At 44.3% G+C, this 242,901-nt stretch overlaps 3 protein-coding genes across 3 annotated transcripts; 1 reads left to right on the forward strand and 2 right to left on the reverse strand.

The window, feature by feature from the left end:
• Window positions 1-6,491: 6,491 nt before the first annotated feature.
• LOC309558578 (E3 ubiquitin/ISG15 ligase TRIM25-like) lies at window positions 6,492-8,072 on the reverse strand (the record flags this gene model as incomplete). Its single annotated transcript, XM_082261655.1, has 1 exon — window positions 6,492-8,072. One exon carries the CDS (start codon window positions 8,070-8,072, stop codon window positions 6,492-6,494), a length of 1,581 nt encoding a protein of 526 aa, XP_082117781.1.
• A 61,384-nt stretch (window positions 8,073-69,456) lies between these two features.
• On the forward strand, window positions 69,457-87,452 carry MSS51 (MSS51 mitochondrial translational activator; the record flags this gene model as incomplete). Its single annotated transcript, XM_082261926.1, has 6 exons — window positions 69,457-69,638; window positions 69,778-69,933; window positions 72,226-72,350; window positions 76,947-77,510; window positions 84,449-84,542; window positions 86,631-87,452. The coding sequence occupies 6 exons, from the start codon at window positions 69,457-69,459 to the stop codon at window positions 86,842-86,844; spliced, it is 1,335 nt and encodes a 444-aa protein (XP_082118052.1). The 3' UTR covers window positions 86,845-87,452.
• Window positions 87,453-110,448: 22,996 nt separating this feature from the next.
• Window positions 110,449-242,698, reverse strand: LOC309559252 (cytoplasmic phosphatidylinositol transfer protein 1-like). Its single transcript, XM_082262473.1, has 10 exons — window positions 242,272-242,698; window positions 205,693-205,778; window positions 165,930-166,078; window positions 142,313-142,401; window positions 140,956-140,963; window positions 137,951-138,022; window positions 135,730-135,825; window positions 124,245-124,400; window positions 116,855-116,918; window positions 110,449-111,388 (listed from the first exon to the last, which is right to left on the reverse strand). Exons 2-10 carry the CDS (start codon window positions 205,738-205,740, stop codon window positions 111,105-111,107), a joined length of 966 nt encoding a protein of 321 aa, XP_082118599.1. The 5' UTR covers window positions 205,741-205,778; window positions 242,272-242,698; the 3' UTR covers window positions 110,449-111,104.
• Window positions 242,699-242,901: the final 203 nt, after the last annotated feature.

The raw sequence follows: 242,901 nt of genomic DNA on the forward strand, positions 1-242,901 counted from the left end.
AGGGATCATTTCATCCCACTCACACCAATCATAGGGATTATTTCATCCTACTCACACCAATCATAGGGATTATTTCATCTGACTCACACCAATCATAGGGATTATTTCATCCCACTCACACCAATCATAGGGATCATTTCATCCCACTCACACCAATCATAGGGATTATTTCATCCCACTCACACCAATCATAGGGATTATTTCATCCCACTCACACCAATCATAGGGATCATTTCATCTGACACCAATGATCGGTATTATTTTATCTAACTGATACCAGTGATAGGGATTATTTCATCCCACTCACACCACTGATAGGGATTATATTATCTAACTGATACCAATTATAGGGATTATGTTATTTTACTGACACCAATGATAGGGATCATTTCATCCAATTGATACCACTGATAGGGATTATTTTATCCAAGTGACACCACTGATAGGGATTATGTTATCTAACTGACACCAATGATAGGGATAATTTTATGTAACTGACACCAGTGATAGGGATTATTTCATCCAACTGATACCACTGATTGGGATTATGTTATCTAACTGACACCACTGATTGGGATTATGTTATCTAACTGACACGACTGATAGGGATTATGTTATCTAACTGACACCACTGATAGGGATTATATTATCTAACTGACACCACTGATAGGGATTATATTATCTAACCGACACCACTGATAGGGATTATATTATCTAATTGACACCACTGATAGGGATTATATTATCTAACTGACACCACTGATAGGGATCATTTCATCCAATTGATACCAGTGATAGGGATTATTTTATCCAAGTGACACCACTGATAGGGATTATGTTATCTAACTGACACCAATGATAAGGATCATTTCATCTAACTGACACCACTGATAAGGATTATTTCATCTAACTGACACCACTGATAGGGATTATTTCATCCAATTGATACTAATGATAGGGATTATTTCATCTGACACCAATGATAGGGATTACTTCATCCAATTGATATCACTGATAGGGATTATTTCATCCAACTGACACCACTGATGAGGATTATATTATCTAACTGACACCAACAATAGTGATTGTTTTATAAACCATAGGGATTATTTTATCCCACTGATACCAAAAATAGGAAAAATGTTATCACACTGATACCACATATAGGGATTATTTGATGTAACTGACACCAATGATAGGGATTATGTCATCCCACTCATACCTTGATGCAGCAAATTACACTCCCACGTTCTCCCCAATGTGTGAATGTGGCCATAGTGCTTGTTTTATCCAACTGACACCAATTACAGGGATTTTTTTTTTTTAATCCGACACCATTTATAGGGATTTTTTTAAATCTGACACCAATTATAGGGATTAGTTATTTTATTTTTTTTAATCTGACACAATTTATAGGGATTTTTTTTAATCTGACACCATTTATAGGGATTTTTTTTTGTTTTTTTAATCTGACACCAATTCTAGAGATTATTTTATCCCACCAACACCAATGATAGAGATTATTTTATCCTGATGATGCCAAAAATAGGGATTATTTCATCCCATTGACACCTTGATGTACTGCTGTCTCACCTTCATTTCAATGTGTGAATGTGGCCGTAGGGATTATTCAGTTTACACCAAGGATAGGGTCCTTATTTTATTTAAAGGACACCAATTATGGGGATTGTTTTATGCACTGACACCAATGGGATGTATTTGGATGTAGACCACCCATCGTGTGATGCTGAGCCTTCATAATTGAAATCCAATGAATGAAAAGGAAGAGCCAGGGACAGCCATTCTGGGGGGGAAGAGCTAGATGATGCTGGGCGTCCTCCTGTCAGGAAATGAGATGGGCTCTATTTAACTTGCTGCATCTTTCTAGTGTGAGGAGCTCACAGTGTGCAGTGAGATCAGAGTGAGTATTTCAGTCCAGGAGAGAAGCGGATAGAACTACGCCAGACTAGGAGGGGAGGGCTGGAGGTCGGATTTATTCTCCCCAATTAGCACAAATAAAATCCTCATGAACAGACATTTTACCATCTTCAAAATAAACGTCATCTGTCTTCTGCATCAAAACAAGCGATTTATCTCACAAAGTGCGATACTCCCCATAGTGTCATCAGAGTGATCGTCCGCTCCTAGAAGGTCCGGGACGCCGCCAATAAAGGGGGGAGGGGCCTTCATCTCAAACTGGAAATTATTATTTTTTTAAACTTTTTGATGTTTCTCTCTACAAACAATTCCACAGAAACAGCAATGCTAAACTATGAGGCAGCTCATTATTCTCCATGTCTTATCACTGTATCTGACCATAGGGGGCGCTACAAGAAAAATACCATTCATATGGCAGAATATCCACACTGCCAAGACAAGCGATTGTTACATTTTCCTGATGACTTGTACATCTCTCCCAGTATAGATGGGTATGGAAGAGTTTACATCCCTGGTGCCCAACCAGCAGCCCAGGAGCCACATGCATGTTTGGCACTTTTTGTGTGGCCTTTGGGGCCCCTGCAGACACTCATCTGTGTTCCTCTATTGCCCTGGTCTGGCAGTGATTTCTAGCAGTCTCATGTAATATGTCCCCAGTCTCCAACAACTCCTAGATCACATCTGCAGTCTCTGATCATCTGTTGTATCATTTCTGCAGTCTCTGACCGTCTCCTGTCCGCAGTCTCTGATCACCTATGGTATAATTTCTGCAGTCTCTGACCATCTCCTGTATCACGTCTGCAGTTTCTGACCATCTCCTGTATCATGTCTGCAGTCTCTGACCATCTCCTGTATCATGTCTGCAGTCTCTGACCATCTCCTGTATCATGTCTGCAGTCTCTGACCATCTCTTGTATCATGTCTGCAGTCTCTGACCATCTCCTGTATCATGTCTGCAGTCTCTGACCATCTCCTGTATCATGTCTGCAGTCTCTGACCATCTCCTGTATCATGTCTGCAGTCTCTGACCATCTCCTGTATCCCCGTCACCTCCCTCCTGGGACTCCGCTTCCCGCCAAAGACAATCTGTCATGTGCTCCCCACAGACTAATACCCCCTCCCAGAATGCTCTGCGGCAGAATCTGCCCTTCCAGGATTGGATACAAGCCCTGGTGTGCTGTTGGTCAGGTTTCCTCCACTGCCCAATGAGAGCCCTCATTGGGATACAGTGTGGAGACTCCCCAGCACAACAGGCACACCTGGGAACACATGCCAGCCTAACTGAAAATCATGGCCCTGCTGATAAGCAGACTAAGCCCACTATATTTTACCTAGCACCTGGAGGGTGCTACATCTAGGTTGCTTTATCCCGGAAGGTTTACCCCCCCCCCCCCCTCTTCCCGACCAGGCCATTTTTTGCGAAACAGCGCTGCATTTTTTTAACTGTCAATTGCGCGGTCGTGCGAGACTGTACCCAAATAAAATGTATGTCTTTTTTCGCCCACAAATAGAGCTTTCTATTGGTGGCATTTGATCACCTCTGTGTTTTTTTACTTTTATTGCGCTATAAGCAAAGAACGACTAAAAATTTTGAAAAAAAGAAAAAAAAAAAGAAAGGCTTTAATTTCTGCTAGAAAACATATCCAAAAAAAAAAAAAAATGTCTTCATCAATTTAGGCCAATATGCATTCTGCTACATAAGTTTGTTAAAAAAAAATCCCAATAAGAATATATTGATTGGTTTGCTCAAAAGTTATAGCGCCTACAAATCATGGAATATTTAAAACATTTCTTTTTTTACTAGTAATGGCAGCGATCAGCGACTGCTATATTGGGGCTGACAAATTGGACACCTGACACTTTTTTTTGGGGGGGGGGGGGACCAGTGACATTATTACAGTGATCAGTTATTAAAAACATGCACTGTCACTGTACTAATGACACTGGCAGGGAAGGGTATAACATCTAGGGCAAGCAAAGGGTTAACTGTGTGCCTAGCTAATGTTTGTTTAGTGGGGGAGGTGCTTTCACTAGTGGAAGACATTGATTGGTGTTTCTGCTTTACAGAAACACAGGATCCATGTATTCTGTACTGATAGAATAGCAATCTGCCTTGTTTACATAGGCAGACTGGCATTGTGTTAGTGTATGGAACGGTCGGCGGGTCTATGGGACCCGCTGTGTAAAATCACAGCAGGAGCATGCCGCCTCGCACTCATGCCCGGATTGGCCTGTACCATGCCTGCAGCCCTGCATTCTCCTATAACATGTCCGCCACCCTGCATTCTCCTGTACCATGCCCACAGCCCTTCATTCTCCTGAACCATGTCTGCCAGCCTGCATTCTCCTGTACCATGCCCGCAGCCCTGCATTCTCCTGTACCATGTCTGCCAGCCTGCATTCTCCTGTACCATGCCCGCAGCCCTGCATTCTCCTGTACCATGCCCTCAGCCCTGCATTCTCCTGTACCATGTCCTCAGCCCTGCATTCTCCTGTACCATGTCCGCAGCCCTGCATTCTCCTGTACCATGTCCTCAGCCCTGCATTCTCCTGTACCATGTCTGTCACCCTGCATTCTCCTGTACCATGCCAGCCACCCTGCATTCTCCTGTACCATGCCCGCAGCCATTGCAAACTTATATTCTGAGGTTTTAATTACATTATTTTAATATAGTCAGTCGTGAACTAAAGTGGGGCAGTCTAAGGGATGAAACTCCAGGGCTGAAAATGAGCCCCACTCCGGCCCCGCTCGCATCCAAAACCTGGGTTGTGCAGAGTATATATATATATATATATATATATATTATATATATATATATATATATATATATATATATATATATATAATCACACACATACATACAATACACACACACACACGTGATTCTGTGCAGCGCGGCTGCCTTGTAGCAGTAAATCTGCTATGGGGCAATCGGTAAGTAGTTACATCTGTCTGTCCACATTGGGTATATTTCTCTTCACTTCTTGTCCCAGAGATCAAAAAAGAAAGGAATCAGATGTATACATTCAAATTTTATTCATTAAAATAAAATTCCAGCATTTCAGATTTCACAGTAAACAAATAATTAAAGACATTCTGGATTTGCTTTGGGAATATAATGATGCAATTATGCAGAAAGAATGTCCAAGTTAATACACTTTCATGGTGGACCTTTATGTTGGCAAGTAGAACACTGCCATACTTGTCATTTCATTTCCTACAGTCCATCTCTGCTTAAAGGTTAACCCCACCTAAGACCGACCACTCCATTTAAGGCCGGCTCAAAAGGGCTCAATCATTTGCTAGCATTTTAGAAACTCAACACCCTGTCTGGGAGGTTCCTTCACCGGTTGCTGGAACATATGGAAAATCCAGTGTGGAGGCATGGGTCAGAAACTCTAGTGGTAGACTATTCATTTATTCCACTCAGGAAGTGAAATCCACCCAAACCCCCAACCCAGTATACTGTATGCCTGGGATCCTCAAACTACGGCCCTCCAGCTGTTGTGGAACTACACATCCCATGAGGCATTGTAAAACTCTGACCTTCACAGACATGACTAGGCATGATGGGAATTGTAGTTCCTGAACAACTGGAGGGCCGTAGTTTGAAGACCCCTGCATGCTCACCTTCCCTTCACTGTGGCTCCATTCAGTTGCTGACAGTAAAGAGAATTCCCAGTACTTCCAGGTATGGGGGAGCATGCAAGCCAATCTCCTTCCTACCATTTGATTGCACTGGTGCTTGGTGAAAGGCCATTGCTGTCACACGGGGATATCGTCAAGAAGCTCATAGGCTTCTTTCTTTGCCATCAGTGGCTGAAAAGAGTGGAGGGGGAGATAGGAAGAGGTGATATGTACTGCTGGGCAGGGCCGCTGATAGGGGGGGACCACCAGCCCTCTTGTAGGGGGCCCGAGCACACAGGGGGGCCCACACAGAGAGGGGGATTAGTGATGGACAACAAATACAGAAATCTTCTTCCAGCACCTGAATCTGATCTGTCCCTCTCCCTGCTATCAGCTTTTATCTGCTGAGAAAGACAGTCGTCTCTCACTAATCCCCCTCCCTGTGTGGGCCCCCCTCCCAGCACTTATCTCTGCTCAGGAGTTTATTTGTAAATTGTAACTTTGTTTCTCTCCCTCTGTCTCTCTGATCACTGAGCTCCAACTGCCCAGCCTGTATATTTTTCTCATCTCATCTTTTTTATTTAACATAGTTTTTTTTTTAGATTTAGCAGGAATTATGCGAGTTATGTTACATTTGTGTCTGCTAATAGTGATTTTGTTGTAATTTTAGCTAAATATATCTTTAATATTTTCTTGGGGGGGCCCTGCCAGGTAGTCTGTACGGGGCCCCGCGATTTCTAACAGCAGCCCTGCTGCTGGGTAAGGGGCATTAAAAGAGAACCTGTGTGGACAAACCACAGGTCTGCTTTAAGGTTGTACCCCATTTGTTACTATATTTTTAGGTTGAGTAAAACTCAATAAAATTCACCTGTTAATAAAAGAAAGGTTGTACCCCTAAAATGAGAATGTGAAAGTCAATTGAGGTTTACTTTTGCTTGAACGTGACCCAGCCCCCATCGTCTACATACACTGCAACGTGCAACGGTTCAGTGAATGTGGCAGTAAAGGTGTGTATATGTCTGTATAAGCCTTTGGACAGGTGGAAGAGTTCATAAAAGGACAGCCTACCAGCCTCGTAATCCAGATAGATTCCGATCACTTGAGAGCATTGGTCATGAAGCAGCGACTGGGCTTTGGAGTTGTGGGCTGCCATGTATTTTTTGGTGTATTTGCGCAGGCACCACGACTTGTCGTTATCGCCAATACCGGACCGTTTCCCATCTCGATCAATGCTTGGATAGGCTAAGCCAATGTCCCATATACCGGTAACACTAGCCTCTACTTCCCAGTAGTGCTGTCCTTCTGTAAAGCTATTTACACTCAGCACCTGGTTGTAAACCATAAATCTCAGGGGTGACCCCAGCCGGCCATGGTTTGTATCAGAGTCAGCCACAGATTTTAAGTCCACAGTTAATTCCATCTTGTTGTGAGCCGTTCTGGCGTCCATTAACAATGGCGACACATCACATATGTGGAAATTTTTCTTGACGGCAGTTGTAATATCCAACAGACCGGTGTGCAAGATATTGGAGACCAAACCTTCGTTCAGGTCACCGATGAGTTGGTTTGTTTTGTCCTCTTCTTCAGGAACATTTTCAAAAACATCCTTTGCCGATTTGTGTCTTTGTAAAATGGAAAAGGGATCCTCATCATTGCAGATGCCCTGAATACGGTTAATACTCTGAGTCAGCCTATCTGATTTTACTTCCATCTGTTTGATCAGATTGGATACTTGTGATCGAATCTCTTCGGTCTGCCTGTTGAGCTCTCCTAAAATTCTCCTCTCCAGACTTTTCAGTTGTTCTCGGATATCCTTGAGCAATCCATTGACCTTCTTGGTGATGTAGTCCGCATTCCTCTGCACTTTCTCCAGGTGGTTTCGGGCTGTTTGATGACACTTTTCTGATTCTCTTTTTCCCAACATCAGAGTTTCCAAAATTGTCCTCATCTCCTTTGTCTTCTTCTCGGAGACTTCATAGATTGGCTGCACCAAGTGTCCCCGATGCTCTCCCATGGCAAAGCATGATGTGCAGACGTAAGTTTCATCTTCTAAACAAAAATACTTCATCATCTTCTTGTGAGTGGAGCACTGCATGTTTTCAAGAGAAGTTGTAGGGTTGATTAAGCAATGGTCAACTGACCTGTTATGGTGGCTCAAGTGCTTTCCGCAAAAAGAGGTCTCACACTGAAGACACATCTTAGTAGCCGGTTCTGGAAAATCACAGTAGGTGCACAAGATATTGGTCTTCTCTTGCTCTGGATGGGCCAGTAAGTAACATTCCATTATGTTGCAGAGCTTTCTATTCTTCTCCGGCTGAGGGCGCTCTAAATACTCCGCCCTGCACACCGGACATGTATAGACGCCAGACTTCTCCTGGGTATCCAGCACCGATTTGATACAACTCTGGCAGAAGTTGTGACCACACTGTAGAGATACCGGGTCCGTGTAGCTTTCCAGACAGATGGAACAGCTCAGCTCCTCCCACAGATCATCAGAAGAAGTCATCCTAGAAGGATCAGAATTAAAAAGGACAGGTTATATATATAGAAAAAAAATAAAAAAATAATATTATATGTCTGGTTTAACCACTTCCTGACTGTAGGACGTCCTTGGGTTGGGGTGGTTATACCGGGATGATGCATGCAGCTACAGGCATCGTCCCGGTATCAAAATTTGCAGCCAACTGCCTCCTAAGCAGAAGCGATTTGAGTGGCTGAACTGCCACTCGATCACTTAGAAACATCGAAAAGTGAAGGGAGAAAAAGACTGAGTAGTCCATCAAGTCTACCCTTTTTTTTTTTTCCCATTAACTTTATTGTCGGAGTATAGATCTAGGTTTGTCTGCAGCATATTTGAAACCATTTACCATTGACGGTCTTACTATCTCTGCTGGAAGTTTATTCCAAGCATCAACTACCCTTTCACTAAAATAATATATTCTAAGATTAGTTTTGAACTTTCCTCCAGTTTGAGGTCACGTCTCTGTTCTTGATTTTGGCTTCATATTGAAAAAAACTGCCCTTCTGAAACATATTCACCCCCTTAACCACTTAAGCCCCGGAAGATTTTACCCCCTTCCTGACCAATTTTGCGATTCGGCACTGTGTGACTTTAATGGACAATTGCGCGGTCATGCGACGCTGTACCCAAATGAAATTGACGTCCTTTTTTCCCACAAACAGAGCTTTCTTTTGGTGGTATTTGATCACCTGTGTGATTTTTTGATCATGCGCTATAAACAAAAAAAGAGCGACAATTTTGCAAAACTATCAATATTTTTCACATTTTTTTATATGAAATTCCCCCCCCCCCCAAAAAAAAAATTTAAAAATCAATTTTTTTTAACATTTTAAGCCAATTTGTTTTCTGCTACATAAGTTTGGTTAAAAAAAAAAAAAAAGTTATTGCGTTTACTAAGGGAAAGCTTTTTGTCATTTATTGTTTTTTCTTTAACGAGTAATGGCGGGGATCTGCGATTTTTTTTTGCGGGACTGCGACATTGCGGCAGACAGATCAGACCCTTGACTGACATTTGACACTTTTGGGGGTACCAGTGACATTACTACAGTAATCAATGCCATGCATATGCACTGTTACTGTAAAAATGACACTGGGAGGGAAGGGGTTAACTTTATTGGAGAGGGAGGGTTAAGTGTGTTCCTAAGGGCGTGCTTCTAACTGTGATTGGATGTGGCTGTGTGTGTAACAGCAGAGATCAACGGTCCTACATAGCAGGATCAGTGCTTTTACACAGGGGAGAATGACAGGCAGCTTGTTTACATTAGCTGCCTGCCTTTCTCCCTCTCTACCCGACGATCGCGAGTGACCGGCGGACATCGGGTCCGCCAGTCACACGCACGAGCTGCTTAGGGAACGAGCGGGGGCGGAAGCGCGCCTCCGGCGGCGCGCGCTCGCCCCCTATTGGCTCCCAGGCTAGTGACGTACCGGTACGTCACTTTGCCTGGGAGGGGCTGACCGCCGCCGTATATAGTCGGGCGGCGGTCGGCAAGTGGTTAAAGGTTTTAATCACGTCTCCCCTCTACCTTCTTTCCTGTAAGCTGTACAGATTAGGTTCCTGAAGTCGCTCTCGATATGTTTTATCCCCCCAAACTTTTCACCGTTTTTGTTACCTGTTTCTAGACTCGTTTTATCAATATCTTTTAGTAGGTGACGTCTCCAGAACTGGACACAGTATTCTAAATGAGATCTCACTAAAGATCTATATAGGGCAGTGATGGCGAACCTTAGGGCTCTTTCACACAGGCGGAGCGTTCAGATCCGCCTGTCTGTTTTTTTGGCGGATGTGAACGGTCCCCCCATGCATCTCTATGGGGCATCAGATGTCAGCGGAGACATGTCCGCTGACATCCGATCCGTCAAATCTGGACGGATGGAAACCCTATTTTCCATCCGTCCAGCCGATGGGATCGGATGAGAATGGACCGACGGTCTGTTCCCATCCGATGTCCCCCATAGAGATGCATGGGGAACTGACAGCTGTGTCTCCGCACACAGCGCGAAGACACAGCTGTCATCCTCCTGCCGATCCCCCGCTGAGAAAAACGGACGGAGTGTGTGAAAGGGGCCTTAGACCCCAGATGTTTTTTAACTACATTTCCCATGATGTTCATCTACACTGCAGAGTGCATGAGCATCATGGGAAATGTAGTTCCAAAACATCTGGGGTGCCAAGGTTTGCCATCACTGATATAGGGGAATCAAGACCTCCTTCCTCCTGCTGGTGACCCCTCTAGTGATGCACCCTAGAATTCTACCGGGCCCAACTACATTTTATGGGACCCCCATAACAAAATTGTGATGGAGGAAAATTCAACAAGGTTTGTAGTAGCAAGAATATGGACAATCACAATTTTTTATACTTGGACATATGCTCCTGCACACATATAGGCTAGGTTCACACCTACGCAGGTTGCGGTTAATACGTTTTCTGGTGCATTTTGCATTTTTTTACATGCATTATGCGTTTTTGGTAGGTGTCTGTTGTCATGCTGGAGAAACCAGCAAAGAACACAGAGGAAACATCACAAATGCAAGCACTGCTTTTTCAGGGGACGTCTATGGAACCAAAAACGCAACCTGTTGCGGGCAGAAACATTTCTGACCCTTTTCAAAAAATGCACCGGTTGAAAAAGCACCGATGTGAACGTGACCCATAGGAAATCATGTTACGTTATGCATGGGGGGTTGCTGGTGCCTCAGACCAGAGGGGATGGGACTTTGTGGGCAAGTGGATGGTTGTATACAACCAATAATTCGAATGTGGTATAAATGAATAAAAAATAATGATAATTTATTACAAAAAGAAGAAGATTGCAAGTATTATAATCAGTATTCAGTGAACAATGTGCTTGGGGAAAGAAACCCAAGTGTGAGGAAGGTAAGAGTGATTCAAGAGAATCAGTGACAATGGTGCATCTGGTGACATTTTTACAAGGATTTTTGCCGTTTCTCCAGTAGATGTTTAAATGGAAAATATTCCCAGAAAAATCCCAGATTGCTGACGCTGGGATTTTTCTGGGAAGATTTTCCATTTAAACATCTACTGGAGAAACAGCAAAAATCCTTGTAAAAATACTGAATACTTGCAATCTTCTTCTTTTTGTAATAAATTATCATTATTTTTTATTCATTTATACCACATTCGAATTATTGGTTGTATACAACCATCCACTTGCCCACAAAGTCCCATCCCCTCTGGTCTGAGGCACCAGCAACCCCCCATACATTTATATAAGGGACGGCGGCAGAACCTACTCATATATATGTGTACAAAAGAAAAACCCCCCCATGTTACGTTATGCATTTTTTAGTTTTGTAGAAACGCTCAGGTGTAAACCTAGCCTTATTCTATAGCCCTAAAGCTGTCCATTTGTGGATCGAAATTTGTCTGGTCCCTCTAGAAGCAGGCTGATTGTACCCAGGTCGATCCATCGATTGACTTGTGTGCAAGCAGCCTGTTGGATTTTTCTACATGTGATTACTGCCTGTGGTTATAGCTGCTAGCAGTAATCATTGTATTCTGCTGGCTGGGAAAGCTCGCTGTGCCCCCCTGCTGGCAGAACACGATAGCGCTGCAGGAGACATTTCCTCATCAACACTGACTGTGTTGATGGTAAAATTGAGCGATTTTCTTTATTTCTTTCCCCCCATGGTGGAAGGAAAGAAAGAAAATATAGTCATCTATGGCTTGCCTAAGCCCTCATTCACAGGTGGCAGCCCTTGCTGCCCCTCTGAAAAGCAAGCCATGGTGGGTCACCTCCTCACTAGCCTCTTCCAGAAAGTTGACAATGGGAAGAAGGTTTACCTTCCAACATGACAATGACCCAAAGCACACAGCAACAATGAGCGCACAGTGGTTGGAGGAGAAGAAGGATGAATGTCCTTGTATGGCCTAGTCAGAACCGAAGCTTAGACCCCATTAAAAATCTGTGAAGTGACTGGAAGCCCTGGTTCACACTGAATTTGGCTTTGAAATTGTGCGACTTCACTTGAAATCACACAACTTCAAAGCCACATGTCTGTGCGCCTTCAGGTGTGACTTGGCTGACATCTGTGCGACTTAATGCACCAGTGTCAATGCAAGTCACACCTGAAATTGCCAAAAGGAGTGCAGGAACTACTTCTTCAAATCTGTGCGGCGCTGCAAAGCCGACGTCGCACCAATTTGAAACAGTTCCATTTGCAGACAATAGGGTGCAACTTGTCAGAATCGCATTACAAGTCGAACAGGTGTGAACGAGAACGAAGACTGCAGTCCGCAAACGGTCACCATCAAATTTAACTGAATTGGAGCAAGTCTGCAAAGAAGAGCGGGCAAATATTGCAAAGTGTAGATGTGCAAAGTTAGGAGAGACAAATCCCAACAGACTAAGCCCCGGTTCACACTTCTGCGAGTGCCGGGTTCGCATGTAATGTCGGAGCGCACTGCTCCTTCATTACATGCGATCGGCTGTGCGGTGCGAGTTTAGCCATACAGTTTGTATGGCTAAATTCGCACCGCACCCGCAGCAAAGGCGCACAGGACCCTTTTTTGCAGCCGCATCAGGATCGGATCGCACAGCGGTTCACACTTGCGAATGCGGGAACAGGCTGCGAATTCGCAGCCTTCCCGCATCGCATAAGTGTGAACTGGCACTAAAGGCTGGAATTAAAGCAAAAGGTAGTCCAACAAAATACTGACACAACGGGGGATCCTTTTTCCAACTCACCGATTCCGTTTTTGATTTTTTTTTCCTGACATGTTGGTGTTATACATTTCATTTGGATGTTATAAGTTGCACTAGTAAATACAGCTGGATAAAACAAAAACGGTGTCTGTCTTAATTGCAGGCTGCAAAGCAACAAAATATAATTATTTAAAAAAAGGGGGGGGGGTGCTTGTTCCAGGTGAGTACATGGATAAGGACATATATCGCCAGTATACCACAGATCCATAACCAATGGTCCAAACTGGCTTTTCTTAACCTTTTTTCAAGATGAACCCTTGAAATAACTTTCTAGTCTCAGGGAAACCCCTAAAAATTACTATATCTATAGTCACTGGGAGGAAGCACCTTGCATTGGTGGTCAGTGTGGGAACTATGCCCCTTTATAGATGGCTAAAAAGATCATTGGGTGTCAGTGTTTACTCATCTGCAATAGGGTTGCCACCTCATCCCTTTAAACCAGGACACATAAATGACACAGGTTCTGAGGCTGGTATAATGCACATAAGGCACTAAGGCTACGTTTCCACTGTTGCGACTTGCTGTGCGACTTGACACATGTCAGGTCGCACAGCAAGTCAAAAGTCATTCATTTCTATTTGGCCCGTTCTCACTGCCGCGACTTGAGTTGCGGCGACTTGAAAAGTAGTTCGTGCACTACTTTTGGGCCGACTTCAGTGCGACTTCCTTCTATAATGGAGGGACAAGTCTCACTGAAAGCCGCGAACAAGTAACACTACAGAGTCGCGCTAGAAGTAGAACGGCTCTGTAGCTGCAGCAGTGGAAACCGGGCCTAAAGCAGGCCATAGACGTTTCGATTTTCGTACGATTTATCGTGCGATAAACGCAAGCGGCACTCATGCACATCATCGAGTGTACCATCAATGTGATCCGAAAATCGTACAACCAAACACTATTTTTTGTGCCTTTTAACCACATCTCTACTGGACACACTCCTTACTGTTCTGTGTTTTGTTAGGCGAAACCATACAACTCCCCCATTAATGATACGAAATTTGGCCGATTTTCGCAAAAAAACCCCAACATGTTGGATATGTGAATTTTTGCTGAAAATCGCATGTTTTACATACCACACTAACGATACGAAAATCGTTCGATAACACTGGCATTTACGATTTTCGTACGAAAATCGAAACGTCTGTGGCCTGCTTTAGTGAGTTTAATTGACACCTTAATCAGCCACAGAACCGGTGTAAATAATAGGAGTCCTGGTTTAAAGGGATAAGGTGGCAACCCTATCTGAGAGGTATAAATTGCTCCAGGAACCCTAGAAACGTTGGATGAGAAAGGCTGGTCCAAAAGTTTGTTGAGATCAAACACAATGTGGGTCTTGCTTGGCTTTGAAACCTCATTGCATGCCTGGACAAAGAGGTCCTGCATGGCTTTGAAATGTTGCATGTAGTGATGGGCTCTGGTGTGTTCGGATCAAGCCCTTGTATGCCAATCGTAGGCAGTGAGGCATTTCCCAACCAGCAGCTGCACACACACATGCGGTCTATGATTGGAGGTGTGCAATGCTGGCTTCCTGGCGGGCTCAATCTGAACACACCCGAGCCCATCGCTAGTTGCATGGATATGATTTGTGATGCGAGACCTTCAATAAATGTATGGACCAGTGATTGAGGGTCCATGGTGGGCTGGTGAAACAAGTTCCATATCAATGTGCTGATCCCAGCCAACCCATTGGTGGTTGCTACAGCACCCATAAATGGCACCATGGCTTTGGCACTTACGCGTGGGCAGAAAGCACAGGTGCACAGTCCAGCTTGAGAGCCGGAAAGCTGCTGCGGCTGGATAATGCACCAAGCGGTACTAACATTGAAGGCAGTATGAGCACAGGGACAAATGGCAGAAAAAGTTGGAGTTCTGGACGTTGGTCTCTGGCACTGTCCGGCTGCAGCAGCTTTCAGCCTCCCACAGAGTATCTACATGGTAGGGCGGGGCAGCTGCTGTGCGCTGGATCTCCTATCTGATATGTAGGGATGAGTTCTGACATGTTTGGGATCCCAGTCCCATCCCACTTTCCCAATCCCACCAGGAAGCTGACACTGCTCACCGCTAATCACATACAAGGAGACATTTACCAGTCTGCAGCTGTGATTGGCGGTGAGCAGTGTCGGCTTCCTGGTGGGATTGAGCAGGGGGGTTGGAACTCGGATCCCAAACACGCCTGAGCCCATCTCTAGTGATACGGAATCAGCACCAATTTGTCACAGCACAGGCCGATTCCGCCAGTCTTGGCCAATGATTGATCACTGGGACCCCCTTATCTAGTCTGTCATTCACAGAAGTGAGCTGTACACTGACAGGTAATCTTGATGGGTTTTTTTTTTTATTCCCTTCAAAGCAAAACAACAACAAGATTGCTTTGTAAAAGCCCCATATATTACACATTGTTAGGCACATAGTTAACCCTTTGATCGCTCTACAGGTTAGCCCCTTCCCATCCAGTGTCCTTAGTACAGTGACAGTATTAGCACTAATCACTGTATTAGTGTCACTATTGATGCCAATGTCTGTTAGTGTACCCCCCCCCCCCCCAGCCAGCGTCACTTAACCACTTCCTGCCCACCCTATAGGCAATTGACGATGGGAAGGTGGTTGCATTATCCTGACCCGCCGTCATATGACGACGTGCAGGATAATGCAGTCTGCACGCCCCTCACAGCTGGTCACATAGTAAATAGGAAGAGCCATTGATCAGCTTTCCTCAGTTCATGCCTGACAGGCACGAGTAGAAGAGAGCCGATCTGCAGCTCTCCTGACGGGGACGGGGACGGGGACGGGGACGGGGGGTCTGTGCTGGTAATGAAAGCATTGATTACCAGCGCAGACCCTTGGGGGGTGCCACTAGAGCCATCAGGGATGCCCAACCATGGCCACCAGTGCCCTCCCCATCAGTGCTGCCCACCAATGCTGCATATCAGTGCTACCCTCATCAGTGCGGCCTCATAAGTGCAGAAAAAAACGTATCTATTTACAAAATGTTATAACATAAACAAAAAAACTTTTCGGTCTTTTTTAATTTGTGTAGCAAAAAAGAAAAAACCTTGCGGTGATCAAATACCACCAAAAGAAAGCTCTATTTCTGGGGAAAAAAATTACATAAATTTGGTTTAGGTACAGTGTTGCATGACCGCGCAATTGTCATTCAAAATGCAACAGCGCTAAAAGCTGAAAATTGGCCTGGGCAGGAAGGGGGTGTAACTGCCCTGTATTGAAGTGGTTAAGTCGCTGAGCCATTACTAGTATAAAAAAAAAAAAAAAAAAAATTATATATATATATCATAGTTTGTAGACACTAGAACTTTCACGCAAGCCAAATTTTCCTTTTTTTTTTATTGGATAGGTTTTATAGCAGAAAGTAAAAAAAAAAAAAAGTCAATATTTTTAGTCTTTTTTCGTATATATATATATATATATATATATATATATATATATATATATATATATATATATATATAATAAAAATTAAAAAAAAAAAAAAAAAAAAAAAAAAAAAAAAAAAAGAAGACCAATTTTATGTGTGTACAGCACCCTTTCTCATCCTTTTCAAACACAGGGGAACGCTTGAAAAAAAAAAAAAGTTTCCAATCTCAAGAAACCCCGAGCAACCTCTGGAGGAACCCTAGGGTTCCATGAAACCCTGGTATACATACAGAATTGCATGACTGCACAATTGTCAAAGTAGCGCAGTGCTGAATGGAAAAAAATAGCCTAGTCATGAGGGGGGGGGGGGGGGGTTGTAAATCTTCCAGAGGTCAAGTGGGCATTCTGACAGTGGGGAGATTTCCCCCTGCCACCAGAATACAATGATCATCACTGCTGGCTAAAGCCTGCGGTGTTGATTGAACAGGAGGAAAGCCCAACAGGTCAGAAGTCAGTTGGATGATTGACTTCTGTACAATCACAGTGGCTGTACATGGATGGACATTTAGCAAGTCCATGCTAAAGTAGTAGAATTTCAATCCATGTATGACCAGGTTAAGTATTGAAAAAAGCCAGACAACTAGCACTTCCAAAAGGAAGACACCAATGGCAGCCTTCAATTTTCCCTGTACAGGTTTCCTTTAAAAGGTTCCGTATATAGAGTGCAGTTTTCATTTTCGGCTCCTATTCCATGGAATGTAATATAACTATACAATGGAAGTTAAACATACCTCATAATATAGGAAAGGTCTGCAAACTAGTAAAAGCACCAAACTCAAAGATTGGGAAAACCAATCAAAGACCATCCATGAGAATCACCTTCCCTTATCACAATCCCCTGTGCTCAGCTGTGCAGAGACCTGGTTTAACCCCTTTGTGACCCAATGGACCTGCCCTACTAAAACCTCTATTAAACCAAAAATGTAATATATTGCAGATTACCAATCATTAGATGTGATGGCTTCATTTGTTTTCATTTTTAGGCCCCTTACACACATGCAGTCCATTTGTTTGAAAAATGGACATCAATGCATTACTATGGAAAAACGGATATAAATGGATAATCCTCCATTTACATAAGTTTACATCCCCCATCATCCGTTTTTTTTAACTGATCAAAGCTCTGTTTTTCTTCGGACGAAAAACGGATGTAAACTGACTAAGGCCCCTTTCACACGGGCTTTCCAATCAGGTCCGCCTGTCAGTTTTTCAGGTGGACCTGATCGGATGCTCTATGCACCCCTATGGAGCAGCGGGTGTCAGCGGTGACACATGCTTTGACACCCGCTGCTATCCGATCCGATCCTGTCTGTGAAATCCAGACGGATGAAAACCCTATTTTCTATCCATCTGAAGGATCAGATCGAATTGAAACGGACAGGCGGTCCATTTTCATTTGATCTCCCATAGAGGAGAGCGGGGATCGGACAGCTCTGTCTCTGCACAGTGAGCAGAGACGGACCTGTCATCCGTCTGCTCAGCGGGGAATTGGCGGATGAATCCCCGCTGAGCAAAACAGAGTCCGCTGGGCAGAAAGCCCGTGTGAAAGGACCCAAATGGTCAGTTTTTCATCCGTTTTGCATTGATAGTGGATGTAAAAAAAACTGATGACCACTGATGATCACTAATGAAAAACTGTTGAAGGCCCCTTTTAGGCGGGCTTTCTGATCAGGTCCACCTGTCAGTTCTTCAGGTGGACCTGATCAGGTGCTCCATGTACCTCTATGGAGCACTGCAGGGCTGCTGTTAGAAATCACGTACAGCCTACCTAGCAGGACCCCCTCCCCTGAATATGTGCCCCCCCCCCCCCAAATATGTCAAGAGAATATTTTCACTAAAAATACACTAAAATCATAATTAGTGGGTACAAACATAACAGAGAACCTGTGTGAATTAGCCATCTTTATTTGTTTTTTACATAAAAAAATTAAATGATTACAATTATTTTATTTTACAATTTTTTTAAATTATATAATACAATGTTTAATAAATATTTTTTTTCAATGTTATTTTTCTTAGAGGACAAGGAAGTCTGCAGCCCTGTGGGGGGGGAGGGGGGGGGGTGGCACAGTGAAAGAAGGGGAAAGGTGACGGAGAAGCAAATACAGGAAAGATGCCCTGTGTCTGTGCCTCTCCCAGCAGCAGCTGAAAGCTGGCAGGCGGGGTAGAAACTGGCTTTCAGCTGCTGCCAAGAGCCGCACAGGGCTTCCTTCCATAATTTCCCCTCTGCCCAACCGCACATATTCTCCGTGCTGTTGGGGCCCCCCTGTGTGCCCGGACCCCCTACAGGAGGACTGGTGGTCCCCTCCTATCAGCGGTCCTGGAGCAGCAGATGTCAGCGTTGAGATGTCCGCTGACACTTGCTGCTATCTGATCTGATCCTGTTCATGAAATCCGGACCCTATTTTCCATCCGTCTGGAGGATTGGATCGAATGAAAACAGACAAGCGGTCCACCGGGCGGAAAGCCTGTGTGAAAGGACCCGAATACATCATCCATTTGGACATGACTGAACTGATGAAATGAACGGTCCGCATGTGTGAAAGGGGCCTAAGGGTCCTTTCACATGGACGATCTGATCCGATCCGCCTGTCAGTTTTTCAGGCGGATCTGATCGGATGCTCCATGCATCCCTATGTGGAAGCAGATGTCAGTGGAGACATGTCCGCTGACACTCGCTGCTATCCGATCCGATCGGATGTGAAATCCGGATGGATGGAAACCCTATTCTCCATCCGTCTTGAGGATCTGATGGGATTGGATGAGAATGGACAGGCGGTCCGTTTTCATCCGATCTCCCATAGAGGAGAGCGGGGATCTGACAGCTCCATCTCCGCACACAGAGCGGAGACAGAGCTGTCATCCGCCTGCTCAGCGGGGATCGGCGGATTGATCCCCCGCTTAGCAGAACCGACCTTGTCGGATGGTGCGCTGTGTGAAAGGTCCCTAAGGGCTCTTTCACACGGGCATTCAGTTTTTTATGCCCGATCAGTTCCTTTTTTTTTTTTAAACGGACACGGATGACACTTGTGTCATCCGGTCCGTATGTCCGTTTTTCATCCCATCCGTTTGCGGATGAAAAAGGACATAATGTATCTCTATGTAAATACGGATGTCAGCGGATGACACCACTGACATCCGTTTTTGCGTCCGTTCCGTTTTTTGAACGGAAGAAAAAATAGGGTTCTCTTCAGTTCAAAAAAACTGAACTGAACTGAACTGACGAAAAACGGATGTCAGCGGATGGTCATCAGCTGACATCCGTATTTACATAGAGATACATTATGTCCGTTTTTCATCTGCAACGTGTGAAAGAGCCCTTTGGCTTTTTTCCCTGTTTTCACCTGGTGATCTGACCAGTAACACACCTCCTGTATTAGTCCCTGTTCACACGAGTGTTTTGTAGCTTGTAGTTCAAAAACGCTCAACAAGCAAAACCCCTTTCATTTTTTAGTGGCCCCCTGCTCACATCTAAAGGTTCTGGTGCTTGTAGCAAAATGCCTGTCGCTCCAAAACGTACATGAGCTATTTTTCAGGCAGAATTGAGCGTTTTGTCCCCATAGACTTCAATGGAAATGGCTGAACAGCTCAACATAAGCGATTTTTGAGCGTTTTCAGGTCAAACAGCAGCTCTCCTCCCCTTTTTCTGCAGCTCTCCTCCCCTTTTTCTGCAGCACTCCTCCCCTTTTTCTGCAGCACTCCTCCCCTTTTTCTGCAGCTCTCCTCCCCTTTTTCTGCAGCTCTCCTCCCCTTTTTCTGCAGCTCTCCTCCCCTTTTTCTGCAGCTCTCCTCCCCTTTTTCTGCAGCACTCTTCCCCTTTTTCTGCAGCTCTCCTCCCCTTTTTCTGCAGCACTCCGCACCTTTGTTTGCAGCTCTCCTCCCCTTTTTCTGCAGCACTCCGCACCTTTGTCTGCAGCTCTTCTCCCCTTTTTCTGCAGCACTCCGCATCTTTTTGTTGAAAAACGCCTAAAAGTAAAAAATACCCGACAAAAGCTGCAAGAACGCCAAGTTTCTTCTCCAAAAAAAAAAAAACACCTGACAAATGTGACGTTCAGGTGTACATGTAGACATAGGCTGTATTCACACTTCTGCATTTTGAATAGCAGGCAGATTTGCCACGATTTTGCCCGCAATTTCAAAGCACCGAAGTGGGAATGACAAATCGGAGAACGCACATTTGAGATGCCATTCATTTGAATGGCCCCTAAAATCACGGTGCGGTTCTGGCGTGATAAATCGCGACAACCCGCATCGCGTCAAGCTTGTCACCCCAAAAAAGTTCAGGAGCTATTTTTGGGCGACGTGCTTTAAGCGATGTTGGTTGCCATGATTGCAGATCAATTTATCATGTGATGGCATAAGTCCATAAAGACAGGGATGAGCGAGTTTGGGATGGTGAAACTTGACTGGCCTGCACCTCAACCCGATAGAATACCTTTGGGATGAATTAGAATGGAGACTGTGAGCCAGGCCTTCTCATCCAACATCAGTGCCTGACCTCACAAATGCTCTTCTGGAAGAATGGTCAAACATTCCCATAGACACTCCTAAACCTTGTGGATAGCCTTCCCAGAAGAGTTGAAGCTGTAAAGGGTGGGCCAACTAAATATTGAACCCTATGGACTAAGACTGGGATGCCATTACCACCTGCCGACCAGCCTCTGTCGATATACGGCGTACAGGGGAAGCTGAAGCATGCGGCCGGCACCCGCGATCGCTCCCCGTGGAGAGAGAATGGTGGTCTGCTGATGTAAACACAGCAGACCATTGTTCTCTCAGTAATCAACACAGGGCTCCTGTGTTCCTCCTATTTAGAAACACAGGTCCCTGTGTTGATTCCACAAGCCCATCCCCCTCACAGTTAGAAAACACCCCCTAGGGACACATTTAACCCTTTGATCACCCCTATGTTAACCCTCTTCCCTGCCAGTGTCATTATTACAGTAACAGTGCATATTTTTAGCTGTAGTAATGTCTCTGGTCCCCCCAAAAGTGTAAAAAATGTCAATTAGGGGTCCAATATTATATAGAAGAAAGTGAAAAATATTGTTTTATTTTCAGAATTGTTGTTCTTTTTTTGTTTATAGCGCAAAAAAAAAAAAAAAATATCACAGAGGTAATCAAATACCACCAAAAGAAAGTTCTACTTGTGGGAAAAAAAGAACATCAATTTTAATTGGGTACAGCGTCGAATGACGGCGCAATTGTTCGTTAAAGTAACGCAGTGCCGAATCACAAAATATGGTCATTAAGCGGGAAAATCTTCCGGTACAGAAGTGGTTAAAAAAAACAATATGTTACAGTACAGTCCCTCGGCAGTGCTGTCCACTTCTCATTGTTCCCGGTGCCATCTTAGCAAACGGGTGCTATGGAGGCACCCTTGCACGTGTGTTCCCAAACTGGGTTGTGTGCATCCATAGACACACACACCACCAGTAAGCCACACCCCCACCTATGGCTCCCAATGCTTTTGACAATGCTATTCCCAGTTCTACTTCTGACACCCGATGTGCCTGTCCTGAACATACAGGAGGGACATCAGAGCCTTGGATACATAATGGGGGTAGTTGGGGGCAGAGAAATCTTAACGCATTGGCAGGTGCATGGGGGCCATCATTTTGCATTGCATATGCATACTTTGCTGGGACAGGCGCAGGCTTTTTACTAAGCTGTCCAGAGATTGCCTTGTCCTGGGCGGCTTCCCAGATTCTGGGCCGCGGGGAACAGCAGCAGCCAGCAGTGGGCTAACACTACTCTGGAATGAAATCCTCCCCCTAGCAATTACTGACTCTCTGTTTTGTTTCAGGAAGATTCCCCTGAGGCGTAGCATTCTACTGCCAATGCCTGTGTGTACCGCCCTGATCCTTGCTGGCCCTCTTCTCCTATCCATCTCATGTGATGTAAGTGCCTGAGTTCTGTGCCCTCCTAACCCACCCACATTATGCCTTTCCCACCCAACCACATTGTGCCCTACAGACCCCCGCATTGTTCCGTCCTCACCCATGCACACTATGACCTTCTAATCCCTGTACTGTGCCCTACTTACCCACCCACACTGTGCCCTACTGACCTCTGTATGTGCCCTACTGACCCATTCACACTGCGCCTTTCTGACCCCTGTACTGTGCACTACTGACCCACCCACACTGCACCCTACTGACCTCTGTACTGTGTCCTACTGACCCACCTACACTGTACCCTACTGACCCCTGTACTGTGCCCTACTGACCCACCCACACTGCACCCTACTGACCCCTGTACTGTGCCCTACTGATCCACCCACACTGCACCCTACTGACCCCTGTACTGTGCCCTACTGACCCACCCACATTATGCCTTTCTCACCCAACCACACTGTGCCCTACAGACCCCCGCATTGTTCTGTCCTCACCCATGCACACTATGACCTTCTAATCCCTGTACTGTGCCCTACTTACCCACCCACACTGTGCCCTACTGACCCCTGTATGTGCCCTACTGACCCATTCACACTGCGCCTTTCTGACCCCTGTACTGTGCACGACTGACCCACCCACACTGCGCCCTACTGACCTCTGTACTGTGTCCTAGTGACCCACCTACACTGTGCCCTACTGACCCCTGTACTGTGCCCTACTGACCCACCCACACTGCACCCTACTGACCCCTGTACTATGCCCTACTGACCCACCACATTATGCTTTTCTTACCCAACCACACTGTGCCCTACTGACCCCCATATTGTGACATCCTCACCCATGCACGCTGTGACCTACTAATCCCTATACTGTGCTCTCCTGACCCACCCACACTGTGCCCTACTGACCTCTGTACTTTGCACTACTGACCCACCCACACTTCGCCCTACTGAGCTCTGCACTGGGCCCTACTGACCCACCCACACTTCGCCCTACTGACCTCTGTACTGGGCCCTACTGACCCACCCACACTGCGCTGACTGACCTCTGTACTGTGCCCTACTGACCCACCCACACTGCGCCCTAAGGACCCTTGTACTATGCCCTACTGACCCACCCACACTGGGCCCTACTGACCCACCCACACTGCACCCTGCTGACCTCTGTACTTTGCCCTACTGACTCACCCACACTTCGCCCTACTGACCTCTGTACTGTGCATTACTGACCCACCCACACTGCACCCTACTGACCTCTGTACTGTGCCCTACTAACCCACCCACACTGCACCCTACTGACCTCTGTACTGTGCCCTACTAACCCACCCAAACTGCGCCCCACTGACCTCTGTACTGTGCACTACTGACCCACCCACACTGCGCCCTACTGACCTCTGTACTGTGCTCTACTGAACCACCCACACTGTGCCCTACGGACCCTTATACTGTGCCCTAGTGATCCACCCACATTGTGCCCTACTGACCTCTGTACTTTGCACTACTGACCCACCCACACTTCGCCCTACTGAGCTCTGTACTGTGCCCTACTGACCCACCCACACTTCGCTCTACTGACCTCTGTACTGGGCCCTACTGACCCACCCACACTGCGCTGACTGACCTCTGTACTGTGCCCTACTGACCCACCCACACTGCGCCTTAAGGACCCTTGTACTATGCCCTACTGACCCACCCACACTGGGCCCTACTGACCCACCCACACTGCGCCCTACTGACCCCTGTGCTGTGCCCTACTGACCCACCCACACTGCACCCTGCTGACCTCTGTACTTTGCCCTACTGACTCACCCACACTTCGCCCTACTGACCTCTGTACTGTGCATTACTGACCCACCCACACTGCACCCTACTGACCTCTGTACTGTGCCCTACTAACCCACCCACACTGCACCCTACTGACCTCTGTACTGTGCCCTACTAACCCACCCAAACTGCGCCCCACTGACCCCTGTACTGTGCACTACTGACCCACCCACACTGCGCCCTACTGACCTCTGTACTGTGCTCTACTGAACCACCCACACTGTGCCCTACGGACCTTTATACTGTGCCCTAGTGATCCACCCACATTGTGCCCTACTGACCCCTGTACTGTGCCCTACTGACCCACCCACACTGCGTCCTACTGACCCCTTGTACTGTGCCCTACTGACCCACCCACACTGCACCCTACTGACCTCTGTACTGTTTCCTACTGACCCACCCACACTGCGCCCTACTGACCCCTGTATTGTGCCCTACTGACCCACCCACACTGCGCCCTACTGACCCCAGTACTGTGCCCTACTGCCCCACCCACACTGCATCCCACTGACCCCTGTACTGTGCCCCAAAGACCCACCCACACTGCGCCCTACTGACCACTGTACTGTGCCCTACTGACCCACCCACACTGCACCCTACTGACCCCTGTACTGTGCCCTACTGTCCCACCCACACTGCACCCTACTGACCCCTGTACTGTGCCCTACTGACCAACCCACACTGCACCCTACTAACCCCCGTACTTTGCCTTCCTGACCCACCATACTTTGCCCTGCTTGAAAGTACTAATAAATATATGTTTAATTCTATCAACTTTTTGTACTTTCATTCTTGAGAGTAGGTGCATAAATTTGGGCATGCTGGTAGGGTCCCCAGTGCATTTCTTGTCTCTTCTCTTGATGCTATTAAAAAGTATGTGGAAGTGATCGGGTAGCTTTAAAGCCGCCCTAATTATTTCCACAAGAAAGCTGACAGTCGGCTTGACAGTTTTTAAACACAGAGTGCCTTTAATAGCCCTTACTATCAGCCTCCGTTTATAAACGGTGCCAGAAGATAAGAGGCTAAGCGTTACAAATGTAATATTCTTTCATTTAATGTTACATTTTTTTGCAGCGAACGAAAGGCTCTAATTGGTCCGATGTCAGCTAGAAGATGAAGAAAGCCTGAAATTTGAGAATTCATTTTTATTCACTTTTGTCTTCTCTGAAGTTCTCGTTAGCCTCGCCGACTAACCTCGCCTAAACCAGATTAGAACGTCGTTGTTTCTGCAATCCTGCTAATTACCCGCTTTCACAAAGACTCCGCAAGTTCCCTTCAGGATAAATCTGACCCGTAGCTTTGCAGCTTGCCTGACCCTGCGCACTTCATATCCTCAAAAACGCACCACTGATTTTCCCGTAAGAAAAACTCAAGTCCGTCTAGGCGGCTTTTGACAGCAAAAATGTTAAGCATAAAGTGCTAATAGACGCGGCTAAAAATAGCTTTAATTAGATTGAAGCCACCACGTTCGCTGGTCAAGATTTTATGTCCGTTGCTAAAATAAAGAAAAAAAAATTGTGCTGGAAGCAAGATGGTATCATCTGACGCGCTGGTACTCTGTGACACAATTACATTTTGCGCAAATCTGTAATATTTTAGGCAACGTTTTGTTTTTCCTGGAAAAGGTGCTGATTGCCTTCCAGAAAGACTTGAAATAAAGTTCTATTAATGGCATTACCGTAATAAAATGTCATTTTTTTTAAACGGCGTACACAGATTTAAAAAAAAAATGACGCCTCCGAGAACTGTTTGAGTCCAATCCTGCTACTAATAATTCAAAGCTAAACTCCGGGCACAAATACTTTTATTTAAATCTATTCCTCAATAACCACAAACGAATAAGTCCACTTTGTGTGCATCAAATGCCTTTGCGATCTTAGTTATTACTCTGTAAAAGTAGCAGTGACATCATCACTGAGTGCAGCTTTAGATTGCTGTACCCATATGATGCAATAAACCGATAGTCCCCATTGTGCTGAGATCAATGGAATTGCATGGATGTCTTGTAACCTTGTTACTGCTGGTTGTGAAGAAGTGGAGCTATCTACGAAATGCGTTGCCCGCAGTCTGTGAAATGGGACACTCAGTATAATGCAAATGTATATGTGATCTTTATAGTGGGCCAAAAATGAATATTGTATTGAGCATAATATGTGACTCTTTTAAGCTCTGTTCACATCCTGTACACGCGTTTCTGATTGGCCTGTGTAGGGCAGACCATTCTTTTTAAAGAGCTGTCCTACATGTGATAAATGTTCCTGAACCTTTTGCAAAATCTTGTGGCACCATGTTTTTTGGTGCACACATTAGTGTAGCACCCTCCTAGTCAGGTGCTAGAGAGATAGAATCGTTTTGGGCTCTGTCTTCTTAACAGCAGAGCAGCAGGTCAAATTTATGTGCTCCTTGCTTCACAGGGAGCAGGATCTATTAGTTCTGCCTGTTGCATGTGTCCATGTGTGATTCATCTGGGCTGAGGAAGTGTCCCCACTGTATCCAATAGGGGAGCCTGTTGGACAGTGGAGGAAACCCAGCCAGTGACACACAGGCTTTGTATCTATCCCAGTGGGTTGGCACAAACAGTGGTGCATCCTGGGATGTGTTATAAAAGCCAAGGGCACATGTGACAGGGTGTCTTTGGGCAGGAAGAGAGGTCCCAGGAAGAGGGTGATGGCTGTCTCTCCTCCTGTGGTCACAGGCGGTCGGCCTAGTGAGCCAGAAGTGTGGTGCTGAGCCAGGAGGCCCAATGGATGCTAACGGATGGAGTTGAAGACAGAGCAACCTTGGGAAAAACAGTGTCCGTGAGTACTGGGAAGCTTGCCAGGGGTCTGCCCAGATAGGGGACCACTCCAGTGGAGAGTGAGTAGACAGGAGCCAACACACACAGCAAGTGAGAAAGGGGTTGCCAAGATAGCACCCTGAAGATAAACTATCAGTGATGGCAAACCTTTTTGAGCCCAAGTACACAAACTGCAACACAAAACCAACCAACCAACCAACCAACACTGCAATTAATAACAGCCACAGATAATGGCCACAAGGGCCTCTCACCAATCCAAGGGACATAGCAACACTTCCTCCGAACAGATGTCCACTCACTCTCAGTTGCTCGTGACAAGGCCCGCAACTGGCACTGCAGGGAGGTTATCCTCCCAGCCTCTCTGTCCCCTGGCTCACAGTGTGCTGCTCCAGTCTTTCTCACAATCCCTCTCACAATCCTGATCTCTCTCTCTCCCCATAATCTTCCGGGACTAAATGTCCCATGCCCTTGTCAACCTCCTCATTGGTGCTTGGCTGAAGCCAATGGGGAGGCAGGAGGAATCAGAGCGGGCGGCAATCTCTGCAACGCTTCTCTGTCCCTGTCCAGCGCTGCTTGACAGAAGGGGGACGAGCGGGAAAATACACTGACAGTCCATGCTTGCTTCCCCCCTTGTCATAGCGCCGCTTCCGTGCAGGGAGATGGAGGATTAGAGAGCCGAGGCATCAGCGGCGGCAGCTTCCCAGTATAGCTGGTGTGCCCACAGAGAGGGCCCTGGGTTTGCCATCACTGCTATAGAGGTTTGTGTTTTGTTCATATTTTATGCCTGAAGTTTACAACCAGGGTGGATACAAATTGATGATTTAAAAAAAAAAAAAAAATTAAAAATAATCAGATTTTTTTTATTTCAATTGGATTTTTTTTTTATCAAACTTATTTTAATAAAATGCTTTTGGAGTAAAAATCTATCTAAAGATAGTTTTGTATTTAAGATACAATAATAATTTAGTTTATTCAGCATGAAATGGAGCTTAGTTATGTAGCATGAGGCTGTATGTTCGGCAATATTTACATTTTTGGTAAACTCTGGTAAAAAAACTGGTAAGCTCTGCAAGCTGAGATTACATGCGCTGCATTGATGCATTCACACAATTTCACACTACCAGCAAGAATGAGCCCTTACATTTAAACGCTGCCGATGACCCACGGACTGGTCAGATTTTGGCACCACCAGTTGCCTGATTATACTCCTCATAGACATTGGATATTGGACATATATACAGAGATACACGCTATTTTCTCTCAAGTTTGGGCTAGTGTTACCATGCCATTTATAGTCAGGTCCATAAATATTGGGACATCGACACAATTCTAATCTTTTCGGCTCTATACACCACCACAATGGATTTGAAAGTAAACAAACACAATGTGCTTTAACTGCAGACTTTTAGCTTTAATTTGAGGGTATTTACATCCAAATCAGGTGAAAGGTGTAGGAATTGCAACAGTTTGTATATGTGCCTCCCACTTTTTAAGGGACCAAAAGTAATGGGACAATTGGCTGTTCAGCTGTTCCATGGCCAGGTGTGTGTTATTCCCTCATTATTCCATTTACAAGGAGCAGATAAAAGGTCCAGAGTTCATTTCAAGTGTCCAATTTGCATTTGGAATCTGTTGCTGTCAACTCTCAATATGAGATCCAAAGAGCTGTCACTATCAGTGAAGCAAGCCATCATTAGGCTGAAAAACAAAACAAACCCATCAGAGAGATAGCAAAAACATTCGGTGTGGCCAAATCAACTGTTTGGAACATCCTTAAAAAGAAAGAACGCACCGGTGAGCTCAGCAACACCAAAAGACCCAGAAGACCACGAAAAACAACTGTGGTGGATGACCAAAAAATTATTTCCCTGGTGAAGAAAACACCCTTCACAACAGTTGGCCAGATCTAGATCACTCTCCAGGAGGTAGGTGTATGTGTGTCAAAGTCAACAATCAAGAGAAGACTTCACCAGAGTGAATACAGAGGGTTCACCACAAGATGTAAACCATTGGTGAGCCTCAAAAACAGGAAGGCCAGATTAGAGTTTGCCAAACAACATCTAAAAAAGCCTTCACAGTTCTGGAACAACATCCTATGGACAGATGAGACCAAGATCAACTTTTACCAGAGTGATGGGAAGAGAAGAGTATGGAGAAGGAAAGGAACTGCTTATGATCCAAAGCATACCACCTCATCAGTGAAGCATGGTGGTGGTAGTGTCATGGCGTGGGCATGTATGGCTGCCAATGGAACTGGTTCTCTTGTATTTATTGATGATGTGACTGCTGATAAAATCAGCAGTATGAATTCTGAAGTGTTTCGGGCAATATTATCTGTTCATATTCAGCCAAATGCTTCAGAACTCATTGGACGGAGCTTCACAGTGCAGATGGACAATGACCCGAAGAATACTGCGAAAGCAACCAAAGAGTTTTTAAGGGAAAGAAGTGGAATGTTATGCAATGGCCAAGTCAATCACCTGACCTGAATCCGATTGAGCATGCATTTCACTTGCTGAAGACAAAAGTGAAGGGAAAATGCCCCAAGAACAAGCAGGAACTGAGGACAGTTGCAGTAGAGGCCTGGCAGAGCATCACCAGGGATGAAACCCAGCGTCTGATGATGTCTATGCGTTCCAGACTTCAGGCTGTAATTGACTGCAAAGGATTTGCAACCAAGTATTAAAAAGTGAAAGTTTGATTTATGATTGTTAATCTGTCCCATTACTTTTGGTCCCTTAAAAAGTGGGAGGCACATATACAAACTGTTGTAATTCCTACACCGTTCACCTGATTTGGATGTAAATACCCTCAAATTAAAGCAGTTAAAGCACATTGTTTTGTTTAATTTCAAATCCATTGTGGTGGTGTATAGAGCCAAAAAGATTAGAATTGTGTCGATGTCCCAATGTTTATGGACCTGACTGTAATATAATAAAGTTAAATAAATAAATAAAGTTAAATTAAACAAAATAAAAAAAAAAATAAAAAGGTAACAGATCCTAAGATCATGATAGCCCTTCAATTCCTGAAAGAATACGGCATCTATTTGGTACTATGCAGTTTGTCAGTGTTATTTTTAGGAAATGAAATGACATCTGCTTCCATAAGTTTCAAATATGTTTGTCATTTCTCTGTGCCAGGAGATGATGAAATGCTTTGCTCCTGTTTGGTCTACAATCTGGACGCTCTCTGTGTCCAACCCTTCCTTAAAGTGACACTTCAGATTTATTTAGAAGATACATTCCCTTAAAGTATACTAAAAAGCAAAACTTTTTTTTTTTTTTTTGTTTTGGATAGAGTGGGGATGGGTTAGAAGACCTGGGAGATTTACCCTCTCTATTTGTCCTTTTTACCATTATTATCAAAAATTAAAGTAAAAAAAAAATCCTACATTTTGGGTTGTCCCTAGAACAGTTATTGTGTGGAATCTGGTGACAACCAGGGATTTACTCACTTTGGAGAGATTTACACTCACTTCCTGCTTGGCTGTGGGACAGGAAATGAAAGGAAATCTCCCTAATGGGACCAAAATGGCAAAAAAAGCCTGACAATGGCTATAACCCAAAAAATAAAAAATCGCATATGGTCACATTGATTTTTTTAAAAATAGATTTCATTATTCATGTTTGCACATAATTATATGTTTTTTTATATGTTTTTTTTCAGTTTTTTTATGGCTATAACCCAAAAAATAAAAATCACATATGGTCACATTCATTTTTTTTTTAAATAGATTTCATTATTCATGTTTGCACATAATTATATGTTTTTTTATATGTTTTTTCTGTTTTTTTATGGCTATAACCCTAAAAATAAAAAATCGCATATGGTCACATAGATTTTTTATATATAGATTTCATTACTCATGTTTGCACATAATTATATGTTTTTTTTATATGTTTTTTTTATGGCTATAAACCTAAAAATAAAAATCGCATATGGTCACATTGATTTTTTTAAAAACAGATTTCATTATTCATGTTTGCACATTATTATATGTTTTTTATATGTTTTTTTCTGTTTTTATATGGCTATAACCCTAAAAATAAAAAGTCGCATATGGTCAGATTGATTTTTTTACAAATAGATTTCATTATTCATGTTTGCACATAATTATATGTTTTTTATGTTTTTTTCAGTTTTTTTATGGCTATAACCCTAAAAATAAAAATCACATATGGTCACATTCATTTTTTTTTAAAATAGATTTCATTATTCATGTTTGCACATAATTATATGTTTTTTTATATGTTTTTTCTGTTTTTTTATGGCTATAACCCTAAAAATAAAAAATCGCATATGGTCACCTAGATTTTTTATATATAGATTTCATTACTCATAAAAAAACATATAATTATGTGCAAACATGAGTAATGAAATCTATATATTAAAAATCTATGTGACCATATGCGATTTTTTATTTTTAGGGTTATAGCCATAAAAAAACATATAAAAAAACATATAATTATGTGCAAACATATGTTTTTTTTTTATGGCTATAACCCTAAAAATAAAAATCGCATATGGTCACATTGATTTTTTTAAAGACAGATTTCATTATTCATGTTTGCACATAATTATATGTTTTTTTATATGTTACTTTCTGTTTTTTTCTGGCTATAACCCTAAAAATAAAAAATCGCATATGGTCACATTTATTTTTTTATAAATAGATTTCATTATTAATGTTTGCACATAATTCTATGTTTTTTTATATGTTTTTTTTTTTCTGTTTTTTTATGGCTATAACCCTAAAAATAAAAAATCGCATATGGTCACATTGATTTTTTAAAAAATAGATTTAATTATTCATGTTTGCACATAATTATATGTTTTTTTATATGTTTCTTTCTGTTTTTTTCTGGCTATAACCCTAAAAATAAAAAATCGCATATGGTCACATTGTTTTTTTTATGAATCGATTTCATTATTGATGTTTGCACATAATTATATGTTTTTTTCTGATTGTGTTATGTTTTTTCTGCACTAGCACACACACACTTTGTAATGGCTATAACCCTACCTTGCTCTATCCGAAATGAAAAAAAAAGTTTTGCCTTTAGTTCTACACCTATTAACCATATCATGATGATGTAAAAGTAAAATAATCAGCGCAATCCCTTAGTGCTAGAATAAAAAACACAAAGCTGCACGCAATCAGTGCCAAACACAAAACACCCACAGTAATAGATAAATGACGAAGTCGATGACGCAACGCGTACGGGGGAGGAGCCTGCACGTCATTACGCTGGTCCGGAGGTACCAGGAAGTATCTTGAAGGCTGCTGAGAGCTGGCACGGCTTAAAGTGCTTTTGAATGTAAGTGCAATTCTTACTGCTATCAATAAATAGCCCCTTAGCAAATACAGAGAGCATTAGATCTCCTTTTTTTATCTTCCATCACCTGTAACTACACTCCTGAACCTGAGAAATCGGTTGAAAGTGACAGCAGAGGGGATCACCGGGCGACCGTGATTATTATACCTATATGCCTGATTAGACTCATTTGAGTCTCAGTTTGAGGTGAGCTGCTAATCTCACTATTTGTCACTGGAGCACCTGGGAGTGAAGCATGCAGCACTTTATACACAGATGAAGATTGAATGATTTACTGTGTCACTGAGATTGCACTGTATATTGGGACTGTTTTTCACATTTATTATCAAGTCACTTTTATATTGCCTTTTGGGATATTCAACATCACGTTTGATTTGATTTATATTGAGTTTATGAGCAATATATTTATTTCTTGTTACATCACTATATATTTAAAGCGGAATTCCGGGCAGAGAAACGATTTTTTGCTGAACATACCCCCGGGACAGTCAGGGCTAGCACATTCCACAATGGCTAGCCTCTGATCTGTCCCGGTTCGCACTTACCTTTTAGAAGAAATACTTACTTAGAAAATTTCTTCCACAGCGTTTCCATCTCTGTTGTGGGCAGCTGAAGCCGGCGCGGTCCTCTTCTCTGTCTTCTTCCGCGTCTTCGTGTCCCAGAATGCACTGCACTGGCCCCTCTCGTCACTTCCGGTGCGGCGCCGCATTCCTAAACAGCTTCTGGGCATGCCCAGAAGCTGTTTAGCAGGGGAATGCGGCGTCGCCCGGAAATGACGAGCGGGGCCGGTGCCGTCGCATTGATTCCTGGGAGCGATGACGTTCAGCTCCCAGGAATCATCGCGAGGCAGGAAGTGACGGGGTGAGCCTCGGCGCTGGAGGAGGAAGCAGTCATAGGTGAGTATTTACGATCTTCAATAAAAAGGTGAGTAAACAAAAAAAAAAAAATAACTATCCAATTCCTTTTCAGGTGAGCTCTACCTAGCGGAGGGGCACAAAAAAAAAAAATCGTTTTTGTGCCCGGAACTCCGCTTTAAGCGATAATTTGAAACGATATTTATTCACTTAGCGCAGCAATATCATTTATCTATATCATGATGATGACCCACCAAATATTGAGTAGGTCCCTTTTGCTGCCAAAACAGCCCTGACCAAATCGTGGCATGGATCCTTTAACTCCTGTAAGTTGCGAAGTAGGACCTCCATGGATCGAAATTGTTTTTCCCAGCACAAAAAACTTAGGACGCATCTTATAAGTCCAGCTCCTTTTTCTCTGCCACCACGTCTCCCACCGATATTGCCAGCAATTACCGGCTGTCAAAGTGACAGCCAGTAATTACTTTGTTTTACACAGTAGAGCTGTGAAAACACAACTGCTGCTGTGTAAAATGACACTTGCAGATAGTCTGCAAGTGCCATTGAGTAAATACAATGAATTAACGTATTGTTACATTGTAATTACTGTTTCAAATTTACTGTTTGTACACTGTTCAGCCATAACATGACCACCCACCTAATATTGAGTAGGTTAATTTTGCTGCAAAACAGCCCTGACCTATCGCAGCATGGACACTAGTAGACCCCTGGATGTATGCTGTGGTATCTGGCACCAAGCCAACAGATCCTTTAACTCCTGTAAATTGCACAGAGCCCTGACCTCAACCTACCGAACATCTTTGGGATGATCTGGAAAAATAATTGTGAGTCAGTTCTTCTCATCCAACATCAATACCTGACCTCACAAATATTCTTTTGGCTGAATGGCCACAAATCCCCACATACACATTCCAAAATCTTGTGGAAAACCTTCCCAGAAGAGTGGAGGTTGTTAAAGCCACTGAGGGAGGGAGGGGGAGAACCCAGCTTCATAATAATGGTCCTTTTTTTGGAATGGAATGTCCAACAAGCTCATATAGATGGGATGATCAGGCCTCTGCAAACGTTTGGACATAAAGTGTACATTTAGAGGATTGCAACAAGTTTCTCTACTGATTCTTACCTGCATCTCTTCTGTAGATCCTGAGATAGACCATTCAAATGCATTTGCTGAAGGTGAGGGGTGAGTGGGAGACTCCGCTTTCTGTAATCACATGATCAGCGACAGCATTGTCTTGGGAAATGTTGCTCTTCTTAGCATCTCTTTAGATGTATCTCACCAAAAAGATACCCACTATAGAGGAAATGCTCTCTGCACTTCAATCTAAGGAGAGGAGCATCAGTTATCTGCTGTGACAATGCTCTGTTGTTCACATTCAGCTAGCGTTAGTAGTTGACTAGTAAGTTGACTTGCAAAAGGTGTCTGTTGGGTTCCTTTTTTTACTAGCATCAGCGAAAAGCCCACCTAGAGCCCCTCCATGGACATTTACTATATTTTTAGATTGCTGATGGATGTGTGATATAATTTTTTCATTGATGTAAGTAAGTAAAAACTACATAGTTAGGAAGTATAGTATTTATTGGGTACATGGTAGGATGCATTGATGTAGATATGTCATGGAACACCTGCCAATCTAACAATTAGTGATTCCACATCGGTTTACTTACTCTATGACCAGTAGAGTGTGAGAGTAGGGGTGTACCAACTTTACCAGAAGTCAGACAGTAAGGGGGTGCCCACCTGACCAGATATCAGAGAGTTTTAGGGTGCCCACTTAACCAGAGGTCAAACAGTAAAGTGGTGCCCTCTTGACCAGAGGTTAAGCAGTAAAGTGGTGCCCACTTGACTAGAGATGAGAGTGTAGGAAGATGTCCATTTGACCAGAGATCAGAAAGTAAGGGGTGCCCACTTGACCAGAGGTCAGAGAGTAAAAGGGTTTGGCCACTTGACCAGAAATAAGACAGTAAGGGGGTGCCCCATTGATCAGAGATCAGACAGTAAGGGGGTGCCCGCTTGGCCAGAGGTCAGAGAGTAGGGGGGTGCCCACCTGCCCAGAGGTCAGAAAGTAAGGGTATGCCCACTTGGCCAGAGGTCAGACAGTAGGGGGGGTGCCCACTTGACCAGAGGTCAAAGAGTAAAAGGGGCTGGCCACTTTATTAGAACTCAGAGTGAAAGAGGGTGCCCACTTGAGCAGAGGTCAGAGAGAAAGAAGGGTGCCCATCTGAGCAAAGGTCATAGAGTACGGGAGTGATCCCTTCACCAGAGATAAGAGAATAAAAAGGTTTACACTTGACTAGAGATCAAAGAGTAAGTGGGTGCCCCCTTGACCAGAGGTCATAGAGAAAAAAGTGTTAGTCACTTGACCAGAAGTCAGACAGAAAGGGTGTGCTCACTTTGCCAGAGGTCAGACAGTAAAGCAGCACCCACTTGACCAGAGATCAGGAAGTAAAGGGGTGCCCAACTGCCCATTGGGCCAGAGGTCAGACAGTAAGAGGGTGTCCACCTGACCAGGTATAGGATAGTAAGGGGGTGATCAGAGGTCAAAGAGTGAAATGGGTTGGCCACTTGACTAGAGGTCTAAGTGGAAGAAGCTGCCCACTTGACCAGAGGTGAAAGAGTAAAAGGGTTTGGCCACTTCACTAGAGCTCAGAGTGAAAGAGGGTGCCTACTTGACCAAAGGTCAGAAAGAAGGGTGCCTACTTGACCAAAGGTCATAGAGTATGGAAGTGACCACTTCAACAGAGATAAGAGAAAAAAATGGATGCCCACTTGACTGAAGAGTAAACCTGGCCATACATGGATTGAAATTTGGCCGGTTCAGTAGAGACCACCCAAATTTCGATCTGTGTTTGGCCACTGTGCTTGAACAGAAGTCGATTTACTCATCGGCTTCTGTTCAACTGCCCTGTTAGTATATTTCCCTTTGATCAGACCTGCAGGCTATAGATTTCAGTGCTTATCTGTGTGTTCTGATGGTGGGGGAGCCTCCCCACTGTCAGAATACAATGACACAGCGGGGAGGATTTCTGCATCCACATTGAATGTGTGGATGGGGAAATCAGGTCCGTTTTTTTCGTTGAACCTGCTGGCTGTGTGAAAGAAATGACCCATGTACAGTATATCTGGCTTAAGGGGGTCGCTACTTGACCAGGGACCAAAGAGTAGAGGGGTTCAAACTTGGAGACACCTGAAGCCTATTAAAGGACAATGTAAAATAGTTAGACATCCATCCTACTTCACTTAAAGAAGAACTTCAGGGATTTTATTGTTTCTCCCATGCAGTGGAGCTGTGCCCACACTGCATAGGTTAACTGCTCGTTTTTGTCTGAAGGTGAGGAGAGATGAGATATATTTACCTAATCCAGGTGCAAGGCTGGTCCCTGCCACTTCTGCCCCCAGGCATGCTAGTGGTCTCGTGCTTTGTGCACTGTTCCTGATCCTGATGTCATCTTGCTCTGGACATAGGACGGCAGGAATGGTACACCGCTGGACATGGGGGAGCGCTGTTTTCCGGAGCATCGAAGGATCTAAATATAGCCTTACTGTGCATCTTGGACAAAACTATCCGTTTTTTTTTTTCCCTGGAGTTCTTCATTAAAAGGATAAGTGCACTTTCACATAAAGTGCTCTTTCTGGTGCCAGTGAATCTGTCAGAAAAAGAAATCCTTAACCCATTCCCTCACCCTATTCTTCTTTCATTGCCTCTCTTCTATAACTCCGATCTCTTCCACTGTTTTGCAAAACTCATCATGTGACACACCCCTTGCCTCCCAAAAATGCTTTGCATTGGCCTGGGCAGCAAATTGGGAGCTTTGCTACATAGTGACAGGGGATGACCATTTCCACATTTCCAGTGAAAGTTGATGGCGGGCATCTGACTGGCAGAGAAGCAGAACAGGAAACGGCGGGTGCCCAGCAGGGCATATGGCATGGCATGTATGGTAGTTTTAATTTCCTGACAGGTCCACTTTAAACATTGTGAATCAAACTAAAGTTAAACAAAAAGAAAGTTTACTGTTTCTTCACTTTTTTTTTAAATATAACTCCATTATTGTCAGATAAGCTTGGATTCTCAGTAATCTGCAGGATAATTGGCATTGTCACAGCCATCTTCCATGACATCTGTGAGTGCGCTGATTTTCAATGTCACCGACATCTCATAAAGGATAAAGATTTCATAACGCTTTATTGCATGCTGCGGTATAATATACAGCCTCCAGAAAATCAAATGCTGAACTTTCATAAATTAAAGAGAAACATAAAACCTATTATCCTATTATGAACTTTTCAGACTCTTTAAGGTCACCATTACTTTTATGATTTTTTATACGTTAAGTGGTGCTCTTATGCTTTCCATACAGACCTATTTAAATGCAGCTTTGTGAGAAGAAAAGGCTTTGGAAAGGCTGATGCGCTCAAGTGCTCAGAAATAGATTGCAATTTTGTGGTATTGCATAATAATGCTCAATGCATATAATCGTATCTCCTCCAATGACTGCTGGAAGGAAAACTACTAACCATAATTGGCTGAATTTATGGAATAATCTGAATAAATAAATGGAGAATAGCAGTATATTACATCAAAGGGCCGTCAACTTCTGATTAGAGATGGGCGAACAGTTCGAGCCAAGCATAAGTTCGAATGGGAGAATGGTCAACCGCAAAGTGCCCCACAATGCCCTGCGTGCTTCCAAATGCATTCTAGGGCCCTAATTGGATGAAGGTCAGGTGCAAGGCTTCGCCAGTTAGTTAGCACTGTCAGAGCCCTGATTGGACAAAGTGATGATTGCTTTCTCCAATCACTGCTCAGTACCCATGGTCCCACCCCACACTATAAAAGCTAACGTCTTATAGCCAGCTCTGTTAGTGTGTTGGAGTAGGGATAGATAGAGCAGGGCTCGTTTGGCTACTATCAGTAAGTGTGTTCACCTATTGTGACTCTTGAGTGTAGAGTGTTAGTTTAGTGTTGTTAGTATAGTGTGTGTGAATAGTGTGTCAGTGTAGTGTGTTAGTGTAGTGCAGTATTTAATACAGCATTATACAACATTTAGTGCTGCATACCTTTCTCTCTTTCTTTTTGTCCCATGCCTGCCCCCCCCCCCCTTTTTTATTTTTTCTGACTGAGACGTTATGTCCCCCCCCCCTTTTTTTTTATTTTTTTACTTACAGTTTTTACATTTCTGACAACATCAGTCCTCAAATTAAAGTGCGCCAAACACCACCTTTCATTGAATAAAGTGCATCCAATTACATATTTCCCAAGTTTCTATAAAATTTGGGATTTAAGTCCCCCCATCATGTCTGGAGGCCAACAAAGAGAGGCAGACGTTCCCATGCCACTATGAGGGGGCCATCAGCATCTGTGTTCACAGGCAAAGGTGGACGTAGTCCGTCCTCAGGCAGGGCATCATTTTGTTTAGTGATGTTGCCCATGCTATCCACCCACAGCATGTAGGGGAGGTGTTGGTAGACTGGTTTACTAAACCATCCTCATCCTCCTCATCCTCCATCACCCAAGGTGGCACTAATGTGCAGTCCACCTCAGCTGCCAGAGGGGCTTATTCTGCCTCCTTGTCCACAACTACTCCTGTCATAGCCTTAGCATTATGCATGGAGGAGTCAGCTAAAATATTTGAGCACAGCGTCAGCCACTTTTTTCTTGACGATGCACAGGCATTATTTGATTCTGATGTTGGTTCTGAGGAAGGGACTAACATAAGCCAATAGAGAGAGGAGAACACTGATAAACAACAAATTGGCAGTCATGTTCCCCCAGCCACAGCGCATTGCCAAGTTGGCTACAGTGATGATGAGGATGGAGGAGATTATGATGATGAGGTCACTGATGTGACTTGGGTGCCTAATAGAGCAGAGGAGGAAAGTGAGAGGCAGAAACAACCCCAACGAGGTAGGATGTCCTCCAGAGGCCCTCCTCGAGGTCTCTGGCCAATCCCCAGGAGTAGGGCCTGGCAGGGAGCCTGGAAGCCTTTAAATATTGAGGAGTCATGCCAGCAGGGGCAGTCGGGTGGAAGATGGAAATGCAGTGTTGAAGAGGCTGTTGGTGGCCCCTGAGGTGAACTCTCTATTCTGGGGGGGGGGGGGGGGGTGTACTGCCTCGGGCCGGGGCTCGGGTGCCGGAATGATCCTGCCAAAAATGAAAAGGGACTTTTATGGAGGCACAGGAGCAAGAGAGTACAGAGGGAGTAGTACAACACAGTGGGAACTTACAAAGGGGGGGGGGGGGAAATGCCACATGTAGCCAGTATCCCTTAAAGACAGCAGTGTGCTTACGTTTTGAGCCTTTCCCTAGAGATCTCCTGAGCAGGGTGGGCTGGTGAAGAGTCAGTTGGGTGGACTGGTGTGGAGAGACAGCCAGGAGGGCTTGTGGAAAGGGGCAGCTGCAGCCAGGTAGATTGGCAGTGCCTGAAGAGGTAGTGCTGGGATCAGTGGCCACAAAGGAGAAGGTAAAAGCTGTTTCACTACATCTGTGCTACACCAAAGGGGCTATGAGGGCCTGTAATGGGCTATTGCCAATCTATCTGGGAGCCTGTCAGATCAATCAGAGTGATTCAGCTAGAGCAAACAAGTGAATGTGCAGGAGGAAAGTAAAGGAGACTGTGTATACTGTATAGGAAGATGTCCCTGAAGTTTTGCTGAAGTCAAGTAGACATCCCATAACCTCCCATCCTTATCCAAGTTATTAACCCTCAAATAAAAAAACAAAACAAAGTCACGGATTGTTCTCTGACTTGGGGTGCTTGTGAAAATTCATTGTGCCTGGCTGTGCAGGAGTGGGGGATCCAAGTTCATCTGCAGTCAATACCGGGGTGTGCTACAATAGTATATAATGCAGATTTCAGGGATCAGTAGTATGCACTGCAGAGTTTTGGGTCAGTTATGCAGAGTTCAGTATTATGTACTGTACTATGGGCAAGTAAAGCAGAATTGAGTGTTCTCCCTTCCTTTGTAAAATTCAGTCTTTAAATGCAGCAGTGCCTGGCACCTGGTAGAGTGGGGGAGGTACTCCCAGGTCTCATATATTAGATGACATATCAGGTTGGAGCCTAATGGGCCATACACACTATAAGATTTTCTGAAGACTTTTTCCTTTAGACTTACCAAAACCATATAATATGAGGTCAAACCTAAACACTTTCAATTTGTATGCAATCTGGCAGGCCCTTGCACTACGTAGAAAAGGTAAATCTGAAGGAAATCTACCAACAAAAGTTGGATAGTGTGTATCCAGCTTAAGACTTCCATTTCATTTTCCTTCACATTGCAAAATGCAAGGTCTGAGAGGCATTTGGCAGGGTCAGGAGCTGGGTCAATTTTATAAATTTTACCTACACATTGAGTACACAGTAAATACTTGTGCAACCCTTGCGGCCCCTGCATGCAGTAATCTGTGGTTTCCTAATGCCCTGTAAAAGCATTTATCTCAAGAAGTCTCAGGTAAAATTGGTCTCCAGTCTTTGCCTCCTGAAGCATGTTCCCAGTCTCAAAGAATTATTATAGTATATTTGCAGTCTCTATCAACTCCTATAATATGTTAGCAGTCTTCAAACACCCCTTATAGCAAGCTTGTAGTCTCTGACCTTCTCTTGCAGCAAGTCTATAGTCAATTACCATCACTGGTAGCAAGCCAGGTAGTTTCTGGCCTTCTCTTGTAGAAAGCCTGTAGTCTTTGGCTTTCTCTTGTAGAAAGACTGTAGTCTCTTAACATCTCTTGTAGCAAGCCTGTAGTCTCTTACCATCTCTTGTAGAAAGCCAGTAATTTCTTACCATTCCTTGTAGCAAGCCTGTAGTCTCTTACCATCTTTTGTAGTAAACTTGTAGTCTCTTACCCTCTCTTGATACAAGTCTGTTGTCTCTGACACTCTCTTATAGATACAGTAGCCCATAGTCACTTTCCATCACTAGTAGCAAGCTTGTAGTCTTTTCTTGTAGCAAGCCTATAGTCAATTACCATCACTGGTAGCAAGCCGGTAGTCTCTGGCCTTCTCTTGTATAAACCCTGTAGTCTTTGGTCATCTCTTGTAGAAACACTGTAGTCTCTTGCCCGTAGTCTCTTGCCATCTGTTGTAGCAAGCCCGTAGTCTCGGAAAAACTGAAAATTTAAAGGATTAAAAGAGGTGCGTGGAAGCCAGCCAGCCCCCTTTAATCCTTTCAATTTTCAGTTTTTCTGATACAGGGATGGAGACGCTGTAATGTTCCGGTACCTTTGGTACCCTAAATTACACTTTCCACAAGTGTATGCGCCCCACCATTTACTTTTGGAAAGGTGCGCATACACCTTTAAGACTGGAGCTGTCATCACCCAGCGCCGGACTAGATGGCTATTTAAAGCGCCGGTTCTCACTCACATGTGTTCGTTCAAACACCCTTACCTGGATGCTAACCTTGCTTGAAGCTTCCATGCTTGCAAGCTTACCTCGCTGACGGAACCTCGCCGCGCTGATCCCTGTATCCCGCTACTGGATCATCCGCCTCTCCTGAACCACCCTTCGGCTGTATCGCTAATAGTGCTAAGTACCCCGCAGGGGAATTCTCTATAAACTTATACTAATCTTACACTACCTAGCTCTGCATAGTAAAGACTGTTTATCACATCTGCATAACTAGATTGCTAGCTCTTGAGACTACTGCTACTTTTCTGCACTGGGTTGATCTCTTTTGTATGTCCACCTGCTATTCTGTCATCTGCTATCATACAACATTGCTAAACCTTCCTGCATCCATCTGCTACTGTCTCACCTTCAAGTGTCTATCACCTACCACCTCCACTCAACCTATCCCTCAACCTTCATCACTGTGTTACCACATACATAAAGTCATTCTAGGAACCAGCTTGCTAATTGTGTGTATTTACTGGCTGAAATAAGACCTTCCACACATGATGAGTCATTGACGTTGGGAATGGTATCTCAGCATATCTCTTACATGACTACTGACCTGGAACTATTTCTGCAGCTGAAAATCCACACCATATAAGAAACGCAGGAGCGTTACAGATTGAACGAACCAAAAAATGGATTCAGCAGAAATAACCACTCAGGTGACAAAATTAAAACAGCAAGTATCTGCGTTAATACACGCACTTGCTGAATTAAAAGAAGACAATCAGGCTCTGTCGCAGCAGGTAATTAGACTGACACAACTTACCTCTGCTCAGTCCCCTGAACCCAAGATAAATCCCCCTTTGGTATTTACAGGCGATCGCAAAAAATTTTGCGAATTTAAAAACGCATGTGAGTTACTTTTTTTGCTAAAACCTCGTACCTACCTTACTGATCACATTAAGGTTTGTACTATTATTTCTTACCTATCAAACGATCCTCGAGCCTGGGCAGATTCTCTTTTTGAGAAAAACGACCCGCTTCTCAACTCCTATGCCTTGTTCCTGGCAGAGCTCACTAGCCTATATGATGACCCCAATAGGCAGAGTACTGCTGATCTTCAGTTAAGATCCTTGAAACAAGGAAGGAGGCCTGTAGAAGACTTTGTCGCAGAGTTTAAGAGATGGACCCTTGATTCAGAATGGAATGATGCATCTCTGAAAACCCAATTTAGGCTTGGCCTATCAGAAACCGTTAAGGACGAGCTCGCCCGAGCGGATCTGCCAAAAACCCTGGATGCACTAATACAACTCAGTATTACCATAGATGGAAGACTACGAGAAAGAAAGGCTGAAAAGATGGGAATGCCATTATCCGTTTCCTCTCGGAGTCTGGCCGTTGACCCCGTTCCTATGGAGATAGGAACCATACGCCCACCGCTATCAACTATGGAAAAAGCCAAAAGACGAAATGAAAATCTCTGCTTGTACTGTGCATCCCCGGATCACAAGATAAACGTCTGTCCCCTAGTCAACAAAAAGAAGGGTGAGTGTTCACATGTCTCCCTAGGAGGATTGACAACTTCATTCACTAACCCCTACATTTCTGTTTTTTTGACATTACAGTGGGACCAGAACAGGATTACTACTAAGGCCATGATTGACACAGGATCTTGTGGAAATTATATGGATATATGTTTTGCTGCTTTAAATAAAATTCCTATTATTTCTAAACTCAAACCTGTCTCAGTAAGTCTTATTACCGGTGTTCCGTTATCCTCTGGTCCGATCACCAATCAGACACAAGCACTTCTAGTCACTATTAACGGGTCTCATAGGGAGACTTCTACCTTCGATTTAATACCATCACCCCACTTTCCCATTGTGTTGGGACTTCCCTGGTTGCACACACACCAACCAACCATAGATTGGAAGAAACGGTCCTTGACCTTCCCTTCTTGTTATTGCGAGGAAACGTGTAACCTCCCGTTTTCCGGGAAGATTCTGTCTGTAGTGACAGATGAGATTACACCACTATGTTATCAGGATCTTTCTGAGGTTTTTCTTGAGAAAAATGCTCAAGCATTACCTCCTCATCGAGACTATGATTGTAGCATTGATCTACTCCCAAATAGCAAATTGCCATTCGGTCATGTTTATCCTCTTTCACAGGATGAACTTGCCCATCTCAAAACCTATTTGGATGAGAACTTGGAAAAAGGTTTTATTAGACCTTCCACTTCTTCCACAGCAGCAGGACTCTTTTTTGTTCGCAATAAAGATTCAAGTCTCAGACCTATCATCGACTACAGGAAATTGAATGCTATCACAATAAAAGATCGCTATCCTCTACCGCTTATCCCTGAGCTCATTGAGCAGGTGCGTGGAGCTACCTATTTTTCAAAATTAGACCTGAAAGAAGCATACAATCTCATTCGAATCCGTGATGGACACGAGTGGAAGACTGCATTCAGAACTAGATACGGATTGTTTGAATATCTTGTGATGCCATTCGGCCTATGCAATGCCCCTGCAGTTTTCCAATGATTTATAAACGATATTTTTAAAGACTTACTAGATGTCTGTGTTGTGGTATATCTGGACGAAATACTTATATATTCACGGACCCTGTCTGAACACATAAGACATGTAAGACTTGTATTATCGAGATTGCTTGCACATAATCTTTATGTGAAGCTGAAGAAATGCTTGTTCCATAAAGATGAGGTACTCTTTCTAGGCTACATCATATCCAAAACAGGAATCGAGATGGACATGAGTAAAATATCCTGCATTCAGGATTGGCCTACACCAACTACACGCAAGGCGCTACAGCGATTCCTGGGATTTTCAAATTTCTACAGGAAGTTCATAAAAAACTTTTCTGCTATTGTGAGACCCCTCACACAGCTCACTAGCATAAAAATACCATTTAAATGGTCAGAAGAAGCAAATAAGGCTTTCCACTTGTTAAAGACAAGGTTTACTTTCGCTCCCATATTACGCCATCCAGACCCATCCCTCCAATACATTCTGGAGGTAGATGCGTCAAACATGGCAGTAGGAGCAATACTCTCCCAACGACCTACCCACACTTCACCACTTCATCCAGTCGCTTTTTTTTCTAAATCCCTGAGCAGTCCCGAGATAAATTACCCCGTGGGTGAAAAGGAACTGCTTGCTATAAAATTGGCTCTGGAGAATTGGCGACATTTACTCGAAGGCACCCAACTACCAATAATTATATACACGGACCATAAAAACCTCCAATATCTTCAGACTAGCAAAACTCTCTCGCATCGACAGGTACGATGGTCACTATTCTTTCTAAGGTTTAACTTCCTAGTGACCTACACACCTGCAGATAAGAACAAAAAGGCGGATACACTATCACGACTAACTGAAGAAAACTACTTTGAAATCCCTTCCGTTCCTATAATACCTCACAAACGCATTATTGGAGTTGTCCGTTCCTTAAAGGAAGAGGTTCTGCATGGTATAAGGTTGGATTCACCCCCACCACAACTAAATACTGATGCAGAAGGCTTCCTCTACTACAACGACAAACTTTACATACCACCTACCCTACGCACCAAGATCTTGGAATTATCGCATGATGTGCCTATGGCAGGACATATGGGTATGACAAAAACTTTCAATTTGATTTCTCGACAATTCTGGTGGCCTGACATGAAAACATCTATACAAAAATTCGTCTCTTCATGCAATGTCTGTGCCAGGTCCAAAATTGACACTACGAGACCATCCGGTCTACTATGCAGTCTACCAATACCCCAAACTCCATGGGAGGTTTTGTCATTGGACTTCATCGTAGAATTGCCTCCTTCCAAAGGATTTAATATCATCTTGGTGTCAGTGGACCATCTGACAAAGATGGCACATTTCATTGCTATTTGCAGACTACCTTCGTCCAAACAAACGGCAGAACTCCTGATGAAACATGTCTTCAGATTACATGGTATCCCAAAAACTCTTCTGTCTGACCGTGGATCCCAATTTATTTCTAAATTCTGGCAAGAACTATGTCACATACTACGGATTGAGCGGAAGCTCACTTCTCCTTACCATCCGCAGACCAACGGACAGACTGAAAGAGTCAACCAATGCATCGAGCAGTATTTACGTTGTTACACTTCTTACCAACAGGATGATTGGTTGGATCTTCTCCCCCTGGCAGAATTTGCCTACAACAACGCAACTCACAGTACAACCAAGCAGAGTCCGTTCTACTTGAACTATGGGTTCCATCCCTCTATTCTCCCTCCACGCATCCTTCCTTCAAATAACCCAGTAGCCTCAGACTATCTTACCCAAATAAAGGATTCTCTGGGTTTACTAAATACTACCATTGCACACGCTCACAGTCAACAAAAGAAGTTCCTTCTCCACAGTATACTATCGGGGACCTCGTTTGGCTCTCAACAAAAAACTTGAGACTGAAGATCCCTAGCAAAAAGCTTGGACCTCTGTTCTTGGGACCTTTCCCAATCAAGAAAATTATTGGAAAAGCTGCAGTGCAGCTTACATTGCCAATGGACCTAAAAATCCATCCCATTTTCCATGTGTCGCTACTAAAACCCCATGTTCCGGACCAAGGAATAAGGCCTAATATTCCACCTCCCCCTCCTGTACAAGTTGAAGGTGGAGAAGAATACGAGATAAAAGAGATTCTGGATTCTCGTATCTACAGAAGAAGACTTCAGTACTTGGTTAGATGGAAGAACTATGGGCCCCAAGACAACACCTGGCTAAACACCTCTGACATACATGCCCCTAGATTAATCCGCAATTTTCATGCGAGATACCCAGACAAACCAGCTCCAGAGGCCTTCAGGAGCAGGCCTTAAGGGGGGGGTATTGTAATGTTCCGGTACCTTTGGTACCCTAAATTACACTTTCCACAAGTGTATGCGCCCCACCATTTACTTTTGGAAAGGTGCGCATACACCTTTAAGACTGGAGCTGTCATCACCCAGCGCCGGACTAGATGGCTATTTAAAGCGCCGGTTCTCACTCACATGTGTTCGTTCAAACACCCTTACCTGGATGCTAACCTTGCTTGAAGCTTCCATGCTTGCAAGCTTACCTCGCTGACGGAACCTCGCCGCGCTGATCCCTGTATCCCGCTACTGGATCATCCGCCTCTCCTGAACCTCCCTTCGGCTGTATCGCTAATAGTGCTAAGTACCCCGCAGGGGAATTCTCTATAAACTTATGCTAAGCTTACACTACCTAGCTCTGCATAGTAAAGACTGTTTATCACATCTGCATAACTAGATTGCTAGCTCTTGAGACTACTGCTACTTTTCTGTACTGGGTTGATCTCTTTTGTATGTCCACCTGCTATTCTGTCATCTGCTACCATACAACATTGCTAAACCTTCCTGCATCCATCTGCTACTGTCTCACCTTCAAGTGTCTATCACCAACCACCTCCACTCAACCTATCCCTCAACCTTCATCATTGTGTTACCACATACATAAAGTCATTCTAGGAACCAGCTTGCTAATTGTGTGTATTTACTGGCTGAAATAAGACCTTCCACACATGATGAGTCATTGAGGTTGGGAATGGTATCTCAGCATATCTCTTACATGACTACTGACGTGGAACTATTTCTGCAGCTGAAAATCCACACCATATAAGAAACGCAGGAGCGTTACAGACGCTGGCCATTACCTGCTGGTGTCTCACTTAAAGTCCCAAATAGCCTATATTGTTCAAGCTCGTAGTCTCTTACTATCTCTTGTAGCAAGCCTGTAATCTCTGATCATCTCTTGTAGAAAGCCTGTAGTCTCTGATCATCTCTTGTAGAAAGCCTGTAGTCTTTGGCTATCTCTTGTAGAAAGACTGTACTTGTAGTAAGCCTGTAGTTTCTTAGCATCTCTTGTAGCAAGCCCGTAATCTTTTACCATCCCTTGTAGCAAGCCCGTAGTCTCTTACCATCTCTTGATACAAGCCTGTTGTCTCTGACCATCTCTTGATACAAGCCTGTTGTCTCTGACCATCTCTTATAGCAAGTCCATAGTCACTCTACATCACTAGTAGTAAGCTTGTAGTCTCTGGTCTTCTCTTGTAGAAAGTCTGTAGTCTTTGGTTATCTCTCGTAGAAAGACTGTAGTCTCTTACCATCCCTTTTAGGAAGCCTTTAGTTTCTTACCATCTCTTGCAGGAAGCCCTTAATCTCTGACCATCTCTTGTAGCAAGCCTGTAGTCTTTGGCCATCACTTTTAGAAAGCCTATAGTCTCTTACCATTTCTTATAGCAAGCCTGTATTCTTTTATCATCTCCCGTAGCAAGCCCATAGCCACTTATCTTCTCTTAGCATCTCTTGTAGCAAGCCCGTAGTCTCTGACCAGCTCTTGTAGTATACCCATAGTCTTGGACCATCTCCTGTTGCATGTCTTAAATCTTTCACAGCTTTCTGTAGCATTACAGTCACTGAATATTATGTGTGACCCTTTAGGGAAAGAAGGGGTCACATCTGAGGCCCCCTATATCAAGAAGGTTGACCACCATTGCCTTATTTGGTAGGCTCTGAATTTTTTATAGTTCGTTTTATGTGATGTCAACATTCTGTGATTTTTATTGAACATTTCGGTCAGAAAGCTCCTAGTTTTATTCCACAAACATTTACTTTTCCCCAACCTGTCCAGACAGACATGGGGGATATTAATAGGAGACAGGTTGCTAAAACATTCTGGCAGCTGACACCCCCCCCCCCCCCAGGGGATGTATTCCTTTCCCTACGTGTGCTGGGGGGGTCATTTGGAGCCTGCAGGTTCTCACATTCACTCCCAAGACCCAGGACTTTGCAGAAGAGGCACCAAAAACCGAAACAGCAAATCCACACAGAGGTAAACCTGAGAAAAAAAAAATGATGAACCATTTTTATTTTAGGATACGAGCTCCGAAGTGTTATTATGAAATGACGCACGACTCAATTTAGGCGCTTTTATTTTTTGCCTTTCTGTGCCGGATAAAAACAGAGAATACAACTCAACTTATTTATATTTATAGATTCCCAGGAGGGGTTTTATCTCTGAAGAATTTTACTTTGCATGACGGAATGAGATTTTAACACTGAATGGTGATGAAGTTAAATGCATATATATTTTGTAGCAAATTTGCACTTTGGGATCTAGCTGCAGCTTTTCACTATCTACAAATGCTTATTTAATTTGGTTACTTCTACAAAAAAAAAGGTTACATATTACTTATTTTCGGTTACATGTAATTAAAGGGGAAGTACAATATCTTTTCTAAAATTATTCTTGCATTCTTTAACATTAATTATTTTTAAATAGCTTTTACAGTTTTACAAACTCTTCCATGTTTTTTCATTGCATTATTTATAGAGATTCGTAGATTAAGCACTAGATGGAGCCCTCACTGGCTCAGTGATGTTACTCTGTCTTTCTACTGATATCATTTCAGATAAGATATGAGACACACAGAGAGTACATTGTTTTTTATGAGTCTGCTGACTTATAAGGCTTAATTTACAAAAGAATAACACAAGTTGTAATTTCATTCCCGTGCATTATTTTCTTTTTGGCTAAAAGGTAATAAACAAATGAATTAATTTTTAATATTTTTTTATATAACCCCTGCATGCTATTTTATCAATGGTTGAGATATTTCTACAGGTAAAGTTAATTCACAAAGTTTACTGCACAGAATATGATTGTATAGACACAGACATAGATACAATCGGGCCACAGTGGTTTCCAAAATGCGGCCCAGGGGCCAAATGTGGCCCTTTGCATGCCTTTATCAGGCCTTTGGGTCACTATTTCTCCCACTAATACAAGGCATGATTCCTTCCACATCAACAATGTAACTCGTACCAACAATGGAGCACTATTCTTCCTACTAACACCAATGATAGGACATCATTCCTCCTACGTGCACCAACTGCAAGGGCCTATTATTCCCACTGACACCAATGATGGGGCACTATTCCTACCACTAACCCCAACAATGGGGCACTATTCTTCCCACTGACACCAGTGATAGGACACAATTCCTCATATGGGAACCAACTGCAGGGCCCTATTGTTCCCACTGACACCAATCATGGGGCACTATTGCTTCCCCTGATGCCAACAATGGGGCACTATTCCTCCCAATGATGGGGCACTATTTCTTCCCCTAATAACAACAATGGGGCCATATTCCTCCCACTAATACCAATGATGGGAATGTTTTACTTCTATTGACAGCAAGGCATTTTCTACTCCCGTTGGCCACAGTCAGGCCCCCTTAAAGTCTGAAGGATAGTAAACTTGCCCTTTTTTCATAAAGTTTAGAGACCCCTGGTATAGACAACCCTTTTTTATTTGTTTTGGCTAATGTAGGAAAGAGTGAAAACCCTTGCTGGGTGCTTCTTTTGTTGTCTGTATCTCATTAGGGAAATTTCACTTATTTTCCTGGAAATGCAACAGGAAATGGGAAGAATTCTCTTCAAAGTGAGGGGAATGCTTCTCTTAGGCCCATTGCACATGGAGCCATCAAGAAGCAGAGCTGTAGAGTATGAAAGGCTGCCCAAAGTGGGGTTGGGCACTGCACCTGTCCCTCCTGATAGCAATAAGACCTGGGGAGGGACGCCCTGCTTCTAGACTGCCTCGTGTGCAAGGGCCTTAATTCGGCCATACACGGTTTTCCTCTTTTTACAGCCAGCGGATTCCTCTATCCACACAAGTGAGGTGGATGGAAGGATCCCCCCTGCTGGAACAATGTATTCTTATAACCGCTGTCAGAATACACTTATCAGTGACTTCAGCAGATTGGCTGCAGTTGCTGATCAAGAAATGTTTTCCAGCATTTGAAATAGGAACAGCTACACACTGATTAGAATTCGGCCAGTCCTGCTGAACCGGCTGAATTATAATCAGTGTATGCCAGCTGTGGACAGTTATCATCATTGACCGGTATCCCCTTTGGAACATTTGCCCTCAAACTGAGTTCTGGTGACAAGTGCAACATTTTGGATTTCCCATCACCTAAAGAAGTCGATCAAACGGTTGAATTGGGAAAACCACACACTGATCAGAATTTAGCCAATCCCTGATGAATTGTCTAGAATTTCAATCAATGTATGCCAGCTTTAGACAGCTGTCACCATTGACGGGTAATGTCCTTGGAAGATTTGCCTTCAAATTGAGTTGTGGTGGCAGGTGTAACATTTAGGGTATCCCATCACTTTCTCTTCTGGTAACAGTGGTCACCAGGATAATTGCAGAGGGAAGTAAACCTAGCGGGGAAACACAGATAGCAATTTTTGCTTTGCCTTTTTACACAATTCATATTTGGCATAAACTTATGGAGTTTTGGACATCTCGGTGTGGTGCTTCAATTCCAGATTCTTTTATAGCAATTAGAGCTTGACAGGGATCCAAACCTTCTGCACTCTATCCAGAACAAAACAAATTTTTTTGTATTTTTAGGATAGAAATGGATAGTAAATATCCCCAATCAGCACACTTGTATAAAGTACTCGAAACCCATACTTGAGTAAAAGTACAAGTACTCGATCAAAAAGTGACGAGTAGAAGTGGAAGTGCTCTATCAAAAAGTGACTTGAGTAGAAGTACTAAAGTATTCAACATTTTTTGTACTTAAGTATTGCAAGTAGTTTTTTTTTTAATTTTGCTACTCAAGTACTGAAAGTAAAAGTACAAGTACTGTGTTATGTAGTTATTAAAGAAAGAAGTCAAAAGTTTGAACATCATATTGTTTTTAATTATTTCAAATGATTAACCTAAAGAACAATCACAATTCCTTCGGCTGTAACTTTTTGTAAACAAAAACATATAAAGTATGTCCCTCCCTTCCCCCTTTAAAGCATCCCTCCTTCTCTTCCCTGCATGTTTTTTTTCTCCAACAACTTATTGGTGCGCAAAATCATATATAAACCAATGTGATATACAACAATATATTCCAATAATGAAATAAAGGAAGAATGTATGAAATCAAAGTCAATAAAATGTCCATATATATATATATATATAATGCCATAATGCCATATATATGTGACAAAACAAGATGAATAATATTTTCAATGGTGCAGGAATCAAACAGGTGCTATTCCAAATAATAGGTGCAGACTCCCACCACCTTGTGGATTTCCCCCTTACCCGGCAGATGAAGGTAAGTGCAAAATAATATCCAAATAGACTCTTCCAGTGAAACAAAACTGCAAAACCTGTGCTCTCAACTTCCAGTGAAAAAGGCAAAATCAGCCTCTTACCAGAAAAAAGGTCTATGTACGCTTGTGACTCTCCTTGGTTGGGGGGAGGTTCTCTTTCCCCTTAACAGCAGATATGTAGACCATTTTATTTATACATACAGTAGCATTTATTTTCGCATGCGCTGATTTACACATGACATTATACACATTTTTTTGAGCTTCATGAAACCTGCCATCTACTGTTCTGGCAGTGGTAATTTTTAGAATTGTAACGAGTAACTATGCAGCACAAAATAAAAGTATCGGAGTAGAAGTATTGAAATCATCGAAAAAATGTAGTGAAGTAAAAGTGGAAGTAGGAGAAAAAAATTCTACTCCAGGAAAGTACAGATACCGCCTTTCCGTACTTAAGTACAGTAGTGAAGTAGTTCTACTTAGTTACTATACACCTCTGCCAATCAGTGGCTTATCAATAGCCATAACAGCCCAAGTGGCTGCTTTGGGGCCTGGGGTAGGAAGAGGGCCCCATTAGGGAGGCTAATAAGAAGAAACTAAACTGTGAAGTTTCCAGTATAGAAGGGATGAAGTCAGACCTCAGGATTGTTGCTGGGCACAGATTCCTCTCTGTGCAGTAAGAAGTATTTGCTTAGCTCTCTTAGCAGTGTAGATCTATTTACCTCTGAACTTCTGCTGCAGACTGAAATTAACCCAGTATGCCTAATGCAGTCATAAATCCCAGAGGTTCTCCTCTGCTAAAACCTTATGTATTGCATTGGGCCTGATGTGGGTCTGCCATGGTTACCGGTGACACCTTCAGCTAATGCAACTATACTTTTTATCCACAGCACTGCTCCCCTAGTTGTGTACTGACTATGCCAGTCTTTCCCAACACAGTTTCATGGAATCCTAGGGTTCCTCCAAAGGTGGCTAGAATTCTTGAGCAATGGCTAACTGACCTCCCATGTAATAGTGCCTGCATAGTTCCTTATCCAACACCACTTGGCACAGCCAGAGCCATGACTGTAAGGGTGACATACTTACCATTAGTGTAAGCAGCATTCTTTTCATTGACCACCACCAACGGAAGGGGAATTTTCCCAATGACCACCAATAGAGTACTCTTGGCAGGGGTTCCCTGGGGCCTGAAAATGATTGCAAGGGTTACTTTGGGGAAAAACATTGAGAAAATCTGGACTATGCTGGCAGATCTTCAGCTGCCTGCCCTTGAATTAGGCATATTTTTATTTTAAGATTAATGACATGATAGTGATTCTTAAAGTTGCGGATGACACTCCATTGATCCCACCTGGTGGGTCACACTAAGGATTCTGGCTGGGGAGAGCCCGTGCACTAAATCCAACATGTAGCCTCAGTCCAGCTCCAGGCAGACCATGAACCCTATGTGTTTTGTACCACCCACCAGGCATAGTCATGGAGGTCACATATTGCCACAGTTGACACTAATAGCTGCTATAGAGTGCTTTAACCCATCAACATTTTGCTATAGTGCCCCATTATTTTGCTCCAATAGGAACACAGACAAAGACACATTTTTAGTAGAGTGGGGAATAGTCAGAGCTTCTAACAATGTTCTTAAGGCTAATCTTACTTTCCTCTTCTGATGGCATGTATTATTGCATGTCAGCGGGACATGAAGTGAGGGACACCTATTAGAAAAAGTAGGCATAGGACACCTCCCCTGCCAAGCCCTCTTAAAGGAGAAATATACAAAAAATGATTAGTTAAACCCACAAGTGTTTTTTTTTTCACCCACTACTATTCCTTTATACTGGTTTTTGTAATGTACAAATGCAGCAATTTAGAAATTGGATGAAAGGTTCAGGACTGGGGAAACACTTTTTGAAAGCTAAAAAGTGCATTTTCTATACAGCTATATAGATCTGAGCAAAATTAGAGACAAATGAGGAGTAAAGAGAGATAGAGGGACTTTCAGGGACAGCCCCTTCGAAATTAGGGACAGTTGGGACCTATACTAATTAGGGATGGCCCAAACACCCCCTTGTTCGGATCACAGCAGAACTCCTGAACATGGGAAATGTTCTAACCCGAATGGCGAACCCCCATTGAAGTCTATGGGAGCTGAATAGCCCATTTTGAAGGCTTATATGCAAGTAATTGGCCATAAAAGGGATATGGGGGTCTGGGTACTGCCCTGGGGGACATGTATCAATCAAATAAAAATCATTTTTTCAGGAGCAGTGATTTTAATTATGCTTAAAGTGCAACAATGAAAAATGTATTTAAATATAGTGCCTGGGGGGTCCCCATAATGTGCCTGTAAGGTGGGGCATCTGTAGCATTCATAAAACATGCTGCAGAAAAAAAATTAAATTTCTAAAGAAAAAAAAAATGGTTTTACAATTTACAATTGCTGGCACCCGGCTATTAAAAAAATAAAGAAAGAATTGGGGCCCTTCAGGTCTGGTATGGATTTTAAGGGGAAACATACGCCAACATTTAAAAAAGAAAATAGTGTGCCCCCCCCCCCCAAAATCTATACCAGACCCTTATCCAGGCATGCAGTCTGGCAGGTCAGGAAAGGGGGGGGGGGGGCGAGCACTCCCCTTCCTGAACCATACCAGGCCACATACCCTCAACAAGGGGTGTGGGTGCTTTGGGGCAGGGAGGGCTCTGCGTTGATTGTCGGGGTCTGCTGGCGGGGGGCTTATTGGAATCTGGAAGCCCCCTTGAACAAGGGGGCCCCAAGATCCTACCCCCCTATGGGAATGGGTATCGGGTACATAGTACCCCTACCCATTCACCAAAAAAGTATACAAAAGTAATAGGCACACATTTTGACAAATCCTTTATTAAAAAAATAAAAAAATAGTGCCCTCATTGTGGATTCCATCGTCAATTAAACATTCTACGAGGAGGTGAGCTGTGAGCTAGATAGGGGCAGACCAGTGGATGTGGTGTACCTGGATTTTGCTAAGGCATTTGATACAGTTCCCCACAAGCGCTTAATTTATAAAATAAGGGCTGCAGGCATCGACCGCAAGGTCTGCTCTTGGATACGGAACTGGCTAAAAGGGCATGTCCAAAGGGTGGTAATAAATAGCGCATACTCAGACTGATCTGAGGTGGTAAGTGGGGTCCCCCAAGGCTCAGTCCTGGGACCAACCCTGTTCAATTCATTCATAAATAGCATTGAAGACGGGATCGGTAGCTCTATATCAGTTTTTGCAGACGACACAAAATTGGGCAGAGCAATAACGGTACAGCATGAAGCAGATATCCTACAGAATGACCTGGACAAAATAACGGAGTGGGCAACGACATGGCAAATAAGGTTTAATGCGGAGAAGTGTAAGGTTTTGCACTTGGGGACTAAAAGCATAAAAGCACAATACACTTTAGGGGGGGAACCTTTGGGGGGAATCAAAAATGGAGAAAGATCTGGGAGTCCTGGTAGAGGATAGACTAAGCAATAGCATGCAATGTCAAGCGGCAGCTACCAAAGCAGGCAGAATATTAGCATGCATAAAAAAGGGATGTATTCCAGAGATAAAACTATAATCCTACCACTTTATAAAACTCTGGTCCGACCACATCTGGAGTATTCTGTCCAGTTCTGGTCGCCGGTCCTCAGGAGGGATGTGTTGGAGCTGGAGAAGGTCCAGAGAAGGGCAACTAAACTAATTAGGGGATTGGAGGACCTTAATTATGAAGAGCGTCTGCAATCGCTTGATTTATTCTCCCTGGAGAAGAGACGCCTGAGAGGGGACATGATAGCAATTTATAAATATCTCAATGGTGATCTCAGCATAGAAAAAAAGCTATTCAGTCGTATAGATTGCACGAGGACTAGAGGGCATACAATGTGTCTGGAGGAGAAGCGTTTTAACCTCAGGCAACGAGGGGGGTTCTTTACTGTTAGGGTTACAAGATTGTGGAATTCTCTACCACAAGAGGTGGTTTCTGCGGGAAGTATGGTGGCTTTCAAAAGACTCTTAGACGTACATCTCAAGAATCAGAACATTCAGGAGTATGCAAGATGATTACGGTCACACACACCTACACTGGTTGAACTGGATGGACTATTGTCTTTATTCAACCTCACCTACTATGTAACTATGTAATTACTCCGGAGGTCATCCGGTGGCACAGTCCCTTCAGATGTCACGTGAAGTCTGCAAATTCGGGTGTTCGGCGAATGGCAGAACAAGCAAATGTTCGGCCCGAACTCATGCTCGGGCCGAACCGTTCGCCCATCCCTAATGCTATTATAGGGTCACAAACAGAAATAGACACCTAACAAAAAATGTACACTTTTATCAACAAAAACATTGAAAAACTATGCTTTCCCTTTAAAGTTTTTTTTCCCCCTGAAGTTAAAGTAAATAGCTTGGGTAAAACCCTGCAGAGAAATTAGCATTAGCAGTCAATACATAGCTGTGAGGCACATGGGTGCACAATATGTTTATGTTGGTAGTCTGACTTTGTAACCTTTGCATTTCTGCTAATAGGACCAACTGTGTAAGCTGTCAGCGCTTAAAGGACATTTCCTCATTGAAGTCGCATTCACTCTGAGAAAGGGCACTCCCTGAGCAAAGTCATGGGGCTCTAGCTTTTGAAGCGTTAAGTCCAATTGAACCTTCCTATGTAGATACTGTAATGCAGTCAAGATGCATAAAAGGTACAAAAAAATTCTAACATTTTTTTATTTTTTATTACTACTGTTTGTTGCAGAAAGGATAATTATACCCTGTACCAGCAAGGTGACCCTGGGTGCTGTGCTTTGTGCTGAGCAGAGGTCCGGCTCTCATGTGGTCTGATACGCCCCCTGCACAAGGCTCCAATAGGTGGAGCTGACCAGGTAGTGTGCACCCTGTTGATAGGAGCACTGGGCAGGGGGAGTGTCAGACTGCTGGAGATCTTGAATGTGTTGAGCAGAGGTCTGGCTCTCTAGTGTACTGCTAGTACAGGTTGTTAAAGCGGTTGTAAACCCGAAAATGAAAAAAAAAAAAAAAAAACCTGCAAGACAAAGGCATAATGAGCTAGTATGCATCGCATACTAGCTCATTATGCATTACTTACCTTAGAACGAAGCCCCGACACGGACCCCCGGACATCGCTGCGGGCGCCGCCATGATCCCTCGGCGTGTCTTCCGGGTTCGGCGGCTCCGGCGCTGCGATTGGCCGGAGCCGCGACGACGTCACTCCGCGGGAGTGATTTTCCGGCAAGCTGCCGGCTAGGAAAACTGAAGGTCCCCCCGAACCTTCAGAGCGCATGCGCCGCTCTCGTGAGCGGCTGCATGCACTGCAAATATCTCCTAAACCGTGCCGGTTTAGGAGATATTAATTGTACCTACAGGTAAGCCTTATTATAGGCTTACCTGTAGGTAAAAGTGTCAAAAAGCGGGATACTACCGCTTTAATAAGAAAGAAGATTTTACTGATTATGCATCCTGACTACATTACAGTAATATTACAATAAGGTTCAACTGGGCTTTAAAAATGTATTACAGGTACACCGATCAGATATAACATTATAACCACCCATCTAATATTGAGTGTGGCCCCCTTTTGCTAAAACAGCCCTGATACATTGAGGCATGGATACCAAAGTAACATCCACATGAATGGCAGGAGCCAAGATTTCCCAGCAGAACATTGCCCAAAGCATCACACTGCCTCTGCCGACTTGCCTTCCTATACCTATACCAAATCATGGTGCCATCTCTTCCTCAGGTAAGTGACGCACACTCATCCGGCCATCCACATGATGTAAAAGAAAACGTGATTCATCAGACCAGGCCATCTTCTTCCATTGCTCCATAGTCCAGTTCTGATGTTCATGTGACCATTGGAGAAGCTTTTGGCTGTGGACACAGGTCACCATGGGCTTCACAGCCCCATGCACAACAAACTGTGATGCTCATTTTTTTCTGCTTTCCCCACATCAACTTCATGGACAACGTGTTCACTTGCTGCATTATACATCCCAACAATTTTCAGATTCCATTGTAACGAGGCACAATCCCCTGTAAATTGAGTAATTCTAAAAATACACCAAGTCTGACAAGGGGAAAACCTTGCAGAGGAAGAAAAATTGGGATTTTAATATGCCAAAAAATAAAAACTCTCAAAAGAGCAAGTTATAAAAAAGATATTTAAAAATTTTGGCCGGCTTGTCTATAGCAAGAACGTTTGTTGATACTTTGATACTACGTTTCTTTTCATGTGGAAATGTTCCTCTTAGGAACTGCTGAACAATAAAAACTGAACCAATTCTCCTCCTATCCATAGTGGGGGGACTCCTCCACGGTTAGAATACACGGATCGGCGTTTCAGCATTTCACTTTTTTTCAACAAGTCCATTCAACAGAAGTTGATTGATAGATTGACTACTGTTGAGTAGCAGTTTCCAAACATGGATCAAAATTTGCCAGGTCCCTACTGAACTGGCCGAATTTTGATCCAACTATGGCCAGCTTAGCATATGGGGGAAGGGTCAGAGTTTAAAATCTGCCTGTGCCTTCCTTTCCCAATTACATAAACCCTGTGCTAGCTGCATACTAGAGAGGAACACTCAATACAGAGTGCAGTGGTCTGACACGCCTCCTGCCCAGTGCTCCAATCATTTGTTTTTTATGCTCTCTGGACAGCGTTATTGATTGGGAGCACTGGGCAGGGGGCGTGTCAAAAAGCTGAAGGCTCGGACCGCGTGCTCTGTGTTGAACAGAAGTTTGACTCTCTAGTGTGCTGCCACCACCGAAATAGAAATAACATACATTTTGCAGGTTTAGGGCTCCATTTACAAAGCGGTATGTACCGATTTAAGATCTGCAATGAAATACCTCTTAGCGTTTTTTTCGTGAATTTTGTTTTGCAATTCATTAAAAAAAAAAAAAATCTTGTCTGTTTTATGAAGTAATGTGGTATTTTAGTAGTGAAAGCTAGCATTATTATAGATGCCGAGTCTCTCCTGCAACATCGCTGGCTCTAGATTGACCTCAGGTAAGTATTAGGGAGACTGAGGAGGGCTGCTGCACACAGAAGGCTTTTTACCTTGATACATAGGATGTATTAAGATAAAAAAACCTTCTGCCTTCTTAACCACTTTAACAACTAGTAAATAGCTGGTTGTTAAGAAATGGGTGACCACCACATCTTTAGCAACCAGCGGTCGCCGGTGTCTTTAACAACCAGTGAATAGCTAGTTGTTAAGGAGTGGGTGGCCGTCCCCTCCTTACCAAATAGTAAATAGCTGGTTGTTAAGGAGTGGGTGGCTGCCGCCTCCTTACCAAATAGTAAATAGCTGGTTGTTAAGAAACGGGTGACCACCACGTCTTTAGCAACCTGCGGTCGCCGGTGTCTTTAACAACCAGTGAATAGCTGGTTGTTAAGGAGTGGGTGGCCGCCACCTCCTTACCAAATAGTAAATAGCTGGTTGTTAAGGAGTAGGTGGCCGCTGCCTCCTTACCAAATAGTAAATAGCTGGTTGTTAAGGAGTGGGTGGTCGCCGCCTCCTTACCAAATAGTAAATAGCTGGTTGTTAAGGAGTGGGTGGCCGCTGCCTCCTTACCAAATAGTAAATAGCTGGTTGTTAAGGAGTGGGTGGCCGCTGCCTCCTTACCAAATAGTAAATAGCTGGTTGTTAAGGAGTGGGTGGTCGCCGCCTCCTTAACAAATAGTAAATAGCTGGTTGTTAAGGAGTGGGTAGCCGCTGCCTCCTTACCAAATAGTAAATAGCTGGTTGTTAAGGAGTTGGTGGCCGCCGCATCCTTAGAAAGCATAACTTATCTGATGTCAGAGGGTTCCCCGCTGACAGCAGAATGTAAAAAAAAGAAGTGCCCTCATTAAAAAATGTTTTTAAAAACATTGTGGGGGTCTCTGTTAGCCCGCCTTATTTCCTGGGTGGAAGACATCTAGTATCATCTAGCCCTTTGCTCCCCATCTGACTGCCGCTGGTCCGCACCTTTCTTTCCTTGGATTTCGCTTCTGTCAATCATGGAGGCTCAGCATCTCATGAGGCCATTACCTATGGCAGTCTGCATGCAAATGTAGTCTGACTAAGCACACACGCTGCTCCAGACTGGCATCTACCCAACAATTCTTCCAGGAACCAGCCCACTGCTTGCATTAGAGCTGGGGGCTCCTGAGAGGAATACTAAGGCAAGGTGCTGTGATGTTATCAGGAATCTATGTACAGAAAATAAGATATGTAATGAAAACTGAAAGATTTTTATATAAAAATGTAATTTGAATGTGGATGAGGTGAAAGGGGCTTTGAATGCTATGAGACAGATTGGGTCAGTGCAGTGGTTTTAGCATTGCCAGTAAGCCGGTACATAGCTGTCAGGCACATTTGTTCACAGTGTTTTCTTGTTGGGGGTCTGACTTTGCAACCTTTGCATTTCTGCTAATAGGACCAACAATGTAAGCTGTCAGTGCTTAAAGGATGTTTCCTGATGAAAGCCGCGCTCATTCCGAGAAACTGAGATTTGTTAATGCCTGCCAGAGACTTTCCTGAATACCGACACAAAGCTGGAAATGGGCTTACTTGAAATACTTTAATGTCCAATTAACTTTTTGTAAAAGATCGTAACCGTTGAAATCGGGCCCTGACCTGTGCTCACTGGTGCACTTTTGCCGCACGCCAAAAACGCATAAAAAAATAGACCATTTATTCCTTTTTTAACTGTGCACTGCGTTTTCTTACAGTTGCAAATTTGAAAAGTCCTGCTTGCAGCACATTTTTCCAGTGCAACAAAATCGCATGAAAACGATTCCTCTTTCAATTCTATGTAACCGTTCCACATCACTGCGCTGCCTTATGAAAAGTCCTGCATGCAGCATCTTTGGTGCAGTTTTTCAAAAGCGTAATAAAAATGCACCTTCCATTGTAATTTTAGATTCACTCCAGATAAGGAGGGACTGTGCTGGGACGCTATTCCGGCACAGTCCCAACACATGGAAAAGGAAAAATGCCTCATCTCCCATGTGCCTGGTTCACATCAGTGCATTGCATGCAATACTTTTTGTTACTGCAGCGTAGTGGGAGGAAATCCACTGCCTCGCACCGCACAGCTGTCACTTGAACATTATGAGATATCTGTGTGACATCTCAAAAAGGGTAATTTAATTGCTTTCCGCCTGAGCCATTGTGGGAGTCCTGTTGTTCTAGGTAGACATCATATGATGTGACCGGACACAGTGGATGACAGATTAGTCACAAGTCCATCTAGTTCAACCAATCATATTTCTTCATGAATTTAGGCCAAAATGTATTCTGTTACATTTCTTTTGATGTATATTATTCAGTCTGTTGGAAGGTTATAGAGACCAAAAACTATGGGATGTATATCTGAAAATTGATCAGTTCTGATGTATTGATAACCTATCTCTTTTCTTGAGCCCGCTTCTCGGCCTTTTGGCTAAGATCAAGTGTAGTATCTGTTCTTATCAGTTGGTATGGGCCTTAGCTAGTACCAGTATGACCGAAACCCGGAGCGCTCTTAGTTGGTGAGGCATGGGGAGTAGGTCATCTGGGAAAGCATGGGGCCCGCCGCCTTCTGGTTCGAATGGGTCCGCCCCTACCAGTTTGAAGGGAGCTAGAAAACTGGATTGGTTCCGTGGCCAGTTAGTACTGCTCTATCACCTTTTTTCACTGCACGACTTGTAGGGTGTGGGTCCTCGGGCCCTGCCTTGAGTCTTGGGAGGGAGTGGATATGGCCCCTCTCTCATGGGGTCTCCCTTCGGGGGAGCCCCACTTAGTACTCGGTGGGGGCTGTTTCGGCAGTCCCCCTGAAGAACGGGGTCGGTCTGGTTTCGGCCAGACAGACCATGAGTACCTTAAATCCCTGTCAGGAGTCTTGCGCCCCGGGGGATCGAGCTTCGGGTCCTACCTCTTCGGAGGGAAGACCATTTGTGTTTGCACACCCTGTGCACTTTTTGTGTTCCTCACGTTTGTGTGTGTGCACTTTTTTATGCACCGGGTGAAGTCTTTTGAGTGTGTTTCACACGCTACGGGCTTAGAAAAAAAAAAAAAAGATGGACTTGTGTCTCTTTTCAGCCAGACTAACTATGTAGCTATGTCATTTATTTGTAAAATTTTATAACAGAAATAAAGAAAAACATGGTTTTTCAAAAATGTTGGTACTGTATTTTTAATTTATTTAGCAAAAAATAAAAAACCCAGTGGTGAGTAAATACCACTAAAAGAAAGCTCTATTTGTGTGAAAAAAAAATGCTAAAAATGTCATATGGGTACAGTGTAGCATGACCACGCAATTGTTATTCAAAGCGTGACAGCGCTGAAAGGTGAAACTTGGCCTGGGCAGGAAGGGGGTGAAAGTGTCTGGTATTGAAGTGGTTAAAAAAAAAGGACGTGGTGGGATGTACCATACTCAGCAAATCATCAGTACGCCGATTGCAGCCCCACCGCACCGCAAACCAGCCGCCGTGTAAAAATCAGATTCTGGTGCGGACCCCAAAAAGGGTCCTGTGCATGTTCTGTCCGAATCCGATGCAAATTCAGCCATACAATCTGTGTGGCTGAAGTTGCATCGAACATACATCGCATGTGATTTGCAGATGCAAATCACATGCGATGTCTGTCATTGCACATATGTGAACCGGTGTTCCGTGAGAATTACCTACCCTGTGAGAATTACCTACCCCTCGTCACTTCCGGCCAGAAGCATCTGAGCAGCGCAGCAGTGCGCATGCTCAGAGCGCCGGAGACCTAATGGCAGAACAGAGGAGCTTACTAGTGCGCATGCGCACTAGTATAAAACGATCACGGTGTACCGTGAAAAAAACCTACCGACGCGGCACTTACCCAAAACAGCTGTGCTGACATACGAGTCATCCCCGCACCTGTCCCGGTCACTTCCCTGCTCTCGGCAAGTAAATATAAAAGCGGCTTTCGGCTCAGTGATTTATGTTTTCATACAGCCGCCGCCGCTTTTATATTTACTATCCGAGAGCAGGGAAGTGACCGGGACAGGAGCGGAGATCACTCGTATTTCAGCACAGCTGTTTTAATGTACCCGCTGCATTACATACAGTGCGGAGTACCAGAAGTGACGAGGGGTAGGTTTTTCTCACGGGTAGGTAATTCTCACGGAACACCGGCGCTAAGCCAATAGAAATGCATAAAATGCACATAAAAAAAGCACCAAAAATGCACCTTACATTGAAGTCTATGGGAATGCAGCAAAAATGCACTACACATTATTTGTAGTGTGCTTTTTGAGTCACATGTGAATTTTTTTCCCAGGTAAAAAGAGATCAAAAATGCATGTAAAATGTATTATGCGTTGCATTAAATTTTAACGCAATGCATTAAAAAAGCGATATGCGTATAATATGGAGTATGTCAGTAGTAGACAAGAGGAATACCCAATGTACATGATTAACTACCTCAATACTGGGCACTTAAACCCCCTTCCTTCCCAGACCAATTTTCAGCTTTTAGCGCTGTTGCATTTTGAATGACAATTGCGCGGTCATGCGACGCTGTACCTAAACCAAATTTGTGTCATTTTTCCCCCACAAATAGAGCTTTCTTTTGGTGGTATTTGAACACCGCCAGGTTTTTTCTTTTTTGGTGCACAAATAGAAAAAGACCGAAAAGTTTGAAAAAAAAAAAAAGTTTTTTTGTTTAGGTTATAAAATTTTGTAAATAAATACGTTTTTTCCTGCACTGATGAGCACTGATGACGCCGCACTGACAGGCACTGATGAGGAGACACTGATTGGGTGGCACTGATGGGGTGGCACTAATGGGGTGGCACTGATATGCAGCACTGATGGGCACTGATAGGTAGCACTGATATGCAGCACTGATGGGCACTGATATGTGGCACTGATAGATAGCACTGATACGCAGCATTGGTGGGCACTGATAGGCAGTGCTGATGGGCACTGATAGGCAGCACTGATGGGGACTGATCGGCGGCACTGATGGGCACTGATGGGCACTGATAGGCGGCACTGATGGGCACTGATAGGTGGCACTGATGGGCGGGACTGATCGGCACTGATGAGGGGCACTGATGGGCACTGATAGGCAGCACTGGTGGGCAATAATGGGCACTGGTGGGCGGCACTGATAGATGGCAATAACGGGCACTGGTGGGCAGCACTGATAGATGGCATTGGTGGGCAGCACTGATAGGGGGGCACCACTGGCAGGCTCTCTGAGCCCTGTTTGCCATCCCTGGTGGCCATGGTGGGCATCCCTGGTGGTCATGGGTGGGCATCCCTGGTGGCTCTAGTGGCACCCCCTCCCCCCAGGGCTGCACTGGTAATCAATCATCTGATTACCAGCACAGACCCCCCCTGTGATCAGTGAGTAATCAGAAATACTCACTGATCACCCCGGCTGCAGAATCGATCCTCTGATCTTCTCCTCACTGACAGGATCTGTCAGGAGGAGAAGAGATCGAAGCCGTTACAATGGCTGTATTGACATTACATGACGACTGTGATCAGGAGGGCCAATCACAGGGCCCTCCTGCCGAGTCTTGTTGCTCTGTGTCCTAGGGACACAGGCACATCGAGATCGCGCCGCTGCGCGCGCCCGCGGCGGCGCGATCTCTCTCCTTCTGAAGGACGTTCCGGAACGTCCATTCAGAAGGACGAGACTCCCACCCGGCCGTATATCTACAATGGCCCGGGTGGGAGGTGGTTAAAAAATGGGAAAAATGGGTGGAATTTAAAAAAAACTAGTAAATATGTGGAAATTAATATTTAGCTCCTACTGATGTAATAGAAATGTAGGAATATTAGTTACATGCATAGTTACATAGTAGTTGAGGTCGAATAAAGACAATAGTCCGTCCAGTTCAACCTGTGTAGGTGTGATCATTTCACATACCCCTGATTGTTTTTATCCTTGAGATGTACGTCCAAAAGTCTTTTAAAACTAGCCATACTTCCCGCAGTTACTACCATTTGTGGTAGAGAATTCCACAGTCTTGTAGCCCTTACTGTAAAGAACCCCCTGCGTAGCCTGAGGTTAAAATGCTTCTCCTCTAATCGCATTGTATGGCCTCATGTCCTCATGCATTCCTTGTGACTGAATAGTTTATTTTCTATGATCACCGTTGAGGTATTTGTAAATTGCTATCATGTCCCCTCTCAGGTGTCTCCTTTCCAGGAAGACTAAATCAAGCACTTCTAAACGTTCTTCGTATTTAAGATCCTCTTATCCCCTAATAAGTTTTGGTGCCCTTCTCTGGACTCTCTCCAGCTCCAACACATCACTTCTGAGGACTGGCGACCAGAACTGGACAGAATACTCCAGATGTGGTCGGACCAGTAATTTATAAAGTGGAAGGATTATAGTTTTTTCTCTGGAATACATCCCTTTCCTTATGCATGCTAATATTCTGCCGGCTTTGGCAGCTGCAGCTTGACATTGCATGCTATTGCTGAGTCTATCTGCCACTAAGACTCCATTTTTGATACCCCCAGAGGTTCCCCCCCCCCCTAGCGTTTATTTTGCTATTGCGTTATTAGTCCCCAAGTGCAATACCTTACACTTCTTCACATTAAACCTCATTTGCCATGAAGTTGCCCACTCTGTTATTTTGTTCAGGTCATTCTGCAAGATTTCTGCCTCCCGATGTGAAGCTATTGCCCTACTCAATTTTGTGTCATCTGCAAACACTGAAATCGAGCTAATGATCCCGCCTCAATGCTATTTATGAATAAATTGAACAAAATTGGACCCAGAACTGAGTCTATTAGAAGAGTTGAAGGTAATATTCCTAATAGGAAGAGGATTACAGAGAAAGGAGATCAGGTTAAAATACCCAACCAATACTAAAAACTTAATAAACTTAATAAACCTAGAGAGAAGTAGAGGTAGCCTAAAGGAGATGATAAGGAGGTATAAGGGGAGGGAGGGGGGAAGATGGGATGGGTTTGCTTGTTAGGTATATAGAGATTTTGTACTATTAAAAATAAAATTATAAAAAAAAAAAGCGATATGCTTTTTTAAAAAACACATATCCCATTTTATATTGCACAGATGTTAACTGGCTCTTAGCCAAAAAAACGAGAGCTTCATTCACCAGTCCATATTTGTATATTTGGGATAACTGCCCCCCCCCCCCCCCCCTAGCAGGAATCACTAATGACCATGTCCTGTGAGGCTGGTGGGGGGACCTCTGTGTATTTTAGGATTAGTGGTATGCACTCAGAATGAAAGTGTCAAAATGACTAATGTATGGAAGGTGACCCCGGGCCTGACCCTTTATATTGATGCCTGTGGTGTCACTGACACTTGTGCTATGGTTGTCCTATATATCGTTAGGAGGTGACAGCTCTTTCACAGGAGATTCCTGGCCTGTGTGGGAATCCTCTAATTATAGGACAGACGTCTCGCCCCCCTCCTGTCCGCTGCCATAACATGGACTGACAGTGATGAGTGTCAGATGATGGGCCTTTCATGTGAGCCTGTGTCTGACACTTAGCCAATTTAATCAGGTGATGAGCTAATATTAATATACCGGATTAAAACAATAATGCAAAGAGACAAGCCTGTTAATTTCTTGCAGCGAGGGAAGGGAAAGGCGTACTCTCCCCCTCACGGGAGATCAGTGTTATAGATCCAGTATGGGTAAATGATAGATAAATATAGGCTCTGTTTAATAATCTATAACAAGTTTTGTTGGTATTGTACAGTCTGACTGTAACATGTATAATAAACTTCAGATTTATTAGCAGTTGTAAAAGTGAGGACCTACCTTATACCTGACATAAATTTAAAGGGTTGGTAAAGTTGATTTTAAGGCAATTATTAATGCAGATTATATATTTTCTGAAAGAAGACACCCTAAAGCAGTAATCTCCAATCTGCGGCCCTACCTGCCTTTGTTCAGCCCTTGGGGCATCCTCCCTCCCATCAGCAACAGTGGGGCATCATTTTTTGATGCTGGGACACTATTCCTCCCACTAGCACCAATGATGGGGCACTATTTATCCCACTGACACCAATGATGGCACACTATTCTTCCCACTGACACCAATGATGGCGCACTATTACTCCCACTGACACCAATGATGGTGTACTATTCCTCCCACTGACACCAATGATGGTGTACTATTCCTCCCACTAGCACCAATGATGGGGCACTATTCCCCCCATTTACATCAATGATGGGGCACTATTCCTCCCATTTACACCAATGATGGGGCACTATTTCTCCCACTGACACCAGTGATGGGGCACTATTCCTCCCACTGACACCAATGATGGCGCACTATTCCTCCCACTAACACCAATGATGGGGCACTATTCCTCCCACTGACACCAATGATGGGGCACTATTTCTCCCACTAGCACCAATGATGGGGCACTATTCCTCCCATTGACACCAATGATGGGGCACTATTTCTCCCACTAGCACCAATGATGGGGCATTATTCCTCCCATTGACACCAATGGGGGGGCACTATTCCTCCCACTGACACCAATGATGGGGCACTATTTCTCCCACTAGCACCAATGATGGGGCATTATTCCTCCCATAGACACCAATGATGGGGCAATATTCCTCCCATTAACATCAATGATGGCACACTATTCCTCCCATTTACACCAATTATGGCACACTGTTCTTCCCATTGACACCAATCATAGCGCACTATTCCTTACATTCACCAATGATGGAGCACTATTCCTCCCATTGACATCAATGATGGGGTACTATTCCTCCCATTAACACCAATGATGGCACACTATTCCTCCCACTGGCACCAATGATGGGGTACTATTCCTCCCATTAACATCAATGATGATGCACTAATCCTCCCATTTACATCAATGATGGCACACTATTCCTCCCATTGACACCAATGATGGGGCACTATTCCTCCTATTTACACCAATGATGGGGCACTATTCCTCCCACTGACACCAATGATGGGGCACTATTCCTCCCACTGACACCAATGATGGGGCATTATTCCTCCGATTGACACCAATGATGGAGCGCTATTCCTTTTATTGACATCAATAGTGGGGCACTATGCCTCCCATTTACACCAGTGATGGGGCACTATTCCTCCTATTGACATCAATGATGGCGCACTATTCCTCCCATTAACATCAATGATGGCGTACTATTCCTCCCATTGATACCAACGATGGAGCACTTTTACTCCCCCTAATACCAATCATATTGCATTGTTTACTCCCTCTGACTCCAGGACATTTTCTACTCCCACTGGTCACAGTCCAACCCCCCTAAAGTTTAAAGGGCAGTAACCTGGCCCTTTGTTTAGAAAGTTTGGAGACCTCTGTCCTAGAGAATGAAATAGCAGTACTGTAATTCCAGTTTTTACATCACAACATATTAGCACAATGGTTTATAAAACACAAACTTTCAGTTAAAAAAAAAAACACTAAAGTTCATTTTTGGCCACACAACTCAATATATTATCGTTTTTTTGGAAAATATAAAAGATAAGGTTGGATCAATTAAATAGTTACCCAACATGTCAAGCCTTATAGTCCAATTCCATGCAATTTTTTTTTTCCCCATCAACTGCTCGTTTTTTTCTAGGAGTGAGCATACTATACCTGATCCTGCGATCCTCCTGCGATCCTCTGGAAAACTGTGCTCCCCAACAGGGAGCGCAGGGGTGCTGGACCGGTCTTGTGTGAGGAGGATCAGAAGATCAAGTAAGTATATCTCCACTGTCCTCTAGCCTAGAAAAAAAAAAAAGAACAGTTAACCCATGCAGTGCTGGCACAGCCCCACTGTGCGGGGAGAAAATAAAATTGTCCAGGGTTCAGCTTTATAATTGCCTGCAACTGAAAATTGGCGACAAACATCTACTGTATACCCTATATTTTTCATAGGTGACACACATCACACTCCATTAGTTTACTAATGGCTGGGGAAAGTGACATCAGGACCCAGGAGTGATGTTTTTCTTGTCTACTTGTCACTTATGGGTCATTAGTAGGAAGGAGAAATCAGCAAATGGATGTTTGCTGATCACCCTCCCTCTACCCGGCAACACTCACAATGACAATCTCAGGTACGGCAATGGGCGCATGGAGCCTGGGAAGCGTGGTGGGGCCACGGGGGAGTGTCAGTAACAAGGATGTGTGGAAGTGATCAGGGTCAGTGGAAGGGGTCAGTAAAAGGATTAAATATATATTTCTCAATGCATGCAGTATATGTCCACAACTATGACTTGGTATTGACAGCAAAGCTCAGAGAAGGGGAAAAAGAAACAGCTCAAGGAGCCAATCAGGAGTGCTGCAGTTCAAAAAAGCATGTTGAAAGGAGGAGAGAGCAAAGTGACCAACAGATGAGCCCATCTTTCTACTGCTCCTCCTTAGGTCTCCAGTCACAGGCAGGGGGTGGGGAGGAGGCCTGTAAGTGAAACTGCAGAAGAAAAGGCTCAGGTCCCTTCCCTTGCTATTCACGGCTGTGCTGTGTGGCAGAGCTGTGTGGATCTCAGAACTGGATAGACATAAATATAAATCCTTTGACATGCAAAACAGCCACAATCTATGTATTCCATCTTTACATTTAGCTGAGTTCTGCCTAAAGCATGTTGTCATCTTGTTCTGACATTTTGGAAAACAATGGAGTATACTGGTAGGAGGAGAAAGCAAAGTAAAAGAAGGATGAGCCCATCAGTCTGCTGCTCCTGCTGCACTATCGAATCACAGACAGGAGGGTGAAGAGGAAACCTGTAGGTGAAAGTGAAACTGCAGCAGAAAAAAAATTAGGCTCCTTGCCATCAATACAACTCCTTTGGCAGATAAAACAGCTCCAATGTACTGTCTGTGTGTATTTCATCTCTGCATTTAGCTGCCTGAAATTCTGCCTAAAGCAAACTTCCATCTTGTTCTGGTATTTTGGAAAACCATATAATACTGATAGCACTTTTTATCTCCAATGCAGCTCTGTACCTCCCAGACACCATGGCTGAGAAAAAGGCAAAGGCTGCAAAGTCGAAATCCGCCAATAAACCTAAATTGGCCTCGGGAGCCACCAGCAGCTACTACACCGACTCTCTAGGGTTCATGGCCATGGACAGCAAAGTACCAGGCTTGTCCAATGTCATCCTGCAGAAACTGAACATGGGGAGCTTCGAGGAGTACAGGTGACTAGAGAGACTCCATATTGTTCTCCCACATTTAACGTTTAAGGCCCAGATAAAAGTAACTCAATTTGAATTATTTTTGGTAAGCCCATCTCAAGACCCAGTATTTCACGTCTGTCCATCTCTCTGCTCCTCACAGGTCTGCGGTGGAGGGTAACAATCTTGCTGCAAATTTTGGCATCAGGTCATATTCGGAGATGTTTCAGAAGATGGAGGACACTTACAAATTCTGCGTTCAGTGCAAGAAGCTCCCGTCCAGTGCTCCTGATGCCCGTAGTATGAGGCGTTGTAAAAGGTAGAGTCCGGTGTTACGTTGTCATCATCTCATCTTCAGGAACAGAGCTTCTCCTAAGTTGAGAGTACCATTATACCAAGAGAGACTAGGGGAAGGCAGAGGTATGAACCCCCAGGAGAGAAACTACTTGGCCCGGCTATCCTCATATTACACTGCCACCGGGATTTGGTAATAAAGTAGTCTCCATGAGGCCAGAAGAACCGCTGTGCCTTCCAGTGAGGCAGCTACCTCCAGGTGCCTTCCCGGGAGGCTGTGCGGACTGGATCCATAAGTGAAGTCTTAGGGTGTCAGACATATTTTCAGGTGTAGGCCCCCCCAGCTCTGCCACAGCCAGAACCTCATTAATCAGCAGTGTGAACCAGTAGGTTGGCTTGGGGTGGGGGTAGCCACCCCCCACCCAGAGTTGTATAAAGTACTCGAAAACCCATACTTGAGTAAAAGTACAAGTGCTCGATCAAAAAGTGACTTGAGTAGAAGTGGAAGTGCTCGATCAAAAAGTGACTTGAGTAGAAGTACTAAAGTATTCAACATTTTTTGTACTTAAGTATTGCAAGTAGTTTTTGTAAAAATTTTGCTACTCAAGTACTGAAAGTAAAAGTACCAGTAGTTTTGAAAAAAAAATTGCTACTCAAGTACTGAAAGTAAAAGTACAAGTACTGTGTTATGTAGTTATTAAAGAAAGAAGTCAAAAGTTTGAATATCCTATTGTTTTTTATTATTTCAAATGCGGCTTTTATTTATGCATACAGTAGCATTTATTTTCGTATGCGCTGATAATACACATGTTTTGAGCTTCATGAAACCTGCCATCTACTGTTCTGGCAGTGGTAATTCTTATAATAGTAACGAGTAACTATGCAGCACAAAAAAAAAAATATCGGAGTAGAAGTATTGAAATCATCGAAAAAAAAATGTAGTGAAGTAAAAGTGGAAGTAGGAGAAAAAAATTCTACTCCAGGAAAGTACAGATACCGCCTTTTCGGTACTTAAGTACAGTAGTGAAGTAGTTCTACTTAGTTACTATACATCTCTGCCCCCACCCAAGCAGGTGGAATCCCTTCAAGAGGAAGCCCTGCTGTTCTAAATCTCAGACAATTTATGTGCTCCTCAGTCACCTTCTGAGCCCACCTCCCCAGGGATTGGCTGCAGCACTATAAATATTTATGTTGCCCATTTGTCTTGCTCCACTCCCTAGGTTTTAAAAATCTCCAGAATGCAGGGAGAGCAATAAAAACCAGCATCCTGAGAAACCCAGAACAGCCAAAAGAAAGCAACAACTGTCCCACTACTAAATTGACCTATCATCCTAGCAAGAGGGTGCTACACAAATATATTCCTAAATTCCATCCATTGCCCTCAGCCTCCTCAAAATCCCTTCTTTTATTGCTGTTTTAATCTGACTTCCTGTTAGAGGGTGGCATAGTTGCCAACATTTGAAAAAAATTTCCAGGGACACTTTGCAGCACAGCTATCAATTACTTACCACACCCACTTCCCTGAAGCTCCGCCCATTCTGCATAATTAATCTCCGCCTACTTATCAGATTATAGGGTCTACGTCACAAAGAGAGAATTACAGGAATTTGAAAAGGGAATTGAAAACTTGAGGCCAAAGTAGCAGAGTTGGAATAATTCTCGCATTCAGATGCACTACTTCTGCCTAAAGTTTAAAATTCTCATCACAATTCCCTGCAATTCTAAAGTGTCAGCTTGTCGGAAGGTGCTCTGCCTCCCCCTGCTGGCGGATTTCGGAAAGTGCACCATGCTGACACCCTGCCTCCGGTGACACGTTAAATTTGCGACAGGCGGGAAGAGTGAGCGGGCACCCAGAGAGAGACAACCTGCTGCCAGAACTACAACACCTAGCTAGGGTGAGACCGACACTGTGTGAAACAAAATTAAAAAAAAAAAATTATTTACATTGTCCCTGTTTAACTGGGACAATGTAAATTACCCGGGACAGGCTCCTATTTGCCAGGATTGTCCCGGGAAAAATGGGACAGTTGGCAGGTATGGGGTGGCTACATTCTTTATGGTCCCAATGTAAGTAGGAACTTACCCAACCCACTCTTGCTGGCTCCTGAGATGGGCTATGAACTGTGGGATGTGTAGAGTGCATAGAGAGTGCACATGAGCCACTGACGTCTTAACTCAATGCACCGCAACGAAATTGCAGTTCCTATACTTTTAGACAGGTTCACTTTAAATACACCAAAAGCAGAAATTATTATTTTTTTAAGCAGTTGAAAATATTTTTTGATGTTAGCAGTTATACATCGGTGCTTTCTTGCAGGTGTCAGAATGTGTACTATTGCAGCTCAGAATGTCACAGGGAGAACTGGCCTTTGCACAAGAAGTTCTGCAGGAAGCTAAAACTGGCTGCCATTGACAGACTGATGGAGTGGTTGATCTTTACAGGTATGTGTGAGTTTACTCCTGGTTGGGGAAGTTGGGAAAGTGCCAGGACAGTAAAAGAGGACAGAAATGGACGCAGGGACGCAGTAAAAATGGGTATGACCACATGGGAGAAGTTCAAATCGGTATGGCTTAAAGCAGAACTAAACCCTTCTATCATTTTCAGCCAAGAAAGCTGCCATCCAGGGGCGTAACTACAGGGGTTGCATCTGCAACCGGGCCCCATGCTCCCCTGTACACCTGGATAGGAGGGGCGGCGGGGGCAGCATGTAGAGAAATCACTGTCCTCCTTTTTCCTCCTGTAGCTGCAGGAGAAAAATGGAGGAGATTGGTTCCTCTGTATGCTGCCCCTGCCACTCCTCCTATCCAGTTCTCTTGGGTTCTGCTGTCTCTGGGCCCCTGTGCGCCCCCCCCCCCCCCACTGTGCTCCCTTCCCTCTCCTGCCGGCTGCTGCAGGGGATGCGTCACAATAGAGAACCAGGAAGGGGTCAGTAAATATGTAATTTACCAGCTCCTTCCTTTTCTGAATGGACAGAGTCATAGTCAGTGACATTGTAAAAAAATAAAAAAATAAAATAAAATAATACAATTCAAATACCAAAAAATAAAAACTACGGACACCAGTGGGTGAACTTCCAGGATTGCAACGGTCACACTTGCGACCGGGCCCTGGCATTCCACCACCGTGGGGAGAACCCAAGATGGCAGGAAGGGAGCCCACTGCAGAACTTGTGAAAGGGTCCCGAAAAGAAATTAAAGGGCCCCAGGATCAGTGGGAAGAGCCCCAGGCTTGAAGGGAAGGGCCCCGACCAGGGGTCCGGGGGGCCTTTCATGGTTTCTTGCACTGGGGCCCTGAAGGTTCTAGTTACGCCTCTGCTGCCATCTTAGCCTCTGTTTGATCTTCAACTGCCATGATGCTGCACATGTGATCAGTTATGACTCCAGACATTCGATGGTTTGGTTGAGAGCACAACCAACGTGACAGTTAACATTCTCAGCACATGCCAGGATAGTAACTATTTCTGAAACTGTTAAATCGGTGTGTTTAGTTCCACTTTAAAGGGGAACTAAACTCATCAATTTAATGGTTTCAAAAAACAGTTATATTCCCAGCGTCTCAAATGGTTGCTATCATAACTGATCACATGTGCAGCAATATGACAACTGCAAATCAAACAGAGGCTAAGATGGCAGCTTTCTTGGCTGAAGAGGATAGGAGGGTTTAGTTCCATTTTAAAGAGGAACTGCAGGCAAACAGCTAAATATGCTATTAAAATATATACAGGATATGGGAGTTATTCTACCTGCCAAAGGATTTGTAATTCTATCTGGCCAGTCCTAAGTTTTTCATAGCTTAGCCAGACAGCACAGCAATTTGGTGACCTAACCTTTCTTTGGTGCAGGTAAAGAATAAAGATTGGTCCCCATGATTGCATTGGGCTGAACCAGAACCTTTTACGTTATAGGACTACAGTTTGGTGAAAGATGCACAACCCACCACATTTGTAAATTACTCAACTACCAAAGATCTGTAGTTGTTAGAGGCGGCACACATAGATGCGAGGCAGCAGCCCATGGAGTATATTCAACCAACCTGAGGGCCCACCCTCACCCCTTCCATCCATCTTACATCCCTTCTGACCCACCCTGGGAGCTGCCCTACCTGACAGGAGGAACCAGAGAAGGACAATAGTGATGTCACTAGTAAGGTCCATTGTTTGCAACAATGGGGTACTTAGTGGGGTGCAGTCTGTACTGTGTATGGGACTCTAAGGGTTCTGTCTGGCTGACATTTTTTTAAATTGCAAGTTGCAACTGTCAGACAGGCAGAAGCAGCACTGTAGTTCTAGTACCATAGATCCTAAAAGCTGAAAGTCCCACTCCAGTATTAACTCATCCTGGTATTCTGTTGTCAGCATAACAACTGCATTCATGATGTTTTCACCTAGAAAAAACACATTTCCCTTGGGTAGATAGACCTACTCTATCCTCAGAAGCAATCCCACAGTGGTGAAGTGCCTTAAGAAAGTGTGTTTTTTTGGGGGGGGTGGGGGGTGAAGACATGATGTATGCAAGTTGATTTGTTGACAACCGAATAAAATACCAGGACAAGCTAATACTGGAGTGCGACTCTTATCTTCTTACATCTTTAACCACTTTACCACCGGAGGATTTTGCTGTCTTCCGTCCAGGCCACTTTTTGCGATTCGGCACTGTGCGACTTTAACTGACAATTGTGCGGTCGTGCGACCTCATACTCAAACGAAATGTACGTCCTTTTTTTCCCACAAACAGAGCTTTCTTTTGGTTTTATTTGATCACCTGTGCGATTTTTACTTTTTGCGCTATAAACAAAAAAAGAGCGTAAATTTTGAAAAAATAACAATATTTTTCAAATCTTTTTTATATGAAAATCCCCCCCAAAAAAATGTAAAAATCAAAATTTTTTTAAATTTTTGGCCAATTTGTTTTCTGCTACCCATGTTTGGTAAAAAAAAATCACAATAAGCGTATTTTGATTGGTTTGCGCAAAAGTTATTGCGTTTACTAACTAAGGGAAAGATTTCTGTCATTTTTGGTGGTTTTTTTTTTAACGAGTAATGGCGGCGATCTGCGATTTTTTTTTGCGGGACTGCGACATTGCGGCGGACAGATCGGACCCTTGACTGACATTTTTGACACTTTTGGGGGTACCGCTGCTCCTCCCCTGGCCCGACTCCCGCTGTGACTGAATACAGCGGGAGCCAGCCTCCGGCCCACCGCCCACAAGGGGAGGAGGCGAGCGCCGCCCACAAGGGGAGGAGTCCAGCGACATAGGTCTACGTCACTGGACGGGAACGAGCCACTGTGCCGCAGTAGAGGCACAGTGAGCGGGGGTAAAGTGGTTAAATGTTGAGTGGAGAAGGGCTACAGGAGCCAGCATTCAGATCGTTCATGAATGACAAGAGGTGAGGGTGTGGATCAGTTCTGTGGATTGGGGTGGGATCTCATCTTAGATCCTAGATGCAGAAGACGATCAAGGGCACCCACATCAGGGAAAGGGGGTTGGTATAATTTGACATCTTTGCCCTGGGCACTGGATGACCTCGTCCCAGCACTGGCTACAAGAAATCTCACTGCTGCAAGAAGGAAGCTTCCAATCTGCTTCCTCTGATTCCTCCTGTATTGAATTGTATTGTAACTGTAGTGTCTGCCCTAACATTGTAAAGTGCTACGCAATCTGTTGGCACTACATAAATCCTGTATAATATTAATAATAATAATATACACTCAAAACTAAAATATCAGTTTTGTTGGAGCTGGCCATCAAGAAATGTCTTTCACTTGCCAACCCACTCACAGTACTTTTACTGTTAGCGGACGGCACCGATAAGCTCAGCAGCACATGATGATAGCAATCACATTCAATTTAAGCAAAACTGTCATGAATGACTTCTATTTGACTGTTTTACTTACTATTGTGATGCTGTGATTGGCCCACAGCTATCACACGGTACCTGGGCCAATTACAGCACCCTGTACCATGTGATTAGCTGTAGCCAATCACAGATCACAATAGAAATTAAGCTGTCATGAATGAAAGCCATTCATCATGACTGCTAAAACTTTTACTTATAACAGTGATCATCACTGCTATAAGCAATAACAGTGTTATAAAAAAAAAAAAAGCCTGATCACTCCCCCCCACAAGAGTAGTACAGTGTCACTGTGGTATAAACATGTATAAAAAAATAAAAAAAAGATTTAAAAAAAGAAAACAAAATCGTGAACCAAGAAAAAATTGTTCAAAAATGTAATAAAATGTGTTTTTTTTACATTCTGTCGCGAGTCAGTGTACCTGATCACCACGACACCATCAGTTTTCAAATACTTACATACCATAGTTTATAAATGCTATAAATGCTATAAATTTCACAGACACCAATAATATAAACATAACAGGAATTTTTTTTTTTTTTTTTTTTACCATCAACATGTAGCAGAATACATTTTGACCAAAATTGTAGAAGAAATTTGATTTTATTGGAAATATTTTATAACAAAAATTAGAAAATATGTTTTTTTGTTTTTTTTTTTCAAAATGTCCAGTCTTTTTTCTTTTATATAGCGAAAAAATAAAAAAAAACCCAGTGGTGATTAAATAACACTAAAATAAAGCTCTATTTGTGTGCAATAAATGATAGAAATTTCATTTGGATACAGTGTTGAATGGCAATTGCCAGGTAAATTAGCGCAGTGCTGAATAGCAGAAAACGACCTGGTCATAAAGGGGGTAAAACCTTCTGGAGGTCAAGTGGTTAAATTGGTTGCAAAATCAGAAGCCGCATACCCCTCTTTTGTAAGTAAAAATAAAAAATGAAAATTATTTGGAAGCGTTACAACTAAGATAAAAATAAATCTTCTCTCTGACGCTGTCATGGTAACCAATTATTCAACACAAGTAAATCACCCTAAAAGCAAAGTTCTGTTTTTTGCTGTAGCGGTCGAGGTTTGGGAGATCTCCATTCAGGGGGTGCAATGGTGACCATTGACCAACCATGGGGGGGGGGGGGGGTAGTTCTTTAACAATTCTTGGAGCACACTGTATTTTTCTTGTAGGAGATATTCCTTTCACCACCTCCCCTTGGACCACGTCTATTTCTAATGTGAAGACCTGGGATAACTGGTTCTCCATGCAAGAGAACCTTGAGGAGAAGATAGCAAACATCATGGCGGGACGTTACATGGGCATCCTTTGGTCCAACTGTGGAAAGCCAAAACCTGAGAATGCCGAACTGCAAGAGTCTATCAAACGCTTGACTAGCGACTTTTTCACGAGGCCGTTGACTATTGGTTTTGCTATGAATGCCTTCCGCATTGATCCCTACACCGGCCCAATCACCGTACATGTAGTTGGCGCCTCTCACATTGAGACTTTGAACATCCGGGACACAGACTACGATGAGCTTGCCAAGATGTTTCCAGGGAACCAGGGTCTGGAGGTGGTTATGGTCGGCCCAGAAGTGGTTCACGGTCCAGTGATGAGATCTCCACTGACAGCTTATGGCCCACGTGGAAAAGTCTATCTGAGTGGTTACAAAGCCCTATACCATATCTTCTGGGAGACGTTGGTGGAGAACCAACGAGCGGCGAGGCCTGATCTCGTGGTGGGCTTCCATCCAGGTATTTATCTCACTTTGCTTTCTCTGTATTCTGTGCATCGTGATACTTGATCTACCACTACTCAGGATGTGTGGAATCTGGACTTCTCAGAACAGAACTCAGTTGAAATGCAATCCATAGCTTCTGTAGTCGTAAAACATTCTGCTAAAGCTAATGACAAGGAGGCATCCTGTAGAGCTATACATTGAACTGCTGTCAAAAGGGTAGGGTCTATATATACACTATGAATAGCTATATAAACTTTAAAGGGAAACTATCATAGTTGGGGATGAGTTTACTTCCAGCTTTTTTTAACCACTTGACGACCAGCCACCGCAGATGTACTTGTCTCTCCCAGGCAAAACCCCATACATGTATGGCGCTCGCCTGGGAGGAGCTAGGGGGCGAGTGCGCGCCGCTGCCACCGGTGCGATCCCGCCCCCGCTCGTCAGCGGGGAAGCCAGTGCGAGTGTCAGACGGCTCCGACTGCCGCCTGACACATAGAATGTGTCGGCAGATAAGAACCATTTGGCCCATCTAGTCTGCCCAATATATCTGAATCCTCTGAATAGTCCCTGGCCCTATCTTATATGAAGGATAGCCTTATGCCTATCCCATGCATGCTTAAACTCCTTCACTGTATTTGCAGCTACCACTTCTGCAGGAAGGTTATTCCATGCATCCAATACTCTCTCAGTAAAGTAATACTTCCTCATATTACTTTTAAACCTTTGCCCCTCTAATTTAAAACACTGGCGATCTCCCCCCGCTGACAGAGAAGGACGGACGGACGGACGGTAAACACAGCCGTCCGTCCTTCTCCCTGAGATGATCACAGAGACCATGTGATCCTGCTATATAGGATCGCGTGTCTCTATGGTCATCTCACAAGCCCAACCCCCCCCCCCCCCACAGTAAGAATAACTCCCCTAGGCTTACATTTAACCCCTTGATCACCAATAGTATTAACCCCTTCCCTGCCAATGGCACTATTACAGTAACAGTGCATATTTATAGCACTGATTACTGTAGTAATGTCACTGGTACCCCCAAAAGTGTCAAAAATGTCAGTTAGGGGTCCGATGTGTCCGCCGCAATGTCGCAGTCCAACAAAAAATTGCAGATCGCCGCCATTACTAGTAAAAAAAAAAAAAACTATAAAAATGACATAAATCTTTCCCGTAGTTAGTAGACTCAATAATTTCTGCACAAACCAATCAAAATACGCTTATTGCGATTTTTTTTTTTACCAAAAATATGTAGCAGAAAACAAATTGGCCTAAAATGTTAAAAAAATTTGATTTTTACATTTTTTTTAGAGAATGTCATATAGCAGAATGTGAAAAATATTGTTTTTTTTTTTTTTTTTTTAAATTTTCGCTTTTTTCTTTTCTTTTTTACTTTTTTTTCTAGCGAAAAAAAAATAAAAATCGCACAGGTGATCGAATACCACCTATTTGTGGGAAAAAAAGGACGTCAATTTTATTTGGGTACAGCGTCGCACGACCGCGCAAAATGATGATTTTTGCATGTAGGAGAGAATTGTCAGAATTGGCTTGGTGGTGGTTAAAAGTCAGCAACTACAGAATTTGCAGCTGCTGACTTTTAATATATATATATTTTTCTAGTGCAAAGAACTGTGCTACGGGCTTGTTTTCATTTTGTATGCTCTTTGAAGAGTGATCTATGTTTGGATTGCTCCTCAGAGAGCATTTGGCAGGCAGTGAGGAGGTGTTGTATCACCTCCTCACTGGCTGCTTTAACCCCTTGAACACTGTAGCTATACTCACTGAAAGCGAGAGGGGGCGGAGGTATATTTCCTGCTGCAAGGGCAAAGCAAAGCATCGCTGTTGTGGCATGTGTGCACCGACAGCCACTGCCTCTGCAGCTAAAGGGGAGCTGTAAAAACATGGCTTAACTGTGGGGGTTTACTGTTCTTAAACAGCTAGTGTTAATGAGCCCCAAAAGCTTTAAAACAAAAGTGCATGTGTACTTTTCGCCCTCTTCCCCTGACTTAATCTCACTATCCCTCTTCCTCTACAGAGGCATGTTTATCTTAATCTGCTGGACATGGTTCCACTTTTAGTTTACATTCCAGTGGTGTTAGGCTGGCCATACATTTTACAGTTTTTCTTTAGATTTACCAAAACCATATAATATGAGGTCAAACCTAACCTAATGCCAACTGCCTGACGTACTTTTACTGCAGCAGGTCGGCTCCCTTGCATGAAATCACGTACCTGTACGTCATTTCATGCAGGGTCTCCAGGGGGCGCACGCCCCATGTCTGCCGGTCATTGGTGATTGCTCCCGAGAGACACAGAATGGTGGTCTTGCCTATGTAAACAGATCACCGTTCTGATAGGAAGGAAGACAGAGATCTTGTGTTTCTGCTAAGTAGGAAAAAAAAAATTCCATAAAAGTATCCCATCGTTTGCAGACGCTATAACTTTTGCACAAACCAATCAATATACGCTTATTGGGATTTTTTTTTACCAAAAAGATGTAGCAGAATACATATTGGCCTAAACTGATGAAGAAATTTGATTTTTTACATTTTTTGGGGGATATATTTTATAGCAGAAAGTAAAAAATATTGTTTTTTTTTTTTAAATTGTCGGTCTTTTTGTTTATAAGGCAAAAAATAAAAAACGCAGTGGTGATGAAATACCACCAAAAGGGGAAATGGGAAAAAAAGGACATCAATTTTATTTAGGTACAGCGTCGCACGACAGCGCAATTGTCAGTTAAAGTAACACAGTGCCGTTTCGAAAAAAAATGGCCTGGTCACGTGGGCATCCGAAGAATGTTTTTCGGGGCGGTGGTATAATTTTAAGGTCACCCTCGCTCCACCCCTTTTCGCCCCCAAAGATCCCCCTTTAGAGCAGGCCAGGGTCCCCCATAGCTGCCCTTTAGAGCGGGTCTCATAGATCCATCTTCAGTCTTACATTTCCACCTATATTCCCCGTGCTACCAGGTTTTCCTGCACCACCAGGTACTTCAGGCACTCCCAGCAAAGAATATATATATAGCCAATATGACCCCCTTTAGAGCAGGCCAGGATCTCCATAGATCCCGTTTACGGCAGGCTAGGGTTCCCATAGATCATACTTTAGAGCCGGCCAGGCCAAGGTCCCCCATAGATCCCCTTTAGAGCAGGGTCCCCATAGAATCCCCCTTTAGAGTAGGCCAGCCCAGGGGTCCCCTATAGATCCCCTTTTAGAGCACGGTCCCCATAGATTCCCCTCTTAGAGCAGGCCAGGAAATTTCCAGGGGAGGCACCCCCCTTGCCCCCCCCCCTTGTAGATGCCCATGCCTGGTCATTAAGGGGGTAAAACGATCCGGAGCTGAAGTGGTTAAACACTTTCGCTTTGTATGCAATCAGGCAGGCCCTTGCACTATATAGTTGAAGTGAGGTCTCATAGATCCATCTTCAGTCTTACCTTTCCACCTATATTCCCCGTGCTACCAGGGTTTCCTGCACCACCAGGTACTCCAGACTCTCCCTGCAAATAATATATATATATATATATATATATATATATATATATATATATATATATATATATATAGCCAATATGACCCCCTTTAGAGCAGGCCAGGATCCCCATAGATCCCGTTTAGAGCAGGCCAGGGTGCCCCATAGATCCCCTTTAGAGCAGGCCAGCCCAGGGTCCCCTATAGATCCCTCTTTACAGCAGGGTCCACATAGATTCCCCTCTTAGAGCAGGCCAGGAAATTTCCAGGTGGCGCACCCCCCTTGCCCCCCCCCTTGCAGATGCCCATGCTTGGTCATTAAGGGGGTAAAACGATCCTGAGCTGAAGTGGTTAAACACTATGCAATCAGGCAGGCCCTTGCACTTTATAGTTGAAGGTAAGTCTAAAGGAAATTGAAAAAGAGAAAATTGTATAATGTATGGCCAGGTTACATCCTCACTCTCCTGGCTGGACAGATGAAGACTTGCATCACTGATATAAATAGCCCATAGAACCACAGCCATCAGTTATAGTAGGTACAGTATGTATCTGTGCAGGGGGAGGGTGGGTTAGGTTAGGTCAGGGGAAAGGGGTGTAAAAAGGGGTAAGTACACTTTGTATTAAAGTGCATTTATCCTTTAAGCCTTGGAATACCCTATGACACGATGAGCTCAGAGGTGCCGGGTTACAGTCCAATGCTAGAAATGTTCTCAACTCCATCGTTACATCTTTAGATGGAGCCAAGCAATGCCATGTATTTATGGCCCTTGTAGAGGTTTATCTGAGAATCTCCTGCGAAGCCCCTTTTATCCGACCCCTGCCTGCCAGAATCGGTAGCCTGAAACCCCAGAGCAGCGGGAGAAAGCCTGAATAATCTCCCAACTACGCCAGAGAAAGTCTTGTGAAGATACACAGGGACAGCTGTGCATACAACATGGGTAAGGGCCTGGGATAAAGAGGACCAACCAAACAGGTGGTTAAGTGAGGTCAATCCCAGGATGGATGGACGGATAGTGGGGAATGCTGGGAGAAGGTCTAGGAACGCAGATTACATTTAGACTTACAGCGATTTATTAGGAATTTATTGCTTGTTCTAGAGATTTAGAGGCTAAACCATTATTTAGCATTAACGAGAAACAGAAAAATAGAGAAATGAATACATAAAAGGTATCTAAACCCAAGATCTCTGTAATCTATTGCAGCTTGCTTAGATGTGGTGGCTGCCCTCGTTCGGCTTTTCAAGGCCCTATTCACATTTTCTGATTTGGAATCACGGGAGGAAGCATTGAGATTGTGCCTGCGTTTCCAAATTGCACAGCAATCGCTGCAAAACGCACAACGCGCGTTTGGGTGCCATTGCTTCCAAATGACATCCCCAAATGCGGTGTGATTTTGCTGCAATTTTTGCACGACAGAATAGCGCTGCAATCAAAGCATAACACGCCTTTGAAAATCATGTGATGCTTGTTGGCCAAAAAGGAGCAGAACCTTCTTTTCGGTGACAAACGCGCAGATTAAATTCAATGGGCTGCCCTATGGGTGACACGCAGAATCGGGTAAAAATCATCACACAAAATAGCGAGCGGAAACACGAGTTTCGTGAAGTGTAAATGGGGCCTCAAGCTTTACTGTTGATCCTTCACATTTCCTATCCTAGGTTGACAACACTCACTTTATCTATAAAGAAGTGGTGTTATCACCCTAGGACTACAAACACCTCCTCATCTCCAATTCTCCATAGCATTCTCCAATTCTAGTATGGGGGGAGTGGAGGTAAGTGGCGCTGTCTAAAATAGGAAATAGGGAATATAAATATATTGGTGGGTCACTTTATATTGTGTAATAAATAGAGTAAAATGTGTTGAAATATTAAATACACAAAGTAAAAAGTGATATACAGTGAATAATTAAAAATATAAAGAATGTTGAAAAATTGTTAAATATTTTTGTGAGTGAATAGTGGGAGGTGGAAGTAAAAGTGTATAAAGTTATTCCAATATAAGTGTCACAAAAATAAATAAATTCTGTGTGTAACAATCAAATGTGTAAAACTGAGCCACTTATAAAACACACTTATAAAATCAATTAATAAAGTGATACATTGTTGCATAAATAAATAAATTAAATATTGTTAAATTACAGTGCTCTTATTCAAGTGCATACATGTGCTAGTGATCAGAGGTTATATAGCAATATTTAAATTAGGTGAATCAAATTATAACAAATCAGATCATATGCAATGTCCCAGCAACTTGCGTAAAAAGTCCAAAAAAAATATAAAAAATAAATAGTGCCACAAATACACAATCAGGTGTAGATAAGTCCCAAAATAGAGAGGAGGGAAAAAAAATTGTCAGGAGGAAGTGGATTCCAGAGATTCAGAAATGGTGGGGGTGCTCAATATGGAAATAAGTGCTCCCCTCCTATTGATCCCGCACTCACCAGATGGTGGTACCCCTACGGGGGTAAACAGCGTTTGGGGTGACTCTCAGGGGTCCCTCCGAAGGCTGGCTAAGTATCCACTTAATCCCGACCTCCTATCATATGCTCTTCTCCAGGGTAATTAATAAGTGAAAAATCCTCATAGGCACTCCGATCTTCTAATGTCTGTTAAAATACTTCCTTTTTACCTTTAGGACTTGCAGTCTGACCACAAAGACAGCCTGAGGCTCAGGCTGTCTTTGTGGTCAGACTGCAAGTCCTAAAGGTAAAAAGGAGGTCGGGATTAAGTGGATACTTCACAGGGTTCCCGCATCGCATATGTGTGAACGGGCACTTAGTCTGTAGAGAGAGCTGAGAACAATGTAACTGAGAACAGTCAGAACAGGCAGAGTGTATCAGCTCAAGATTTCTGGCAGAATAAACAGGTATTTTTGCACTTATGGAACAAATATAACAAAATAAAAAAACACCTACAATGGTAGATTTAAAAGGCCAAAGGTGACCAAATAGGAAAAGTTCATTGTTAGGATTTTCACCATTGAATCCTTCTTGATGCTGCAGATTCGGGCTTCTTATTCTGAGAGTCTGTTTTATATCTCTGGATGTCACAATTATATTTACATACAGTATATATATATATATATATATATATATATATATATATATATATATATATATATATATATATATAGAGAGAGAGAGAGAGAGAGAGAGAGAGAGAGAGAGAGAATATTACACACATTTATGTATGCTTAGTTGTGTTTTTTTTTTTATTATTATTATGTCAGGAGGTTATCACATAGATTTGATTTTACTAGGCTGCAGTTCCATTTCTTGCCTGTAGGTGGAGCTGTGCACATTGGCAGCTATTAAGGTTATTCTTTAATTAAGGGAACTGTTTGTGACAGCCTTTAGAACATCAGTACACTTTTTTAGCTTTCCTCCAGTTTGTACTTGTATAAATAAGTTTGTTCTTAGGATCATTAGAGAGTTCATGGGATAATCACAAAACCCTTCTGCCTTGTCTCTGCATTTTGCAGGATTCCACGCCTCGCAGGGTCTTACAGAAGGCTGGCTTCCCACCCTGCTTCTCCTGCGGGATTATAACATCCCCTGTCTGTTTACAATGTACAGGTAAGTGTGCAGCCTTGGCATGTCATTTACAGTGGTCCTGTTCCATTTAAATAGACCCTGTCACCAAAAAAAAAAAAAAAAAAGAAATTACAGGTAAAAGCACAGGAAAATCAAGCAATTGAAATCCTTACTTGCAGCATTTTTCCTTTTCATAAACAATTTGTTATGAACTTACATTGTGGCTCTGAATTTTCTGGAGAACTAGAATACTCCAAAAAAAAAATTAAAAATAAATTCCCTGGCACAGGTGTTCTGTCCTCGCTACACGTTTCCCTGTCTGTAATTTGACATACATCTAAACCCTCCTATTCTGCAAAAGGCCAGACCAAATATAATCTGGAAACTTTACTAACAAAACAGGGTGGGTGAAACTATTAGGAAAAAAACTGATAAGAAATACATACAAACCAGTGTATAAAATATGCAGAAGCACAATAAAATAATTAGACTGCAGATGCTCACTAACGATGCTGCCTGTAGGGAACATATATGTATATGCACAACATGTGCTGCAGATATGATGGCTGCTTTTCTCTCTCCCTCAGTTGAGTCTGAGCTCCAAGGATGCACCTGTTTCCTTTTCTTAGACAGAAGGATAATGGGAGCTTTTATTGAAGCGGTAGTAAACCGCGGGTGGTTATAAAAAAAAACCTGAAAGGCAATTGCATAATGTGCTAGTATGCATTATTATCTGTAGGTAAAAATTGCAAAGCAAGCTTTATTACCACTTTAAAGCTGAACAGTCCTTGTCTTCTACTAATAAAATATATTCTGGGCTCTATCTAGTGGCGAAATTTAATATTGCAGGGTAAATTTCCCTCCCGTAGGCAGACCAACAGGTCTTTTCTTTCTTGCAAGCTGTGCTAGGCCAGCTTCTTTCGTCCTTTCTTTTATAACCCTTTATAACCTTTTATATAGCTGCCAAGAGAGGAGATAAGGGATAAGAGATATCCCTACTCAGTGCAGACTTGGCGCTAATTGGTGGTTCTGGTGTAACACAGACATCTAATGAGCTGGTCATACATAGAATAACTCAGAGAAGGTGATGGGCAGAAAGACCTCCAGCTGTCTTCTGTGCTACAGTGGTCAGACCCAAACTCACAATCAAGGACTGACCTGTGTCCACTCGTGTGGAGATGTTCAATTAGATTGGACAATCTGTCTGATGAGCACTCTCCTATGCCTAGGTATGTGATTGCTGCTTAAGGGGAGGATCAGAGTTCAGGCTGGCTTTGGCTGTGACCACATGACTATAGGCCTGGACATTTAGTTACGTGTCTAGCTATAGAGTGAGACAAGAGAAGCTATTTCTCTATGAAGGTATATCCCATTACTCTTTGTGTATCCATCCCAGCAAGACCATAAAAGCCAACTAGAACCAAAACCTTTAAAGGGATACCTTTAAGCTGCTTACAGTATATATTGCCTGCCCTGGTTTCCATCCTCCACCCTCGTGGACATGCTGTTTTATTTAAAACCTATCTGCTTTTATTACAAGCCTTATTTTTGAGCCAGTGATGTCATCATTGGGTCTCTGTGCTTCTCTATCCAATGCAAGTAGATCATGGCTGGTGAGAGGCGCTGGCAGGGTGCTGTACATAGCTTTCTGAACACCTCTCAAGAGCCCTCAACACTGATGCAAGCAGTGGGCTAGCTCTTAGGAAATGTTATAAAAATATCAAAATACTTTAATAGGTGGATATCAGTTTGGAGGAGTGGGTGTTCCTAGACAGCGTGTAGACCACACTAAGGCCTATAGGTCTGTAGGCCACATATGATGCTGAGCCTCCATGATTGAAAGAACTGAAATCCAATGAATGAAAAGGGCAGTCTAGGGACAGTCAGGCTGGGGAGAAAAGCACTAGATGGTGCTGGATGTCCTCCATCCAGGAAAGGAGGCGGGCTATATGTGACTTGTTGCAGCTTCTAATGCAAATTGTGAGAAGCTCACAGTGTGCAGTGAAATCAGACAAATCATTTTAAGTACAAGAGAGGAGCCTGTAGAGCTGTGCAGGACTAAAGGGAAGGGTAGAGTTCAACTGTAAAGGCAGATATGACTAACACTCAGAATCTTTTCTCTGTTGACAGTGATCAAGAGCTGAAATACTCCCTACAGATCTTGGCTGAGTTGGAAACGAAGGTTATTGGGGCCGGGCCCTTCCCATTCAACTCCCAAAAACCAGAACAGGTCCAGTCTGACCCTAACAAGCCCCCCGTCACCAGTAACTCCCACTTCCTAATCTTCAAGGGGCCCACTTGGCAGGATGCAGAGATAAGCATGGGAGAATTGGAAGAAAACTAGATCCGCTCCTTATACTAAACATCCAGAACTGGCCATTCCTGTTATGTAATACAGGGATTACCACCAATGGAATCCCCAAAGACCCGGAGGGAACCTATAGTGCATAGTCAGTGAGTACGCATTGCGAATCATGATGGCAAAAGTCACCTTTCCAATGTAACTTTCCTATTTCTCTTGCTTGCTGTTCCATATTTTTATCAGTAGACAATCCCTCTAGTGGCCCTTTAAATGCCAAGCAATACAGCCAGCATCCGTGCTGAACAGTGCTAAGATAATATCAACTAGTCACACGAAGTCATGTTAGCTTTTGATTGGTGTGAGTCCATGGAAGAAGTCACCTATGAAATCCTCAAGAGATATAAGAAGCTGATAAGGGCCGCCCGAAACCACTACAACTGAAATACCGCTCTTGCAAATGAATATCTGAAAAAGCTTTAAAAAAATGTAGCTTCCCTTTGAAGAGAACCTGTTATTAAAGCATAACATTTAACTGGAAAAAGATCCTTGCCTAAAACAAGAATCTGATAGTATAAGGTCACTGTCTCTAGGCCTCGCCAACTACTCTAATGTTCCAGGGCAGACACCAAATAGAGCTTGTCCACTCTCCATTGATGAAAGACTGGTTGGATGTCAAATCTTTTAGCGCTCAATAATCCTAAACCTGTGAAAAGACGAAACGCGTTGGGGAGGGGGAGACCCCTGGTCAGGCTTTGATGTCTGTGTCTCCAAACAATAAAGTTTTATTGAATGCTGTGTGCAGGTGGTCTGATATTGCCCTAGGTTAAGTAGACATGTTAGCCATGTTGTGCCTGAGTTCCTGTGATGTGGGGATAAGCTATTCTCGATGGAGCTGAGTCCTACCTACAACCATCTCCTTTCCAATACGAGCACCTCAGTGGTCAAAAGGGGTTCAGTCAATGGACAGGAAAATGATGGGTGGGCATTGCAAAGTCATAAAATGGAACCCTACAGAGTCACTCTGAGATTAGAAAGGCCTACTAAAGAACTTCTTCTTAACATTGCAGACAGTAGTGGGAATATTGTAGGGTCTACTCTTAGGTGGGACTTTACTTTTAAAAATTTAGGGTGGTCGATTTTAAAGCTGAACCATGGTGAGTGTAATGCTTATTTGGGATTGGTTCTTCAGGGGCAGTGGGGACATTTAGCACTTCATACATTTAGATAGGCGATGGGCCAGTGTGAACTATGCTGAAACGTGGTCTTAGTTACAGTGTGAAATAATATTAAAGGATGGCATGACTTTGCAAGAATGGGCCCGTGTGGTCCAAATTTCGAATAATAGAATTCCGAAGTTTGAGCTGGTTTGGGGTCATAGACAGCAAGCAATCTGGTAATGTCGCCATCAATTTAGGTACTGTATGTGCTTAAATCAGGTATATAGGTTGTTGTGAGTACTACCCTTATTCAAATGTATAAAAAATAAAAAATAAATAGAAATATTTTTATGCAGATTGCCTGCGTGCTTACAATAAAAGTGCAAACGTGTTTCCAAAGTGCAAAAAAATATGTGCAAAGTATCAATGTGCAAATGACTAATAGTTGTGCATTCCAAGATAAAAAAAAATATTACATTATATATATAATTTATATATATATATATTATATTAATTGAAGTTGCTGTAATGCATTTACTAGACAATTTATGTGACTTCACATGAAGGTATAAAGTTCATAAGTCTCTTATAAAAGGGGGTTGTTGCTGCGAGTACCCAAAAAGTGATCCGTGCTCCAAAACAATAAAGTGCTGGTGTATAAGTGCTCCGTGCTCCTCCACCTACAGTAGGTAAGTAGTGGCCACTTACCAGAACAAATCAGCCCCCCAGGACCTAAACAGCTTTGGTATGCCTTCTCTGCTATGGAGGTATTATACTCTGGATCCGATGAGTGGACTTGCTTTAGTAATCCAGAAGTGATTGGCCCAAATTTTGGTGGTTACTCAGATTTCCCCAAAAATAAATTAAAATTGATCATTGCGCAAATATGTTTATTAAAAACGTTTTCCAATAAAAAGTATATAAGAACACTCACATTCTCAAGTGCTTCCAAAAAATTGAAAATGACTTGTTAAGCTATTGCTAGACTTGCCAGGCTTCACAAGTTTGTTGCACAATTGCAGCAAGTCCGCATTGCATGACTCCGGGTCAACTTTCTTTGAAAACATTCTGCAAATCTGCTGCAAGTTCTGGTTGAGTTATGTTGTGCAATAATCATCCCACCACAGGGGTCACTGTGGCTGAATTTTCGTGCTGTAGACTTGCAGAGCTCTTGCGGTAGACTCACCACTTCAACTTTTCTCTTAATAGAGACCTGCCATTCAAATTTGCTACAAATTAGAGAAGTCTCAACTATAACTTGTGCTTCACGTGCTCTGCAAGTGTACAACTTGTCATTGAAAATGTGCAGCAAGTTAACAGACTTACAGTTCAACACTGCCACAAATTTGTGGCAAGTTATCCTTGCTGTCTGGGGTGGAGACCATGCTGGGCTGACTGGATCAGTTACTAGTAGTGGGTAGGTGGCTGCATGGGCAGTGAGGAAGGAATCACTTCCAGTAGGTTGTGCCTGGCGGTGGACAGTGGTGTTGGACCCTCTTGGGCTACTACCTAGTCTTGTGTTTCTTTCAGCAAGAAGACTTGGGTGGGGAGGAAGGAGCACCCAGTGTCCAATAAAATGCAGCTGATGCTGCCTCTGCATGCTCACCTGGCACTATTGTTAATTTCCGAAATCTAGAAACCCTTTTGGGAACTGCTCCCACCCACTAGTACGCAGCAACAGCCCTGAAGACCTAGTACGCAGCAACAGCCCTGAAGACCTAGCATGCAACAACAGCCCTGAAGACCTAGCACGCAACAACAGCCCTGAAGACCTAGCACGCAGCAACAGCCCTGAAGACCTAGCATGCAGCAACAGCCCTGAAGACCTAGCACGCAACAACAGCCCTGAAGACCTAGCATGCAGCAACAGCCCTGAAGACCTAGCATGCAGCAACAGCCCTGAAGACCTAGCACGCAGCAACAGCCCTGAAGACCTAGCACGCAGCAACAGCCCTGAAGATCTAGCACGCAGCAACAGCCCTGAAGACCTAGCACGCAGCAACAGCCCTGAAGACCTAGCATGCAGCAACAGCCCTGAAGACCTAGCAGGCAGCAACAGCCCTGAAGACCTAGCACGCAACAACAGCCCTGAAGACCTAGCACGCAGCAACAGCCCTGAAGACCTAGCATGCAGCAACAGCCCTGAAGACCTAGCACACAACAACAGCCCTGAAGACCTAGCATGCAGCAACAGCCCTGAAGACCTAGCACGCAGCAACAGCCCTGAAGACCTAGCATTGAGCAACAGCCCTAAAGACCTAGCATGCAGCAACAGCCCTGAAGACCTAGCACGCAGCAACAGCCCTGAAGACCTAGCACGCAGCAACAGCCCTGAAGATCTAGCACGCAGCAACAGCCCTGAAGATCTAGCATGCAGCAACAGCCCTGAAGACCTAGCACGCAGCAACAGGCCTGAAGACCTAGCACGCAACAACAGCCCTGAAGACCTAGCACGCAACAACAGCCCTGAAGACCTAGCACGCAAAAACAGCCCTGAAGACCTAGAACGCAGCAACAGCCCTGAAGACCTAGCACGCAGCAACAGTCCTGAAGACCTAGCACGCAACAACAGCCCTGAAGACCTAGCACGCAGCAACAGCCCTGAAGACCTAGCACACAGCAACAGCCCTGAAGACCTAGCACGCAGCAACAGCCCTGAAGACCTAGCACGCAGCAACAGCCATGAAGACCTAGCACGCAGCAACAGCCCTGAAGACCTAGCACGCAGCAACAGCCCTGAAGACCTAGCACGCAGCAACAGCCCTGAAGACCTAGCACGCAGCAACAGCCCTGAAGACCTAGCATGCAGCAACAGCCCTGAAGACCTAGCACGCAGCAACAGCCCTGAAGACCTAGCACGCAAAAACAGCCCCGAAGACCTAGCACGCAAAAACAGCCCTGAAGACCTAGCACGCAGCAACAGCCCTGAAGACCTAGCACGCAGCAACAGCCCTGAAGACCTAGCACGCAACAACAGCCCTGAAGACCTAGCACGCAGCAACAGCCCTGAAGACCTAGCACGCAACAACAGCCCTGAAGACCTAGCATGCAGCAACAGCCCTGAAGACCTAGCACGCAGCAACAGCCCTGAAGACCTAGCACGCAGCAACAGCCCTGAAGACCTAGCACGCAGCAACAGCCCTGAAGACCTAGCACGCAGCAACAGCCCTGAAGACCTAGCATGCAGCAACAGCCCTGAAGACCTAGCACGCAGCAACAGCCCTGAAGACCTAGCACGCAGTGTCCATTCCCCTGAAATGTGTTTACTTGATGTACATCCTTACATTTCCAAAAAATGTTTTATGAACTCTACATGAAAAGTTGAATTTTTCTGAACACCAGACGCATCCCCCCAAAGTATGAGCTTGTATGGTTATGTTCCCAGTGACTGGAGGCAAGCTGTCTGTACAAATAAAGATGGCTGCTTAGCAGAAGAGTGGATCAAGGGTTGTGGGTGAGAATAGCTAAAGTAGAACTAAACTGTATCATAAATATACAGAAACACCTCTACTGGGATTTTAGGGGCAACCAGTTTCACAGACATAAAATTAAGATAAAACATTTTTATTACAAATATTAAAATACATAAATCTTCAGATAAAATCCATTCTTATAGGTAATCATATCCCCATATACAGTTGAGGACTACAGTTGAAGTCATATTCACTCACTGGCCACTTTATTAGGTACTCCTTGCTACTATCAGGTTGGACCCCCTTTTGCCTTCAGAACTTCATTCTTCCTGGCATAGATTCAACAAGGTGTTGGAAATATCCCTCTGAGATTTTTAGTCCATAGTGACATGATGACATCACACAGTTGCTGCAGATTTGTCGGCTGCACATCCATGATGCAAATCTCCCATTCAACCGCATCCCAAAGGTGCTCTATTGGATGAGATGTGATGAGTGTGGTGGTCATTGGAGTAAACTGGAATGTCATGTTGAAGAAACCAGTGGTGAGATGATTGGAGCCTTGTGACATGGTGCATTATCCTGCTGGAAGGAGCCATCAGAAGATGGGTACACTGTAGTCATAAAGGAATGGACATGGTCAGCAACAATACTCAGGTAGGCCATGGCGTTTAAACCATGCACTAAGGGGCCCAAATTGTGCCAATAAAATATCCCCCACACCATTACACCACCACCACCAGCTTGATCCGTGGATCCATGCTTTCATGATGTTTACACCAAAGTCCGACCCTACCATCTGAATGTCGCAGCTGAAATTGAGCTTCATCAGACCAAGCAACGTTTTCCCAATCTTCTATTGTCCATTTTTGGTGAGCCTGTGCGAATTGTAGCCTCAGTTTCCTCTTCTTAGCTAACAGGAGTGTCACCTGGTGTGGTCTTCTGCTGCTGTAGGCCATCTGCTTCAAGGTTCGATGTGTTGTGCGTTCAGAGATGGTATTCTGCATACCTTTGTTGTAACAAGTGCTTATTTGAGTTACTGTTGCATTTCTATCAGCTCAAACCAGTCCGCCAATTCTCCTTTGACCTCTGACATCAACAAGGCATTTTCCTTGACATAACTGGATATTTTCTCTTTTCCCATCATTCTCTGTAAACCCGAGAGATGGTTGTGTGTGAAAATCCCAGTAGATCAGCAGGTTTTGAAATACTCAGATCAGCCCGTCTGGCACCAACAACCATGCCAAGTACAAAGTCACATAAATACTCCTTCTTCCCCATTCTGATGCTCGGTTTAAACTTCAACAAGTCGTCTTCACCATGTCTAGATGCCTGAATGCTTTGAGTTGCTGCCATGTGATTGGCTGATTAGCAATTTGTGTTACTAAGCAATTGAACAGGTGTACCTAATAAAGTGGCCGGTGAGGGTATGTGGTAACCCCAGACAGGTTCCGGCTGCTTAGCCAAAAGTATGCATATTTCACAGCTGCTCCTTAACACTGAAAGAATACAACAAATAAAATGTGTACAAAATTCTTCATCAGGGATAATTTACCACATTCTAGTAAGAAATAGTAATAACGTTAGATATTTGCAAATCAAAATATACATAAATCAGAGATTTTCACCAAAATCACTTACAGAGTGTGAGTAGCTTTTTGCATGCATTCTGGAAGACCACTTTGGGGGTGGTGGAGGCGCATGTGGTGGCTTATGAGGATGTTTGGTATGGAAATAGCTGTACATGAGTCCTTAAAGATTTGCTATCTACCAAACAACAATTGTAAAAGTTAGCTTTTGTCTACTGTAAGCCGGAGGATAAGAAATCCATATATATGACAAACAGTACCAGATCCTGTAAACTTGTGGAAGAAGAATGCACATTATAGAGATGACAAATGATCTGATGGCCAAAACAAAGCGTCACTTGATTGCTAAACTAATTGTTTGCCAATTGAGAAATACACTATATTACCAAAAGTATAATGGCATCCCAGTCTTAGTCCGTAGGGTTCAATATTGAGTTGGCCCACCCTTTGCAGCTATAACAGCTTCAACTCTTCTGAGTATCCATTGGATATTATATATATATATATATACAGTATATGTATATATATATATATATATATATATATATATATATATATATATATATATATATATATTATTACCAAAAGTATTGGAACGCCTGCCTTTGCTGAGCTTTATTGGCATCCCAGTCTTAGTCTGTAGGGTTCAATATTAAGTTGGCCCACCCTTTGCAGCTATAACAGCTTCAACTCTTCTGGTAAGGCCATCAACAAGGTTTAGGAGTGTGTCTATGGGATTGTTTGACCATTCTTCCAGAAGCCCATGTGTGAGGTCCGGAACTGATGTTGGAGAGAAGGCCTTGCTCGCAGTCTCCGATCTATTTGATTCCAAAGGTGTTCAATCGGCCAGTCAAGTTCCTCCACCCCAAACTCGCTATTCCATGTATTTATGAACCTTGCTTTGTGCACTGGTGCGCAGTCATGTTGGAACAGGAAGGGGCCATCCCCAAACTGTTCCCACAAAGTTGGAAGCATGAAATTGTCCAAAATGTCTTGGTATGCTGATGCTTTAGGAGTTCCGTTTATTAAGGGGCCAAGTCCAACCCCTGAAAAACAACCCCACACCACAATCCCCCCTCCACAAAATGATTTAGACTAGTGCACAAATCAAGATCCATAAACACATGGATGAGCGAGTTTGGGGTGGAGGAACTTGACTGGCCTGCACAGAGTCCTGACCTCAACCCAATAGAACACCTTTTGGATGAATTAGAGTGGAGACTGTGAGCCAGGCCTTCTCTTCCAATATCAGTGCCTGACCTCACAAATGTGATTCTGGAAGAATGGTCAGATATTCCCATAGACGCACTCCTAAACATTGTGAACAGCCTTCCCAGGAGAGTTGAAGCTGTTATAGCTGTAAAGGGTGGGCCAACTCAATACTGAACGCTACGGACTAAGACTGGGATGCCATTAAAGTTCATGTGCGTGTGTAAAGGCAGGCGTCCCAATACTTTTGGTAATATAGTGTATGTCCCTCTGCGCAAAATATGTGTTGCATTTTGCTATGTGTCCACTAGGTGGCCTCAGAAGTCTGTATTTTCCCCAAGAACTCCTAAAGGCATGAGCACAGAACCTTGCTCCAATCTAAGATCTTCTGAGCATTTTTGCAGGTACAGACAGAGGCCAGATCACAAAGCATGTGTAGCACCCCCCTCACACTCTGGAGGCATAGTGGTACCCCCCAGAAGCAGGGGGCAGGCAGCATTTCACCCCAGGGCTGAGTGGCTAAAATGGGGGAGTAAGTAGAACATTGGGCACCAGTCACATTTGTTCTTTAAAGATTTATTGGGGAACAATAAAGGAAGTGAGAGTTAGGGGTCCCAGGTACTATAGTAGATCACTTACAGCAGGGGTGCCCAACCTTTTGAAAAGCGAGAGCCACTTTAGCAACTTGGTAATTAATTGGTCACTAGACACTTGAAAGATGGGTCCGTGTACGCTCTACTCTGTAGTCCCTCTGAACTGATCCTCCAAGGCGGAAGGGGATGGATCGGATTGGAGGTAGGTGGGTTTAAACAGACATCTTCGGCTCCATAGAAATGAATGGAGGGTCCGACTGGGTCCACCTAAAAAACAGACAGGCACACCCGAGTGGACCAATCATGTGGAAGGGGCATAAGGCTGCTTTCAGACTGATGTGGTGCAGTTTACCCGCACTGTGGGTGCAGCACAGCGCACCTGTGGCTTTCCCAGCAGAGCAGGAGGTCAGTGTTAGGGGCCACATTAGAGGGCGCCATGGACCCCAGGCCCAGCAGTTGGGCACCCCTGACTTACAGACTGGCCAGATGCAGCTTCACAGTGCCAGAACCTTTAAGCCAACCCGGCAACACTGTAAGCACATTTCCTAAACTCAGCACATCCTCCAAGCGGGTCACCAGGTTCTTCTGAGCTTTCTTCCTGGCTTCTGTGCAGAAAAGCTCCTCCCCTGGGTCTCCTCTTTGGCATAGCTTCCACCTTCATCAGCAGGACCACTTCAGACCAATCTCCATTCAGCACATGTTAGGCCCCATACAGGCTATTGGGCCAAACAGCTGAGCTCCACCCAGCAGCACATCTCCAGGCCTCAGCCCAGGGGAAGAGAGTGAGCACATGGCCTGCCTCAACTATTTACAGCACTGTGCAAAAGTTTTAGGCAGGTGTGAATACATGCTGTAAAGTAAGAATGCTTTCAACAATATATATGTAGCACTGCCCCCTAGAGAGCCGCTGAGAATTACACTTCTTGGGTTTCCCTGGTTACCCCTAGTAACTGAAAGCAGATGAACATCAAATACAGTCCTTGGCTCAGTCAATGATCAGTCCAGGGGATGTGGTTTTTGTGTTTTATTTAGAACTTGGATGGGAGAAGGACACTCCAACGTTAACTATGCACAAATCCTGAGGACAACTGACTGTAGAATGCGGCAAGGCCGCTGCTTCACCTTGCCACTGAAGTGAAGATAGATTTACTGTTTCCACTTTAATATACTCTTCAGGGTTAATAACTTGGCACCCCCTTTACTCTCACTGCCTGTGTGCTGACACCCATCCGCTGACTCTAGCCACTGGAGTGGTCCCCTTCCTGGGCAGACCCTTCCGCCTGGTCCCCTGTACTCACGGACACTGTTTTTCAAGAGTTGCTCTGCCTTTACCTCCTCAGTCAGCTTCCACTGGACCTCTGAGTTCAGCCACACTTTGTTGGTCCACTAGGCCGACTGCCTGTGACCACGTTCCACACCTTCAGAAGAGGAGACAGCCGTCACCCTCCTTCTGGGACTTGGCTTCTCGCCCAAAGACCCCCTGCCACATGTGCTCCTGGCTTTTATATCCTATCCCAGAATGCACATCTCTCTGTGCAAACCCACTGAGACAGTACAAAAGCCTATGCGTCATTGGCCAGGTTTCCTCCACTGTCCAACGCACCTCCTCATTGGATACAGTGGGGACACTCCCTCAGCCCACATGAATCGCACATCGAGCACACCCAGCAGGCCTAACTACCGATCAGGCTCTCCTGATAAGCAGATAGAGCAACTACGTTTTACCTGCCTAGCACCTACCTAGGAGGGTGCTACATATATTTTAATTGTTTATTGTTATCTATTTGCAAAATACAAATTGAGTGAACAGAAGAGAAATCAAAGTCAAACCAATGCTTGGTGTGACTACCCTTTGGCTTCAAACCAGCATCAATTCTTACACTTGCACACTTTATAAACTTGCACAGCGTCAGGGTTTTTGTAGGATTAGAGTCAGGTGTATGATTATCCAATTCTACCAAGCAGGTGCTAATAATCATCAATTTCATATGTAGGTTGAAACACAGTCATTAACAGAAACAGCTGTATAGGGGGCTTATAGCGGGGTGAGGAACAGGCAAACTCTACCACTAGGGTGAAGTTGTGGGAGACAGTTTCATGTCACAGGTCACCATGGCAGGACTGATCACAGAAACAAGACACGAGGTAGTTTTACCGCATTAGCACGTCAAAGATTTCAAAGCAGATTGGAGTTTCAAGATATCCTGTTTAAATTCTTTTGAAGAAGAACAAAGAAATGGACAATGTTGAGGACTGTAGACACAGTGGTCAGCCAAGAAAACCTAATGCAGCAGATTAAAGACCCATCATACTTACTTCCCTTTGACGTCGGAAGATATCCAGCACTGTCATCGGCACAGAACTGTGGTAACCAGTAGGACCCAGGTACACCCATCCACTGTCCAGGGAAGTCTGACCAGAAGTGGTCTTCATGGAAGAATTGCAGCCAAAAAGCCATAGCTCCGATGTGGAAACAAGCTAAGTGACTCAACTATGTATGAAAACATAGCAAGTGGGCTGCAAAAAATGGCAGCAGGTGCTCTGGACTGATAAGTCAAAATGTGAAATATTTGGCTGTAGCAGGAGGCAGTTTGTTGGTGAAGGGCCGGAGAGCGGTACAATAATCAGTGTCTGTAGGCAACTGTGAAGCATGGTGGAGGTTCCTGGCAAGTTTGGGGCTGCATTTCTGCAAATTAAGTTTTGCATAGGATCAATGATGGCCTCAATGCTGAGAAATGCAGGCAGATACTTATCCAACATACCATACCATCAGGGAGGAGGGTGATTGGCCCCAAAGTTATTGTGTAGCAGGAAAACGATCCCAAACATACACCCAATGTCATTAAGGCTTACTGTATGTGTCTGCTTAGCTCCTTTCACACTTGCAGCAGTGTCTAACACCCCCTAAAAAAGGGATCAATCTTCAAAGGATAGAGTAAGGTGCTTTGCAGGTGTTCAGGTGCCTCATGCTACCTGTGTTTTTTTTTTTGCTGAATGACAATTTTGCATTGCAGAAACTGTCACAACCGCAAGCCAAGCATTTGGCTGGTGGTTGCAGCAGGGCCCCATTCACTTATATGGGAGAGTTTGACAGTTGGTGCTACCTATCAAGCTTGGCAGGTGGCATTGGCAGTGGCGGTTTTAGGCATGGGCGAACGGGGCAGGCGCCCGGGGCGGCAATTTTTCATGAAACGTGGGGGGCGGCATGACAGTGTTCCCCAACCCCCGGGCCGGATCAAATGGTACCGGGCCGCCCGAGGAACTTTGAATAATTTCACTGTGGCAGGCTGGCAGCCGAGCGGAGGCGCAGAGCATTGCTCCCCCCCCCGAGCCCGCCCATTGTGTGACAATAGCGAATGAAAATTCGCTATTGTCACACTGATCCTCCTCCTGGCCAATCAGGGAAAGGCAAACCCCATGCCATTGGCCGAGGAGGAGATGCTGCGGGAGGACTGAGGAGACGCGGGGAATCCGGGGACTGAACTGAAGAGAAGTGAGGTAAGTGCATGGACGGGTCTCGCGCGGGGGGGGGGGGGGGGGGGACGCTGGCGCTCTGCATTGAAAGGTGGCACACGTGACACTGGCATCTCTACATTGAAAGGGGGCAATGCTGTGGCACTCTGCATTTATTGGGGGCATTGCTGTGGCACTCTGCATTTATTGGGGGCAATGCTGTGGCACTCTTCATTTATTGGGGGCAATGCTGTGGCACTCTGCATTTATTGAGGGCAATGCTGTGGCATTCTGCATTTATTGGGGGCAATGCTGTGACACTCTGCATTTATTGGGGGCAATGCTGTGGCACTCTGCATTTATTGGGGGCATTGCTGTGGCACTCTGCATTTATTGGGGGCAACGCTGTGGCACTCTGCATTTATTGGGGGAAAGCTGTGGCACTCTGCATTTATTGGGGGCATCTCTTTGGCACTCTACATTTATTGGGGGCAACGCTGTGGCACTCTGCATTTATTGGGGGCAACGCTGTGGCACTCTGCATTTATTGGGGGCAATGCTGTGCATTTATTGTTATGTTGTCATGTTACTTTTTTTTGGGGGGGCGCCGGGAGGGAGTCTTGCCCGGGGAGCAATTTAATGTAGAACCGCCACTGGGCATTGGAATGGTTCCCCTTTACATCACAGTCCGCAGAGATCCTCTTTACATTAGAGTTCTTCTTTGGATCAGGGTCTGCATAGTTCCCCTTTACATCAAAGCTCCTCTTTGGATCAGGGTCTGCAGAGTTCTCATTTACATCAGATTTCCTCTTTACATCAGAATCCCCTCTTACACTGTAGGGGTAACCCTGCGGACTCTGATGTAAAGGGGAAAACTGATGTAAGGGAGGACATTGCGGACTGTGATGTAAAGGGGAACTTTGCGGACTCAGATGTAATGAAGAACTTTGTGAACTGTGATGTAAAGGGGAACTCTGGAGTCTGATGCAAGGGTAGAACTCTGTGAACTGTGATGTAAAGGGGAGCTCTGGAGTCTGACGTAAGGGTAGAACTCTGTGGACTGTGATGTAAAGGGGAGCTCTGTGGACTTTTGTGTAAGGAGGGGGCTTTGGTGATCAGAGATCCCTCTTTACACCAGAGTCTGCAGCATTCCCCTTACATCAAACTCCACAGACTTTTGCTTTACATCAGAGTCCACAGTGTTCCCTTTTTACATCAGGGTGCGCAGAGATCCCCCTGGCACAGTAAAAAGGAACCCTGCAGACTCTGATGTAATGGGGAACTCTTAGTTGGGTTATATAAACATGACCTTTATGTAAATGGAGAAATATCTTCTTTGCCTTTTGTTATACCTTAAACACATTGCTAATAGCACTGACTACATGCTTGTAGCCTAAATATTGATATTTGCACTTCTTTGCACCGCAAATGGTAATTTTTATCAACTTTTTTGAAGTGTCAGTAAAATATGGGTCCTGTCAGTAAATTTCACTTCAGGAGGTTGGCAACACTGGGAGGGAATAGGGTGCAGGGCCGAGCCATGCTCTGTGTGTCTTATAGACATACAGAGACAGCTCGGGAGCAAGCATACACGAGTGCCCCCCAGAGCAAGCAGCTTGTTCTGGAGGCACTCAGCAGCTGGGAGGAGCCATGAGCGCTGGCGGGACTGAGGCTACTCTGTGCAAAAGTAAGTATGACATGTTTGTTTATTTATTTATTTTTTTAAAGCTGAACCTTTAGTATCACTTTAAGAAAACTATACTTAATTATGCATGTGTGCACTATTCTTTTTTTAATATACATGTCGCTTGGTCCATAGCTGCACCGGCTTTAGATATACATGTTCAGGGTTTGCTCCCCCAATTTTTTGCTTGTTTATTATGTATGTGGTCTGACCAGACTTCTGTGGTTGAGCACCCCACCCCCCACACACACCTGCACTCTATCAGTGTCCACTATCAAGTAGATATAGGAGGAGTCCCCTGTAGTGCATTAGCACATCTCTCCCAGCAAGGAGTGTTGTCTCCAAGGGTTAGAGAGGCTGGACTCACCCCTTTTTTATGGATAGTGTAGGACCCACTGATAATGGGGTACTTTGACGTAGTGGTGGGCTTGAGCACGATATGGCCATATGGTGGGACCAAATCCCCATTTTTATTTATGGATTGTCTCCATATTTGCTAGTCATTTCTTTTGCATGTGTGCGCTATTCTTTTTTTAATATACATGTCGCTTGGTCCATAGCTGCACCGGCTTTAGATATACATGTTCAGGGTTTGCTCCCCCAATTTTTTGCTTGTTTATTATACTTAATTATGGCCACTAGATGGAGCTAAAGATATAGGCATTCATCTCTGTTTGCCACTGTTGGCCTGCCATGACCTGCTTTCACCCCCGATACTTTTTTTTTTTTAATTATTATTACCTCAAAAAAAAAAAATTTTGAGTCATTCTTTTCAATTAAATGTTGCTTCTATTGTGTCAGTATGGTACTGATTGTACCTTTTTCAGATGTGTTCTTGGTTGCGTCACGGTACTGATTGAGGGGTAATTCCAATGCTCCGCTGCCGAGTCAAATGCCCACACATTTAGACCTAGTACCAGGTGCCAGTTCCCATATGCTTTGTCCCCTCTCCATAATCAATCACAATCAGAGGAGGGAGTAGCCGCACTCTATAAATAAGTTCATTGCGAGTGAAACGCGTCAGCAGGGGGAGCTCTGATGGTCTGCTGTGCATCAGATCTATCCATAAATACAGATTACGGCTTTTTACTCCAGAGCATAACTACTCCCTTCTCTGATTGTGATTGATTGTTGGGGAGTTTGATGAAGTCCGGCTGCTGGAGCATTTATCATGTCAAGTCTCTTGAATGTTTGCCGTGGCACACTACACACGCCACTACTGAGTCACCCTTGTACGCTTCTCCTTGGGTTGACATCTCTGTAAGAGGGGGATGCGTATGAAGGGGATGATTGAGGATGTCTCGATCTGTCATATATTGTGGTGTCATTTGATGTTCTTAGTTAAAGAGTATGATAATAGACCAAGTATAACCCTGCCAAGGAGGACTAGCAGGTCACAATCGTAGGTGTGCGCGGCTTATTGCATTAGGGTGTGTGCTTCCCAAAGCTCAAACACACATGCATGTGTGTGTATGTATATGTGTGTATATATATATATATATATATATATACTTATGTATATACTTGGAAAGTTCTCTACAGGAAGCCCATCTTTCCTGCTGCTCGCTCCCCTCCAGCACGTTGGAGCATTTTTTTTACCTTAGCCAGTGTCCCTGTCCCTTGTCGGTCCCATGACCAGTACCGGGAGACATGATCAGTTAAACCAGCATATCCGTAGGGTGGTTGCAGGGGAGGACTGGGTCAGGGGGCAGGGGGGCAATTGCCCCCAGGACCCCTCTGATGCTACATAAAAAGGCTGCACCGCTTCTGCCAGGAATCCTGGTTAAGAGAAGTAAAAAGTCCCCACCGCTGACCTACTGAGTGTGGGATGAAGACAAGGACAGAGAGCAGGCCTCCCCCACCCAGCATGGATGGTGTAAACTGGTAAACTGGGTCTGAGTAGAGGCCGGTGCCATGCCCCACTGGAGACTTTCCTCCCCTGGCCAGCCCCAACCGAGCTGTCTCAGCTCTCCCCAACTGCCCCTGCTGCTATTATACAGGTGTATAATAAACCTGAATTTTAATGAACCTGATTTATACACCGATGTGGGGGCACATGCAGTAGGTACAATTGGTCCCGCTCCCTGCCACCTTCTTCCCCAGCCAGTAATGTATAAACATGGGTCGCCCGACAAAGGGGGCGGAGCCCCTTAAATACATATCGGTCCCGCCCATCCTGGACATCAGAGGTTGGATTCGACAGCAGCACTCACTCTGACTCTCATTGCGGCAGTACCCCCGCCGGCTTGCCCACCAATGCCTGGCTGTGCTTGATGGATGTTCACACTGCTGCATGTCCTGCCAGACTGCACTCATTTGTTATCCATCTGATGCCTGCACTCTTGCCTCAGCTCCTGTATGCTGTTAGTCAATATTTTAGAACATAAGTGTGCTATGTTTAATTAATTGGTGTCTTTGCAGTTTAACTCACTCCGGAACCTTGCACTCTGTACTAACGTACTCCTGAACCTTGCTCTCTGTACGTAAAGCACTCCTGAACCTTGCACTCTGTACATAACGCACTCCTGAACCTTGCACTCTGTACATAACGCACTCCTGAACCTTGCAATCTGTATATAATGCATTCTTGAACCTTGCACTCTGTATCAAAAATGCATTCCTGAACATTGCACTCTGTATGTAATGCATTCCTGAACCTTGCACTCTGTACAACACACTCCTGAACCTTGCACTCTGTACGTAACACATTTCTGAATGCTGCACTCTGTACGTAACACATTCCTGAACCTTGCACTTTGTACATAATGCACTCCTGTAACTTGTACTCTGTACATAATGCACTCCTGAAACTTGCACTCTGTGCATAATGCACTCCTGAAACGTGTACTCTGTATGTAATGCACTCCTGAACCTTGCACTCTGTACGTAACGCATTCCTGAAACTTGCACTCTGTACATAAGGCACTCCTGGAACTTGTACTATGTACGAACCGCACTCCTAAACTTTGCACTCTGTACAACGCACTCCTGAACCTTGCACTCTGTATGTAACACATTTCTGAACCTTGCACTCTGTACAACGCACTCCTGAACCTCGCACTCTGTACGTTACACATTTCTGAACCTTGCACTTTGTACGTAACGCATTCCTGAACTTTGCACTCTGTACATAATGCACTCCTGAAACTTGTACTCTGTACGTAATACACTCCTGAAACTTGTACTCTGTACATAATGCACTCTTGAAACTTGTACTCTGTCCACAATGCACTCCCGAAACTTGTACTCTGTATGTAATGCACTCCTGAACCTTGCGCTCTGTACGTAACGCATTCCTGAAACTTGCACTCTGCACATAATGCACTCCTGGAACTTGTACTCTGTACGTAATGTATTCCTGAACCTTGCACTCTGTATGTAACACTCCTGAACCTTGCACTCTGTACATAACGGATTCCTGAACCTTGCTCTCTGTACAACGCACTCCTGAACCTTGCACTCTGTATGTAACACATTTCTGAGCCTTGCACTCTGTACGTAACGCATTCCCGAACCTTGCACTCTGTACATAATGCACTCCTGAAACTTGCACTCTGTACATAATACACTCCTGAAACTTGTACTCTGTACGTAATGCACTCCTGAACCTTGCACTCTGTAAGTATTGCATTCCTGAAACTTGCAGTCTGTACATAATGCACTCCTGAAACTTTTACTCTGTATGTAATGTATTCCTGAACCTTGCACTGTGTATGTAACACACTCCTGAACCTTGCACTCTGTACATATATTTTATAAGTACAAGGAAGCACATTTTTCCCCCACACCCCTTCAGCCCACTCTTAAGCATTTGGCCACACCCATTTTGCCACGCAACGTGTGCCGCAAGTCACTTTCTCTCTTAAGTGTCCCTCATTCTGAAGTTCAAAAGTTGGAAGATAAAGTGAAGATCTGCTTTAAGGTGTACCTGACACCAGATATATTGTTCATGTTAAGACATCTAAGTAATTTCAAAAATTAAACACTTCGCAGGTATTTATTGCTTGTCATAGTACTCCCCCTGACCATGCCTTTTCTGCATTTCTCTCTGGGGGGGAAGAGAACCATCATTGTTTTGGGTCACTACCTACAGTCATGTCGCTTCTGCCTTCATAAATGTCTGAGACAGATCAGTCTCTCTCACCCCCTTACTAGCTACAAAAACGTTAAAACATTGCAGTCTTATTAACTGGGAGGGGGGACTGAGAAAATGCTTCCCTTTGCCTGCAGTAGAGAACAAGAGTTAACAGGTGCATAGACTGCAGGCCCCAAATAAGTCCATTAAAAAGTCCATTAAGGAGGGAATGTTATATGGTCAGAAGTCCAAAGACTTAGGGCTGCCATCAAAGAGAACAAGCCAAGGTTCCAGTAGGCTGTAAAGGATAAACAAAGGGAGAGGCGCCTCTAAGTGTAGACTGTAAATACTTAAATGCACAAAAGACAGGGGCGTAACTACAGGGGTTGCAATTGCAACCGGGCCCCATGCTTCCCTGTACACCTGGATAGGAGGGGCGGCGGGGGCAGCATGTAGAGATATCACTGTCCACCTTTTTTCCTTCTGTAGCTGCAGGAGGAAAATAGAGGAGATTGGTCCCTCTGTATGCTTCCCCCGCCACTCCTCCTATCCAGGTCACTTGTGTTCTGCTGTCTCTTGGCCCCTGTGTGCTCCCCTGGTCCCCCCCCCCCCCCACTGTGCTCCCTCTCCTCTCCTGCCGGCTGCTGCAGGGGATGTGTCACAATAGAGAACCAGGAAGGGGTCGGTAAATATGTAATTTACCAGCTCCTTTCTTTATGGACAGAGTCATAGTCAGTGACATTGTAAAAAATAAAATAAAATGATAAAAAATAATACAATTAAAATACCAAATAATAAAAACTACTGACACCCAGTGGGTGAACTTCCAAGATCGCAAAGGTCACACTTGCAACCGGGCCCTGGCATTCCACCACCGTGGGGGGGCCCCAAGATGGCAGGAAGGGGGCCCACTGCAGAACCTGTGAAAGGATCCTGCTGCGGGACCGTAATAAAGGGTCCTGCAATGAGAATAAAGGGCCCCAGGATCAGTGGAAAGAGCCCCAGGTTCGAAGGGAAGTGCTCTGGGGGGCCCTTCATGGTTCCTTGCACCGGGGCCCTGAAGGTTCTAGTCACGCCTCTGACAATAGAATAATATCAACTGACTCCATGTGTGTCCATGTAGGTGTTGATGAGCATAACAAGTGGAAGGACAGTCGTGATAATCCTCCTTTAGCTGCAATGGACTGATGACATCATAATAGCCTAGGCAGAGTGACTGGAGTTCAAGGAAAGGTGGAGCTTGTCTGAAAAGTGTTGTTGCTGTAGATTGTGACATGTCAGGGATCTCTTCTTGCAGAACTTGTAAAGTTACTGAAAGGTTCACTTTAAGAACAATGCACTCTCTGTGAGGCTTATATCTTATCTCAACAGTTATTAAAGCGTTCCATCATTGCAGCAGCTACGCTGCCTAATATAGTCATGCTTTATTCGTTACTAAAAGGTCGCCTTTAAATATCACACTGAATTTTTTTAGTGAAAGCAACATGTAGTTCAGTGATTGATTAACTGTTTTATTCAAGAATGCCAAATTAAAACCATAAAATGGCTACACAGAAATAAATTACATTAATATGCAATATAAATTATAAACATTGAACAATTTTCTCTTTCATTCCATGATTGTTGGAAAGTGGCGTGGCTCACAAGATAAACAGTGTCACTTAGGTTTTATTTTCTTTTATTGGGTAATAAATGGTAAATGATGTGGTGACTTTTGGAAAGAAAAATGTTCAACTGCCCAACCCCCCCACCTACCTGCACCAACACCTACCCACACCACCTACCCACACCACCACCTACCCGCACTGCCACCTACCCGCACCGCCACCTACTAGCACCGCCACCTACCCGCACCGCCACCTACCCACACCACCACCTACCCGCACCGCCACCTACCCGCACCACCACCTACCAGCACCGCTACCTACCCACACCACCACCTACCCGCACCGCCACCTACCCACACCACCACCTACCCGCACCGCCACCTACCCGCACCTCCACCTACCCGCACTGCCACCTACCCACACCACCACCTACCCGCACCACTATCATCCCGCACCACCACCTACCCGCACCGCCACCTACCCGCACCACCACCTACCCGCACCACAAATCCAGCATTTGTATGATAAAGGAATGAGACATTCTGGAAATAATTCATGAATGATTGTCAATGATACATTTCAAAGATGGGATGAACACTTGGCTGAGAAGTGGAAGCATCGGTAAGTTCAGAACCGTGTGATTGGACCGTCACATGATGGAGATCCTATAAACTTGGCATTTTTTGTCCTCCTGATATTTGTTAAAGTAGAATTCCAGCTAAAGCTTAACTAGTCCTAAAAATTCTCCCTCTACCCTCCTAAGGGTCCTTTCACACGGGCGGTCCAATCAGTCAGTTTTTCAGGCGGACCTGTTTGGACCCTCCATTCACCCCTATGGAGTGGCGGATGTCAACGGTGACATGTCCACTGACACCAGCCGTTATCCGATCCGATCCTGTCCGCCATATCCAAACGGATGGTGACCCTATTTTCCATCCGTCTGGAGGAGCAGATTGGATAAGATTGGGTGAAAACATACAGGCCGTCCATTTTCACCGGATTTGCCCATAGTGGGAGAGCAGGACTCTGTACGTCTCTGCTTTGCACAGTGAGCGGACACAGAGCTGTCATCCACCTGCTCAGCGGGGATCAGTGGAGCAATCCCCGCTGGGCACAGTGGAGTCCGCCGAGCAGATGGCTCCTGTGAAAGGACCTTAACACCTATACTTACTGGTCAATGGAAATTAGAGGAGGTGTGGCAATTTAATTCCCGGAATACACTCGGCGTAGCACTATGTTGGGAAGCCACACAGCCATTTGTACACATGTGTTATGACATGTTCACACTTGCACTCTCCTTGGTCGCAGACCAGTTCACTCGGTCTTTACAGAGTAGTAGGAGAAATAACACATGTGATGATATTCACTGTTGGCAAAAAATGAGTGAGAGGAATCTAGAGCAGCGGATTAACATCAAATTTTGCGTGAAAATTGGCAAAAGTGCAAGTGAAACTTTAGCTCTGTTACAACAGGTGAACGTTCCGTGAAGAAGTCAAGAGTTTTTGAATGGCATAGGCAGTTTAATATAAGGCAAATATGGGTCCTTCGGCTTCAAGGGGTACCGTTTTTTGGAGTGGACGATCGGCTTTCCTGTGATAACAACTGATGCAGCTAATCAGCCGATCAGATGTTATCACAAACAGCAGGAGGGGATGCCCCCCCCCCTTCCCCCTGCTCCACCCGGGTCTCCCATCCCACCATGACATCTCTTCCAGTTACTGGAGCCTTAAAGGCGCCAGATTTAAAATAAATGACCGTATTAAAACCAGCTGAACTTGGCGTTTTGAAAGCTTAGTGCAAAGGAGGGATTTGGGGTCTTATAGACCCCAGATATCTCCATAAAGTGTACCTGTTACTGCTTATTACTGTCACAAGGGATGTTTACATTCCTTGTGATAGCAATAAAAGTTATAACAAAATTAAAGATACAGAGTAAAAATAAAAAAAATGCAATAAAAAAAAAGGGAATTTTTTGTAGCGCCCTATCCCTCCGTGCAGAAGCCAACACATAAGTAATTCGCACCCGCAAATGTAAACAGCGTTCAAACCACACATGTGAGGTATCGCCGCAATTGTTAGAGCGAGAGTAATATTTCTAGCACTAGACCTTCTCTGTAACTCTAAACAGGTAACCGTTAAAAATGTTTAAAGCATCGCCTATGGAGATTTTTAAGTTTGTCACCATTCCACGAGCATGCAAAATTTTAAAGCATGACATGTTAGGTATCTATTTACTTGGTGTAACATCATTTTTCACATTATACAAAAAAATTGGGCTAACTTTACTGTTTTTTTTTCTTTCATAAAAGTGTATTTCTTCCAAAAAAAAATAGCATTTGAAAGACCGCTGCGCAAATACAGTGTGACAAAATATTGCAACGATCACCATTTTGGAGGTTCTAAGTAATTTTCTAGCAAAAAAATACGAATTTTTAACTTGTAAGCAACAATTGTCAGAAAAAGGTTTAGGCATGAAGGGGTTAAGGAGAGGCGGGAAGATGTCCATGATGAGGTAAGAACATGATAAAATGGTCAACCAAGAATTTAACTTTTAAAATTCTGAAAATGTTCAGAGGAAAAGCCTGGAATTCTGGCCTGGCATTTGGATTCTCCACCATACTCCTGCACATAATGCGTTAGATGTTCGCCAGTTCCTGGCCCAGTAGGGGAGAGGAGGGACTGCCAACAATGGTACCATGGGAGCCTATGGGTGATGTCATCGCTCCCAGCTTTCACAACCATTGTCAGGCACACTCTCCCCTGCATTGGTTGACACAGGGAATAGGACATTTAAAAAAATCGGTAGGTATATACAGGTTAGTTGGAAGGGCGTGAGGGGGGGGGGGGGGGCGATGAGAATTTTTAGAGCTGGAATTCTCCTCTAAATTTATATAACTTAAAGTGAGCCTGCCTGCCATCGTGAAGCTAAACTCAGAGTAATACTGTCTTCAGCAAGTATAAAAATGATATTTCTTAATTTCCCCAAATATAGTCTTTTTTTTGTAATGTAATGCACTAGATACTATTTGGAAAGCTTCCAAAGGTTCAGTTTTCCTAGTTCCCTGTTGTAGAACCGGTGGCTTCTAGTGGGAGGACCTAGGCATCCCAGACTCCTGGTCTACCCCCACCCACCCTCACTGCATAATTTGATTGGCAGACGTGGAGACTCCAGTTCTGTCAAGCCCATTCTTGCATCGTATGATTGGCCACCAACCTGCCGACATATACTCTCATTCGTATTGATGAGGAAAAGGGAAGCAGCCATTTGATTTATCAAATATTTATTTATGATTATCAAACATGGATTTATGATTAAGCAGATATTTGGATGTCTATATTGTGAGAAGTCATTGTATAACAGCTGTTGTATTCAAAAGCCATTTACAGCTCCAGCTGTTAAGAATGCTATCTCGACCCTTGAAGACCTGTTTAGCCAACAAGCTTTGGAAGTGACACGTCTATGTTAAAAGTCCATCCGCATATCAAAGGATGTTACCAAAGACTCATATGTGACTTTACAGAAACTAGTTAGCTAGGTTCCACCCACTTTAGAATGTATAAATTGTAATACAAGTCCCTATGAAGTTAGAGAAATGTTTATTAAGCCAACAGAATGTAATGTGATTGATTTGCTCTCCAAACATGTCTTCCTATCTACATGTTTGTCTAAATAAATATAATTTTCAATCTGGCTTCAACAGTCAAAATGTTACTGAAACCCATGAGTTTTGGGGTTACCCTTACAACAGCTACAATTCCCATTGAATGACAGGAATCATAGCATTGACTAGCAACACCCCTCAATGAGCAAAAGTGACATTGCTGCTTCTCTGACTCCAAGTGCCCATGCAGAGCTAAGCTGTCTGTATAAAACTAATGACATCACAGACTATAGAAAGGTCGTTTTCTCCAAAAATACATTTTATCAAAAAAAAAAAAGTTTTTGTACTGTACATATGGAGAGGAAATTTCGGTCCAAATTTCAAACTACCCTGGTTCTGTTTAAAACTTTTAAAATAAAAAAAGGGTAAAAACGCCCCATTTGCTATAGGCATCTGATCCTACCTATACTTTGTTACTAACGCAGTCGGTTGTCAGAAGCATCATACTAACAAGCCGACAATCGGCCGATCGGACGTTGGCCGAATATTTACGGCCGACAATCGGTACGTGTGTACGGGGCATAAGGGGTCAAATTCCCCAAATTGGGAACAAGTTCCACCCACAAACAGTAAGTCCCATTCTCTCCCGATCACACTGACCAATGCAACTGCTTTTGAAAATGAAGCATTTTCATTGGACGAGGAAAGGCATGTGGATGAGGTTAAGCTCCAAGTAGGGGGGGGGGGGGGCTGGGGTTAGAGCAGAAGGCAGAAAAGCTGGATCTTTAGTGACAAGGTGAAACCAGGATCAGAGGGGAGCACAGGAAAAGTCAGGCTTAGTTAGTAGTTGGCACCTTGTGCTATCTGCTTATAGGCAAGGCTACATTTAAATCTGGAAAAATGGCTGACAAGTACACTTTAAAGAAAAACTCCATGTAAATAATTAAAATTTCTTATATTTTCCTTTGAAAGACCAGAAAATGTATTTCATTCCGTTCATTGCACTACCAATTACCAGCAAAATTACATGAAATCTGTCTATATTTTATTCAATGGGCCACTGCCTGAGTTCAATTTACTTGCATTCTGCTCTTACTCCTCTCCTTGGAGCCAAACCCCATCCATCAGCAATGGTACGCTAGTGCTGTGGTAGCTAACTCGGCTACCTCTGGGGGCGCTCCGGGTTCGATTCCTGGCCAATGCACAAAAAAAATAAATAAATAAAAAAACCCCATCCACCTTCTGTTTCTCCATCCAATGAGAGCATTCAGTGGTCATTCTCATTTTCGTTAATTTGTTAGCTTTGAAAAGGGTGCTCACTGTTGTAGTGCTAACTTCTAAGTAACCATCTAGGACAGCAAGGTATGGGAGATTGCAAGAATATGTGCATTATTTTACAAGATAAAAAACGTTCCTACCAATGTTTCAACTGTGTATTTAAATAATTCCCTGGTTTTGCATTTTTTTTTTGTTACAAATTAAAAAAAGAAACATTATATAAATCAGGAATCAAGCATTCCATCAAAAAGCAGATTGACAAGGAACAGGGCTGTTAAGCCACCACACAATTTAGTCCCCTTTTAGGTGGTCTTAGCTTTAAATTTTACAAGTTCTTACTGAATTGACACTAGACATCTTCTTCGTACTTTGTTTTTGGACTCTGCTACATCAAATACAGGGCCGGACAGATCAAAGGTTTCGCTTTAGTATTTTGGAAGTTCCCCCTCCTGCTCATAGGAGAAGAAGCCAACTCTCCTTCTGCTTGAGTCAAGGTAGGTCACCTTTGTGTCATTGTCTATTCCATCATAGGGTTGACTTCTTTATGTCAGAGTCCATGAGAATCTTTTTTCGGGGCTTCCCATGAGACGGGAACGGGTGGCCCATCCTTTTGGAGTGAAGAGAAGACTCCATCCATTGGTTTCAGCTGTCAGTGTTTGGCGAGAGGTGATTGGAAGGTCCGTTGGCTCGTTCTCTGAGTTCTGGTAGAGTAAGTGTATCTGGGGCAGAGGTCTTGCGTGGTCTTTCTTTGGGCAGGGTGAGAAATTCTGGAGGTTCGCCAGTGATGGGGGTGGCAGGGGCGCTACGGATAGCGGGGAACTGGCTTTCCGCAGTTATGGTAATGGTTGGGGCAACTGGTCCTATTTTCTCATTTGTGGCGGCCTGTGTTTCCTTCTCGTACTCTCGAACCTCCTCCATGGTCATTCCTGTGGGGTGAAAACATGGAAGTTATTTATGATGATGTTTACCTAGGCATTGCTTGAAAACTATGAAGTAAATTTCAAAGTAGCTTCAATATGATGTGTATTCTTTCAGGTTTCTGGGGGTCTTTACAGCTTAACCCCAATCCACAATTTAGGATATGGAAATACTAAACACCAGGGGCATAACTACAGGGGTTGCAGGGGTTGCGATTGCAACCGGGCCCCATGCCCCAAGGGGGCCTGTGCGGCTCCCCCTGTACACCTGGATAGGAGGGGCAGCTCCGGTGGGGGCAGCATGTAGAGAAATCACTTTCCACCTTTTTCCTCCTGTAGCTGCGGGAGGAAAATGGAGGAGATTGGTTCCTCTGTATGCTTTACCAGCTCCTTTCCTTTCTGAATGGGCAGAGTCATAGTCAGTGACATTGTAAAAAATAAAAGAAAATGATAAAAAATAATACAATTAAAATACCAAAAAATAAAAACTACTTACACCAGTGGGTGAACTTCCAGGATCGCCAAGGTCACACTTGCGACCGAGCCCTGGAATTCCACCACCGTAGGGAGGCCCCAAAATGGCAGGAAGGGGTCCCACTGCAGAACTTGTGAAAGGGACCCTCTGCAGGACTGTAATAAAGGGCCCCGCAATGAGAGTAAAGGGCCCCAGGATCAGTGGGAAGAGCCCCAGGCTTGAAGGAAAGGGCCCCGGCCAGGGGGCCCTTCATGGTTTCTTGCACTGGGGCCCTGGAGGTTCTAGTTACGCCTCTGCTATACACTATAGTCCATATACAATATGGATATTGAAACAACCAAGACATGGAAGATACTAGAGCAGGGTTTCTCAACCAGAGTTCCATAAAACCCAAGGGTTTCTCCAGAAGTTGCTAGGGGTTTCTTGAGCAATTTCAGCCTCTAAAATAAGTTCCCACTGACACCAATGATTTTTTTTAGCTATCTGTAAGTGGGTAATTATTCCCAATGACCACAAGTGTAATGGCCATTCTTCTTACTAACCACCATGCTAATGTGTCATGAGTTGTAGATATAGTCATTTTAGCAGGGGCAGTGCTTACATCTTTTTTATGCAGGTTAGGCAGGATAGGTAGAAGGAGGGGGAGGGAAAATTTTAAAGAATAGTTAGACTTAGGCTTTTTTTCTACTTTAGGGCTGAAAAGATGTGCTGTCTCCAGCACCCCGATACCTCCAAGCTTCCTACCTGAGCCCCCCCCCAGCTATACTTTGGATTCCTTGTCCTCCCTATGCATCCTGTTCTTCACCGCAGTACAACATTTCACCCTGAGCACCGTCTACATCCTTTCCTAGAAATAGCCCCATTGTTTTATTTGTATTGCCTTCCCTTTTATGATCTGTGCCGCATGTTTTCTCTAACTTTATTAAGTTACTCTACATTACTGCGTGTTCTTGTTCTGCCTCCAAGGTATCATTGTGGTATTGATTCGCCAGGCTGATCATTCTCCTGGTACCTGCGGGAAGCCGGAATTGTGCTAAATATAAAACATCCTACGTAAAACAGAAGAAGAGATGGGTCTCCGGGGCGCAGGCTCCAGTTTTATTTTCTTCAGCAAAACATCATGACGCGGCTTTACACAGTTATCGGAGAAGGGTTGCCAGTATCTGAGATGGAGCTTATAATCTGCTTCTACAGAGAAATTCACCTATGTCTTGTAGGGGAGGACTGGGCTCGGGGGCAGTTAGGCATTGCCAGCCAGGCCAGTACTAATAAGACATGGTGGGCTGGTTGCCTAAATAGGGCACTTAACCCTTTAGAGATCAATCAGAGAATGACAGGGACATTTTGGGCATTAGATAACTATTGCCTATGTGTTCATCCCAGGGTTTGATAGATTTTCAGGACCAACTTTCTTGAGGCTTTATGATATCACGTGACCACAAACAATGTCGATGCTGGAAGATGTGAGAATGTGTCCCAATAAACCATGCACCTTTCAGGGGCGTAGATAAGGTGGGGTCGACCCCCCCCAGACAAAGATCAATGGCGCATTAGCTAGGCTAGTGTTGCCTTTCAGCTGGGAGAGCCGCAAACCATGTCTCCTCCACTATGCCCACCAGTGCACTATGGCACTCTTTGCTTGGTACACCTTCTTAAGCCCATAGAAATCTGTCTCTTTTGTGAAAATGCCAACTGGCTGTGTTTGACCACTCTCCCCAGGTCAAAGTTCAACAGTCCTCCCCTGTCCGATCTATCTCCTGCAGCTTTTATTCCTTGTTAGTTCTGCAGCAAGTGCAAAAACCCACCCTGGCCAATCAGAAAACAATTTTTGTTGTTTTTTTTCTGATCTGATGAAACCTTATTTGCTGCTAGGGGTTGCAGTACATTTGCAAATGCATGCGTAAGCCACAGAGCCGGGTAAAGGCACCCCAATATCTATAGACATAACTTTAAACTTTAACCACTTAAGCCCCGGAAGATTTTACCCCCATTCCGACCAGGGGGTATTTTGCGATTCGGCACTGCGTGACTTTAACGGACAATTGCGCGGTCGTGCGACGCTGTACCTAAACGAATTTGGCGTCCTTTTTTTCCCACAAACAGAGCTTTCTTTTGGTGGTATTTGGTCACCTGTGCGATTTTTTGATCACGCGCTATAAACAAAAAAAGAGCGTCAATTTTGCAAAAATAACAATATTTTTCACATTTTTTTATATGAAATTCCCCCAAAAAAAAATGTAAAAATCAAAATTTTTTAACATATTCGGCCAATTTGTTTTATGCTACCTATGTTTGGTAAAAAAAATCGCAAAAAGCGTATTTTGATTGGTTTGCGCAAAAGTTATCGCGTTTACTAACAAAGGGAAAGATTTTTGTCATTTTTGTTGTTTTTTTTTTAACGCGTAATGGCGGCGATCTGCGATTTTTTTTGCGGTACTGCGACATTGCGGCGGACAGATCGGACCCTTGACTGACATTTTTGACACTTTTGGGGTTACCAGTGACATTTCTACAGTAATCAGTGCTATATATATGCACTGTTACTGTAAAAATACACTGGTAGTGAAGGGGTTAACTTTATTTGGGAGGGAGGGGCTGTGTGTGTCCCTAGGGGCGTGCTTTCTACTGTGATTGGCTGTGGCTTCAGCTGTAAGGACACTGATCAACGGATCTACATAGTAGATCCATGTGATCAGTGTCTTTGCAGCGAGGAGAATGACAGGCAGCTTGTTTACACAAGCTGCCTGACATTCTCCCTCTCCCCCGCCGATCGCCGAGTGGCCGGCGGACATCGGGTCCGCTGGTCACACGCGCGGGGGGGTCCGTGACCACGCGGGAGCGGGAGCGCGCCTCCGGGGGCGCGCGTTTGCTCCCTAGACCCTCACAAGCAAGCAACGTAGCCCTACGTTAGTTTGCCTGTGAGGGGCTGACCGCCGACGTAGATAGTCGTGCGGCGGTCGGCAAGTGGTTAAGAGCCTCCACAGTGGAAGCACATGCATTATAATGGATAGGCAGAGGGCAGGGGAGCCGGAGGGAGCCCACCTCTTCTTAAAAGTACAGGGGTGCACTGGTCACCCAGCACATAGCACAATGGCAGCAAAGATGTCCAGTGCGTCCCCTCACTAATATAGATGAGGGCAGTGGCCAGTTTTTTTGTACTGTTGGAATGCTGGTGAGGGGAGGCACAGGACACCTTTGCTGCCATTGTGCTATGTGCTGGGTGTCCAGTGCGCCCCTGTACCTTTAAGGAGGAGTTTGCCCCTTCCGTCTCACCTGCCCTCTGCCTATCCATTATAATGCATGTGCTTCCACTGTGGAGGCTCTTAAAGTTTAGAGTTAGGTCTACAATTATTGGGGTGCCTTGACGGGACTCTGTGGCTTATACATGCATTTGCAAATGTGTGCAAACTAAACCTCTGTTTTTACGCATACTATTAAACAGGACAATTCCATTGGTTAGCAGGCTGGTCAGTAAGTTGAAGCAGGAATTTCTTTGGATTCGTTTCACATGCATTGCCCCTCTATGTGCTCCTTGCTGCAAAGGCAAAATTTAGGTAGAGGCAGTAGCCAGTTTTTTTGGCACTACTTTCCCACTGAAACGAGCAATGATAAGGCACTATTCGTCCCACTGACACCAATGATAGGGCACTATTCCTCCCACTGACACCAATGATAGGGCACTATACCTCCCACTGACACCAATGATGGGGCACTATACCTCCCACTGACACCAATGATGGGGCACTATTCCTCCCACTGACACCAATGTTGGGGCACTATTCCTCCCACTGACACCAATGTTGGGGCACTATTCCTTCCACTGATTCCAATGATGGGTCACTATTCCTCCTCCTACTGACCACCAACCCTGAGGCCATGTTTATTCTCACTGATTCTGGGTCTTTGACGTTCTCTGGCCACAATCTGACCCCCCTAAAGCCTATAGGACAGTAAACTGGCCATTTGAAAAGTTTGGGGACCCCTGTGCTAGACGCATTTAGTGCTTGAGTGTTATTTCATTTCAGTGGGCAGAATACATTTTGAAATGCATTACAGCCCAAGGGCTTGACCCCTGTAAACGCACCTAAATGTGTTAGACACTTTTACGTTTTTTCTGTCAAAACACCAATGTAAGGAGGAAAGGCTTCTAGAAGAGTTGGCAAAAAGTCCAGTGTGGATGACGCCTTAAGGCCCGTACACACGATAAGAAAATCTGTAGGGAAAATTAGTCCGACGACCGATCTGCCGATTTTCGGCTTGTTAGTATGGTGCTTTCGACAGCCGACTCCGACTTTTCGGCTGACAAAATCCTGATGTGCAGGCTATATAATTTTTGTCGTCCGTCAAAACAACGTCCGATTTTCGTCTCATTAGAACAGTTTTCGACGGAAAAAAATCTTAAGAGCAAGACTAGGCATGCTCAGAGACGAAAGAACACATACAAAGCAATCCAACACATGACATCACTTCTGAAGTAGAATTCTGTCGTACGGGAAAATTTGTATGAAAATAACCTCTTCACTTTCCACATCAGACTAGCGTGCCACAAAAAACAGACGACAGATCGTTCGATAATCTGATCATGTGTACGCGGCTTAAGTCAAAAGGTCCCAGGTCTGCACACTTGCCATGGAATTAAAAATTATCCTTCTCTCTGTGCTGGACCTTTATTTCAATTTATAACATGGAGAATGCAACAAGAAGAGTGGAAACACCAAAAACGCCAAGGTGAGCGGGATTAAAACTATGATCCCTATGGTAGGATGATCATGTCTCCACCATCCCCAAAAAGTTAAGAGGATGACTCAATTTTACCAACCTTTATTGGTCGCTACAAAATAGCTTTTGGGCACAATGAAACCTTATTTTTAGCACAAATTATTGTGAGTAGGCCTCAAAGTTGCACAGCAAAGTCTGCAATAAGCGCAAAGCCGCAAACAGCAAGGAAGCCTTCTCAGTGTGTAAATACCAGTACATGCAAAAGGTTAGTAGACACTTACCATACCACTCGTCTACCCATGCGAAAGCTTGCCGGTGACCGACAATCAGCAGGTCTCGAATAACCTAATAATGCAGAGGAGAAGATTTCAGAAAGAGACGAGACCCAATTGCATCCATCTACAGCTGGCCATACATGTATCAATTCCCGTGATTGAACTTCCAATTCTATTTTTTTTGTTAAAATCAGAAAGCAAAGGTAACCCCATATGAAAAGTTGTGTACCCAGGACACAAGTCAGTGAGGGGAATTTATCTCTCATATATAACAAATTGGGGGAAAGGGGAGTATGACTGAAACGTAATGAGGCTATCGGCAGGGTAATATAGCATAATATAAAATATGTGTGAATCCTTTCACAACATAGTAATAATGTAATACACAGAGCCAATGCCTAAGTAACCCTAAATATAGGGACAAGGATAAAAAGAAGGGGGCAGTTGGGACTTTAAATGAAGTGCATACCAATGGTTGGGATAGGTAATATGGCTAGAATGATTGTAAAAGTGGGTCCAACAACATAGTAAAAGAAAAACTTGATTTTAATGATGCAGGTCATCAACAATACAATATAAATATCCAATAGAGCATGGGTACATATATATAGAAATGGATGGACATTGCAGTGTAAACAACATACAGTAAGTATATGTAAAACAGGTAATGACAATTGGTATAGCACCTCCAAATTCATAATATAGACAGACATCAGAGCAGATTCCAAAATTGTATATATTGAATTTGTACATAACATAGAATGTAATAATTCCAGGTAATAAAGTATCTGATTATATAGAAAACATCATGGACTCGACGCGTTTCGTGGACGCACATTGCCACTTCATCAGGAGTCGATATTTTGTAAAATTCTAAAAAATAATAATAATATATATGCATAAGTAATAAGGATCATGTTAATGAATGCCAATTAGAATGAGGAGAAAAGGTAGGAGAGGGAAACGGGGGAAAGAAGATGACCCCCATTTTTGCCCCAATCAACTTACGTAATAATACTAGATTGGTACTGAGACTATGTGGACACTGCATGTCCCCCATGGGAGCTGAGGGCGCACCGGCAGGCGGGCAGGAAAAACATATGTGGATCATGGTGAAGGCGTGTCAGGATATGAGATAAGGCTAGCCCATAGTGGTGAACATATACAGTATCTGTAAAGAGAAATATATATGTAGTCTATACATCTGGGTATAATGGTAAACATCAATAAAGATAGTTGTATATGTTAAAGGGCGTCATATTACTCATAACCGGAGTATGATGAACAAGGAAGGAAACTATAAGTGTGTGTGACAAGGGTGTAAGCGAGTGGACCGTGAAAACACCAGACAAGTATGCCATAGATAGGTGAGGGAGGAATTAGTGAATACCATTGTCCAACAAGCCACGTGTAAACAGAAGATAAAAAGTCCTTAAGAATAATTGTGAAGAAAGCCAAGCTGATAGTGATATTGTAAGCCAGTGAAGGGCAGATAAGGAGAAAGTTGGAAAAAGAAAAAGTGGAAGACACCAGAAGTGAGGTGCACCAATAAGAACTAGATTACCATGTGAAATATTGCGTGAGAGTCCCAGAGCCGCCTAGCAAGGTGAGCCCAGCGTCACGATCGTGTAAAAGCCTTGTGCACCACGGGAAGGGCAACAGCCGTAAGGCGTTACCGTCCCGCGGGCTGGCTTATGTACACAGGTGGAACAGAACCTCGTCGGCGAGATGGCGCCAAAAAGACGTCATGCGTCGGCGGGAGGCGTGGCGCCGATGCGTGGTGAGACCGCCCACCCTGTCCCCTACGCTATGAAGCAGAGGAGGAGAGGGAGGACACGCAGCACGCATCGCAGCTCCCGGGGAACAGACCAATTGTCACACAGAGAACAGTACAAAGAATCCCTAATGTATGGAGTACTTAAAATTTGGTATTAAGCAATGATCCAAAAATTATTAATAAAATGTTGGCCATGATACAGGAATTATGTATCATGGCCAACATTTTATTAATAATTTTTGGATCATTGCTTAATACCAAATTTTAAGTACTCCATACATTAGGGATTCTTTGTACTGTTCTCTGTGTGACAATTGGTCTGTTCCCCGGGAGCTGCGATGCGTGCTGCGTGTCCTCCCTCTCCTCCTCTGCTTCATAGCGTAGGGGACAGGGTGGGCGGTCTCACCACGCATCGGCGCCACGCCTCCCGCCGACGCATGACGTCTTTTTGGCGCCATCTCGCCGACGAGGTTCTGTTCCACCTGTGTACATAAGCCAGCCCGCGGGACGGTAACGCCTTACGGCTGTTGCCCTTCCCGTGGTGCACAAGGCTTTTACACGATCGTGACGCTGGGCTCACCTTGCTAGGCGGCTCTGGGACTCTCACGCAATATTTCACATGGTAATCTAGTTCTTATTGGTGCACCTCACTTCTGGTGTCTTCCACTTTTTCTTTTTCCAACTTTCTCCTTATCTGCCCTTCACTGGCTTACAATATCACTATCAGCTTGGCTTTCTTCACAATTATTCTTAAGGACTTTTTATCTTCTGTTTACACGTGGCTTGTTGGACAATGGTATTCACTAATTCCTCCCTCACCTATCTATGGCATACTTGTCTGGTGTTTTCACGGTCCACTCGCTTACACCCTTGTCACACACACTTATAGTTTCCTTCCTTGTTCATCATACTCCGGTTATGAGTAATATGACGCCCTTTAACATATACAACTATCTTTATTGATGTTTACCATTATACCCAGATGTATAGACTACATATATATTTCTCTTTACAGATACTGTATATGTTCACCACTATGGGCTAGCCTTATCTCATATCCTGACACGCCTTCACCATGATCCACATATGTTTTTCCTGCCCGCCTGCCGGTGCGCCCTCAGCTCCCATGGGGGACATGCAGTGTCCACATAGTCTCAGTACCAATCTAGTATTATTACGTAAGTTGATTGGGGCAAAAATGGGGGTCATCTTCTTTCCCCCGTTTCCCTCTCCTACCTTTTCTCCTCATTCTAATTGGCATTCATTAACATGATCCTTATTACTTATGCATATATATTATTATTATTTTTTAGAATTTTACAAAATATCGACTCCTGATGAAGTGGCAATGTGCGTCCACGAAACGCGTCGAGTCCATGATGTTTTCTATATAATCAGATACTTTATTACCTGGAATTATTACATTCTATGTTATGTACAAATTCAATATATACAATTTTGGAATCTGCTCTGATGTCTGTCTATATTATGAATTTGGAGGTGCTATACCAATTGTCATTACCTGTTTTACATATACTTACTGTATGTTGTTTACACTGCAATGTCCATCCATTTCTATATATATGTACCCATGCTCTATTGGATATTTATATTGTATTGTTGATGACCTGCATCATTAAAATCAAGTTTTTCTTTTACTATGTTGTTGGACCCACTTTTACAATCATTCTAGCCATATTACCTATCCCAACCATTGGTATGCACTTCATTTAAAGTCCCAACTGCCCCCTTCTTTTTATCCTTGTCCCTATATTTAGGGTTACTTAGGCATTGGCTCTGTGTATTACATTATTACTATGTTGTGAAAGGATTCACACATATTTTATATTATGCTATATTACCCTGCCGATAGCCTCATTACGTTTCAGTCATACTCCCCTTTCCCCCAATTTGTTCAAGAAACAGGGATGGAGGCACACAGCCCTAGCCAGGCGTAACCTCATTTAAAGTCCCAACTTTTTTCGTTGTCTGTGTCTATCTCTCATATATAGGCTGCTGCTGGGCTCACCTCACAAATGTTCTTATACGCTCAACTGGGATAGAGACCTTAGGGAGGACAGAGATCTGGATCTATGGTACAAGTGTTTCTTAGGATCATTTACTGGTATCCTGAACACTGCTTTGATGGATGCTAATTTAAAGGTAATCATCCGCTGGTACTTGGTCCCAACACGTCTAAAATGTACTCCTGTGTGTCCCCTCTTTGTTTTAGAGGGTGCAACTTGTGGGGGGGTCTATGTACCAAGTTTGGTGGGAATGTCCACAGATTTGTATCTTCTGGAACAGAGTCTTTGCCTTAATGCGCAGTCACAGGTTCCTCAGATGCCCCACTTCGCTCTTCTTAATGCGTCGGTGGACAGTATACCTGGCCACCCCCAACGTTTGATCCTTTTTATCTTACTGGGAGCTAAAATGACTATGGCTAAATCCTGGAAGCAACCTACTGTGTCTCTGTTGCATGAAAATATTGTCAGTGTTTTACAAGATACAGTCAAAAATGTTGAATACACCTGGGAACTGTAGGGTAACTATATATAGTATACAGGCGGTCCCCGGGTTACAAACAAGATAGGGACTGTAGGTTTGTTCTTAAGTCAAATTTGTTTGTAAGTCGGAATAGGTAAATTTTTTAAGTTTAGCTCCAGCCAAAAGAATAATTTTTAGTTTTTTTGGACAGCATAGGGAAGGGTTAAGCATAGGGAAGGGTTAGCACCCCTGTACCACTTGTTTTGCTGTCTGTACCCCTGTTCAGATAATTTCACCTCATGTTCTGTCCCTATGACAACTGGATTTTGAACATTTTGGGTTGTTGTGGAAACAAGGATTGGTGATAAAGCTTCAGTGGAGACACCTTTTCCCCATGAGAACTCTTACAGGAGTGAATTTCCCTTCCTAGGGGGAGATTTCTCCTCACTTCCTGTTGTCTCTCTCCGTTTGTAAGTAGGAGTTGTTTGTAAGTCGGATGTTTGTAACCCGGGGACCGCCTATATATGTCTCATTTGTAACTTATTTTATTCCCCTAAACAGAGGGTAATTTTCTCCTCTGGTCCCCCTCCGGACATGTTCTTCCTTCTTCCTTCTCTTCTTTTTTCTCCTTTCTTTTCTTTGCCTCTTTGAACGTCCTGGCATTCCAGATCTCTAAGTATTCTTTGGAATGTCTATGGTAGGACGCGTGGTCCCTCGTGATTGTATAATTGCATAGCTCCCAACTGTCCCTGATTTTGAGGGACTGTCCCTTATTCGGAACAACGTCCCTCTGTCCCTTTTTTCCCCTCATTTGTCCCTCATTTCAGTCTGATTTGTTTAGTTGTATATAAAATGCACTATTTATCTATCAAAAAGTGTTTCCCAGTGCTAAACCTTACATCCAATTTCTAAATTGCTGCATTTGTAAATTCCAAAAACCAGTATAAAAAGAATTATAGTGGTTAAAAACAAAAAAACACTTGTGGTTTTAAATAATCATTTTTTTGTACAATTCTCCTTTAAGGGGGCGTGGCAGGAAGTGTGTCCTATGCAAACATATTTTTGCTAATATGTGTCCCTCGTTCCCATCTTGGAAAGTTGGGAGGTATGTAATTGTCTATTACTTGCCTTGGGAGGTGGGTTAACTGGATGTTTTGTTGTAGACCATGGCCCATCATCCTGGAGAAACTTTATAGTGTATTCTATAATTTTTTTCTTTTTAGACTGGGAGCTGTATTTCCTTTTTCTTCATTCTTTATGTATACTTGAAACTGATGATTATTGTACTTTTGTACTTTTGTTAGCCTTGCCTTTACACAAAAATATTGAAAGTAAAAATCACAAAGCAGTCCAAAGCGTAAAATGGTGGTCCCGATCAAAGGCAAGGAGATAGGATCAGAATAGATTGAACGCTAGGAATAATATATATGGATCACTTTATAAAAAAGTGCTGCTGTGTTGTTCTTATGTTCTTTTCATTTCAATTCAATCTTTCAATCGACTGTATTGAAGCTGTCAATATAATTCCCAGTTTCGACTGAAAGCAATAACATTTTGGTCAAACCTCCCTATGTACCGGTGGCAACTCAGGGGCCTAACTACAGGGGTTGCAGGGGTTGTAATTGCAACCGGGCCCCATGCTCCAGGGCCTGTGCGACTCCCCTGTACACCTGTATAGGAGGGGCAGTGGGGGCAGCATGTAGAGAAATCACTGTCCTCCTTTTTCCTCCTGTAGCTGCAGGAGGAAAATGGAGGAGATTGGTTCCTCTGTATGCTGCCTCCACCACTCCTCCCATCCAGTTCACTTGTGTTCTGCTGTCTCTGGGCCCCTGTGTGCTCCCCTGGTCCCCCCCCCCCCCCACTGTGCTCCCTCCCCTTTCCTGCTGCAGGGGATGTGTCACAATAGAGAACCAGGAAGGGTCGGTAAATATGTAATTTACCAGCTCCTTCCTTTTCTGAATTGACAGAGTCATAGTCAGTGACATTGTAAAGAAATAAAATAAAATGATAAAAAATAATACAATTAAAATACCAAAAAATAAAAACTACTGACACCAGTGGGTGAACTTCCAGGATTGCAAAAGTCACACTTGCGACCGGGCCCTGGCATTCCACCACCGTGGGGAGGCCCCAAGATGGCAGGAAGATGGCTCGCTGCAGAACTTGTGAAAGGGTCCCACTGCAGAACCATAATAAAGGGCCCCGCAACAAGTTTTAATGGGCCCCAGGATCAGTGGGAAGAGCCCTAGGCTTGAAGGGAAGGTCCCCGGCCAGGGGTCTGGGGGGGCCCTTCATGGTTTCGTGCACCATGGCCCTGAAGGTTCTAGTTACGCCTCTGTGGCAACTCTAACATTTTGCATTCTCAATCACTTTCTGCCTCAGTGATAATGGTCACCAGAACAGACAGAGAGAATGGATCTTCCTAGTGGGGACACAGACAACAATAAATACCTGACAGGGGTTCTAACAGTTTACAACATGATTTGGCCATCATCAGAACCATGACTTCTATGGAGTTGGGCTTGGGACCCAACGAAACAATACAACCACACAGGTTATGGTGAGAAGGGACCAAGGCAATCAAAATGTCCACCAACCCACCGAATCAGTGCATAGCACAGTAAAGCCATCTTAGAATAGAATGTATGTACATGTTTCACATATCCCAAAAAATGCTTTAATTCCTTCTCACTATAATCTATATCAGCCATTCCTAACTTGGGTTCCTCCAGAGGTTACTAGGGGTTTCTTGAGCTCTGGCTGATTTGTCTCCCTTTTGGTGGTTCCTGTAAAGTTTTTTGGGGTCAGCACCAGCTTGATGAACCCAATTATCTTTTTAACTATCTGAGGGTGGTATTCTGACCACCACTGTAAGGGGGACATTCTTCCCACTAGTCACTAATGTAAGTATTTTTGTACTGCTCACCAATGAGTTGTTTTTTGCAAGTCCTTGAATTATTTCAAGGACTCTTCTGTAATATAAGGGTTGAGAAAGGCTGATCCATATGTTATATTGTCTCATTATTGGGTTCAGATACACTTTAATGACCCTCATAAAGGAGTTTTGCAAATACCCCATGGTCACATGTCGCGTAACAAGGGATCCACAATGGGAACAAAGCCCTCACCCACCTTGTGCACAAAATGCTCGACTCGTGTCTGAAGGCCCCACACCTCGAACTTGACATTAACTAATTTGTAGGAGCACATAATGGGCTTTGTCTGGCACCTCCAGCCCTCCTGAAGAGGCCCGCGGCCTGTCTTGCTGGAGACAAAATGCCTGAGATCCTGCAATAGAGAGGGGAAGAATGAAGGCGTCCCTTTGTGTCAGCCTGACATTGCAGGCCTCGCTCTTCGAACATTTCCTGAATATGAATTAGAATTAAATTAGAAAAAGATGGAGTGCTGATAGCGGGAAGGAGCGCGCTGCCGGGTCTAGTAATGAACTCTTCTCAGAATAAAGCCTTTTTCCCAGAATCCTTGTATTATAGTTTTCTGGATGGTTTAATAAGCTAAAGGGCGACATAAGAACAAGCCACTACAAAACCAGAAATTTCATTTTACTTCTTTGGCTAAAATGCAGTGAGATATGGGGCTGGCTATCATGGGGACTGCCCTCTGCACAGCACCATGTCACTTTCACCTGCCTTACTATAACACAACTGCACTTTCACCTGCCTTACTATAACACCATTGCACTTTGACCTGCCTTACTAAAAAACCATTGCGCTTTAATCTGCTATACTATAACATCCTAGCACTTAGACCTGCCTTACTAAACTATCATTGCACTTATATCTGCCTTACTATAATACCATTGCACCTTGACCTGCTTTACTATAACATTATTGTACTTTGATCTGCCTCACTGTAACACGAATGTGCTCTGACCTCCCTTACTATTGCACTTTGACCTGTCTTACTAAATTGCACTTTGATCTGCTTTACTATAACATCCTAGCACTTTAACCTGCCTTGCTTTAACACCATTGCACTTTGACCTGTGTTACTATAACAGCATTTTAAATTGACCTTCCTTACTATAACAACTTTAGTTGCAAAATGCAATAACCATTGTACTTTGACCTGCATTGATATAACATCTCTGCACTTTGACCTGCCTTATTTTAACAACATTGCACTCAAACCTGCCTTACTGTAACACCATTGAACTTTGACCCCTGTTACTATAACACCATTGCACTTTGACCTTCCTTTCTATAACATCATTGCACTTTGACCTCCCTTACTATAACACCATTGCACTTTGACCTCCCTTACTATAACACCATTGCACTTTGACCTCCCTTACTATAACACCATTGCACTTTCACCTTCCTTTCTATAACACCATTGCACTTTGACCTGCCTTACTATAACACCATTGCACTTTCACCTTCCTTTCTATAACATCATTGCACTTTGACCTCCCTTACTATAACATCATTGCACTTTCACCTTCCTTTCTATAACACCATTGCACTTTCACCTTCCTTTCTATAACACCATTGCACTTTCACCTTCCTTTCTATAACACCATTGCACTTTCACCTTCCTTTCTATAACATCATTGCACTTTCACCTTCCATTCTATAACACCATTGCACTTTCACCTTCCTTTCTATAACATCATTGCACTTTCACCTTCCTTTCTATAACATCATTGCACTTTCACCTTCCTTTCTATAACATCATTGCACTTTCACCTTCCTTTCTATAACATCATTGCACTTTCACCTTCCTTTCTATAACACAATTGCACTTTGACCTTCCTTTCTATAACACCATTTCACTTTCACCTTCCTTTCTTTTTTTTATTTTTTTATTTTTTAAATTTATTTATTTATACAAAAGAGACAAAGAAGATATTCCAACATCACATTCCAAGTCCAAATTACATGGCTCAAATATTAACATATAATTATTTCAATCATAGTCCATTGTGTATTAATCACCATCTCAACAGGTATAATCAAAATTATAGAACTTATATTAGCCATATCGTGAAAAACAGCGGTACTCTCCCGTGTCTCTTAAACATTTTTCCAAAATATTTAAAAAGTATATAGAATACAACCAAGAAAAAGAGAGAAAAAATTAAATACAAAATAAGGACAAAAGAATAATAGAAAAAAAGAAAAGGAAAAAAAAAAAAAAAGAAGGAAAAAAAAAAGGGGGGGGGGAAGATACCACAACTGGTATCATGCCAATTTATGTCATATCTCATTTATTCTACCAAAACCATCCTTGTACTGCTCACAGATCCATCCAACCCAGAAATCCATTTAGTCATGGGAGACCTTGACTACCTTCTCTCTACCCACAAAAGATGTTTATTCAACTTTTATCTTCTAGCTTATGTTACAGAGGATCGTCATCACCTCTTCTCCTCCATTCCTTCTCTCATATACACTACTGCCATAAGGCAACCAGTCTAAGTCAGTATAAATGTTTCCCCTCCTCTCCCCAAAAAATTGTGCCCCCCTCCTATAATTTAGGGGGGGGGGGGAACTTATCTGGGAACCTAAATCATTTCCCAGTTTGGTATGGTATTCAGACTTGATACTTTAAGTATCAGTCTGCTCGTTGCGAAGTTTAACCTTCTCTGACATTAAGGGATAGTCATAGAGAAGGAGAGAAAAATAGGGGGCAAACACGAGGAAGGGCCGGGGAGGAGGAGAAGGGGGTAGGAGGAAGGGAATTCGGGACATATTTTACTTAGGTGATATATTAAATTATACTAGTTCCAATGTGCCCCCCTCAGTGCAAACAATTTACCATCCGTGTCAATCCAATACCCCCTCAGGAGGGTCATAATCCCTCATATTCCATTAGTGCTGTCGGTGCTATGTCTCTACCCCCCGTGTCCAGGTTATCTCAATGCCTAGAATTATCTACTTGTGAAAAAGAAAAAAGAAAAAAGAAAAAAAAAAAAAAATTGCCAATCCCGATGTACCCCCTTCTGTGCAAACAATCTGCTGTCTGTGTTAATCTCATACCCCCGCAGGGGGGTCCTAATCTCTCATATCCCGTTGTGCTATTCTCTTCTTCCCCAGTGCTATCTCTCTACCTCCCGTGTCCAACCGTCTCAGTGCCTTAAGCTTAATTTTACTCCACCTTGTGTCCATTCTTCCAACTCTTCCTTCCCCTTCTCATTGTGTTCCCTTAAATGCCCATTTTGTATTTCTATTATGTCCATTATACCTTATGGTACTATATAAATACCATTTCTTATGTGTTCGAGTTCTTCCTCTCCTCTCCTTCCTCCCCCCCCCCCCCCCAGATGGTCCATCTCCTCCCCAATTCCAAGCGGCACCATATCTTAATATGTTCCATTTCTTGTTTAATTCACGACATTGCTTCCCTCTATTTTCTTATTACAACTAAGCCCGGGAAAAGGTGTGACAATGGTCATTAGGGACCGGTGACAAGTGCCCTCCCTTCATCTGAGACAACAAACTGATTCCACATTGCCCATATTTTTGTATATCGTTCATGTTGCCCTTGTGCCGACAGGATCATATCTTCAAACTTATTTATTTCCTCTACCTTACTCATCCACATGTTAATGGTTGGTGGATTGGGGTCTCGCCATCTTATGGGTATACAAGTTTTTGCCGCATCCAAAAAATGTCGGATAATAGAATGTTTGTATTGTCTACCTGATATCTCCGGTGCATGGAAAAGAAAAAAAATAGGTTCATCAGGTATTATATATTCCGTGAATTTCTGAGATATCTCCCGTATTTGTTTCCAAAATCCCTTAAGTCTGGAGCAGCTCCAAAAAATGTGCAATAGAGTCCCCTTTTCCTCCTGACACCGCCAACATCTATCTGATATTTGGGATGAAATTATATGTAGTCGTGCCGGTGTGTAATACCATCTAGATATCAATTTATAATTTGTCTCCTGTATCCGTGTACAAATAGAGGATTTAAATACAGATTGTAATATATGTTGTAATTGTTTTAATGTAAATTTGTAGTTTAATTCTCTCTCCCAACCAGCAATATAAGGTGGTCTATAATCTAATGATGGAGTGACTATAAGAGAGTAGATTTTTGAGAGTACATGGGATATCGTACCTGTTTGTGTACACATGTCCTCAAAGGTAGTAAGTGGTCTGTCAAATTCCCCAGGGGGGGGTAAGGATTGTAAAAAATGATTCAGTTGGAATGCTTTCCAGTTATCTAGTCCATAGTCCCCTCCTAAAGAGGTCAAGGTAGCCACTGGCGCCCATGCTCCCGATATCAAGAAGTGAGAAACTTGGAAGATCCCCATGTTTATTAATCTACGAAAGGATCTATCCTGATATCCCGGTGCAAACTGTGGGTTCCCCAGGGCTGGCGTTAGTGGGGAGTGTCTTGTAGAGAAAGCTGGATTAAGAAGAAATTTTGCGCATATCCGAATCGTTGTTCCCACTGTCGGGTGACGTGTCATGTCTCGAGGCAAAAAGCCAAGACACCACGGTGCTCTATTCAAGGGTATATCACATTGCGCCTGTTCTATATTGGGCCAAAGTTTGGTCTCCGTGTGGCGACACCAATCTATAAGTCTACTTAAATGTACCGCATGATAATATTTTAATAGATCTGGGACCGCCAGGCCTCCATATTTTTTAGGGAGAGAGAGTAGTTGTTTTTGAAGTCTTGGTCTCCTTTGGGCCCATATAAACTTCAAGAACACTGTCTGTATCTGTCGGAAATAATTAGAAGGTATCGAAATGGGTAGAGCCTGAAGAAGATAGAGAATTTTCGGGAGAATATTCATTTTTAATATATTACAGCGTCCGAACCAGGAACTAAGTCCTGTATGCCATTTACATAGTTGATTGCTTATTTTACTCAAAAGTGGTGGAAAGTTTAATATATACACCTGGGAAGGCTCAGGAGGTAAGAGAGTTCCCAGGTATTTCAAAGCCCGTTCTGTCCACTTTAAGTTAAAATTTGTATGCAATTGTGCTTTAAGGGATTGAGACATCCCTACTCCCATCGCTTCAGACTTACTCAAATTGATCTTCAAATTAGATAATGCACCGTATAAGCGGAATTCCTGAAGTAGATTCGGTAAAGAAATGATGGGATTAGTTAAAGTAAAGAGCATATCGTCAGCATATGCAGAGACTTTCTGTTGTGTGCCCATGATTTTTATGCCACTGATATCAGGGTTGTCTCGAATTGTACAAAGAAAGGGTTCTAAGGTAAGGACAAATAATAAGGGTGATAACGGACAACCCTGCCTTGTACCGTTCGAGATGCCAAATCCTTCAGACAAAACCCCATTTACCTTAACTCGGGCCGATGGGGTTGAATATAGTTGTAATATCCAGTTTCTCATCATATCCCCCACCCCTATATGTCGTAATACCGCGGCCATAAAGTCCCAACTGACCCGATCAAATGCCTTTTCCGCGTCTGTCCCGACGAAAGTGCATGCTTGTTTGGAATCATAGGCTATGTGTAAAAGGTTGAGGGCTTTCACGGTATTATCCCGCGCTTCCCGGGTGGGTACAAAGCCCACCTGATCTAAGTGTATCAGAGAAGGTAAATGGGATTGAAGTCTGGTGGCAAGAATCTTAGAAAATAGTTTCAGATCTACATTAAGTAGTGAGATTGGTCTATAGCTAGGGCACGTTGTAGGGTCCTTCCCTTCCTTTGGGAGCACCGATATATGGGCTCGCAATGTGTCTCTATGGAATGGGGAGTCAGGGCTCAATTTGTTGAACAGATCAGCCATTTGTTGACCGAGGATTGGGAAGAAGGTCTTATAATATTGTAACGGCAGCCCATCTGGCCCTGGTGCTTTTCCGGTTTTAGTGTTATTAATTGCTGTTTGTAACTCCACCAGGGAGATAGTAGCCGATAACTCCTCTTTCACCTCCTCTGGTAGGCTTGGCATTCCTGACTTAGTGAGGTAATTAATCACATCATCTGAGTCAGGGGGCTGCGGAAGCAAGTTGTAAAGTGACGAGTAATATTTCCTAAAGTCTCGTGCTATGTCCTCAGGTCGTTCAGCTTTCTGACCCGTAGGGGATATAAGCTTCGGGACATAAGCCTTGGTTTGCATGTCACGTAAGGTTCGAGCCAACACTTTCCCGCATTTATCACCCGACTCATACATCACCCTTCGGCCTCTTTGTAATGCTGCTTTAGCTTTATATTGTAAAAGATCTACTATTTGTTTACGTATATTATTAAGTTCCTTCAGCAACTCTGCCGTAGGTGCATGTTTATGTCGTGATTCTAAATCATGTAAGGTCTGTAGGAGTAAGGTCGTCTGTTGTGTACGAAGTCTCTTGAGCCGAGCCCCGTGTTTAATAAACACCCCTCTAATTACTGCTTTATGGGCTTCCCATGTCACCCCTGGGCTTATTTCCTCATCTAAATTAGTTTGAAAATAATGTGTAAGTTCTTTCTCCACCTCAGTGGTAACCGCTACCTCTTGGAGAAGGCTCAGATTCAATGACCATGTCTGTGATCTAGTAAGTGGTGTTTCTGTTAAAGTATATGTAAGTGTCAATGGCGCATGATCGGACCATGTAATAGAACCAATAATTACCGACTGTACTGAATGTAATTGTGAATGTGGGATGAGAAAATAATCTATCCGTGAATATGATGCATGTGGGGGGGAGTAAAAAGTATAGTCCCTCTCCCCAGAGTGTAACAAGCGCCATGCATCAATCAAGCGTGCCTTGTGAAGTTGTTTCGCAATTCGCTTTCTGATTCTAGGAGGTAAGGAGGAGGTTCCTGATGACGTATCCTCTGATGGTATCAGGGACATGTTAAGATCTCCTCCGAAGATAAGTTGACCCTCCTGAAATTCTTGGAGTTTATCAAGACATCTCGCCATGAATACGTCTTGTTGTATATTTGGGGCATATACTGAGGCTAAAGTCACCTTAATGTTTCCAATATTTCCTTTCAGAAAAAGGAATCTTCCCTCCGAATCAGCACAGACCTGTGAGCATGACCAAGGTACCTGTCCAGAGATCATTATAGATACGCCTCTGGTTCTACTATTCGAGCTGGTAGAATGATATATCGATGGGTAGAATCTATTTTTAAGTAATGGTGTTTTTACTTCCTTGAAATGAGTTTCCTGTATATAAGCGATATCAATACGTGAGCTTTTTAAGTCCGAGAATAGCATCCGCCTTTTCTCGGGAACATTTAATCCCTTAGCATTTAATGAGCATATTTTAATAGTGTCCATGTTGTGGAAAGGAGAAAAAAAAAAAAAAAAAAAAGGGAGAAAAAAGAAAAAATAGGCGTATAGGCGTCCGGCGGTCCTAGACCAGTACTCGGGCGCAAGCCTTCTGGGGTTAGAGGTTGGAGACTACCGGTGAGGATTTTCCAGTTTCCCCTACCCAACCCACCTTCCCCCTGTTTGGGGGATAAATAGATCATTTTTTTTTTTTTACATATACCCTCCTGTTTTCAGATGCAGAATTTTCATACTTGAATCTTGGCCCGATGAGAAAGGGAAGAGAGAGAAAAAAAAAAAAAAAAAAAAAAAAAAAAAAACCCCAAAGGGAGAGGAGAACGTGACCGAGGGGATCTCTTGCCTGAACTATATTATACATTTCTTCCTTATCTATTTAGCAAGATACCCCCATAAGATCTCGGGGGTCAGTAGGTAGATCCCTCATATAAGACATTTCTCATGTAGAATCATATTGTTGTATATAGTTGAAGACCTTAGTCATCTTAGAGCTAGTCAAACTTCACCTATAAGATACTACAGCTTCCCCTTCTTCCTCCTCCCCCCCCCCAATAAAGGAGACTCCCAAGAAAACAAATGAGCCAACAAAATCTCATCTGCCTTCTAGCACCCTCCTTAGAAGGGGCCAGATCAAACATGTAGTCAGCTCCTTATCTACTAAATCCGTGAAAAGAGAGGAGGGGGGGGCAGGGGGAAAAAAAAAAAAAAAACCCACCCCAAAGGGAGAGGGGACGTGACATAGGGGGTCTCATGCCTAAACTATATTATACCTATCTTCCCTGTCTATTTAACGAGAAACCCCCTTAAGATCTCAGGGGTCAGTAGGTAGATCCCTCATATAGGACATTTCTCATGTAGAATCTTATTGTTGTGTATAGTTGAAGACTTTAGTCATCCTAGAGCTAATCAAACTTCACCTGTAAGACACTACAACTTCCCCTTCTCCCTCCCCCTCCCCCCTTAATAAGTGACCCCTAAAAAAAAATAAACGAGCCAACAAAATCTCATCTGCCTTCTATGCACCTCCATAGAAGGGGCCAGATCTAACCTGTGGTCAGCTCCTTATCTACTAAGTCCGTGAAAGGAGAGGCGGGGGGGGGGGGGGGGGGCAGGGGGGAAAAAAAAAGAGAGAAAAAGAAAAAAAAAAAAAAAAAAAAGGGGGGGGAGATATTTTCTCCTCTTTTCCCTTCCCCCTCCCTCTAAAGGGAAGAGGGAACCTTATAATCCACCATTCCACCTCCCAGATACTCTCATTGGTCTTAAATAATACCCCACACTATTCTCTCAGTTCTCTGGAAAGGATCTGCTATACATTAGAAACTGTAAAAATATAACATTCCGGTAGTGATCTTAAATATCTAATGCTTCCATATCCCACAGATCCCCTATCAGTCCATATAATTGTTATTATTCAATACTACTCAAGTTCTTTAGTTGGTATGTATAAATGTCGTCTCATTATGGAGTGTCGTTTCCTCCTAGACTATATCGTGGGTGTCTTAATCCCACAAAATATTTATACAATAATATAATTGCCAAACAATACCAAATACCCCCTCAAAAAAAAAAAAAAAAAAAAAGGGTTTTTTTTTTCCCCCTTTTTCCCTCCCCTTCCCTCTCCCCTCCCCCTCCCCTCCCCTTTTTTCTTTCCTTTTTTTCCCCCTTTTTAAAAAAAAAAAAATGTAATGTTTTCTTCCTTCTTTCCCCCTCCTCCTTCCCCTCTTTAGTCACTGAGAACTCTCTCTTTTCAGTGCATACCCTTTCTCAAAGGGTTTGGGTGTCCATGGATATTCAATGAAATCTAAATAACAAAAGATGATCTTGCTGAACCAGTTATAGTGCTGCTGATACAAAAAAGTTGAGAAAAAAAAAAGTTGACAGATGTACATTATGACTCACGTGACCCTTCTAGCGTCACGACTTGTAGTTCCCCCTGCAGGCTCTGAGATTGGTTGATAGATCTTCCTCGGTGGGCTTCAACAGACCTCCTGCCTCCTGACTGGGGCAGAATAATCAGCCAGTTTGGGATCTGGATAGGAGTAATCCCTAGACAGGTAAAAAAAGCAGGTAAATCTGCAGGGGACCTAAGAGTGAATGTAGTAGTATTTTTCCGGAAAAAGACCGCTAGGGGGTACCCCCATCGGTATGTATATCCTGCCCGGCGGGCGGCGTCTAGCGCCGGTCGAAGAAGTGCTCTGCGTTGTAATGTAGCTTTAGATAGGTCAGGTAATATTTTAACAACTGCTCCATCAAAATCCACGGCTCCCTTCTCCCATGCTTTACGCAATATGGCTTCTTTTTGGAGAAAATGATGTACTCTACACACCACATCTCGAGGTCTGTCTGGGTTAGTTGATCTAGGGCCCAGAGCTCTGTGTACTCTGTCCAATTCCACTGTTTCTGGGGGGTCTGAGTCTAATATTTTTTGAAAGATGGCTGTCACTGTCTCCCGCAGGTCTTCCCTGCCTGTAGCCTCAGGGATGCCACGGAGTCTCAAGTTGTTCCGGCGGCTCCTATCTTCCAAATCCTCCAGGTGCAGCTGGAGAGAAATGGCTGTATCTACAGTGTCATTGCGGGCATTTTCTAGCGTTGTCACCCGGGTCTCCAGTGCCGTAACAGCCTGCTCCCCCGTACCTATTCTATCAGATATAGCCTGTATCTCAGATCTTACAGTCTGTAGATCTCGGCGATGGGTCTCCTCTATCCGGAGTATTAGTGTCTCTACCTCTGAACGGGTTGGAAGTGCTCTCAGCAGTGTCCGTATCTCTGGATCTATCTGATGAGGCGTAGGGAGGTCAGAGTACCGGGGGGGTGTCACCTGTTGTTGGGGTTCCATTGCTACCGAGTCTGATGGGGTGGTCATCCCAGGTAAGTGTGTTATATTTATTTGTGTCTCGGAACCACTCAGCTTCCCATCCATGTCTTGTGTTTGTAGTCTAGGTCCCCTTACCTCGAGAGCTGAGTCCAAAGCAGCTGTACGTGGTGGGGATCTAAAGTACTGGATAATTGCCTCTGGCTCCCTCTGTGTGCGTGTAGAGGGTCTGTTGCCTCTGACTCCGGATGTGCGGACTGTATTGCGTGCTCCTCGCTTTCTACCACGGGTCATGCCGGAATAGGTATATAAAGAATGGTTGGGTTAGGTGGGATAAGCTACGTCCCCCAAATTCAATTCCACCTCTGTTGTTTTATATTCATATGTCTTTTATCTAAGCTCTGTCGTTTTTATTTATTTGCAGGGTTATAAGTGGGGGAGTCTTGTTCCACAATTTATCTTTAGGCAGTCCAAGGAAAAAAAAAGGGGGTACTTTAACCCCTCTCACCTCCTCCAGACAGTGAAGTCTTGGGGATCTGTTCTCCTCCTCCCGGCTCCTCTCAGATCTCAGGCAGCCACAAACCGGAGCTCGCAGGGTGATCCCCGCGGGTGATCCTTTCTCTCAGCCGCTCACACCGCTCACACCGCCGCCTGCAGGGTGATCCACGCAGCCCTTCTTCCGTGGCCGCCGATAGACGTCAGGCACACACGTCCTCCCGGCGTCTCGGAGCACCTCCTCCCCGCCACGCTCCCGGGCACCCCGATCCGCGTGCCGTCCGAACCTCAGAGTCACCACAGGAGCCAGGTAATGTCAGTCTCTTTCAATGAGATTGAGGGTATAGATACGCTCATACTGGTCGGGTTGGGTAAAACGAGGGAGAGCCTGGAGCTGTTAACCCATCCTCACGCGGCCATCTCCTAGCCACGCCCCCTTCACCTTCCTTTCTATAACACCATTGCACTTTGACCTGCCTTACTATAACACCATTGCACTTTGACCTGCCTTACTATAACACCATTGCACTTTGACCTGCCTTACTATAACACCATTGCACTTTGACCTCCCTTACTATAACACCATTGCACTTTGACCTGCCTTACTATAACACCATTGCACTTTGACCTGCCTTACTATAACACCATTGCACTTTCACCTTCCTTTCTATAACATCATTGCACTTTGACCTCCCTTACTATAACACCATTGCACTTTCACCTTCCTTTCTATAACACCATTGCACTTTCACCTTCCTTTCTATAACATCATTGCACTTTCACCTTCCTTTCTATAACACCATTGCACTTTCACCTTCCTTTCTATAACACCATTGCACTTTCACCTTCCTTTCTATAACACCATTGCACTTTCACCTTCCTTTCTATAACACCATTGCACTTTCACCTTCCTTTCTATAACATCATTGCACTTTCACCTTCCTTTCTATAACACAATTGCACTTTGACCTTCCTTTCTATAACACCATTTCACTTTCACCTTCCTTTCTATAACACCATTGCACTTTGACCTGCCTTACTATAACACAATTGGACCTAACAGTCTCTTGTTTTGCTGCCACCCACCTCGGTACTCTTGAAATATCTCTCTGGGATCTCATCATATGCGACGTCCAGGTGTGTCACCTCATGAGTGTCCTCTGCAGAGTCTGAATTAAATATCTGTAACAAAACACCAAAGTCAATCCCGTAAGATTTTTATTTTTTTAGCAGACAGAATCTTATAGATAGTGATGATTTTAGGAATTTTAAAAGGGTGGAATCACAAACAAGGGGAACGATCCCGACAGATTCACCGATAGTTAAAGTTATCCCCCAGCCAGGACTTTATTTTTCTTTTGGATGGGGTGGGAAAGGGTTGAGACCCTTGTCAGGTTTTTATCACTGTCTGTGTCCGTGCCGCGGAGATCTCCTGTTTTGGTGAACAATTGTCTCTCCTTTCCCGTCACTGGGACACAAATCAGGAATAAAAACCACACTCTAAGCTTCCGGAGTCATCCGAAAACTATTTCAGATAAAACAAATTATTCCTAAAAGATTAGAGTAAGCTGATCTCCAGACAGATGTAGAAGAGACACATTATTGCAGTTCTATATTTAATAATACATTTATTACTTCTTTTTTTTTTTTTTCTTTAAATGCAAGTAGTGTAAGTACCTGAATTTGACTTGCTATCAGCCTCCTGCGGTCCTTGTACAGCAAAGCTTAAACTGGGAGAAGCAGCACAAGAAGCCAATTAGTTATGCTTCTGGGTTCATGTGATAGTTACAAGCATGCTGATAGGAGGAAAGAGCAGAGTGACAGAGGGATGAACCCATCAGTTTGCTGTTTCTCGCCTCACAGATTGGGGGGGCAAGGCTTGTACAGTAAATGTTACTTAACAGCATTAGAGATGTATCAGGTCTCCTTCCTCATAAATCTCAGGACTGGATGGACAGAAAATCACACACACACACACACACACACACACACATACATATATATATATATATATATATATATATATATATATATATATATATATACATACATACACACAGTATATATTTATATATACAGTATATATATATATATATATATATATATATATATATATATATATATATATATAGAGAGAGAGAGAGAGAGATAAATTATAAATTATACAACATTGGTAGGTACACTATATTACCAAAAATATTGGGACGCCTGCCTTTACACACACACATGAACTTTAATGGCATTCCAGTCTTAGGCAGGCCATAGACGATTCGAATTTCGTTCGAAAATCGTAAATGGCAGTGTTATCGAACGATTTTCGTATCGTTAGTGTGGTATGTAAAACGTTCGATTTTCGTACGACAGCAAAAATTCACATATCCAACATGTTGGGTTTTTTACGAAAATCGGCCGAATTTCGTATCATTAGTGGGGGAGTTGTATGATTTCGCCTAACAAAACACAGAACAGTAGGGAGTGTGTCCGGTAGAGATGTGGTTAAAAGGCACAAAAAATAGTGTTTTGTCGTACGATTTTCGGCTCACATTGATGGTACACTCGATGATGTGCACGAGTGCCGCTTTCGTTTATCGAACGATAAATCGTACGAAATTCGAATCGTCTATTGCCTGCTTTAGTCCGTAGGGTTCAATTTTGAGTTGGCCCACCCTTTGCAGCTATAACAGCTTCAACTCTTCTGGGAAGGCTGTCCACAAGGTTTAGGAGTGTGTCTATGGGAATGTTTGACTATTCTTCCAGAAGCACATTTGTGAGGTCAGGGACTGATGTTGGATGAGAAGGCCTGGTTCACAGTCTCTGCTCTAATTGATCTGCACAAAGCAAGGTCCATAAAGACATGGATGAGCGAGTTTGGGGTGGAGGAAGTTTGAAGGTGGGGGTAAAGAATGGCACCATTTTTCATGGTATGTCTCAAATATGGTTAGGAGTAATATGGAACACAGTATGAAAGGTAGAATTAACCTTTAACAGATATCATATAAAGTTCAATTTGTTATTCACCATTGTCATCTCCAGAATGATCTATCACTCTGCTTTCTCCTCCTATCAGAATGCTTTTTGTCAGTGCATGAACTGATTGGCTCCTTGTACTGTTTCTTCCTCTCACACTCCAGCTCTGCTGTACAGGGACTGCAAGAGGCTGATACCAGGACAAATTCAGGTACTTATTACATTGCTTTCATTTGAACAATACATTTAATAGGCTGCATTCTTCTATGTCTTTTATATCTGTCAAAAAAAGAGAGTGAATGTGGGCTTTGCACAAACATCTAAAAGGAACCCGACTTACACTTTCATTGTCACCGCAGTCATCAGAATATCTTGTCTCAATGTGGATGGAGAATTTTGGGAGGAAGGAGCACTGCATTGTGGGAAAAAATATTTATGTTAGAAGCCATGGCATAACATGGGACACCCACATCAAAAAATACAAATTTGCAAAGTTGTAATAAAACTTGCAGTTCTTTGTCTCATACATAGCTCCCTGATTTTCGAGGGACTGTCCCTGATTTGGAACAAAGTCCCTCTGTCCCTCTTTCCTCATCATTTGTCCCTCATTTTGATCTGTTCTATATAGTTGTATGTAATATACACTTTTTATCTGTCAGAAAATGTTTCCCAGAGTTAAACCTTTCATCCAATTTCTAAATTTCTGCATTTGTAAATGTCAAAAAACAGTATAAAGGAATAGTAGTGGTTAAAAAAAAAAGTACTTGTAGGTTTACCTAATCATTTTTTTTGTATAATTTTCCTTTAAGGGGGTGTGGCAGGGGGCGTGTCCTATGCATACATACTTTTGCTAATAGGTGTCCCTCAGTCCCGTCTCAAAAAGTTGGGAGGTATGCTAATATGATCATTTCCTACTATAATAAGTGCCATCTAGTGGCCATAATGTGGTGTTTCCCTTAAATACCTCAATCAGAAAAATACCACATTATGACCACTAGACCACTCGTCTCATCTGATCACCTTAAACGCACCTTGAAGATTCTGAGGTCACATGGAAAAAGGTGTTATGGTCAGATGAGATTAAATTTTAATTATTTAGCCTCAACATCAAATGAAATGTCTGGCTGAAATCCAATACAGCTCAAAATCCATATAACACCATTCCTGCAGTAAAGCATGAAGGTGGTAATATCCTGTTATGGGGGTGGTAATATCCTGTTATGGAGGCGGTAATATCCTGTTATGGAGGTGGTAATATCCTGTTATGGGGGTGGTAATATCCTGTTATGGGGGTGGTAATATCCAGTTATAGGAGTGGTAATATCCTGTTATGGGGGTGGTAATATCCTGGTATGGGGGTGGTAATATCCTGTTAAGGGGGTGGTAATATCCTGTTATGGGGGTGGTAATATCCTGTTATGGGGGTGGTAATATCCAGTTATAGGGGTGGTAATATCCTGTTATGGGGGTGGTAATATCCTGTTATGAAGGTGGTAGTATCCTGTTATGGGGGTGTAATATCCAATTATAGGGGTGGTAATATCCTGTTATGGGGGTGGTAATATCCTGTTATTGGGGTGGTAATATCCTGTTATGGGGGTGGTAGTATCCTGTCATGGAGGTGGTAAGATCCTGTTATCGGGGTGGTAATATCCTGTTATTGGGGTGGTAATATCCTGTTATGGGGTGGTAATATCCTGTTATCGGGGTGGTAATATCCTGTTATGGGGTGGTAATATCCTGTTATGGGGGTGGTAATATCCTGTTATGGAGGTGGTAATATCCTGTTTTGGGGGTGGTAATATCCTGTTATGGGGGTAGTGATATCCTGTTATGGGGGTGGTGATATCCTGTTATGGGGGTGGTAATATCCTGTTATGGGGACAGTAATATCCTGTTATGGAGGTAGTAATATCCTGTTATGGGGGTGGTAATATCCTGTTATGGGGGTGGTAATATCCTGTTATGGAGGTGGTAATATCCTGTTATGGGGTGGTAATATCCTGTTATGGGGTGGTAATATCCTGTTATAGAGGTGGTAATATCCTGTTATGGGGGTGGTAATATCCTGTTATGGGGTGGTAATATCCTGTTATGGGGGTGGTAATATCCTGTTATGGGGGTGGTAATATCCGGTTATGGGGGTGGTAATATCCTGTTATGGGGGTGGTAATATCCTGTTATGGGGGTGGTAATATCCTGTTATGGAGGTGGTAATATCCTAGTATGGGGGTGGTAATATCCTAGTATGGGGGTGGTAATATCCCGCTATGGAGGTGGTAATATCCTGTTATGGGGGTGGCAATATCCTGCTATGGGGGTGGTAATATCCTGTTATGGGGTGGTAATATCCTGTCATGGAGGTAGTAATATCCTGTTATGGGGGTGGTAATATCCTGTTATGGGGTGGTAATATCCTGTTATGGGGGTGGTAATATCCTGTTATGGGGGTGGTAATATCCTGTTATGGGGTGGTAATATCCTGTTATGGGGTGGTAATATCCTGTTATGGGGGTGTTTCTCTGTAGCAGGGACTGTAGGACTTGTCAGGATAGAAGGAAAAATATATGGGGCAAAATACCATCAAATTATTGAGGAAAATCTGCTGCCCTCTGCCAAAAAGTTGTCAATGAGAAGAAGGTTTACCTTCCAACATGACAATGACCCAAAGCACACAGCAACAATGAGCACACAGTGGTTGGATGAGAAAAGGATGAATATCTTTGCATGGCCTAGTTAGAGCCCAGACTTAAACCCCATTGAAAATCTGTGGAATGACTTGAAGACTGCAGTCCACAAACAGTCTCCATCAAATGTAACTGAACTTGAGAAGTTCTGCAAAGAAGAGCGGGCAAATATTGCAAAGTGTAGATGTGCAAAGTTAGTAGAGACAAATCCCAACAGACTAAAGACTGGAATTAAAGCAAAAGGTGGTTCAACAAAATGCTGATTTATGGGGGGGGGGGGGTGATCTTTTTCCAACTCAGTGATTCTGTTTTTGATATTTTTTTCTGACATGTTGGTGTTAAATCTTTTACTTGGATGTTCTAAGTTGCTGAGTAAATACAGCTGGATAAAACAAAAACTGTGTCTGTCTTCATTTCAGGCGGCAAGGCAACAATATATAATTATTGTAAAGGGGGTGATTCTTTTCTATACTCACTGTGTATATTTTATTGCAGGAAGCTGAAATTGCATATACTGTATAACAGACAATATATATATAGTATCTATATATCTGTATTTAGGTTGCAAAATGATATGATAACATTTTCATTGAATTGGTCTTTCTGATGGTTTTATTATCTATTTGGTTTTGAAATTCTGAGCAATAAGGACACTTACTGTGTATTCTGAGGAGCCATGACGTTCCATGTGAAGAGGAGGAGGGTGGACAGAGAGAGACCGATGTGTAGCAGGATGGCCAGTATAGGAGTATTCAACATGGAGGGATGGAGAGTTCAGGCAGAGGTAAGGGCAGGAGATAAAAATTAGAGACAAGACATGCTGTTAGTGAGTTATATCTGTAATAATAAAAGTGCAAATAACAGTTCATTGTGACTTGTGAAAATCTTGTAACATATAATGCGTTTATGAAGGTAAGATATAATGACTAGTCACAGGGCTGTCCTACTTTCTGTACAATATGAGGGGTTTTCACCATCTCTGTGCTGAGTTCCTGGGTCTGTACACCTGCTGTGCCCATTGTGGGGGGTTTACACCATCCCTGTGCTGAGTTCCTGGGTCTGTACACCTGCTGTGCCCATTGTGGGGGGTTTACACCATCCCTGTGCTGACTTCCAAGGTCTGTACACCTGCTGTGCCCATTATGAGGGGTTCCCACCATCCCTGTGCTGAATTCTTGGGTTTGTAAACCTACTGTGCCCATCATGAGTGGTTCCTACCATCCCTGTGCCAAGTTCCCAGGTCTGTACACCTGCTGTGCCCATTCTGAGGGATTCCCACCATCCCTGAACTGAGTTCCCAGGTCTGTATACTTGCAGTGCCCGTTATGAGGGGTTCCCATGATCCCTGTGCTGAGTTACTGGGTCTATACACCTGCAGTGCCCATTATGAGGGTTTTCCTCTATCCATGTGCTGAGTTCTTGGGTCTGTACGCCTGCTGTGCCCATCATGAGGGGTTCCTACCATCCCTGTGCTGAGTTCCCAGGTCTGTACACCTGCTGTGCCAATTATGAGGGGTTCCCATCATCCCTGTGCATAGTTCCTGGGTGTGAACACCTGCTGTGCCCATTATGAGGGGTTCTCACCATCCCTGTGCTGAGTTCCTGGGTGTGAACAGCTGCTGTGCCCATTACGATGGGCTCCCATCATCTCTGTACTGAGTTTCCTGGTCTGCACACCTGCTATGCCCACTATTGGGGTTTCCCACCATCTCCGTGATAAATTTCCAGGTCTGCACACCGGCTATGCCCATTATGAGGTTCTCCCATTTACTTTCTAGTGAACTTCTTTCAGCACAGCTAAATGTTGAAATAGCGCAATGTGTAAAAAGGAGACTGTAGAGCCACCTGCTGGCTGGCCAGAACTCGGCAATGTTTGCAATATAAAAAGAAGTGCAATATTTTAATTTTTAGATTTTAATATTTTTCATTCCTGACTATATAGGGGCTTATAGAGAAGGTCCTGACTGCATCTTCTCTATAAGCCCCACAATATGGCAGACATTGATGAGACCTACCTGTCACGGTGTAGGGGTAATAATTCCAGGCCTTCTCACAGACATAAAATATCCGGGGAACCACCGCCCGGGCCCATCCAGGTAGCTTGCTGCAAAAGAGATGGATAAGGTTAGAGTGTGAGAGATGGGGGGGGGGGGGGGGGGTCATTGTTCTATGCCAGGCAAACATGGCTATAGGAAGGAAGAGTTTCTTAACTGCTGAAATCTTGAGACACATTAAAAAACCTCATTAGAAATGTAAAGTTTAAAAAGCACTACATTTAAACTGGACCCGAGGCAACTATAAAAGACAGAAAACAAATGCAGCTCTGTAATCATGAATACATCATTCAATTAATTAAAAGTATCTGAAAGTGTTTTGGTGTCAGTGCTCCCTGTACAGCAAGGCTGGAGTCTGGGAGGAAGGAGCAGCGCAAGGAGCCAAATGTGCTGACAAGAAGCATGGTGATAGGAGGAGAGAGCAGAGTGACAGAGATGAGCTCATCACTGTGTTGCTTCTCCTTTCACTGTCCAATCACAGGCTGGATGATCTGAACTCAGAGGAAGTGGGTTAATGGATGTTGGTGATCAGACTGAGGACATCTAGTGGCATAAAAAAATACTGCAGGAAAAGCTGGGCACGTCCGGGGTGACCTAAGCTCAGAGGAAATGGATTGAATGATGCTGGCTATCAGACTGAGGATGTCTAGTGGCAGAAAAAATACTCCAGGAAAAGCTTTAAATCAATGCTGAATATTGCAGCAAGGGCTGGGGGCTCATCCGGGATGACCTAGGCTCAGAGGAAACAGGTTGAATGATGCTGCCAATCAGACTGAGGACATCTAGTGGTAGAAAAAATACTGCAGGAAAAGCTGGGCACGTCCGGGGTGACCTAAGCTCAGAGGAAATGGATTGAATGATGCTGGCTATCAGACTGAGGACGTCTAGTGGCAGAAAAAATACTCCAGGAAAAGCTTTAAATCAATGCTGAATATTGCAGCAAGGGCTGGGGGCTCATCCGGGATGACCTAGGCTCAGAGGAAACAGGTTGAATGATGCTGCCAATCAGACTGAGGACATCTAGTGGTAGAAAAAATACTGCAGGAAAAGCTGGGCACGTCCGGGATGACCTAAGCTCAGAGGAAATGGATTGAATGATGCTGGCCATCAGACTGAGGACATCTAGTGGCAGAAAAAATACTCCAGGAAAAGCTGTAAATCAATGCTGAATATTGCAGCATGGGTTGGGGCTCATCTGAGATGACCTAAGCTCAGAGGAAACAGGTTGAATGATGCTGCCAATCAGACTGAGGACATCTAGTGGTAGAAAAAATACTGCAGAGAAATCTCCAGATCAAAGCTGAGTACTGCCGCATGGGCTGGGGCCTCATCTGCCATGTCCTGAGCTCAGAAGAAGTGGGTTGAATGATGCTGGCAATCAAACTGAGGACATCTAGTGGCAGAAAAAATACTGTACAGGTAAACTCGAGATTAAAGCTGAATATTGCAGCACAAGCTGGGGTAGGTCTGGGATGACCTGAGCTCAGAGGAAATGGATTGAATGATGCTGGCCATCAGACTAAGGACATCTAGTGGCAGAAAAAATACTGCAGGAAAAGCTCTAAATTGATGCTGAATGATGCAGCATGGGCTGGGGGCTCATCTGAGATGACCTAAACTCAGAGAAAGCAGGTTGAATGATGTTGCCAATCAGACTGAGGACATCTAGTGGTAGAAAAAATACTGCAGAGAAATCCCCAGATCAAAGCTGAGTACTGCCGCATGGGCTTGGGGCTCATCTGCCATGTCCTGAGCTCAGAAGAAGTGGGTTGAATGATGTTGCCAATCAGACTGAGGACATCTAGTGGCAGAAAAAATACTGCAAAGGTAAACTCCAGATTAAAGCTGAATATTGCAGCACAGGCCAGGGGAGCATCTAAGGGTGACCTGAGTTTGGAGGAAGTACAGTAGATCGAATAATACTGCCAATTAAGACTTGGGATATCTAGTGGCAGCAAAAAAGATTGCTGAAAAATGTCTAAATCGATGCTGAATATTTCAACATAGGCTGGGGCATGTGCAGGATGACCTGAGCTCAGAGGAAGTGGGTTGAATGATGCTGGCAACCTGACTGAGGACATCTAGTGGCAGAAAAAATACTGCACAGGTAAACTCCAGATTAAAGCTGAATATTGCAGCACAAGCTGGGGTACATCTGGGATGACCTGAGCTCAGAGGAAATGGATTGAATGATGCTGGCCATCAGACTGAGGACATCTAGTGGCAGAAAACAAATACTGCAGGAAAAGCTCTAAATCGATGCTGAATAATGCAGCATAGGCTGGGGGCTCATCCGGGATGACCTAAGCTCACAGGAAGCAGGTTGAATGATGCTGCCAATCAGACTGAGGACATCTAGTGGCAGCAAAAAAAGAAGTGGGTTAAATGATGCTGTCAATCAGACTGAGGACATCTAGTGGCAGCAAAAAAATACTGTAGAGGGAATTTCTACATTGAAGCTGAATATTGCAGCAAAAGCTGGTTTTGTTATATATTTTTTTAATTGGGTTATTTTTTTTTTCTATTGGGCTATTTTGTTCTTCTTGCTGAAGTTCTGCTCTGATGTCCATGAGTACGCAGACCTCCTGCAAACCAGGAACTCATAGCTGCAAATCTCTATGATTCAGGTATCATTTCTGCTGGAGGCACATGACATAATGGCAAAGATCTGGTAAGAGCCCATTGTTAACACGTCTGTGTTTTTCCTGGACTGAGTGTGGCACGTGATTCGGAAACACTCTGTTACACAAGCCGTAGTTGTTTATGCGGAAAAATCGATAAAAATTGATTTAAAAATGTGACATATAACACCGCCTAACCGCTATAATGGATTCTCGGTATCATTTTCAACACTATCTCAGCGTGAGGTCCAATACTAAGAAAATCCTGCCTGGCAGTTTTATTCCCTAACAAGGCCCACTCCCAGCTGAGACGTAACGTCTTGTGAACAACGTCCTGTACCTTTAAATCGATCGGTGCTGGAAGCCAGATCGAAGTGTTCTAGAACATTAGGACACATTGAAGAAATCACTTTTTGGGCTTGTTGGCATACTAAAGCAGTGGTTATGCCTGTTGCAGTAATGCAGGTTACCTTGTACAGGGGTTATGCATCGTGCTGCAGTCTTGAACCTAGTCAAAGAATGCACCTTGTGTTGGAAAATGCGGCAAAATGCGCCAACCTGCTCAGCGTTACCAAACCTTTATGTGGCAACTTTCTTTTTAACCCCTTCTTAGTGGCCATATGTATATAGAGTAGGGATCGAGCGATTATCGGCAGAGTCGATATATCGAGGGCCGATATGCACTTTCCCCGATATATCGGAATCGGCCCCGGATATTTACTGTTACCGATATTACCAATATTTTGGTAAAGTGCTTGTACCAGAGTGATGCCTGCAGCTAGAGGCATCACCCCGGTACCGGCGTCCATAGCCGACAGTCGGCTGTCTTGAAATGACAACCGATGTGGCTGAGAAGCCGCTCGTCTGTCATTACAAGGAGCGGGAGGGGACGTCCCCCCCCCCCACCGCTTTCCGCGGCTCGCAGCAACCAGCCTGCATGGCCGCCGAAGACACGATCAAAGCCGCATTCGTCTCTGATCTGGTCTCCGTGTAAAAACCCGGAAGTGATGTCATGAGTGACATCACTTCCGAGTACTGTCTGGCGCCAGATTAAAAAAAATGACAGCATTCAAAACAGCCAAACAGAGGAGGGGTTTGGGGTCTTTTAGACCCCCAGATCCCTCCACAAGAGTACCTGGTAAAAAAAAAAAAAAAATGTTTTTTTAAATGTACGAAAATGCAATGTGATGCTGCCACCGCCATGTTTCACAGTGGGGATGGTGTGTTCAGGGTGATGTGCAGTGTTTGTTTTCTGCCACAAATAGCATTTTGCTTTTAGGGCTATAAATTTTAATTGGTTTCATCTGACCAGAGCACCTTCTTCCACATGTTTGCCGTCCTCCACATGGGTTCTCATAAACTGCAAGCGGGACTTCTTATGACTTCCTTTCAATAATGTCTTTCTTCTTACCACTCTTCCATAAAGACCAGATTTGTGGAGCGCACGACTAATAGTTGTCCTGTGGACAGATTCTCCCACCTGAGCTGTGGATCTCTCCAGTTCCTCCAGAGTTACCATGGATCTCTGGGCTGCTTCTCTGATGAATGCTCTCCTTGCCGGGCCGGTCAGTTTAGGTGGACGGCATGTCTTGGTAGGTTTGCAGTTGTGCCATACTCTTTCCATTTTCAGATGATGGATTGAACAGTGATCAGTGAGATGTTCAAAGCTTGGGATATTTTTTTCATAATCTAACCCTGCTTTAAATGTCTCCACAACTTCATCCCTGACCTGTCTGGTGTGTTCCTTGGCCTTCATGATGCTTTTTGTTCACTAAGGTTCTCTAACAAACCTCTGAGGGCTTCACAGAACAGCTGTATTTATACTGAGATTATATTACACACGGGTGAACTCTATTTACTAATTAGGTGACTTCTGAAGGCAATTGATTCCATTAGATTTTAGTTAGGGGTATCAGAGTAAAGGGGGCTGAATACAAACGCACTTCACACTTTTCAGGTATTTATTTGTAAAAACTTTTGAAAACCATTTATCATTTTCCTTGTACACCCCTCACATTTTTGTAAATATTTATTTTATCTTTTCATGTGACAACACTGAAGAAATGTCACTTTGCTACAATGTAAAGTAGTGAGTGTACAGCTTGTATAACAGTGTAAATTTGCTGTCCCCTCAAAATAACTCAACACACAGCCATTAAACCGCTGGCAATAAAAGTGAGTACACCCCTAAGTGAAAATGTCCAAATTGGGCATAATTAGCCATTTTCCCTCCCCGGTGTCATGTGACTCGTTAGTGTTATAAGGTCTCAGATGTGATTGGGGAGCAGGTGTGTTATATTTGATGTTCTCGCTCTCACTCTCTCATACTGGTCACTGGAAGTTCAACATGGCACCTCATGGCAAAGAACTCTCAGAGGATCTGAAAAAAAAGAATTGTTCCTCTACATAAAGATGGCCTAGGCTATTAGAAGATTGCCAAGACCCTGAAACTGAGCTGCAGCACGGTGGCCAAGACCATACAGCAGTTTAACAGGACAGGTTCCACTTAGAACAGGCCTTACCATGGTCGACCAGAGAAGTTGAGTGCATGTGCTCAGCGTCATATCCAGAGGTAGTCTTTGGGAAATAGGCGTTTGAGTGCTGCCAGCATTGTTACAGAGGTTGAAGGGGTGGGGGGGTCAGTCTGTCAGTGCTCAGACCATTCGCCGCACACTGCATCAAACTGGTGACAAGCAGACTAAGAACATGGATTACTGGAACCATGTCTAATGAGACCACATGTCTGATGAGACCAAGATAAACTTATTTGGTTCAGATGGTGTCAAGCTTGTGTGCCTATGTTGTTGGCTTGCCATTCAATTTCTTGGTCCTTTTATTTTCTTGTCGTAGTAGCAGGCAGGGGATCTATTGGGTCTTTGAAGGCGGTGCTGGTTAAATAATTGTGGAAAATTGTGAGTTGGGCACATCTGAGGTATGGGTGTCCCTTTCTAGCAATACGGTGGTAACATCGGGGTATTAATTAGGTTGTATCTTGTAGTACGTAGGTAGTTTATTGTCCCTGAGCCGGTGTCGTTGCGGCTGGGGGCCTTTGATTGGATGGCAGGTACAACCGGTTAATCAGAAGTTTAAAGGGCTTCAAACAGCGGCGGCTTCTCCGGCGTCCTCCTCGGTCCTCCCGGCTTCGTCCTCGGTGGCGGTGACTGTCGACTCCTCAGTCCTCCCAGCTTTGTCCTCGGCGGCGACTCACGCTCTCCTTTCCTGTGTCCTCTCTCTGGTGGGAACGGAAGGTGATCGTGACGCCGGGGCGGTGCACCGCCCCCACGCGTCACGTCACCAGGTCCATGTCCTCCTGTGATTGGTCCAGGCTGGAGTCTGGACCAATCACAGCCCGGACATCAGAAAAGTGGGGAGTGTCGGGGCTCATTGCTCTGCGCCCCGATGACCCCCAGAAGAGCACCAATCGGCGCCTCTGCCAGCCGAGGGTGGGGTCAAACCCCCCCCCCCCCATACCCAGCACTAGGTCCAGGGCCCCTAGTGGGCAACAATTTTCAATTTTTTTTTTACTTATTCTTTTTTTTTTCTTCTTTTTTTTTTGGGGGGGGGGGGGGGGCGCCACTGGCTTCAAAGACCTTAGACTGGGCATTGTCTGAGGTTGGTTTATTTGGTATGCATTGACTGTATTATATGCATTGAACTTGTTTTCTTGTGAAAGTTGTATTTAATGGTTTGTAATAAAAAAGGCTGCTATGGCCATTCAACTCCAAATAAAATGTGTCGTCTGGTCATTTTGGAAGGGGGATGAGTCAAGTGTTTAATGTTTTATAGAGAACCGAGCCTCGGCATTCTGCAGATCCCTCAGTCATGTACATTCACATCAGTCCCTGTCCTCACAGAGCTTACAATCTAAAGTCCCTACCTGATATGCAGAAACAGACTAGGGACACTTTATATCAACCTTTTCAACACAGAGGAACCCCTGAAATAAATTTCCCATCTCAGAGAACCCCTGATAAAAATGACTATATCTACATCTCATGATACATTAGTGTGATGGTCAGTGGGAAGAATGATCCTTACACATGTGGTCATTGGGAAGAATTCCACTCTTACAGATAGCTAAAAAGATCAATGGTTTCAGTGGGAAGTTATCTGAGAGGCAGAAACTGCTCATTGCTGAAGGAACCCCTAGCTACCACTGGAGGAGCCCTAGAGTTCCATGGAACCCTGGTTGAGAAACCCTGCTTTATATAGAAGCCAGTTGACCTACCAGCATGTCTTTGGACTGTGGGAGGAAACCGGAGTAAATCCACACAAGCATAGAGAGAACATGCAAACTCCAAAGCTAAAAAACCCAGAAATGGATACCTTTTTTTTTTCTTTTTTAAAAATGGCAGTTATTTTAATAGCATATATTTTATTGGCAGTCATTTTAATGGTAGTTATTTTCAGCTAAAGCCAATAGGATTTGAAAATAACAGTTACACGGCTTAGATAAATATACTTCTCTAGGTGTTTTATTCCTCATGCCTTTAATCTCTAAAACCAGGCAACTCAATACAAGTGTAATAATTCATAAGCCTAACCCCCACACACAGGGCTCTGTTAATAAATAGCCCCGCGATTCAAACGGAAGCTCCATCGCTTTTTACACAGAGTACAGAATGCGCCCTACGCACCTTCAAAAGCAATTTTAAAAAAACATTGATTATTTATGGAAATCCTAACTAAAAAGAAACATTGAAGGTAAATGAAAAGCCATCTAAAGATTCATCTGGCTGGGTTGTCAAAGGGGAAGATTGATCCTTTTCTATTTTTGTGCCCTGACCTGGCTGTGTTAAAGGAAATCAATGGCAAACAATGAAATCCCCCGGGCCCCTCTTTAACGTTTAAGAATGGAGTTGGGAGGCTCGTTCCGAGGAGGTTGTGAATGAGCAATGAGAAGGGAGTAAGATCAGCCAAGATGACTTGTCAGCGAGGACCCACTTACTGTTACTATAAATAGACGGAAAATGGATTCATGAGAGATGGAGGGAGCTATAAATAGACTCGGCGCTGTCGGCGCTCCTTCCCCCCACCCTCACCTCCTACGTGGGTCTGTGACATCCATCTACCTGGATATCGGCGTTACCTTCGTACACCAGGGTCCTCTGGGAGCGATTACCATGGAAGTGTGAGCGCCGCTGGGGCTTGGTGATAGCGCTGCCTGACAGCCAATATTCCCATCACTAATCTGAGGAGCCCATGATAAAACCTGATATAACCATGCCACTATGGACAGACTCTGCTGCGTTCTGAGGATGGAGAAAAACTGCCATAGATGCCATCTACTTCTAAAAATAAATAAATACCAGTTTCCTGGCTGTTAACCACTTCTGGACCGAAAGGATTTGCTGCCTTAATGACCAGGCCATTTTTTGCGATTCGGCACTGCGTTAATATAACAGACAGTTGCGTGGTTGTGCGACGCTGTACCCAAATAAAATTTCCGTCCTTTTTTCCCCACAAATAGAACTTTCTTTTGGTGGTATTTGATCACCTGTGCATTTTTTATTTTTTGCGCTATAAACAAAGAGCGACAATTCTGAAAAAAAAAAAAAACAATATTTTTCACATTCTGCTATATGACATTCCGCAAAAAAATATTAAAAATCAAAATGTTTTAACATTTTAGGCCAATTTGTTTTCTGCTACATATTAAGCGTATTTTGATTGGTTTGCGCAAAAGTTATCGTGTCTACTAACTACGGGAAAGATTTATGTAATTTTTATTGTTTTTTTTTTTTTTTTACTAGATCGGACCCCTGACTGACATTTTTGACACTTTTAGGGGAACCAGTGACATTACTACAGTAATCAGTGCTATACATATGCACTGTTACTGTAAAAATGACACTGGCAGGGAAGGGGTTAACACTGTAAGTGATCAAGGGGTTAAATGTGTACCTAGGGGCGTGTTGCTAACTGTACAGGGGTGGGGCTTGTGAAATGGTCACAGAGACCTGTGATCCTACATAGAAGGATCACAGGAGCTCTGTGATCATTCCAGGGAGAAGAACGGTCGGCTGTGTTTACAATAGCTGATCGTTCTTCTCTCTCAGCGGGGAGCGATCGCGGGTGGCAGACGGCAATCCGAGCCCTGTGCATCGGAGTCCCCGCTAATAAGTGGGGGCAGGAGCGCGCCGGCGGCGGCACGTGCTTGCCCCCTAGCTGCAGGTGCGCAGCCGACGTAGATCTACATCGATTCGCGCAGGGGGGGCTGCCTGCCACAGTAAAACTGCGGCGGTCGGTCCGGAAGCGATTCATCTGATCCCAGAGCCTAAAGGCCCACTCAGACCTCGGTGTCCTGGATCATTGTGTTAACGAACATGTATTATCGCAATTATTTTTCTTTTTTTAAATGTCAAAAAGGCATTGTGTTAAGACAGCCCACTCAAAAATACACTATATTACCAAAAGTATTGGGTCGCCTGCCTTTACACGCACATGAAGATTAATGGCTTTCCAGTCTTAGTCCGTAGGGTTCAATATTGAGTTGGCCCACCCTTTGCAGCTATAACAGCTTCAACTCTTCTTGGAAGGCTGTCCACAAGGTTTAGGAGTGTGTTTATGGGAATGTTTGACCATTCTTCTAGAAGGGCATTTGTGAGGTCAGGCACTGATGTTGGATGAGAAGGCCTGGCTCACAGTCTCATCTTTAATTCATCCCAAATGGTTTCTATCAGGTTGAGGTCAATCAGTCAAGTTCCTCCACCCCATACTCGCTCATCCATGTCTTTATGGACCTTACTTTGTGCACTGATCCAAATCATTTGGTGGAGGGGGGATTATAGTGTGGGGTTGTTTTTCAGGGGTTGGGCGTGGCCCCCTTAGTTCCAGTGAAGTGATCTCTTAAGGCATCAGCATACCAAGACATTTTGGACAATTTCATGCTCCCAACTTTGTGGGAACAGATTGGGGATGGCTCCTTCCTGTTCCAACATGACTGCGCACCAGTGCACAAAGCAAGGTCCTGTGCACTGGTACACTTCTGGAAGAATAGTCATACATTCCCATAGACACACTCCTAAACCTTGTGGAAAGCCTTCCCAGAAGGGTTGAAGCTGTTATAGCTGCAAAGGGTGGGCCAACTCAATATTGAACCCTACAGACTAAGACTGGAATGCCATTTAAGTTCATGTACGTGCAAAGGCAGGCGTCCCAATACTTTTGGTAATATAGTGTACATCAAAACAAAAAAAAATGTATATGCCCCACTTTTGACAACACAGTGCAATGCAGCACACAGTAGTGCATTACCATGTGTTCTAGTGTGCTGCCTACCTTAGGCTAGGCAGTATACACAAAATCACACCTGTTCCTGCAACGCACAAAAAATGTGTACTCCTTTTACACATACAGGCATACCCCGTTTTACGTACACTCACTTTACGTACACTCGCGAGTACGGACACAGCTTGGTCAGCTTGCCTTGGCTTGGCATGGCACTACTCTCGGCTTTTAACATTGGTTTCTATAGGAAATCTTGGTCAGCTTGAGATAGCACTGTTCCGGAACCATAAGTGACAGGGACACCAAACTTAATGAGCACCGAGAGGGGACCCAGGACTACAACATATCCTATTTTTTGGCCAGCCAGCTTGCCTAGGTAATCTACCATATCATAGTCCTGCGTCCCCAAAGTGGAGTTCCACCCTAAAATTATACTTACCTCCATCTTCTCGCTCCGGGTCACCTGAAAAACAAATGGATAATCGCAATTTTTTTTTTCTTTTTTTACTTACCTCGTTTAGAAGAAAATATACTCACCTCTTCCTCCCCTTGGCGGCCACGGCGATTCGTCACTTCCTGGCTTTGCAATGATTCCTGGGAGCTGAACGTCATCGCTCCCAGGAATCAATGCGCCTGCACCGGCCACGACGTCAGTTCCGGTGCAGGCGCTGTCATACCTTGCTAAACAGCTTCTGGGCATGCCCAGAAGCTGTGCAGGGATGACGCTGCGGCAACGGAAGTGACGGTGGGGCCGGTGCAGTGCATCGTGGGACCGAAGAAGACGGAAGAGGACACAGAAGAGCTGGCTTGAAGCTGCCCACACCTGAGATGGCAGCGCTGGAGAACACATTTTCAAGGTAAGTATTTCTTCTTGCAGGTGAGTGCAACCCGGGACAGGTCAGAGGCTAGCCATTGTGGAATGCACTAGCCCTGACTTATTTTATTTAAAAAGACGTTCACTGGGTGGAACTCCGCTTTAACGTCCTCCCCAAGTTTGGTGTCCTTGTCATTTATGCTTTGAGAGCAATGCCATATCAAGCTGACTAAGATTTCCTATAGAGCTAGTGTATTTACATGCATTGAGAAATTAAAAAAGGTATTGCTTCACTTTAAGTACATTTTCGTTTTACATACATGCTCTGGTCCCATTGTGTACTTAAAAGTGGGGTATGCCTGTATGCAATGGTGCCATTAATTCTTGAAGGCACCTGGGGAATCTAGCAACAAATTACCATGCATTTTAGTGTGGCACAATTTACATAAAAAAGTCATGCACGCCTTTTTGTGCGATTTTCACGCAAAGTGAAATCCGAAATCAGCCTATACCCAGTTTTGCAGAGGTTGCGGGAAGCTGTCAAGGGATGGCTTCCTTGCAGGCCCAATCAGCTTCAACGGAGGCATTCCACGTTCCGCCGCTACACATACACAAACGGGCAGGGATTTTCGTGATATCATTGAGCTAATATGGCCCTATGGTTATCTTAGGTAAATGGTTTGAGCTGGAGACCGAACTGGACTCATTTAAAAGTTACTGGTAGTTATTAGTTGGTTTCGCGGGTGGGTGGTGCTGGTCCCCCTCTCTGGAGGTTTGGGCTGCTAACTTACTGGTACAACAGAGCCGTCGCTTCAGCTCAAAAAAAATACTTTAACGGGGAGGCGAGAGCTGAGGTGTCCGGAATAATTCAACGCTTGATGGGAGAATACAGTAATTTATTCAAAGTGTAAAAACGTACAGATCAAGTCAACGCATTTTGGGGAAACTGACTCCCCCTTCTTCAGGACTTTTGGTACGTGCTAACGGAGATGGATGGGCTCTGCGGTGGTACCAGAACTTCTTGAATTGGCAAAATGCTGACTTGTGTTAAGCAGAAGCAACAAGCCTCCCATCAAGAGTTGCATTATTCCGAACCCTGGGCGCTCCTTCCTCCCCATTCAAATATTAGGTAAATTACATTCACCAAATTTGGCCATGTCGCCATTTTAGGTCAATGATGTCACAGGCATCCCGCCTCTTTGTGTATGTGTAGCTGGGGGGGGGGGGGTAATAATGCCCCAGCTGCAGCTGATTGGGCAAGCAGGAACATCCTAATAATTCTGCAAAACCGGATTCATGCCGACTTCAGCTAGAACCAAGCTCATTTCTATTCAAGATGAATGACACTACAACGCACTAATGCATTTAATGTGCATTGCGGTAGCGTGTGCATTACTAGGACACACATTAGTGTGCACAGCGTGTTGCATTCAGGTGTTCAACCCAAAGCTCACACACACATGCCTTTCTGTGCAGCCTCAGCTGCGCTGGAAAGTGATTGACAGGTCCCCAGGCTCTGTAAAGCCACACAGTTACATAGTTACATAGTTTATCTGGTTGAAAAAAGACACACGTCCATCCAGTTCAACCAAATAAATGGGAAATGCTCTGTGCTGAGCGACTTTCTCTCCATTCACAAAATGAAGCATAGTAAACACAGTTTACTACGCTTCAGTTATGAATGAACACAGTGGGTGAGTGTGTTCATTTGGAAAAGGAAGGAGCCGGTAAATGACATATTGACTAGCCCCTTCCACCACTCTCCATCCTGAAACATACCTGTTTCAGCAGAGGAGAGGAGGGAAGCCAGCAGCCCTACAGAGTGGGGGGAGTGCAAAACAAGGGGAAGGCCGGGCAATAGGGGGCATCTGCACCGCACAGAATGATTAGGGTGTGCTCAGTCAAACTGGCACACTCCCTACACATGCACCACTCTGGAAAGGCACGAATAGGCCCTCGGTGCTTTCTATTGGCTTTAAACAGACCGTGTCAGTCTTTCATAAAAACATACCCAAGAACCCATTCACACCATGTAGTTTGCGATATCGTGTGCACATGTAACGCTTGTGCGATAGTGTAAGGAAACGCTACATTAGCACAAATGCTCCCTCCCTACTATATTACCTTTTCTATCACAACCCCCCCCCCCCCCCCCCCCAGCACAAATCCTCTCCACCTATCCCCCCTTCCAACACAAATCCCCCCAAATCACCACTCCTAGCACACCTTCCCAAATTTGCCCTCCTAGAACAATTCTTATCCCCTACCACCCTCCCAGATTCCCCCTCCCAACACAAATTGCCGCCATTACTAGTTTACAAAAAACAACAACAATAAAAATGACATAAATCTTTCCCTTAGTTAGTTTTACCAAAAATATGTAGTAGAAAACAAATTGGCCTAAAATGTTAAAAAATTTAGATTTTTAAATTTTTTTTTGAGAATGTTATACACTGTATAGCAAAATGTGAAAAATATTGTTTTTTTTTTTTTTTCAAAATTGTCGCTCTTTTTTTGTTTATAGCACAAAAAATAAAAATCGCACAGGTGATCAAATACCACCAAAAGTAAGCTCTATTTGTGGGATAAAAAGGACATCAATATTATTTAGGTACAGTGTCGCACGACCGCGCAATTGTCCTTTAAAGTAACGCAATGCCGAATCGCAAAATAGGGCCTAGTCAGGAAGGGGGCAAATCCTTCCGGTCTTAAAGTGGTTAATAAGAGTTGCCTATAGGTACTGTAAATGTCTCCTAAACTTGCACCAATTAGGAGATATTTACTTTTAACGCAGCCGATGACATCATTGCGCAGGCGCTCTGAAGGAACGACCATCCTAGCCGTTTCCTTCAGAGCCCTATGCCTTGAACGGCGGCTCCCATGCACAGTGATGTCATCGCGCCTCCGGCCAATCAGATGGCCGGGGGACGCAAACCAGGAAGCAGGACGGCCGAACATGTTGGCCGTGTCCCTGCTGAGTGGGCGGCGCTGCGGGGGCTTTGTTCTAAGGTACGTTTTTTTATAATGATCTAGTATGTAATGCATACTAGCTCATTATGCCTTTTGTCTTACTGTTTTTTTGGGGGGGGGGTTTTTTTTTTTTTGGGGGGTTTACAACCTAACGTGTCTGTTTTAAATAATTAAACTTGTTTCCTTGAAAGAGCATTGCGCATTTAAAACAAAACTCCAACCTTCCTCGCAAGCGCTGAATGTAAATTTTCTAAACTTGTCCCTCTGATAATAATTTGTCTTTTGCTGAGTCCCCGGCTTATAAATAGCCTCCATTTATCCTTAAACGTCAGCACGCAGGACACGTGCTGTGCAGACCGGACTGGCAGTGAAAAATCCAAGGACGTTGCAGCGAGAAACAAGGCGATTCGTATCCAACGCAGAATCTGCACTGGGGGTTTATTTTTCATATGATGGGAGAGGAAGAGTTGCAGATTTTTATAATGTATTATTTATTATATGGTAAGTGCTCTGGCGCCTTGGAGAACCAAAGCAGCCGGCTATTAGAAGGCTTTAACCACTTTACCACCGGAGGATTTTGCTGTCTTACGTCCAGGCACTGTGTGACTTTAACTGACAATTGCGCTGTCGTGCGACGCCGTACCCAAACGAAATTTACGTCCTTTTTTTCCCACAAACAGAGCTTTCTTTTGGTGGTATTTGATCACCTGTGTGATTTTTACTTTTTGCGCTATAAACAAAAAAAGAGCGTAAATTTTGAAAAAATAACAATATTTTTCACATTTTTTTATATGAAATTCCCCCCCAAAAAAATGTAAAAATCAAAATTTCTTAAAATTTTTGGCCAATTTTCTGCTACCTATGGTTGGTAAAAAAAATCACAATAAGTGTATTTTGATTGGTTTGCGCAAAAGTTATTACGTTTACTAACTAAGGGAAAGATTTCTGTCATTTTTGGAGTTTTTTTTTTTAACGAGTAATGGCGGCGATCTGCGATTATTTTTGCCGGACTGCGACATTGCGGCGGACAGATCGGACCCTTGACTGACATTTTTGACACTTTTGGGGGTACCAGTGACATTACTACAGTAAGTGCTATAAATATGCACTGTTACTGTAAAAATGACACTGGCAGGGAAGGGGTTAATTTTATTAGAGAGGGAGGGGTTAATGTATGCCTGGTGCTTACTAACGTGTGTGGGGGGAGGTGACTGAGTGACACAAGGACAGATCGCAGGTTCAGCTATGCTGAACCCTGCAATCTGTCACTGTCTGTCACTTAGGAGATCCGCCCGCTTTGTTTACACAAGCGGGTGGATCTCCAAACTCGATTCCCCGACGATCGGGGAAGAGCGGCGATGATCACCGCCGCTCCTCCTCTGGCCCGACTCCCGCTGTGACTGAATACAGCAGGAGCGAGCCTCCAGCGGCGCGCGCGCGCCGCCCACAAGGGGAGGAGTCCAGCGACGTAGGTCTACGTCGCTGGACGGGAACTAACCACTTTGCCGCAGTAGAACTAGAGTGAGCGGTCAGCAAGTGGTTAAAGAATTGCTGTCATGCTTAAAAAATTGACGGCTCAGGGGACAGTCTACCTAAAATGGACATTTTGGGAAGAAAGGGCCCCTAGTCTCCTTGGGGGGCCCTGTTGGTAAGATCTCTGTGTTGAGTTCCATGGTCTGCACACCCACAAAATTCTGGATTATTACATTTCCTATAACAACACCACAAGATGGACCATCTATATAGCAACTAGGGATGGGTGAACAGTTCGGCCCAAGCATGAGTTTGGGCCAAATATTTGCCTATTCGCCCGTTCGCCAAACACCCGAGTTTGCAGTGTGTTCTCAAGGTGTTCTCCCCGACGGACACCCTGCAATGTACTGAGCGCTGCACAGTGCAATCTGCGCCCTGATTGGGTAAAGCTTTGCCCAATCAGGGCGCAGTGTAAGCTGGTTGTTAAGGAGCGGGGCCAGGAAGCAGGCCGCGACGTCCCTAACTGATGAGTTATCAGCTGTCAATAAGTTTCTCCACTAACAGCTAAATAAAAAAAAAAAAGAAAAGTGCCGGTAAAAAAAATAAAGAAAAAAATGGTGTGAGGTTCCCCTCTCCCCAGTCTATACAAGACCCTTCAGGTCTGATATAAATTTGAAGGGGATCCCTACACCAAAATTATAAAAGAAAAATGGCATGGGCCCCTTCCCCAAAATCCATACCAGACCCATATCCGGGCATGCAGCCTGGCAGGTCAGGAGGGTATGTGGCCTGGTATGGTTCGGGGGGGGGGGTAAGCAAGGGCCCCCCTCCCCCTGAACCATACCAGGCCACATGCCCTCAGCATGGAGAGATGGGTGCTTTAGGGTGGGTGGGTGAGGGCTCTGTTGATAGGTACAAGGGCCTCTTCCTGACAATGCTGGACTGTGGTTATCAGGGTCTGCAGGCGGGGGGCATATTGGAATCTGGATGCCCCCTCTAACAAGGGGTCCCCCAGATCCTGCCGCACCCTGTGTGAATGGGTATTGGGTACATAGTACTCCTACCCATATAAATAAAAAATAGTGTCTCTCAATGTAAATCCATTGTCAATCACGCTGCCCGCTGACCCCAAAAATAGAAAAAAAATGAAAAACGCTTCGCCTCCTGGGAGGCCTCCCGCTGTATGCCTGCTCCGCGCTTTGGCATTACTTATATAGGCAAGTTTACGTCAGAAGGGGGCAGTGCCACCGAGTGACGTAGCCAGGTGGCCTCGCCTCTTGTCTATATAAGAAATGTCAAAGAGCAGAGAGCGCATACGGCGGGAGGCCTCCCAGGAGGCGGAGCGTTTTTCATTTTTTCTATTTTTTGGGTCGGCGGGCGGCGTGATTAATGATAGATTTACATTGAAGAACACTATTTCTTTATTTTTAATAAAGAATTTGGCAAAAACTGACTCATGTGGTTATTACTTTTGTACACTTTTTTGGTGAATAGGTAGGCGTACTTTGTACCTGATACCCATTCACATGGGGGGGCGGGATCTCGGGGCCCCAGATTCCGATAAGCCCCCCGCCTGCAGACCCCGACAACCACAGACCAGGGTTGTCTGGAAGAGGCCCTTGTCCCCATCAACAAGTGCTTCATCATCCATATAATATGATAGTCATGTAGTCAGTTAGTGAACGAAGGTCGATCAGCATAGCTGAGGAACCATACTCCAGAAAAGTACATGGGCCAGATGGCTGCTGTGCAGTCTTCAAAGATAGATGGTTAATGAGCAAATCAATTCCAGGACGTATCTATTGCTTTACAGTCCAACTGCTGATATATTCATGGCTACCTTTCATTGATCTCACTTAAGAAAGATTGTTGTTTTCCGCGTTACCATTGCATCGCCAAGAAAACCTGTCATGAAAGAAATATTGGGACTTCCCCTGCTAACCTCCTTCTGGAAATGCTAGCCACCTGGCTGTTATCCTAATCCTCTGGCTTCAGATCTTTAAAGCTGAGCTCCAGCTTCTGCGAAAAATTATAAAATGAATAGCTATGGCCAAGTTAAAAAAGTAAGACTTGCAGCAATACTTCCCTTCACATGAGAGTTGGCTTCTTTTGGCATTTTGGAAAAAAAAAGTATGCAAGTTTTTAAATGTATTTTTGTGCATTTCTGGTGTAAGCATTTTTATTTATGCCAACAGAAAGCATTACATGTGTTTTTCAGGTGGTCAGGTTAAAATCTGTGGGGTCAAGAACGTTTGATCCTATCCAGTGCTGTATTTTGGCCTAGGCCGACAAGGCTCAGGGCCTAGGGCAGCACTTTGCAGGGGGGCAGCAAAAACAGCTTCCCCCCCTCCACCTGAGACTCTATTGGCCACTGGTTGCTAGAGCCGCCTCTCTCACCCCCTCCTCTCCTTCTCACCCCTCCTCTTCTCTCTTTCTCACCCCTCTTCTCTCTCTCTCACCCCTCTTCTCTCTCTCATCCTCCCTCTCTCTCTCATCCCCCCTCTCTCTCTCATCCCCCCTCTCTCTCTCTCATTCCCCCCCTCTCATCCCCCCTCTCTCTTTCTCTCTCAACCCCTCTCTCTTTCTCTCTCACCCCCCCCTTCTCACTCTCTTTTTCTCTCACCCCCCTTTCTCACTCTCTCTCTCATCCCCCCTCTCTCTCTCTCACCCCCCCTCTCTCTCTCTCATCCCTCCCTCTCTCCCTCCCTCACCCACCCACCCTCTCTCCCTCACCCACCCCCTCTCTCTCTCTCATCCCCCCTCTCTCCATCACTCACCCACCCCCCTCTCTCTCACTCACCCACCCCCTCTCTCTCTCTCTCATCATTCATCACCCCTCTCTCCCTCCCTCACCCACCCCCCTCTCTCTCCCTCCCTCCCTCACCCACCCCCCTCTCTCTCCCATCACTCTCGTGAGATCTCAGGGGTTCATGTTGGGAATTGTAGTCCTTAAAATTTGGAGGGAGTCACATCCGTTAAAAAGGAAGGAGTGGGGCAAATTTACATAGGAGGGGGGGCTCCCAATTTTAGTCTTGCCTAGGGCACCACAAAACCAAAATGCACCCCTGATCCTACCCGAAAAGAAGAACCTTCATTACTATGGCGCAATATGCAACAGCACATCGATCAGATGTGAACAGGCCCCTGAGAATATACTGGAAATCCTATTGTTGAGCATTGTCACACTTTTGGAAACTCATGACAAATTGCTCAGGTGTGAATGTAGGCCTAACCCTGTATTACCCTGTGTGAAAGGTCCGCTCCATTCTTGTTGAAGACTGGCCATCAGTGATGAGCTCAGGCATATTCAGACATGAGTGCAAACCAACCTAAGATATTCGACCAGGAAGCCGTCAAAACTGTCAATAATAGGCAGCAGAGGCGTTGCCTGCCCCACAACTGAAAATAAACACACCCCTTGCATATGTGCGGCTGCAGGGCTGGTAATGCCTCTACCACCTATGACTGGCTGTCAGCTTTGACAGCTTCCTGGTTGGATAACTTAGGTGGGTCTGGACTTGTCCCCTGAGTTCTTCCCTCTCCCATCATTCAACCAGAAGAGCTCATCCTTAATGGCCTGTGTCATCCAAACCATTTACTCTAGGCCCAGGCTGTCGAAGACCTGCCCCTGTGGGGCTTGTCATCTTGTAGCTTGGGCTCCCTTAGCTCCTGTATGTTGGCTCTGCTATGTCCAAGAAGAAAGACCTCAACCCTCTGGGGGACTTAGTGGGTAGGGGTTGGTGGTTATAAAGAAAGCTGGAGTGACTCATGTTCAAACCACCCTGTGCTCAGCCCTGCTGGCCATTATTCGACCAAAAGACCTGAGCTCATCCTAAATGACCAGCGTCATCCAACCCACTTCCTGTTGGCCAAGGCTGTCATGGACCTGCACCCACTGAGTAGTGCTTAAACGTCATTAGCTCTGCTAAGTCCAGGGGGAGGAGCCGCCTTCGCCAAAGAAGAAATGGAAAGACCAGTGACATCTACAGACAAGGAAAAGGGTGTATAGGGTTTTTAAGGGGTTTTACAGATTTCAAGGGGGTCTAGGGGGTGGGGCTTTAGGTATCTCGTTCACTAACTGCATAGTTGTTCTGGGTCAATGACTCAAACTATTTGAGAAAGTGGATCATCATGACAGACTGGCCATCTGCATTTTCCAGAGGAGCAGTCAGAATTTGCAGGCCGTCATCTTCTCCCACATGTCATAACTCACGCTAAAACCTAATTAAGCCGCTGCCTGCCTGTTCGGCAATACGGCCGTAACAACATTATTTTTCTTTAGCCTCCGGAAGGGTTAACCACGAGCTTGGCAATGTATCAGATCACATTCTGCTTCAATTAACCTTAATAGAGCAATTTGGGCAACTGCCTGACTAGGAATATAAATGGGCGCTGTCATCTTACGCTCTGGCTCGCTCTGTAATTAGCTGCTGAGTGACTGCAAACAGTCTATGAGATAAACGTACAGGTTTGCTTATGGGCTCAGCTACACAGCAGATTTTAACTGCCAGTGAGCGCCAGGGCTTTTTTTCCTTACAAACGACTGACTTGTTGGTCATAAATTTTGTTTAAGATGAGAAAACTTGTCAACAAGGGGTTAAGTCTTGCGCCTACGACCGCTTATTGGGGGGCGAGGTCTTGGTGTATCTTGATGCCCAACGAGCGAGCCGGCAATTATAGCATTGCAGCTTGTGTTGGGGTTGCTAGGCAGCAACTGCCACCTGTACCAGACCCAAATAGATCTCAGTGGAACAAAATGGCTACCAAGGGCCCAAGTATTGGTTGTGAACCAATGTACTGTCTTGGATTTATGCTGCTGGTTACAGTCCATCTGCCTGCTGACGTCAATATCTTTATGTTAGTTTAAAGAAACCAGTCATTTCAACAACCATCTCCCATATGTGTATGTAATGTATTTTATGCATGTTTGTTTTGTATAAAATCTCCCATCTGTAGGCATCCAAAAGCCCAGAGACTGCAACTGGGTGCCATCTTCTTGGATGGGATGTCAGTAGCCCCAGCAGACTCAAGTGAAACTCTACGGTATTTCCCTTCACTTTTTCCCTGACTGCTACATAAAAGGTTATGTAGGGCCGTGAGGGGGAGGGAGGAAGGAGCTGGGCCAACACAGACAGTAATTAGACACTTACAGTAAAGAAGACTATGAAGTGCAGAGAGGGGGCTGACTCTTCCTTGAGTACTCAAATTTGCTAACAAGTTCTAAGGCACAAGTGAAAAAAAAAATAATTTACCTCTTTGTGACTACAAAAATTCTTCTGGCCCTAGCCCTCTCTCTTTGGTGCCGCCATCTTTGAAAAACTGTCTCATGCCAGATGTGCCCCCCAAGTGTCAGACTATCCAGAAGATTGAGACAATGGTGCTACTTGTGGGAACAGCTGTCTGGCAGAGGTGGTCTGACACTATTGCTGCCTATGTCTGGGACTATAAATATACATTAGCTTGCTCTTGAGTAGGGACAGTACCAGTAGACATTAGGAAGAGTACCATTGGACTTTAGAAAGAGCTACATCAGGCTTTAGGAATAGTACCATCATATTTTAGGACGAGTGCCATCAGACTTTAGGAAGAGTACCATCGGGCTTTAGGAAGGGTACGTACCAACAGACTTTAGAAAGAGTACCATTGGGCTTTAGGAAGAGTATCATCAGGCTTTAGAAAGAGTACCATCGGACTTTAGGAAGAGTATCATAGGACTTTAGGAATAGTATCATCGGGCTTTAGGAAGGGTACCATCAGACTTTGGGAAGAGTATCATCAGACATTAGGAAGCGTGCTATCAGGCTTTAGGAAGAGAACCAACAGACTTTAGGAAGAATACCATTGGGTTTTTGGAAGAGTATCGTCAGACATTAGGAAGCGTGCTATCAGGCTTTAGGAAGAGTACCATTGGACTTAAGGAAGAGTACCATTGGGTTTTAGGAAGAGTATCGTCAGACATTAGGAAGCGTGTCATCAGGCTTTAGGAATAGTAACATTGGGTATTAGGAAGAGTACCATCGGGCTTCAGAAAGAGTTCCATCAGACTTTAGGAAGAGTACCACTGGGCTTTAGGAAGAGTACCATTGGGCTTTAGAAAGGGTATTATCGGACTTTAGGAAGAGTACCATTGGACTTTAGAAAGAGCTACATCAGGCTTTAGGAATAGTACCATCATATTTTAGGACGAGTGCCATCAGACTTTAGGAAGAGTACCATCGGGCTTTAGGAAGGGTACGTACCAACAGACTTTAGGAAGAGTACCATTGGGCTTTAGGAAGAGTATCATCAGGCTTTAGAAAGAGTACCATCGGACTTTAGGAAGAGTATCATAGGACTTTAGGAATAGTATCATCGGGCTTTAGGAAGGGTACCATCAGACTTTGGGAAGAGTATCATCAGACATTAGGAAGCGTGCTATCAGGCTTTAGGAAGAGAACCAACAGACTTTAGGAAGAATACCATTGGGTTTTTGGAAGAGTATCGTCAGACATTAGGAAGCGTGCTATCAGGCTTTAGGAAGAGTACCATTGGACTTAAGGAAGAGTACCATTGGGTTTTAGGAAGAGTATCGTCAGACATTAGGAAGCGTGTCATCAGGCTTTAGGAATAGTAACATTGGGTATTAGGAAGAGTACCATCGGGCTTCAGAAAGAGTTCCATCAGACTTTAGGAAGAGTACCACTGGGCTTTAGGAAGAGTACCATTGGGCTTTAGAAAGGGTATTATCGGACTTTAGGAAGAGTACCATTGGGCTTTAGAAAGGTTATCATCAGGCTTTAGGAAGAGTACCATCGGACTTTAGGAAGAGTATCATCTGGCTTTAGGAAGAGTACCACTGGGCTCTAAAAAGAGTACCATCGGACTTTAGGAAGAGTACCATCTGGCTTTAGGATGAGTATCATCGGGCTTTAGAAAGAGTACCATCAGACTTAGGAAGAGTACCATTTGACTTTAGAAAGAGTATCATCGGGCTTTAGGAAGAGTACCATTGGACTTTAGGAAGAATACTATCGGACTTTAGGAAGGGTACCATCAGACTTTAGGAAGAGTACCATCAGACATTAGGAAGCGTGTCATCAGGCTTTGGAAAGAGTACCATCGGGTTTTATTAAGAGTACCATCTGGCTTTAGGAAGAGTACCATCTGGCTTTAGGAAGAGTACCATCAGGCTTTAGGAAGAGTACCATCAGGATTTAGGAAGAGTACCATCAAGATTTACGGAGAGTGCCACTGGGCTTTAAGAGGAGTAGTGTTGAAGTCTAAAAAGAGTACCCCTGATCTTAAAGAGTACCACCTGACTTTTATAAATCTTTTATGCTTTTTTAAAGGTGAATGCTAGCCACCTCCCTGTTACTTTACTGACCTGGCTGGACAAATTGGCATTTATTGCCAATGTTTTCAATAGGGAATAGATCATAGGGTCCTTTTTTTGGCAACCTTGTTACTAAGAAAAACATGGAGGATTCCACTGCTGATTTCCTTCTGTAAATGTTAGCTGCTTGGCTGTCTCTGTCATCAATACCTTATGATGTATCTGCCTAGGACAGGGGTCTCAAAACTTCTCAGTACAAGGGCCTCGATGTACATTTTACGAATATTTGCAGTCCAGAAAAAAAAAAATCCGTTTTATAAATGAATAGAACGCCTTACATCAGAATCCCCTGCACTTACGGATCTGCCCTCTCAGAGTCCCACTTTTACATCTGAGTCCTTATCAGTTTTTCCCTTCTTACATCAGGATCCCCAATAGAGTCTTTTTTGGGTCTCCATTAGAGTTCCCATTACCAATGTAGTAGCAGGGTGGGAGCATGCCTGGAAGGCACAGCAGGTGTGGACGGAGGAGGCCTTATCAACCAACAATGGGGAGCAAAGCAGTTGTAGGGGAATCTGTGTTGCAGACCAGAGGGTGTGTGTGGGGAAGGGGGGGGGGGGGTTGATCTCCAGAAGCAGAGACCATAGTCAGCCTCTATACACAATGAAGATGTGTCACTGACCCTAGCTGTGGGCAGGATAAAATCTTGTAGAGGTGGCCCACAGTCCATAGTTTGGAGGCCCCAGGTCAAGAACACACACACAAGTCAGGACAGTCATAGTGATGTCCAAATGTCTAAACTGCATACTTGTCAGTGACCCAAAAATTATTGAAGCCAATGAATCAGGATGATAGCCAGTATTTTTAGAAGCAGGGGTGCAGCCTCCATAATTCCTCAGTACAGAATTTGTTCTTAGTAAATCAGACTGCACAGGATGCTTTCTCACCAGGATAGCCGACTAAACCAATTTTCACATGTTATAGAAGGAAAGCAGTAAAGTGTAAATCATTCCACAATTAGCAGGTTCTGCTCAAGTTTAAAGGAGGTTGTCAGTTCTTTTTTTTTGCTTCTAGCGAATTCCCTAACTCAGAGGCGGATTGGCTGCGGCTTCTTCCATATCTGTATCTTAATTTTCTTCTTGCCTAATGTAGACCTACCTGGACAGGTGGACCCGTTTCTCTGTGTACTGGCCGGATCCATAGACCGGATCATGATGCGCTCTGTTCTCCATGACCTCTACGCCCTCTCCCCGATCGCTCTCCTGGTGACTGTGTTTGCTGATAGTATACAGCTGTCCAATTCTGTACTGTTAATGAGAAAGACAAAGAGAGGGCTAAAAATAACCACAACAGACAGACATTAATTATAATACAAAAAGAGCACTAATCACATCAGAGACCCCTCCGGTACAAGAAAGGACAGTGATATTGCCTTTAGGTTTTCATTGGAAAGAGCATACAGCAATTAAAGCAATGCCCTATCCAAATGTTCCCCCCTCATTCACCCTCCCCCATAACTTTAGTACTCACACTAACCCTTGCATTAACCCTCCCTATAACGCTAACCCTCCCTGCAACCTAACACTAACCTTCCCTGTAATTATTACTAACACTCACACTAACCCTTGCATTAACCCTCCCTGCAACCTAACACTAACCCTCCCTGTAATTATTCCTAACACTCACAATAACCCTTGTATTAACCTTCCCTATAACTCTAACCTTCCTACAACCTAACACTAACCCTCCCTGTAATCCTTACACTCACACTAACCCTTGATTAACCCTCCCTATAGCTCTAACCCTCCCTGTAATCCTAACACTCACACTAACCCTTGCATTAACCCTCTCTATAACGCAACCCTCCCTACAACCTAACACCAACCCTCCCTGTAATCCTAACACTCGTACTAACTTTGCATTAACCCTCCCTATAACGCAACCCTCCCTACAACCTAACACTAACCCTCCCCGTAAACCTAACACCATACTAACTCTTGCATTAACCCTCCCTATAACTTTAACCCTCCCTCCAACCTAACACTAACACTCCTTGTAATCCTAACACTCACACTAACCTGTGCAATAATCCTCCCTTTGACGCTAACCCTCCCTGTTATTCTAACACTCCCACTTATCCTCTCTATAATCCTAACACTCACACTTATTCTCTCTATAATCCTAACACTCACCCTAACCTGTGCATTAATCCTCCCTATAACTCTAACCCTCCCTGCAACCCTAACACTCACCCTATCTGTAATCCTAACACTCACACTTTTCCTCTCTATAATCCTAACACTAAACCTCCCTGTAATCCTAACACTCACACTTATACTCACTATAATCCTAACACTAACCCTCCCTGTAATCCTAACACTCACACTTATACTCACTATAATCCTAACACTAACCCTCCCTGTAATCCTAACACTCACACTTATACTCACTATAATCCTAACACTAAACCTCCCTGTAATCCTAACACTCACACTTATACTCACTATAATCCTAACACTAAACCTCCCTGTAATCCTAACACTCACACTTATCCTCTCTATAATCCTAACACTAAACCTCCCTGTAATCCTAACACTCACACTTATACTCACTATAATCCTAACACTAAACCTCCCTGTAATCCTAACACTCACACTTATACTCACTATAATCCTAACACTAACCCTCCCTGTAATCCTAACACTCACGCTTTTCCTCTCTATAATCCTAACAAAAACCCTCCATGTAATCCCAACACCAACCCCTCTGCAACCTGACACTAAACCTCCCTGTAACACTAGAATTACATGCTATCCCTCACTATAACCTAGAACCAATCCTTCCTGTAATCCTAACACTTCCCTGTAAATGTAGTACTAAAGCTACATGCATAGAATTCTCTGGTTCAGCCTCCATCCATGCTAAATGACCAGATTCCCATATACAAGCTGAACAGAGTGGATGGAGGAATCTCCTCTGATGGCTATTTTATTCCCATAGCTGCAGCAACCATGGCTGTCTGGATACCTGAACAGTGACTGCATATAATTCTACGTGGTTCTTTAGATTTTTTCAGTCAACTTTTGTGGAGCTGGTTGATGCCAGTGGGGCTATCTACAGCTTGAATTTCATCGGATTCAGCAGGAATCAACCAAAGTTTGGGACATGCATGGCCAGCTAAAGTCTGACACTAATGGGCCATACACACTATTAGATTTTCTGAAGACTTTTTCCTTTAGACTTACCAAAACCATATAATATGAGGTCAAACCTAAACACTTTCAATTTGCATGCAATCTGGCAGGCCCTTGCACTACATAGAAAAGGTAAATCTGAAGGAAATCTAACCACAAAAGTTGGATAGTGTGCATCCAGCTTTACACTCCCTGTAATCATCCCTATACCACCAATCCACCCTGCAACTATAACACTTTTGCATTTTAATGCTAACAATAGCCTTTCCTTTAATCCTAAAACAAACCTCTCTATAACCCTAACCCCTAACCCTTCCTGTAACCCTAACACCAACCCTCTACGTAACCCTAACACCAATCCTCTATGTCAGCCCTCAAAAATTCCACTCGCCTGCTAGCATTCTGCGAGTGGAATGATGAGGATGGCGAGTAAGGGCTGTGCTGTATCGGGAATGTAGTGCCTAGCGCCGCCGCCATTCACAGCGCAGCCTGCATTGTCGTGAGTGCATTGTTCTTCAGAAAAGGGTGGACCTGGGGCGCAGAACAGTGCGCCCTGAGCCCACCCATTGTGTGACAATAGCGAATGAATATTTGCTATTGTCACACGGATGCTCCTCCTGATCCTTCTCCTGGCCAATCAGGAAGCGGGTCCGAGACTCATTTCCTGATTGGCCAAAAGGCGAACAATTGCCTTTGGCCAAGGAGGAGGAGGAGGACTCGGGAGACACGGAGGACACGGAGGATTAGGAGAAGCCGCCGCTGCATCAGGTAAGTGCACTGGTCTCTCTGCACGCTGTGCTAACTCTGCATTTAAGGGGGCACGCTGTGGGCACTCTGCATTTAAGGGGGCACGCTGTGGTCACTCTGCATTTAAGGGGGCACGCTGTGGGCACTCTGCATTTAAGGGGGCACGCTGTGGGCACTCTGCATTTAAGGGGGCACACTGTGGGCACACTGCATTTAAGGGGGCATGCTGTGGGCACTCTGCATTTAGGGGGCACGCTGTGGGCACTCTGCATTGAAAGGGGGCATGCTGTGGGCACTCTGCATTGAAAGGGGGCACGCTGTGGGCACTCTGCATTGAAAGGGGGCACGCTGTGGGCACTCTGCATTGAAAGAGGGCACGTTGTGGTCACTCTGCATTGAAAGGGGGCACGCTGTGGGCACTCTGCATTGAAAGGGGGCACACTGTGGGCACTCTGCATTGAAAGGGGGCACACTGTGGGCACTCTGCATTGAAAGGGGGCACCCTGTGGTCACTCTGGCGAGGGCGTGTTTAGGGACGGAGCAGGGTAGGGTTTGGGTGGGGCAACAAGTAGCGAGTAACTCTTAAGGCCTGGCTAGTAACTCATGACTTGAAATTTTGAGCCCTGCTCTATGTAACCCTAACATTATCCTTCCATGCAAGTGCAACCCTAACACTAATCTTCCCTGTAACCCTAACACCAATCCTCTATGTAAGCCTAACATTATCCTTCCATGCAACCCTAACATTAACCCTTCCTGTTACACTAACACTATTTCACTCTGTAACCCTAACACTAACCCTTCCTATAATTCCTAACACTAAGCCTCCCTGTAATTCTAACACCAATTCTCCAGGTGACTCTAACATTATCCTTCCATGCAACCCTTACACTAACCCTCCCTGTAACTCTAACACTATTGCACCCTGTAAGCCTAACACCAACCCTCCCTATAACTCTAATACTAAGCCTCCCTGTAATCCTAACACCAATCCTCTATGTAACATTATCCTTCCACGCAACCTTAACACTTACCCTACCTATAACTCTAACACTATCCCTCCCTTTAACCCAAATACTTTCCTTCCCTTTAACTCTAACACCAACACTAACACTCCTGTAATCCTAACACCAACCCTGGGGAAAAGGGGGGCACACAGGGAGAGGGGGGGGATCAGAGGCAGGCAGAACAAGGAGGGGGATCAGTGTCGGAACAATTACAGGAACGATGCCTTGTGTCTGTGTCTCTCCCTGCAGTAGCTGAAACCTGGCAGGAGTGGGAGAACCTGACTTTCAGCTGCTGCAGAAAGCTGCACAGGGCTTCCTCTGCCCGACTGCACCAATTCCCCATGCTGTTGGGCCCCCCCCTGTGTGCCCGGGCCCCCTACAGGAGGACAGGTGGTCCCCTCCTATCAGTGGTCCTGCTTGTGGAGGTCATTTCCGACCCTCTGAAAAGTGATATGTGGTGGTCCTAGACACCTGTTTTAACCTTTGAAAGGCTGCAACACCATGCCGCACCCACGTGCAGTTGCAGCGCGCCCTCATTCACTTGGACAGGACGCATTTGTTGGCCAAATGTGAGCTGTAGTAAATGTTTTGCTGCGCTGCGACCACGGTAGTGTGTACTAACATTTAAAATTGTGTTTAAGCGTTCGGTAAAACAGCAGTTCAAAAGCCTATTTTTACTGCCCCCCCCCCCCCCCCCCGTCTGCCTGTGTAGATGAGGCCTACATTTTGACAATGGTCACCACCACAAGAGGGTGACCCCACAAATGAACCCTTCCACCTCCAGACGCGTGCATCTGGATTCTAGTTGCAGCTTTCTCGCTGTTCGCACTTTTCTATAAACGTTTCGCTAAGGATATAGCAGGCTTGTCCTGGGAGGGGGGGCAGCCAAACCGCCATCCTGCCAGGGATTCATTAACCAGCAATGTCCCGCTGAACACCCAGACCAAATCACAGCTCCTACTGGGAAGATAATTTAACCCTTGAATAAAAGGCAGCTCTGGCCTCCACAAGGGGTTAAGGAGTCTTAGGCCCGCGTCATGTAATGATGTCACATGTGCGTTAATAGTGGCCCGGTCACCCCACGCTAACGGCCCTCCCCCCATTCCGAGGGACGGCGGATAGCAGCAGCAGGCTTTATCGGTACCTGTGACTCGCACAATTAGCGCTCGCATCGTCTGTAGTGACAGTGCGGAGAGCGTCCATCACCTTTGTTGCCATAGCAACACTATCCAACCCAGCGCGATTACACTGCCGCCTGCTTCTTCTTCTCACTTTTTCTTCTTCTCTCTTATCGCTCGCTCTGTGTAGCTTCCTCTCTTTTCTTCTTCTCATCCCCAGCATCACTCTGCTTCCTTTCCTCTTACACTCCTTTATTTTACCTCTCCTCTAATTCTTCCCTTCTCCCATTGTCTTCCTTCTAATGGTCCTTTCTCCATCTTTCACTTTTTTCTTTCTTTTGCATAAACTTTTTTTTTTCTTTTTCCCTTCTCTTTTATCCCCCCCCATTTCTCTCCTTTTCCTCTTTTTCCGCTCTCTCTCTCTACTCTCTTTTTTTTTTTTTCTTCTCCTTCTTTCCCCCCCCCCCTCTCCCCTCTTTCTCCCTTCATCCTCCCTCTCCCCCCTCCTTTTCAATTCTTCTATCTCTCTCCTCCTCCCCCTCCCCTTCCCTCTCTCCTTTTTTTCTCTGCCTTCCCCTCTCTTTCCCCTTGCTCTCTCTCTCTCTCCCCTTTTTCTTCTCATCCCCTCCCCCCTTTTTCTTTCTTCTGCTGCTCCCTCTTCTCCATCTCTCACTTTTTCTTTATTTTTTACCTCATTCTTTTTTCTTTCTTTGCCTTTCGTTCTCTCCCCCTCTTCTTCCTCTCCTTTGCCTCTCTCTCCTCCTCCTCTCTTTCTCTCACCTTCCCCCTTTCTCTCTTTTCTTTCTCCACCTGCCTCTACTCCTCTCCCTTCTTTATTTATCTCTCACCTCTCCTCCCTTTATTTTTCCTCCCTCTCTTTTTCTCTCTTTTCTCTCTCATTTTCCTAGCGCTCTCTCTCTCTCTCTTCCCTTTTCTGTTCTCTCTTTTTCTCCTCTCTCTTTCTATGTCTTCCCCTCTCTCCTTCTCCTGGCTCTATCTTTTGTTCTCTCTCTCATGCTTTTCTCTTTCCTCACTTTCTCTCTCTTCTCCTCCTCCTCCACTCTCCCTCACTCTCATTTCCTCTTCTCTTTTCCTCCCTTTGTAGGTATTCTCTCCCTCTCTCATTTTCTCTTCTCTGTTCTCTTTTTTGTTTTTCTCCTCTCTCTTCCTCTCTCTTTCCCTCTCTCATTCTCCTCCCTTTCTCTCTCTTTCCCTCTCTCCTGCTCCTCTCTCTTTCCTTTTTTTCTTCTCCTCACTCTTTCTTTCTTTTTTCTCTCTCTCTCTTTCCCTCTCTCACTCTCCTCCCGTTCTCTCTCTCTCTCTTTCCCTCTCTCACTCTCCTCCCGTTCTCTCTCTCTCTCTTTCCCTCTCTCACTCTCCTCCCGTTCTCTCTCTCTCTCTTTCCCTCTCTCACTCTCCTCCCGTTCTCTCTCTCTCTCTCTTTCCCTCTCTCACTCTCCTCCCGTTCTCTCTCTCTCTCTTTCCCTCTCTCACTCTCCTCCCGTTCTCTCTCTCTCTCTTTCCCTCTCTCACTCTCCTCCCGTTCTCTCTCTCTCTCTCTCTCTCTTTCCCTCTCTCACTCTCCTCCCGTTCTCTCTCTCTCTCTCTCTCTCTCTTTCCCTCTCTCACTTTCCTCCCATTCTCTCTTTCTCTCTCTCTCTCTTTCCCTCTCTCACTCTCCTCCCGTTCTCTCTTTCTCTCTCTCTCTCTCTCTCTCTTTCCCTCTCTCACTCTCCTCCCGTTCTCTCTGTCACTCTGCTCCTATCAGCATACCGCTTGCACTGCAGAGGAACTGATTGACTTCTAGTGCTGCTTCTCCCACTCCCAGTCTGAGCTGTGCTGTACAGGAATTTTACAGGTCTAATTAAGGTACTAAGAGCCGGTTCACCTGACAGGTCGCCTTCCATAGAGAAGCTGCGAACCCGTTCTGATAGGAGCGACACAAGTCGCTCAGACTTAGAAAAAGGGTCCGGTGCTTCTTTGGGGCGACCCGGAGCGACCGTCATAGACTTCAATGTTATGAAGTCCGTGCCGGCCGCTCCGAGGTCGCGGTGCGAGCAGCGCGCCGCGACCTATGAGGTCGCCCCGGCAAGTAGCGTCGCCCCAGTGTGAACGGGGCCTTAAACTGCTTGCATTAATAAAACAAAAAATAAATAAATAAAAAAACAAATCCTAATAATGATGTATTATACATCCAAGATGTATAATATATTATTAAATATATTATTATTAAATATAATGTATATATATTATTATTATTATTAAAAATGTATTATACACATGATGTATAATACAGAGCTGACATTTACATCTGCCTGGACTTCAGCTTTAAGATACCGCTGTGCTTTCAGCATGAATTTGTTTTTATTTTTCATTCTCAATAACTTTGTAACTGTTGAATACTAATTAGCATTTTCAGTTTGCTGGTGATTTCCTGTGTTTGTAGCTGGTGTTCAGTGGGAGGGAATGCAGAGACACAAGAAGAAAGAAATACAAAAAGATGTAACTATTAGCAAACGTATTTTAGTCATTTCACTGAGCCGCATGACTTATTATGGTAAAGCTGAATACTAATCTGCTTATATTTTGGTCCTTACCTCCCCACTTCTTTAACACGGCAATTAACCACTTTAAGACCGGGTCTATTTTTGACACTTGGTGTTTACAAGCTAAAATCCTTTTTTTTTTTTTTTTGCTAGAAAACTACTTAAAACTCCCAAACATTATATATATATATTTTTTTTTTAGCAGAGACCCTAGAGAATAAAATGGAGATCGTTGCAATATTTTTTATCACACCGTATTTGAGCAGCGGTCTTCCAAACGCAATTTTTTTGGAAAAAAAAAATCCCTTTTTTGAATGAAAAAATAAGAAAACAGTAAAGTTAGCCCAATTTTTTTCCATAATGTGAAAGATAATGTTACGCAGAGTAAATAGATACCCAACATGTCACGCTTCAAAATTGCGGAATGGGTGACAAACTTTGGTGCTTAAAAATCTCCATCGGCGACACTTTAAAAAATTCTATAGGTTACCAGTTTAGAGTTACAGAGGAGGTCTAGGGCTCAAATTATTGCTCTCGCTCTAAAGATCGCGGGGATACTTCACATGTGTGGTTTGAACACCGTTTACATATGTGGGCGGGGCTTCCGTATTCGCTTTTGCGTGCTAGCTAACGGGGACAGGGCGCTTTAATTTTTTTTCCTATTTATTTTAGTTATTATTTTTGATTTTTACACAGTTTAAAAAAAAAATAAAAATTTGATCATTTTTATTCCTATTACAAGGAATTTAAACATCCCTTGTAATAGAAATAGTCATGACAGGTCCTCTTTATTGTGAGATCTGGGGTCAAAAAGTCCTCAGCCCTCACAAGTACACTAAAAAAGAATAAAAAAAATCGGCTCTATAAGTCGGTTGCTAGGCAACGACGTTTGGCGGGTCCGGTAAGCAGGAAAAAGGACCGGGACGCAGCGGGAGGGGGGCACCTCTTCCGCCGCACCGTACCGCTGGTACCACCCTTACCTGAAAGCTGATCACCCACCATTTTTAAAAATACCAGGGTTATGGCAGCTATCTGCATCTGCAGCGGGCGGTCAGTAAGTGGTTAAAAAAAAATAAAAATTAAACCTTTCTATTTCAATACACACCTTAATTTAGACCCAGAGACGTCACCTCTGTGCTTCTCTATGCAAAGCAGGCAGATCACAGCTGGTGGGAGGAGCCAGCAGTGTGCTGTACATAGCCTCAGTAACGCCCCTCCAGAGCCCCCAGCTCTGATACAAGCAGTGGGCTGGCTCTTGGGAGGAGTTATCAATATCAAAATGCCTTGATAGGTGGATGTCACTCTGGAGGAGTGGGTGTTCCCAGGGCAGTCTGCAGACCACCATGGGTAACGCCCATATGTGATGCTGAGCCTCCATGATTGGAAGATTTGAAGTCCAATGAATGAAAGAAGCGGGCCAGGGATAGTCAGCCTAAGGCAGTGATGGTGAACCCTGGCACCCCAGATGTTTTGGAACTACATTTCCCATGATGCTCCACTACACTGCACAGGGGTAACAAGGTTCGCCATCACTGGCCTAGGAAATCACCCTGATGCCTTTATTTGCTTTTCTCTACAGAAGGATGGAGACATCTTTGTTTTGCTCCCTGGACTGAGAGGCTGGTTTAGAGTTGACCCAATCATGTAGGCGCGTGCACAGGGTGTGCTGGTTGTGCCTGGGCGCACCCTAATCACCCCAGGCGGTGCTGACTCCCCCTACTGACACCGTCCATGTTTTATACATTTTAAAATGTTTCAATATATCTTTATATCACTAGATGGATCACCAGCAAGATGAAGGAGGTCCTGATTCCTTTTTATAGATCTTTATATCACTAGAGGGATCACCAACAGGAGGTGGGGGGAGCAGACTGCAGCAGACTGGAGGGGGGGAGCAGACTGCAGCAGACTGGTGGGGGGGGAGCAGACCTCAGCAGACCGATGGGGGGGGGAGCAGACTGCAGCAGACTGGAGGGGGGGAGCAGACTGCAGCAGACTGGTGGGGGGGAGCAGACTGCAGCAGACTAGTGGGGGGGGGGGGGGCAGACTCAGACTGCAGCAGACTGGTGGGGAGGGGGGGGGAGCAGACTGCAGCAGACTGGTGGGGGGGAGCAGACTGCAGCAGACTAGTGGGGGGGGGGGCAGACTCAGACTGCAGCAGACTGGTGGGGAGGGGGGGGGCAGACTGCAGCAGACTGGTGGGGGGGGGGAGCAGACTGGTGATGTCTCTCTTCTCTCGACTAATTTACAAATCTCACTAATATAATACGTGTAATTGAGCTTCCACCCCCACACAGCCAGCACTGAACCCATAGCACACCATGTGAACTTGGTAACCTTTCCTGAACTCAGTGAGCTTAGGAGCCAGTCACAGGAGGATGGTGACGAGGGACAACGACCATGCTGGCCAGAGACATTACAGATCAGCCGGTCCAGCATGTGCAATCTGGGGTTCCCTCTTCATTGGAGCTCACAACGAATGTCCAATTTTGCTGGAATGCACAGAGTGACCCTACACAGTCCAATAATAGGCATCTCACAATTTACAGGGGGGTAGGGGGTAGGGGGGGGGGTAGGACCCTTGCCTGCCTTCTGTAGCCCTGGCCTTTTAAAACATGGGAGCCGCACAGCCAATCTATCATGTAGGCTGCACTATGGCCTTGCTGGAAATGGACAGACCATGAAGGGGAGAGAAGGGAAGGACAAAATGGGCCTATAAGCAGGCTGAAATGCTGGTTAGTAAGACAGCTGCTGAGCTCTGTCTGATAATAAAAGGGGGGAGGGCTCTACCCAGTCAGACAGTCTGCATGGGAGAGAAGAGTCCCCTTATATCACACCGTACTATTTTCCATACATTTTTTAAAAATTAATACTTATATCTGCGTGTGTGTGGGCAGGGCAACTGATAGGGGGGGACCACCAGTCCTCCTGTAGGGGGCCCGGGCACAGAGGGGGGGCCCAACAGTACGGGGGAATCGGTGTGGTCGGGCAGAGAGGCAATTACAGAAGGAAGCCCTGTGTGGCTCTCTGCAGCAGCTGTAAGCCAGTTTCTTTCCCTCATGCCAGCTTTTAGCAGCAGTGGGGAGAGACAGACCACAGGGCATCATTCCTGTAATTGCTTCTCTGACACCGATCACCCTCCCTGTTCTGTCTGCTTCTGAATCCCCCCCCCCCCCCCCCCCCCCCCGCGCAGAGCTGCAGGCTTCCCCGTCCTGTAAAAAAAAATAACAAATTGAAAAAAAAAAATAATAATAATTAAACATTGTAATAAAAAATTCTTAAAAGATTGTAAAATAAAAAAAAAAAAATATATATATATATATATATATATATATATATATATATATATATATTTTTTTTTTTTCTTTAATGTAAAAAACAATTAAGGGCTAATTCACACAAGTTGTTGCCTGCTAATAATGATTTTAGTGTATTTTTTGTGAAAATATTGTTTTGATATATTTGGGGATGGGGCCCTGCCAGGTAGGCTGTACGGGGCCCCGCAATTTCTAACAGCAGCCCTGTGTGTGGGTAGATGGATGAACGGACACACAAATGATTCCCCTTGCACCCATGCACAAATTTTACCCTCCTTACCTTAGGTGACATATATTGTCAGCCTCACACTTGTATCCCCATGTACATGACTTTACACCTAAGGCTCCGTTCACATCTTAGCGTATGGATCACGGGCAGAACCGCCGCGGTTCCGCCCGCGATCCGGAGATTATTGCAAATCGCGGGACGCCCGTGCGTTGCCCGTTGATTTGCAATAGACCCCCAAACGCTGAGCGATGTTGCCGCGATTTCCGCCTGCCGAATCGCGGTAACATCGCGCAAAAAAAAATCGCGGGACGCATTACGACCAAAAAAGTACAAGAGCTTCTTTGGATCGTATTGCCACAAACGTTAGAGTGAGAGCAATAATTCTAGTTGCTGGACCTCCTCTGTAACTGTAAATTTTAAAGCGTCGCCTATTTTTAACCATACCGTAGTTTGTCGTTATTCCACGAGCGTGCGCAGTTTTGAAGCATGACATGTTTGATATCTATTTACTCGGCGTAACATCATCTTTCATATTTTGCACAAAAAAAAAAAAAATTTGAGTATATATTGTGTTTTGTTTTTTAACCTCCCTGGCGGTATTCCCGAGTGTGGCTCGGGGTTAATATACAGTGCCAAAAGCGGTAACCCTGAGCCACACTCGGGAATACCCCACAATTACCTTCCGCTACGATCCCCCACCATCCTTCCCCGCGATTCTCCAGCCATCCTCCCGCTGTCCTCGCTGTGCGATCCAGCCAATGCCGTCACCTGTCTTCCGGTCCCCTTCCCTGCCAGCGCCGCGACGCAGGAGGAGTGGAAGCAGCAGGAAATTTAAAAAAATAAAATTAAATAATGTAATAGTGTAATCTGCTGGGATTATAACTTTGTATCAAGCTTTTCATCTAGTGCCCTGCCTGTATTTCTGCAGTTCTTTGTGCCTGGAAAATTGAGAACGTCCATGGCGTTCAAAAATCGTTCTTTCAGCTCAAAAGCGCTTTTGGACGAACTGGAAAACAGCGACAATGAATCAGATTTTTTTGAAGAACTGTGCAAGAGTGATTCATGGGAAAATTCGTCATCAGATACTGAAAGTGACGACGGCGACGATTCTGCGACTGAGCTCAGAGATGTGCGGACTGGTACGGATCAGGCAGCGCCCCCAAGATTCCCATTTACTGGAGCACCTGGTATGAAAGTTGACATTGACCATGACAACCCCTTGGCATACCTACAATTATTTCTGACCGACGAGGTTATTGAAAAAAATAGTTACCAAGACAAACCGGTACAAATAGCAACAATTGGCTACGCATCGGAAGTTTGCAAGATGCAGAAAGTGAGAACCAGTGACCAAAGGTGATATTTGAATAAAATGTATTATTATTATATTATAATTTATGATTTCGTGCTTCAAACTTTATCATACCCGGGATGTCTATTAGACCAGTGTTTCTCAACTATATATATATATATATATATATATATATATATATACCTATATACACACGTATATATATATAAAATTATATTATTGATTTGATTTTAATTATATATTTTATATATATATATATATATATATATACATATATATATATGTGTGTGTGTGTGTATATATATATATATATATATATATATATATATATATACACACACACACACACACACACACACATATATATATATAATATATAATGCATGAATTATAATCTAATCAATAATATAATTTTATTATATATATTGTATATTATATAATAAAATTATATTATTGATTCGATTATAATTCATGCGTTTGTGTTTCAAATTTATCACATCTGGGATGTCTACTAGAGTCTTGTTTTGGTCAGGTTTAAGTCAGTAATTACTAAGAATTGTAGGCCTATAATACATAACGCCAAATTTCCATGAAAAAAATTGTACCGCTTTTGGTATGTAATTCCTGACATAATCATACCGCCAGGGAGGTTAAAAAGGCTTTCTGTATGTATGTATTTATATGCATGTATGTGTGTGTATGTATGTGTGTGCATATGTGCATCTATATATGTATGTGTGTGTATGTGTGTGTATGTGTATGTATGTATGTGTGTGCATATGTGCATCTATATATGTATGTGTGTACTGTATGTGTGTGTATGTATGTGTGTGTACTGTATGTATGTGTGTGTACTGTATGTATGTGTGTGTACTGTATATATGTGTGTGTATGTATGTGTGTGCATATGTGCATCTATGTATGTATGTATGTGTGTGTACTGTATGTGTGTGTGTATGTATGTGTGTGTGTATGTATGTGTGTGCATATGTGCATCTATGTATGTATGTGTGTGTACTGTATGTGTGTGTATGTATGTGTGTGCATATGTGCATCTATGTATGTATGTGTGTGTGTGTGTGTATGTATGTGTGTGTACTGTATGTGTGTATGTATGTGTGTGCATATGTGCATCTATGTATGTATGTGTGTGTGTATGTATGTGTGTGCATATGTGCATCTATGTATGTATGTGTGTGTGTATGTATGTGTGTGCATATGTGCATCTATGTATGTATGTGTGCAGTAATTCATTTCTATACATACAGGGGGCCCTCTCAGGCCGCCTGCAGCATGGGGCCCGGTCGCCATGGCGACCCCTGCGACCCCTGTACGTCCGCCCCTGTATGTGTGTTTTACTTTGTTATACATTGGAAAAAAAAAAGTGTCAAAAATATGCTTTTTCGGGGAGGGGGGGGGGGGGGGGGGCCTTCATGATTTCTTGCACCGGGGCCCTGATCAATCTAGTTACGCCTCTGATGTGAGTGTATTTTTTTTTTTTTTAAATCTTTTTATTAAGTTTTAAAACAAGAAGAAGAAGAAGAACAACAAACAAAGGTGCATTGGTTCACAACTTAAAGAGGAAGTAAACCCTCCTCTGCAAGTTGTACCTATTGGTAAGCCTATTATAAGGCTTACCTGTAGGTACTGTAAATATCTCCTAAACATGTACCGTTTAGGAGATATTTACCTTACATGCAGCCAGTGACGTCAGTGATGTCATTTCGACTCTATATACTACACTATGAGCCTTTTTTACCATTCTTGGGGCCATTTGAGGATCTTGAGGATCTGGTGATTGATTTGTCAATTGTCGGAGACCTGTGGTCACTCTACATCTCCTGGGAATTTTCGGAGACCTGTGGTCACGCTACATCTCCTTGGAATTGTCGGAGACCTGTGGTCACTCTACATCTCCTGGGAATTGTCGGAGACCTGTGGTCACTCTACATCTCCTGGGAATTTTCGGAGACCTGTGGTCACTCTACATCTCCTGGGAATTGTCGGAGACCTGTGGTCACTCTACATCTCCTGGGAATTGTCGGAGACCTGTGGTCAATCTACATCTCCTGGGAATTGTCGTAAATCTGTGGTCACTCTACATCTCCTGGGAATTGTCGTAGATCTGTGGTCACTCTACATCTCCTGGGAATTGTTGGAGATCTGTGGTCACTCTACATCTCCTGGGAATTGTCGGAGACCTGTGGTCACTCTACATCTCCTGGGAATTGTCGGAGACCTGTGGTCAATCTACATCTCCTGGGAATTGTCGTAGATCTGTGGTCACTCTACATCTCCTGGGAATTGTCGGAGACCTGTGGTCACTCTACATCTCCTGGGAATTGTCGGAGACCTGTGGTCACTCTACATCTCCTGGGAATTGTCGTAGACCTGTGGTCACTCTACATCTCCTGGGAATTGTCGGAGACCTGTGGTCACTCTACATCTCCTGGGAATTGTCGGAGACCTGTGGTCACTCTACATCTCCTTGGAATTGTCGGAGACCTGTGGTCACTCTACATCTCCTGGGAATTGTCGTAGATCTGTGGTCACTCTACATCTCCTGGGAATTGTCGGAGACCTGTGGTCACTCTACATCTCCTGGGAATTGTCGTAGACCTGTGGTCACTCTACATCTCCTGGGAATTGTGGGAGACCTGTGGTCACTCTACATCTCCTGGGAATTTTCGGAGACCTGTGGTCAATCTACATCTCCTGGGAATTGTCGGAGACCTGTGGTCACTCTACATCTCCTGGGAATTGTCGGAGACCTGTGGTCACTCTACATCTCCTGGGAATTGTCGGAGACCTGTGGTCAAGGTTTGGGGAACCAGTGTTGGGATTATTTATTTGGTGCAGTCTTACCAGCCTGACGGTATGGGTCAGTTCTTTTGGTGATATCTGGTGGTGGTGATGATATGTTCATCCTGCAATGCCATCTTGGAATCACGGACACTTGCTGATTTACATCTAATGAGACTGCTCATAGACTCTTTGGAATCTTTGTATGTTTGTTATCCAGCGCTGCACCTTTTCTTTTATTTATTTGTGTATGTTTATATCCTGACATATGTGCAGCTGCTTTTTGTGTTTTTATATATATATATATATATATATATATATATATATATATATATATATATATATATATATATATATATATGTGTGTATTTTATTTCAAATCAAATTAATTGTTCCGAGCGCAGTTTTTTCTCTTGTTTTATACTGACAGAAGAGCCGCCTACTTTGTTTACATAGGCAGGCGGCTCTCCTGTCAGTTTCTGTGAAGATTGCGGGAGGCCGGCGGGGACTTAACCGGTTGCCGACCGCCGCAAGTACATATACTGCGGCGGTCAGCCCCGGCCAGGCAAAGTGACGTACCGGTACGTCACTAGCCTGTCACTAACTTGTGAGCCAATAGCGGGCGAGCGCGCGCCCGCGGAGGCACGCGCCTGCCCCGGCTCATTCCCTAACAAGTCAGTGCGTGTGACCGGCGGACCCGATGTCCGCAGGTCACTCGCGATCGTCCGCTGTGAAGGGAGAAAGGCAGGCGGCTAATGTAAACAAAGCCGCCTGTCATTCTCCCCTGTGTAAAAATGGAGATCACACGGTTCTACTATGTAGGACCGTTGATCTCTGTTCTTACACCAGTAGCCATGTCCAATCACAGTTAGAAACATGCCCCTAGGGACATACTTAACCACTCCTTCCCCAATAAAGTTAACCCCTTCCCTGCCAGTGTCATTTTTACAGTAACAGTGCATATTTATAGCACTGATTACTGTAGTAATGTCACTGGTACCCCCAAAATTGTCAAAAATGTCAGTCAAGGGTCCGATCTGTCCGCCGCAATGCGCAGTCCCGCAAAAAAAAACAACAAAAATGACAAAAATCTTTCCCTTAGTTAGTAAATGCAATAACTTTTGCGCAAACCAATCAAAATACGCTTATTGTGATTTTTTTTTTACCAAGCATATGTAGCAGAAAACAAATTGGCCAAAAATGTTAAAAAATTTAGATTTTTACATTTTTTTGGGGGGGAATTTCATATAAAAAAATGTGAAAAATATTGTTATTTTTGCAAAATTGTCGCTCTTTTTTTGTTTATAGCGCATGATCAAAAAATCACACAGGTGATCAAATACCACCAAAAGAAAGCTCTGTTTGGGGGAAAAAAAGGACGTCAAATTAGTTTAGGTACAGCGTCGCACGACCGCGCAATTGTCCGTTAAAGTCACGCAGTGCCGAATCGCAAAATAGGCCCTGGTCAGGAAGGGGGTAAAATCTTCCGGGGCTTAAGTGGTTAATTACGTACATGTATGTGATTATGCGCAGCCTAGCCGCCCTGCCGCAGTAAATCTGCGTGGGGCCATTGGCAAGTGGTTAAAGCAGTGTGTCTGCTTCCACAAATGACCTGGTGAGGCCGAGTGAGAGTTGTCCTCATCTACTGTGAATAGTCCAAGTTGGAGTATCCCACTATTCCCTTCCCCCATCCAAGTTCCACAATAAATATAAAACCAAATATCCTGGACTGATTATTGAGTAACGAGTAATTGGGAGTAAGGATGGATGAGGGAACTGTCCCCTAGTGACTGTCTGCAGGTAATCAGAGGAGGCCCAAGAGGTCATCACATAACAAGCCCTACGGGGACAGTGCTACACGTGGCGCGGTCCGGACGCAGTTAATGATTACAGAGCTGCATCAATTTATGTATTTTATACCTTTATATATCTCTCTATCTGGAGTTTAGTTTTAAAAACAGGGTGACACGGTGGAAGGGTAAAAGTCGCAGGCGACTCCCTGACATTTTGGGTAATTTGACCGGTGTGCATTTCCTGGGCGCGGCGGTGTGAAATGTGCAGACAATGCAGTGAAGACGGCAAAGCGCTTACATTTCAGTCTTGTGGTTCTGTGGCTCTCTCGCCATCTTTGTAGACACATAAAAAACCTTCAGCTAAATGACGGACCCAGAGGAAGGCGGTTAATTGTTAAAACCCGCAATCGACATGGAAGGTTCCATGACGCCGACCGTTCCCACGGCAACGCGAGTGACAGGAAGTTAGCTTGGAGGCCTCTTCCTGTCTCAGGTGGCTGCAGAGATAACACCGCTGTAACCCTTCGCAGGAAAGCCTTTTTTTAAGAAATGAATGTTTCGATTCGTAGCTATCGTTATTTATATCTTGCCTTGTTAGTTCACCTTCCACTAGCGGGACCGCTGCCAGTCATATTAACCACTTCAGCCCCCCGGAAGGTTTACCTCCGCCTTCATGACCAGGCCATTTTCTACGAAAGGGCACTGCGTTATTTTAACCACTTCTGGACCAGAAGATTTTCCCCCTTAATGACCAGGCCATTTTTTGCGATATGGCACTGCGTTACTTTAACTGACAATTGCGCGGTCGTGCGACGCTGTACCTTTTTTGCCCACAAATAGAGCTTTCTTTTGGTGGTATTTGATCCCCTGTGCGGTTTTTATTTTTTGCGCTATAAACAAACAAAAAAAAGCAACAATTTTGGAAAAAAAAAAAAAAAAAATTTTTATATTCTGTTATAAAACATCCAATAGTAAAAAAATCAAAATTTTTCATCATTTTAGACCAATTTGTATTCTGCAACATGTTTTTGGTAAAAAAAAAAAAAAAAATCCCAATAAGCATATATTGATTAGTTTGCGCAAAAGTTATCGCGTCCACAAATTAGGGGAAATATTTATGTTATTTATTTATTTTTTTTTTTTTTACTATTATATAATTATTTAATTTAATAATTGAATAAAAATAAATAATTATTAAATATTAGTTATTTATTACTTATTTTTTTTTCTAGTAATGGCAGCGATCTGGGATTTTTGGCGGGACTGCGACATGGCAGTGGACAAATGGCAGTGGACAAATGGGACCCCTGACTGACATTTGTGACACTTTTGGGGGGACCAGTGACATTACTACAGTAATCAGTGCTAAAAATATGCACTGTTATTGTAATAATTACACCGGCAGGGAAGGGGTTAACATGATCAAAGGGTTAAATGTGTCCCTAGGGGGTGCTTTCTAACTGTGTGGGGGATGGGCTTATGAGTTCCTAAATAGGAGGAACACAGGATCCCTGTGTTCATTGCTGACAGAACAGCGGTCTGCTGTGTTAACCATGGGAGACTGCCGTTCTGTCTCCATGGGGAGCGATTGTGGGTGCCTGGTGGCAATCTTGGCCGCCGGCCCCACAAATCAGCTTTCCCTCTGTCGAATGAATGCATGCATGCCCCCACGGGCGCTCTTGCGAAGCAACATACGGGTACATCGTTTCGTGGGAAACTGCCACAGTATATGTACGGCAGCTGGTTGGCAATTGGTTAACAGACAATTGCGCAGTCACGGCACGCTGTACCCAAATAAAGCTGATATATTTTTTTCCCACAAACAGAGCTTTCTTTTGGTGGCATTTGATCACCTGTGCGATTTTTATTTTTTTGCGCTAAAAAAAGACAGACAATTTTGAAAAAAAACCAACATTTTTTATTTTCTGCTAACGTATCCAATGCAAAAGTGTAAAAAAATCAAATTTCTTTATCAATTTAGGCCAATTTGTATTCTGCAACTTATTTTTGGTAAAAAAAAAGTCCTAATAAGAATATATTGATTGGTTTGCGCAAAAGTTATCGCGTCTTCAAACTAGGGAAGGATTTATGTCACTTTAATTTTTTTTTTATTTTTTTTTACTTGTAATGTCGGCGATCAGTGATTTTTAGCGGGACTGCGACATTGCGGCGGACAAATCGGGCACTCTTTGGGGACCAGTGACTCCAATACAGTGATCAGTGCTAAAAATATGCACTGTCACTGTACTAATGACATTGGCAGGGAACAGCTTAACATCAAAGGGTTAAATGTGTTCCCTGGGAGTGCTTGCTAACTGTGTGGGGGAGGTGCTTTGACTGGAGGAAGACAGAGATCCGTGTTCTTGCTTAGCAGAAACACAAGATCTCCATCTTCCCCTCTGACAGAATTTACATAGGCACACCGCCGTTCTGCCTCTCTCACTAACGATCGCCGGGTGACGGTGGACATCGGGTCCACCGGACCCACTGATTGGCTCCTGCTCTGTCCAATCGCAGCAGCAGCAGGTCGCTGGCGGCATGCGTGCCCTAGACCCAGTACTAAAGCGCTGCACAAACTGTTGGCGCTATATAAATCTTGTATAATAATAATACACAAAATTACGTCATCATTTTGCGCAGGAGGGCCGCCCTGCCCCCAGTATAACGGCGTGGGGCGATCCAGAAGTGGTTAAAGAGGACCTGTCATCAGATATAATTAATGCATCCTAGGTATTATGTAAGTGTAACACTTCCAGGTATTTATTATTTCTCACAGAGATCACTGCACTCCCCCTGACAATGACTTTATTATTGTTATATTTATACAGGATTTAAATAGCGCCAACAGTTTGCGCAGCACTTTACACCATGAGGGCAGACAGTACAGTTACAATACAATTCAATACAGGAGGAATCAGAGGGCCCTGCTCGTTCATCTGCTGCTCTCCATAGAAAGACGGCACCATCTTTGCTCAGGCATCATCCAGGGTCACCATCTATTTTCTGGACAGGGATGCCGGTGTCCTGTTGAACAGCGCATCCTGCCGGATGACGCCTACGACGATCTGCGCATGCGCAGTACGTAACACCGCGCATGCGCCAATCGTCGGAGGCGTCATCCGATGGGATGCACTATTCGAGAAAAGGGAAAAACTGAGGCTTATATGGACTTTAACCACTTCAGCCCCGGAAGGTTTGACCCCCTTAATGACCAGGCCATTTTTTGTGATTCGGCACTGCGTTACGTTAACGAAAAATTGCGCGGTCCTGCGACGCTGTACCCAAATACAATTGATGTCCTTCCCCCCCCCCCCCCACAAATAGAGCTTTCTTTTGGTGGTATCTGGGGTTTTTTTTAGATTTTGCGCTATAAACAAAAAAAGAGCAACAATTTTGAAAATAAATGCCATATTTTTTACTTTCTGCTATAAAACATTCCCAATAAAAAAAATGTTAAAATTTTAAATTTTTTTATCAGTTTAGGCCAATTTGTATTCTGCTACATATTTTTGGTAAAAAAAAAAAAAAAATCCCAAAAAGCGTATTTTATTTGGTTTGCGCAAAAGTTATAGCGTTTACAAACTACGGGATAGACTTTTGGACTTTTTATTCATTTTTTTGTTTTTACTAGTAGTGGCGGCGATTTGCAACATTGCGCTGGAGAGATCGGACCCCTAACTGACATTTTTAACACTTTTTGGGGATACCAGTGACATTACTACAGTAATCAGTGCTAAATATTATGCACTGTTACTGGATAAATGACACTGGCAGGGAAGGGGTTAACACTGGGGGTGATCAAAGGGGTTAATGTGTGCCTAACAATGCTTACTGACTGTGTGTGTGTGGGAGGGGGAAGGGTTCTGTGACAGGCACAGAGAGATGGGGGTTGTAGCTTAGCTGAAACTCCTGATCTCTCTCTGCCTGTGTGACAGAAGACTCGCCTGCTTTGTTTACATAAGCAGGCGGGTCTTCTCTCAGTTAATCTGACGACCGCGGGAGGCCAGCGGCAATCGCAGCCGCTCCTCCCACGGCGGTGTCTAAACACAGCGCGATCGCGGCTCCGGCACAAAATCACGTAGTACTATGTGGTTTTGCGCAGCCGAGCCGCCCTGCCGCAGTAATATTACGGTGGGCAGTCGGCAAGAGGTTAAAGAGGTTGTAAGCCCACTCTTCTAACCCATAGGAAAGCCTATAATAAATCTTACCTATAGATTCTGTAAATATCTCCTAAACTTGCACCTTTTAGGAGATATTTACATTTCATGCAGCCGATGACGTCATCGGCGCATGCGCTATGAAGGAAAGGCCATCCATGCGCGGGAGTGACGTCATTCGGCTCCTGGCCAGTAGCACAGCCGGAGTCCGCAGACCCCGAAGGAAGATAGGTGAAGATGGATGCGGCCTCCAGCAGGGATGACAAGGGCCTCGTTTGGAGGTAAGTGTCACATAATGTGCTAGTATGCGATGAGGGGGGGGGGGGATTTGTGTTGGGAGAAGGGATTAGAGAAGAGGATTTGTGCTAGGAAGGGGTATTTGGGGGGGGGGGGGATTTGTGTTGGGAGAAGGGATGAGAGAAGAGGATTTGTGTTAGGAAGGGGTATTTAGGGGGAGGGGGGGATTTGTGTTGGGAGAAGGGATGAGAGAAGAGGATTTGTGCTAGGAAGGGGTATTTGGGGGAGGGGAGGGGATTTGTGTTGGGAGAAGGGATTAGAGAAGAGGATTTGTGTTAGGAAGGGGTATTTAGGGGGGGGGGCAGGATTTGTGTTGGGAGAAGGGATGAGAGAAGAGGATTTGTGTTAGGAAGGGGTATTTGGGGGGGAGGGGATTTGTGTTGGTAGAAGGGATTAGAGAAGAGGATTTGTGTTAGGATGGGGTATTTGGGGGGGGGGCGGGATTTGTGTTGGGAGAGGGGATGAGAGAAGAGGATTTGTGCTAGGAAGGGGTATTTAGGGGGGGAGGGGATTTGTGTTGGGAGAAGGGATGAGAGAAGAGGATTTGTGTTAGGAAGGGGTATTTGGGGGGGGGGAGGGGATTTGTGTTGGGAGAAGGGATTAGAGAAGAGGATTTGTGTTAGGAAGGGGTATTTAGGGGGGGGGCGGGATTTGTGTTGGGAGAAGGAATGAGAGATGAGGATTTGTGCTAGGAAGGGGTATTTAGGGGGAGGGGGGGGGATTTGTGTTGGGAGAAGGGATGAGAGAAGAGGATTTGTGCTAGGAAGGGGTATTTAGGGGGGGGGAAGGGGATTTGTGTTGGGAGAAGGGATGAGAGAAGAGGATTTGTGCTAGGAAGGGGTATTTGGGGGGGGAGGGGATTTGTGTTGGGAGAAGGGATTAGAGAAGAGGATTTGTGTTAGGAAGGGGTATTGGGGGGGGCGGGATTTGTGTTGGGAGAAGGGATTAGAGAAGAGGATTTGTGCTAGGAAGGGGTATTTAGGGGGAGGGGGGGGATTTGTGTTGGGAGAAGGGATGAGAGAAGAGGATTTGTGTTAGGAAGGGGTATTTGGGGGGGGGGGGGATTTGTGTTGGGAGAGGGGATTAGAGAAGAGGATTTGTGTTAGGAAGGGGTATTTAGGGGGGGGTGGGATTTGTGTTGGGAGAAGGGATGAGGATTTGTGCTAGGAAGGGGTATTTGGGGGGGGCGGGATTTGTGTTGGGAGAGGGGATGAGAGAAGAGGATTTGTGCTAGGAAGGGGTATTTGTTTGTGTTGGGAGAAGGAATGAGAGAAGAGGATTTGTGCTAGGAAAGGGTATTTGGGGGGGGGGGGGCGGGATTTGTGTTGGGAGGGGGGATGTGAGAAGAGGATTTGTGCTAGGAAGGGGTATTTAGGGGGTTTGTGCTAGAAGAGGTGATATGGTAGAGGTGTGCTGGGGGGGGGGAATTTATATGGGGGAGGGGGGATTTGTGCTAGTAGGGATGATTGGGGGGTATTTATGTAAGGAGGGGAAATTGGGGGGGGGGGGTGCGCTAGGAGGGGGGATTGGGGGGAGAATTTGTGCTGGGAGGGGGGATTTGAAGTGGGGGATTCGGATTTGTGCTAAGAAAGGGGATTTTTTTCCTGGGAGGGAGGGGATCTAGAGAGTAGAGGATCAGGTAAGTAAATTTTTTTTTTGGGTGTGTGTAAATCTACTCTGTGTGCACCAAAAGGCCTTTGCAAACCCAGATATTACCTTGTAATAGTAGCAGTGACATCATCACTGTGCTGTAGACCCCCCCTGGGCAGAGAGTGGGGCAGAGTGGGAGAAGAAGAGAGAGAAAGAGAGGAAGGAAAGAGGTGTGGGGAGGCAGAGTAGGAGAGGAAGGGAAAAGAGTGAGAAGAAGGGCAGAAAAGGGGAGGGGGATGCAGGTGCCCAGAAGCCCCACCCACTACAGGCTGCCTGCAGAAAACTACAGCAGGGGGCGGAGACAAGACCAGTCACCCTGCACAAGGAGAGAGAGCAGCAGTGATTGGTCTTTATTACAGGAAGCTCCTACAGGGGAAGTCTCACATTGGATTACTGCACAGATCTGGAAGAAATACACAAAGCTCACCAAGATTCATGGAAGAATACACATGAAGAATGGATTAAGACAATATTTGCTTGTACCGGAGTTCAGCTTTAAATGATTAATTCCATAGAAATTCTCAGTGCAGTCGTTGAGTTGGTGAGTTGGACTCCCGCCAGGAACGCGTTTCATCCTGAACATTATTCCTCTGAATCTCTCTGAACACATTCTCCAGCGTACTGGACGATTTCCACATCCCACGCTCGTGTTTTCTGGAGCCTCTCTGGGCTCGTTATCCTGCCATCGTTAACTCACATACTGATTGTTTATGTCAGGAGCTGGGAAATCTATTGTTACCGCCTGTGAATACGGCATAGTATACGGCGGCGGCGGACTGCCAGTATAGAATTTCAGCGATCTGTGCGCACAATGCCGGGAAGATAAAGAGGCTTTGTAAAAAAAGAGAAAAAATTTACATTAATGGCAACAAAGAGGTTTAGAAAACAGATTGTAAAACAGACCAGTTTGGGGAAATTGCGAGACATTTTCTGCGTTGCTATAGTGACGTTCATAAACGCCGCGAACCTTCTTTAGATATTCTGTTCCAGACGGTCTTCCTCATCGTTTCAGAAATGTATCCCTCCCCAGGGCCGTGACAAGGGGTGGGCAAAAGGGACGACTGCCCTGTACACTGTGGTGTCATGTGAGGTTGGGGGGGGACCTCAAGATTGGGGGGATACCTCAAGATTTGTGGTGGGAGGGGGAATTTGGAGTATGGCAGGGGGTGGGAATTGTTATAGGAAGGGAAATTAGGAAGGGGGGGGGGGTGCTAGGAATGGTGATTTTTTTTTGGGGGGGGCGGATTTGTGTTGGGAGAGGGGGTGAGAGATGAGGATTTGTGCTAGGAAGGGGTATTTAGGGGGGGGATTTGTGTTGGGAGAGGGGATGAGGGATGAGGATTTGTGCTAGTAAGGGGTATTTAGGGGGAGGGGCGGGATTTGTGTTGGGAGGGGGGATGTGAGAAGAGGATTTGTGCTAGGAAGGGGTATTTAGAGGGGGGGGGGGTGCGTATTTGTGTTGGGAGAGGGGATGTGAGAAGAGGATTTGTGCTAGGAAGGGGTATTTAGGGGGTTTGTGCTAGAAGAGGTGATATGGTAGAGGTGTGCTGGGAGGGGAAATTTATATGGGGAGGGGAGATTTGTGCCAGTAGGGATGATTGGGGAGTATTTATTCTACGAGGGGAAATTAGGGGGGGATGGGCGCTAGGAGGGGGGATTGGGGGGAGAATTTGTGCTGGGAGGGGGGATTCGAAGTGGGGGTTTCGGATTTGTGCTAGGAAAGGGGATTTATTTTGGGAGGGAGGGGGTTTGTGCTGGGGCAATTTGGAGAGAGAGAGGATTTATACTTGCTCATTCATCTTGGGAGGGGGGGGGGGGTGCAGTTTGGTATGCTTGCCCTGGGCTCTAGATGACCCTGTCCCGGCACTGTCCCTCACTGTCTCTGTTGGTCTCTGCCTGTCTCTGCACGGTAATGTCAGCATGGAAGTGTGTAAAATATTGACCCCCGACCTGTAACCCCAGATGTACTCGTACCCTAACACGGAAAATGACCATTTAAATGAAAGCCAAATGGTGGCTTGCTATGGCAGGGCTGCAATAATACAACTCATCTGCTCATGGGGAAATTGTCTGACGCCTAACCTCAACCTTTACATTAACCTTCAAATTTAACACTGAACTCCGGTATAAACAAATATTGTCTAAATCCATTCATTATGTGTATTCTTCCACGAATCTCAGTGTGCTTTGTGTATTTCTTCCAGATCTGTGCAGTAATCCAATGTGAGACTTCCCCTCTGTGCAGGACCTTCCAGAGATAAAGACCGCTCACTGCAGCTCTCTCTCTTTGTGCGGGGTGACTGGTCTTGTCTCCACCCCCTGCTGTAGTTTTCTGTTGGCCAGCTGGAGTGGGTGGAGCTTCTGGGCACCTGCATCCCCCTCCCCTTTTCTGCCCTTCTTCTCACCCTTTCCCTTCCTCTCCTACTCTGCCTCCCCACGCCTCTTTCCTCCCTCTCTTTCTCTCTCTTCTTCTCCCACTCTGCCCCACCTCTTCTACACTGCCCCCCTCCCTTTCTCTCTACCCGTGCCTCCATATCTACCTCCCCCACTTTTCCCCTAGGTCTAGCTCTCTGACACTCTGAACTCCCCCGTCTGCCCCTCTCTCCCTCCTTCTCCCACTCTGAACCCTCTCATTTTTTTTCTCTCCCTCTCTCTTTAACTCTGCCCCCCCTCTGTCCCCCTTCTTTCTCTCCTGCTCCCACTCTGCCCCTCATCCTCTTCTCTCTCAAAATCTAGCCCCTCCATCCCCTTCTTTCTCCTACTCTGCCCTCTCTCTCTTTTTCTGTCTCCATTGCTTTCCCTATCTCTATCCCCTTCTACCCCCCCACCACCTACTCTGCCACCCTCTCCCTCTTGCACTTGGCCCCTCCTCCCTCTACCTCTCTACCCCCCCACCTTGTTCCCCCTTCCCTTCCTTTCCCATTCTGCCCCCATCCCTCTCCCAATCTGCCCCCTTCTCCTTCTCTTTTCCACTCTGCCCCCCATCCCCCTCGTGCTTCGATTCTGCTCCCCCTTCTTTCTCTCCTCCTCTCTTTTCAACTCTGCTCCCCTCTCTCCTACATTGACCTCCTCTCCACTTTGCCCCCTCTCTCCCTCTACATCCCCCATCCCCTTCTCTTTCTCACTCTGCCCCCTCTCCCTTTCTATCCCCATTGCTCTCACTTTCTGCCCCCCCCCACCTACTCTGCCCCCTCCCTTATGCACTCTGCCTCCACCCACACTTTGCCCCCTTCCCTCCCTTTCTCACTTTGCCCCCCTTCCTTTTCCCACTCTGCCCACCTCCCACTCTGCCTCCCTACTCTCTCTCCCAATTCCACTCTGCCCCCTCTCTTTCTCTCTTCTACTCTGCTCCCCCTCTCACTTTATCACTCCCTCTCTCTTTGACTCTACTCTCCCTCTCTCTGTGACCCCTCCACTCTATCTCCCTTTCTCCCCCTTTGTCCCCTCTCCTCCTCTCTCTCCCCCACACTATGACCCCCTCTTTTGCCCTCCCCTCTCCCCCTCTGCCCCCTCTCTCTCCCCCCCCTCCCACTCTGCCCACTCTGTCTCCCGCACACTATGACCCCCTTTTCCCCCCCTCTACCACACCTCTCTCTCCCCCCCTCCCCATTCTGCCCTACCCCTTCTATCTCCATTGCTCCCCCTTCCTCTCTCCTTATCTCCGGCCCATTCCCCATCTCTCTCCCTCTCTTCCTCTCTTGAACATCTGTTGCTGCTTGAGAGTCAATTTTTCCGGAGAAGTGCTGGGCGCGGATGGGCTCTGTTATTGGCAGATTACTCACTTCCCGGCCCCTGATATTAGGGGGTTTCATCTGTCGTGACTCTGGCTAATGGCGGCCCTGTCTTGGAGGCAGCTTTATCACAAAATGCCTCCAATTATCCCCGGATAAACAATGTCATTAATACTGAAGTCTGATTCACAGACGAGGTCACTGGGAAAAAAAAGGAGAAAGTCTGCAAGACAAACAGAACTCTCCCAAACCTACAGAATCCCATTCTTAAAGGGGCTGCGCACAACATTCAAAAACACCTCCAGTGGATTGGTATGGTCCAGAGCTATGTTCTTTAATCAGCAGGACCTCTACAATCATTATTTGCATCACCTTGACTTTCAATCCTGGCCTTATGTCCTTCCACCAATGACAGCAGACTGGTAGAAGCTAGTGATCGACCCATATCGTTTTTTTAAAGCCGATACCGATTTTTTTTATTTTTTTTTTTTTTTCCAGGTACTCTTGATGAGGGATCTGAGGGTCTAAAAGACCCCAAAACCCCTCCTCGGCACTGAAAAGCATTCAAAATGCCAAGTTTAGCTGTTTTGAATGCTGTCAGTTTTTTTAATGTGGCGCCGAGTACCCGGAAGTGATGTCATGACATCACTTCCAGGTTGTTTACATCGAGACCCAGTCAGAGACAAATGCGGCTTTGATCGGGTCTTCTGTTCGGCAGCCGTGCAGGTAAGATGCCAGGGTCTCCCGGTGGGACGGGTGACCCGGGGGCGAGCTGCGGAAGGTGGTGGGAGGGGACGTCCCCTCCGGCTCCTTGTAATGACAGCCGAGCGGCTTCTCAGCCGCATTGGTTGTCATTACAAGACAGCCGACCGTCGGCTATGGACGCCGGTACCGGGGTGATGCCTCTAGCTGCAGGCATCACTCCGGTACAAGCACTTTAACCTCAGGGACCAATTTCCGATGTATCGGGGAAAGTGCATATCGGCCGCCGATATATCGGTGGTGCCAATAATTATTCGATCCCTAGTAGAAGCATGGGGAGAAATGATTGGGTGGGGTACCGTACAGCTCAGTGCTAGAGGTCACCCAATGAGAATTGAGTAGACAAACATCCATACAATAAAAAACCAACACAGAGGGGCACCTGGCACGCGACGCAAAAGCATAACAAATGCGCAAATACAAATAAACAAACAAAAAAATGAACAAAATAAATAAATAAAAAAAATAAATAAACATAAAAATAAACAAATAAACAAATAAAATGTTAACACATCTTAATGCAATAGGTGCATTAATGGGCACTCAAATTTTCGGGTGCCTCTAAATGAGCCATTAGTGATGTACAAGGGTCGAGTGCGTTTTTGGCTCTGCACATTTTTAGCTCTGCTTCCATTGAACTCTATTAGAACATGCGTCTTGATGAAATAGCATCAAAGATGCAGCAAAGAGGACTTTTTTAGTGCGGCTAAAAAATTGCGTACAACACGCATAAAATGTGCTGCGCCACAAAACATGCCGCGCGCATGTGAACCAGCCGTAATGGTTACAGAGCTGCATTACTTTGTATCTTTTTATCTGCCTGGAGCTCAGCATTCGTTTGCTGGCAGCTGTTCGTTTTACACTCGCCAATGAGTTGTATTTGGGTTCCAATAAACTGGCCAATGTAAGACTGCGTCCTTAGAAAGCTCAGAGTCCAGACCTTCCTACGTCTCGGAGGCACGCGGGGGACCACGGTGAATAATGAAACCTTACAGCGAAGCCGCGGCGGTGAAAGCGATAGCAGATGGCGGCCAATATGCTGTGGCTTTCTCACATCTGCGGCAAACAATATCCACTTACAAATTCTCAATTAGCCCGAAAATGTTAATTAGTCATTACAATGCCGTCCTGCGTGTAAAGAGCGCACATTGACAAAATGGCTGCCCATCTGCCTCACCATAGGCTGAATGTGACCTCTCAGCATACCTTTTATTTGGCGACCATAAGCATCTGTTGGTAAATTAGATCCTCCTTTTTGGGGAAGGTTCACACTGTTCTCATTTAGGGAATAATTAGGAATGTCACTCAAATAAATAAAACTTTCCATCATTCGGGATGGCTGTTGTAATGTCACTGCCCCCTTTGCTTCTCGTCCTTTCTGTTCTATAGGCACAGCCGAAAGTGACCAATAAATCTCTTTTTGGACAGCAGTCACTGGAATAAGTTTCCCATTGGAAGTTTGCTTGGGCACCAGTGGGTTAAATAAGGGTCCATTAACACTGCCTGCACACCATGGCCTGGGGTCACACCTAGCATTTTTGTGCACTTTTTTGTGTGCGTTGTCACACCACACACATGGGGCAGCTCATTCATTTCAAACATGGTAAAAAAACTCATGTACCTTATTGGGTGTTAGGCTTTGTGCATTTTTTAATCTCGCATCTTTTATGTATTTGTCGAGTGTATTTGTAATGTGGGAGAGAAGGCCTGGCTCGCAGTCTCCACTCTAATTTATCCCAAAGGTGTTCTATCAGGTTGGGGTCAGGACTTTGTGCAGACCAGTCAAGGTCCTCCACCCCAAACTTGCTCATCCATGTCTTTATGGACCTTGCTTTGTGCACTGGTCCAAATCATTTGGTGGAGGTGGGATTATGGAGTAGGGTTGTTTTTCAGGGTGTGGTTTGGTCCCTTAGTTCCAGTGAAGGGAACTCTTAAGGCGTCAGCATACCAAAACATTTTGGACAATTTCATGCTCCCAACATTGTGGGAACAGTTCGGGGATGTCCCCTTCTTGGTCCAACATGGTCCACCAGTGCACAAAGCAAGGTCCATAAAAACATGGATCAGCGAGTTTAGGTTGGAGGAATGTTACTGGATTGTTGCTCATCACGACCCAGACATGTGTAATTTTCTTAATTTTAATATGTGTTACTGATTTTATGATATAATACGAATGTATCGTTAAAACTGTGAAATACTAATGAACACACTATTGGAATGATGGTGTTCTAGATATACAGGTACACAGAGGTTCCCTGAGGAAGCCGATCTATTCTGCGAAACGTGTCGGAACACAATATCTGGAATTTTTAATATCAATTTATGTCAAGCTGCTCAATAAGATTTGTGTCTTATGACTACTTGTAATGCTTTTACTATTTGTGCGGGTATTTTGACCCAACTACTGTTTTATCCATTTGTAATAAAGCTGTTCTTGTTTTTAATGAATAGTCTACAATGTGTTACCTCCCTGACAACTTCAAATCCTAAAAAGTCCTATATGATTTAGTAAGGGGCTTTCCCCGTTTTTTTTGTTGTGAATGTTAATTTGGATGCGGATGTGAATTGTTGTTCCCGGAGCTAGTACTGTTAATTCTTTATCACTTCTTTTACATTTTGGCGAGCCAATCAGGAGAGTGTGAACGAGTCCATCAGGAGAATGTGAACGAGACCATCAGGAGAATGTGAATGAGCCTATTAGGAGAGTGTGAACGAGACCATCAGTAGAGTGTGAACGAGCCCATCAGGAGAATGTGAACGAGCCCTTTAGGAGAGTGTGAACGAGACCATCAGTAGAGTGTGAACGAGCCCATCAGGAGAATGTGAACGAGCCCTTTAGGAGAGTGTGAACTAGCCCATTAGGAGAGTGTGAACTAGCCCATTAGGAGAGTGTGAACGAGCCCATCAGGAAAGTGTGAATGAGCCCATCAGGAGAATGTGAACTAGCCCATTAGGAGAGTGTGAAAGAGCCAATCGGGAGAGTGTGAACGAGTCCATCAGGAGAGTATTAACGGGTCCTTAAACTGTATATCTCTAGAAGACTGCAGTGGCAAGATTTACTTGTCCCGCCATAAGGCTTTGTGCCTAGGTTCTTCCATGAAGTCATAACGAAGGTGGCAATGTTTCCTTGCTGGGCTACACAGATTACTCCCTTCTTTTCCATTTTTGTGAGCCCATCAGGAGAGTGAGAACAAGTCCTTAAACTGTATATCTCTAGAACACTGCAGTGGCAAGATTTCCTCATCCTGCCATAAGGCTTGGTGCCAAGAAGTCATAGCGAAGGTGTCAGTGTCTGGTGGACTCCACAGATTACTTGCTTCTTTTTACATTTTGGCGAGCCCATCAGGAAAGTGTGACAAAATCACTTAGCTGTTTAATGGCCATGCCAGTAACAGAGACTACTGAAGGCTCCAAAAAAGCCAGCATGGAGCCCAATTTGGAAGCATTAATAAAATAATGATTCAGGCAGCTCTGGCAGTTAAAACATAACTCTGGGCAGATATAAAAGACGTGAATTAATGCAGCTCTTTTTTTTTTTTTTTTTTTATAAATCAATAAGGGTAGGGTCATACCTTTGTGCTTCAGGAATTTGCACAAAATCGCCCGCTTTCCAATACGCACAGAAACATGCTAACCTTTAGCAGACACACGGTGTTGTAATTAATTAATAACGCATCTGCTAATGTGTGTGCCAAAAGGCATAATGCCACAGTACCATGTGATTAGGTGCAGCAGGGTTTTGGAAAAGGAACAGGGACTTGTTTTCCATGTTTTTTGCACGTAGGGCAGCCCATTAAAACAAATAGGTTGCCCTACATAAGATGCACGGGAACGCATGGGAAATGCGCAGAAACACGTGTAGGCATCAGCCTAGCCTAATTTTTTTTTTTTTAATTAAAGCAGTATAAGTACCTGAACTTGACTTAATACCTGAACTTGGAAAATGTACAGCAGAGCTCAGACTGCGGGATCAAAGAGCAGCACAGGGAGCCAGTCAGTGGTGCTGCAGTATTTATATGCTAACAAAGGCATGCTGATATGAGGAGAGAGCGGATTGGCAGGGAAATGAGCTCATCACTCTGCCACTTCTTCTTTCTCTATTCAGTTACAGGTCGGGGACTCGTCCGGGATGACCTGAGCAGTCCAGTCACAGGCTGGGGGACAGACAAGACGTATAAGCATTACTGAACTGCAACACAGAAAAACCAGGCCTCCTCCTAAACCAGACAGGGCTGTGTTGTGTGGCAGAGCTGTGTAAATCTCAGAACTGGATGGACAGAAGTGTAAATATGTATTTCATCTGTGTGCTTAGCGGATTGCCTGGAGTTCAGCTTTACCCATCTAAAGCTCCACTTTTTCTTCTTTATCCACAAGCTAGAGTAAAGCTTGGTTTACGTAAACCAACCTGGAATTTGTTTATAGCGTTCGCTTACTGATAATAAATGCTCTCTGCAGTGCATATTCTGGGCTCTTTAACCCAATCGCAGCAAACATCGTCTAAACAAGCTAAAAGTGTGCAGCAGCCGCAGCTGTACAGCGAGGCAATCAGCGCAGAAGTGCCTGATGGGAAAATAATAAACAGGTCAGGGCCAGTTACCGCCCAGCGTGAGGCTGATTCCCGGGAGACAGCGCTGGGTAAATGTTTGCAGCGGGGACTGTTTTGAGGCTTTACATCGATTCACGGAGAGGTGATAAAAGCCGGACAGGCAACCAGGGACATCCATAGCGAGAGAGAAGATTCATTACAGCAAAGACGCTTGGGAATCAAAGGCGTAAAGTTACGAAGGCGAACGCTTTCCCTTGTGGCTTTATTTTATTGTCTTTAGTTTGTCAAGTTTACTTTTCTACGATGTCTTGATCCCTGAATTCAATGTACCATCCCTTTAATACCTACTTTCCAAGCTGGCCAAGGTTAAAGTACCTTTCCCATCATCCCTTTCTGCATCACCAAACTTTTGGAATGTACCCCCATCCATCATTTGAAATGTACCCCCACCCTTCATTTAAAATGTACCCCTACCCATCACCCATCATTTGGAATGTACCCCCATCCTTCATTTAGAATGTACCCCCACCCATCATTTGGAATGTACCCCCATCCATTATTTAGAATGTACCCGCATCTATCATTTGAAATGCACCCCCATCCATCATTTGGAATGTACCCCCAGCCATCATTTGGAATGTACCCCCAGCCATCATTTGGAATGTACCCCTACCCATCATTTGGAATGTACCCCCATCCATTATTTAGAATGTACCCCCATCTATCATTTGAAATGTACCCCATCTATCATTTGGAATGTACCCCCATCCATCATTTTGAATGTACCCCCGTCCATCATTTGGAATGTACCCCCATCCATTATTTAGAATGTACCCCATCTATAAATTTGAAATGTACCCCCATCCATCATTTGGAATGTACCCCCAGCCATCATTTGGAATGTATCCCTACCCATCATTTGGAATGTACCCCCATCCATTATTTAGAATGTACCCCCATCTATCATTTGGAATGTACCCCCATCCATCATTTGGAATGTACCCCCACCCATCATTTGGAATGTACCCCCACCCATTATTTGGAATGTACCCCCACCCATCATTTGGAATGTCCCCCCACCCATCATTTGGAATGTACCCCCACCCATCATTTAGAATGTACCCCCATCCATCATTTGGAATGTACCCCCATCCATCATTTGGAATGTACCCCCATCCATCATTTGGAATGTCCCCCCACCCATCATTTGGAATGTACCCCCATCCATCATTTAGAATGTACCCCACCTTTCATTTGGAATGTACCCCCACCCATCATTTGGAATGTACCCCCACCCATTATTTAGAATGTACCCCCAGCCATCATTTGGAATGTACCCCCAGCCATCATTTGGAATGTACCCCCATCCATCATTTGGAATGTACCCCCATCCATCATTTGGAATGTACCCCCATCTATCATTTGAAATGTACCCCATCTATCATTTGGAATGTACCCCCATCCATCATTTTGAATGTACCCCCGTCCATCATTTGGAATGTACCCCCATCCATTATTTAGAATGTACCCCCATCTATAAATTTGAAATGTACCCCCATCCATCATTTGGAATGTACCCCCAGCCATCATTTGGAATGTATCCCCAGCCATCATTTGGAATGTATCCCCACCCATTATTTGGAATGTACCCCCACCCATCATAGATCTACTTGTCGAAGGAGATAGAAACCCAAACTAAATAACATTTACTTTAATTAAGCACTGCATAGCATAAACACCTGTCATGTTTTACAGAACACACTTGTTTTCACCTTTTTGATCCATCCCTTGTTCTAGAAAGGAAGAAAGAAAAAGGAAAGGAGAGCAAGAGAAAAGACGGATGGAAGGGAAGAGAAAGAGAAGGGAAGAAGGATGATGGGAGGGAAGAAAAAAAAAAGAAGAAAGAATGACTGGTGGAGGGGAAGAGTGAAGGAAGAATAAGATAGAAGGTAGGAAGGGGGAAAAAGGAAGAATGGGGGAGGTGAGAAGGGGGAAACTAAGGAAGAAGAAAAAGGAAAGCAAAAAAGAAAAATAAACAAGGGATAGAAGGGGAAAAGGAAGGAAGGAGTGAATGGGAAAGGGAAGGAGGGAGTGAAGGGGAAAAGGAAAGAGGGAGTGAAGGGGAAAGGGAAGGAGGGAGTGGAGGGGAAAAGGAAGGAAGGAAAAGAAGGGAAGGAAGAAATGAAGGAAAGAGGGAAGAAAAACAGTAGGAAGAAGGGAATGTGTAGAGAAAGGATAGAAAAGGGAAGAAATAAGGAAGAGGGAAGAAAGGGAAAATGTATGAAGAAAGGAAGGAAGGAAGGAAGGAAGAAAGAAAGAGAGGGAACAAGAATAAAGAGAAGGAAGGAAGGAGAGAAGAAAAACAGTATAAAGAAAGGTAGAGGAAAGACAGGAAGAAACAAGAAATAGGGAAAAAAATGAAAAAGAATAGAAAGGAAGAAAATAGTAAAGGTAAAAAAGTGAAGAAAAAGTAGGAAGAAGGAAGGAAGAAAGAAAAAAATGTAGGACAGAAGAATAAGTAAAGGAAGGGAGGAGAAAAAGAGAAGTAGGAAGGAAGGTGAAGAAGAGAAAAGGAAGGAGTGAGGAAGGAAGAAAGGAATGAAGGAGGGAAGGACTTTAAGAAGAAAAGGAGGAAAAGAGAAAAGAAGGAAGGAAGGGATAAAGAAAGAAAGGTGAGAAGGAAGAAAGGAAGGAGGAAGGAAAAAAAGGAGTAAAATAGAAAAGAAGGAAGGAAAGGAGGAAAAGAGAAAAGAAGGAAGGAAAGGAGGAAAAGAGAAAAGAAGGAAGGAGAGAAGAAGGAAGTAAGGAGAGGAGGATGAAGGAAGGAAGGGGAAAAGAAAGGAAGGACAGAAGAAAGAAAGATAGGGAACATGAATAAAGAAAAGGAAGGAAGGAGAGAAGAAAAACAGTATAAAGAAAGGTAGAGGAAAGACAGGAAGAAACAAGAAATAGGGAAAAATTTAAAAAGAATAGAAGATATATAGGAAGAAAATAGTAAAGGTAAAAAAGTGAAGAAAAAGTAGGAAGTAGGAAGAAGGAAGGAAGAAAGAAAAAAATGTAGGACAGAAGAATTGGTAAAGGAAGGAAGGAGAAAAAGAGAAGAAGGAAGGAAGGTGAAAAAGAGGAAAGGAGTGAGGAAGGAAGAAAGGAATGAAGGAGGGAAGGACTTTAAGAAGAAAAGGAGGAAAAGAGAAAAGAAGGAAGGAAGGGGAAAAGAAAGAAAGGTGAGAAGGAAGAAAAAAAAAGGAGGAAAAGAGAAAAGAAGGAAGGAATGAGAGGAGGATGAAGGAAGGAAGGAAGGAAGGAAGGGGAAAAGAAAGGAAGGTGAGAAGAAAGAAAGGAAGGAATGAAAGGAAGGAGGAAGGAAAAAAAAGGAGGAAAAGAGAAAAGGATGGAAGAAGAGAAGGAGGAATGAAAGAAATGAAAGGAGGAAGGAAGAAGAAAGTCTTCTTGAGTATTTTGCAGAGACTCTCTGTATAAATGAGATGTGGGGTGCACAGTCCAACAGTGAACGATGAGCATTGCCCCCCTCCCCATCCCTCCTCTCTTCTCCTCTAAGCTCCTCAATCTGTGTAGTTTACCTGCTAATGGCAATTCCTACTTAGACAATGCAGATCTGTCAGTGTTACTACGGTAACACATGGGGACCTGTCATGCTGTCACGAACCTTAATGTCACGTCATACCCCCCTCCACCCACCCCCCATCTTACAGTTTAACTCTGTCAGTGCTGGAATGAGCCTCTCTGAGGGGTTAGGTTGTAGACGTACCATGGTCTCTGAGGCCGGAGTGTAAAGTTTAGGGGAAATGGAAGTCTGTGGTGCAGTTCTCACCTGTGCATTTTTTGTGGATTTCAGGTATGGTGCAATAAAAAAAGTCCCTCATGCTTCAGTTTTATTGCGCTTTCATCAACACACACGTTCTATTGCGTTCAATGGTAATTTTCCTAAAACACATGTAAAATGCACCTAAAATGCAATGCACCACAGCACAGAGATGTGAATTAGCCCATAGTCAGTAAACACATGGAGGTGAGGAATCTGCGGTGTGCCCCATGTCCGTTCTGGCTTTGATGCTCCTCAGTAGACATGACACATAAATGAAGCCTCCTTGGATTCTGGGCCTAATTGCTGCGTTCTCACGGTGCGTGTCGTTTCCCTGTTCTCAGCAAGCGTTTTGGCAGAAAACAGGAGCTGACCGTGTGTCTATAAATATCTCATTGGCGGTAATGAGGAGATGGAGCTGAAGTGTGATCAAATAGAAGACGACTGATACTCGGGGTGTGATGAGAAAAGCGCTTAACCTACACCATAAGCGCTGTGACCACCGCACTGATGTCACTTCATCAGGAGGCTGATTAGTAGATGAATCTCGCCACTGACGCTTTTTTGCACAGGTCATTACTATAAGATACACTCAAGTCAAACATTTTCTGGCATATACAGTAAATACACTCTGACCCAGGGTATTCCTTGGTTCAGGGACTGCCCCCTCTCTAAAGTATTTCCTGGTTCAGGCACTACCTTTCTCTACCATGACCACCCCCTTTCTAGAGTGGCCCCCGGTTCAAGCACCACCCCTCTCTATAGTACCCCCCGGTTTAGGCACCACTCCCTCTTTGGAGTGTTTCTTGGTTCAAGTACCAGCTCCTCTCTAGAGTGTTCCCTGGTTCAAGCACCGCCCCCTCTCTAGAGTGTCCCCCCCCCCCCCCGGTTTAGGCTCTACCCCTCTCTAGAATGCCCCTCAGTTTAGGCACCACACCCTCTTTAGAGTGTTCCTTGGTTCAGGTTACAGCTCCTCTCTAGAGTGTTCCCTGGTTCAGAGGCTCCCCTCTGTAGAATGCTCCCTGAATTAGGGACCACCCCTCTCTAGAGTGCTTCTTGATCCAGGCACTGTGTCTTTGTTCAGGCACTGCTCTCTCTGTAGACTGTACCCTGGTTCAGGCCCTGCCCCTTCTTTAGAATGTTCTATGGTTCAGGCACTGCCCCTCTGTAGAGTGCTCCCTGATTCATGCACTGCCCCCTCTGTAGAGTGCTCTCTGGTTCAGGCACAGCCACTTCTGTAGAATGTTCCCTGGTTGAGGCACCGTCCCCTTTCTAGAGTGCTCCCTCCTTCAGGCACTGCCCCCTCTCTAGAGCGCTCTCTGGTTCAGGCACCGCCACTTCTGTAGAATGTTCCCTGGTTGAGGCACCGTCCCCTTTCTAGAGTGCTCCCTCCTTCAGGCACTGCCCCCTCTCTAGAGTGCTCCCTCCTTCAGGCACCACCCCCCCCCCCCTATAAAGTGTTTTTTGGTTCAGGCCCCCGGTAGAGGCATTACCCCCTCTCTAGCATGCTTCCCAGTTCAGGCACCATCCTTCTCTAGAGTATTCCCAGGTTCGAACACCAACACATTTCTAGAGTGATCTCTGGTTCAGGCATTGCTCCTACTCCAAAGCATTCTCTAGTGCAGGCACCATCCCATTTTTATAGAGTTCCCTGGTCCAGGCACTACTCCCTCTGTAGAGTACTGCCTGGTTCAGGTACCATCCTCTCTGTAGAGTGTCCCCTGGTTCAGCCACCACCCCTTCTCTAAAGGTTCCCTGATTCAAGCACTGCCTCCTCTACAGAGAGTAATTTCTGGTTCAGACTCCACCATGTCTCTAAAGGGTTCTTTGGTTAAGGCATAATCCCCAGTGTAGGGTGTTCCCTGGTTCAGACACTACCCCGTCTCTAGAGTGGTCCCTGGTTCACACACCGACCACTTTGCAGAATGTTCCCCGGTTTAGGCACTGCACCCTCTGTAGAGTGCTCCTTGTTTCAGACACTACTCCTTCTCTGGTGTATCCTAATTCAGGCACTGCCCAATCTCTGGTTCTGGTACCATCCCTTCTCTAAGTGTTTCCTGGTTCAGACCCTGGTTCCTCTCTAGAGGGCTCCCTGGTTCAGGAACTACCCCCTCTATACAGTGCTTCTTGGTTCATGAACTATCCCTCACTAGAGTGCTGTCTGATTTAGGCACTCCCTCTATAATCTTTCTATAGACAAAAGATCATTAGATAAGGGTAACAAAGCATGGAATAACATAACAGGAGGCTCAAGTTCCAGAGGCACCTTGAGAAGTCGCACCTGGCTCTACCAGATTATATAAAAGGTAAATTGACTTCCCCGATGTAATCTCTGTGCTGGAGCTCCCAGCTTTGGGCTCATTAACCACTTGCCGACCAGTCACGTTGACTGTACTGCGGCAAAGTGGCTCGTTCCCGTCCAGCGATTAGACCTACGTTGCTGGACTCCTCCCCTTGTGGGCACCGCCAGAGGCGCGCTCCCGCTGTATTCAGTCACAGCGGGAGTCGGGCCAGGGGAGGAGCGGCAGGGATCACCGCCGCTCTTCCCCGATCGTCGGGGAATCGAGTGTGGAGATCCGCCCGCTTGTGTAAACAAAGCGAGCGGATCTCCTAAGTGACAGACAGGGTCAGATTGCAGGGTTCAGCATAGCTGAACATGCGATCTGTCCCTGTGTCACTCAATCACCTCCCCCCACACACGTCAGTAAGCACCAGGCATACATTAACCCCTTGATCACCAATAAAAATTAACCCCTTCCCTGCCAGTGTCATTTTTACAGTAACAGTGCATATGTATAGCACTGATTACTGCAGTAATGTCACTGGTACCCCCAAAAGTGTCAAAAATGTCAGTCAAGGGTCCGATCTGTCCGCCGCAAGTCCCGCAAAAAAAAAATTGCAGATCGCCGCCATTACTCGTTAAAAAAAAAAAACACCAAAAATGACAGAAATCTTTCCCTTAGTTACTAAACGCAATAACTTTTGCGCAAACCAATCAAAATACGCTTATTGCGATTTTTTTTTTACCAAAAGTATGTAGCAGAAAACAAATTGGCCTAAAATGTTAAAAATTTAGATTTTTACATTTTTTTGGGGGGAATTTCATATAAAAAAAAATGTGAAAAATATTTTATTTTTTCAAAATTGTCACTCTTTTTTTGTTTGTAGCGCAAAAAATAAAAATCGCACAGGTGATCAAATACCACCAAAAGAAAGCTCTGTTTGTGGGAAAAAAAGGACATAAATTTATTTTGGGTACGGTGTTGCATGACCGCGCAATTGTCAGTTAAAGTCGCACAGTGCCGAATCGCAAAAAGTGGCCCAGACGTAAGACAGCAAAATCCTCCGGTGGTAAAGTGGTTAAAGATGTCACCACTGCACCTTCTGAGCAAGCAGGCGATTCACTCATAACTGAAATAGTGTTGTTGTACTGTATGGGACAGACCCCAACATCTCTAAGCAATATCTTCATTTGGCCCTTTTATTATTACCGAGTATACACAGACAGTGCACTAGCATCCACTGAATACTAAACTGTAAGTTTTGGTTGATCCAGTCCTTTGGTGACATAAGGACTAAGCTGCTGAAAGCTGAATTCTGATTGGTTGATAAGTTATAAGCACTGTTGGCCTTTTAAACAAGGGCGGCATATGGAAAGGGTTTTTTTTTTTTGCCCACGGCAGCCATATTTTTCCTTTTAGCTGTAAAAAATGACAGATTTTTGGATATTATTGGCAACACAGTCATTATCCTTTATAGATTATTCCACACCAGGTCTGTCCTCAGCCCCCCAGTTTCACATGCTATGTGTTACTGCTAATTATTTTATTCCTTAATGAATAAGAACCACCCTAATCCTAATATTTTCATGTACTATAAATATGACTTACCTCCTCTGTGGTGAGGGGCATGCATATTCGGTATTCCTTCACCAGCATGCTGATTTATTGGCCAAAATGGACCTCTTGAGGGAAGTCTAGAAGAGAACAGAAATACCAATGATAAAGTGATAAGCGTGCTTAGTTCAAATACAGGTCACAAAATGGCATGTTGTCCTTAAAGTGACACTAAACGATATCCTTATTCTCCAAAATAATCCATACACATCCACTACTTAAAGTAAAAGCAAAACTTTATTTTTCATTTTGGATATAGTAAGGGAGTGATATAACCCCTGTCAGTTTTTTTTTTTTTTTTGCCAACTGTGTCCCATTGGGGAGATTTCCCTTCACTTCCTGTCTCAAAGTCAAAACAGGAAGTGAAAGGAAATCCCCAACAAAGCGAGGGAATTGAAGAGTGACACCAGGGTCCCAGTACTAGTGTCCCCATTGGAAGATTTCCTTTCTATTACTGTTCTGATGTCAACCCAAAATTTGGGTTTTTCTTTTTCCTTTTACTTTTGATGATCAAGATATACAGGATATATAGAGAGAGTGAATCTCCCTAACAGAGGCACAATTAGCAATTTAACCGAGAGATTATCTAATCCCTCTCCACTCTCTCCAAAAAAAAAAAAAAGTTTTGCCTTTAGTTACACTAACCTATTTTTCATGAAATTATTTCTGTGTGGTTTGACTCTTTGTAAAGCTCCCAGTCTTTTCCACCTTTACTTCTATTTGTTTGGAATGAGCAGTGCTGGTTAGTTGCGGTCACATGCACTACTCTATGCACACTACAAATTTCACAGTAAAGGGGGTCTCCAAACTCTCTAGGCAAAGGGCCAGTTTACTGTCCTTCAGATTTTATGGGGGTAGAATTGTGACCAGTGGGAGTAATACCCCACTGTCAGTGTGAGTAAACAATGTCTCATGCTTAGTGGTCAGTGGGAGTAAAAAAAATCACATATTGCCTCCAGTCAGTGGGTGGAGAAATAGTTCCCCATCATTGGTATTAGTGGGGGGAATAATGGCCCATTGTCAGTGTCAATGGGAGGAATAATGCCCCATGGTTGGTGTCAATGGGAGGAATAATGCCCCATGGTTGGTGTCAATGGGAGGACAAATGTCCCATGGTTGGTGTCAATGGGAGCAATATTGCCCCATTGTTGGTGTTAATAGGAGGAATATTGCCCCATTGTTGGTGTTAATAGGAGGAATAATGGCCCATGGTTGGTGCCAATGAGAGGACAAATGTCCCATGGTTGGTGTCAATGGGAGCAATAATGGCCCATTGTTGGTGTTAATAGGAGGAATAACGTTGCATGGTTGGTGTCAATGGGAGGAATAATGGCCCATGGTTGGTGTCAATGGGAAGAATAATGTCCCGTAGTTGGTATAAAAGGGAGGAATAATGCCCCATAGTTGGTCTAAATGGGAGAAATATTGCTCCATGGTTGATGTCAGGAAGGGTGTCTTGTTGTTGGTGTTAGTGAGAAGAATAGCTCTCTAAGGGCCAGATACAGGCACATTAAAGGCCAAAACTTGTCCACAGGCCACAATTCAAAGACCACTGCCCTAGTCCATAGTTTATCTCGAGAGAAAGAGAGGGAGTGGGAGTAAAAAAAAAAAAATTACATATTGCCTGCAGTCAGTAGGTGGAGGAATAGTTCCACATCATTGGTATTAGTGGAAGGAATAATGGCCTATTGTCAGTGTCAATGGGAGGAAAAATGCCCCATGGTTGGTGCCAATGAGAGGAATAATGTTCCATGGTTGGCGTTAATAGGAGGAATTATTCCCCATGGTTGGTGTCAATGGGAGGAATAATGGCCCATGGTTGGTGCCAATAAGAAGAATAATGTCCCATGGTTGGCGTTAATGGGAGGAATAATGCTCCATGGTTGACAATGAGAGCAATAATGCCCCGTTGTTGGTGTTAGTAGGAGGAATAATGCCCCATGGTGGGTGTCAATAGGAGGAATAATGCCCCATGGTTGGTGTCAATGGGAGGAATAATGACCCATGGTTGGTGTCAATGGGAGGAATAATGGCCCATGGTTTGTGCCAATAAGAGGAATAATGTCCCATGGTTGGCGTTAATGGGAGGAATAATGCCCCATAGTTGTCGTCAATGAGAGCAATAATGCCCTTTTGTTGGTGTTAATAGGAGGAATAATGCCCCATGGTTGGTGTGAATGGGAGTAATAATGGCCCATGGTTGGTGTCAATGGGAGGAATAATGCCCCATGGTTGGTGTCAATAGGAGGAACAATGCCCCATGATTGGTGTCAATGGGAGGAATAATGTCCCGTAGTTGGCAGCAGTGGGAGGAAAAATGGCCCATGGTGGGTGTGAATGGGAGGAATATTGCGCCATGGTTGATATCAGCAAAAGGAATAATGCCTTGTTGTTGGTGTCAGTGAGAGGAATGGCTCTCTAAGGGCCAGATTCAGGCAAGTCAAGGGCTGAAACTTGTCCACGGGCCACAATTCAAAGCCCACGGCCCTAGTCCCAAGTCCATGGGAGCAAGAGCAAGAGAGAGTGGCTAAGTTCCTGCAAACAGCGGGACCATGGAGAATGAACATAGCCACCCTCTAACAGGAAGTCAGATCAGTAGTTAAGAAAAGAAATTTGGAGATTTGAAGAAGAGCAAAAGAAGGGACTTTTCTTTTTAGTTAACCACTTCTGGACCAGAAGGTTTTCCCCCTTAATGACCAGGTTATTTTTTGCGATACGGCACTGCATTATTTTAACTGACAATTGCGCGGTCATACGACGATGTACCCAAATAAAATTGATGTCCTTTTTTCCCTACAAACAGAGCTTTCTTTTGGTGGTATTTGATCACCTGTGTGATTTTTATTTTTATTTTTTGCACTATAAACAAAAAAAGAGCGACAATTCTGAAAAAAAAACAATATTTTTCGCTTTCTGTTATATAACATTCCCAATAAAAAAAAAAAAATTAAAATCACATTTTTTCATCATTTTAGGCCAATTTGTATTCTGCTACATATTTTTGGTTAAAAAACAAATCCCAATAACAGTATTTTGATTGGTTTGCACAAAAATTATCGTGTTTAAAAACTTGGGGAAAGATTTATGTAATTTTTATTTATTTATTTATTTTACTAGTAATGGAGGCGATCAGCGATTCTTAGCGGAACTGCGACATTGCAGGGGACAGATTGCACGCCTAACTGATATTTTTTACACTTTTGGGGGGACCAGTGACATTACTACAGTAATCAGTGCTAAAAATATGCACTGTTACTATACTACTAATGACACTGGCAGAGAAGGGGTTAACACCAGGGGCGATTATAGCGTTAAATGTGTCCCTAGAGGGTGCTTTTTAACTGTGTGGGGGATAGACTTATGGAATGAACACAGGGACCTGTGTTCCTAAATAGGAGGAACACAGGAGCTCTTTGTTCATTGCTGACAGAACAGCGGTCTGCTGTGTTTACAATGGCAGACCGCCGTTTTTGTCTCCTCGGGGAGCAATCGCGAGTGCCTGGTAGCAGTCGCAGCCCCCCAGCCCCGCAGATCAGCTTCCCCTGCGAATGGGCACATGCGCGCGCCCCAAAGAGCGATCCTGCGAAGCAACATACGGATACGTAGTTCCGCGGGAACCTGCCGCAGTATATGTACGGCGGTTGGTCTGCAAATGGTTAAGTATACATACTTAAATAATTCGTTTTTTCTAAACCAGAGTCCAGTGTAACTTTAAATGTAGCAATTTTCGGCAGTAATAGTTCTTTTAACCAGCTATGGATTGCTAATAGGATTAAAAGTAATTAAAAGAACAAGGACAGCTACTATTAATGAATGAATCACATTTCCAACAAATCTATGGATTTAAAGAGCTTTAATCCATTGAAACCAATCTGAAAGCTATTAGACTTTCCGTTAAGTTCGTTTTTTTTTTTCAATTTGATTGCCTAACGGTCCATTGAAGACAGTGGATTATCTTTTTGATTCTCTTCTGATTTCAATGGAAAGTTGGACTGAGATTGAATGAAGGGATTTCCATGTGTATAGGGCAGGATTGGGCTAAGAAGTAGGGCCCCCTGGCCAGTATGGATGATGATGGGCTGGTGGCCCCCAAATGGAAATACATGACCATTTTTACATCAATCAGAGTGGGTCAATGATACTTGATGGGCATTATATTGCTATTGGCTCCTAGGAAATATTAACACTTTATTAATTATATGACAAACCTATTTATTAAAAAAAAGACTAAAACCATGTATGCAAGTTAGCCATCTGAAGTATCTGTTCATATGGCCTTGAGATCAACTTGTAAAGGTCGACGTGTTTCATGGGATACCCCACTTCATCAGGGCTTGGAACTCAATATAAAAGTGCTGTAATAATACACATAAGAAAATTGTCATTAGAAGATTTTATACATAGTCTTAAAAGTAGGGTTGCACCGATACTGTTTTTTTATTGGTGAGTGCCGATACTTTCGGTCAAGTACTCGCCGATACGGAGTACCTATACTTTGCAGTGCAGTTTGCGCCAATACAAAAAAACTGGCGCAAATCGCACTGCAAAGAAATGTGTGTGTGTGTGTGTGTAGATCTAGTGGGCAGTTTAGCCCTCACAAAATTCAGCAGAGTGAGTGCAGTTCCACTGATGACATTAGGTAAATAGATAACAAACCCATGCAGAGAGATGGTAGTGTGCCAATGAGGCACTGTGACTCACAGGTTCCATAGTTGACTCTGCTGAGCCTGGTGGAGTGAACGGATGCCACCCTTGGAGCCCCTGGGGACGGGCAGCGAGCCCAGTGGATGCCAGATCAATGGACGGAGTGGCGATGCAATGGCTGGTGCACCTGGAAATGACAGCTGTGGTCAGGGCTTATCACCGCCGGCCAGAGAAAATGCCAGGAGCGGGTGGAAGTGCTCCACTATGGAGACAGTACTGTGCGGTCAATCAGGGCTGCTGTTAGAAATCATATGGCCCCTTACAGCTTTCCTGATGGGGCCCCCGCAACCCCACTTTTACCCCCTTCTCCTCTGTTGACCTGATAGGGCACAGGGAAATGTAATTTAAGCCCTGGGAAGCAAGTAGGAGCGGGGGTCTAGCAAAATCTATTCAATTAGGCAACCCTAATCGATTCAATTAGGCAAGCATGAACAATAAAGTTGCCCTGGGCCCCCCATTTAGCTGATGGGGCCTGGGCCCAGTACAAAAAGGCCAGTTGCACGAGGGAAAGCCAAATGGTTCATGACTCATCGGCTCACCGCCGCCCCCCCCCCCCCCCCCAGGAGCTCCTTGGTTAGAAGCAGCCGTACACTCCACCAGGCTCAGCAGAATCAACTATGGAACCCGTGAGTCACAGTGCCTCACTGGTACACTACCATCTCCCTGCATGGGTTTGTGATCTATGCACCTAATGGCATCAGTCTGTTCTGTTTTCAGCACCACAAAACATCCAATTCGGTATTGGGAGAATCTGAGCGAGTACCGATACTCACTCAAATGCCTGGTATCAGCACCAATACTGGTATCGGTGCATCCCTACTTAAAGCAGGGGAGGACTGGGCCAGGGGGCAGGGGTGCAATTGCCCCTCGGGCCGCCCTGATGCCCCGTAAAAAGGCTGCACCGCTTTCTGACACAGACATGCCTAAAGGATTTCTGGTGAAGAGAAGTAAAAAGTCCCCACCGCTGACCTACTGAGTGCGGGATGAGGACAAGGACAGAGCGCAGGCCTCCCCCCAGCATGGATGGTGTAAACTGTGTCTGAGCAGGGCCAGTTCCATGCCCCACTGCAGTCTCTCCTCCCCCAGGCAGCCCCAGCCGAGTTGTCCCAGCTCCCCCCAACTGCCCTCTGCTGACCAGGTCGGTAACCCGGATTCGGCCGGTGGGTAGAGAGTAACTGGAGCAGAGCTTCAGCCTGGAATGGGGGTCAGGAGGAGGCCTGGGAAGAGGGAGAGTGGGAGGGGGGCCGATTCGCTGGACCATGGTCCTCTGGTTTTTACTTGCCCCCTGGGCCGAAAGTACACAGCTTCCCTTTCCACCCCCTTTTTCTTTCCCCGCGGTTGCTGCGGCCCTTCTTCCTCTTTCCTTTTCCCCTTCCAGTTACTTCGGATGGCTAACTTGCATACATGGTTTTAAGTCTTTTTTATTGGATAAGTGTTATTATTTTATATCTTTATTGTTTGCCTGTATTACACTCCTAGAGGTATACACAAAGCCGCATTTCTATTTATATAATCTGATTGTACAATCACCTTTAGATCTGCCAAAAACCATGTAGACCAAAGTTTGGTCACCAGAACAGAAATAGTGGGAAAATCTTTGATTGAGGACATTTGTGCCAGTGACAGCTGTCTAAGCCTGGCCATACATTACACAATTTTCTTATTCAATTTCCTTGAGATTTACCTTCAGCTATGTAATGGAACCCTTGAAATTAATTTCTGGTCTCGGGGAACCCCTGCTAAAAATGTAAAATCTACAACTCATGACACATTAGCGTGACAGTCAGTGGGAAGAATGCTCCTTACTGTTGTCATCATTGGGGAGAATTACCCCCTTACAGATAGCTAAAAGGAACAATGGTGTCATTGGGAACTTATCTGAGAGGCAGAAATTGCCCATTGCTCAAGGAACCCCTAGCAACCTCAGGAGGAACCCCTAGCAACCTCAGGAGGAACCCTAGGGTTCCACGAAACCCTGGTTGAGAAACCCTGATGTAGTGTTAGGACTAGGGATGATCGAATGGTTCGAATTCGGCCGAATTCCGAACTTTTTGCGGAAAAAGTTCGGAATTCGGCAACCAGAACCAACCAAAATGCAATGGGACAGGAACTAGGCTTTAAAAGCCAGTGATTGGACCAGAAACATTAGTAAAAGCCAATTGAGGGGGCAGGAGGATGCTAGGAATGTGATTGGAGTGACTAGGGGGTCCAGAGGCCAATCAGTAGTGAATACGCCCCCCAGTATATAAGATAGCCCCGCCAAATCTCTAGCACTGTAATACAGGGGCTGTGGAAGAGAGTGGAAGCAGTTCTGTTACTCCTGCTTCAAAAGTGTCATTTAGCAATTATTAGTGTGAGGAAAGGGATATGCAGTGTAGTTAGGGTACAATATACCACTATAGTTAGATTCAATAATCTAGTTTCTGAAGGGAAAGTGTTAAGTGTCAGGGTGACCGTAGTGTAGTGCAGGGTGAACTGACTCTGACTGCTATGGCAGGGTGACCAAACTCTTCCATGTCATCTGAACTTCTGTGTAGGGGTATATATACACACACACATATATGCATATATACACATACACACATATAGGTGTGAAAGTAGCAGAACCCTATGCCTGCGCTAATGAAATTATTTGCAGGGACGTGGCTCCGCTCCTATTACACCTATATGTGTGTATGTGTATATATACATATATGTGTGTGTATATTTCCCTATACAGAAGTTCAGATGTTATGCCTGCCTCCAAAGACGCCCAAAAAATGCCCAAAAAAACGCCTGCAACAACACACCTCAGCGTTTTTGTTGCAGGCGTTTATTGTGCATTTTTTGGGCGTCTTTGGAGGCAGGCATAACATCTGAACTTCTGTATAGGGTATATACACACACACACACATATGTATATGTATATATACACATACACACATATAGGTGTGAAAGTAGCGGAACCCTATGCCTGCGCTAATGAAATTATTTGCAGGGATAGGGTTTCGCTCCTATCACACCTATATGTAAAAAAAAATGCACAATAAACGCCTGCAAAAAAAACGCCCAGGTGTGTTGTTGCAGGCGTTTATTGGCCATTTTTTTGGGCGTCTTTGGAGGCAGGCATAACATCTGAACTTCTGTATAGGGGTATATATACACACACATATATGTATATATACACATACACACATATAGGTGTGATAGGAGCGAAGCTCTTTTTTTTTTCAATAATTTTTTCAATAATTGGCTCTCTATCAAAAAACGACAATTTTTAAGAACTTTTTTTTGTGTGATTAATAGTCCCTGGGGCATGACCCAGAACCCTAGGCACTTTTTAGGGGCATTTATTGGGTTTTAGGGCTTCAAAATGGTGTTTTTTGATTACCGAAGTTTGGGTCCCATTGATTTCAATGGGGTTCTGGAATCCAGACCCGAACTTTCGGGAAGTTCGGGTGTTCTGGTCGAACCAAACTTTTCAAAAGTTCGATCATCCCTAATTAGGACCTGCCTGATTGCATATAATTAAAAATGTTTAGGTTTGACCCCATATTACATGGTTTTGGTAAATCTAAAGGCAAATTGTACAAGACAATTGTATGTATGGCCAGCCTTGGAGGACATTTTCTTTCCTTTGGGGAGATTTCTTCTCAGTTCCTGCGGTGTCCCCAAAACAGGAAGTGAATGGAAAATCTCTTCCATAGTAAAAAGATGGCAATGAAAAAAACTGGCAGAAGTTTTAACCCTTCCCCGCTGAAAACAAAAGGTTCAGATATAGTTTTAACCACTTGCCGTCTGCTCACTAGAGCTCTACTGCGGCAAAGTGGCTCTTGTAAGTCTGACGACGTAGACCTACGTCTGCAGACACTCCCCCTTCTCGGCGGCGCGCGTGCCGCCAGAGGCGCGCTCCCGCTGTATTCAGTCACAGTGGGAGTCGGGCCAGGGGAGGAGCAGCGGCGATCGCCGCTGCTCTTCCCAGATCGTCGGGGAATCGAGTCTGGAGATCCGCCCACTTGTGTAAACAAAGCGGGCGGATCTCCTAAGTGACAGGCAGGGTCAGATTGCATGCGATCTGTCCCTGTGTCACTCAGTCACCTCCCCCCACACACGTCAGTAAGCACCAGGCATACATTAACCCCTCCCTCTCCAATAAAATTAACCCCTTCCCTGCCAGTGTCATTTTTACAGTAACAGTGCATATTTATAGCACTGATTACTGTAGTAATGTCACTGGTACCCCCAAAAGTGTCAAAAATGTCAGTCAAGGGTCCGATCTGTCCGCCGCAATGTCGCAGTCCCGCACAAAAAAAAAAAATCGCACATCGCCGCCATTACTCGTTAAAAAAAAAAAACACCAAAAACGACAGAAATCTTTCCCTTAGTTAGTAAACGCAATAACTTTTGCGCAAACCAATCAAAATATGCTTATTGCTATTTTTTTTACCAAAAATATGTAGCAGAAAACAAATTGGCCTAAAATGATAAAAAATTTTGATTTTTACATTTTTTTGGGGGGAATTTCATATAAAAAAAATGTGAAAAATATTGTTATTTTTTCAAAATTGTCGCTTTTTTTTGTTTATAGCGCAAAAAGTAAAAATCGCACAGGTGATCAAATACCACCAAAAGAAAGCTCTGTTTGTGGGGAAAAAAGGAAGTAAATTTCGTTTGGGTAAGGCGTTGCATGACCGCGCAATTGTCAGTTAAATTTGCACAGCGCCGAATCGCAAAAAGTGGCCCAGACGTAAGACAGCAAAATCCTCCGGTGGTAAAGTGGTTAAGGTTGCCTCTGTTGAAGGAAAACTGATATTTATGTAGGAGCTTTCTTGGCCGCATACTGAATAGTGAATGTGACTGACGAATCTCTGAAAAGACAGGTCCGCTTTAAGAAAATGTTTTATTAGAAATGAAATCAACACACAAACAGCTGTTAAAAGAAAAAAAAAAAAACGTGAGTGCACGAATGCTCGTTGCTATACCGACTGATATCTAGAAATATCCCTTACGCCGCATCCCTGACAACCTCTAGACAAGATGCATCTATTTATGAGACGGACAAAAATAACATATTTCTTATTCCCGGGATTCTGTAGCAGGTCACTAAATGCTTTAAAGGGAAAGTACAATCTTTTTTGCTGAAATCTTAGGTGGGGTTCACAAGAAAGTTCTGATTCAAGTTTGATTAGTCAGATGCCTATAGTTCTAGGTGTTCATCTAGGGCAGGGGGTCTCCAAACATATCAGTAAGAGGGCCACATCGTATATTTTACAAATACCTGCGGACTGAAAAAAAATAACTTTTACCCATCAGGATCTCCATCAGAGTCCCCCTTAACATCGGGGACTTCATCAGTGTTCCCCTTTACATTAGGGTCTGCATCAGAGTCCCCCTTTACATCAGGGTCCCTGTCTGTGTCTCCAATTACATCAGGGTCCCCCTCTGAGCGTCCAATCATATTAGGGTCCTCATCAGAACCCCCCTTACATCAGGGTCCCCATCTATGTCTCCCCTTACATCAGGGTCCCCATATGAATCTCCCCTTACATCAGGGTCACCATCTGAGCCTCCAATTATCAGGGTCCTCATCAGAGTCTCCCCTTACATCAGGGTCCCCATCTGATTTTTCCAATTATATCAGGGTACCCATCTGAGTCTCCCCTTTCATAAGGGTCCCCATCTGAGTCTCCCCTTACATCAGGGTCCCCATCTGAGTCTCCAAATACATCAGGGTCCCCATCTAAGTCTCCCCTTACATCAACGTCCCCATCAGAGTCTCTCTTTACACCAGGGTCCCCATCTGAGTCTCCAATTATATCAGGGTCCCCATCTGAGTCTACAATTATATCAGGGTCCCCATCTGAGTTTCCAATTACACCAGGGTCCCAATCTGAGTCTCCCCTCACATCAGGGTCCCCATGTGAGTCTCCTCTTATACCAGGGTCCTCATCTGAGTCTCCCCTTACATCAGGGTCCCCATCTGAGTTTCCAATTACACCAGGGTCCCCATCTGAGTCTCCCCTCACATCAAGGTCCCTGTGTGAATCTCCCCTTACACCAGGGTCCTCATCTGAGTCTCCCCTTACACCAGGGTCCCCATCTGAGTCTCCCCTCACATCAAGGTCCCCGTGTGAATCTCCCCTTACATCAGGGTCCTCATCTGAGTCTCCCCTTACATCAATGTCCCCATCTGAGTCTCCAAATACATCAGGGTCCCCATCTAAGTCTCCCCTTACATCAAGGTCCCCATCAGAGTCTCTCTTTACACCAGGGTCCCCAACTGAGTCTCCAATTATATCAGGGTCCCCATCTGAGTCTACAATTATATCAGGGTCCCCATCTGAGTTTCCAATTACACCAGGGTCCCAATCTGAGTCTCCCCTCACATCAGGGTCCCCATGTGAGTCTCCTCTTATACCAGGGTCCTCATCTGAGTCTCCCCTCACATCAGGGTCCCCATGTGAGTCTCCTCCTATACCAGGGTCCTCATCTGAGTCTCCCCTTACATCAGGGTCCCATCTGAGTTTCCAATTACACCAGGGTCCCCATCTGAGTTTCCAATTACACCAGGGTCCCCATCTGAGTCTCCCCTCACATCAAGGTCCCTGTGTGAATCTCCCCTTACACCAGGGTCCTCATCTGAGTCTCCCCTTACACCAGGGTCCCCATCTGAGTCTCCCCTCACATCAAGGTCCTCGTGTGAATCTCCCCTTACACCAGGGTCCTCATCTGAGTCTCCCCTTACATCAATGTCCCCATCTGAGTCTCCAAATACATCAGGGTCCCCATCCAAGTCTCCCCTTACATCAAGGTCCCCATCAGAGTCTCTCTTTACACCAGGGTCCCCATCTGAGTCTCCCCTTACATCAGGGTCCCCATCTGAGTCTCCCCTTACATCAGGGTCCCCATCTGAGTCTCCCCTTACATCAGGGTCCCTATCTATGTCTCCCCTTACATCAGGGTCCCCATCTGAGTCTCCCCTTACATCAGGGTCCCTATCTGAGTCTCCCCTTACATCAGGGTCCCCATCTGAGTCTCCCCTTACATCAGGGTCCCTATCTGAGTCTCCAATTATATCAGGGTACCCATCTGAGTCTCCCCTTTCATAAGGGTCCCCATCTGAGTCTCCCCTTACATCAGGGTCCCCATCTGAGTCTCCAAATACATCAGGGTCCCCATCTAAGTCTCCCCTTACATCAACGTCCCCATCAGAGTCTCTCTTTACACCAGGGTCCCCATCTGAGTCTCCAATTATATCAGGGTCCCCATCTGAGTCTACAATTATATCAGGGTCCCCATCTGAGTTTCCAATTACACCAGGGTCCCAATCTGAGTCTCCCCTCACATCAGGGTCCCCATGTGAGTCTCCTCTTATACCAGGGTCCTCATCTGAGTCTCCCCTTACATCAGGGTCCCCATCTGAGTTTCCAATTACACCAGGGTCCCCATCTGAGTCTCCCCTCACATCAAGGTCCCTGTGTGAATCTCCCCTTACACCAGGGTCCTCATCTGAGTCTCCCCTTACACCAGGGTCCCCATCTGAGTCTCCCCTCACATCAAGGTCCCCGTGTGAATCTCCCCTTACACCAGGGTCCTCATCTGAGTCTCCCCTTACATCAATGTCCCCATCTGAGTCTCCAAATACATCAGGGTCCCCATCTAAGTCTCCCCTTACATCAAGGTCCCCATCAGAGTCTCTCTTTACACCAGGGTCCCCAACTGAGTCTCCAATTATATCAGGGTCCCCATCTGAGTCTACAATTATATCAGGGTCCCCATCTGAGTTTCCAATTACACCAGGGTCCCAATCTGAGTCTCCCCTCACATCAGGGTCCCCATGTGAGTCTCCTCTTATACCAGGGTCCTCATCTGAGTCTCCCCTCACATCAGGGTCCCCATGTGAGTCTCCTCCTATACCAGGGTCCTCATCTGAGTCTCCCCTTACATCAGGGTCCCATCTGAGTTTCCAATTACACCAGGGTCCCCATCTGAGTTTCCAATTACACCAGGGTCCCCATCTGAGTCTCCCCTCACATCAAGGTCCCTGTGTGAATCTCCCCTTACACCAGGGTCCTCATCTGAGTCTCCCCTTACACCAGGGTCCCCATCTGAGTCTCCCCTCACATCAAGGTCCTCGTGTGAATCTCCCCTTACACCAGGGTCCTCATCTGAGTCTCCCCTTACATCAATGTCCCCATCTGAGTCTCCAAATACATCAGGGTCCCCATCCAAGTCTCCCCTTACATCAAGGTCCCCATCAGAGTCTCTCTTTACACCAGGGTCCCCATCTGAGTCTCCCCTTACATCAGGGTCCCCATCTGAGTCTCCCCTTACATCAGGGTCCCCATCTGAGTCTCCCCTTACATAAGGGTCCCTATCTGAGTCTCCCCTTACATCAGGGTCCCCATCTGAGTCTCCCCTTACATCAGGGTCCCTATCTGAGTCTCCAATTATATCAGGGTACCCATCTAAAATTAAATGGCTGAAAATGGATGAAATGGAGATTATAGGCAGCCTCTGTTGACCCCCATTTTAAGTCTGTGCACATTAAGGACACACCAGTGACCCCAGCTGGGGACCAGAAGAAACCCAGTCGCAGGACAGATGTGAGCCACGGACTGTAGCTTGTGACCCCTGATTTAGGGTTACCAAAGCTTCTATAGAGCAATTCAAATTATTTTTAATCTAGTTTTGCTATGTTTTGCTCCAAAACTGTTGTCATACAGATTTAATTCTATAAAGGCTTGCATAGATTTGGGATTTTCCGGCACAGTCCCGCATTCAAGGGGATTGTCCTAATGATGCCGTGTCCAGGGCTGTGTCCTGGGATCACAGCATCACCCTTATTATAATTATTGAGCACAGTTATTGCGTCCACGAGTGCGTATTTCCATCATTCTGTCAGGGTGTGACCACAAAGTAAGCAGATAAGCTAAGCACAGAGGTAAGACCTTTCTTGTAGTTAAGGCCCGCACACACGTAGCGATTGTCGGACGTAAATATTAGGCCACCGACCGATCGGCCGATTGTCGGCTTGTTAGTATGATGCTTCCGACAACCGACTGCGACTTTTCGGCCGAACAGAATCTGGTGTGCATGGCTACTAAGCCATGTTTTGCTTGGGGACCAAATACCTATTTTACTCACTGAACAGCAACTTAATTTATAGCTTTTGTTTTATGTGTTTTTTCTGGATTTTGGGGTGATATTCTGTCTCTATCATTTAAGAACTTGCCGACCGCCGCACGACTATTTACATCGGCAGTCAGCCCCTCACAGGCAGAGTGACGTAGGGCTACGTCGCTAGCCTGTGAGGGTCTAGGGAGCGAGCGCGCGCCGCCAGAGGCGCGCTCCCGCGCGGTCACGGTCCCCCCTGCGTGTGTGACCGGCGGACCCGATGTCCGCCGGTCACTCGGCGATCGTCGGTGCAGAGGGAGAAAGGCAGGCGGCTGATGTAAACAAGCCGCCTGTCATTCTCCCCTGTGTAGGAATAGTGATCATACGGTTCTACTATGTAGGACTGTTGATCACTGTTCCTACACCTCAAGCCACAGCCAATCCCAGTTAGAATCACGCCCCTAGGGACACACATAACCCCTCCCTCTCAAAAAAAGTTAACGCCTTCACTGCCAGTGTAATTTTACAGTAACAGTGCATATATATAGCACTGATTACTGCAGTAATGTCACTGGCAACCCCAAAAATGTCAGTCAAGGGTCCGATCTGTCCGCTGCCATTACGCGTTAAATAAAAAAACAACAAAAATGACAAAAATCTTTCCCTTTGTTAGTAAACGCGATAACTTTTGCGCAAACCAATGAAAATACGCTTTTTGCAATTTTTTTTTACCAAACATAGGTAGCATAAAACAAATTGGCCGAAAATGTTAAAAAATTTTGATTTTTACATTTTTTTTTGGGAATTTCATATAAAAAAATGTGAAAAATATTGTTATTTTTGCAAAATTTACGTTCTTTTTTTGCTTATAGCGCATGATCAAAAAATCGCACAGGTGATCAAATACCACCAAAAGAAAGCTCTGTTTGTGGGAAAAAAAGGACATCAAATTCATTTAGGTACAGCGTCGCACGACCGCGCAATTGTCCGTTAAAGTCACGCAGTGCCGAATCGCAAAATAGGCCCTGGTCAGGAAGGGGGTAAAATCTTCCGGGGCTTAAGTGGTTAAAATGCACCTATGATAAAAAATGAGAGACCCTTCATTTCTTTGTAAGTGGACAAACCTACAAAATTTGCTGAGGATGAAAAAATTATTCTCCCCACTGTATGTCAAGTGTGGACATTTTCCCAGGGACTAGAACTAATAGGTTGGTAAGTATTGACACACAGGTCCCCTTTATAAAAGGTGACACTGTTGGTTGTGCATTCTATAACTGCAAGGATTTTTGAGGTATGAGAGTGGAATGGTCACGCACACAATAAAGCTTTTTCAGAACCACCTAACCGCTCAATCGAGATGCAAATCAGTCTTTACTGAGACACCTCTTCTCCAAAGAGAAGGATTATGGGTAGCAGAAAGTATTTTATTTCATATCGAAAAACAGTTTAGTGACCCAAAGCAACCACAGTGGGGGGGCCTCAATCCCTAAATATGTGTATAAAAAATATATAAAGGAGGACATGGGACTTTAAGTGAGGCCAACCGCTTTTCTAAAGTAGATATATAGAGTACATACCTTAACAAGTTGGTTACAGAAATAGAATACAGCAAAATAAATGCAAAAAAATAAAAATAAAAAATCCTAAATGAAGTAAAAAAAAAAAACACAAAAAATTATATATATATATATATATATATATATATTTTTTTTTACTTCATTTAGGATTTTTTTTTTTGCATTTATTTTGCTGTATATATATATATATATATATATATATATATTACTGACATATAACAATTCATGATAGATACAGTAAATACATAATACAATTACGGACACGGATGACACTTGTGTCATCCGGTCCGTATGTCCGTTTTTCATCCCATCCGTTTGCGGATGAAAAACTGACATAATGCATGTCTATGTAAATACGGATGTCTGCGGATGACACCACTGACATCCGTTTTTGCTTCCGTTCCGTTTTTTGAAAGGAAGAAAAAATAGGGTTCTCCTCCGTTCAAAAAAACTGAACTGAACTGACAAAAAACGGATGTCAGAGGATGATCATCCGATGACATCCGTATTTACATAGAGATACATTATGTCCGTTTTTCATCCGCAAACGGATGGGATGAAAAACGGACATACGGAACGCCCGTGTGAAAGAGTCCTTACATGTTAATATATATAAGAAATTAATACATGATTGATATAGACATGATGAATAAAACCACTTGGTAGCCTGACTTGTTATACGGAAAACACTATCCGCTTCTTCAAGAGTGTAAGGGCTCTTTCACGCGGGCGGTCCGATCAGATCCGCCTGTCAGTTTTTTAGGCGGATCTGATCGGATCCTCCATGCAGCTCTATGGGGCAGCGGGTGTCAGCGGAGGTCACCTCCGCTGACACCCGCTGCCATCCGCATCCGATCCTGTGCTGAAATCTGGACGGATGGAAACCCTATTTTTCCATCCGTTCAGTAATCGGAGCGGAGCAGATCTGATGAGAGCGGACAAGCGGTCCGCTCTCCTCCGATCACCCATAGAGGGCAGCGGGTGCTGAGACACCTCCCTCTCCGCTCTGCAAGCGGAGACGGAGCTGTCATCCGCCCGGCTCAGCGGGGATCGTGGATCGATCCCCGCTGAGCAACACAGATCCGCCTGCGGAGGCGGACTGTGTGAAAGATGCCTAAGGCTCCTTTCACACGGCCGCTCCGTGTGAAAGGTCCGCTGCGGGACTTTTTTTTTTTTTTTTCCACGGAGCGGATGACATTTCTGTCATCCGCTCCGTGTGCCCGCATATCATCCTATCCGTTTGCGGATGATATGGGGACATAATGTAAGTATATGGCACTGCGGATGTCAGCGGATGACACCGCTGACATCCGATTTTCCTTCCTTTCCGTTTTTTACACGGAAGGAAAAATAGGGTTCTGTTCCGTTCGTAAAAACGGAACAGAACTGACAGGAGGAAAATCGGGTGTCAGCGGATGGTATTCCGCTGACACCCGCAGTGCCATTCACTTACATTATGTCCGCAAATCATCCGCAAACGAATTGGATGATTTGCGGGCACACGGAGCGGCCGTGTGAAAGGACCCTTAGGGCTCTTTCACACGGGAGTTCCGTATGTCCGTTTTTCATCCCATCCGTTTGCGGATGAAAAACGGACATAATGTATCTCTATGTAAATACGGATGTCATCGGATGATCATCCTCTGACATCCGTTTTTTGTCAGTTCAGTTCAGTTCAGTTTTTTTGAACGGATTGAATTTTTTCTTCCTTTCAAAAAACGGAACGGAAGCAAAAACGGATGTCAGTAGTGTCATCCGCTGACATCCGTATTTACATAGACATGCATTATGTCAGTTTTTCATCCGCAAACGGATGGGATGAAAAACGGACATACGGACCGGATGACACAAGTGTCATCCGTGTCCGTTACAAAAAAAAAAGAAGGACCTGATCGGGCAAAAAAAAAGGAACGCCCGTGTGAGATCTAAAAATCGAAATAAATATAAACATGTAAAAAAAATAATGATACTGAATGGTTCCAAAAATAAAAAAAATAAAAATAAATATATAAAAAATAGAATTAATTACCAGCATCTAAAAAGAAGGGTGAAGGGGCGGCAGACACAATGTTTTATATTTTATGACTCACAAGGACAGCTGGGGAAAAATACTAAAAGCACTGAATCAATACTAAAAAAAAGTTTTTACCGGGGGCTTCTCTTAATTTGTTATCACGGTCATTTATCAGTATTGGATGACTAGAGAGCCATGTGCAATGTTTGATTTACTGCAGACCGGAGAGGCGCTATTTCATTTCTTTATATATGTTCTTTTTTTTCATCCTGTGCAGGGAATCTGTGCTGCTTATTTCCTGCAGCCTGTTTTCAGACACTTCCCGTCTTCATGAACTCCAATGATGGCTGCAAGGTATTTCCCTGTGTGAGTTCCTGATGGTGATAAAGTGGACCATGCCTGCCTAATTTGTGCTTGTAATCTTTATTAGGACAACACAGGAACACAATTGTGAGACAGGGATAGAGCGTTGTCACCTTATAACAGGAAGTGCCTGAACAAGGACCTGTGTAATGTGTGTCAGCATGGTGGCTTATAGTCTGCATTAGGATTGCGTGTGACAACGCAGGAGCACAATTAAGCGACAGGGACAGAGCGTTGTCACCCTATAACAGGAAGTGCCTGAATAAGAATAGGAGGATCACCAGAGCAGATTTAAAACGATTGAAAATTATTTTTTGGAATTACACTGACATTTTAAAGCTTCCATGAGATTTTGGTAATTGGCTTTACTTGTAATTTAAAGTGATTGCAGCCATGAACTAGCTGGGCCACTTTTACGTATGGAGAGTCTGCGGGCTCTGCCGCCATTTGCGTTTTTTTGTCCTTGGAAGACATGACATAACATTTAGAAGAAGATAAATCTTTTGGATGATACCAGTAAAATAAATCAATTATGTGTAAGTAGTAGATGAGTCACATTTTCAAGCACAGGTTTCTATTTATAGAGCAGACATGAGGAATATAGATTACAATCTCAACGTCCAGCAATGACGGACCAATCAGCTCGCGCCCGATGATTGACGTCACAAGGACGGAGTCACCGAGCAGACCCCCACGCCACAAGAGTTCACAGGCTGACATATCCTTACTCTGACTTCCAATCGGGTGGATTTAATTATTTAGATGACTTTATTTTTTATTTTTTAATTATATATACAGTATACATATAAATAAATAAATATATATACATATATATATATATATATATATATATATATATATATATATATATATATATATATATTTCCAATTCTTTACTTTTATTTTTCCAATTTATTTACTTACATATATATTTAAATATATATATATATATATATATATATATATATATATATATATATATATATATATATACATATATATATATATATGTATATATATACACACACACACAGTATTTATTTATATATATATATATATATATATTTTTTTTTTTATATATATATACAGTTTATATATATATATATATATATATATATATATATATATATATTTACACTTTTTCCAATTTTTTACACACATATATATATATATATATATATATATATATATATATATACACACATACACACACAGTATTTATATATATATATAAAATATATCCTTTTCCCTCCCGCCCGTTTTTTGGAGATGTGACCAATATCATTATTATCTATAATATTACAGAACAGGAAGCCTGCTTGGTTCATAACATTGTTATTTCATAAATCAGCTGCAGTGTGTTGTGACAATACCTCCAGGAGGGGACAGCCCAGAATTCTTCTGTTTTTACAAAACAAGGGCTATAACACACCAAATAAGCTGGACTACGATAAATACACTTCTATATGGGAGCCGCTTTACCCGCCAAACAATTTGTAATTCTGTTCAGCCGCTTTTGTGATTTACAAAGCCCTGCCAAACAGCACAGCCAGTCAGTAACCTGACTTTTTCCCACTGCGGATATATAACACAGCTTGGTCACCTCTCCTTCCTTTAGACTGTGATTGGACAGTGAAGGAGATGGGTGGGCTCTCTGCTTTCTCCTCCTGTCAGCATTCATGTTAGCACATGTGCAATGCCCCAGCTGTATGGAACTGAGCATTGCCCCTCCCTCTCCTAGACTAAGGTGACCAGATTTGGGGACATCCTTCTGACTATGCCTACTTCTATGGGGGGGTGGGGTGGGACCAGGGCCGGCGCTATCAGTAAGGCGACCTATGCAGCCGCCTAGGGCGCAACTTAGCAGGGGGTGCCGGCGGAGCCTGATCCGAGGTAAGTGACTTACCGTAAGTCACTGAAGGGGTTTTAACCACCAGTGACGGCCCGTCCATTAGGGGAGTAGGTTAAGCCCCCCCCCATCCATGCCTCCAGCCCCTAATCTACATGCAGGGCGCCTGAAGCATGGATTCCAATGGGGATTTTTTTTTTTTTTTTTTTAAGTACGTGATTAGAGCCAGAGGCTCTAATAGGCTTCAAAAAAATGGTGGGCTCGGGCGCGTTGAGCCCACCCAGTTGTGTGACAACAGCGAATAAATATTTGCTATTGCCACACTGATTCTCCTCCCGGGCAATCAGGAAGCGGGGCCTGAGACCTGTTTCCCGATTGGCCAAAAGGGAAGGCGTCCTATTGGCGAAGGAGGAGGGAGGAGACAGTCGCCGAGAGGGGACATTGAAGAGACTGAGGGGGAAGCCCTCGCCATCCGGAGGAACAAGGTAGGTGAACTGGCGCCCGGGGGGGGGGGGGATATGGTGTGGACTGGACTCTGGAGTGATGGGGGGGGGGGTCCATGGCCGGGTCTGTCTGACGCCGCCCCCGACCGATGGAGCACCAGCCACCACTGGTTTTAACCCCTCCAGACACTTGGGTTAGGGGGTGGGAGAGCAAATGGGGGGGGGGGGTTCTGCAATTTTTATTTTGCCTAGGGTGGCAAAAATCCTTGCACCGGCCCTGGGTGGGACAGGAGCAGAGCATGGGGTGGGGATACCAGCAGCATGCTAATGGGTGTGGCCAAATTGTGCTAACAGTGGGAGGGGCTTAAAGGGGTGTGCTCTGGGTCAAGAGTGCAGGCCTAGGTGTGCACTGCAGGTCACTGTCCCAAGCAAGGCCAAGGCAACAAATATTCCATATTATTACTTCCTATAATGAAGTTTGCACTGCAATGTCCATAAGGGTAGATTTCCCTAACAGTCTCCACTCCATCTGTAATAATGATGCAGTGCCACTTAACGGAGAGAAACCTGAACCTTCCTGCACTCCCCCCCTCTTAACGGATGCCGTCCTCAACAGGTTTACACAGGAAGAACACATGGCATAACATATGAACAGCCAAAGCTGAGAGGGAAGGGACTGGGAAGACCAAATAATATCGGCATGTGACATCATCAAAAACCCTGGACACATTTAGGGACAGACACACCCCCCCTCCCCCTTTCTTCTCCAGGCCAATCACAGAAAACATGCTAAAATGGATTACCCCGCAGCCGCCCAAGCCAGGGAGGCCATTATTAAAGCTGGAAAGAAATATGGGATACATTTTTTTAACTAGGGACGAAATTGGGGAAATTTCAGTGCTGGGACAAAGTCATCTAGAGCCCAGGGCAAATATGCCAAACTACCCCCTCCTCCCCAAGAACAATTTGTGTTAGCAAAATTCCCCCCACAAAAACACTGATCACTAATGTAATATACCCCTGCAGCATAAATTCCCTCTCCTCCCAGTACAAATCCGCCCCTGCTGAAATCTGCCCTCTCAGCACCAATCTTTGCACCCCTCATCCCCCAAATCCCCCCAGCTCAAATGCCCCCAAAAAACAAATGAACCCCTCCTAACGCAAATCCTCTACCCCTAAAATTTCCCTTCCTAGTACACACCTTTACCCTCCCCCCCCCCCCCTGCTTCAAATCCCTCTTTCCCAGCACAAATATTCTACCCCCCACCCAACACAAATTCCCCTAGATCACCACTTTTAGCACTGCCCCCCCCCCCCCCCAAATTTCCCTTCCTAGTACGCATCTGTACCCCCCTGCTTCAAATCCCTCCCTCCAGCACAAATATTCTACCCCCCCCCCCCCCAACTCAAATTCCCCTAGATCACCACTTTTAGCACCGCTACCCCCCCCCCCCCCAAATCTCCCTTCCAATACAAATCCCCCTCCTCTCCAATCTCCCTGAAGCCCCACCCACCTCATATGATACCACAGTGCCCAGGGCAGCCGCCTCTCCTGGCCACCCCTTTTCCCGGCCCTGGGACATTTTCTTCCCTATAACCTGGACTGTCCCTGGAAACCGTGGGACATCTGGTCACTCCCATCCTAGACTGCATTAGAGGGGTCAACAAGAGTTTGCAAACCAAGTCAAACTCAGGTACTTGCATTTCAAAAAATAAATTTCAGAACTAATCATGTAAAACAATAATTAATATAACAACAACATAGTCCATGTGAAAAACATAGATAGTCCAAAACGGGTATTTTTTAATCCACAAATTAATCTCTCCTAGAGAGCCGGGGCTCAATAAAAGTGCTAGAGCTTTAACTAATGTCGGCTATAGTGCTGAACTTTTCACCACCAACATTCCATTTTGTGCAAAACGGTGCCTTTCCCCAATGGGGAAGGGCAGGGATCCGTGAATGGTGAGCCCGGCTTGAATTTTGCGTATTGTCAGTACACTATAGGAGCTGAAGCTACCCGTATTATTATCATTGCACGCGTTTTTTTTTTTTTATATTATTTTCATTTTTTAAAAATACATTAATTTGATGTTTTTTTTTTTATTTGTTAATACAATTCTGCATGCCTTGATGTGTGTGTGTTTTTATTCTCACCGGGATGAAACTTTTAGGTTGGAGATTCTGTAGCGGATTCACAAAAGGTCAGATTGAAATTTAATGGAAAAAGATCAATTTCCACATTCCCTAAATATAAAAAGCCGCACAGCTTATTTCTGGTCTCATTTTTTCCTCAGTTCAGCTGAGGTCTAAATAACCTGGCAAGGTCTATTGTGTAAAAAAATATTTCCACTTATTTATAAAAACTCTATTATTTTTATGCTCAAAAATGGTTCCAATTATTTACAGCACCTTGATTGAAAGCTGAACTCCAGGCAGATAGCAAAGACAAATCAATGCAGCTCTATAATGATTAATGCCACCCAACGGCGGTCCTTTAACCGCTTCAGCCCCGCCCACAGCAGTTTTACTGCGGCAGGCAGCCGCTCCTGGGCAAAGTGACGTAGTACTACGTCGCTCGCTCAGGAGACTGTAGGGGGCGCTCCCACACCCACTCGTTAGCTGGGGAGCCAGCGCGTGTGGCCGGCGGCTCCGATGGCCACCGGCCACTTGCGATCTCCCGCAGCAGAGAGAGAAGGACAGACGGCTGATGTAAACACAACCGTCTGTCATTCTCCCTGAAGTAATGACAGAGGCTATGCGATCCTGCTATGTAGGATCGCATGTCTCTGTGATTACTTCACAAGCCACGCCCCTCCACAGTTAGAATCACTCCAGTCCATCACCTTTACCAGCTATTTTAGCCAAGAGCTGGTCGTCTTGGAGGTGTGTTTAAGGTCGTTATCATGTTGGAATACTGCCCTGCGGCCCAGTCTCTGAAGGGAGGGGATCATGGTCTGCTTCAGTATGTCACAGTACATGTTGGCATTCATGGTTCCCTCAATGAACTGTAGCTCCCCAGTGCTGGCAGCACTCATGCAGCCCCAGACCATGACACTCCCACCACCATGCTTGACTGTAGGCAAGACACACTTGTCTTTGTACTCCTCACCTGGTTGCTGCCACACACACTTGACACCATCTGAACCAAATAAGTTTATCTTGGTCTCATCAGACCACAGGACATGGTTCCAGTAATCCATGTCCTTAGTCTGCTTGTCTTCAGCAAACTGTTTGCATGCTTTTTTTGTTCATCATCTTTAGAAGAGGCTTCCTTCTGGGATGACAGCCATGCAGACCAATTTGATGCAGTGTGCGGCGTATGGTCTGAGCACTGACAGGCTGACCCCCCACCCCTTCAACCTCTGCAGCAATGCTGGCAGCACTCATACGTCTATTTCCCAAAGACAACCTCTGGATATGACGCTGAGCACGTGCACTCAACTTCTTTGGTTGACCATGGCAAGGCCTGTTCTGAGTAGAACCTGTTCTGGTAAACCGCTGTATGGTCTTGGCCACCGTGCCGCCACTCAGTTTCAGGGTCTTGGCAATCTTCTTATAGCCTAGGCCATCTTTATGTAGAGCAACAATTCCTTTTTTCAGAGCCTCCGAGAGTTCTTTGCCATGAGGTGCCATCTTGAATTTCCAGTGACCAGTATGAGAGAGTGAGAGCGATAACACCAAATTTAACACACCTGCTCCCCATTCACACCTGAGACCTTGTAACACCAACAAGTCACATGACACCGGGGAGGGAAAATTACTAATTGGGTCCAATTTGGACATTTTCATATAGGGGTGTACTCACTTTTGTTGCCAGCGGTTTAGACATTAACGTGTGTTTGTTGAGTTATTTTGAGGGTACAGCAAATTTACACTGTTATACAAGCTGTACACTCACTACTTTACATTGTAGCAAAGTGTAATTTCTTCAGTGTTGTCACATGAAAAGATATAATAAAATATTTACAAAATGTGAGGGGTGTACTCACTTTTGTGAGATACTGTATATATATATATATATATATGTATATATATATATATATATACATATATATATATATATATATATATATATATATAGTATTATAAATATTATTATAAATACATGTTATTTTATTTTAAGGTCATATTATGTAGCATGGTTTAAATTTCTGTCCAGCAATGGCATCCTCCAAAATTCCATGAAAGATGCACTGCCTATCCCGTTATCACCAATACCATCTACCCACCCTGTGCTGGGTCCCAGTGCTGAGATTCCAGTGCCAAGTACAGCTAATTTGTTCCTGCCTGGAGGTGGCAGATTTTTTTGATTGCTCTCCATTTTAAATCATTTTTTTTTTTTTTTGACATTTCATTTACCAATCTGTCATCATCATTTTTTTTTTTTTTGGATCTCAAAATCACAATCTACGGCTCCTATGATTCTGTAGAGTGCGAGTTGCTCAGTAGACGCAGGCAGATTGCAGTGATAAGACCGCGTCTCCCGCTCTGATGTCACCTAAACACACACATTACACATGGATACACATTTAATCACACGAGAGTTACAATGTAACCGATCGCCGCGTGTCATCACCATCAAACGAGCGCCTGCTTCTTGACCCGTCGCTATGTAAATAGGTTAGTGTTGATTTTTTTCTTTTTGCTTATGTTTCAGAAATCCAATAAAATGTTAGCTTTCCAACCAACAAAGAAAGAGATTTAATGGCTTGTTCTCTAAGAGAGCTTTCCGGCCCCCAACACGACGCTTAAAGACTGCTTGGCGTTTTCTACCGTGTGTTCATGGATAGAGTAATCCTTGTGGTCTGTCTTTAAAATCCTACAAGCAGCATCTGTTGTTTCCCATAGGTGTACTGGGTGTAAAGCACATGTTTGATGCACGCAGCTGCAAGTAAAACATACCCTCTCTCTATAACTGAAGCGCTGGCACCAAAAGAAACCAGCAAATAGAACAGATTTATGCTTCTCCATAATGCTCTATGCGCCGTTCAGACCCACTGCCAGCAGACTGTTAATGGCTATGAGCGGCTGAAATATTTGATGACTGTACTGAGAGCTGCATTTAGGGATAAATGCGTTCAGAGCGTATATTCTAGACGCAAAATTCGGAATATGCTCCCCTGAATGCATACAGCCCTAATGAGAATACTGCTTGTCCATGGGCGTCCGCAGAACTTTTTTCAAGGGGGGCATCATTTTAAGATCACCCATGCTACGTCCCTTTTCAACAATGTCATGAAGGGGAGGGGCTTAGTCATTATACTTATTTTGAGCATTTATTTTTAAAGAGCAAACAGCAGTATTTATTTTTAAAGCATTTGTTAACCTAAAAAAAAAAAAAAAAAATAATTGATCCAGTTCCCTTAACCGCTTGCCGACCGCCGCAAGTAAATTTACTGCGGCGGTCAGCCCCTCACAGGCAAAGTGACGTTAATTAACGTCACTAGCCTGGGAGGGTCTGGGGAGCGAGCGCGCGCCGCCACGGACCCCCCCCCGCGCGTGTGACCGGCGGACCCGATGTCCGCCGGTCACTCGGCGATCGTCGGGGGAGAGGGAGAAAGTCAGGCGGCTTGTGTAAACAAGCTGCCTGTCATTCTCCTCGGTGTAAAAACACTGATCACACGGTTCTACTATGTAGAACCGTTGATCAGTGTCCTTACACCTCAAGTCACAGCCAATCACAGTAAGAATCACGCCCCTAGGGACACACACAGCCCCTCCCTCTCAAATAAAGTTAACCCCTTCACTACCAGTGTATTTTTACAGTAACAGTGCATATTTATAGCACTGATTACTGTAGAAATGTCACTGGTAACCCCAAAAGTGTCAAAAATGTCAGTTAAGGGTCCGATCTGTCCGCCCCAATGTCGCAGTACCCCAAAAAATCGCAGATCGCCGCCATTACGCGTTAAAAAAAAAAACAACAAAAATGACAAAAATCTTTCCCTTTGTTAGTAAACGCGATAACTTTTGCGCAAACCAATAAAAATACGCTTTTTGCAATTTTTTTTACCAAACATATGTAGCATAAAACAAATTGGCCGAAAATGTTAAAAAATTTTGATTTTTACATTTTTTTTGGGGGGAATTTCACATAAAAAAATGTGAAAAATATTGTTATTTTTGCAAAATTTACGCTCTTTTTTTGTTTATAGCGCAAAAAGTAAAAAGCGCACAGGTGATCAAATACCACCAAAAGAAAGCTCTGTTTGTGGGAAAAAAAGGACGTCAAATTTGTTTAGGTACAGCGTCGCACGACCGCGCAATTGTCCGTTAAAGTCAGGCAGTGCCGAATCGCAAAATACCCCCTGGTCGTTTAGCAGCCAAATCCTCCGGGGCTTAAGTGGTTAAAGCATGTTATACAGCACAGTGCTTTGCTGTGTAATTTGGTCCCTTCTATCTCCTAAAATACCTGGCTGATCCTGCCTGGCTATATCCTCCCTGTAAACTGACCACGGTATACCATGGCTGCTGAGCCCTGACACTGTGGTCAGTTTACCTGCCTCCATCATCTGCAGCCCTCCTGTCCTCCTCTGTCCTCTCTCCCCCCTCCCTCCCTGCCTGTCTGCTTCTGTGTCAGTGCCCACCATCCCCTCCCCTCCTGCTGCTGTATTTTTATTTAAAGTTTCATATCCTGTCTACAGTCTGTTTAATAATCCTGTGTGCCCCTGTGTCTGTGTTTTATAAAAATAAGCTGTTCTTTACAAGTTTTCAGAGCTCCACTCGCCCCTCACATGCCTCTCTCCTCCTCCCCTCCCGAGTGACATCAGTGAGAAATCCTTTGCCCCACCAGGCAGCTGTGAGACAGGGAGAGGAGAGAGCTGATGGGTCACGTGAGCGGCGCTCGGTCCTCTGAAAACTGGTAAAGAACGGCTTAATTTTTTAAAAACACATACACGGGCACGCAGGATTATAAAACAGACCAGACAGAATGGTATAAAGTGGGTTAACCACTTGAAAGGGGAAGTTGAGATTCCAGGGGGGGGGGGGGCATTTGCCCCCCCCTTACCCCTACCTGCGGATGCCCATGTGCTTGTCACAAGACCTAGCAGCCACATATTTCACCATGGCCGTGGATAGATAGACACTGGGATTTGACGGGTCAAACTGCCAGTGTCTATGACAGTGATGGCAAATCTTGGCACCCCAGATGTTTTGGAACTATATTTCCCATGATACTCCACTACACCGCAGAGTGCATGAGCATCATGGGAAATGTAGTTCCAAAACATCTGGAGTGCCAAGGTTCGCCATCACTGGTCTATGAGGTCTCAAATTGCCCACTTGACATAATTACCAACTGTTGTCTAAGTCTTTCCCAGTCCAATATATCTTGAAGCCCTGAGGCAGGGCATCAGAACCCCTCAAATGTGTTGACTTTTTAGGCAGATCCTGTTTACACAGATTGAAGGTCTACCTTTTTTTTTTTTTGCTCCCCTTCATCGTTCATAATCTGTACCGCTCTGATGTTGAAGTGCATAGTTCCTCTGACCAGCCAAAAATGATCAAGTTGATTAAAAACTCTTGAAAATCACATTTTGCCTCTGCTTTACATAGACGTTGACAAATTTTAGTTTCCCAATTTCTTCAAAACTGTTAAGCCCCGTACACACGATCAGATTATCGAACGATCTGTCGTCCGTTTTTTGTGGCATGCTAGTCTGATGTGGAAAGTGAAGAGGTTATTTTCACACAAATTTTCCCGTACGACAGAATTCTACTTCAGAAGTGATGTCATGTGTTGGATTGCTTTGTATGTGTTCTTTCATCTCTAAACATGCCTAGTCTTGCTCTTAAGATTTTTTTCTGTTGAAATCTGTACTAATGAGATGAAAATCGGACGTTGTATTACAGACGAAAATTTTTTTATAGCCTGCACATCAGGATTTTGTCAGCCGAAAAGTCAGAGTTGGCTTTCGAAAAGCACCATACTAACAATCTGAAAATCGGCAGATCGGTCGTCGGACGAATTTTCCCTACAGATTTTCTTATCGTGTGTCCCCAGCAGGCCCAGTAGACCCAGCAGGCCACTGGGCTATGAGTTCCCCAAACACAGCTGTCCACATTTTATAAATAATTACCAGCTACATTTTGTACTGAGGAGGGTGTAACCAAATACATCTTGCAGAACGCTGTCTCAGGAGACCACAAATTATTATGTATCTAATTATGGCTTGCTTCATATCTCACAACTTTCTGAGACGGGGAAAGAGAACCAAGTTTTGATGTCAACATTTTTAGGGGGGAAAAAGACACGCCTCTTGTCACCACTTTGGTCAGATCCAAAACCAGCTGCACCATCCATACTTCATGAGCCGAAGATACATCAACAGACACCTACAGCCATTGCCAGCAGCAAAACATAGACACAAAAAAAGTCTTGTATACAAGTTGCCAAATAAGATATTCTTCTGCTAAAGAGATAAAATGGACATTCCTTTAAGAGTTTTCTAGTGATTAGAGCAGGGGTCCACAAACTGCGGCCTGAGGGCCAAATTCCGCCCTTTGCTAGCCTTTATTTGGCCCTTGGGGCATTATTTCTTCCAATGATATGAAGCACTATTCCTCCCACTGACACCAATGATGGGGCACTATTCCTCCCACTGACACCAATGATGGGGCACTATTCCTCCCACTGACACCAATGATGGGGCACTATTCCTCCCACTGACACCAATGGTGGGGCACTATTGCTCCCACTGACACCAATGATGGGGCACTACTCCTTGTCCCGCTGACCACCAACCCTGAGGCTATGTTTATTCTAACTGATGCTGGGCCAATGATATTTTCTACCTCTACTGGCCACAATCCAGCCCCCCTAAAGTCTGGGGGACATTAAACTGGCCCTTTGTTTGAAAAGTTTGGAGACCCCTGGGTTAGAGGACAAGCCCATATTTTTTTTGGTTTCACAATGTGCAAAACAGTTTGCATAACAAAGATGGTCTAGGTCTATCAAGAGGCTGAGATCTTCCCTGGGAAAGTTTTAGGTGGCAGGATGATGCTTGGCCATCTGAAAAAAAAAATGTATGCAAAATACAATGACTGCATCATGCATGTAAAGCATCCAACTGTGCTTCATTCAACCTTCTAACCCCTATGCCAAACACAAGGCCTGTGGGCTGAATCTGGCCCTACAGGCCATTTCATGTGGCCCTCACACCACTCCTGCAGCTGCAGCAGCCCCCTTATCCCTGCTCCTATCTTGTCTCAGCAGTCAACAGCAGAGAGGAGGACATACTGCCTCCACCAGATCTGGCGCTTTCCTGTGCATCCACAAAAAAGCCTATCTCTGCACCCCCCCCCCCCCCATTCTCAGCAGTTGGCAGCAGAGTGGAGGACAGGATTCCTTCTACAGATCCTGCTCCTCTCTGTGCATCCAGAGAACACCCTCATCTCTCCCTCCCCTGGTCTCAGCATTCAGCAGAGTCCAGGCCTCCTCTGGTCTTCTTCCAGACCATGCACCTTCTGCTTCCCAGCTCTGCCCCCAGCATTTTCCCGGCAGCAGCACAAGGTAAGGGAGGTGCAGTGATTTAAGGGAGGTTGGGGGATTCTTGACTCCTGATGGTGGGGGGAGTCTTGACATCTAATGTAGGGGCTAAGGGGGGGGGGGTGGACATCTAGTCTTACAGATACAACTGGCCCTTTGAGGGCAACCAAAATGCTGATGTGGCCCACCAAAAAATTGAGTTTGACATCTCTGTCCTACCTGATCTTCCTTAGGTTAAACGAAGTACGATTTCTTTCAAGGGGACACTGCACTTAGCACCTAGGGTTTGCATTTTACATTTTGCTCGCTGTGCATTTTCTGCACTTTACTGGTAGGTCATTGCACTTTATACTGTATTAAAGGAAAACTCCTGATCTTTTCAGGTTCTTAAATATGTGAGACAACAACCATTTCTATAGTGATGATGGTCTAGGTCCATCAATGGAATAGCACTTCACTGTCTCTTTAAGAACACTGACATTGATTATTAGAGGATATGATTGATCTATACACCAATCAATTTTTTTAATGAAAACTCTGCACTTGCTTAATGGACTTTCTTGTTTGAATGATTAATGAATATTATTTTTATGGAGTCACGGATTGCACTTTAATTCAGGCCCTGGCACTTTTTGGCACACTTTACTTGAATGATATTTGTATCAAACATTTTATTTACCTAATACCTTCATTACTTATTTAGAGCCGGTGTTCCGTGAAAAATCCATACCCGTGAGAAAACCATACCCTCGTCACTTCCGGTTCCGCTACGGAGGGTATGGATTTCTCACGGTAGTTAAACTTGCGGCGCTTACATTAAAACAGCTCCTCTGCAACATAAATCATCTCCGCTCTTCGCCCTGTCACTGCCCTCATCTCCGGTAATAAATATAAAAGCGGATCACGGAGCCGCGATCGCCGTCACATTTACATCACATACACCCGCCGCCGCTTTTATATTTATTACCGGAGATGAGGGCAGTGACAGGGCGAAGAACGGAGATGATTTACGTTTCAGATGAGCTGTTTTAATGTAAGCGCCGCAAGTTTTACATTAGACACAGTGCCGTGAGAATTTCATGCCCACCGAGCATGCGCACTTGTCTAATTCTTTAATGTTCAATCACGTATCCGGGGCTTTGAGCATGCGCACTGCTGCGCTGCTCAGCTGTTTCAGCCCGGAAGTGACGAGGGTATGGTTTCTCCACGGGGTATGGTTTTTTAACGTTACACCGGTTCACACTGGGGTGACTTGTCAGGCGACTTGGTCGCCTGACAAGTTGCCGTGGGTCGCCTGCCATAGATTAGCACAGGACCCGTTCTAATAGGAGCGACAAAAGTTGCTCCGACTTAGAAAAAGGGTCCTGTACTACTTTGGGGCGACCTGGAGCGACCTGCATTGACTTCAATGATACTTAAGTCCGTGCATGTCGCTCCGAGGTCGCGGTGCTCGCTGTGCACCGCGACTTCACAGGTCGCCCCGGCAAGTCGGGTCGCCTGTATGTGAACCGGCTCTTAGGCTCTTTTGTTTTTGGATATATCCAGCACATATAGATGTAAAAAAAGAGTAGCGCACTTTATACCGTTTATCTCTTACAAATCAATGCGTCTGCATTGAGAGAGTGCAACTGCCCTGAGCTTGTTACTAATTAACATTGTGCAGGTGTTATATTATTAGCTTGATTATGCTTGACATATTGTAACAACTTGTCTTGATATAGTTTGTGTACTAATAATGGTCACCAAAATCCCCTGAAGAAGCCTTGGCAGGCGAAACATGTTGGGAACATGACCGTGTGGACATACTATGACAATGTAACCAAGAAGTGTATATATCCTCTAATTTTTATGAATTTTTAATTTTGTGTACCAATAAACTTTGTACATTTTATCTCTCTTTTCTCTGTGTATGGCACCAAAAAATATCCCATATTGTTACTACCATTTTCCATTCTTGCACTTTATAAATACCACATTGCACTTTGCACTGTTTTATCAAAAAGGACAACCCCAGATCTTTTCAGTTTCCTAAATGTTTGAGACAACAACAATTTCTATTCTAAAGATGGTCTAGCTCTATCTAGAACAGTGGTTCTCAACCCTTGCCCTCAGGACCCACTAACAGGCCAGGTTTGCAAGATAACTGAAATACATCACAGGTGATATAATTTGCTGCTCAGTGATTGCAGTATTCTATTCTGCATCTCCCCAAGGTAATACTTAAAATCTGGCCTGTTAGTGGGTCCTGGGGACAGGAGTTGAGAACCACTGATCTAGAGGATGAGACATCACTGGGGCAGTTTAATGTGATAGAATGTTGCTTGGTGACCTGTAGCTTATTAGATAAAGCGATTTAAAGTGCAAAGTCTGCATGCAAAGTAAAGTAAGCCATAGAAGCAATCAGAATTTATTCGAACTCTTAATTGATCTGCCTTCAATTATTTTAATTAAAGGAAAGTAGACATCATTTTTTGATAAGAGGTCACTGCACTGTGCACTCAAGATTTGCACTCAGTTTGCAACGACTGCATGCCATGAACAGCGATCCACAACATTCAACCAGACTTCATCTGGTCTCTTAACCTACAAAAAAAAAAAAAAAAAAAAGCAATCCAATTTCTTAATAAGGGGGCTATTGCACTTTGCACATATACTTTGCACTTTGCATTTTTGCTTGTTGTGCATTCCTGCACTTTATATGGAAGTCATGGCACTTTACATTAAATATTATAATTAATATTATTATCATTATTATCATTGATATTAATAAACAACATTCTTTTCTAGTGCTTAAGGGACAACCCCAGATCTTTTTAGGTCCCTCAATTTGCGAGCCAAAAAACATTTCTATAATAATGATGATCCAGGTGTATCCAGAAGGTGAGACCATTATGGGAACAATTTTAATTCAAAGGAAGATGCTTGATGAACAGACAAGGCTTATTGGATAAAGCAATACAAAGTGCAATGACGGCATGCAAAGAACAGCAATCGGTAGTCTTTAATCCGACCTCATTCGATCTCTTAACCTACAATAAAAGGCAGTAATTACTAAGGGCCTATTGCACTTTGTGCATATGTTTTTGCACTTTGTACTTTCCCTTGCTGTGCTTTCCTGCACTTTACCTGGAAGTCATGGCACTTTACATATATTATAGTTGTCATTATTATTATCAATATTATTAATAATCAACATTCTTTTCTACTGCTTAAAGGACAACCCTAGATCTTTTTAGGTCCCTCAATTTGCGAGCCAAAAACCATTTGTATAATAATGATGATCCAGGTGTATCTAGAAGGTGAGACCATTATGGGAACAGTTTTAAATCACAAGATGATGCTTGGAGACCAGACAAAGCTTATTAGGTAAAGCAATACAAAGTGCAATGACGGCAGGCAAAGAACAGCAATCCATAGCCTCTAATCTGACCTCATTCGATTTCTTAACCTACAATAAAAGGCAGTACTGTAATTACTAAGGGCCTATTGCACTTTGTGCGTAGGTTTTTGCACTTTGTACTTTTGCTTGCTGTGCATTTCTGCACTTTACCTGGAAGTCATGGCACTTTACATTAAATATTATAATTCGTATTATTATTATCATTATTATCATTGATATTAATAATCAACATTATTTTCTAGTGCTTAAAGGACAACCCTAGATCTTTTTATGTCCCTCAATTTGCGAGCCAAAGACCATTTCTATAATAATGATGATCCAGGTGTATCCAGAAGGTGAGACCATTATGGGAACAGTTTTAAATCACAAGATGATGCTTGGAGACCAGACAAGGCTTATTAGGTAAAGCAATACAAAGTGCAATGATGGCAGGCAAAGAACAGCAATCCATAGCCTCTATTCTGACCTCATTCGATCCCTTAACCCACAATAAAAAGCAATAAATACTAAGGGGCTATTGCATTTTGTGCATAGGTTTTTGCACTTTGTATTTTTCCTTGCTGTGCATTCCTGCACTTTACCTGGAAGTCATGGCACTTTACATATAATATTATAATTGTCATTATTATCATTAATAATAATAATGAACATTCTTTTCTACTGCTTAAAGGGCAACCCCAGATCTTTTTAGGTCCCTCAATTTGCGAGTCAATAACCATTTGTATAATAATGATGATCTGGGTGTATCCAGAAGGTGAGACCATTATGGGAACAGTTTTAATTCAAAGGAAGATGCTTGATGACCAGACAAATGTTATTGGATAAATCAATACAAAGTGCAATGACGGCATGCAAAGAACAGCAATCCATAGCCTCCAATCTGACCTCATTTGATCCCTTAACCTACAATAAAAGGCAATAAATACTAAGGGACTATTGCACTTTGCACATAGGTTTTAGGACTTTTGCTTGCTGTTCATTCCTGCACTTTACTAGGATCATGGCGCTTTACACTGTTCATCAAAGAAAATTTTCTAGTGCATGAAGGTTCCTCAATGTGTGAGCAAACAGCATTTTCTATAATAATTATGATCCTGGTCTATCCAGAGGCTGAGACCATCATGGGAACAGTTTTAAGCCATAGCTTGATGTTTGGTGACCAGACAAGGATTGTTAAAAGCAATGCAAAGTGCAGTGACTGCATGCAAAACAGCAATCCATAGCATCCAATCAGATCCCATCCAGTCTCTAAACATATCTACCATCAATGAGTTCTTGCTGAGGGGTCACTGCACTGTGCACACAGGATTTGCACTTTGCATATTGCAATGACTGCATACAAAGAACAGCAAACCATAGCCTCCTATCAGACCTCCATCCAATCTCTTAACCTACAATAAAAACCAATATTATTTGTTACAAAAGCCCCGTACACACGTAGCGATCGTCGGCCGAACGATCGGCCGTCTTTTGTCCAGGGCTGTCATGTCTGTTCAAAACTGCAAAAGACTGCACACGAATTTTGTCGGCCAACAACAGCCGTCTGCAGAAGTGATGTCATGTGATGGTTAACTTTCCTTGTCTTTTTTCTTTTCTGAGCATGCCCAATCTTGCTAATCTGCTGTCTGTCGGCCGAATTCTGTACTGACTGGCGAACAATCGGCCGTTCTGGTGACGGCCAACAAATATTTTAAAGTCTGCACGACAGATTCTGTTCGGCCGAAAATGCGCTGTCGGAAGCATCATACTAACAAGCCTACAATCGGCTGATCGGTCGGCGGCCGAATATTTACGGCCGACAATTGGTACGTGTGTACAGGGCTAAAGGGGACATTGCACTTTACACATAGTGTTTGCAGTTTGAACTTTTGCTTGCTGCATATTCTTGCATTTTACTCAGAGGTCATGGCATGATGAAACCATCATGGGAACAGTTTTAAGTTACAAGATGATGCTTAATGACCAGATGAGGCTAATTAGTTAAAGCAATGTAAAGTGCAATGACTGCATGCAAAGCACAGCATCCATAGCATTCAATCAGACCTCATCTTATCTCTTAACCTACAATAAAAGGCGATAAATACTAAATGGCTATTGCACTTTGCACATAGGATTTGCACTTTATACGTTTGCATACTGTGCATTTCTGCACTTTACCTGGTAGCTGTGGCCCTTTACACTGTTCTATCAAGTAATCTTTTGTAGTGCCTAATAGAAAGCTCCAGATCTTTTCAGGTTCCTCAATGTGTGAACCAATAACCATTTCTATAATAATTATAATCCAGGTTTATCCAAAGGCTGAGACCATCATAGGAACAGTTTTAAGTCACAGGATGATGCTTACCTTATTAGGTAAAGCAATGTAAAGTGCAATGCCTGCATGCAAAGAACAGCAATCCATAGCCTCCAATCAGACCTCGTCTTATCTCGTAACCTTCAAAAAAAGGCAATATATCCTAAAGGGCTATTGCACTTTGCACATAGGATTTGCATGTTTGCTTGCTGTGCATTCCTGCACTTCACCTAGGAGTCATGGCACTTTACACTGTTCTATCAACTAATCTTTTCTAGTGTCTACTAGAAAGCCCTAGATCTTTTCTGGTTTCTCAATGTACGAGCCAACAACCATTTCTATAACAATGATGATCCTGGTCTATCCAGAGGCTTTGATCATTATGGGGACAATTTTAGTTGACAGGATAATGCCTGTTGACCAGAGAAGACTTATTAGGTAAGTGCAATGACTGCATGCAAGGAAAAGCAATTTATAGCATCCAATCAGACTTTTACCCTACAATCAAAGAAAATCAAATTTCTTGCTAAGGGGTCATTGCACTTTACACTAAGGGTTTTCACTTTACATTTTGCAAAGACGAGCAATCAGACCTCAACTGATCTTCTAACTTACAAAGAAAATCACATTTCTTGCTAAGGGATCATTGCACTTTCCAATAAGGGTTTTCAATTTACATTTTGGAAAAATCAGCAATCAGACCTCAGCTGATCTTTTAACCTACAATCAAAGAAAATCGAATTTCTTGCTAAGGGGTTATTGCACTTTACACTAAGGTTTTTCACTTTCTATTTTGCAAAGATCAGCAATCAGACCTCACCTGATCTTACCTACAATCAAAGAAAATCGAATTTCTTGCTAAGGGGCCATTGCACTTTACACTAAGGGTTTTCACTTTACATTTTGCAAAGACGAGCAATCAGACCTGTACCTGATCTTTTAACATACGAAGAAAATCAAATTTCTTTCTAAGGGGGTCATTACACTTTGCACTAAGGGTTTTCACTTTACATATTGCAAAGATCAGCAATCAGACCTTCCTGATATTTAACCTACAATAAAAGGCAATCTGATTTCTTTCCAAGGGGCTATTGCACTTTGCACATAGCTTTTGCACTTTGCACTTTTGCTTGCTGTGCATTCCTGCACTTTACCCTTAAGTCATGGCACTTTGAAGTCTTCTCCCACCCCAAGCTTTGTCGTGCCATTGTTCTGGGAGCCCAGGAAATGCCCTTCTCTGTGCAACGGTCTACGACAAGCTGTATCCACAATACAGGAGCCAAGTTTGGTCCCTGAGCCTGCACGCCTCTTCCATGGGATGTGACGGTCCCGGCATGGCTTACCTACAAAGATGCTGCTTCTCGTCCTCCGTCCTCTCCTCCCGTTACATGTATACTGTATCTTTCCTTTTTTTCCTCTCTCTCTCCGGCTTTCCACTTCTTTATTGCGTTGCCAGGGTTATCCAACCACCCACCCCTCCTCTGCTGCTTGGAAGCCTCTGTAATGTTTGTACAGGCAAAGATGCGATGCTGGGAACGGGTGCAATCTGGTCCCCTGTCTGTGATTTTCTTTTGTTATTTTTGTTTTTGTTTTATAATTTGGGGCGGCTTATTTCCTTTACTTCAGCATCCGTCAGTCTTTTGTCTTCTTTTGTGGCTGGGTGGGTGTGTCGGATTTATTGGTCTTTGTGTTCTCTTCTAGTCTTTGCTGACTTCTTCCATCCACGTTGCTTCTTCTCCTTCTCTCTCTCTCTTGCTCTGTGTCTCACTATTCTTGTGTCAGGGTGTGTCAAGCATCATGCTCATTAGAATTTTCTCACACTCCCCCCCCCTATTTGTCACTCCGCGTGTGCTACTGTGCGCAAGCTACCTTTAACCCTCTCTGAGCCTCCGTCTCCAAAATATAGCCTGTCCCCTTTTCATTTTATTAAGGCTGTGTGGCCCTCCCTGGTGATCTTAGAAATGGCCAGCGTT

Source organism: Pelophylax lessonae (genome assembly GCF_965119305.1).
Source record: "Pelophylax lessonae genome assembly, chromosome: 6".
Classification (NCBI taxonomy): Eukaryota; Metazoa; Chordata; class Amphibia; order Anura; family Ranidae; genus Pelophylax; species Pelophylax lessonae.

What these genes read in the sequence shown, in the direction of transcription:
- LOC309559252 (XM_082262473.1), bottom strand. Translation starts at nt 205,740, where the DNA reads ATGCTGGTGAAGGAATACCGAATATGCATGCCCCTCACCACAGAGGAG. An exon ending in ACTGCGGTGACAATGAAAGT is followed by an intron (nt 135,826 to 137,950) that starts GTAAGTCGGGTT and finishes GTTTTGTTACAG; the next exon opens with ATATTTAATTCAGACTCTGC. An exon ending in TCGAGCATTTTGTGCACAAG is followed by an intron (nt 116,919 to 124,244) that starts GTGGGTGAGGGC and finishes CTGCATTATTAG; the next exon opens with GTTATTCGAGACCTGCTGAT.